Source organism: Saimiri boliviensis, chromosome 17 (genome assembly GCF_048565385.1).
Source record: "Saimiri boliviensis isolate mSaiBol1 chromosome 17, mSaiBol1.pri, whole genome shotgun sequence".
NCBI classification, from domain to species: domain Eukaryota; kingdom Metazoa; phylum Chordata; class Mammalia; order Primates; family Cebidae; genus Saimiri; species Saimiri boliviensis.
Window position 1 is genome coordinate 17,264,293 of NC_133465.1, and position 231,231 is coordinate 17,495,523.

The window sequence follows — 231,231 nt, forward strand, 5'->3', positions numbered from 1 at the left end:
ACCCCCCAGCCTGCACTGCCAGCTCTTTTGTACCTCTCCAAACAGCCCCCATCAGTCTGCCCCATTATCCACCTGGAACCAACCCCCAACCCCCTGCAAGACCAGATGAGAGTGTCTGCTCCAGCCCTGTTCTCCATGGACTGCTTTGGGCACGGACGAAATGTTCAGTTTATCCTGTAAGTTCCTCTGCAAGGCTGCTTAGGTGCTCTAGACACGTGGAACCTGAAATTGAATCCTAGCCCTGCCACGTGCTGCCTCAGTTTCCTCATCTAAAATGGGAATAGGGATGCTGACGTCAAGGGATCCTCCTGAGCATGAATTGAGAGAGGAATGCTAGGGGGCTGATATGCTTCAAGGAGGGGATCTGGGAAAGAGAAATGACTTCGAGGTACACAAGGAATCTTGGACTGGTCGAGGGCATTCTCTGGGATGAGGGTGGATCAAGTTCAAAACGGGGAGCTCCAGCTTCTGCTGCAAGGCATGCACATAGGGCATTGTCTATGCGGCATTTGGTTTCTGCTCATATTCATGCTGTTCAAGCTCATAACTCTTCTGTCATTCCGGACTTCCAGCCCCTAGAGGGGAAAGGTTGGCTCCATTCATTTCAATGTGAAGAAGGGACACCAAGCAGCTGGAAGTGTGGTTAACTGGAGCGTGTTTCTAGCATCTAGAACTACCAGTGTTTGACTTTTTTTTTTTTTTTTTCCTTTTTTTTTTGACTGAGACAGAGTCTTGCTCTGTCACCTAGGCTGGAGTGCAGTGGCGTGACCTTGGCTCTCTGCAACCTCCGCCTCCCAGGTTCAAGTGATGCTCTTGCCTCAGCCTCCCGAATAGCTGGGATTACAGATGTGCACCACCAAGACCAGTTAATTTTTGTATTTTTAGTAGAGACAGGGTTTCACCATGTTGGCCAGGCTGGGCTTGAACTCCTGACCTCCTGATCTGCCCACCTTGGCCTCCCAAAGTGCTGGGATTACAGGCGTGAGTCACCGTGCCGGCTGTTTGACTTTTCAAAGGAAAAGTGGCCACGTGGGTTTGCAAATGTGTTGCAAGCTCTATTTTTTTTTTTTTTTTTTTTTTTTTTGTGCCAGAGAATGGAATTCCAGATCTCAGCTTGTGAGAGCCGTAAGGGATACTTTCATACGTTCATCCCCTGGTTCCTATACAGGGAAGAGGAATCTGAGGCTCAGAGAACTATGGTGATTTACTAAGGTTCCTGAGTGAGTGAGGCCAGAGGAAGACTTCTGGCTATAGCTTCCCTGAAGCCAGAGCTAGGCACAATGTTGATGTCACCCAGGCAACAGGGATGGTGTCCTCTGCCCACCTAGCTAGCCCTGACTCATGCTCCGAGTCCCTGCTGTGAGAGGTCTCTGCTGACTCTCACCCTGACTGGGGCAGGTTAGTCAGCTTTGAGGTGCAGCCTCCAGTCTGCACCTCAAATTCCGAGACTCTCATTCGAGGCATTTGGGGTTGTCTCATTTCTGTGCCCAGCACAGGGCTTGGCACACAGGAGGTGCCTTGTGGGTGCCCGCCAGTCAAGGGTTTCCGTTTTCGTGTCATTTAGGTATTCCCTTGCCATTCGTGCCTTTAGGTAACCCCTTGAGCAGCCTAAAGAAGCCTTTGGACTTCTCCGAGTCATTTTTCAGTATATTTTCTTGATGTGAAATACACGCACGGAAAAGTGCACAAATCCAAAGTGTACTTCCGTGCATCTTCATAAAGTGAACACACTTGTAGCCTAAGAACCCAACCCTACCAGCGCCCGGCAGGCCCTGGCCCCCTTCCAGTCTCGCCTACCGAGCAAGGTTTTTGAGTGAAACCCGAGGGCCGGAGCGAGTTTCAGCTTGACGGGGCGGGGCCCGCGCGAGCTGCCGGGCAGTGAGTTTGGGGACCGTGGGTGTGCACGGGGTGGAGGGGCCTGAGGGGGCTCAGGGTGCGCGCTTTCGGGAATTAATTTGCTAGGGCTTGTGCGGCGCTCCGGATTGGAGGTTGTTTGGGGGATTGGGCGTCGGCTGTGAAGCGCAGGAGGCTGAAGGGGGAGCCACAGGGGCAGGGGGAGGGGTCGTAGGGGCGTGACCGGCGGGCGTGGGGGCGGAGCCTCAGCCGGCTCGGGGGTGGGGCCTGCGGGCGGGCGCGCGCACGCGTCCGGCGCGCCCCCTCCCGGCCGCCATGTTGGCTGGTGTGTGGGTGTCAAACCGAGCCAGACGCGGCGGCGGCGGCTCCGCGGGCTCAGGTCGCTCCCGCCTCCTCAGCGCTGCCGGTGGCCGCAGCGGCGCACCCACGCCGGCCCGGAGGAGCACAGGTGAGCCAGAGCCCGTGGGGCTCCGGGGCCAGAGCGGGCCCCCGGGGCGCGGACCCTCCCCCCTCCAGAGCGCGGACGCCCACAGAGCACAGGCTCCCACACCTCACTAGCCCCCCAGAGCATGCATCCTTGCCGTCCCGCTGGTCTCTACCCTAGGCTCTGGGGGTTCTCCTTCTTTCCAACCAGGCCCCGCCCCACGGGCTGGAGCAAGGCCCCCTCCCCATCTGGATCCAGCTTTCCTCTGCAAGTATCTCCCCCTTACCCGTCTCTATCACCGGGACCTTCCTTCTATGTCCCCAGAGTCCAGGGCGCCCCTCACTCCCACCTCAGATCCGGAAGCCCCCTTCATCTTGGAACAACCCCGCCCCCCTCCCCAGACCACGTTCCTCCCTTCGCCGGGGCCGGTGCCCCTTCCTCCCGAGCCCAGCCTAGTCCCCCGCCCGCCCCCGTGCAGAGCCCGGCCCGGGCGCACTCCGGGAATCGGGGGAGGGGTCCTTTTCTCTGTCTGGGATCCGGCCCGTCTCACCTTTCCTGGGGGCCTTAGCGGCGCCCCCTTCCGTCCTCAGAGACCAGGTTCCGCACTCCCCAGCCCCCACCCCCACGGAACAGCGGGGACGGGGGCGGAAGAGCCAGGCTCCAGCTGCCTTTTGTTCCGCGTGGGATGGCAGAGACCCACCTGGCCCGGCGGTCCTGCTCGGCTGATCTGGGTGGGTGAATGGGCGCGTGGGGGCTGGCGTCTTCCAGGAGACGCTTCTCTTTCCCTATGGGGCGGCTCCCCCAGAGCCGAGCGCGTTGGGAGGCTGGCCTTTGCTAGAGGAGTCGGTGCCAACAGGTTTTTGTTGGAGACCTGAAGTTTGCCCAGTGGCTTTGCCTGGGGCAGCTTGAGCTCCCTGTGAACCCCCGCGGGAGCTGGTGGAAGGCCATTTCTGCGCCCAAGGACTCCATCTGGATGACTCCACTGTTGTGCTGCCCTGGGGACGTATCTAAAATCTGCGCTTTAAGAGCGGAGAGGGCTTAATCATCATTAGGGTTCAGATGAGGGAAACTGACGCCCAGAAATGCAGTAATTTGCCCAAGGTCACGCAGCGATATTGTGTGAGTGCAGAACTAACTGGAAGCTATGTCTCAAGGGCTCTGTTTACCACATTTAATAACTTTTTTTTTTTAGGGAGATGTTCGGGACTCTACCTTCCTCTATTTTTAACGTTCACACAAGAAAGTGGGCAGGAAAATATGAGAAGGAATGAGTTCTTCTTTTTCACCTCCAGAAAATACCCTGTAAAAGAAGGGATTGGAACAGGGGGTTAAAATGATGGGGAAAGGTGAATCTTAAGAATCCAAGCTTCCTCTCATTATGTAATGTGATGAAGATTTGGCAGAAAACGTGCCTCTTGTAGCTCTAGATACAGAATGCTAAGTACTGACAAAATCTGATGCTGAATCTGGCACAGCAGTGATTGAGTTAGCACTGATAATTAAGTTTTCATCTGTATTTAAATGAACGTCAAAAGGGACTACAATTTGCCTCTGAATGGTACTGAATTTGTTTTTGGGACGAGTTATTGTGTTTGGGAAGCCCACCTAGACCTTTAAATCTTTTATTATTATTTTTTTGATACAGAGTCTCACACTCCAGGCTGGAGTGCAGTGGCACAATCTCGGCTCATTGCAACTTCTCTGCCTCTTGAGTTCAAGTGATTTTCCTGCTTTAGCCTCCGGAGTAGCTGGGATTACAGGCACACGCCACCACACCCAGCTAATTTTTGTATGTTTAGTAGAGACATACATACATACATACATACATGCATAGTTTTTCACCATGTTGGCCAGGTGGGTCTCGAACTCCTGCCCTCAGGTGATCTGCCCACCTCAGCCTCCCAAAGTGCTGGTATTACAGGTGTGAGGCACGGCGCCTGGCCTAAATCTTTACCTGTATTTTTACTTTTACATTTTAAAAGCTTATTTGTTTCCCTAGTTTTAAAATTGGGCTAGTCATTTTTCCCAGTCTCACTGGACTATTCTTTTGTAAGCATGGAATGAGATACAGGTTACTAAAGACTTTGGTAAAGTGTAAATTACTATAAGGCATGATTCAGGACTGCGTCCCACAAGTCCCTGACTCGGAGCCAGTTTGGATTGTCTTGTGGGATGTACCAAGTTGCCCCGGTTTACAGAGGCTTTTTGCCTCTCTAAAGCCTGAGCTGGCCAGATGGAGAGCTCTGTAGAAAACTCTTCAGCAGTGTGCCAAGCACTTGAGGTGTGAAGAAATGTAAAACTTTCAAGTGATAATATCTAGCATCGTGTATGCAGCCTTGAAAAATGACCCAACCTTTGTAGAAATTTTCTGTATTATTAACCCTCTTCCATGATGAGCAGAGAGGATTTCTGGAGAATTGGGATTCTGATAAGAGTCCTGCAAAGGTTGAAAAGCTTTTGGGACTCTGATTTATTTTAATAGTTTGGCTTTTCCTGAACTTAAAAGGAGGACAGTTTTTTTTTGGGGGGGGAGGACTTTAATTAGGAGTGGCAGCTTTCAGTTGTAAACTGGAGTACTAAGATTTTTATGCATGCAATTGTCCTTGTCATACTTTTGGAAAGTATATTAAACTTTCTAAGCTTTCTGGCAATTCTCACTGTTCCCCATAACCTTCCTGTCTGGCTTATAGGGTGTGAAGGACCACGATTGTTGTCATTTTATGGCTTGTGTACCTGGTGACTCTGAGCCTTCGAGAAGTCTGAGGGCTTGGATTTGGGGATTTTTTTTTTTTTTTGAGACATAGGCTCTCTCTGTCACCCGGGCTAGAGTGTAGTGGTGTGATCTTGGCTCACTGCAACCTCTGCCTCCTGAGTTCAAGCGATTCTCCTGCCTCATCCTCCTGAGTAGCTGCGACTACAGGCGTGTGCCACCATGCCCGGCTGATATTTGTATTTTTAGTAGAGACAGGGTTTCACCATATTGGCCAGGCTGGTCTCGAACTATTGACCTCAAATGATCCTCCTATTTGGCCTCCCAAGGTGCTGGGATTACAGGCATGAGTCACTGTGCCCATCCTTGGATTTGGGGAAGTTGAGGCTTGAAAAGATGTGAGGAATTATCAAGTTTGTATCCCTTTTTTTTCTGCTGGACTTTTAACTCATGTATTTGGTATAAACAGGCCTCAGCACCCCTGATGTTTGGCCCTTTTTTTCTCCTCTGTCCTACCTTCAGTACCCCATGCAGTCTTTTGGTGCACTTAAGACATTTTATGTGTATCTGGGGCTCGTGTGACACTGTGACATCTTTCAGGCCAGTGGTCACTCTGTCTTTACTTCTACAGTACCAGGCTCAGTCTCTGATAGAAGGTAGGTGCTCAGTAAAGGTCTGTCATCAGTAGTCCTTGAGGCAAGGGAGCACATTTTTATGGCTCCATTACTGCAGGCTCTACTTTTCTGTCAGCTGTTGCAGAAATCACTGCTGTTGGTCCAGCAATTGTGTGTCAGTTTGTGTATGTTTATCCACCTCATCTGCAGGTGAGGAAACAGGCCCAGGGAGCTTAAGTTACATGCTCGAGGTTGCACAGCCAATAAGTGATTTGAACAGATCTGTTGGACTCCAAAATAATATACCCACTATCTACTTTGAGGACCAAGTCTCAAGGGGTTGAAGAGACACACTGCAAGTTAACAGTGGACTGAGGGACGTGGAGTGATATGATGAAGGTGGTTGAGGATGGGAAGCGCATTTGTTTTTGTTTTTTGTCAGATGCATTGTGAAATGATTCAAAGTGACATCTGTGTAATTCCCGTGCCTGGATCCCTTCTACTCCACCGGCCCCTGTAGAAGGCCCCACAAAATAATATTTATTTATTTAAATTATAGGATAAATTTGTGGTCTGAAAATCACCACCAAGTTTATTTAGAAGGTTGGGAGTTGAGGCCGGGCGCGGTGGCTCACGCCTGTAATCCCAGCACTTTGGGAGGCCGAGACGGGTGGATCACAAGGTCAAGAGATCAAGACCATCCTGGACAACATAGTGAAACCCCATATCTACTAAAAATACAAAAATTAGCCAGGTGTTTGGCACGTGCCTGTAGTCCCAGCCACTTGGGAGGTTGAGGTGGAAGAATTGCTTGAACCTGGGTGGCGGAGGTTGCAGTGAGCCGAGACTGCACCATTGGGCTCCAGCCTGGTAAGTCTCTGTCTCAAAAAAAAAAAAAAGTTGGGAGTTGGAAATGATGAGATTTCTGGCTTTCCTAACCTTAGACCCTCTGAAAACACTGTGGTTTGTATATCAATAATTAGTGTATTATTTTAGCTGAGAGACAATAGATTTGGGTTTTGATTAAAAAAGAAAAAAAAAGCCTAGGCCAACCAGGGTGGCTTATGGTTGTAATCCCAGTATTTCAGGAGGCTGAGGCGGGTGGATCAATTGAGGACAAGAGTTTGAGGCCAGCCTGGCCAACGTGGCATAACCCCATCTCCACCAAAAAATACAAAAATCAGCCAGCCATAGTGGGATGCACCTGTAGTCCCAGCTACTCAGGAGGCTAAGGCAGGAGAATCACTTGAACCTGGGAAGGGGAGGTTTCGGTGAGCCTCCAGTCTGGGTGACAGAGTGAGACTGTCTCAAAAAAAAAAAAAAAGTGTGCCTTCTCTTGAACCAGATCTGCAACATTGTTAAAATGCTCCCTGTGTATGCATTGGATTCTTTCTGGTGACTCATTCCCCTGGTACCTGGGTGCTGAAGCCTCCTTTGTTCCTGGGCACAGAAAGTCCTTTTCCTAATTCAGTTTCATGTTGGTCCTGGTCTTGGCAGAGTGTGCTTTACTTTCAAGCCCTCTAGAGACTGAACAGGTAACTTATTTCTTTCTGTTCAAAGCAATACAGGGAATTGGATGTGCAAAGGGCTGTAAATAAAGGGACTCCCTGTCTTCTCTTCATGGTAACCCCGTTGCTACATAGGACAGGGAAAAGTAGGTTCATCCTATGGGATGGCTGATCATTTAGGGCTAATGCATGATGTGGATTTAAAAGCATTTATAATTAATGACTTCTGAGTGCAGGCTTCAATCTTCCTCTCCGTCCCACCCCTCTTAGGTAGTTGCACGTTGCAGCAGCTCAGTATCTGAAACTACCAGTGGTACAGACAATTTGGCCTCAAAGGTCGTGTGGCAGATAGCTTTGGTATAAAGTGTGGGTACTAATGGGCCTCCTGGCAGGATGGCTTTGGGCACTTGAATCACTGAGCTTTGGCTTCCTCATTTCTAAAGTGGGGCTTGTAGTCACTACTTCATGGCATAGACTAGCCATGTTTCTCAAACTCCACTGTGCAGCAGAAGCACCCAGAGGGCTTGCTGAACACATGGCTGGAGCTTCACCCCATTGTTTCTGCTTAGGGAGGGAAGGCCTGAGAATGTGCCTTTTTTTTTTTTTTTGAGACGGAGTCTTGCTCTTTTGCCAGGCTAGAGTGCAGTGGCACGATCTCGGCTCACTGCAACTTCCGTCTCCCCGGTTCAAGCGATTCCCCTGCCTCAGTCTCCTGAGTAGCTGGGACTACAGGCGAGTGCCACCATGCCCGGCTAATTCTTTTGTATTTTAGTAGAGATGGGGTTTCACCATGGCCAGGATGATCTTGATCTCCTGACCTTGTGATCCCCCTGCCTCGGCCTCCCAAAGTGCTGAGATTACAGGTGTAAGCCACTGCACAAAGCGTTTTTTTTTTTTTTTTTTTTTTTTAATAATGATAGGGTTTCACCATAATGGCCAAGCTGGTCTTGAACTCCTGACCTCAGGTGATCCACCCACCTCGGCCTCCCAAAGTGCTAGGATTACAGGCCTGAGCCACTGTACCCAGCCTTTTTTTTTTTTTTTAAAGACAGAGTCTTGCTCTGTCGCCCAAGCTGGAGTGCAGTGACACAGTCTTGGCTCACTGCAACTTCCGCCTCCCAGGTTAAAGCAATTTTCCTGCCTCAGCCTCCTGAGTAGCTGAGATCACAGGTGTGTGCCACCATGCCTGGCTAATTTTTTATGTTTTTAGTACAGATGGGGTTTCATCATGTTGGCCAGACTGGTTTCAAACTCCTGACCTCAAGTGATCTGCCCGTCTTGGCCTCCCAAAGTGCCGGGATTATGGGTGTGAGCCACCGAATCTGGCAGAGAATGTGTATTTTTAGCCAGCTTTTACGTGCTTCTCATAGTGCCGGTCTAGGGACCAAATTTGGGAACCTTGGCTCAGAGGACTGAATGAGAGGGTGTGTTAGGTGTCTAGCACCTGCTGGCTGTGCAGTAGGAACTCAGAAATGACACTGAAATGTTTCTAAATAATGCTCCGAATATGCTGGATGGCATGATATTTGGAAAGGAAATTTGGGTTCTCAAAGAGTGTTTTCACTTCATTCTTTCATATAATTTGGACTGTGGTCACAGGGATTATCACCGTGTGGGTTAATTGAGATGCTTTCCTTAATGAAGGGGACAGAAGATGTCAGTGTCTTTCAGAAAGGCTGTAAATCTTGAATTCTCTTGAAAAAGCAGGTTCATTCTGATACATTGTGCAAGAAGTTTGTTGTCTAGGCTTTTTAGAATTGTAACTTGGGTCTGGGTGTGGTGGCTCATGCCTGTGATCCCAGCACTTTGAGAAGCTGAGAGGCTGGTGGATCAGTGGAGGCCAGGAGTTGGAGACCAGCCTGGCCAACATGGCGAAACCCGATCTCTACGAAAAATACAAAAATGAGCCAGGTGTGGTGGTGTGGGCCTGTAGTCCCAACTACTAGGGAGGCTGAGGTTGCTTGAACCCGGGAGGCAGAGGTTGCAGTGAGCCGAGATTGTGCCACTATACTCCATCCTGGGTGAGGAGTGTGACTCTTCTCAAAAAAATAAATAAGTAAATAAAAATTGTAACTTGGAAAGGTTGAGGGAGTAATGTTGGTAGGTCCTACTAGACTTGCACAGGGCTGTTTGGGATGGACCACCGGTGTTAATGGAAGTTGCTTCTCCTCCCTCCAACAATTCAGATTTAATACTCTTTCATGTTTACAGTTCGCAGTTTGAATATTTTTTCTGCAGTGGTAATTATCAACTTGTCCATTAAAACCGACTGTGCAGGGAGGTGTGTATGAGCCCAGATGGCTTTTGAATAGTTCCTGTGTGCCAGGCCCTACGTTACTGATTCTATGCACTGTGTTTAATTTTCATGGTGGTCCTGCAAGTCCTGTCACCATTTCTCTTTTTGCGTTTTAGAAAACTAAGAGGAGTTCAGCAACATGTCCCAGGCCACACAGCTAGTAAGTGCCCCAGCTGGTATTTGCTGCCACTGGTGTCAAACTCAGAACTGCTTTATTTATATGACCTCATCTGCAGCTGTGCCAGGTGTGCCCATTACCTCACTGTATCCTCACAACAGCCCCGAGAGGTAGGCTGAGCGAGCTGGGGTTGGGAAGAGGCAAGCTTGGTCATGGGCACCCAGCCGGTGGCTGGCTGGACCTGAATTCAGCCCCACGCCTGTCTGATTTTGGAGCTTTATGAAGTTGTTTCTATGACAACACCTCACCTCTCTGTCAGGCTAAGCTGCCTGGATATGCACAACAGGGATCTGGGGCTACCCCAGCTGGCTTGACCCCAAGGAAGTCTGTGTAGGCTGGTAAGGGTTTTCGTGTTTGCAAAGCTGTGTTAAAATAGTTGGCCAAATCGCTCTTTGAGTGAAGGGGACATTTCTTTTTATTTTGTGATCCTGTAGCTCTGTATGGTGGTATGGGTACTAAGGACTGAGAACCCTCTACTAATGCTATTACTGGGAGGCTGAGGTGGGTGGATCACCTGAGGTCAGAAGTTCGAGACCAGCATGACCAACATGGTAAAACCCATCTCTACTAAAAATACAAAACCAGCTGGGTGTGGTGGTGCGCCCCTGAACTCCCAGCTACTCAGGAGGCTGAGTCAGGGGAATCGCTTGAACTCAAGGAGGCAGAAGTTGCAGTGAGCCAAGATCGCACCACTGTATTCCAGCCTGGGTAACAGTGTCTCACCAAAAACAAAAAGAGGGGGTGTCAAATTCATAGGGAATTTGGTAGGTTCTTTTTTTTTTTTTTTTTTGAGATAGGGTATTGCTCTGTTGGCCAGGCTGGAGTGCAGTGGCACCATCTCAGCTCACTGCAACCTCTACCTCCCCAGGTTTAAGTGATTCTCCTGCCTCAGCCTCTCGAGTAGCTGGGACTAGAGGCGTGTGGTGTGCCACCACATCTGGCTAATTTTTGTATTTTTAGTAAAGATGGCCAGGATGGTCTTGATCTCTTGACCTTGTGATCCACCTGCCTCAGCCTCCCAAAGTGCTGGGATTACAGGCATGAGCCATTGTACCAGCTGGAATTTGGTGATCTTAAAAAGTTACGTAAAGTATCTCCTTCCCCATCAGGCAATTAACACCTGGGTTCTAGCCAATGGATATTTTCTCCTGGTCTTACAGCGTCCAGGATGGGAAGGCTCAGGTGTGAGCACTTTCCCAAGGTTTGCGCACTGCTTGCAGCTCCCCAGCCAAGGAATGGTAAACAGCTATGTGTTGGTGCCTGCCCTGCTCTTGTGGGAGGCCCTGGAGGCTTGGACTTGAGTTTGTTTTCTGAACGCTTTAAGACTCTGAGATGAATAAATCAATGTGAGCAAAAAGTTGTACTAAGAGGCACCCCCCCCTCAAAAAAAAAGTCCTCACAGTAAAGGGATATGGACAGGTTACAACAGTCACTTTTTTTTTCCCCCAAAAGCATATCCTCCTTGTGTACCTTTTTGATACTCGGAGCTGTCCTGGGATATAGTGACTATACCATGGATGACGAAATTTGGGAAACATCTGATTGGAGAAAGAATTTGTCATTTTATGAGAAGCAGCTGGGAGATGTAGAAGTGTAAGTATTTCAAGGACAGTTTTATGACTGAGGCCAGTGTCAACCTGAAAAATGCGGAACATAGGATCTAGAGGCGAATAATGGGTATAAATGAAATGCCACCAAGAACTTAGTCTAATTGAGAAGACAAAGTTAATATTTGTGAGACAGGAACTAGCAGTTTGTTGAGCCATGATTTTGATTCTTTGTCGGGATGAAGAATGGAGAAAAAATATGCAAGAGTCAAGGAGGGCTTCAGGAGAAGATACGATTTGAGCTGGACCTTGAAGAACAAGGAACAGTATCCCTAAGTGGAAGGCAGATGGGAAGGTATTTTGGATCGCAGGAGTTAAAGCTTGAGATGGCATGGGGTAGGTGCCATGAGTGCGTGCAGGGTCTTGCAGCCAGCACGGGGTGGATGCCTGCTGGGAGCAGTGAGCACCCAGGTGGCTTGAGGTTTGGTTTTCTGTGTAGTAGGGAGCAGGGTAGGTCTTGAGGAGTGGGTGTCACCTCAAGTGTTGGGAAAGGGGACCCCTGGCAGTGGCCTGTGGAGTAATCTCTGTGGGTGGGGCCTGTCCCAGACTGGGTTCCTGAGACTGGCTAGATAGCAGTTCTAGAGATGGAGGGTAAAGAGAAGCCAGAGTTGAGTTCTGTTTGGGAAGAAAAGGGAGCTTCAACTCTGGGTGGGAAGTTTGGGTTTGACACTCTGGGAGCCTGCAAATCATGTGTCCTGGAAAGCTAAAAAAAAAAAAATGCCCATGATGGGGCCCCACCCTAGGGCAGTCAAGGGGAAAGCCAGTAATTTTTAGAAGTGCCCCCAGACAATTCTCATAGTCTGTGTGGGTTGAGAAGCTGAGCTGTGTGCTCAGAGGAGCCTCTGGGAGTGTCAGGGATTGGAAGGGGAGAATTAGAGCCAGATGAAGCCTTTGAAGTAATGTGGTGTGGGGACTGGGTTCCTCAGCTGTTGCGGAATGACTGTGGATGCGCTCGTGGAATCAGGACTGGAGAGGAACTGGCAGGAATGATCACCCTGTCTGAAGTATGCCTGTAAGCTACCTTGGAAAAGAAGGACAGCTTAGCAGAAAGTTTAAACGAGATGGGCAGAAGAGACTGTGATCCACCGATTTGGCAAGCCTCCTTTCGACCTGCATTTTAGCCACAGAGCAGGCACAGCAGGTTCTTATCTGTTCTCTCACGCTTGCTAGCCAAGTTCCTCCCCACACCCTAAATTGTAATGACTGTAGCAGATAGTACTTGTAAAATTTTAAATTACATTTCTTTTTTTTTTTTTTTTTTTTTGAGACGGAGTTTCGCTCTTGTTACCCAGGCTGGAGTGCAATGGCGCGATCTCAGCTCACCGCAACCTGTGCCTCCTGGGTTCAGGCAATTCTCCTGCCTCAGCCTCCTGAGTAGCTGGGATTACAGGCACGTGCCACCATGCCCAGCTAATTTTTTTTTTTGTATTTTTAGTAGAGACGGGGTTTCACCTTGTTGACCAGGATGGTCTCGATCTCTTGACCTCGTGATCCACCCGCCTCGGCCTCCCAAAGTGCTGGGATTACAGGCTTGAGCCACCGTGCCCGGCCTTAAATTACATTTCTTTAATTTTACTGAAGATAGTTATAATGTAGAGTTACTAATTTAGATAGATTCTTATTAGTCAAAGTCTGGAAGTGAGGTTTTACATAGTACAGTTAATGCATGTCACAATATCATTGTAAAATACGGTATTTTAGTCAGAAAGTGAGTTTATAGTCCACTTCATTTATTCTTTTTTTTTTTTGAGATGGAGTTTTGCTGTTGTTACCCAGTCTGGAGTGCAATGGCCGCAACCTTCTTGTCCTGGGTTCAAGTAATTCTCCTGCCTCAGCCTCCTGAGTAGCTGGGACTACAGGCGTGTGCCACCATGCCCAGCTAATTTTTTGTATTTTTAGTAGAGACGGTGTCTCACCATGTTGACCAGGATGGTCTCAATCTCTAGACCTCGTGATCTCCCCGACTCGGCCTCCCAAAGTGCTGGGATTATAGGCGTGAGCCACTGCGCCCGGCCCCATTTATTCTTTTTTTTTTTTAATTGCATTTTAGGTTTTGGGGTACATGAGATGAACATGCAAGATTGTTGCATAGGTACACATTTGGCAGTGTGGTTTGCTGCCTTCTGTCCCCTCACCTGTATCTGTCATTTCTCCCCATGCTATCTCTTCCCACCTCCCCACCCCCACCCCTCCCCCACCCATTTATTCTTAATGCTTATTGAGCACATATGTATTATGTGCTATTGGCTGAGAACACGAGTGAATAAAATGTAAGGTCCTCTTTCCAAAATAGTTTTTCATCTGCAGATGGTGGCTCTTGCCTCAGTCACAGGTAATACTAGCTTTGGGAGATAGCTTGGGAAGGGAAGTTTAGAAAGTGGGGTCAGACACTGGGAATGGAACCTGGGAACCAGAGAAAGCTTCGAGGAAATAGTATGTAAGTTGAGTCTTGAAGGAAAAGTGGGAGTTCTTGGGAACAGAAATGAGAGGATCCTTGGCTGAGGCTCAGCTGCCTGCTGACCAGGCCATCCAGGCAGGATAGGCAAGAGCTTGGTGAGCTTTGGCTCATGGGCTGTGGTTTTCACATAGCCTTTTGGCTGTGAGTGGGCAGGGCTGTGGGCCTTCCACCCTACCTGTAATCAGAGCATCTCTGTGCTGGTGAAAGTGAGGAGCTAAAAAGAGCCCACTTGACAAGTGCTCCTCTGCTGTTGAAGAGCAATCAAAGTTATTTGGAGCTGTGGTGAGCAAGCTGGTACCCTGAAGGTGGCTGGGAGGGAGAGACTGGGGGCTTCTTCCAGAGGACCTGAAGAGCCCTCACTTTTTTCTGTTTTCATTTCCATGAGATGTGATTAAACAGTCCCTTGGCAATAGAACTCCTTTCAGTTAAGCAGCTCTGTTTTCCAGAAATCCCCGGATAATTTTACGACCATGTGGTAAAAGTAAGGGACCTTGCATTAACTTGGGATGAATTTCAGAGAGCTGTTGTGTGCTAGGCTCTGTGCTGGGCACCCAGGAAATGGTCCTCACTGGTGACTCTGCTTAAAGCAGTCTGGACTAGAAAAGTGGTCCTCGGGTGGATTGAGCTCACAGATGTGTTTTGTTTGTGCCTCTTTCTAAACATTAAAATTGGTTGCTCTGTTCGTTTCTTATGGCTGCTGTGACCAATTGCCACAAATGCAGTGGCTTAAAACAACACAGTTGTATAGGCAGGAAGTCCAACACAGGTCTTCTTCAGTGGGCTGAGATCGTGGTGTAGTTTGGGCTGGCTCCTGCTGGTGGCTCTAGGGGAGAACCCGTTTCCCTGCTTTTCTAGCTTCTTGAGGCCTTCTGTGTTCCTTGGCTTGTGCTCCTTCCATTATTATTATTATTTTTTTAATTGCATTTTATGTTTTGGGGTATATGTGAAGAACATGCAAGATTGTTGCATAGGTACACACATGGCAGTGTGATTTGCTGCCTTCTTCCCCTTCACCTATATCTGGCATTTCTCCCCATGCTAGTCTCTCTCCCCAACCCCTCCCCACCCAACTAAAGCCAGCTGCGGCTTTCCAGTCTTTCCCACATGGTTTCTCTCTGACCCTGACTCTTCTGCCTCCCATTCCCACTTTTAAGGATCCTTGTGATTACATTGGGCACACTGAATAATCCAGAATTCTCTTTTTTAAAGTCAGCTGATTAGAAACTTAAAATCTTTTTTTTTTTTTTTGAGATGGAGTCTTGCTCTGTCACCCAGGCTGGAGTGCAGTGGCACCATCTTGGCTCACTGCAACCTCCGCCTTCTGGGTTCAAGGGTTCTTGTGCCTCAGCGTACTGAGTAGCTGGGATTACAGGTGTGTGCCACCATGCCCAGCTAATTTTTGTATTTTTAGTAGAGACAGGGTTTTACCATGTTGGCTAGGCTGGTCTTGAACTCCTGACCTCAACCAATCTGCCTGTCTCGGCCTGCCAAAGTGCTGGGATTACAGGTGTGAACCCCTGTGCCCTGCCTAGAAACTTTTTTTTTTTTTTTTTTTTTTTTTGAGACAGAGTTTCACTCTCGTTACCCAGGCTGCAGTGCAATGGCGTGATCTCGGCTCACCGCAACCTCCGCCTCCTGGGTTCAGGCAATTCTCCTGCCTCAGCCTCCTGAGTAGCTGGGATTACAGGCACGCGCCACCATGCCCAGCTAATTTTTTGTATTTTTAGTAGAGACGGGATTTCACCATGTTGACCAGGATGGTCTCGATCTCTCGACCTCGTGATCCACCCGCCTCGGCCTCCCAAAGTGCTGGGATTACAGGCTTGAGCCACCGCGCCTGGCCTTCTGCCTAGAAACTTAAATTCTAACTGCTACCTTAATTCTCCTTTGCCACAAAACCTAACATATTCACAGGTTCTGGGATTAAGATGTGGGTATCTTTGGGAGGCCACTCTTTGCTGATCATAGTTGCCAACATGAAAATCAGGAGATCTTACATAGCCTTCCAGTCTTGTAGCTTCATTGACAAATCAGAACACTTGGCAGCCTGGGGCCTGTACTGTTGCCTGGCAACAGTGGGTCAGAGCCAGTGTCTCTAGTTGGGGCTTTCGGGTGCCAGTTTTCCACAGTCCTCCGCCCTCCCCATGGTGCCTGCTCATTTCTCCTGGTTGTTTGGTCCCTGCTCTGGGGACACAGTGACTTAAGCAGAGTCTGGTCAAGGGAGAATCCCCCAATGCAGGGTGGCTGAGTTTGTCTGCCTCTCTGTTCATGCTCTGCTCTTTGCCCCCCTACACCTCCACCCCCTCTTACTGCCTCTATACCCTTTCCCCAAAGCCTCTTCTGCCTCTGCCTGGGGCACATACTGTCTCTCCTTCTCTCTATGCCCTCCTCCCCCTGACCCCCAGGGCTCTACATTCCACGGTATCTCTGGTGCTATTTTAGGTGGGATTGTTTGTGCCATGATTCCTTGTCTCTTGTCCCCTCCTTTTCTGGCACCTAACACTAGTACATTCTGATATCTTCCCTTTTATGTCTTGCATTGGTGTTTGTGAAAAACAAGTCTTTATAATGTACCTTTAGTGCAATCCCAGCACTTTGGGAGGCCAAGGTGGGTGGATCATGAGGTCAAGAGATCGAGACCATCCTGGTCAACATGGTGAAACCCCGTCTCTACTAAAAATACAAAAAATTAGCTGGGCATCGTGGCGCATGCCTGTAATCCCAGCTACTCAGGAGGCTGAGGTAGGATAATTGCCTGAACCCAGGAGGCGGAGGTTGCAGTGAGCCGAGATCGCGCCATTGCACTCCAGCCTGGGTAACAAGAGCGAAACTCCGTCTCAAAAAAAAAAAAAAAAAAAAAAAAATTACCTTTAGAGCAATATCCGTTAAAGCCAGGATCACAGAACAAGAATGTAGTTGAACATCTGTGTGCTCTGCACTCTCCTAGACATTGGGAATGCTGTGGGGACTCGTGGCCTGCCTCCCCCATAGATCTAGTTCTAGAAGAGGGATAGGGGAAAGAGGTGGATAGGCAATCACAGTGTCAGCCTCTTACTGCATCTGGAGAGGCAGGATCTTGCTTCCTTCAGCCCCCAAGCCTGGAGGTGAGCTCTGTTTGCATTGTTTGGTGAGATTGTTTGTGGGGCTCTGTTAAAAGCATTTCAGTGGAAAACCTCAGAGTTGGCAGACATCACCTGGACCCCCAGCATTTTTAGTAGAGACATTTTTAGTTTCACCACTTTGGTCAGGCTGGTTTCGAAGTCCTGACCTCAGGCGATCTGCCACCTTGGCCTCCCAAAGTGCTGAGATTACAGGCGTGAGCCACTGCACCTGGCCAGGTAGTTGAACTTTGAGCAGGCAGCTTGGAGGCCTGGATATCATAGGTTGAGTATCCCTGTATCCCTTGTCTGAACTGCTTGGGACTAGAAATGTTTTGAGTTTTGGAGTGTTTACATATGCATAATGAGATATCCTGGGGATGGAACCCGAGTCAGAACATGAAATTCATTTATGTTTTGTGTATACCCTACACGGCTTGAAGATTATTATTATTTTTTTTTTTTTGGAGATGGTGTCTTACTCTGTTGCCAGGCTGGAGTGCAGTGGCACAATTTTGGCTAGCTGCAACCTCCGCCTCCAGGGTTCAAGCGATTCCCCTGCCTCAGCATCCTGAGTAGCTGGGACTACAGGCTCGCACCACTACGCCTGGCTAATTTTTTTTTTTTTTTTGAAGATAATTTTATATAACATTTTAAGTAAGTTTATGTACAAAACGAAGATTAGGTTGCATTTTGATTGTGACCTGTTGCATGAAGTCAGGTGTGGAGTTTTCCACTTGTGGCATCATGTTGCTGCTCAAGAAGTTTCTGGTTTTGGAACATTTTGGATTTTGGATTTTCACATTAGGGATACTCAACCTGTATTGATTTGTAGTGTGAGAGATTAGGCCACACAGCTCCCTGCACTGCTTGCTGCCTGGTGATCTGAACTGGGGCTCTGATTATTTTCTGTGAGGCCTTTTGTGTGCCTTCTGTGGAGGGGCCTGCACTAAGTGAGTCTGCACTGTTGAGCTCAGGGTGGAACATGACTGGTTGGGCCGCCAGAGTTTGACAGCTTAAGGGCAGCCATTATTTTATCTACGGAGTATATTAATATGTTAAAGATCTTTGGAAATGTACTTAAAAACAAAATGAAACCTTTCGTTATGGAGGATTTCAAACAGAAAAGTAATTTAGTGAACTCCCATCACTTAGCTTCAGCAGTTTTAATTCTAGGCTCCCCCTACCTCGGATGATTTTAAAGCAAATCCTAGGCTTCATTTTACTGGCAAATGCTTCAATATGTATCTCTCTAACAAAGAGTGGACTCTTTATAAACTTATTTTTAAGTGAAGAATGATCACCAGCACTCCTAATTCTGATTCTCATATTTCTGTGTTTGAAGCTGATTTTTTTCAGTTGTGGAATAATTATATTTACACAAAAGCTTGACTGATTTATTTATTGATTGATTGACTGAGACAGGGTCTCACTTTGGCACCCAGGCTGGAGTACAGTGGCATGATCTCTGGTCACTGCAACCTCTGCCTCCTGGGCTCAAGCCATCCTCCCACCTCAGCCTCCTGAGTAGCTGGGGCTGCAGGTGTGTGTCACCATTGCTGGCTAATTTTTTGTAGAGATGGGGTTTCACCACGTTGCCCAGCTCCAGGCTGGTCTTGAACTCCTGAGTGCAAGAGGTCTGCCTGCCTGGCCTCCCAAAGTGCTGGGAGTGTAGGCGTGAGCCACCGTGTGCCCAGCCTCCATGCTAAGGATTTAAAAGTGAACAATTCTGTGGCATGTGGTACATTTATAGTGTACAACCATCACCACTGTCTAGTTTCAGAACGTTTTGATCATTCCAAAGAAAATCTACACTCATTAGGTAGTCACTCCTCAATTTCCCCAGCCCCTGGTGTCCATTAACCTTCTCCCTTTCCACGGGGTTTTACCATTCTGGACATTTCATAGACATACAGTTATACTATATCTGACTTTTTGTATTGGCTTCCTTCACCTAGCATGTTTTCCAAGTTCATCCATGTTTTAGTATCTATCTGCACTTGATTTCTTTTTATCAACAATAATATTCCATTGTGTGGATATACCACAGTTTATTTACTGGTGGACACTCAGGTTGTTTCCACCTTTGACTATTGTGAATAGTTGCTTTTCTTTTCTTTTTTTTTTGAGACAGGGTCTCACTCTGTCACCCAAGCAGGAGTGCAATGGTGTGACCATGGCTCATTGCAGCCTTAACTTCCTGAGCTCAGATGATCCTGTCACCTCAGCCTCCTGTGTAGCTGGGGCTGCAGGCCTGGCTAATTGTTGTATTTTTGGCGAGACAGTGTTTCAGCGTTGCCCAGGTTGGTCTCGAACTTCTAGGTTCAGGTGATCTCCTGCCTCAGCCTCCCACAATGCTGGGCTTATAGGTGTGAGCCACTGTGCCTGGCCAGTAGTTGCCATTTTAATTTAACTTGTTACTGCTTAATTTGAAATGTGGTGATGTGCTGCCTGGATCAAAAAGAAAATGTCATATGTGAGAAGGCAAGAGAGTGATTTGCTCTTGACTCTATTTATTGCAATAAACACATTTTGAAAGAATTTGTAACAGTCAGTCATAGTGGCTCATACATGTAACCTCTGCACTTTGGGAGGCTGAGGCAGGATCAGTTGAGGTCAGGAGTTTGAGACCAGCCTTGCCAACATACCCTGTCTCTACTAAAAATACAAAAATTAGCCAGGTGTGTTAGTGTATCCCTGTGGTCCCAGCTACTTGGGAGGCTGAGGCAAGAGAATCACCTGAATCGGAAGGCAGAGGTAGCAGTGAGCCAGTGAGCCAAGATTGTGCCACTGTACTCTATCCTGGGTGATAGCAAGACTCTTATCAGAAAGAGAGAGAGAGAGAGAGAGAGAGAGATTGAGAGAGAGAGAAAGAACTTACAACTGAAATATAGTAAACATAACAGAGCTCATGCCTGTAATCCCAGCACTTTGTGAGGCCAAAGTGGGTGGATCACTTGAGGTCAGGAGTTCGAGACCAGCCTAGCCAACCTGGTGAAGCCCCGTCTCTACTAAAAATTAAAAAATTAGCTGGGCGTGGTGGTGCACTCTTGTAATCCCAGTTACTCGGGAGGCTAAGGCAGGAGAATCCCTTGAACCCAGGAGGCAGAGGCTGCAGTGACCTGAGATGCCACCACTGCATTCCAGCCGGGCGAGTGAGATTGTCTCAAAAAAAAAAAAAAAAACAAAATAAATAAATAAACATAACAGATACTGTACTGCATATAATGTTAGTACGTAAGGGACTCAGAGGCCTCTTCTGATTGTTTCTGGTGACCATTAAGCCTGCTTAACAGACTGCTGGTGACCATTAAGCCTGCTTAACAGACTGCTAGTCTGATGGGCAAACCCCACTCTTCTTAAGGAAATCTTGAGAGGGCGCTGCTGCAGGTGTGAGGATAAGCAGTGGCCTTTCTGAGCACTGGAATGGAGGTGGGTGATCAGCAGTCTCTGGGACTTTGCCCTACTCCTGAGTTACAGGGACAGACTTCTGTTTTCATGAGAGTCATTAACAGAGGAGCTTGTTTTCCTGGATACCAAGTCAGTGCCTTTATTAACCTCAGTGACAAAGGAAAAGAGTCTGTGCCTTTGTCTTATGTTTGCATTGTCCTGATGGCATCATTGTCAGTATGGAAGATGAAGTAGATTTGATAGTGTGTTTTACGTTCAGGGGACTGGTTCCAGTTAAGAGTATGTTTCCAGCTAAGAGTTAGAGGGCAGCTCCTAATGAGTAGCCAAGTACCGACTGGTGGGTACCCTTCTCAAGGGCTACTTCTGTGGAACTGTGCTTTGAGAGATGTGGTAAGAAGTGGCCTTTGCCACGTCTTTGGTGCTTATGGTCGCAGCGTTGGGGCTTATACTCCGCTGCATCATGGTGTATGTCCTCTTGTGGAGGGTGTGAGGGAGGCATTTATCTCTGGCCCAGGACAAGGAGAATCGACTCTAGTGAATCTGATTTTTTTTTTTTTTTTTTTTATCTTGTGGACATTGTGAATTCTCTGGCTACCAGGAAGCTCAGTTCAGAGCCATCATTTCCCAGCTGTAGTGTGACCTGCACTTTGGGTTCTAACCTGGTCTTCTGGCTCAACTCCTCCACCCCTTGTTTCCTTATTTATTGCTTGAGTTTCTTCATTTACTTTTTTTTTTCTTTCTTTCTTCTCTGGATTTCTTTAAGCCAGTGATTCTCAACTTTGACTGAACTTTAATCAGCATCCTCTGGGGGGAGTTTTTTTTAATTTAAGTGCCAGTGCTTGGCCCCCACCCCTTCTGTTTGCTTGATTGGATTGATTTTTTTTTTTTTTTTTTTGAGACAGTCTTGCTCTGTTGCCCAGCTAGAATGTGGTGGCTTGCTCATAGCTCACTGCAGCCTCTAGCTCCTGGGCTCAAACAGTCCTCCCTCTTCAGCCTCCTGAGTAGTTGGGATTACAGGCATGTTCAACCACATGCGGCTAATCATTTATTTATTTTTAGAGACAGAGTCTCATTTTGTTGCTCAGGCTGATCTTGAACGCCTAGCTTTAAGCAATCCTTCTGTCTCGGCCTCCCAAATTGTTGGTGTGACAGATCTAAGCCACCATACCCAATCCCTCCTCTTTTCATTGTTCTGGGATGGGGCCTGAGCAAAAATGTTTCCAAAGTTCTCCAAAAACTGGATGTGATGGCCTACACCCATTATGCCAGCTACTCAGGAGGCTGAGATGGGAGAATTGCTTGAGCCCAGAAATTTGAGACCAGCTTGGGCTACATAGCAGGACTCTGTCTCAAAAAAGAAAAAAGTTCTTAAAGATACCAGCCTGGGCTACACAGCAGGACTTTGTCTCAAAAAAAAAAAAAAAAAAAAAAGTTCCTTAAAGATTTGAATATGTGACCAGGTTTGAGAACTACTGCTTTAGGCCATTTAATGTCTTATTAGCATCAGGACAGGGATAAGTAATCAAAAAGGGTGGAGTCTGGGAGGATAGCGGAACCAAAGACCAGTGGTATGAGCTCAGAGAAGCCTCATAAAGGGGATTATATAGCTTCCAGCGGTTTTTGGCTGGTGGTACCCAGTGGGAAAGCTCTGAGGGGCTCCTATTCTTATCTAGAACCACAGGAGAGAGGCTCAGCTCCTGGTCCAGGGTGGGATAGGAGCAACTTAAAATTTAGCTGTGAAGTCCATGGGCCTGTCTAATGGTGGCACAGCTTTGTCACAGGGTCTTCTGGGCTGTTCAGGATCCAAGTCCCACACTTGGAGCCTGATTTATGCTTAATACCATTTACTGTATAATGTGAAATGTTTCTTTAAACAAACCGAACCCTAATTTCTCCCTTCCCCCTCAAAAAAAAAAAAAAACAACCCTAGATTTTCCTTTAGCTATTTTGTTTTTGAGTAGAAATCTTGCTTTTTCTCCCTTGTTTGCCCCCTGCTAATCAGTAGTTTTCAAAGACTGGGTAAAAGTCAGGTCCACCAAAACAGGCCATATGCAAGATGGTGTTTTCAGGGTGCATTTATTTTTTTGTGCCAGGTCCCATGGAGATTGTTTAGGATGCCTGTTTTAATGGTCATCAGAGAAGATTTGGAAAGTATGCCTCAGTAGGAAGGACCAAACTAGAACCTGACCTATAGCCTTAGAACCTATAGGTTAAGTCCTAGTTTGGTCTGTAATCACTGTTAATATTTTCTCTCTCTCTTTTTTTTTTTTTTTGACATGGGGTCTCACTCTGTTACCCAAGCTGGAGTGCAATGGCACAGCCTTGGCTCATTGCAGTCAACTGCCTCTCAGGTTCAAGTGATTCTCCTGCCTCCACCTCCCGAGTAGCTGAAACTATAGGCATGTACCACCACGCCTGGCTAATTTTTGTATTTTTAGTAGAGACAGGGTTTTGGCATGTTGGCCAGGCTGGTCTATAACTCCTGACCTCAGGTAATTCACCAGCCTTGGCCTCCCAAAGTGCTGGGATTACAGGTGAGCCACCACACCTGGCCTGGTTTATTTTCTCTAAGTAGATTGTGTTTGTTTAGTACTCAGGGGTCTTTATGGTCTCTGTAACCATCATGGGATGGCTCAGGGCTTTCCCTTGACTGGCTATGCTGGGAAGAGGTCAGCTGCCCACTGTGATTTGTTTTCTATTCAAGGAAGCTTTTGGTCCTGGTCTCCCATGTTCCAAGTGGTAGGTGTCTGCAGCCCGTCAGAGGCTTTGGGAGGCCAGGAGGGAGCTGTTTGGTAGGGGAGAGGCTTTGTTGGACTGATAGGGTATATTGTTGTTGTTGTTGTTTTGAGACTGAGTCTGGCTCTGTTGCCTGGAGTGCAGTGGCATGATCTTGGCTCACTGCAATCTCTGCCTCCCAGGTTCAAGCAATTCTCCTGCCTCAGCCTCCTGAATAGTTGGGATTACAGGCACCCGCGACTGCGCCCAGCTAATTTTTGTATTTTTAGTAGAGAGAGGTTTTCGCCATGTTGGCCAGGCTGGTCTCAAACTCCTGACCTCAGGTAATCTGCCCGCCTCGGCCTCCCAGAGTGCTGGGATTACAGGCAGGAGCCACTGCACCCGGCCGATAGGGCGTGTTAAGCAGTTAGATGTGGGTAAGGGAAGAGGAATAAACACTGAATCAGGTGACTGCTGGTGCTGGTGCTGGTTCTGATGCTGCGACAGAGTGTGGAGAGAAACTCTCCGGATGGGGAAGATGATTTCAGGGCCAAATAATGGTGCCAAAGACTGCTAGCCCTGTGTGTACTTCAGAGACTTCCAGAATGGGGCAGAGACACTTAATGCTCTCTGGGCTTCAGTCTCCTCTGCATAAGAGAGTGGAACTAAATGGTCTCCACGTCCTTCCCAATTCCAGCATGCTTTGATTCTGTCTTTTAAGACTCTTCTGTTGGGTGAGAGTTGCATTCCTGCTGGCAGCTGTTTGGTCATTTCTGAGTGTGTTCTTCTCCCTTTGGTGACATTGGGTTGGGTTGACAATGGGAAATTGGCAGTGGGCATTAGCATATTCTTTCCACACAGTTTATTGCCTGTCTTTTCAGGAATTTTCAGAAGGGAAGACCAGGCCAGTTCCTCAGGAAATAGGTTTGCCTGAGTCTTAGCAGCTAACTGCGATTTAACTTAGAGAGCTAGTCTAGGCTGTGGGTCAGACAGGTCACTTCAAGGTGACCCATGACATGCCAGTGTCTAGTAGTTTTCTTCTGGGTGCCCTTGGCATTGACATTGCATGTAGACAGCGTGGTTTATGAGTCCCTGTGAGCAGGGTTCCCACAAGGGAAAGGTCCCTGGATCCCTGCTCAGCAGTGTTGGACCCACCTGACTGGTCGCAGAGCCAACCCCAGTCTTCCCACAGGACTGCAGCCACAGGGTAGGACTGCTGTGTCAGTGAGTCTAGATGAGGGCCCGCCACGTATGTGGCTCAGTACACATTGGAAGTCTGCATGTGTGTGCCACATCATATTAACAACTGGTGGATATTAGAGAAATCCGTTTAACAGAAATTTAAAGGCTACTACTGTGAAGGATTTTTTTTTTCCAATTTGGAAGAAAAAACTGTTTAGAATTTGGAACAGAGAAACAAATGTTACCTGCCTTAAAAGAAAAAAATTCATTCTATAACATAGTGGCTGCTGAATCAAGATCTTGGAAATTTGTCATTTTTGAAAACTGCCATGTAAGGCTCGTGGAAATACAATTTGGAATCCACTAGCTTTAGATTTTTCTCCTTTGGTAGGTGATAGGGAAACATGGTTTTGCTGCTGTTTTCATCAAATGTGAGAGTTGTAGCTCATTGATCTGGCATCTTTTGAGTGTTGAGTCTTTACAGAGGGAAATTGCCTGACTGACGAATCTCTTCCCTTTAAGGGGTCAAAACTTTTCATCTTTACTTGCAGCTTTTGTGTTTTTCTCTTTTACACTCTCCCTGTTCCCTGATTAAATGAAGGCCATGCTTGTCTGGTTTCAGGAAAAAGGAGAAGGGTGCCTGGAGCAAGGTGGGTGGGACTTTGTTCACAGATGGGCCTTGAGAGAGTGACCCCTCCCTCCTAAATGCCCAGAGGAAGCGGTTGACTTCATCATGGACATTCCACCTTCCTGCTTTGGCCTGTGGCCTTTCTTCACTTGCTTTTCCTCATTTTGCTTGGAATATGCTTTGCCTGTTGCATATCCACCTCATCTGCCCCCTTGCACGCTCCATGGCTGGCCTAAAAACTCCGTCTGCTGTCCTGTGCCCTTTAGACTTCCATGGTACGATTATCATCTTTTTCCACGCTCCCTGTGGACTGTGTCGCTGGAGCTCTTAGCAGATGGGGACCATGTCTGATTGGCCTCCATCCTTCAGCACCAGCCCAGTGCCTGGCAGGTAGCAGGAGGGTGGGAGCTGAGGAAAAGGTTTGCTGCACAAGTGGATGCCAGGAGCTCTGGTTCTTCCCTCCTTGAATCTGCCACCTTATGATGGGAGGGACACAGATCTGCTCAGGGCTGTGCTGGGTTTGTGCATGATACTTTGAGCAGCCCACGGGAGAGGGCCAGGAGGAAGGAAACCCAGACCAGAGTGGATAGCAGGCTGGGTGGGAGCATGGACAGTTGGGGAAACATTGAAGGCCATTTGCAGCCTTCCAGGTATGAAGCTGGAGGGGCTTGGAAGAGAGGCACAGAAAGGAAGGGACAGATATGGGAGAGTCCGGGGTTCCTGCCCTTCAGCTTCACAGGTGTTGGTGCTGGGCTCCTACATGGCTGTGTGTCAGAAGGACACAGGTGGGATCTGGGCTGGTGGTCACTCCTGGACTGCTCTTGGCATTGGCGTCTGAGACCTGTTGGCCAAAGGCTTTGATGTGCCTCTGGTGTTTTTTCTTTTTCTTTTTTTTTTCTCACCCTGTTGCCTAGGCTGGAGTGCAATGGCCCGATCTCGGCTCACTGCAATCTCTGCCTCCTGGGTTCAAATGATTCTCCTGCCTCAGCCTCCCGAGTAGCTGGAATTACAGTTGTGAGTCACTGTGCCTCGCCTTTTTCTTTTTTTAATGAGAATAGAACCTTTTTTTTTTTTTTTTTTTTTTAAATGAAGTGTTCTTTTGAATAGGCAATACAGTCACTTTTCTAAAATAAAAAGATACTAAAATACACTTTAAGAAATTTTACCTCTCACTCTGATCTTGTCTTCTCTGTCCTCCCTCTTCCCTGATAACTACCTGTAGTAGTTTGAATATCTTTCCAGTTTCTTTTCTTTTTTTTTTTTTTTTTTTTTTTTTACCACGCTGGAGTACAGTGAGTGGCACGATCTCGGCTCATTGCAACCTCCGCCTCCCAGGTTCAAGCGATTCTCCTGTCTCAGCCTCCTGAGTAGCTGGGATTATAGGCATGTGCCACCATGCCCAGCTAATTCTTGTATTTTTAGTAGAGATGGGGTTTCACCATGTTGGTCAGGATGGTCTTGATCTCTTGATCTCATGATCCACCTGCCTCGGCCTCCCAAAATGCAGGAATTACAGGCATGAGCCATCGTGCTCGGCCCCCTTCTAGTTTTTCTTAATGCAAGTACAGCAAACATAAATTGTGTATTCTTATTTCTTTCTTTTCGGTAAATGAAAGAGCATTCTATGTGTACTGTTTTTCACCTTATGCTTTTTTTGTTTGTTTGTTTGTATTTTTTTGTTTGTTTGTTTGTTTTTATTTTTATTTTTATTTTTTATTTTGTTTTTGCTTTTTTTTTTTTTTTTACTTATCCTAGAGATTTTTCTGTATCAGTGCATGGAGAATCCTTGCCATTCTCTTTCAACTGCATTGTATTGTGAAGTTGTCCCTAATTGAATGCTCACCCCAAGGAAGGGGGCCTGGCTGTTTCCAGCTTGCCTTTTCATGACATGCTGGCAATAGTTGTCTCACCTGCACGTCATTTCCCACATGGGAGTGGTCCTGCAGGCTGGCGTTCTGCAAGGACATTGCTGAATCAAAGGGGAAACACAGTTGTAACTTTGACAGCTTTTGCCCATTTGCCCTCTGCAGGGGTTGTCCCATGCTGCACTCCTGCCGGCAGTGTTGATGCCCGATTCCCCACGGCCTTGCCAACAGAAGGTTTAGTCAAATGCTTGGAGTTTCGCCAGCCTGACCATTGTAAATAATGTCTCAGTACAGTTTTAATTCGTATTTTTCTGAAGTGGAACTGATCATGTTGTCATGTGTTTAAGGACCATTTATAGTTTTCTGTTCTTTGATTTTTCTCTTGGGTTATTGGGCTTTTTTCTCAATTTCTGTGAACTGTTTTTTATATTTTTGGAAGGTTAGTTCATTGACTTATGAGTTACAAATTTTTTTCAGGCTAGGAATTATTCTAATCTAGGCAGAGTCTTTAAACAATTCCATTCCTCCCCTTCCCTTTGCCCCATCTCCTTGTGTTTCAAGATTCAGACAGTGGCTTTGGGACAGAGCCTGGGCCCTTTTGGGACAGAATTACACCTTTGGCTTCCTTCCAGGATTTAAGTTAATTGGCATGAGACACATTTTCAGTATGACCTTATGGTAGTGTGAATGTGTTTGAATTGTATCAGGATGGACTACATGATATGAGAACAGCCAGCCCCTCTTAACCTCAGTGGCCTAACAGCAGAGGCTCATTTATTTTTCATGCTGTGTGTCCAGTATATATAGTTAGACTTGACTCATCATAGTCATTTGTGATCCCAGGATGGTGGTGGCACAAGCTTTCTTTTTTTGTTTTATTTTGTTTTGTTAACAGTTTTATTGCCTGTGCTCACTGGCTTACGCCTGTAATCCCAGCACTTTGGGAGGCCAAGGCGGGTGGATCACTTGAGGTCAGGAGTTGGAGACCAGCCTGGCCAACATGGTGAAACCCCATCTCTACTAAAAATACAAAAATTAGCCCAGTGTGGTGGCATGTGCCTGTAGTCCCAGCTACTTGGGAGGCTGAGGAAGGAGAATCGCTTGAACCCAGGAGGCAGAGTTGCAGTGAGCTGAGCTCTCACCACTGTACTCCAGCCTGGGTGACAGAGAGAGACTCCATCTCAAAAACAAACAAATGGAAAAGGGGCCAGGGGTGGTGGCTCATGCTTATAATCCCAGCACTTTGGGAGGCCAAGGTGGGCGGGTTACCTGAGGTTGAAAGTTTGGGACCAGTCTGACCAACGCAGAGAAACCCCGTGTCTACTAAAAATACAAAATTAGCTGAGCGTGGTGGTGCATGCCTGTAATCCCAGCTACTTGGGAGGCTGAGGCAGGAGAATTATTTGAACCCGGAGTTAGAGGGTTGCAGTGAGCTCAGATCATGTCATCGCACTCCAGCCTGGGCAACAAGAGCGAAACTCAGTCTCAAAAAAAAACAAAACAAGGCATTTTTTTTTGAGACTGAGTCTCGTTCCGTTACCAGGCACCAGGCTGGAGTGCAGTGGCTCGATCTCGGCTCACTACAACCTCTGCCTCCTGGATTCAGGTAATTCGCCTGCCTCAGCCTCCCGAGAAGCTGGGACTATAGGCGCACGCCACTATGCCCAGCTAATTTTTGTATTTTTAGTAGAGATGGGGTTTCACCATGTTGGCCAGGATGGTCTCGATCTCTTGACCTCATGATCTGCCCGCCTCGGCCTCCCAGAGTGCTGGGATTACAGGCATGAGCCAACGCACTTGGCAAAAAAAAACAAGTTTTATTGATATATAATTTATTTGCTATGCAGTAAAGTTCACCATCAGCATAGTCTTCTTTTAGAACATTTTATTACCACCAAAAGCAACCCTGTACCCGTTAAGCAATCATTGTCCCTCCCACTCCCTCCAGTCCCTGGCAACTATCAGTCTGCTTTCTGTATCTTTGGATTTGCCTGCTCTGGACATTCCACATAAATGGAGTTATACAGTGTGTCGGCTTTTGTGTTTGGCTTCTTGCATTCAGTGTAATGTCATCAAGGTTCATCCATGTTGTAGAACGGACCAGAACTTCCTTTTTAAGGCTGAATAATATTCCATTGTATAGATAGATCACATGTTGTTTATTCATTCATCAATTGGACAAAGCTGTCTCCAGTCCTTGGCAGTGGAGAGTAACACAGCTGTGAACATGGTACTTGAGTCCTTGTGTAGACATGCTTTCCTGTCTCAGGCTAAATAAGGAGGCTCCATCCTGACACAGGCACCCACAGGGAATGTGGCACCTGCCTTTTACTGTTCAGCAGAGAGTGACACACGTCATTTCTATCTCATCTTACTGCAGTGTCTTGGCTGACTTCAGAGGACTGGGAAAATGCACTTCTGTTAGAGACCCAGAAGTGGCTGAACTGGAAATACTTGGTGACTAGAATCAGTACTATACAAGAGAAGAGAAATAGACATTCCTGGGGCCCAGGAGAGTGGTTTTGTTTGGACAGGTCACTCTGGAAAGCGTTTATTAATAAAGAGGGAGTTCCAGGATAGAAATTATGTGGGTTGGCCTTGAAAGGTGGTTGGTGGAAAAACCTCACATCTTCCAAGGAGTGTCTTAGACGGATAAACAGAGAAGGGCAACCATATAGAATTAATACTAAATAGAACAGAGGTTTAGGATTGGGCACTTCTGAGTTTCACAGGAGGTGTTGTGGCCCAGAGCTTTATCCCAGCTCTGTGACTTGCTGTATGTTACCCTCTTGTGCAATGTCTTCCTTGCAAAAGTGCAGCAAGATCAGTGCCATGAAACCCCTGGGTCAGTGGCTGGCACATGGTAGGCACTCAGTACAGCTGTCACCTTGGTGCATTTGACCAGCAGTAGCTGAACCTGCAGTCACTGAGTGACGACAACTGGCCTTCTTGAGGCCTTGGGTTTATGTTTTCCTTGTGAAGCATAAATGTGCTGAAGAACATCCCTGTTCTCTTGGCCTGGTTTTCCCTGTGGTGGCTGAAGGAAAGCAGGGGCTGGAGCGAGGAGGCGGGTTAGGGACGCAGATGTAGCCAGTGTATATTCTGAAAGCAAGTAAACAGTTCTTCCTCAGCCTCTCGGCACAAAGTTCTAAAGTAGAGCAGTTTCTGAGTATAGGAGCCACTGGGCAGATCTGCACACGCACTCAGTTGTCAGTGCTGGAAACCAGCCCCTTTATCATTATTTTCCTAACCAAAGCAAGACAATGGCAGTGTAAACATTGCTTGAATGAAAAGCATTTGGCCAATGGAGATAAAACCAAAAGGAAAATAACAACTTTGATTTCCTTTTGGTTTTTGTGTTTTGACATTTAGTAGCATACTTCTAATCTTTTAGGAATTAAAAAAATTATATGGTATGCGAACTCCAGTTTGTTTATGCTGTTAAATTTAGTGCGAAGTAGACTCAAAAATTCCCCTCCTGTTGGGATGTCAGCCTGTTCCCATTTTTGCTTTTCTTTGGGAGAGGTGTGGTCAAGGGACCAGTGGGCCCTGAAGAGGGCCCATTAAAAAAGCCTTTGAGGCACATGGGGAAACCTGTAGTAGAAGCAGAAGGTGCAGCCTGATATCCCACAGCTCTCTAATGTTGCTTATCTTGCTTCGCAGGCTGCCATTTCCATTTTACAAATGAGGAAACTAAACTGAGGTTCAGCAAGGTGACTGAAAGGTGCTGGGTAGAGCAGTGATCTTTTCATTTGCCAAATACTTATTTTAAAATGGTTCCCAATATTGATAGGCCATGTTTTATGTTCAGTGAGTTTGTTAGTGGTTTAGTAAGGGTGTAGAGAGGATCAGAGAGCTTAGAGGAAGGAAGGGAGAGAGGGGGAGTGTGTGAGCAGGTGGGGCCGGACTTGGTGCCCTGTGGAGTCATTCATTACTGCCGCAGATGTGTGCCAGGCACTGTGCCAGGCCCAGTATGCAGCAGCAAGGAGACAGTCGGGGTCTCTGTCCCTTGAGAGCCTGCAGGCCAGAGGTCGTGGGAGGAAGGAGGGAGGGTGGAGGGAAAGCCGGAAGCCCAGGCGAACTTCAAGGCCTCTGGCTCTGTCAGCTGAGCAGCAGGTGGTGGATCCTGGGCAGAGCATCCCTGGAGGGAAGGGGAAGGGGGTAGGTGTGGGGCTGGGGGTGATGGGTTTAGTTTTGTCCTGAAACTGGAGGGGAAGGTGGCATGGTGCAGAGGTGTGTACCAGTGACCGAGAAGGTCTAGTGACCAGGCGTGGTGGCTTATACAATCTCATGGTGCAGAGGTGTGTACCAGTGACCGAGAAGGTCTAGTGACCAGACGTGGTGGCTTATACAATCTCAGCACTTTGGGAGGTTGAGACAGGAGGATTGCTTGAGCCAAGGAGTTCAAGACCAGCCTGGCCAACGTAGGGAGACCCCATCTCTATAGAAAATAAAATAATTAGCTGGGCCTGGTGGTGCACACCTGTAGCCTCAGCTATTTGGGAGGGTGAGGCAAGAGAATCACCTGGGCCTGGGAGGTCCAGGCTGCAATCAGCTATGATTGTGCTACTATACTCCATCTTGGTGACAGCAAGACCCTGTCTCAGAAAAAAAAATGTCTAGGAAGTTACATATGCTCTCACACAAAGGCATCTGAACTGTTTGTTGGTGGTCATTAGAAGGAGAATGCACTGCTCTGCATGGGGCAGAAAAGCATGACCTCTCCATTCTCTGCTTCTCTGGCACTGACTGGGTGGTTCTCTTGTGTCTCCGCCCTGCCGTTGGCCCTTTCTTGGACTTCGCTGATGGCTGTTTGCCTCCTTAATTGCATTCTTGTCCCTGTCTTCCTCTGCTCTCTTTCTCCCTGGGGCCTCTCACACGTTCCTCTGAGATGAACATGTTGGACACAGTGCCCCTCCTGTGCCCTGATCCTAGGCGCCAGCTGCCACTTGGCTGTTTTCATTCTCCAGGCTTGTCCTGCCAGCACGTCCAGTCATGCTTGTTTGAAATAAAACTAAGTATGCTGCCTCCTGCCTTCATCTGGAACCTCTCCACCTTCTCTTTCTGTTAAAGGTGCCTCCGTCCTCCTGGCTATTCCACCCCTTCTACCCCACCCACACTGACATTTGGTTGTCAGGGTTCGTGTTCCCACTTGTGTTTATGTCCATCGCCTGCCTTTCCCATTCCCCTGCTGCTGGATTCAGGCTCTGGACTCATCGTGCCTGTGTGGCTTCTCAGTCATCTTTCTGTCTTACTCCTCCCGCCTCTGCCCCAATCCTTTCTCCCACTGCTGCTTGATCAAAATTCAGAAGCACCATCCTGACAACGCGAGTTCCCTGCTTCAAGCAGAAATCAAAAATCAACCTAGTAGCTTCACCTTCCCCAGTATTTCCCAAAATAATTTTAAGTGGTATGCAATTGAATGTTCTTAGTTTTAATCTTTATCTTAGAAATGCCATAGTATTTTGGTAGGTCCTGAAAAATTAAAACATATGGTTACCATATGACCCAGCAGTTTCATTCCTCAATATATAACCAGGAGAACTGAAAACATGTCCACACAAACATTTGTGCATCGATGTTCATATCAGCATTATGAATATGAATATATGAATATTCTTCATGGCATGATAGCCACAAAAACTAGAAACAACCCTAATGTCCATCAACTAATGAATGAATAAACAAAATGTGGTCCATCTATACAATGCAATATGATTTAGCCATAAAAAGTCATAGAATATTGGTGCACAGTGCAACATGGATTAACCTTGAAAACATTGAATCTTTCACATAAGTGAAAGAAGCTCACATAATATATGATTTCATTTATATGAAATGTCTAGAGTAGGCAAATCCATAGAGAGTAGATTTTTGGTTAACGGGCTGGGAGTGAGGACATGGGTGGTGACTGCTAATGGATGCGGGGCTTATTTTTGGGGTGTTGAAAATGTTTTGGAATTATAGTGATGATTGCACAACATTGTGAATATGCTAAAAAAAAAACTGCACTGAATTGTATACTTTAAAATAGTGAATTTGATGCTATGTGAATTGTATCTCAATAGAAACAAAACAAAAAGATAGCCAGATATGCCATAGGAGTAATACTTAATATTATATGTTACTTAACATGAGTATTTTAATTTAAAAGGAAATTGGATATGAAGAAAAATATGAAGCAAACAGTAGAGCAGCTTTTATAGTAAGTAATGACTGGAATAATTCCTGGGACAGTGCCTGCACATAGTGGATGCTCTGTGTTAGTCATTGTTACTGTCGAGAGGAAATGGCAAAAATCTTGAAGGTTAACAACCCATGTTGGCAAGTGCAGATCTCTTGTGTGCCTAGTGAGGCCCTGATGGTGCAGGCTCAGCCTGCCGCAGCCTCTGCGTTCCCAGCTACCTTAGTGGCAGGTGTCTCTCCCTGAGGGTTCTCACTCTGCCTGCAGAGGCCTCTTCCTTACCCAGACGCTTATCCCTCTCGTTCTTCATGACAGTGCCCTTGATGTCCCCCAGTCTGTCCTCATCTTCTCAGGAGCTGCCTGGAGCATCCAGTTTGGAGTCGTTTTGTTGCCCCCCAGCCCAGACTGGATGCCACATCTGTGCTTGTCCAGACCTCGGTGGCTGCTGGCATGGGGATGTGGGCACACAGTGAGTGTGTGAAAAATACTTGTCAAACCTGTGCCAACTAAAGTATGAATACATCCTTTTTTTTGTGTGGCAGGGTCTGGCTGTGTTGTCCAGACTAAAGTATAGTGGCATGATTATGGCTCACTGCAGCCTCAAACTCCTGGGCTCATGCGATCCTCCATCTCAGTCTCTCACTCCCAGAAGTGTTGGGATTATAGGCATGAGCCACTGCACCCGGCCTTAATACATCTTTGTAATGACCAAACGATGTTTTAAATCAGGCAAAAATATTTAAAAAATATACTGCAGAGAGAATTTGTATGTCCTATGAACGAGCTGTTCTAGGAACAGATTTTAGAAAACTGGCCCATGTGTCCTAAGAGACATGCATGGCTGTAGAAACATTTTTCACAGTAGCAAAAATCTGGAGATAACCCAGATGTCTATGGACAGGAACAGGGGTAGGCACATGGTTAAATATTGGCAAGATCACATGGTACACAGTGGTGACAGTGGGTGAGTGGCAGCCAGCTGCACAGCAACAGAGAGAACCTCAGAAGCGGTATAGAATGCCACAGGAGGGCTGGGGAAGGCGGCATACTGTTCAGTTTTACTAGTGTGTGATGTAAGTGTGTTCTTTTTTAAAAAGTGAGCGACTGAAAACCTAGTACTAGGGCTGTTTGCCTTGAGGGGAGTCAAGGAGGTGGGGAGAGGGAAGTGAAGGGGAGCCAGGTGGCTGGACATGGTGGTCGTGTTCCAGGCTTTGAGGGGGCTGTGGAGTCATGGGGACTCATTTTGTTTGTCCTCACATGTGGTTTGCACATACTCTCTTATATTTGCCTAATGTTACATAAGAAAATATTTAAGAAAACAGAGGAACAACAAGAAAACATTAGGGCTGGCTCATGCCTTCTGTGGGGTGGACTCTGACATTTAAGAGTTAGGAAGGAACATTTCCTCCTAATGTATCCAGTCAGTGTTGCACAGTAAATAAAACACTGGGAATGTCTCCAGCAGAGGAGGAAAGAGGGAAGTAATATTTTTACTCTGCACCAAAAAAGGAAGTTTACCTTTCAACATGAAGAGACTTTTTTTCCTGAGTGGTATTTCAGATGACAACAGCTATTTCAAAGGAACAGTGCAGATTTCTCAGGGTATTAAAGTCAGTGTGACTGATTCAGTGGAAGAGACACTGTTAGTAGCCAAAGAGGCATCATTTCCTAAGGATGTGAGTTCTAAAGAACATGTCTTTAAGAACAGTTTCAGAGTTTCTTTGTTGTTATTTTGGACCTCTACCCTGACTGACATTGTTGTATTGCCAGTGTGTAGAACCTTCCACATTTCAAGGTAAAGTTTTCTTTGAATAGTGTTAAAGCCTTTTCCCTTTTGCTGGCTGCACTGAAGCATGCTGGGAATGCCAGGTTCTGATCCTGGCTTAGCACTGAACAGCTCTGGGTCCCGGCATCGGCATGTGGGCGACTTCCAAAGCCCTTATAGCGGTAGCGTCTTTGCTTCTGCCTGCTTGACTTGGTGAGGGGCTGGGGAAAGGACCTGTTATGGCCACAGAACATGAGGTCGGAAAACAGTTGTTTCCATGCCAACTTTTGGCCTCAAACATGAAGACAAGAGGGACCTTTCTAGGTCTGCAGGTTCACTAAAGGAGAATTCCTTGTTCTTATGACTTTGAGCCGTGAATTTTTCTAAAGCTACAAGGAGTGGGAATAAGAATAGGGATGAAGAGGATGGGAGCAGAAGTCAGAATCTGAGATAAAATCCTAGTCTCACCACTTGCTGGCAGTGGAGCCTTGGGTAAGTTACTTAATCTCTCTTTTGCCTCATTTTCCTCCTCTGTAAGATATGAATAAGAACAATAACTCCTCCATAGGATTGTTATGAAGATTCAATCAGTGGACACATGTGACCTGCTCAGTTAGTATTCACTAGCCTCTGCTTAGAGAGCCTCTTCTCTTTCTTGTGGCTCTTTTAATTCTGTTCTGTTACTTGTATCAAAGAACACATCTGAGACTTTCCTTGGAAATACCATCTGCAGAGGAAAAGAGCGGGCAAGATTGGTGACGGTTTTTAACAAGTTGTGTGTGTAGTCTGGAGAGAGATGCTTGTGGACAATACCACTCTACCTGCTGGTTGGTGATTCCCACCCAGCATGTTCTTATGGGGATGTTTCTGTGGGCTTTCAGCTGTCCTCAGGAACCTGCTGAGAAATGTCTCTGTAGGCCGGGTGTGGTGGCCCACACCTGTAATCCCAGCACTTTGGAAGGCTGAGGCGGGCGGATCACGAGGTCAGGAGATCAAGATCATCCTGGCTAACATGGTGAAACCCCGTCTCTGCTGAAAATACAAAAAATTAGCTGGGCATGGTGGCACACACCTGTAGTCCCAGCTACTCGGGAGGCTGAGGCAGGAGAACCACTTGAACCTGAGAGATGGAGGGTGCAGTGAGCCAAGATTTTGCCACTGGGTGACAGAGTGAGATGACCTCTCAAAAGACCAGAGAAGTGTCCCTCTCCCTTGGCAAGATGTGCACCTTGGCAAGACATGGGTAAGGTATTTGGACACCTCTTATTTGCCAGTCCTACTCTTACCAACCCTCACAAACATGCTGAGCAGCACCTGTTACCTCCATTTGAGAGGTGTGGGAATAGAAGCTTAGGAAAGCTCACCTTGCCTCAGACCATGCAGCTAGAAAGGTAGGACATAATCCCTGTGGCTGGAGTGAGAACTGCATGTTTCAGCCCTAGGCTGCTGCCCAGGCTGCTGGTGTCGCTCCTGAGTCCAGCTGTCAAGGGCATCGAGTGGCTTCTCAGGCCCTGTGGTGCCTGGGCTTCGGCAGGTGTTGGTTTGTGTGGAGCATGTGTTAAGCACCAGGTAGGGCTGTTCCTGTTCCCAGGCAGTTTATTGTGAGGCACATGTACAGCAGCTGCCCTTTCTCTCAAGAGATGGAGACCAAAAGGGAAACAGGAACTGGGAGAACAGCCTCCAGGTGTGAACTCTGGCAGTCTCTGAGTAGAGCGATAATGGGTATCTTTTTTTTTTTTGAGACGGAGTTTCGCCCTTGTTACCCAGGCTGGAGTGCAATGGCGCGATCTCGGCTCACCGCAACCTCCGCCTCCTGGGCTCAGGCAATTCTCCTGCCTCAGCCTCCTGAGTAGCTGGGATTACAGGCACGTGCCACCATGCCCAGCTAATTTTTTGCACTTTTAGTAGAGACGGGGTTTCACCATGTTGACCAGGATGGTCTCGATCTCTCGACCTCGTGATCCACCCGCCTCGGCCTCCCAAAGTGCTGGGATTACAGGCTTGAGCCACCGCGCCCGGCGATAATGGGTATCTTTAACAGTGTTTGTAGTTTTTGCTTCTGTGTTACATGGAAGATGTTTGTTGAGGGCTCACTGTGTGCCAGGCACTGTTCTAGACAGTGGCAAAAAGATAGGCTGAGCCCTGCTCTCAGGGGTGGTGTGGGAGCAGGAGAGAAAACAGATAAACAGGCACATAAGAAATGTCAGATAGAGGAGGGGCTCTGTTCCAGATGACAGCTCTTGACATTGATAGAGAGTACCTGATGGGTTCTGAGGGGGCCATGTGATCTGAGTGACAAGGAGCCAGTCTAGTGACAGATATGGGAAGGATGCTGGGTGGGAATGGCAGGTGGGTAGATATGTGCAAGGCAGGAGCCGGTTCTGGTCATAGGGAAAGTGACCGGAAACGAGAATGCAGCATGTGGGTGACACGTAAAGAGTTAACCCTCGGGGCTTGCCCTGTCCCAGGGCCCACCTTTGGGGTGAAGGGGCTCATCCTTTGAGCTTCAGCTGTGATGAGCCTGCCCTTGTGGTCTCAGTGGCCCTGGTTCACCACCCATCCCGTAGTGCTGCTTGGACGAGGCTCAGCAGACATCAGCCATCACTAGCACGAGGTCCCTGCAAGTAACTCCCTCAGAAATCTGCCTTGTTCCTCGAAGCTGCTGTTGGAAGAGTCAGATGTGACCTCCTGGAGGCACAGATTGGAGGGCAGAGGTGAGCAAACCACTCAGTTTTCTCGAAGCTGTGGTCTTGCACTTGTAAGTGCACAGTGTAAAAATACCTGTTCCTTGGCCAGCATCTGGAGCTCCCTTTGAGAAAACAGTTATGTCACTACTGTGCCTGAAACCACAAGTCAGCAAGGCCTGCCTGAGGGGATCCACTGCCCCTCCTTTACTTCCACAGTCTCGCAGGCTCCTTGTGAGATGGCGACAGCCCAGCAGTTAGCACCACCACAGCCACCAGCCAGGTCTAAATTAAGCACAAGATCATGGGAATGTAGATTTTCCCATGCAGCTCTGCATGTTTTTCAGATGTCTCAAGCTGGAAAATTATACTGATCAAATGGCAATCCATAGCTCGGCCTGTCCTGAGAGGTGGGGGTGAATAGCCATCAAAGGCTCCTGTTCTCTGTGCCCAGTCTCTGGTTGGCTTAGTCGTCTCCCATCAGCAAGTGTTTTCTCTAGCAGAGCCACAGTATGTTAGAAATGGGGAATCTCTGCCTAAGGGTCACAGCTGTCATCCTCAGAGGAGGGAAGGGTTCTGAAGGCTGCTTTTTACGTTTCCAGAGGCTGAAGGGAAGCCCTACTTTTCTGCCCATCGTGCAGCTCCGCAGGCCAACAGAAACATCTGCTGCTTGGCCATGGCTGGAATTCCACTCCCTCAGTTGGTGACCTGTGGCTGGGCTGATCAGAAGCTTGAGTTCCTCAGGACGCCATGGAGATGGCAGGGGATTGAACCACTGGTCAGAATGGGGGCCTTTGGGGCTGAAGGGTTTGGGGCGAGCATCTGATTTAATCCCATCATTTTAGAAGCAAGGACCCTGGGTACCGGCTTCTTGGTGCCACAGACCAGTCACAGTATTGGCCCTGGTCCCTGGATTCCAGTCTCCTCTCTCTACCAGACCACGTTATTTGTACTTTGGCATGATTTTTAAAAGAATGCTGTTCATAATTTGGTCATTTGTGAGACCGCTTTGAGGAATAGGAGAGGTAGGGGAGCATTCAAGAATTCTCACTTGCCTTTATGGATTGTTGCTGCTGCCCTTCGTACAGTCAGTGTTTGATCCTCTACCCTGAAGGAGAGGTGCAGCTCCTTGCCATACCCCTGTTTTCCTGGATTGGCAGGAACTGCCAAAACCAGATCTCCAGACCCCATCTTTTCTTCACACAGTCTTTAAAAATGACTGCATTTCCGCACCTGCTCATGTAATCTACACCCACAGGCTGCTCTTCCCAGAGACTAAATGGTAGGGGCACGTTGCTAGCAAGAAATTAAATTCCTTGTGTGTGTTTTGGTACTTGATTTCTGCTTTTAGAAAATTAAGTATATATCGAGTTCTAGGAGGCCAGGTGACATCTAATTTGAGCTCTGCTGTGATTGTTCCAGTGGCTCTCAGATCCTGGGAGAAGCTGTCTAGGTGGCTCCTTGAGGGTGGACCTCCTATTCCCCTGAAGGATGGTGTGGACCAGCTTAGGGGGTTCTTTCTTCCTATGCGGTCAGCCCTTCCCGGCTCCTCCTTAGCAGTAGGTTAACTGACATCTGCAGGGATCTTCCTTCCTTAGAAGAACGTCCCAGGGGAGACAAGTGAGGACATGAGCCTTTTACCTTTTCCTGTTCTACCATCTAGATGTCAAGTCTGAAATGTTTGTTTTTCCTCAGAATTCTTTTTTTTTTTTTTTTGAAGTGGAGTCTCCCTCTGTTGCCCAACCTGGAGTGCAGTGGTGCGACCTCGGCTTACTGCAGCCCCTGCCTCCCAGGTTCAAGTGATTCTCCTGCCCCCGGCTTCCAAGTAACTGGGACAATAGGCGCCCTTGGCACCCCGCTGGGCTAATTTTTTATATTTTTAGTAGAGGTGGGTTTTTACCATATTGGCCAGACTGGTCTCGAACTCCTGACCTCATGATCCGCCCACCTTGGCCTCCTGAAGTGCTGGGATTACAGGCATGAGCCACCTCGCCCAGCCCAGAATTCTGTAAGTCTGAGTATAAAGTTTTTTTTTTTTAAGCCCACTTTTTGGAGACTGACAAATTTTTTTTGCTACAAAAAGCTATTCATTTTTATAGACAGGGTCTTGCTAGGTTGCCCAGGCTAAATTTGAACTCCTGGGCTTGAGTGATCCTCCTGCCTCAGCCTCCTGAGTAGCTAGGATCATAAGTATGTAGCATCCTGCCCAGCTGTTATAAAATATGATTTCTCTAACCAACAAGAAGTCATCAGAATATAGATGCCCACTTTCAGATAGTGAAGATGATGTTTCTTTTTTGGCTGATCTCATAGTTTTTCTTGTATGAGGGAAATAAAGGATTTTTTTTTTTTCTTTTCTTTATGGGATGAGCAGCTGTTATTAGGCTTTAAGTTATTGCTAGGGTGGCTGAAACAGTCATAATTGTCTTTTCTCTTTTGGCTGAAATGATGACTGTTGAAAAGAATGTGGCATTCTCCATATTGTCCTAACTGGCCTGTTGTCCTCTGGAGAGCCTGTGAGGTTTGGTCATGTGAGCTGTGGTCTCAGCTACCCCAAATGAGCCTCCTTGTAATGATCGTCGTACCCTTTCTCCAGTAGGAAGATAGAGATGTTTCCTTACTCATGGTCTGCACCTCAGGAAAGATAAAGCCAGTGAATTGAGGATTGTGGAGTATTGCACACATTCACATGTCCTGCAGTGGACCATGACACTGACTCTAGCATGCCTGGAAGTCCCCATGGGGGCTAAGAGAGTGGCAGTCCCTCAGCTCTGCCCCCAGAATGACTGGATTTTTAAACAGATTCCCAGGAAGTTCTGATGTATCTGGTTGAGGGACCACACTGGTAGAACACTATGGAAAAGGTGGGGTATACCCTTTTCCCAAGCATTCTCTGTCGTACGCTTTTACAAAAATAAAGTATGTGTAGAAACATAGGAGGCTGTCAGACATACATAGGTGGAGCTGCTATCCAAGGTGAAAATGTTCAGGTCAATTAATTAACTCATGTTTATTGATTGGGACTGGATTTTCCCAGTCAATGTTGATTGACCTGTGACTGTAAGGTTTGGGGCGGGGAGTGGAGAGATAGTTCCTGGACAGTCGAGCTTGACCTTCAGTGATGGCTGCTGTAAAGCCACTACCCATAGTTTCCTTAGGGACTTGATGTAGACCCCAGCTGAAAGGCGGGCATCCTCTTAGCACATGGTCAGCCACACCTGGGTGGCACAGAGGCATCGGGCACAGAGACGTGCCTACATGTGCCTTCACGTCTGCTTGGAACTGTGAGAAGCCTCTCTCTGTCTCCCTTGATGGGGAACTCTAGATTTGGAAAGAATTTCCCCACCCAGCTCCTCAAGCTCTCAGAATACATTTTTATGGAATACTTCTTGCCTCCTGGGGCATAACCCTAGCCTTGGAAATGTTTTTTCCAGTTTTGTTCTGTTCGCTGTTCTGTTTAGTCTCTTTCCAGTCTCTACCCTCATTTGAATTCTGATTGTGTTTTCAAGTATGCCAGAAATTTTCCCCCCAGCTTGTCCCCTGCATGTATGGGGATCCAGCTGTTATTTTTATGGTTCATGTCTTGAGTCACTCTCAGAAAAAGAGCAGATGATCCCAGACTTTGGTTGGGGGTGCCTCATTCACAGGGAGTGCTGAGCCCTCCTGAGAAGTATGCGGTTTTTCCTTGGTCAGTCTGGGGCTGTGGGTCACCTGTGACTGAAGAGAGCCTGGCTGATGTCTCTGCACTCCTACTTGAGGCCCTGTTGGAAGTTCAGGGGAGTGCCCACGCTCTTCGTTGTTTAGCTGTTGCTGCCTTTCTACCTCTGTCTGGTTCTCTCAGGTACTTCGTGCACAGGGTTTGCAGTTGCAGGTGTCAAAAGCACGCGTTGCCGTAGGTTACAGCATGAGAATTCCAGGGGATAAATGGCCTCATGCACAGGTAGACCTAGAGATGCAGACCACGTGCTGTTGTGTCTTGTGCCTTCTCTTCTCCTTGGCTTCTTGCTTTCTTCTGTGGCTGCTTCAGTCATAGGTAGACTCTGGCTCGGGCCCTGTGGTGTCTTCCAGCAGTTTAGCAATGCTGCTGGTTTCCCAGAAGTTTTAGGAATCGTCTAGAGACGTATACAGGTGGTCCAGTCTGGACTCTTCACATATCATTGATGTAGTTGCTGGGCTGCGGGACTGTGGGGCTTTGATTGGCCTGGTCTGAGTCCTGGGCCTATTCTTGGCCAGTTCCCCAATGATGACTGATGTACTCTTTCCAAGAAGAGGGGGATTTTGGTTGTTACATAGACAAAAACAATGATTCCGTTTTCAGAATTGAAATGAAATATTTGGTTTAAGGGGACTACCTGTAGAAAAGTGAGTATTCTTTTTCATATTGAATACATATGGCTTTTTACATGGAGGCTCTGAAGCTCCCAGCGTATTTCAGAAGGCCTGACAATTTCTGCATTGCTCTTGGTGCTGCTTCCCTAGGCCACCTCAAACATGCAGTTTGTTTGCTGTTGGTTAGAATTGTATTGACTCAGTGTGGTTAACAATAGTTATCTAATGTGCGCACCAGCTCCCTGATTTCTTAGTAAAATGAATTATTCATTAAAACAATTTCAAAACAGTTTTTTAGGGCTGGGACTGGAGTGGGGAAGGTATGGCTGGTAGGGTGGTAGCTGGGAGGCTTTGCCTGGTCATCTCATCTAGAAAATAAAGTGGCCATTCTGTGGGCCTACTCAGCCTGTTTTTCTTTTGTTTTGTTTTGAGACAAAAGTTGCTCTGTCACCCAGGCTGGAGTGCAGTGGCATCATCGTGGTCCACTGCAGCCTCCATCTCCTAGGCTCAAGCAGTTCTCCCATTTCAGCCTCCTGAGTAGCTGGGACTGCAGATGTGCACCACTATGCCCAGCTAATTTTATTTTTATTTTTATTTTTTTTTGTAGAGACAAGGTTTCACCATGTTGTCCAGGCTGGTCTTGAACTCTTGGGCTCAAGTCATCCTCCTGCTTTGACCTCCCGAAGTGCTGGGATTATAGGCGTGAGCCACCACACCCTCCCCAGTCCCTGTCACAGCTCTCTTGGAAGGTACAGAAAGGTTTGTTTGCCTTCAATAATAAATCCCACTTTACACCTTGCTGTCTTCATTCAAACATATTTAAAATTTTGACAGAATTGTACAAGTTCATGTACTTCATTTATCACTTAGCATAAAATGGTTCTAAGTAATACCTGATGATACGATGATAGAACTGGATTTCTTTTTTTTTTTTTTTTTTTTTTTGAGACGGAGTTTTGCTCTTGTTACCCAGGCTTGAGTGCAATGGCGCGATCTCGGCTCACCGCAACCTCCGCCTCCTGGGTTCAAGCAATTCTCCTGCCTCAGCCTCCTGAGTAGCTGGGATTATAGGCACGCGCCACCATGCCCAGCTAATTTTTTGTATTTTTAGTAGGGACGGGGTTTCACCTTGTTGACCAGGATGGTCTCGATCTCTCGACCTCGTGATCCACCTGCCTCGGCCTCCCAAAGTGCTGGGATTACAGGCTTGAGCCACCGCATCCGGCCGATAGAACTGGATTTCTTTTTTTTTTTTTGAGATGGAGTTTCGCTCTTGTTACCCAGGCTGGAGTGCAATGGCGCGATCTCGGCCCACCGCAACCTTCGCCTCCTGGGTTCAGGCAATTCTCCTGCCTCAGCCTCCTGAGTAGCTGGGATTACAGGCACGTGCCACCATGCCCAGCTAATTTTTTGTATTTTAGTAGAGACGGGGTTTCACCATGTTGATCAGGATGGTATCGATCTCTTGACCTTGTGATCCACCCGCCTCAGCCTCCCAAAGTGCTGGGATTACAGGCTTGAGCCACCGCACCCGGCCGATAGAACTGGATTTCTAAAGGCATTTCTAGTTACTGAGGATCCTTTCAATTGTCAGTATGTAATTTATGAGAATGAGGTTTTTTAATTTTTAATTTTAATTTTTGTTTATTTAGTTTTTTTCTGTAGTGAGTCTAAACCTTTAACAGAGTTTAATATTATTTTTCCTTGTTTTGACAACCCTCCCACCTCTACCTCTAACATCCATATCTGGCCTAAAGAAATGATTGTGAACTGATCACACACACACTTCTTCAGGTTTGAGTGAGAAGCTCAAAAGGTAACAAATGATCCTGTTTTAGTTGCATTTGCATGTGCATTAGTTTGGTCTTAACAAGCTGGAAAACAAGAAAATTGACAAATTGAGAAGGAAAGTTTGGAAAGTAGAGCATGCAAACTATGCAAAAAAGAGTGAGAACAAAACAAAACTCAGGTTTTAGAAATAACAGGATGTGGCTGGGCGCGGTGGGCCACGCCTGAAATCCCAGCACTTTGGAAGGCTGAGGCGGGTGGATCACTTGAGGTCAGGAGTTTGAGACCAGCCTGGCCAACATGGTGAAACCCCTTCTCTACTAAAAACACAAAACTTAGCTGGGTGTGGTAGTGGGTGCCTGTTATTCCAGCTGCTTGGGTGGCTGAGGCCAGAATCCTATGAACCTGGGAGGCAGAGGTTATAGTGAGCTGAGATTACACCACTGCACTCCAGCTTGGGCAACAGGGCAAGACTAAGTCTCAAAAAAAAAAAAAAAAAAAAAGAAAAGAAATAACAGGATGTGCTGTGGAGGGTGGTATGTGTTTGGAGCTTGCTCCTGGGATGGAATCATGGCAGGTGTTTGATGGCAGAGGAGATGTTTGAATGTTTACAGCCAGTCCTGTGGTTGAGGAGAAAAGCGAAAAATGGGGCCCTGAGGTGTACAAAGCCAAGTGTGGCAAAGTGATGGAAGTCCAGGTGTTCATCTGGAATAGCAGGAGCTTTGTGCTCACTGGCACTGCTGGAGTCCTGCCTCATGGCCCATGCATCATGGGCTGTTTCATGGTTGGGACCATTAGTTCGATCTCCAAAGTCTTGCTTAGGTGAGGTGCGTAGCCCAGTTGGCCTAGAAAGTGGTTTCTTGGAAGCACCTCCAGTGACTTTTCTCCTAATGATGATTATTTATTTATTTATTTATTTTTTAGAGATGGGGTTTCGCCATGTTGTCCAGGTTGGTCTCAAATACCTGAGCTCAAGTGATCTGTCCACCTCGGCTTCCCAGAGTGCTGGAATTACAGATGTGAGCCACCACACCTGGCCCTAGTGAGGTGTCTTAGTCTGTTTTCATGTTGCTGATAAAGACATACTCGAGACTGGGAAGAAAAAGAGGTTTAATTGGACTTACAGTTCCACATGGCTGGGGAGGCCTCAGGATCATGGCGGGAGGTGAAGGGCACTTCTTACATGGCAGCACCAAGAGGAAAATGAGGAAGAAGCAAAAGCGGAAACTCCAGATAAACCCATTAGATCTTGTGAGACTTATTATCACGGGAATAGCAAGGGAAAGACTGGCCCCCCATAATTCAATTACCTCCTCCTGGGTCCCTCCCACAACACATGGGAATTCTGGGAGATACAATTCAAGTTGAGATTTGGGTGGGGACACAGCCAAACCATATCATGAGGATTTCTTTTTTATTTTTATTTTTTCCCCTCTCGAGACAGTCTCACTCTGTAACCCAGGCTGGAGTGCAGTGGTGCGATCTCAGCTCATTCCAACCCCAACCTCTGCCTCCTGGCTTCAAGCAATTCTCATGCCTCAGCTACCCAAGTAGCTGGGATTCTAGGTGTACGCCACCACAACTGGCTAATATTGTATTTTTAATAGAGACAGGGTTTTGCCGTGTTGGCCAGGCTGTTGTTGAACTCCTGGCCTCAAGTGATCCTCCTGCATTGGCCTTCCAAAGTTCTGGGATAACAGGTGTGGTATTTTATTATTTTATTAGCTTTTTTCTTTTTAGTGAAGCCTGAGTATTTCAGAGACCATCAACATATGTCCTTGCAAGTTTGTCTGTTAGAGAAAGCCCCTGCCTTGGTCAACAGCCCCTGTTTCTAAATTGTTTGGAATTCTTTTCCCAGCTTGTGTCTAAGAGGGCAGCAGCACCTCGGCCATTGCTCACAAGAATTGTTGCCTTTTCTTTGCTGCCAAAGGTCTAGGAGGCTCACTGGGAGCCCTGGCAGGGCCTCACAGTCTCCCTGGGAGGACACGGAACCCAGTTGAAGCCTTCTTATGCCACCCACAAGGTCACCAGATAGGGGAGGGCAGCAGAGTGCAGGGTATTGTTTCAGCTTTAAGAAAGTGTTTCTTTTTTTTCTTAAGACATTCTCAACCATTTGAGACCATTTTACTGGGAAGGAGGTAGCTGAAGTCCTCTGTTTTTTCTTTTCTTTTTCTTTCTTTCTTTTTTTTTTTTTGAGACAGGGTGTCATTCTATCGCCCTGCAGTGGGGCGATCTTGGCTCACTACAATCTCCATCTCTCAAGTTCAAGCAATTCTCTTGCCTCAGCCTCCTTAGTAAGCTGGGACTACAGGTGTATGCCACCATGCCTGGCTAATTTTTTGTATTTTTAGTAGACAGAGGGTTTGGCCATGTTGCCTGAGCTGGTCTTGAACTCCTGAGCTCAGGTAGTCTGCCTGCTTTGGCCTCCCAAAGTGCTGGGATTACAGACGTGAGCCACCACACCCAGCCAAAGGCCTTGTCAAGTGGTGAATCATAGCTCTGCCCACTTCTCTAAGAAGCTGAAGAGTCATACCTGCCCTACGTCACATAGAGCAAAAAATAGAAGGGCCTGGTGGTCCCTGGCACGTTGTAAGATTCCTGGACATTAAGTACATCTGAACATTACTACTGGTTTTGACACATATTTGCACTTTAAGCCAGGAAATATTCATTAAAAATTATTCTTTTTTTTTTCTTTATGAGGCCCATCATATCTTTGCTGGCAGTGAATGTTGCATCATGAATGAAAAACCTAATTACATCAAATATGCAGGTCACTGTGAAAAAGTTTTTATTCCTGGTCCTTTGACAGCCTTTAGAGGATGTATGCTAGCTGGCCAGATCGATGGAGAAGCAGAATATGCCTGCTTTTAGCTGAAGCCCTGTTCTGTGGCTTCAGATAGAGGCAGAGTCCTTGACATATTTGAGGATGGAGAGAAGGCCTCCTTGGCCATAGCAGATGTGTGGGTTATTACCAGGGTGAAATTTTACGAGCTGTCCCCTTTTTGTGTGTGGAAAATCATACAAAGTTTTTTTTTTTCCTGTTTTCTCACTTAACACTGAACAGCAGTCAATACAGAAGACTTCTGTAGTAACTTTCTCCCCACATTAAGAAGCAGTCAATTTTGCAGAACACCAGCTAGGTGTCCTTCAATTCAACTCCAATATTTAGCTGGAGATAGCTTCAGATCCCAAGTGTTGAAGGCTCAGTCCCACAAGACCACTCCCTCCTTCCCAGCAGTGCAAGTTCAGGTATCTGGAATGTTTGACCAACCAGCTCCAAGTTGGGATGCTTTCTTTGGGTTCAACTGATTCCATAGAGTGGCTCACAGAACTCAGGGAAGTTGACTGATATTTACCTACTTATTATAAAGGATATTTCAAAGGATACAGATGAAGAGATACATAGGCCAGGTGTGGGAGAAGGAGTACAGAGCTTCCATGCCATGCCACAGTGCCACCCTTCAAGAACCTTCATGTGTTCAGCCATCCAGAAGCTTCTTGAACTTGTCCTTTTGCCTTTTTATGGAGGCTTCATTATGGAGACACAGTTAACTAAATAATTGGCCATTGGTGATAAACTTAACCTTCAGTCCCTCTCCCCTTCCCAAGACTGATCCTGCCTTGCTTGGTCTTTCTGGTGACCAGCCCCATCCTGAAGCTGCCTAGGGACGACCAGCCCTCAGTCAGTCATTCACATGCAAAAAGACATCACTGTGGAGATTCCAAGGATTTTAAGTCTGGAATCTCTGCCAAGTGTCAGGGATGAAGACCAAATCCATATTTCACAATATCACACCCTTTTTGTGTGATTATTTGTGATGAGTAATCATTGCATTTCCTGTGGCTTTTCCTTGCTGCTGACACCTTTTGTTAATTGTTTGTTTGTTTGTTTGTTTTGATGTGCCCATTATTCATCCAAGGCTTTAGATGAGGAAGGTAGGAGCTGCCTGTTGTTTCTGTGGCAGAAACATCTTGAGAGTAAAGACCACCACAGAAGGAAAGGGAGGCACAGGTTCTAGGCCTGGAGTGACTTAGTCATCTACCTTGTGATTCCAGGCCTCAGGTTCCGTGAAAAAGTTTTTATCCCTGGTCCTTTGACAGCCTTTACAGGATTTATGATAGCTGGCCAGATATAGCGGGAAAAATAATCCTAACCCTGAGGGTTTGCAGTGGGGAGCCAAGCAGGTGGTTGGGATGGTGAGTGGAGCCCCTTGCCTTGTATCTGGGCCCCAGCTGTGTTAATCTACCTGGGGCAGTCCCTGGAGACTTCTAGGTCCTCAATTTTCCCATTTTATAGATAAGGCACCTTCATCCTCTGCCAGACTGTGGCTTTCTTGAGGGCAGGGACTCTGTTTTTAATCTGTAACATTCATTTATTTAACAGTGTTCATTTCTGTGTCGCGCACGGTGCTAAGTGCTGGGTGCTTACTGGTGATGAGGCAGATGGAGGTTACCAAACTTGTGGACAGGAGCCTCATGTCACAGACGTGGATCTCACTGTAGTCTGGTAAGTGAGTGCTATCTGAAGGAAGAGAGGGGATAGAGGATATGTTTGGTTGGAGCTAGTTAATGGGTAGCCAAGGGTCTCAGTTTTCTGTGTGAAATGAGGGGCTGGGCTATAACCAAGTAAGTTTTAAGGCTGTGTTAGCTTGGGCCAGATGGTGGAGGCTTCTGAAAGCCAAGTAGAGGTCTTTATCCTTGTTGTAGAAGAGCTATCAGGAACTTTTATAAATTCTTGAGCAGGGAAGGTCAGGCAAAAAGTGGTTGTCAAGGAGAATTTTCTGGACCTTCAGAAGCACAGTGGACCAAAGCAGTTTTGAAGGTATTGACTGACAGGCATTTTTGAGTTAAGGTAGACCTGAAATTAGACTCTTTCTTATCCTCATGTCTTTTTTTTTTTTTTTGAGATGGAGTTTCGCTCTTGTTACCCAGGCTGGAGTGCAATGGCACGATCTCGGCTCACCGCAACCTCCACCTCCTGGGTTCAAGCAAGTCTCCTGCCTCAGCCTCCTGAGTAGCTGGGATTACAGGCACACACCACCATGCCCAGCTAATTTTTTTGTATTTTTAGTAGAGACGGGGTTTCACCGTATTGACCAGGATGGTCTCGATCTCTTGACCTCGTGATCCACCCGCCTTGGCCTCCCAAAGTGCTGGGATTACAGGCTTGAGCCACCACGCCCGGCCTTATTTTTTTTTTTTTAATTGAAATAAATTAAAAAAAAAAAAAAATAGAGATGGAGGTATTGCTATTTTGACCAGGCTGGCCTCCAGTAATCCTCTCATTTCAGCTTCCCAGAGTGCTGGGATTATAGGTGTGAGCCACCATATCTGGTCTCAGGTATAATTTTAAATCTGCCAAGATCAGCTTCCCCCAGCATTTCTGATTCTTCCACAGCTGGCTTTTGCCAGGCAGTAAAAAAATCCCACAAAGTAGCCATTCCAATGGAAGTGATTTGAAAATACAGCAACAGTCATGATGTTACTTCTTTTCTCCTGAAGGCTTAAACTTGAGTTTAAGTTTTATTCATTGTTTACTGGTAATACTGATTTTATCTTGGGTTCGTCCTAAGGAGGCTGGGTGTGGCCACTCAGCCCCCCAGTTTTACCCAGAACCTGCTGCTAGACCAGAGTCTCCCACCCTCACAGGGGGCTTACGTCGCAATGGAGTGGGTTTTCTCTTTCTTTAGATCATGGCTTCCAGCTTTTCGGATCTGAGGCTCCAAAGGAGGAAATGACCATTCAGGGATCTTGCTCCAGCTTGATTACGGAAACTGAACCTTCATAGGGTACGCACTTACCAAGAACAGGAAAGTTTCTCTCTTTGAAGGGCTTTAAATTTTTAACAAAGAAAATAAAAATGACGACTTCGTCTATCAGACGGCAGATGAAAAACATTGTGAACAATTACTCAGAGGCAGAAATCAAAGTTCGGGAAGCCACCTCCAATGACCCGTGGGGCCCGTCCAGTTCTCTGATGACTGAGATAGCCGACCTGACCTACAATGTGGTGGCCTTCTCGGAGATCATGAGCATGGTGTGGAAGCGGCTCAATGACCACGGTAAGAATTGGCGGCATGTGTACAAGGCACTGACGCTGCTGGACTACCTCATCAAGACAGGCTCCGAGCGTGTGGCCCAGCAGTGCCGTGAGAACATCTTCGCCATCCAGACCCTGAAGGACTTCCAGTACATTGACCGAGATGGCAAGGACCAGGGCATCAATGTGCGTGAGAAGTCAAAGCAACTGGTGGCCCTCCTCAAGGATGAGGAACGGCTGAAGGCTGAGAGGGCCCAGGCTCTCAAAACCAAAGAGCGCATGGCCCAGGTTGCCACTGGCATGGGCAGCAACCAGATCACCTTTGGGCGAGGCTCCAGCCAGCCCAACCTCTCTACCAGCCACTCGGAGCAGGAGTATGGCAAGGCCGGGGGATCCCCGGCCTCCTATCATGGCTGTGAGTAATGGAAGTGCTTCTCACCCTTTGCCAGAGCAGCAGCAATGGGTGACGGGTGGGGTGGGTGTCCCTGGGTTTAGGGAGTGGTGGCTACCGCAGAGCTCGAATCTGTCCTCAGTACCCAGCTTTTGGCGGCCCAGGCAAATTGTCCTTGGTCTGGATTGAGTTTTGGTTATAAAGGGACTTTTAGTTCCTTGGCTGCTCTGGTTCAGGGGTCTCTAATGCCCCTTGCTGCCTCGTGGTCTCATTCTGTACATCTGGGCAGACAGTGGGCAGAGACAGGTCTTGTCTGCTTCCTTGTCAGAATGGGTCTGGCAGCAAAGGGGTTGTCCTGCTGCACATACAATGGGGAGTTAACTCTGGTAGCCAGGAGGAAACAAATGCTCTTTCTTGATAATCTTGTTTCTTTAATCTCATATTAAGTGTTTTTCTACTGACTGAGCTGCAAGTCTCTTGAATGGCTCAGTGTTATTCTACTTCAGCAAAAAAAAAACTTCTACAGGTTGCTAGTGTGAACAAGGCCTCCCTTCCAAACATGCAAATGAGAGTTGTCGGTGATTTGGTTGTATGGCTGGTCTGCATTGAGTCGGGCTGGTCTGTGTTCTGGTTTTGCATGTAGGATTATTTTGGAACTTTGTCCTGTGTTTGGAAGAGGTATCGGGAACAGAGTGGAGTTCAGGGCCTGATGGAAGCTGGTCTCTGTGAGCTACGTTGGCATCCTGGCTGTTCATTGGAAGTGGTCCCTGAACAGGTGCCTCTCCATTTTCACAGTGCTGTGCCAGCCGCAGTTTGGACCCCATACTCAGAGAGACAGGTGGCCCTAGTGGCCTTTGTGGGGCAGGGTGAGGATGGAGGTGGGGGTTTTATAAATTTTATCTTCTGGCTGCAAAAACAAAAGTGCAGATCCCTAGTAACACTATGTCAGCACAGCGAAAACTTTTTTTAAAGGCAGTTTGTAGTTCAGCAGACCTCAGTCAACCCATGCTTAGTCAGTGTTCTGCTACCAGACCATTTACTAACATTTCCTGCCTTTGCAGGTTTCGATCTGACATTGTATCGCCACTGCTAGCATTTTGAGAAACGTGTCAAATGAGGGATTTGCATATTAAAGTCAGATTTCCTGCCTCTAGGAATTCTGAATTATTACCAAGCTGGAAGCAGGTTAACATATTCTTGTCCCATATGTAGTTGTCGTTTTCCTCCTTAGTTTGAACTGCTTTGCTTAAGCCAAGGTTGTGACCTTAGGTAAACCACTTGAAAACAATTTAACCTTAATCTCAGAAGTCTCGAACAGGGTAAAGTTGCATCAAAAAACGAAGATTGCCCTTTAAGAAGTGAAATTGTTTTATTTCTCTCAAGGACTCTCTTACCAACCCCCAGAGGGGCTCCCTTTGTAGAGTTGGTCCCAACCTGCCTTGACTTCCTCTCTTCCTGTGACTGTGTCTGTGGCTTTGATGCAGGCCAAGGGGAGCGGCCATTCTCTTTATGTGCTTTTCACAGTCATTATTCTCAAGAAGCCAGAGGATACTAAGCAAGGAGCTGAAACAGCTTCACGTTCCATGAAGAATTTGTGGAACTTTGCATGTGTAGGGGTGGGACAGTGTGGGTACAGGAGCCTGGTTTGATCCACCCTTCCTCCTCGCACCGAATCCAGGGCCTGTAGCCCTAGGTTCTGCTGGGCTAACTGATACTGCCACAGTTCCAGCTCTGAAGTTTTTGGTTCCCTCAGACCTTACGCTTGAGCTGCATGTTCAGGGTCAGAATGTGGTCAGCGGGCTTTTCACGGCTTCCACTGCGGTGGGCTGCGGGGTTGACCCTGAGCGGCCTTGGCCTCTACCTCCTGCAGGGGCTGCTGCGCTCCCTCTAATGGCGTGTCTCTCTCTGTGTGTGTGTGTGTCCCTGCCCCACAGCGCCTGAGGCCTCGCTGTGCCCCCAGCACCGCACAGGGGCCCCGCTGGGTCAGAGTGAGGAGCTGCAGCCACTGAGCCAGCGCCACCCCTTCCTGCCGCACCTGGGGCCGGCCTCCCGCCCAAATGGCGACTGGTCCCAGCCCTGCCTCACTTGTGACCGCGCAGCCCGAGGTGGGACGGCGGTTTGCTTTTTTCCTTACTAGAAATGCTGGGCAGCTTGCTGGGGGTATGCTTGCCATGCCAGTACAGCCAACTCTCTTCCTGTCTCCTCTGGGCCTGGCGGTTTGGCCACCAGCAGGCCCAGGAGCCCTTTCTTTCTCTCTTCTGGGAGCTTGTGGCCTGGTCTTGCTCCCCTCCCAGGATCACATGTCACTTGCTAGAAGCTCTGTCAAAGGTTTAGCAGGGGAGCTGTTCTTTGGGTAAGGCGTGGGTGATGGCCCATGCTCTCCCCATGTGCCCACTCCCTGACAAAATGGAGGGGCTCTGCTACCTGCCAGGCCCACCCACAGTGGTGAGCCAGACAACTTGACTTGTTGGATCGGAAATATGTGATTTAAACCTCACAGCGCCAGACAAATATAAGATCCTCAGTGGATGGTCATTGGAAGCCATCATCCTGAGTGCAGTCATGTATGCCTTGCCCTGAATAAAATGGGATTTTTTTTTTTTTTTTTTGCTTCCCAGTTAACTGCTTTTCTTCCTGAATCCCCGTTACCATGGAAAACAGAGAGTTAGCTGTACTGTCAATTCTAGGTCATGGTGTTTGAAGATACCTAATTCAATGGGTAACTAAAAATGGGGCTTCTCTTTCTACTAATTAATAATGTATCCTGATCAGAGCCCTACAACTGTAGCAGGTTAAACTGAAAACAGATTTTCACTGTTGCCTACAAGAAAATGCTCTCAGTCTAATCTACCTTCGGTCCCAAGTGGGGTCTCTGCTACAGAGAAGAAAGGTGTCTGTTCTCTTCTACTCTTCTTACAAGAAGGGGCACGACAGAGAGCTTTTGTGTGACTTCCCTGATAAGGTGGCCAGCCTTTATTCAGCCCTGGAAACAGTTACTGTTCATTCATGCCTCATTAATATTACAGCTTGTTTGACTTGGGTATTTGTGCGATCACTATATTTAGCTCTAGGATATTTTCCTTCATGCCCCTGTCTTCCCCTAACAGTTTATACAGGATTTTGACTTCTTCTAAACTGACATTAGAAAACGTAAGGAAGGCCAGTTCTGCACTGTAAAGAATGTAAATGATAAAAGTGTGCTTTAAAGGGTCACCCAGAGGCATTGGGAGTTACATGCCCACTTCACTCCCTGGATATTCAGGGGCTGCTGTTCTCAGCAGGTCCCATAGAACTCTCCATGGAGTTCCCTTTTTGTTTTTTCTGTGTTCTGTCCATTTGGTAACTGACAAGGTCTGTTTTGAGCCCTGGTGGCTAATTCTGTGCTCCCCTGGCCCTCTAGCTCTCCCGTTGGCAGACTGGCTTTCCTAGGACGTTTGCGTGTTAAATACGGCCTGGCAGGCCTGCAGGCTGGCCATCTCCTCCGCTGCGGCTGTCTCTGGCCCTGCCTCTGCACCCTTGCCTGTGCCATTCTGTTCTCTCTGCTTGGATGCTGCTCCCACCACCTGTCCCCTGTTCCTCCAACCTGGCAAGTTGCTTAAGGTATCCAGCCCATGTGGATTTCTCCTGTCTTTCAGCCCTGATAGGAATTGAAGATAAAACAATATATTTTTTTGAAGCGTTCTTATGCTCCAGATGAATTTTAAGCAAACACGTGTTACCTGGATTGCATTTCATCCTTTAACTGTTGGGTGTGTGCATCCTCTCCACATCTTACTCCCTCCCAGTCAGAGGGTAGGGGACTGTCGGAGTGGAGGGCAAGGACTCTGCCCGTGTTTCTTCTCTGTTCTTTCTTGATGCTTCACAAAGGGTTGAGTGTAAGGTAAGTGCTTAATCTATGCACACCCATGGATTTGTTTGGAGCACACCTTCTTGGAAATTGGCAGTGGAAAATTCAGACTGATGCCGGCCATTCAGAAAACCGTCAGGTGAGATACAGGCTGCGATTCAGGAGAGATGTTTGTGAGGAGTGGATCTGGGACTCCAGACTCCACAGAGGCAGAGGAGGCAAGCTGCTGGGAGGTCCTCTTCACACGAGAGCAGCCACAGCTGGAGAGGCCTCTCGTGTGACTGGCAGTAATCACGAGGATGTTTGAGGAGAGCTTTCATTGATGTGCTTTATGCCATTTCATCCTCCCTCTGCCCCTCCCTCTCTCTCACCTCCCACATAGATCTGTAGATCTGACCTCGGAAATCTCTCCAATTGTCCATCTTGTTCCATGGCCTCAATTCAGTGCCAGCTTTCTGACCAATTTCCTGCTGTCAGCCTCTCCCAGTCTCACCCACCCTCCATCTTTATAAAGGATGCAGGATCCTGAATCTCAGAAAGCCCCGTTAGATGCCAGGCCCTGCAGGGGCCTTTGACGTTGCAGACCTCAGTTGCTTCTACCAGTTCTGTCCCCTGCCGTCAGTCTGGGGGTCCTCCTATTCCCACAGAAGCATTCCAGACCTTTCTAGGCCTGCTGACGTCTGCCTGTAGGCACAGCTCTGGGCTTTTCCTTTTGAAGCCTGCCCTACCTGCACTCTTCTCTGTCTTTATTGAATTCCCTTGGGGGGCCAGGCACTGAGCACAGAGTGGAGCCCCCTGCCCTTGTGGAGCTTACATGATAATGGAAAAGAAAAGTACAATATAAATTATTCAGCATGTTATGTAATGAGTGCTCTGGAAAACAGCAAAACAAAAGCAGTCCTGCTGAGTGTCTTGGGTGAGGTAAGGGAGGGTGGCTTGCAGTATTAATGGATCCAGGATTAAAGGAGTGGGGGAGTGAGCCTTGTGGAGGTTGGGAAGAGCCTTCCAGGCAGAAGGGCAGCTGTGCAAAGGCCCTGAGGTGGGAGTGTGCTCAGGGTATTTGAAGAAAGGCAGCCAGTGAGGTAGCACTGAGTGACGGAGCATGGCAGAAGTGGGCCTGGAGGAGGTGTAGGGCAGGGCCTCTCAACTCTCTGGCTGGGTGTGTTCCTTGAATTGCTAGTCTATCCAGATGGGTTCTTTTGTGTCCATGTTTGGATGCTGTGATGATATCATTGCTAGGAGCTTTTGAAACACTTGCACTGTGCTTACCTTAGAGACCGTGCACTCAGTGGCCTGGTGCTGGGCCTTCTGGGTTTATGTCAGAAATTTCTTTGACTCACAGTGAGGTCGGGGAAGAAGAGGGTTAGGAGGATCCCTTGGGCTGTGTATGGGCAGGATGGGAGCAGGGAGCTAGATAAGGAGGCCACTGTCCGCTTCCAGGTGGGAGATGGTGGGGGTCTGGACCCAGCAGAGCTGCAGAGGTCTGGGTAGTGGCTGGGTTCTGGGTATGTTTTAAAGACAAGCCGACAGGCCTTGCTAGAGGACTGGGCAGAGTGAGAGGGGAGCTGAGGATGACTCTGAGGGCTAGAAGTGGAGCAGCTGGAGGCGGAGCTGCCAGCACCAGAGGTGAGGGTGGGTGTGGCAGGTTCGTTGAGGGGTTGAGTTCAGGACACATCGAAGTGTCTCCTAGAAGTGCGGTGGAGGCGTCAAGATCTGAGAAGTCTAGAGTTGGGAATAGAATTCTGGGCTGCAGACACACTTTCGGAGTTGTCAGAGCATGGGCAGTATTTATTGGCGGTCAGCTATTCAGGCTCACCTGGTGCTCATGTTCTTGTCCCCTCCCCGCCCACCCGAGATGGAGTCTTACACTGTTGACCAGGCCGGATTTCAGTGGCTCACTGCAACCTCTGCCTAGTTGGCTTCAGATGATTCTCCTTCCTCAGCCACCTGAGTAGCTGAGTAGTCCTGCAGGCACATGCCACCACGCCTGGCTGATTTTTGTATTTTTTTTTTTTTTTTTTTTTTTTTTGAGACGGAGTTTCACTCTTGTTACCCAGGCTGGAGTGCAATGGCGCGATCTCGGCTCACCGCAACCTCCGCCTCCTGGGTTCAGGCAATTCTCCTGCCTCAGCCTCCTGAGTAGCTGGGATTACAGGCACACGCCACCATGCCCAGCTAATTTTTTTGTATTTTTGGTAGAGACGGGGTTTCACTATGTTGACCAGTATGGTCTCGATCTCTTGACCTCGTGATCCACCCGCCTCGGCCTCCCAAAGTGCTGGGATTACAGGCTTGAGCCACCGCGCCCGGCCGATTTTTGTATTTTTAGTAGAGATGGGGTTTCGTCATGTTGGCCAGGCTGGTCTCGAACCCCTGACCTCAAGTGATCTGCCCAGCTTAGTTTCCCAAAATGCTGGGATTACAGGTGGGAGCCACCACGCCCAGCCCCTGGCGCTCATGTTTACTTCATTGTCTTAAAATTTCTGAAACACCAGCTGCCCTGCCCTCCCAAGGCTGGAGCCTCTTAAGGCTTACCTGCATTGGCTGCCCTCACATGATCCTGGCATATAGTCAGTGTTCAGGACTGTTGTGTGTGGGCGGAAGCTGTGCAGCTCAGTGGAGGACCCTCAGGCCCAGGGGACTGAGGGATTTGTCTAAGATCACGCAGAGATGACAGCAGGCCTCAACTGCAGCTTATAAAACTGGTGGGGGTGAGCAGCCCATATGTTACCCATGCCCAGGGCTCTTTCTACCATCTCCTGTTACGTTTTGCAGGACTGGCCACAGTGTCAAAAGGCTTTGGAGAAATGACAGAAGTTCTTGGGGTGGAGGGAACCTACATCAAAGGGCGGCAGATGGGGATGGGAAAAGCATCCCTGAGCCAGGGTGGAGAGCTGGAAGGAAAGATTGCTGCTGTCCTCTCACCGAGTACACTCTAAGGCAGGCGTCCCCAGACTTTTTACACAGGGGGCCAGTTCACTGTCCCTCAGACCATTGGAGGGCCGCCACATACTGTGCTCCTCTCACTGACCACCAATGAAAGAGGTGCCCCTTCCTGAAGTGCGGCCGGGGGGAGGGGGCGGATAAATGGCCTCAGGGGGCCACATGCTGCCTGCGGGCCATAGTTTGGGGATGCCTGCTCTAAGGCCAGGGGCCAGATCTTCTACCCTGGCTGGCCTCTGTCGAGGGCTGGTGAGGGAAGGAAGGAATACTTAGCGTGGTGTTCTCAGCCCCCTTGCTGAGCTCCCTGAATTACAGTCTGCAGAGCCAGAGCTACAGCTGTCTTGATGTTCCCTGAGCAAGTCCTGTGTTGCCTGGTACCTTGCAGTTCTTGGTGGAGTTTAACTGCCCAGCATTCCTGTTGTTAAGAAAAAGAAAAAAATGGAAGGCAGACAGAATAGAAATCTTCATTGCCTTTTGATTCACTCAAGTGAATCAAAACCACCTTGGGTCCTGAAACCAAAGTGGGCAGTGGTGGGCTTCCTACCGGGTGAGTGCTGCTGCCTGCAGCCGGGTCTTCTTGGCTCTCCTGATGGCCCCTCCTGTCTTGCTGACACTGTTGGCCCTGGCTGTGGTATGCTTCAGGTGTGCTCCCAGGGAAATGCCATGGATTCCTTTGGACCACTGGTCCTCTGGGCTGAGAGCCCCGGCAAAGTGATTACTAGAGGTTATGACCATTTAATTTATTTGCCCTGCTTCACTCTAGAAAGGATTTCAGTAGGCTTATAAAACACACAAAATGCCACAGGATTAAATAGATAACAGAAGAAATTGGGGCAAAAGGAAAATAGAGGTGAGAAAAAAAAAAAGGCAGGATTATATACGATGGCTAGAGATGGATCCAAATTTGGTTTGGTGCTATGCAGCTGGGAAGGACAGAGTGTCAGGCAGCCTGCCCAGGATGCCATGGAGCAGTGGCCATGATCATTGTCTTATGGCATCGCCCCAATAGCTGCTACTGCTGTCCGCCAGGCCTTCCGGCCATGCCTCCACTCTCTGGTGGCCTGGCAAAAATCTAAGGGGAGTACAGGATTTCTCAGGGAGTGGAGGAGTGGCAGGGCTATCCACAGTTATCTTAAACCCACTAGAGACTTGCTAGAATTTGAAAGCTTTCTTGTGCACTGTTTAATGAGTGTGTCCAGGAAGTTTCCAGGCACGGTAGGCCCTCAGAGGACTGTCTACAGAAGCTGTCTTCATAGCAAGGGAACCTCAGGGGTAAACCAGAGTTGTCAAGGCCTCAGCTCTGTTTGCCCAGCTCTGGGAGTAGAGCTGGAGCATGCATATACACGGACACATGTGCACTTACATGAGACATGTACGCACATGAAGGAGAGCGTTTTGATAAGAAGTAGGCATCTGAAAAGGGAGTCCTACGCAGGTCCACTTTTGAAAACTCAAAAATATGGGAAATACATTGTTAAAAAAAAGAAAAGCCAAACTCAGCCAGCTTCTAAGGTGGACCTTGGAAGGATCCTGGGCCAGCTGAGGTCTCCTGAGGGTGTGGGAGGTGGCAGAGCTCCGAGGTGCAGGGCTGAGTGGTGCCACCAGGAGATAGGGCGACAGCAGGGCATGCCTGGGGCTGAGAGGTGGTTGGTGGCTGCCAGCCAGGTATTTCCTAGTATCACAAAAGGCCAGGGACAGCTACCTGTGGGAAGTGTATCCAGTCCTCAGGGCTCTTCCACTGGGTTTTGGGGATGGACCAAGAATTTGGTGGGAGATGAGACTCATTTGGCATCTTGTTTTGCTGGAACAAATGTGTTCTGTAAGTCAGGGGAGCCCTGCATCTTTGATGGGCAGTCAGTCCTCGGGGCAGAGGCACAGCAGGGCTGTCACGGTTAGCTTACTCTAGAGAGAGTTAATCTCTTCAAGTGGAAAATTGACTCATGGAGGAAGTTGATCAGTGACGTGAACACACCCTCAGTGGTGGCAGATTTATTGACACGTCTGTCCAAGTGTTGGGTATAAAAGATGCTCATTTTTGCCACAGGGCTTGGGTTTTAAGTGGGTTTTGAATATGATTTGTTAAGGCTATTGAATGGCTGAGCTACTGAAGTCAGGCAGTTGCCCAAGACATGCAGTAGGCATCTGGATCACCTCTCCTGGGCCTTTGCCTGCTCTTAGAAGGAGTCCGTTTGCTTCTCACACTTGTCAGAGCAGATGAGGTTAGTAAGGAAACTGCATGAACTTGCTCCCCTAAATCCTCTCATTTGTAAGTGAACAAGCTAGGATTGGAACTAGGATTTTGAAGAACTCTGGTTCTCTTTCCTTTACTCGATTTTTGAAATGACTTTTCTTTTTCTTTTTTTTTTTTTTTTGGAGACGTTGTTTCGCTCTTGTTACCCAGGCTGGAGTGCAATGGCGCGATCTTGGCTGACCACAACCTCCGCCTCCTGGGTTCAGGCAATTCTCCTGCCTCAGCCTCCCGAGAAGCTGGGATTACAGGCACGCACCACCATGCCCAGCTAATTTTTTGTATTTTTAGTAGAGACGGGGTTTCACCATGTTGACCAGGATGGTCTTGATCTCTTGACCTTGCGATCCGCCCGCCTCAGCCTCCCAAAGTGCTGGGATTACAGGCGTGAGCCACCGCGCCCGGCCTCTTTTCTTTTCTTTTCTTTTTTTTTTTTGAGATGGAGTCTTGCTCTGTCACCCAGGCTGGAGTGCAGTGGCACAATCTCAGCTCATTGCAGCCTCCACCTCCCTGGTTCAAGTGATTCTCCTGCCTCAGCCTCCTGAGCAGCTGAGACTACAGATGCACACCACCACACTCAGCTAATTTTTGTATTTTTAGTAGAGATGAGGTTTCACCATATTAGCCAGGCTGGTCTCGAACTCTTGACCTCATGATCCACCCACCTGGCCTCCCAAAGTGCTGGCATTACAGGCATGAGCCACTGCGCCTGGCCGAAATTACTTTAAATCTTTCTGCAAAATAGACAAATATGGTGTGTATCTATTACAATTTTAACATTATGTGTTTCATCTTATGTAATACTTTTTTCTTTATTATTATTTTTTCTTTTTAAGACAGGGTCTTGCTCTGTCGCCCAGGCTGGAGTGCAGTGGTGTGATTGTGGCTCACTGCAGTCTCTACCTCCCTGGGCTCCCACCTCAGCCTCCTGGGTTGCGGAGATTACAGGTGTATACCACCATGCCCAGGTTTTTTTGTTTTGTTTTGTTTTCTGTATTTTGTAGAGATGGGGTTTTGCCATGTTGCTCCGGCCAATCTGGAACTCCTGGGCTCAAGCTGTACTCTGGCTTCGGCCTCTCAAAGTGTTGGCATTACAGGCATGCAGGCACGTACCACCACACTCAGGCAGGAATATCTAATTAAACTGTTATTTAATTGGACCCCAGATCTTAAAGAGCTCTTCTGATTGTTAGAGTATGGGATTGTTCTTGGAATTTCAAGTGTCATCAAGGCCAGCTGTGGTGGCTCACACCTGTAATCCCAGCACTTTGGGAGGCCGAGGTGGGTGGATCACTTGAGGTCAGGAGTTTGAGACCCGCCCGACCAACATGGTAAAACCCTGTCTCTACTAAAAATAGAAAAAATTAGTCGTGGTGGTGAGTACCTGTAATCTCAGCTACCTAGGAGGCTGAGGCACGAGAATTGCTTGAGCTCTGGAAGTGGAGGTTGCAGTGACCTGAGATTGCACACCGCACTCCAGCGTGGGTGACAGAGCAAGAGACCGTCTAAAAAAAAAAGGGTGCTATCAAAATTGCAGATTGGGAGGCTGCCTGCAGTGGCTCATGCCTATAATCTTGGCACTTTGGGAGGCTGAGGCAGGTGAATTGCTAGAGGTCAGAAGTTAAAGACCAGCCTGGGCAACATGACAAAACCCCATTTCTAAAAAAAAAAAAAAAAGAAAGAAAATGGCATGGTGGCATGTAGCTGTAGTCCCAGCTACTTTGGGGGGCTGAGGTGGGAGGAATTGCCTGAGCTCAGGAAGTCCAGGCTGTAGGGAACCAAGATTGTGCCACTGCATTCTAGCCTGGGTAGCAAAGCGATACCCTTTCTCAAATAAAAAAATTGGCTGATCGGGGATTATTGACTAAATAATGATTGACAGTGATGTATGCCATAGAAAATGGATCAATACGATATTTACCTGTTTTTAAAGGATCCTTTGTAGTATAGGTAAACTATTGTTTATAAACTGTCAATAAGTGTAGGAGGGAAAAGGGAGGTGTTTTAAATCAGATTAGTCATAGCTAAGTTTTAAGTTAGATAGTCACAGCTGCTGACAGTGTCTTTATTCATGGATGCTCAGTACAGCAGTTGCTAGTTTCAAATAGCCAACTTCCAGGAGACATTAAAAAATTATATGAATAGAAACAGGAGGGAAGGCATACAGATAGATTTCTCTTCACATGGGGAAGTAGGCCATACAATTTAAATCTCTGTCATATCCTTCTTTACTGTCTTCAGAGTCCTCACCAGCTGAAATTCTCTTACTTTGTTTTGTCTCTCTGCACTAAAACGAGCTGTTAGAGCAGGAACCCCATTCATGCCTCGTGCTGTATCCCTAGTGTCCCTAGCACAACACCTGAGCCAGGAAAGGTGCTCAGAACATATTTCATGTATGAGTGCTAAATAAGCTTCTACTCTCCTCTCCCCACCTTTTTTTTTTTTTTTTTTTTTGGTGGTGTTATTTTTTATTTCTGTTGGTTTGTGCCCCAGGTATGGGTGTTAGTTTTTTGAAAATACATTTGAGGGCCGGGCAGTGCTCACGCCTGTAATCCCAACACTTGGGGAGTCCGAGGCAGGTGGATCACCTGAGGTCAGGAGTTCGAGACTAGCCTGGCCAACATGGTAAAACCCTGTCTCTATTAAAAATACAAAAAAATGAGCTGGATGTAGTGGCTGATGTCTGTAGTCGCAGCTACTCAGGAGGCTGAGGCACGAGAATCACTTGAACCAGGAGGTGGAGGTTGCAGTGAGCGAAGATCAGGCCACTGCACTCCAGCCTCTGCAACAAGAGCAAGACTCCCTCTCAAAAGAAAAAAAAAGATAAAATAATTTGAGGTCAATTCCACAAATACAGGAATGCTTTATATATTTGTGTGGTTTCTTGATACTTTAAGGTTCAGTTTAGCAACAGTATGATTCATAGTTGTTAGTTTTTGTTTATGGATAAAAGGCAGTTCCTTATTTTGACAGTTGCCTTTTCTTTTTTCCCTAAGTCAGTAGCTCTCAAGCTTTTAAATCTGCCAAAAAGTCCCAAATCCTGGGCCACACCTCTGGCCACACCCCTCAAATTGGAGCCTCTGGGAGGGCCCCAGGCGCCTCCGTGGCACTGACAGCTGCGTGCTGTGTGCTGCAAGTTCCCTGTCAGGCTTTATTCTGTTAAAGGATTCTTCCTCCCCTTCTCCTCAACTCAAGGCCCGTAGTAGTGTCTTTTCACAGAGTCACAGGCAGCAGGCGACATTCCAACTGGGAGCAGCTTGGAAATTGATGTTACACATGGAATTAGTCTCCTCCTGCTGACTGCTAATGGAAAGCTTAGTCCAGCTTGCAGTGGGATAAGCAGAGCCCCTTGAGTGAATATGCTTGGTGACTTGCTTATCCTAGTATAGTGAGGCATGAAGTCAGTCATTGTGCCAGTTTCGTTTTTTTTTAATTGGGACAGAGTCTCACTCTGACACCCAAGCTGGAGTGCAGTGGTGAGTCTCGGTTCACTGCAACCTCTGCCTCCTGGGTTCAAGCGATTCTCCTGTCTCAGCCTTCTGAGTAGCTGGAACTACAGACGCCCAGCACCACACCCTGCTAATTTTTTGTCTTTTTGTAGAGATGTGTTTTCATCATGTTGGCCAGACTTGTCTTGAACTCCTGACCTCAGGTGATCCACCTGCCTTGGCCTCCCAAAGAGCTGGGATTACAGATGTGAGCCACCATGCCCGGCCTCTTGTTGGTCAAAAGTAATATATGTCCATTCATGATAGTTGGGAAAATGCAAAAAATAAAATAGAAAAAGAAGAAAAGAATCCTGCAATCTTAACTATAATGTACAAGGACAACTGTTGTTCATATGTTGGTGTATTTAATTTTATTTTTTTAGAGACAGTGTCTTGCTATTGCCCAGGCTGGAACACGGTGGCACAATCATGGTGTGCTGGGTGCAGGGGAAGCTGGTATTCAAGCAGGCGGTGCAGAGTGGCTGTAAACTATGAAGCTGTTCTAGCCCCTCACTTGTCATCATCCCAGTTTGTGAGGGAGCATGAGACCAAAGGCAATCCATTGGGGGGCCTAAACTAGGAGGGCAGGAGCAGTGGCCTTGGTGCCCTTGGCCGCAGAGGGTGCACCTCATTTTTGTGAGAAATAAGACAGTTATGCAGTCTGATTTTTTTTTGAAAAAGATCTCTCTTTATGCATTTTTCATGTTGCTAGATAGTTACACTTTGTTTTATTGATTGATTCATTTATGTTTTATTTATTTGAGACGGAGTCTTGCTCTGTCGCCCAGGCTGGAGTGCAATGGCGTGATCTCCACTCACTGCAACCTCCGCCTCCCAGGTTCAAGTGATTTTCCTCCCTCAGCCTCCTGAGTAGTTGGGATTATAGGTGTGTGCCGTCACACCCAGCTAATTTTTTGTATTTTGGCACAATCTCAGCTCACTGCAACCTCTGCCTCCTGGGTTCAAGTGATGATTCTACTGCCTCAGCTTTCCGAGTAGCTGGGATCACAGGCATGTGCCACTACACCTGGCTAATTTTTGAATTTTAAGTAGGGATGGGGTTTCACCATGTTGGCTGGGCTGGTCTTGAACTCCTGACATCAGGTGATCCCTACTGCCTTGGCATCCCAAAGTGCTGGCCATTGCACCCGGCCTATTTATGTTGTTTTTGGAGTTGGGGTCTCACTGTGTCACCCAGGCTGGCTGGAGTGGTGTTTGTGATTCCACCTCACTGCATCTGAGAACTCCTGGGTACAAGGGTTCCTCCCCTCTCAGTCTCTTGAGTAGCTTGGGACTACGGTCGCCTGCCACCAAGCCCAGCAACACTTAGTTTTAAAGGTTAAACCTTGGACAAGTTACTTAAATTCTCCAAGTTAACTTAAGTTGGAGAAGTTGTAACTTGTAAAATAGACATAACCATAGTGCCTCTCTCCTGGGTTATTGTGTAAATTACATGCGCTAATTATGTACTTTGCATACCAGGTTGCACACAGAAAATACTCCAGAAGTGGCTCTGTCACTGTTGTTCTTAAGAACAGACTTCTTTTCAGATCTTCACCAGTGTAAATAATGCTGTGGTCAACTTTGCACAGAAAACTTGATTTTCCTTTTTTTTTTTTTTTTTAAGTATGCTTTGGATTATTTCTTCACTGTAGAATTCCCAGAAGTGAGATTAGCGGGAAAAGTGTGTGAACATCACTCTGTTTCTTGAAGCATGACAAATGCTCTCCAGACAAACTGTGCGCCAGCAGTGGAGGAGAGTGCTCAGTTGGTAGCCCTTGAGCCCACAGCAGGTACTATAATTTTGTAATCGATTATTTCCAATTGAATAGATGAAAATTACTATCAGAATACTCATTTTAAAAATTAGTTTCCTGTTTACAAGTATTACTCTAAGAAATTGTTGTAGGCATTTAACTTTTTTTAAGTTTATGATTGAATTTAAAAAGAGATAAATCATATTTTTGTTGAAGTGCCTGCTCTCCTCAGCTGGCACTGTTTGGGCTTCAGCACCCCTCCTCCCACTCTGGCTCATGCCTGGAGAGCTTGGGGTGGCTCAGGGCGAGGCTGCAGGTCCCTAGCCATGATGAGACCCCTGTCCTAGCACTCTACCCAGAGAAAGACAAGCTGTAGCTTTGTTAATTTCACCGTGGACAGAAGCAGCAGGAACCTCAGGGACTCCTGGGTAAATGGCAGTGAGAAAAAGCTGCTTAGTGTTTTGGCTAAGCCCTTCCTTTCCCACCTAACAAGCTGGTGGTCTTTTTTTTTTTTTTCCCTGGGAACCTTCAGAATGAAAGCTGATGGTCTTATTGTAGGAGACGCTTTAATACAGCCCGGAGAGAATGGCACAACTCACTTTTTTATTTCTGACTGAGGATGGGATTGATTCATGCAGACAAATGGATGGACTGCCTTTTGTCTCTGCTTTACCCTCCCCTATCTGTCACCAGCCCTGTGTTGAGGCCTCAGTGTGGTCATTGTTGGGGCTCTGCCTTTTTTCACCTGGGATTTTAGCTTCCTTGTCTGTAAACTGAGGCAGCGGTACCAGTGATGCAGAGTGGTAATGGGGAAGTTATAGTCATTATTTGTTTTTAGCAGAATAGGTGTTTGCGCACATACTACGTGCCAGAAGCAAAGCTGACATGGCCCTGGCTTTCCACCCGCTAGGGGAGATGGCCAGCTGGATGCAGGTGAACAGATTAGAATGCACAGCTACAGGCTGCAGTCTAGGTGCTGCCCAGCTGCCCCAGGGTTCCATGGTGGGCAGGTCTATGTAAATCTACCCACAACATCCGGAGAAGCTCAGGGACCAAGGAAGGAGGCTGACAAATGCAGTTTCTTAGGAAGAATCAGGGACTTATGAGCTGAAACCACGTCTCTCTTAGGCAGTGATGAGACAAGATGTCAGATCCCATGCCATTACCCCCCAGAGCCAGGGCTTATATACCATAGGGAAGGGGTGGTTTAGAAGGAATGTGTAGGACATTTGAAGTACAATAACATTAAGGTAGTTTGACCTAAAGACAGGATTTAAGGTAAGTATGTGCTCTTTCTTTTTTTTTTTTAAGACGGAGTTTCGCCCTTGTTACCCAGGCTGGAGTGCAATGGCGCGATCTCGGCTCACCGCAACCTACGCCTCCTGGGCTCAGGCAATTCTCCTGCCTCAGCCTCCTGAGTAGCTGGGATTACAGGCACGTGCCACCATGCCCAGCTAATTTTTTGCACTTTTAGTAGAGACGGGGTTTCACCATGTTGACCAGGATGGTCTCGATCTCTTGACCTCGTGATCCACCCGCCTCGGCCTCCCAAAGTGCTGGGATTACAGGCTTGAGCCACTGCGCCCGGCGCAAGTATGTGCTCTTTCATAAAAAAACAAATTGCAAATCTTAGGGACCCTCGCCGAACTGGGGTTGATCAGAAGCCAGCCTGGCGAATTAGCCTCCAGGATGGAGCTGCTTTGGCCTCCACATCCACCAGGTGCTTCCTGTGCACCAGGGCCAGCTCCAGGTGCCAAGGTGTAAGTAGTAAATAAAACGGATGGACCCCCTTCCCTGTGGAGCTTCCACTCTGTTGAGAGACTGGCCTGATAACACAGCCAGGGGAGGCACAGTGAGAAGATGGCCTTGGAGCTGATGATAGGGATGAGGATGCGTATCTGCTTCCCATTTGAGGACCTCGGGCAGCACACAGAGCATGAGGGAGCAGTGGGCAGGCAAAGGCTTGAGGCAGGAAGAAGCCTGGTGGCCGGTGCCCAGGGTGGGAGGATGGGAAGCGAGCAGGCCAATTGTTACTTGTCTAGCTGATGTGTCACCCCAGTCTCTGCCTCCACGGTCCCTTGGCAGTCTCCCCTGGTGTGTCTGTGTCTCTGTCTCTTCTTTTTTTTTTTCTTGGAGACGGAGTTTCGCTCTTGTGACCCAGGCTGGAGTGCAATGGCGCGATCTCGGCTCACCGCAACCTCCGCCTCCTGGGTTCAAGCAATTCTCCTGTCTCAGCCTCCTGAGTAGCTGGGATTACAGGCATGCACCAGCATGCCCAGCTAATTTTTTGTATTTTTAGTAGAGACAGGGTTTCACCATGTTGACCAGGATGGTCTCGATCTCTTGATCTTGTGATCTGCCTGCCTCGGCCTCCCAAAGTGCTGGGATTACAGGCATGAGCCGCCACGCCCGGCCGTCTCTGTCTCTTCTAAGGACACCAGTCCTATTGACTCTAGGGTTCATCCTGCTCCAGTGTGACCTCATCTTCACTAATTACATCTGCAGCCACCCTGCTTACAAATAAGGTCATGTTTTGGGGTACTTCAACTTACTTTATAGGGGGGCCCACTTCAGCCCATAACCCCCAGTCAGAAGAAGGTACTGTAAGTACTGAGTCCACACCACGTGGCAGCACCATGTGCTAGCCGGTTCAGGAACCAGGTTTCATACATAAGGTCCCAATTAAATGTGTTCAGACTCCAGCCACTTCTCATCCCCTTCATAGCTACTTTTCTGGCCCAAGCTCCCTAGACCAGTCAAGTGGCATCACTGCCCCACTTAGACTCTCCAAAGTACCTCTGAGGGCTTCTGAACCTCCACCACTCTTTGGTCATGTGCCCTTGGGTTCCCTATGCTGACACTAGCTTCAGAGCCTGTCCCCTGTTCTCAGAACAGAAGTGCCCCTGCCCTTTTGTCAGCCCTTCCAGGGCTCTGTGCCAGGACCTCCTGTGTCAGCATAGCCGAGCAAGCTCTCCTCTTCCCCACCCTGTCCTTGTTCACCCCTCCTTTTTAGATTTGTTTATGGTCTCTCCTTATTAGAACACAAGCTCGTGGGAACAGGGACTTTCCTCCCGTCTAGAGGAGGCCCTGCTCGGTGTGGGAGTGTGCATGTAACTGACCGAGGGGGAAAGGTTCCTTTAGGGTGCTAGGAGCAAGTGTGGGGCATAGGTCTTGAGCCTTGGCTCTGAGTTTTCATCCTGCCCCTGAGCAAGTGTGAGCTGCAGCCATTTGCCCTCTCTGGGCCCTGGTGTCCTCATCAGTGGGAAGGGTTCATAGTGAAGAGCCGGACCTTCAGCGTCAGACTCCACCTGCCTCAGCTGGGTGGCCTTGGGAGAATCACTGCACCTCTAGGCCTCAGCCTGGATTGTAACGGGGTAGTACCTTACAGTTGCACAGGCATTGGGTGCTTTTCACGTCATGACTCATTTGTTCCCCACAACAACCCCGGGAGACAGGTTCTCCTTCTGCAGATGAGAAAACAGACACTGAGAAGGTAATCACCTAGGCCAAGGGTCCCCAACCTCCTGGTCATGGACCCAAAGCTTCATCTGTATTTATAGCTGCTCCCATCGGTTGCATTACTGTCTGAGCTCTGCTTCCTGTCAGATCAGCAGTGGCGTTAGATTCTCATAGGAGCGCAAACCCTCTTGTGAACTGTGCATGTGAGGGATCTAGGTTGTGTGCTCCTTATGAGAATCTAATGCCTGATGATCTGTCACTGTCTCCCATCACCTGCAGATGGAACCATGTAGTTTCAGGAAAACTACTCAGGGCTCCCACTGATGCTATATTACGGTAAATTATCTAATTATTTCATTATATATTGTAATGTAGTAATAATAGAAATAAAGTGCACGATAAATGTAATGTGGCTGAATCATCCTGAAGCCATCTACCACCCCACCCCTGGCCTTGGAAAAATTGTCTTCCACTAAACCAGTCTCCGGTGCCAGAAAGGTTGGGGACAGCTGACCTTGGCCAAGGTCACACATGAAGAAGTGCCAGAGCCCAAATCTGAGCCCAGACATGGGGACTCCAGGGCCTGTGCTCTCGCTTGCCACACTGGGGTACCCTCACAGGCTGATAACCCTTGGCCTGGGGTCGGGCTCAGATGGGAGAAGCACACAGGGTAGGATGGAGGGGTTCCCTGTGGGCAAGTGTCAGAGAGGGAAGCGCGCTACAGGCACCCACACACGGAGTGTTCATTCAGAAGCTTTTCTGGGTGGAAGCACAAGAAAATGTGAACAGCTGTTTCCTCTGGGGAGAGCAGTGGGACAGGATGAGAGGAGTGGCTTTCACTTCCTTTTATGCCGAGATATTTAAGAATAAGTTGTGGGTATTCTCACATTCCTCCCCTAAATACTTCCAGTACACATCTCTTCCTGGAGAGTCATACAGCCACTGTCACACACAGTCACACACCTCACAAAATCGGAAATTAGCAGCAGCATCTCACACTGAGGTCACGGTCACATTTTACCAGTTGTCTGAAAGTGTCTTGCTGCTGATCAGTGTAACATGAGGCCATGTCAGGACCCCAGGCTGAGTCTGGCCATCCTGTCCCTGCAGTCTGTGTCACGGCAGCACATTCCCCGTTCCTCGGGACCAGCCTGCCTTCGGGGTGTCTGTCCCTGGCCTGGATCTGTCCATCTGCTGCCTCTCGCTGTGCTCAGCCTGGCCCCAACCCTGAGCTTCTTATGAACTGGAATCACGGCTAGAGTCTGGATTCTGTGGATATCAGCATTTTGCTGGGACTGTCATGGCTGGGGGTATGACGTCAACTGACAGGCAGCCTTCCCGCCACTGGTAGTGCCAGCATTGGTGACAGCACAAGATGGCTTTGTGGTGTCCCTGTGTGGTAAAGTCGCATCCACCTTGTGGCTGGACAGTGATCTGGCTGTGGTCATGCTTCGTTGCATTTTTCATTGTACACGTTTTTGGCGTTTGTATCATGTATTTATATTCCTGTTAAATATTACCTGGTGTAATCTGAACTTATTTTTTATAATTTGCCTCATTAGACTAAAAGCAGCCTTCGCTGCTCCTCCCTGCAAGGAGGAAAAGTGAGGGCCCTGGAAGCTCACTCTCTTGTGTTGAGAAGCAGCGGGAATGTTCTCAGTAGCCAGGGTCGTTGCTGATTTAGAAGTGGCCCCTGGAACCACAGGATGATGTCGGTGATGTCACCACATTAAGGAAGTGCTTTGCTGCTGTTCAGTAGTAAAGAGGAAGGAACTTAGCTGGATTGGAGAACTGGCCACTGGCTGGTGGATGCTGACCCCGAGCCCCTCCCTCCAAGTAGGCCAGCCCAGCAGAAAGCAGCCCTGGGCCTGTTCCTTAGAGGCCAGGGAAGGGCCACGATTTCTGTGTGTAAGGTGGAAGGTGGGGTGCCTACAGAGCCTAGCCGTCAGGTGGTCTGGTGCTCAACGGATGGAGGAAAGAGCACCAACTCAGGGCAGGACTGGAATCCACAGGGAAGAGCCATCTGCATCCTGGCACTCCTGACCCCTTTGTAGGTCAGCTGCTTACCTCCTCCCACAGGCCCCACTGTCCCCATTTTACCAATGTGGGAGCAGAAGCTCATAGAGGTCAGGCTGTCACATGGACTCCCACTGCTGGTCAGTGGTGGGGACAAGATTGGTCCATCCAGTGCTCTTTCCACTATCTGGTCTTCCCTCTGCTGACATGCACAGGGTGTGAGAAGTGGTGGCAGTGTTTGGGCCCATGTGGGGTCTTCTCAGGCCCCCAAGGCCTGGCAGCTTTTCATTCTTGCTGAGTTGTCAGACATGTCTGTGTGCCCACCATTGCCAGACCAAGCCCAGGGACTCATGGAGACCAGGACCTCACCCTGCCTTCCCCACAGGGTCTGTGATGCTCATGTACCTGTGGAGTCATGCTGCCCACTGCATAGAGCCATTTGATGGTAGAGTCCTGTTCCATGTGGTGTAAGATGTAAAAATACATTTGCTGGAGGTTTTCTACTTTTTTTTTTTTAAGACAGTCTTGCTCTGTTTCCCAGGCTAGAATGCAGTGGTGCGATCTTGGCTCACTGCAATCTCCACCTTGGTTGAAGCGATTCTCATGCCTTGAATCCTGGTTGAAGCGATTCTCATGCCTCAGCCTCCCGAGTAGCTGGGACTACAGGCATGTGCCACCACGCCCAACTAATTTTTGTGTGTTGAGTAGAGACAGCGTTTTTACCCTGGTTGGCCAGGTTGGTCTCAAACTCCTGGTGGCAAGTGATCCACTCACCTCAGTCTCCCAAAGTCTGTGACGTCATTACAGGCACGGGCCACCACACCCAGCCTACATTTGTGTTTTTCGTAACTGTAGCTTTCTTTCTCTTTGACCTGTCCCTGCAGATTAGAGGAGGCACTTTAATCAGTACTACGCGACTGGCAGGTGCTACTTCTGTACTTTCTAGGAAAATTTTGAAGTGTAGCTGATAATCAATTCTGGTTTTCTACCAACTCGATTGCCTTACTTCTTTGACAGTTACATGAAAGTGACCCATTGAAGCATCTTTATTAGAAAATCTTTCACACTTTGTTTTAGGAGCACATTTGGGAAAGAATGTCTCTCGCAGCACAGAGCACAGGCACCCAGACTCTGCAGGGCAATCCCTAGAGCAAACAGGCTGGACTTGAGTGGAAGAGACCCTTGTCTGCCTGGGCTGGGAGAGCTTTCTTGGTCTTCCTTTTATTGTGTTTTGAGGGAAATGTTGGTTTTTTTCCAGGCTTCCTACTCAGCCCCTCCACTTTAGGCTTTTTCTCAGCCAGTGCGACAGACTGGAAAGGATAGAAATAAGGCCTACCTGTGGTTATAGTTCTTGGCCACAGCAAGTGAAAACTTGGAGCTCTTCCAGTGGGGTTTGTAATGCAAAAGGCTGCCGTCACCGGAGAAGGTCCGCTCATTTGATGCTACTTCAGTGATGAGCTTAAACTAACAATTCCCATGCTTCCTTCCAATGAGTGTCTGGGAGAGAAAGCAACCTGCAGCAGTGCGGGAGTGGCGCATCCCCCAGCACTTGCATTTTCCCTTGGTCCCTGTGAGCTCTGAACCTTCAGATCCTCAGAGCAGAGCCAAGGTCAGGCTCAGTTGGTCAGAAGGGCCCATTCAGGCCTGTCTCACAACGACATCTGTGTTCACTGTCATGTGCATGGGCACAAGAGGCCCTTTGTGGAGCTGAGTTGCTGTCACCAAGGCAAGAATATCTCTGCCGGAATCCTCCCTCGAAACTCGGACCTGCTGTGTGTAGCTCAGCTGATGTTCAGGGATGGTGGCCAAGAATTCTGCCATCTGCAGAACTGAGAGCTGTACATCCGTTTATAAAAACCACAGCGTTCAGGGGAATACCCTTTGTCTTAATTTCCACATTGATGTGGTGAGCTATGATGTGGTGAGCCGGTATATGCCAGCTGTGCATTATTCTAGCAGTGTCAGTAATGGTAGACATAAACATGTGCATCTGCATTTGAAGCTAGTCTGGCCTTGCAGATGTGCTAGAAAGCTCAGAGGACAAAGGAGGCCTCACTTCTCCAGCAGGTCCAATTCAGAGCCCCATGTCCACTCTTCTCTCCAACCTGTCTGTAACAGGCACAGTGGCTTGCAACCCAGTACCAGCTTCCCTGCCAGGATGGGGCTTGATTACCAGTATACTTTTTTCGGGGTGGGGTGGGATATGAGCCTTCTGCTCGATTCATTTGTGGTTTCCATTTGGTAGTAAATGGAAGATGTCAGAAGTGCAATATTTGTTAAAAAGCAAGGGTTTTGTGAACCATGCCTTAGAGATTCTTTATCAGGAAAGAGGCTGGGCTGGAGTGGTTGATGATTTGGATGGGAGTGCTCTGTTCAATTCAGAAGAGTCCCCCTAGAACTGTCTGGCTTCCCTTATTCTCTTCCATGTGGATGGTGACATCTTATGGAACATAGGAAAGCCCAAACTTGAGAGTTCTGATTGGCATAGGTGAAGTTTGGGGACAAAGCCAACAAAAAATAGACTTTTTGTTGTATTTTGGTGTATTATTAAGAAATCAAGTTGTTAAGGATTGAGGACTTTTCATTACCCTCTAGCTTTATTTCTATAGAAATACTATGGAAAATATTTGGCCAGGTGCGATGGCTCATGCCTGTAATCCCAGCACTTTGGGAGGCCAAGGCAGGTGGATCACAAGGTCAAGAGATCAAGACCCTGCTGGCCAACATGGTAAAACCCTGTGTCCACTAAAAAATACAAAAATTAGCTGGGCGTCATGGCATGCACCTGTAGTCCCAGCTACTCTGGAGGCTGAGGCAGGAGAATCACTTAAACCTAGGAGGCGAAGGTTGCAGTGAGCCAAGATTGCACCACTGCACTCCAGCCTGGCAAGAGTGAGATTCCATCTCAAAACAAAAACAAACAAACAAAAAACAACTTCGGAAAATATAATTGAGTGATACACTAGGATGGGATTTAACTTTATTTCATTTAGAAAAATACATTTGTTTGCTGAGAACATAGCAGAAAAGAAGAAGAAAAAAAAGAAAAATACATTTGTGTTTTTATAGCTGCACCTTTCTCTCTCTTTGGCCTGTCCATGCAGATTAGAGGAGGCCCATGAGGCCCTGGTTGCTGGCTTTTTTCAAAGTAAATTTATCACTATGTGTTTTGTGTGTTTTAAAGAATTTCATGATAGGGTGATGCCTCTGCTTTGCAAACTCACATGGTAGAGAAGTTCCCAGTCTCCTGCCCGGCCCCAGTCAGCCCTCTGCCCAGAAGCAGCCTCTTTCTGCCTCCCATGGTTCTGTGGATCACGTCTGTGGCCCGAATTGCATTTAGGCCTCGTCCCCTGTTTTATTCACCATAGCCATGGCCCAGCCATCTGAAAGCCTCCTTTGTCAAGAATTATTCCCAACCGTTAAGTTCCTCCCAAAGAGGAAAACCCTAAGAAGCAAATATAGATTGGAAAGTAAGGCAGAAGCAACACCTAGGTGAGTGAATCCTGATAGTTAGGTTTCCTAGAATAGATATAATGAAAAGAAGGAAGTAAACTAATACACAATTAGAACATTCATTCATTCATTCATTTATCGAGATGCAATCTTGTTCTTTCACCTAGGCTGGAGTACAGTGGTGTGATCTTGGCTCACTGCAACCTCTGCCTCCTGTGTTCAGCTGATCTGCATGCCTCAGCCTCCCAAGTAGTTGGGATTACAGGTGCCCACCACCATGCCTGGCTAAATTTTGTATTTTTAGTAGAGATGGGGTTTCACCAAATTGGCCAGGCTGGTCTCAAACTCCTGGCTTCAGGTGATCCACCTATCTCAGCCTCTCAAAGTGCTAGGATTACAGGCATGAGTTGCCATGCCTGGCACAATTAGAGCATTTAAAAATGGCCCATTAACAATGAAATTGAATTCTGTAGCTGTCTATCTGTCCATCTGTCCACCTGCACATGTACCTCTCCATGCATGCATGTAAGCCTTCACCCAACAGATGTGTGTCAGCCAGGGTTGAGTGCTACGAGGGAGAAGTACGGAGTCTGCAGCATCGGGTTGGAGGGGAAGGACCAGGTCGGGGAAGCCACGCTCTGAATACTAAAGAGCAGGTGGGTGTGCTGAGGGAACAGCATGCACAGAGACCCAGGAGGAGGGCAGGGCGAGGAACCAGCTAAAGCAGTGGCTTCAGACCTCTCAGAGGGCAGGTCTTGTTCTAAGAGTTATAGAGAAGCTGCAGATCCTTCCTGAAATGGGGTAGAGGTGGGCACATACTTCCAGAACTCTACAATAATTTCTGGAGGCATTCAGACTCCCTCATCCATGCAAACATCCCAATGGCTTTGAAGCCCCAGCACCATGGTTTATGGTGTGACTGTCAAGACTCCATTTGGGGTTTGTTACATCAGCTAGGACTTCATGTCTCATTCATTCAATAAAAACTGTCTTTGAGGCAGGGCGTGGTGCCTCCTGCCTGTAATACCAACCTTTTGGAAGGCCGAGGCGGGTGCATCACCTGAGGTCAGAAGTTTGAAACCAGTCTGGCCAGCATGATGAAACCCCCGTCTCTACTAAAAATACAAAAATTAGCCAGGCTTGGTGGTGGGCACATGTAATCTCATCTACTTGGAAGGCTGAGGCAGAGGAATCGCTGGAATCTGGGAGGCAGAGGTTGCAAGGAGCCAAGATGGTGCATTGCACTCCAGCCTGGACTGACAACAGCAAGACTCCATCTCAAAAAACAAAAACAAAAACAAAGCTGTCTTTCCAGGAGCTGCTTAGAAGTGTTTAAACTAGCTAAATATAATACAGCAAAAATGTCTGCATGTGTGTTTGCATTTTTATCTGCATTTCTTTCTAGTCAGTGTACAGAGGTGCTTACGAAACAGAAATGTTTAGAGTCACTGCAGAAATGGGCAGGCTTCATTTTCCATGATCTCATAATAACACTATGAGAGGCAAAGGTCAGCTCTTAAACGTTGGTGTGCCTGGAGTGGAGTCCTTGGTCCCCAGAGGCCCTGCCCCTGTTTGAAGGATGGCTCCTTGGTTCATCTGTTCCAGAGCTATACTTTGAGTCTTTGAGTTAGTTCCTTTTTTGGAGCACTGCAGATCTGCAGTGAAGACTGAGGTTCTGATCCTCTTGAGGCTTGACGGCTGGGGTTTGCACACCCAAAGGCATCTTCTCTTGGGCGGTTCCAGGGGCTTCTGTTGTTGAGAAGCTGTGTTTGGCTGTCACTTGATTTTGACATTGAAGTATTTGTAAGCCTTTCCTTTCCTCTGCCTGCATTGTTGGGCCAGTGCTGGACCTTGTGGGTTTGAGATGGGAATGGGATATGGTCTGTCTGGGAAACTGCTGTGCAGGAGCTGTATTGGTCTTGTCTTTTGCATGTGATGACTTGGTCTTCCCCGACAGCTACCTCTCCGCGAGTGTCCTCCGAGCTGGAGCAAGCCCGGCCCCAGACTAGTGGAGAAGAGGAGCTTCAGCTGCAGCTGGCACTTGCCATGAGCAGAGAAGTGGCTGAGCAGGTCAGTGCCCCAGGCAGGTCTGCACTGCATTGACTGCCCGTGCTCAGGGTGGCGTGTGGCCCACTGGGAGGACAATGGCAGAAACAGCCCTGTCTTCAAAACAGTTCAGATATGCTTGCTGAGATGGCATTTCATGCTGCCGTTAAGTGTGTATTCTTGTTACCCACTGTCCCTCCCAGTCAGGGAGGGAGCCCATGCAAAGTTACATTTAGGAAAAATTTTCCAGGAAGTTGTTCCCAAGGAAAGAAACCAGTTAAAAATGCTTCCCAGAAACACTTGCACAGACACAGCCATGTCTGGGCTTTCCCTGAGTGAGCTGAGCTTGCACAGGTTCCTTGAAGGGTGGCTGCAGGGTGGGCTCAGTAATGCAGGCCTGAGGGGCAGGAACCAGCCTAGCCCCTGCCAAGCACTTTGGTGACCTGTAGCAAGAGATTTGCAGAAAAACAAAGGCTGGGAGGAAATGCTCCTGAAATGAGAGTGCTTATGTTTCAATGACGGAACTATGTGTAGTTATAATTTTCTTCACTTCTCATTTTTCTTTTCTTTTTCCTTTTCCTCTTTTCTTTTCTTCTGTTTTTGAGATAGTCTGAGTCTGTCACCCAGGCTGGAGTGTAGTGGTGCAATCTTGGCTCACTGCGACCTCTGCCTTCCAGGTTCAAGTGATTCTCGTGCCTCAGCCTCCTGAGTAGCTAGGGCTGCAGGTGCCTGCCATCATGACTGGCTAATTTTTGGATTTTTAGTAGAAACAGTGTTTCACCATGTTGGCCAGGCTGGTCTCGAACTTACAACCTCAAGTGATCCGCACACCTCAGCCTCCCAAAGTGTTGGGATTACAGGCGTGAGCCACCATGCCCCGCCCCCATTTTTCTTTAGTAAGCACGCATTACTTTAAGATAGGGAAAAGGGAAAGGAGTAATTAGAGTGGCCTTACAAATTGTCATGCCTTTGGTTGCAGATATCAGGGCTGTCTCCACTGACCTTTGGTTAAAAAAGGTAGATGGAACCAGGGGGCAGCACAGGGAGTCCTTTCCTTTAGAAGCTGGTGTTTAGAGAGGGATACTAGGGACAGTTAGATTTGAGTACAGACAAGTTGGTCCTGGCATTGTTTGTGTCTCTATAACTGGCAACATTCTAAAGCTCAGTAATAGCGGGCAGTTTCAGTCGTGACCTTTCTGTCCCTGCAGTGGGAAACAGGCCGCCAGTAGCTGCCCATGTGGATGCATGTTGCTCCATGGCCAGCACTCCAGGAGGAAGGTGCATGGTGGTAGCATCTACTGAGAAGCACAGGGGCAGACAGACAGACAGAGCCCCTTTTAGTTAAAGTTTTTTTTTTGTTTTTTGGTTTTTTTTTTTTCAAAAATCATTGTTTTATTGAGCCATAGTTCAAATATTATGAAGTTCACATTTTTAAAGGACACAGCTCAGTGGTTTTCAGTCTATTCACAAAGTTGTGCAATGATCATCACTATCTAATTCCAGAACGTTTTCCTTACCCTAAAACCCCATACCCATTGGTGTTTACTCACTATGCACCCCTCTTCCTTTCTCCTGACAACCACTACTTTTTTTTTTTTTTTAAGATGGGATTTCACCATGATGGTCAGGCTGGTCTTGAACTCCTAACCTCAGGTAATCCACCCACCTCGGCCTCCCAAAGTGCTAGGATTACAGGTGTGAGCCACCATGCCCGGCCTAGTTAAAGTTTATAATAAAAGGGAACAAGTTAAAACTCCTGTGCTGATCAGTAGTGGGATTGTCCCTGTGGATAGCCATTGTGTGCCAGCCTGGGCAATACAGTGAGACCCTGTCTCTTAAAAATAAGAAAAGAAAAAACATAAGGAATTTATTATTTATATTTAATTACTATATTATATAAAACCTTAGGACAACCCTGTCATTTGCATATGGTGACTTTGCCTTAAAAAAGATAGTGAATCATTTCTGTTAGGACTCATAGAAATAGGCAGCCATTTTCTGGAAGCCATTTCCACACAGCGGAGATGGAATGATGTGTCATTTTTATCCTCTTTCTAATTCCTTTTTGGGTTGTTAGATTTCTGTTTTATAAGGATGCACATTGCTTCTATAAGTAGAAAGAATTTATAAAGCTGCTTTCGTTTTGAGAAAAAAATATTTTAGATTAAGCGTCCCCTTTCCCCAGTTTGGTGCTACCTGAGCTACAGTCTCCCTGGCGTGACCCCAAGGGGTTGAAGTCACAAGAGTCGCAATGAGGGAGGAGCCTTCTGGGTATACACACATTCAGGATTTGAAAGTAATTGTGTTTCACAAGTAGCTTTGAAATCTTCCTTTGAAATACTGCATCATACAATGTGCATTTCCTGTTTCTGGCCAGAGTGGTTTTGTTCTATCTGGCAATGTTACTACAATTACCAGTTTGCATTGTCCCTCTACAGGAAGAACGCCTCAGGCGGGGTGATGACCTCAGATTACAGATGGCCCTGGAAGAAAGCCGAAGGGACACAGTTAAAATTCCAAAAAAGAAAGAGGTAAGAGCTTGCTGGGGGCGTGACTGTTTCACAGGGTCCTGTAGTTGTTGCCCCAGTGTCCCCACCTGACTTGCCTGGTGGGCGTGATGCACAGCAAGTTCTCAGCAGCTAACCCTCTTGCCTGTAGTGAGCAAGAGCCAGGTGAGCAGGTGACCGAAAGCACACCTGAACTATCCAGGAGACAGCGTCCCAGTGCCTCAGTCTGCTCGTTTGTAAAATGGAGGCGATGATAGCGCCTGCCTCCTGCGGCTGTGGCTACAGCAGCTGTCAAGTGAGCTACATGCCAGTGGCTTCAGAACGCTTTCCTGCCCCAGGATGTGCCCCCAGTAGTGCTGGTTGCCTGGTCAGCGCTGTGCCAGGCTTCCTGCTTTGATGTAGAGGTGACCAGGACATGGCTATGCTCTTGACAAGCTCGTCATCATCCAGTCAAGACCCAGACCCCTCCTCACACCACAGGCCCCAGGGCTCCATTGGCCTTCCCTGTTGCAGTGCTGCCGTGGCTGGTGGAGCCCCGGACTCCTGACTGGATGATGATGATGATCCCTGGTGACACATGTGGTGGTCTTGGAAGTAGGGAACATGCAGGCAACCCCAGGACGAGGGCCCTTAGGCTGGCCCTGGATGGTGGCTGGCAGGTGGGAGGGATGGTGTTCTGGAGGACATCCACAGCCTGGGCAGAAAGAAGCCAGTAAAAGCTTGGAAAAGTTTGTGGAGCCCTGAGGTCTGTGAGGTCTGTTGGGGCATTTGGCAGACAGTAAATATCTTGTTGTGACTGGAGAGCTGGCGGGACCGGGAGGGAGATGGGACAGCTCAGTTTCCAAGTTCTCGGCCCCTCCTAGAGGGCTTCACTGGAGGAAGAGGTACCGGTGGGTGATATTTATGGCTAGTTTATGGGTATTTGCTGTAACTGTAGCAAAGTAAAACCTATTCCCTTCTCTTTCTCTTAAAAGCATGGCTCTCTCCCACAGCAGACTACGCTGTTGGATTTAATGGATGCTCTCCCCAGCTCAGGCCCTACAGCCCAGAAAGCAGAGCCCTGGGGCCCATCGGCCTCCACTAACCAGACCAACCCCTGGGGCGGGCCAGCAGCTTCTGCGAGCACTTCGGACCCCTGGCCATCATTTGGTAAAGACCCCATCACTGGTCTCCCGTGCTTGCCTGCAGGATGGGTGAGGGGCAGGGTCGTGCTTCTTGCTGTCTCTCACCTAGTTGGGTCTGGTCGATTGCATTGGGTGTCCAGGCTCCTCCAGCTCTCAGCAGTGGCATCCAACCAGCCCTCACCCTCCTCCTTGAGGATGGTGACATGGTGTTCTCTCTGTTTTGAGTGGTTTTCTGCTTTGGGAGAAGGAAGTCGACTTCCCCTCAGCCTCCCACTTGCATCAGAAATGCCTTGTGTCTTCACTGGGACACGTTTCAACTCTTGAAGCCTTAGCATTGCGCCCAGCACCCCAGCTTAAGGAACCGTAACACTACTTAGCTGGAAATGATGATGTGCTTACCACCACTGCTGATGAAAAGGGGATACATTTGCTATAATTCTTACTTGTTACTTAAAACAGTAGGAAAATATCCATTTAATAGGCTAAATGAGTATTTTATAAAGTTTTGCTTAACGTGACATGTAAGAAAGTTCAAAATGTGAGCATGACGCAACTGGTTTGATCTGGGTGATGATCTTGGGTGCATGAGTTTCTTAATCACTGGGGAGGAGCTTAGCCTAGCAGGCTTTGTGAAGGCTTCCTGGCCTGATGCCCTTGGAGGCCCCTCCTGGTGCTCTAAACCCTACTGGGCATGGCTGACCTGTGGGCTTTCTGTTTGGGAACTTTGTCTATTTTGTGGCATCTTGCCTGTATCTCTTGGAGTCTCAGCTTCTCTCAGAACCGTCTCTTGTGTTCAACTCGGTTCCCTAGATGTTTGCTGAAATGTACCAGATGACAGGCTGTGTTCTGCTGGGCATGACCCCTGAGACAGCAGGTGATTATCGTCGCTGTTGTCTGTTGTCAGGGCCCTGCTCAGGAGCAGGCAGGACAGGAACACAGCACAGTAGTCATACTGTGTAGTCCAGGCCTCAATGGAGGTTGAGAGCATCCTGGGGTAAGATGAGATGCAGTATAGGAGTCCAGGGAGTGTAAGGCAAGCATTTTGGAGGACGGCTACTTCTGTTGGGTCCCCAGGGAAGAGAAGGTGGCCAGGCACCAAGAGGCAGGGAGTTCCCTGCAGAAGTCTCAGTGTGTGAGAAGCAGAGGGGTATGGAGTGGTGGAGTAGGTGAAGATGCTGCTGCCCACCTAGGAATGCCACCCACATGAACCTGCCCTCCTAAATTTTAAGAAATTGAGATAAAATTCAGCATTTCAAGCTTTTTTTTTAGGACAGAGTCTCACTGTGTCGCCCAGGCTGGAATGCAGTGGCATGATCTTGGCTCACTGCAGCCGTCGCCTCCTGGGTTCAAGCAATTCTCCTGCCTTATTCTCCTGAGTAGCTGGGATTACAGGCGTGCGCCAACACACCCGGCTAGTTTTTCTATTTTTGGTAGAGATGGGGTGTCACCATGTTGGTCAGGCTGGCCTCGAACTCCTGACCTCAAGTGATCTGCCAGCCTTGGCCTCCCACAGTGCTGGGATTACAGCTGTGAGCCACCACACCCGGCCTATTTCAACCATTTTAAAGTGGGCATTTGAGTGATTTTCAGCACATTCACAATGTTGTATAGCCACCATCAGCTATCTAATTCCAGAACATTTCCATCACCTCAGAAAGGAACTGCATGCCCCGCCCCTGGCAACCACTGATGTGCTTTCTATCTCCAGGGATTCTCCTCTCTGGACGTTTCATAGAAACAGAGTTGTGCCCTATGTGGGCTTTTGTGCCTGGCTTATTTCATTTGGCATCATGTTTTCGAGGCTCGTCGGTGTTGTAGCATGTGTCAGTCCTTCATGACTTCCTGTGGATGAATAATATTCCTTTGCATGGATATACAACACTTTAACCATTCAGCAATTGATGTGGAATTTGGGCCGTTTCCACATTTTGGCTATTATAAATGCAGTTTTTTTAAAGAGAAGATAGAAACCTGGATTTTTGAAATCTATTAATAGTGTTTAAATGTTGGCTGTGAATGTTTAAAATTAAGAATATGGTTGAAGCTAATTAAAAGCTATCTGAGGATGGGCACATGTGGCTTGGTGACTGCCAGTTTGCCATCTCTTGCCACTTGCCCAGGACCTTCTTGGTTCTGATGCACTTGGTGTTATTACCAGTGACTTGGGGAAGAGACAGGCCATCAAAGCCCAAAGACCTTGTTAGTAGGTTTGGGGCAGGCTCAGTGCTTATGGCACCATGTCCTATACTTGTCACACCATCCTGAACTGCTGCAAGGTCCTTCTGTGGTCCTGGAATGTCCTGGAAAAGTCACTGTAAATTTCAATCTGGAGAGATAGCCACTGTTAAAATGTTAGCTTGTCTGCTTCCTATCTTTTTTTCTGGGCATTATGTTTTTACTTAGTTGAGGCTATATTTTACATATAATTATATGTGTGTGTATGTGTATATTTCAATTTTAGTGTCATGAGCAGTTCTTGGCATCGTTAGAAATTCTGAACAATACCAGGCTGTACCATCATTCACTAAGCAGCCTGGTGATGTTCATAGGAGTATTTTGCAGTTCTGAGCCCTATGCTTTCAATAGAAAAATACATTAAAATCACAGTGTTCTTTTAATTTTCTGTGGTGGTGCTGACCAGATCTGCAGGAGAATGGCCCTCTGCTAGCTCCTGCATTTGCTGAAGCATGTTAGCACACCTTCCGCTTCCACGTTCCGTCAGCACAGCTTCAGAGCAAGACTGTGGTATCAGATTTATTGTTTAGCGTCTAGTTAAATCCAATAGTGTACATTTTCAGGGTCACCCCTCCATTCTGAGACACATTCATATATTAGAAAGATTGGAGTCTCTTCCTGTAACAGTGTTAGCTGTGCCCTCTGGATGAAAGAAACACTGTTTTGAAAGCCACCGTTTGTAGTGAGCCCCATCATTACCAGTTCTTTCCAAGCAGCACTAGGGGCAGCTTGGCTAAGTGGCCTTGGGAGGAAATGCTCCGGGCTGAAAGGAGGGAGGTTGAAGCCTGCCAGGTCAGTGGGGCACTTCCTTCTCTATTCCAGACACACAAAGCAGCCACCTGGTCTGAGGAGGGCTCACAGCCTGCTGATTCAGAAGACCTTGGCTGGCTGGAGCCCTCTCTCTGCACTCCCGCCCACCGCCTGGGCTGGGACAGAAGCCGCCTTCCGCTATGGCAGCAGCAGGTGGTGCTGCTGGCTTCCTGGTGACCTCTGCACAGCTCAGTTCTTCTGTGACCCCTTAATTGTGACTGCCTCCCTCTGCACATGAATATTCATCTGTGAGGCTTGGGATGAGCCAGGCTGGCGGGTGGGAGGCGACCAGGACACAGGCTCCCTGTGAAGAGGAGGCCGGAAACCGCTTGATCTTTCAAACCTTGGTTCCATCTTCCTTTCCTCTCATTCACTTGAGCTTTCAACAAGCATTTATTGATCGGGTGTGTGGCATGGCCTGGACCCTGCCGAGGATGTGGAGGGGGAGAGCACAGAGAGAAGCCTTGCAGCAAATCTATCCATTCATAGAGGAGGAGCATGCCCAGTGCCTCCCCGAGCCAGCAGGCATTCCCTGAGGGCACAGCTAGCCCCAGGGAATGCACGTGACTTTGTGACTTTGTCTGTGAGTCACGTTTGAAGAAAGCAAGGTACCACAGTGTATGGTCTTCCATGACTCCCCTTCACACAGCAAATAAGGAGGTCACACTGACCATGGGACTGTGTATATGTGTCTGGGGGGCTTTGCCCATCTGTGTAATCTGAATTCAACCCAGCAGTTTGCAGTGTCCTGAACACAGATAGGTCCCCAGCGTCACTTGCAGGATGCAAAACTAGACAGAGCTCACCCACGCCAAGCAGCTTGTCCACGATTACCTGGATGATTTGGAGGTGATCAGGGTTTGATCCAAGCACGTACTTCACTCCATATCCAAAGCTGTCTGAGCTGTGACCACCTTTGTCTATGCAGGCTATAGAAGTAGGGGGTTCTTGGCCAGGCACGGTGGCTCACTCCTGCAATCCCAGCACTTTGGGAGGCTGAGGCAGGTGGATCACGAGGTCAAGAGATCAAGACCATCCTGGCCAACCTGGTGAAACCCTATCTCTACTAAAAATACAAAAATTAGCTAGGTATGGTGGTATGTGCTTGTAGTCCTAGCTACTCGGGAGGCTGAGGCAGGAGACAGAGCAAGACTCCATCTCAAAAAAAAAGAGTAGGGGTTTCTTATCTGAGCCAAAACTTGTTGGTTTCAGTATTGTGCATGATACAGTTGCTGAGTTAAAAAATTCTTAGCAGTGCTGTTGTTTGTTATTTTAATAGCAGATTCCAGAGTGGAAGCAGGAATAAAGGCTAACTGGAGGTGTCAGAGAGTCTCTGGAATAGTTTCAGGTGGCATTGCACTGTAGGGTGGGTTTCTCACATGGAAGTCTGGTCCATGAGCCCTGGATGGTGGGTCAGCATGCTGCTGGCTGATGGACAGTGCTCCAGAACTCATGCAGTGGAGACACTGCACATGTTGCAGAGTTCCCAGTAGAAAGAATTCTTCCAGAAATGTTGGCCAGGCGTGGTGGCTTATGCCTGTAATCCCTGCACTTTAGGAGGGTGAGTTTGGTGGATCACATGAGGCCAAGAGTTCAAGACCAGCCTGACCAACATAGTGAAACCCCGTCTCTACTAAAAATACAAAAAATTAGTCAGGTGTGGTGGTGGGTGCCTATAATCCCAGCTACTCAGGAAGCTGAGGCAGGAGAATTGCTTGAACCTGGGAAGCAGAAGTTGCAGTGAGCCAAGATCATGCCACTGCACTCCAGCCTGGGCAAGAGTGAGACCCTGACTCAAAAAAAAAAAAAAAAAAAAAAAAAAAAATTCTTATAGAAACGTTAAAATGCCTTGTGTTAACTCTTAAAGATACAAACCTATGGGTTTAAGCTGTGTTTAGAACCTTACTGTCTGAGAGTACGTCTGGATGGAAGGACAGATTCTACTTTTGCAGGCAGCCCAGGTGTGTAGTGACTGAGGTCAGAAAGGTGAAGCCTGGGGGACCTGGGAGTCTGAGCAGAGCTCAGAGACTCCTCTCGGTTTGGTGAGGGCCTCTGCAGGGGCTCAGGCAGCCTAGATTCCTTTAAATGCCTGATCTTTATATTGTGTCTCGTTGTCTACCTGGCAAACGCTTACGTATCTTTGAAATCATGGCTCAGACATCCCTACTCCTGGGGATGTGGTCACCCTGTCTTCAGGCCTGCCTCTTGCCCTGTCTCCTGCCATTCATGGCTGCCTGTGATCCGCATGCTGGCTCTAGTGGCTCACTGTGTTTCTGTCTCAGAGGGAGGGGCCGTCCTGGGGCCAGGCCTAGGGACTGTTGATGAGATGTTGCTGGGAGGGAACAAGATGACTGTGGGAGGCTGGAGCTCGCCTCCACCACGCATCTCAGGCCTGTGGGTCTGAGCTGGGCCCTCAGATGGCACCTCACTTGTGGGAAGGGCTTGGTGAGGGGTCCGGGTGTACCCAGAGTGAGCTCAGTGTTTCTTATGCATCCTAGCTGCCCATTCGAGTTATCTCAGGAGCTTCTAAAAATCCAAATGCTCAGGCCGACCCCAGAATCTGAGTGTATTGAGAGGACAGCATCAGTATTTTACTAAAATCCCTAAGAGCTTCCCAAGAAGAGCCATGGTTGAAAACCTAGACTAGTCTGGTGCCCCCTGAGTGCCAGGGTGCGTGAATACCACTCAGTCTAAGACACCTGAAAGCTCCATGTCTTAGATCATCAGGACGGAGATTATGGGCCACTCTTAACCTGGTTGTGTTTCCGAGCCTCTGAACCGGATATTCATCCAGAACCTGTCAGAAGTGGTCACTGAACTCCAGTGTGCAGAGATGCAGGTAAACTGCAGAGTCCCTGCCCGCCTGAGGTCCTGTGGTTCCCTTGATCCTTGCGACCTATCTTCAATCCCTAGTTAGTGATGGAGCACCCCCTCTGTGTGTTAGGCTTGGTTCTCGGGGATGGGGAGCACATGCTTTGGAAAGGGGGACAGATGCAGTCTCACATACACACAAGTGGCGTGAGTGCCCTGAGAAGGGCTTTTAAGCTGGGTTTAAGAGTGGGGAATGCATGGCGGGCTGGCATGGAGGCTTCAGGGTCGGGGCCGGCCTTCCCGGCGAGCACCCCAAGCAGTGTGTCGGGGGGGCAGTTTGGTCAACATGTGATGCTGCCCTCAGCTTGACCAGTGGCTAGGAGGTGACCACCAAGAGTCAGACCCCCTTTACTGTGCTTTCCACCCCAGAAGCTCAAGCCTCTGCTCTGGCAAGCACAGTGGCTGCATTAGGTACCCACCTCATAGTCCAGTTCACACAGCCCAGGAGATAGAGGATTTCTCTGTAGCTCCAGTACCATTTCTGGGATTTGGGGATGGGGGATTGGAGTTGGGAACATTTTGCAGATTGACTTTAGCCAGTGAGAACTCTTGTCTGTTGCCAGGGCAGGGTCTGTCCCTCTCAGAGTCTGACTGGGAATGGTAAGGGGAGAATTCTCCCAAGGAGAACCAGGGCATCCTTGCAGGAGAAAGTGTGAGTGGGGAGAACCAGGGCATCCTTGCAGGAGAAAGTGTGAGTGGGGGCTGGAAGTAACCAGGGCTTGGCTCCTGACGAAGGCAACTGGGAAGGGATGGTAGCTGGGGAGTGGGCTAGTGTGCAGGGGAGATGACGCACAGTCAGGGCTGCAGGGGAAGCTGAGGCTCCAGTCTCTGTCTTCCAGGCACAGCTGGGCTGTGCATGAAGAATGTATGTTGACTCCCCCAGGCTGTAGAGGGAGCCAGAATCAGCCTCGCGCTGGGCCCTAGGTCATCCTGTGTCCTTGTCATGGCAGCACTGAAGTCACACCACAGCTCTTCGGCTGGCAGTCAGCCCCCTCCCTGACGCGTCATTTCCACCATGCCACTTACTTCCATCTGGGACCGAGAGCTGAGGACCCCCAAGATGTCCTGTTGCAGGGGCTTAGAGCGAGGGCTTGTCTCCACAGTGTGATTCCAGCAGGAGGCAGGTTCAGTTTCCTGATGGGCCCTTCCCCATGTCAAGCAGAGGTGGAACTGGTAAGGGCAGCTTCAGTCCCGGGGGAGGGTAATCTGCATGAGACGCTGGAAGATGAGGAGTGAAGTGTCAGAAGGAGCTTCTGGATGGAAGCAGTTATTTCTGGAGCCTCTAGAAAGTGGTGGGTTCTGGAGCAGCAGCAGCAGAAGCCCTAAATCCAAACAGGAGTGGACAGGCCACAAGGAAATGAAAGGCACGAGTGTCCATGGGATATTGGGAATGAAGCTTGCAGATTGACGTCTGCTTTGGCCTGGCCTGTCCCCCACTGCCGCTGCAAGCTTGGAAAGCAGTGAAGGCAGCACTGTTCACTTCTCCCTCCTTGTGCTGCCTCAGCTAGCCAGCAGCTGATCCCAGCCAAAAGTGAAAAAGGCCATCAAGATAATGGCTGGTGGGCCAGGTGCAGTGGCTTATGCCTGTGACACCAGCCTGGACAACATAGGGAGACCCCATCTTTACAAAAAATAAAAAATCAGCCAAGCATGGTGGTGTATGCCTGTGGTCCCAGCTACTTGGGAGGCTAAAGTGGGAGAATCCCTTGAGCCTAGGAGGTAAAGCTGCAGTGAGCTGTGATTGCAGCACTGCACTCCAGCTTGGGTGACAAAGCAAGAACTTGTCTCTTTAAAAAAGAAAAAAAAAAAAAAAGAGTGGTTGGTATGGCTTAATAGACCCTTATCAAAGCCATTCAGCATTTCAGAGACTAGAATGCATGGAGCTACATGTAGAGTCGCTAGCAGCTGGTTCATCTTTTTGAAACCTGTCAGAAGTGGTCACTGAACTTGAAAGCCAAGGAGTTTCCTCTTCACCTGTCTATTGTTGAGCAGTAGAGCAAAGAGACTAGTTCTCTCGGAGGCTCAGGGGAGCATTCCCTAGTCTTCTGAGATTGACATGTCACTGCCACCTTCTGCTGCCTTTCTCGAAGCCTCAGAGCTCAGCCAGGTTGTCACAGGCTTGCTGGGTGCCACCTTCATTTCTGGTGCCAGGGCTGGAGGTAGCCATCACCTCAGGGAATTCACAGTCCATTGGAGACTCATAGTTAAGTAATAGTTATGGTGCTATATGATAAGGGATATAAAAGAAAGTCAAGGGGAGGATTCCAGAGGAATCAGAAAAGGTAGGAAGAGAAAATAAGAGGGCTAGAGAGGCCCAGAAGGTGCCAGGCATTTGGGAAGCAGTTGGGAATCAGTGTGGCTGGGGATAAACATGGGAGCAGAGTGAAGACATCTAACACGTATCTGTTTGGGGTTTCAGAAGAGCTAATATTTGAAAAGATGACTGAGGGTTTTCAAGAATTTTGGAGAGATGCTACTTCTCAGACCCAGGAAGCCTGTTTAATCCTAAGCAAGATAAAGAAATCCCCACTTAGACATATCATCAGGAAACTGCAGAATACCAGAAGAAAAAAATACCTTTGATAAACCTACAGAGAACAGGCCATTCATTACAAAGAAATGGCAACTAAATGGGTAGCTAATTGCTTGACAGCAACGGTAGATGTCCGAGTTGCATAGAGTCTTCAGTGTGCTGAAAGAAAAACACAGTCAACCTAGAAAGCCATTGCTAGTAAAACCGTCTTTCTTCCAAGAATTGATAATTTTAAAAAAGATATTTTACGTTTGGAAACAACAACAGCAACAAAAACTGCCAACCTCCAGAGTTCTGTATTCAGTGAAGGTGTTCTTGAAGAATAAAAGTGAAAGGATCACATCTCCTGGTAATAAAACACTAAGAGAATTTGTGGCCAGCACATCTGTACCACAGAAATGCTAAGAGATGTTCTTTAGGTTGCTAGGAGAAAAACCAGATGGAAACTCAGATCTGCAGGATAGAACGAAGAGCATCGGAAATGGGGGGTAATGTGGGAGAACATTTCAGAAGTAATAAGGATATAAGAAAATCTGAGCAGCACAGTCCACAAGCTTGTGAATTTGTTGTTCCCAGCAATTGGAGAATACACATTATTTGCAGTCACGTGCAGAATACTTGGAAAAAATTGACGATGTCCTAGTTGGAAAAGCTAGTCTCAACAAATTTCAAAAAATTGGTATCACATATAACACAATTTCTGATCACAATACACTTAAGTAAGAAATCAGTTAACAGGATAAGTAGAAAAACTTCATATACTTGTAATTTTAAGAACACTTCTAAATTCTCGAGTCACAAAAAAAAATTATAATGAAAGTCAGGTATATTTAGAACCAAATGATAATATATTGTAATATAAGAATTTGTGGGACAACTGAAGCAATAGTAAAACAAATTTTTAGCTTTAAACGTTAACATTAGTAAAGAAGAAAGATACAGCCGGGCGCGGTGGCTCAAGCCTGTAATCCCAGTACTTTGGGAGGCCGAGGCGGGTGGATCACGAGGTCAAGAGTTCGAGACCATCCTGGTCAACATGGTGAAACCCCGTCTCTACCAAAAATACAAAAAAATTAGCTGGGCGTGGTGGCGCATGCCTGTAATCCCAGCTACTCAGGAGGCTGAGGCAGGAGAATTGCCTGAACCCAGGAGGCGGAGGTTGCGGTGAGGCGAGATCGCGCCATTGCACTCCAGCCTGGGTAACAAGAGCGAAACTCCGTCTCAAAAAAAAAAAAAAAAAAAAAAAAGAAGAAGAAGAAAGATACAGTGAGGTTAGAATAGCATTATGCTGACATAAAGTAAAAGGAAAGAATAAGGATGAAGTTAGAAATTAATGAAAAGAACATAAACACCTAATAGTATCCATAAAGAAAAGTCAGTAATTGAAAAGAGGAATAGAAAAACTTCTAGCAAGATTAACTTTTTAAAAAGAGGAAGGGCATGAACAACATTAGGAATGAAACAACGTAGGCACAAGATTTCATGTTGAGTGCTGGGCGCTGTGGCTCACACCTGTAATCCCAGCTCTTAGGGAGGCAGAGGTGGGAGGATAGCTTGAGCCCAGGAGTTCGAGACCTGCCTGGGCAATATAGCGAGACCCTGTTCTCCACAAAAAGGAAACAAAAAAACAAAACAAAAGACAAAAGATTTCATGTTGAGTGAGAGGTTGGCCCTTTTGGTCAGCTCTGTACTTACAAATCTAAAAACTTAGATAAAACGGATAAAATTAAGAAAATTTAGTAAAGCTAACTGAAGAATAATTTTAAAAACCTATAAATAGAAATGGTTCTGTAATCATGAAAGGTATGGAAACAGTATTTTAAAATCCTCCCCTTCTGCAAATCTACCCAGAAGTCTTTGCTGGTAAGTACTAACAACATTCAAGAAACAGTTCCACTTCTATACAAACTCCATTCGAGAACAGGAAAATAGAGGATATTCCTACTCTTTGTATGAGACTAGCATAACCCTAACACCAACACTAGACAAGGGCAGTGCAGTGTGAGAACAAACATTTTAGGCCAGTTTAGTTATGAATATAGATGCAGAGATCCTAAGGAAATTATAAAACCCAAACCAGGGGAATATTTTAAAAGATGTAGTACGTTATGTAGAACTTTGTTTGTAAGGACCAACTCATTAGAAAATTTACAAATGTACCATATTAACAGATGAAAACAAAAAATGTGGTCATCTAAGTAGAGGCAGAGACCATTTGACAAAATTCATTAGCCATTAATTTCCAAATTCTCACAAACTTGGAATAATGGGGAACTTCCATAACCTGTTCAAAGGGCTTCTAAAAGTGAAAAAAGCCTATAGGTAACATTGAACTTAATGGTAAAATACTGAAAATTGATCCTGTAACATCAAGAGCAAGACAAGGATACTGACTACCAGCACTTCTATTTGATGATGTAACTGGTGATCCTAGCCAGTGCAGTAAGGCAAGAAAAAGAAAAAAAGTATGAAGGACTAGAAAGAAGGCACTCAAAATTATCATTTGCAGGTGATGAGATGTACATAAAATATGAAGAAATTTATACTTATGTTATTAGAATTAAGTTATTTGAAGAATTATCAGAATCAATAATTGGAATGACTTTTTTTTTTTTTTTTTTTTTTTTTTGAACAAGTACTCAGCATTTAATGAACCTCCCTCCATGTGGCTTCAAGCCACCAGGACACAGGCCCCACCGACACCCTTAATCTTCTGCTGAAAAATTTGGCCTTGACGATGACAGGCTGCTTTGAGAGCTTTATAGTAGTAGCCTGATCGCACCACATCAATGATGGGAGCAGCCCCAGTCTTGTTTTTAGCAGCATTCACCCATGTCTGCTCATCGACCAAAGTCCACAATTTGTCAAGGTTGACAGGTGGGCCGAAGCTCTGGTTCCTCTTTAAGTGGTAATGTCTCATACCACCTTTCCCAAAGTAACCCGGGTGGTATTTGTCGAAGTTGATCCTGTGGTGATGCATACCACCAGCATTACCGTGGCCTGTGGGGTGCTTCCGGTGCTTGCCGATGCAGCCCTGACTTATGTGGCCCCGACGTTTCTGGGTCTTCCTCAGTCTGGATGGCATGTTGGCAGCCCAGATGAAAGAGTGGAATGACTTTTGGATTGCTGGGTACAAAAGAGTATACAAAATTAAATTGTTTCTTTACGTAGCAATAAATAGATTATGAAATGTTTAAAAGATAATAGTTCCTAGGAATAATACACTAAGTTACTGGGAATAAATCTTACAAAAGTTGTACAGATCTCTTGTGGGAGATAAAGGGTAAAATTAAAAAGATTAAATTTCACCAGAAGATATTAAAGTAACCTTTAATAAGGTAAAAATAAGAAGGTACCCTAAGGGGTGGTTGGTAAAAGAAAGACTCAAACAGGCACCTCATAGAGGAATCATAAATGACCCATGAATATATGAAAAGATGCCTAGCCTCATTAAAGAACAGGGAAATGCAAATCAAAACCACAGTCAAATAACTTTTCAACCCACCAGATTAGTACACCCGGGAAAGTAAACATACTAAGCATCAGAGAGGTTATGAGGCGACTCCTGGGGTATGAGGCACCCACTGCTGAGGGAACATCAACTCATACCACCATGTGGAAATAGTTGTAGCATTCCTCAGTGAAGGCAAAGGTACCCATGACCCAGCAACTCATACATGTGAACAGGAACAGGCAGCAAAACCAAATGAGTATCCTTCAACAGAGGAATCCGTTGTGACTTTTTTTTCCCACAGAATGGAACAAAACAAATCCCAGCTCCACCTCAACACAGATGACTCTCAAATAAAATGTGGAGTGAACAAAGCCAGCCATAAAGGAATGTATACAGTATGCTTCTATTCATATAAAGTTCAGAAAGTAGGGACCTGGCACAGTGGCTCACACTTGTAATCCTAGCACTTTGTGAGACTGAGGCAGGATGATCACTTGAGTCCAGGATTTTGAGACCAGACTGGGCAACAGAGACCCTATCTTGACAAAAATTAGAAAAAAAGTATCCAGGCATGGTGACATGCCTGTAGTCCCAGTTACTTGGGAGGCGGAGGTGGGAGGATCATGGTGAGTGGAGGTGCAGTGAGCTGTGATTGAGCCACTGAACGCCAGGCTGGGTGACAAGGGTGAGACTCTGTGATAAATACACACACACACACACACATACACTTAGACACACATACGCATACATAATATGTGTGTGTGTGTGTGTGTGTGTGTGTGTGTGTGTATTATTCAGAAAATATGCACAGCTAACTAAAGGTATTCTTACAAACTAGAAGGAAAAAAGAGAAAGGCTAATACACAGTTCATGGTTGGGGTCGGAATGTCACTGGGAGGCACTTGGTGGTCCCTGAGAGGCAGAAGCAGTGTCGGAACACTTGCAGCACTCCACAGAAGGAAGGAGACGGGGGTTTTATTTGTACTTAAAATCTCTCTACACAGAAATGAAAGATGCCCAGCATAGCACTGACACTTAGCATCAAATGCTTTCAGATATTGTAGATTGTTTGTTTTTTCTTATTATAGTTTATTTCCTTTTATTTTTTTCTATTCTTTTTTTTTTTTTAAGCCAGTTGTGACCCATTAAATCGATTTTGTCACTCCCTGTTTGAAAGTGTTTTATTGCATAAGTTGGGTGGTGAGTATGTAGCTGTTTTTTTTTATTCCTTTTTACACAGGACTCATCCATTTTATGTATGCTTCTGTCAGAAAGCAGAAACCGCTCAAAGCCTGTGGGGAAGAGGATGCCTCTGTGCCTCTAGAGAGCCTGGCTGAGCTGGGCAGGCTGCTTGGGGTCCCTTGTCGGGGGAGGGAGCCTGGATTCTTTGGGGAGGGAGATAGGTTTGTTTCAGATAGTCCATTGAAATGGAGTTGAGCTCAGGAGCCTTTGCAAGCCCCCTGTATGGTGGGGAGCTTAGAGAGGACCTCTTTCAGCTGCTTCCTCTGGTCATTACCAGAGCACAGGGAGAGGCTATCCTGGCCCGTCCTGGCCTAGCATGCTCCCTTTCCAGGGTGGTTGGCCCTGGGCCCCAGCTGTGTCCCTCTTTGCTGGCATGGGACAGTACCCTTTCGAGGTCTGTCTCACCTGACACAGGACACAGATCCTGGCGTGGGCTGCAGTATTCTTTTCCCTTCTCACCCCAGCTGCCCAGACCCTCAGGCATTTTTGAGCCCTGACACCCTGCCTTCCGACAGGTACCAAGCCAGCTGCCTCCATTGACCCATGGGGGGCGCCCACTGGAACCAGCACACAGTCTGTCCCGAAGAGCTCCGATCCCTGGGCAGCTTCACAGCAGCCTGCTTCCAGTGCTGGGAAAACAGCTTCTGATGCGTGGGGCGCAGTCTCCACCCCCAAGCCTGTGCCTGCCTCTGGTGAGCCCCTCACCCACCCACCCTCCTGCCTGGCCTCTGAGAGCCCGTGGGCCCTGCACCACCCCTGGTCCTCAGCGTCAGCCCTGTGGCTTTGCTTACAGTGGCTCCCCTCCTCCCCCTTAGCCTTTTCTCCTAATCGCCAGATCCCAGGCACCCCAGTATGAGAGCTCGAGTTCCCGGGCTCTGTGCACCAGTACCTCCCTCCTTCAAATTGAGGGGGACTCCAAGTGGGTGTTGTGAGTGGAGGCCGCCCTGGGCCCACAGCCTGCGGCTCCTGTCTTCACCCCTGGGGGCCTGGGCACTGGCCTCTGGGCACTCCTTCTGGTGACTTCCTACAGACCCTCATCCAAGAAACCAGACCCAGCTCGATGTACCTCCACCACTGCCAGCACCCCCTTCCCTTTTGGGGTGGGGGTGGTAGAAGCAGTAGCAGGTGGGCATCCCACATCCAGTATTGGGAGGCCAGGCTCCCTGTCTCCCTCTCAGCCCTCCAGTGACCCGAGCCTGTCTTGCCCTCTTTGGCTCTCAGAGTTCTCCATGAGGCGGGGTAAGCGGGGAGAGGCCCCCTGTTGCCAACCCACCCTGAGGGTGTGCACTGGGCAGTGGAGTTGCCACGAAGTCCTGTGAGGTGCCCCCAGTCACTGGCCTCTGTGTCCACCCAGGGTCCTTTGAGCTCTTCAGTAATCTGAATGGTACAATTAAAGACGACTTTTCTGAATTTGACAACCTTCGGACTTCAAAAAAATCAGGTATGTACAGGTGATGATGGTTTCTGTAATCCTCCACGCATTTGACCAGCTCAATTATTATAGAAGTAATAAACCCTTCAACTTCCTGCATTTTCTTTGTATTTTGATCTAGGGAACCCGAGCCTTCTAATTCTAAGAATTCATACATCAACAGTTAAAAATCATGAGCTGGAGTCCCCCAGGACTGTGTCTCCAGGTTAGGAAGCCTGAAGGCTTCCTGCGGATTCCACAGCCCTGGCCTCTCCAGCTCGGAGTGGGCCTCACCTCCAGCCGTATCCAGCGTTTCCATTCACCTTCCTCCTGACAACTGCCACTCCTTAGAGGGCCTCCTTTCCCCAGACAGCCACCTTTGGGCATCAGGGGGGCCAGCCTCTGTCCTGTGTTGTCTGTCACCTCCCATCCGACCAGGGGACAGCTCCTGCCCAGCAGACCCGCAGTCCAGTCTGCAGACCTGTTTTCCTCCCCTGTGTGCCTGTGGGATGGGTGGGTATGAGGTGGATGCAGAAAGAAGGGGTCTGTGGGCCAAGGTGGGCCTGGAGGGGCAGAGGGAGAAGGCCTGGTTGCATTCTTCACAAACACTATTTGGACTGGAGTGTGGCAGCCTCTGTCCACCTCTGGGCCACGTCTCCCAGCCATGCATGGCAACTTCTCTCTTTTTTCTCTCTTCTCGGCTTATGCTGCTTGTCCTCACCATTTCCCCCTCACCTTTCTCCCAGTCTCTTCCCTCTCTTTTAGCCCTCCGCACCAACTGCAGCCACAAGCCTGGCTGGACCCTGGTGTGACACCCTTGAACTCCACTCGACCCCTTTGACCTCCAGCCCATCTCAGTTCAGGAGCTCCCAGCTGGGAGACCAGAGGCAGCTTTGAGAATGTGCTGATTTTCTGTGTCTTTCCTTTGCTGCATTAATAAGATTTCATGTGTCTTCTCTGCAGGCCAAAGTAGAGCCTAACCTGTCCTTGCCTGCCCCTCTGTGCCTCAGTGACAAGGCAGCTTGACCATTGTTACATGTCAGCTTTTGAAACATTTAATCCCCTGCCAGGTGCAGTGGCTCACACCTGCAATCCCAGCATTTTGGGAGGCCAACATGGGAGGATTGCTTGAGCCCAGGAGTTTCAGACCAGCCTGGGTAACATGGTGAGACCCTGTCTCTACAAAAAAAATACAAAAAATTAGCCAGGTGTGATCATGTGCACCTGCTTGTGGTCCCAGCTACTCAAGAGGCTAAGGCAGGAGGATCCCTTGAGCCCAGGAGGTTGAGATTGCAGTGAGCCTTGATGGCTCAGGCTGGAGTGCAGTGGCATGATTAAGTGCACTCCACCCTGGGCGACACAGGGAGACCCTGTCTCAAAAAAAAAATCTCTAGTTGTAGAAAATCCTTTAGTGAATTTGGACTCGTACAATTTGGAATTTCTAAGTTGTACAAAATTTGGAAAAAGGAAAAGTTTATGAAAGAAGCAGCTACTCTGTTTCCTTTCAGTATATTTTTCTGAGCTCTTAGGATTTTTTTTAGTCTTTTTTGCTCAGCTCATATTCTCAGATAAGAGTTTTCCTGCCCTTTGCCTCAACTGTTATGAATTAAAAGATTCAAGACTTTAAAATTTATTTAAAATATTTTGTTGCTATATTATCTCTCTTTGTATGGCTCGGCAATAATTAGTTCATTAATTTGGGGGAGGACATTTTAGGTTGATTTCAGGTTTTGCTGCTTAAGTGCTGCTGTTGTGAAGCCCTCCTGTTTACAACCCTGTTCACATTTTACATTATTTGCTTAGACCAGATTCCTAGAAATGGGGTCACTGAGTGAGAGACAGACGTTCAGAACTTCCCGCACCGTGAATGCGATAGTCATTCCTGCCGGCCTGTCTCAGCACATGCTGTGTCACCTTACGGGCTGAATTAAAAAAAAAATCTGCTTGCTTTTTACTATCAAGAAATTCATGTTTATTGTAGAAAATTTAGTGAATGGAAAATGTAAAAAAAAAAAAAAAAAGTAAATTGCCCATGTATAGCCTACAACCCAAAATGACATCTTAGTGTTCTGGAGGATTGAGCTATACACACACTCTTCTGTAACCTGCTGTTTTCCCACTTAGTATTTTGATAAAGCATTCTTTGCTCATCATTAGGTATTCTTCTGTCCCTCATTCTGGTGTTTGGCTATGTGGACACATGATTTATCCAGCCCATGACTGGCTGTGTGTCTTCACACGGGGCCGTCAGGCAGGCGTGTCCCCCAGGAGGCCATGTTTTGTGTTAAGTACACAGTCTAGGCAATCCCTACCACACTCACCCTCCCATATGTGTCCTTGTCTCGTAGCTGAATCTGTGACCTCTCTGCCATCCCAAAACAATGGAACTACCAGCCCTGACCCTTTTGAGTCTCAACCCCTGACTGTCACCTCAAGCAAGCCCAGCAGTGCTCGGAAAACACCTGAGTCCTTCCTGGGCCCCAATGCAGCCCTGGTGAACCTGGATTCGCTGGTGACCAGGCCTGCCCCACCGGCCCAGTCTCTCAACCCTTTCCTGGCACCAGGTAGGCTCTCATCCCAGGCTTCATCCAGCTGCTTGCTGTGCCTGAGAATAGGTGTGCAGCAGGCCTCTCAGGGCCTCCTCCCACCGTGTGACGGGTCGGGGTGGGAGTGGGGGTCGGAGAAAGGGTGGGGCTAGCCAGAAACTGGATTAGCCCTTACACCCTCTCCAGGGCCGAATGGGGAGGGATGTGGAAGCTGTTGGTCGGGGAGGGTGTGAGTTGGAAACAGCTCCTCTCCTCTCAGTTGAGACTACCAAGCAGAAGCTGCCCCTTGGAACTAGATTAGCTTCCAGGCTCCTTGCTGCCCCATGGTAGGGAGACCCGAAAGGGTGTGTCAGTTCTAAGACAGGTGAAGTAGGGTGGGCTGCTGGGGGTGAGGAAGAGCCAGGGTTTGCTGCCTAGCATGTCTCTCTCAGGGAAAATGTAACTTAGCCTTTGGGTACAAACCTTCCTCTAGGTCTCTCACTTCCACTCCTGGTGCCAGAGTCTGCCGTCCGCCCTCAGGGCCCCATGTTGGCTGCTGGGCAAACCCCTAGCTGTTCATTTGGGTATCCAGGGCCATTATGGCCTGGCTCCACCCTCCTCCTCCCTCCCCATGTGCATCAAACCCTCATGACACCCAGCTCCTTGGCACCCCTCAGCCTGCAGAACCCTTTCTTAAGCCCAGGCGGTTTACACATTCAGTTCCCCCTGCCTGGAATGTCCTCCCTCTTCTTTCCCAATGAAAGCATCTTGCTCATCCTTCAACACCCAGCTCAGACAACCCCCTTCTGGGAAGTCCCCCCAGCCCCTTCCTCATGGGTTTCCCCAAGGACTTGGGATTCCCCCAGTACAGGAATGTGTCACCTTCAGGTGTTCAGCCTTTGATCTGGCCCCATGATGCCAGGGTCTGAGGATTTTGGGCCACCACCCCTGACAGTACCTTGTAGAGGAGAATGACCACTGAACTTAGAGAGGCTGAGGTTGGGGACCCCTGGGCAGAAGTGAGGGGTGTGGAGTTCCAGGGTCCTGGCCAACCCTGAGGTCTTGAGATGCGTGAGGATGTGGCAGTCCCCAGGGGAGGATGACTCCCCGGGTGGAACGAGATTAGCTTCCAGGCTCCTCAGCCAGCCCGTAGCCTGTGCCTGCCCCGGAGGCTTCCTGCCTCCTCTGTCCAAAGAATCCTTGAAGGCCCCGCAGGAGCCCCAGTCGTCCTCCGTGTCCATCAGCTCTTGGTGGGCACCGGGCTGGAGGCCTAGGGCAGCTTTGCTGGCTGCACACCAGTCATGGTCCCTGGGGGCTGCAGCCAAGATGGAGGAGGTTTGGGCAGCTCTGCTGGACATCCAGGGCCAGTCTCCAGGCCACACAAGGTAGTGGCAGGCTTCGTGGTGGGAGAGTTGGTGCCGGCAGCGCGCACACCTGGGCAAAGAAGAGGCTTTCTCATGTGAGAGAAGTTCTGGAGACGCTGGGAAAGAGAAAGCTGCATCAGCTTCTTGACTGCAGGACTTCTAGCATTTGCAGTGTCCCACGTGGGTCCCTGGGTGAGTGTGGGCACTGCCACATGAGCCACACACTGCAGGTCGCATGTTCCCCTCAGCAAACAGAATGAGGGAGCAGTGGCAGCTGATGGCTGCTGAAGGTGTCCTGGGTGCCAGCCCTGCAGAGGAGCCCGGGTGTCCCAAGATGGGTGTGTTCCTGGTGTGGCCGTGTTCAGCTTTGTAGTGCTGGACAAATCACTTGGCTTCTCATAGCCTCAATCTCCTCATCCTTAAAGTGCAGATTCATGCAGTCAGCAGATATTTGCTGGTGTCTGCCATGGACTCAGCTGGCACTGTCATGGGCTCTGAGGGCACAGCAGGGACCAGAACACCTGCATGCAGTCCGTGACCTGGGAGCTCAGAAAGCCACACCCTCGCAGCTCAGTCTCTGCCACTCCTTCTGTCTCCCCAGGTGCACCTGCCACCTCGGCCCCTGTTAACCCCTTCCAGGTGAACCAGCCCCAGCCGCTGACACTGAACCAGCTTCGGGGGAGCCCAGTCCTGGGGACCAGCACATCCTTTGGGCCTGGCCCAGGAGTGGAGTCCATGGCTGTGGCCTCGATGACCTCCACGGCTCCACACCCAGCTCTGGGGGCCAGTGGTTCCTCTCTGACCCCACTGGGCCCTGCAACAATGAACATGGTGGGCAGCGTGGGTATCCCCCCATCAGCAGCCCAGGCCACCGGCACAACAAACCCTTTCCTTCTCTAGTGCCTGGGCCTGGGACCCGCCCCAGAGGGAATGCCCAGAGCACCTGTGCTGAAGGATGCTGAGCAAGGACTCTGGTCTGTGGGACGGGATCCAAGAGTTTGGGGATTAGGGGTATTAGGGCTTTTCAGCTCCAACTTCCTGATGAAAGGGCTGTCTTTACAGCCCCAACCCTCAGACCCTCGCCTTCCAAGACAGGCCCGCCTGGCTTGGCCTGCTCTTGCCACCTCCTCCCAAGCACTCAGGTCCTGGCAGGGCTCCTCTGAGGCCTTGGATGAGGAGGTGGAGTCATCAGTGTTGCCCTTGCCCCCATCCTCAGCCCAAGGGTCTCTAGGACGTTTCCTGGCCCAGGACGTGGGACGGTGGCCTCGTCTTTGTTCTCCCCCCGCCAGTCTTAGGGACACCCCAGGCAGTCCTGGGTGTGGACATGATGAAGCACCGGCTCCACAGACACTGACCTTTTGGGGAAGTGGTTGTGCATATTTTGTTTTTCTTTGACTCATGTGAGTTCAAAGTAAACACCACCACCGTGGACAACTCTTAAATCCACTAGAGCGAGCTTTAAAGCTAATCTGAGCATAACCCCCAGCGCGGCTCTATGCTTGTGTACCTTTGCACATATTTTGTTTAGTACAGTTTCATATTTGAGTTTGCAGAATTATCTAATAGTCTTTTTTTGGCTAATATTTTTATAACGTGGTTCTTATTTAACTGTCTAGTTTTGATAGAATTTACCAGGTCTGGCTGAATGAAGATATCGGCACATGCCATGTTAGTGGTTTAAATCCTCTTATTTATGGTTTTCACTCAAAGAAAATTTTAAAAGGAAGAGATGTTTGGATGACAAAAAAAAAATGCCTTATGAAAAAACTAAAGCAAATTCTTTATAGGAAAAAAATATGGGAATTTGATTACACATAGATGATGATGTTTATTTAAAAAAAAAAAAAAAAAAACTACAACAGCAACAAAAAAATCCTAGCCTCCAGTTGCCTTTTCCTTTCTTTAACTCCTGTTTTTGGTGAATTACTAAAGGGATTGACTGTCAGCCTTTTTGGCTAGATCCTGAGAGAGAGGCTATTTTTCTTACTGATACACCAACATCCTGAAAGTTAAAGAAAAAATACAGTGTATGAATGTGACTCACCAATTTTTATCAACTAATTCCTTTTTTTAATTAAAGGCATGCAGGGATTAACAAGGACTTGTGTTTACAATGGGAATCTGAAATGGAAGAAACATCTTTAACCTTGTGTGTCTGTGATCTCCTCTGTCTTAATCCACGCTCAGGCTAAAGATGGGAATAATGTGGAAATGGCAGTTGTCCCAAGGGCATGTGTTGGTGCTCTGTGCCCACGGGTCCCTGGGCAGCAGTCCCTAGGCTAAGATGGGGGTTGGGGAGATAAGGGACCAGGGCTGGCCCTGATCCACCTACCTGCTAACTCCAGACATTATTTTTAAGTTTTGCAGACCTAAAAATAATTCTCTTGTATTTTGGAGATGAAGAAAAAAGTCATTCACCTGGGACAGATTTTTAACAAACATGCACTAATAGTACCTCCCTCTCCCAAACTCCTGCTGTCCTCACCTCACCTACTACTGTAAAAGTATTGAGTCATGCATTAAAGACCAGAAAAGACTTGCTTTTACCCAGGGAAGGGACATTTCCCCACTCCTGTGTCTGGGCAGGTTGCCTGGTGGACGTTTCTGGCCCGCTTTCCACCATGGGGACTTCTCACCTCCAGCTCTAAGGGCAGCTGACCACCTGCCAGCCCCTCTCTGGTCCCAGAAGATCTAACCCTTCGCACTGGCACAGGAGAGATCTTCACTGGTCTCCGGGCTGCCGGGACATGCAGACTCTGAGTGAGGACTGCACCCACCTGTGCTGCTGCTCCTGAGGCCACCCTCTCCAGCCTCAGGAGCTGTGTCTAGAGCTCCTGACCAGCTACCCTCTGCCAGAACCGCAGGCCTGGGGCTGGGCCTTAGGCTCCCGCTGCCGTTTGGGAAGGCTGGTGGCTGGTTGCATCTGCCAGGGGAAGGGTAGGGAGGTGCAATGGGATGGGAGGCAGGATGCTTGCCCAGAAAGGTGCTTTCCTTCAGATGGTGCAGGGCCTGGGCCTGCCTTACAGGTCAGTAGACCAGACTCGACTACTTGGGGTCAGTGATTCTTTTGTAACAAGAGCCCTTCGTGACTCGACTTTGAGGCCCCAACATGACAGCCACTGGGCCACCAGGACCCAAGAAGACAGCCCCCCGCCCCATCTTCTGGCACAGGCCATCCCGAGTGCATGTCCCTGTTGCCCACTGCACTGATCATGAAGCTACCGGCCACTGCCACGCGTGCTGCACCTGTGCCATCGTGCTCCCTCCTGATGGGCACAGTGGTGGAAGATGTCGCCCAGCTGTTCCTCAGTCCCAGAGGCCGGTGGCTGGTTTTGAACTTGTGTTGACTGTTGATACTTATTTACTGTATAAATATAATTTATCATTTGTATCATGATGCAGTTTCTGGCCGTGTCCTTCTCCCACTCCATCCTCATCAGTCCCGTGCCACCGGAGAGGGGTGGGAGACAAGGGAGCCGATTCCTGTGGCGCTTGATCTGCAGTTAATGAGGCCACCAACCTAGTCCTAGTGCCCATGTGAGCCGGGCATTCAGTTGCCCCTGAACCTCAGGGAAAAGGGTGTGGGAGGTAGCCCTTGAGGGAGGCCTGCCCTTGGTGAGGTGCTCAGACTGGTGGCCTGGGGGATGCTAGCCCCTGCCCTTTACCCTACCATGCCCACCCTCTTGCCGTGGCCTTGCCACTGGTGGAGGCTGCTTTGGATGAGGTGTGACAGTGTGCTGGATCCCCAGAGGCGTCCTGTGATCTGCCTCTGTCCGTGCTGCCGAAGAGCTGCTCTGGGAAGCTGCCACTGCCGTGGCCACGGAGGGAGGGAGTGTGCAGAACTGCCCAGCCAACTGCGTGTTCGGGAGAGGAAGGGCCTTTTGGAGCCACCGGTTCTTGGGTGGCTTGCTGTGCAAAGCTGACCGACACAAAGGGCCTGTGCCTGAGTCGCCGACCAGAGGAGGGCAGCGGCTGGAGGACACGTGCAGCAGCGGTAGAAGTGGTGCTCGGGTCGTGGGAGGAGGCAGGGTCGGCTGGGAGACGCTGGTGGGAAGGGCTGGAGGTCCTGAGACAAGCCTGGAGGGAGGCCTGGGGCTGCCCTGCAGCCCTCTGCTCTCTGCCAGTGCCTGGCTCCCAGTGGACCCAAGGACAAGCGGACAAGCTTGACCCACAGCCAGGAGACTAGGGGCTGGTGGCAGGGAGTGCCCATTCAGTGCAGGGGCTATGAGCGAAAGAAGGGTGTGTAGGATGCTCTTGGTTATGTGGCTGTGACAAATCTCCAGGGCTCAGCGGCTTCACACGAGTTTTATTTCTCACAGAAGTCAGTGACTGAGGGGCCCAAGCCACTTTCATCTTGAGACACTGATGTCTCTGACAGCCTTAAGGTGGCTACGAAGGGACAAATGGACAAGGGTCAAGCATAGAAGATTTCTTACAACCAGGCCTGGAAGTGCCTCACTGCTACCCATGTCGGTGCCAGAATTAGGTCCTCGGCCCCCATCCAGATGTGGCGGCATGGGCCAGTGCAGGCTTCCTTTGAGGCGGAAGGTGGGAGGTGGGGAAATGGGCTTAGGTTAACATTGCCAGTCTGGGTCACAGGACTCTCTGGCTCCCAGAGAGTTATTTCAGTCCTCTTCTCACACATAGACCAAAAGGTCCTGTGTCCTGGGCTCTGTGGGTTCAGAGCCTTCTCCAGCAAGGCAGACACAGCCTGTAAACTAGAAAGACCTGTGATCTGTGCCTTTCCCCCAAAGATAACAGACGATGGGGGAGGGGTCAGTACCCACAGTCCAGCTCCATTTTGAGGAGCAGAGAATGGGAGATGCCCCCACAGTGCTGGAGGCTGCAGCACAGACTGACGTCGCCTTGCACTGAGGAGGGAAAGGACCTGATGGTGCCCTGCTCTGCCCCCTGGTTTTGGGCCAGGGGAGCGGTTGGGGGAGTGGGGGCGGCTGGCCATTTTTGTATCCCTTTGGCTGCAGCTCTTGGACCAAGCTCACCTTTCTCACCTACTGCCTGTGGGTGGATGGTTCCAGGCTAGGACCTCTTTTTTTTTTTTTTTTAATTGCATTTTAGGTTTTGGGGTACATGTGAAGAACATGCAAGATTGTTGCATAGGTCCACACATGGCAGTGTGATTTGCTGCCTTCCTCCCCTTCACCTGTATCTGGCATTTCTCCCCATGTTATCTCTCCTCAACTCCCCACCCCCCACTGTCCCTCCCCTATTTCCCCCCGACAGACCCCAGTGGGTAGTGTCCAAGTGTTCTCATTGTTCAACACCCGCCTATGAGTGAGAACATGCGGTGTTTGATTTCCTGCTCTTGTGTCAGTTTGCTGAGAATGATGGTTTCCAGGTTCATCCATGTCCCTACAAAGGACGTGAACTCACCTTTTTTGATGGCTGCATAGTATTCCATGGTGCATATGTGCCACATTTTCCCTGTCCAGTCTATCATTGATGGGCATTTGGGTTGGTTCCAGGTCTTTGCTATTGTAAACTGTGCTGCAATGAACATTGGTGTGCATGTGAAGCTAGGACCTGTTTTAAGTGAACTGGCGGCTTCAGTCCAGGCTCGTGGGCCTTGTAGAAGCAGTTTCCTCAAAAACATGACAATCTTAGCACGTCTAATCAGTTTCATGTGCAAGTAACTGCATTATTTTGGCCAGAGTGTTACTTTAGTGGCCCCTGATAGACCCTGTCTCCCAGTGTGGTCTCCCTCACCCGATGGGCATGGCCTATGACTAGATGGGGCCAGTGGCATGATAGCAGCAGGAGCTTAATAAATGCCTGCACATGGGGCTTGACATCTTCATATGTTCCACTGGTAGCCCACCTGTCGTGCTATGAGAAGTTCAAACACAGGGAGAGGTCACATGAGAGAGAACTGAGGTGTTCTGGTCAGTAGGCCCTGATGAGCCCCAGACAACAGCCAGCCATGTGAGTAATCATCTTGGTCAGCTCAGTGGAACAGCCCCAGCCAGCAGCAAGTGCAGCACAACCACCCAGCTGAGCCCAGTCCCTGACAAGATCATGAGTGATAAATGATAGTGGTTTTAAACCAAAGTTTTGGGGTAGTTTGTTAAATAGCAATAGATATCCCAAGCACACACATAAAATTCTTTCCTAGGCCAGGCAGTGGCTCACACCTGTAATCCCAGCACTTTGGGAGGCCAAGGTGGGTGGATCATGAGGTCAGGAGATTGAGACCATCCTGGTCTACATGGTAAAATCCCGTCTCTACTAAAAATACAGAAATTTGCTGGGCGTGGTGGTGCATACCACTGGTAGTCCCAACTAAACGGGAGGCTGAAGCAGGAGAATTGCTTGAACCTGGAGGCGAATGTTGCAGTGAGCCAAGATCATGCCATTGCACTCCAGCCTGGTGACAGAGCGAGACTCCCATCAGGAAAAAAAAAAAAAAAAAAAATTCTTTCCTAGACCTAAGCTGCCTTATTTCCTTACCTCCATGCTTCTCTCAACTTAATGGTAGCTATCATGAGGTCATCTGGGATTATGATGGGAGAACCACCCCCTTAATTCCATATTTACCAAAAGGCCAAGTTATTTTGTTCAGATGAGAAGTTTTATTATGCATTTATTGTTCAAAGCAATTTTCAGCCTTACCTCTTCTCGAGTTCTAGAAAGACTGCTTTTGCAACCTTTTGATACAAAATTTTTTTTAAAGATTCTTTGTTTTCCCATTCATTTCTGCTTGCAAACTAGCCAGTTCTTTCCTCTTTACTGTGCTGGCATTCCAAAATGCAGTCAACATAGCGAGCTCACTCTGCATGTACATCCTATCTGGTGTGTCCCTTTCCCCTAGAGCTGCTGGCTCTGCGGACGCATAACCTGCCTCCCAAGTTAGCACAAGAGTCTTACAGATGTCTTGTACTTGCATACTACGATGTCCTGCTGCCCAGCCTGTGAGCTGTATTCCTTCTGCCTGCCACCCAGCTGCTTAGCCAATGACACTGTTTGTTTTGTTTTGTTTTGTTTTGTTTTGGCTACAGCAGAGACCCACTCCTGATTTCCATATCATTTGCAATAGAATAGGCTGTGCAAGATCAAATAACCCAAGCTCTGGTTGGCTGGGTAAAGTACCTTTTGAGTATTTCCCACTCATAAAAAGCCTGATGGAGATACTCCTGGCGGTGCTCTGCAAACTGGGGTGCCAAGACCCAGGCTCCTCCCTTATGATGCTGCTATCTTCAACGTGTGCCTCAAAGAGGGCCATGCCCCAGAACAAGAACTGCTCCCGTGACACTGAAGTGGGTCCGCCTGCTTAGTGGTGAACACCCTTTTCATACTTTGCTTTGGCTAGAACTACTCACACAGACCCACCCCGATACAAGGGGCCTGGGAAATGTAGTCTTCAGGTGTGCCAGGAGAAGAGGGAGGTTGTCTGGTGAACATGCGACTTTGTGACAGTGGCCGACAGCAAGGACAGCAAGTGAGCGTGGACCTGGGCCCTGTATGCCTCACCTGTCCTCATGGAGGGGGTCCCACGTGCCCAACACCCTCCACCCAGCTTCTCAGGCACTCACACTTTCAGCCTTTAAATCTCACTGCATCATCTCGTCTTGACTGGGCAGGGATGCAAGGAGCTTTGTGAGGTGACAGTGATGCTCGTTCTGTGCGTTTGGGGCTGGGTTGTGCATTTTTTTTTCCAACTTCCGCCTCCCGGGTTCAAGCGATTCTCTTGCTTCAGCATCCCAAGTAGCTGGGATTACAGGTGCCTGCCACCGTGCCCAATTTTTTGTATTTTTAGTAGAGATGGGGGTTTCACCATGTTGGCCAGGCTGGTCTTGAACTGCTGGCCTCAGGTGATCCACCCTCTTTGGCTTCCCAAAGTGCTGGGATTACAGGCGTGAGCCACCACATCCAGCTGGGTTGCGAATTCTTAAAGCATTCTGGGCCAGGCGTGGTGGCTCAAACCTGTAATCTCAGTACTTTGGGAGGCTGAGGCACGTGGACCACCTGAGGTCAGGAGTACAGGACCAGCCTGGCCAACATGGTAAAACCCCATCTCTACTAAAAATAGAAAAATTGGCTGGGCATGGTGGCAGGTGCCTGGAATTCCAGCTACTTGGAGGCTGAGGCAGGAGAATTGCTTGAACCCAGGAGGCAGAGGTTGCAGTGAGCCGAGATCTTGCCACTGCACTCGTGTGGGGGACAGAGTAAGACCCTGTCTCAAAAAAAAAAAGAAAAATAGTTATGCATTTTGTTGTATGTAAATGTCCCCTCAAAAGAACACACTCAAGTCTGGATTCTGGTTAATGGTGAGCGTGCTGAAACACATGGAAGGCGGTGTCCTGATGCTGCGGTTTATTTTGAAATGCACTAAAAGTAGGATGGATTGAAGCAGAGATGAATAGTTGATAGATGTAAAAATGCAAGTATGCAACAGGAAAGCGGCCATGGTAGAATCTGTGGGTATGTGGTGCTCACTGTAAACTGAGGTCAACTTTTCCATGTTTAAACATTTGAGTGATGTTGAGAAAAATTGGAAAAATTAAACATAACCGGAAGAGGGTGATTGAGTATGTGGCAGCTGCCGACAGGCTGGATGAAAGGGGCCTGAGGCTCGGCCATGCACGCCACAGGCTAGAGGCTTCAGGGAAGACGCTGCAGGTCGCCTTGATGCCGACCGAGGTCAGTGGTCTGGGTGGGGTGAGGCCATGGACAGAGAAGACAGCCGCTCAGGGAGCTGTGATAAAATGGGGCAGACGACAGGAGCAGCCTGGGGGTGCGTTGTCCTCCCGTGACATGTGGGGGGCATGTGTGGAGGCTGACGTGAAGGAGCCTGTGCAGGAAAGCTCACGATGGAGGGAGGAGGAAGAAGCCCCTTGTGGGTGGGGGCCTGGGAGAAGCCGGAGACACCGCGTCTGCCACACTGCCAAGGCGCATCCTCAGGTCGGCTCAGGAAGGCAGCGGTGTGGGGTGGTTGTGGGAATGGAGGGAGCGCCTCAGCTAAGCTGGCAGGGCGGGTGCTGGAGGGCTGGAGAGACAAAACCTGTTTCTTCAGGGAACTCATAGGGAGCTGTCCAAGGAAACAGACCAGGGCTGTGGATGGAACATGGGCAGCCGCGGCTCTGCGGTTCAGGCAGGTGCAGGGCAGGCGGACGGACAGCTGACTGCTACCAGGGCTCTGCCAGGTGAGCATGAAGGCAGGAGGGCACTACCGGGAAGTGCATGCAGGTGACCAGGAATTCTAAACTGGGTTGGGAGGAAAACAAGGAAAGAGGGGCTGACAGTTGGTAAAAAGGGGCTGGGCCAAGGGCTTGCAGAGCCTGGCGGTCTGAAGGGCCGGGGGAAGCGCCACAGGAGGGAGAGCCTGGCCTGAGTGAGGGACACCTCAATCTAGTCCTCGGAGGCAGTGCGGTCACCAGTAACAAGAAATACGCACGGCTGTTGGGGGAGTGGTGAAGAGGGTTGCGAGTGAGGCGGCAAGGACACTCCCAGTCTCGGCCCACCGCACATGGGGTGTGGGAGGAAAAAGATTCCACCTAAGAGGGCTGCAGGCGACTGAGTGGGCTTCAGCAAGGCCAGCGCGAGAGGGAACTTCCTATTCAGAGAAGACAGTTGGAATCAGGAATTTTGCTGACCACAGACCACGAGTTCCAGAACGCACAGTGAGTTGTGGGGAGGGCAGGGGAGTGCCCAGGAGATAAAGCGCAGAAGACGGTCGGCTCAGGTGGTCTCAGGGCAAGTGCCCCGAACAGCCCAGGGTAACATGGGCTAGCCTGTGGTTTCTCCTGGATCCCGCTGAGGACAGTATCTAGGCTGGGGCACCACATCTGCCAAAAGCTCAGTGGCAGGGCAGAGAGGGCCCGGGGCTGCCTAGTGAGCTTCCAGAGGTTTATGTGACGGGGGGAGGCCCAGGCCCAAGGCCCCCCGGAGTAATGCTGAAGGGACTCTGCTTCCAGAGGGGCCCAGATCACCTCAGAGGCCAGGGTGTTAAGCCAGGGAGCTCACCTTCCTCTCTTGCCAAGGGGCTGCCAAATAGCTGGACTCCAGCTGGCAGCCTCCCACCCCTGGGAGGTTTCCAGCCCCAACCCTGGGACTGCAGGTAGTGGGGGCGGAGAGGGGAGTGGGCAGGCTGAGGGTTTGCCATTCCGAGGGCACCTCACCATCCAGCTCCCAATAGTAGGGTTCTCTCCTCCTTGCCAAGAGAGGCTCGTGGCTGAGAGCATGGCTGAGCAGGTGATTCTGCTTAAACCCCAAGCCTCCAAGGAGGGTGCCATGCCCAGTTCAAGGATGAATGTGTTGAGGTGTAGAAAAGGCCACACAGCTGTGAGTGGCAGAACCTGGTGATGTCAGAGCTCCCAACCCAGATGGCCATGGTCTGGTCTCCAGACAGCTTCGACAGCACAAGGGGTAGGGACGGGGAGAGCCCTGGAGTTGGGGCCGGGGAAGGCCCAAGAGCCCCCAGCTCCTGTGGGGGAGGGGCTAAGCAGGAGAGAAGGCAGCCCCAGGCCTGGGCTCTCTGAAAATGTGACTTTATTATAGAAAACTGTTCTGTGTGCCCCAGCTCCCGCCACCAGGCTGCCCTTTAGATCGATGGCCAGCAGCTGACTCCAGGAAGGCAGCCCTTCATTATCAGAGACTGTGCACCTGTGGTGCCTTCACTGGGGGAAGCCCTGGGGCGGGCTGGGGCCTGAGACGCCCTGTGTGTCCGCAGGCCCAGTGTCGTAGCCCAGCTTCCTCATGTCCTTGGTCACTACGTTGAAGAGGAGGGTGACAAAACCCTGAGAGCGGACTCGGGTCACTGGGGACAGAAGGGCAGCATCAGCCAGGCTGGGCTGGGGCAGAGACAAACCCAGGTTGATCTGGGAATCTCTCAGCCTCAGCGTTCTCATCTGTAAAATGGGGACAACAGTGCCTGACCTATGCCACTCACTGGGAGGGAAAGAGGCTGCAGCCGGGACAGGCAGACACAACAAACCCTCTGTGTTCCAGCAGCCCTCATCTGGCAACATTCGTGGACCAGCTCCCAGGTGCCTGGCAGGTCCCTGGCATTCACCCCCAATCCTGGGCCCACCCACTCCCAGGCTCTAACCCGTCTGGGGGCTGGGGGTAAGGGAGGGGAGCGAGCTTTACCTTCCCGGCCTTCACCCTGAGCCACCACCTTGGGGTCTGTGTACTCGGGTCGCCGCCCCATGAACCAGCTGGGAACACAGAAGAACATGGGTGAGCAGGACCCCACCCGACGCTGGATGTGGCCTCTCCTCACTTTGGAAACCAGCACTTCTCCTCCAGCCGCACCCTGCCCCCACCAGGAGTCAGGCCCAGGGCAGAGCCTTCCCAGTGGCTGGGCTCCAGTGCGGTGGTGTCCCTTGCTAGGGTCACACAGCCTAGTCAGGCCTCAGGCGCTCTGCGGCCACATTACCTCCGCTGGTGGGTTAAGCTTTTCCATCTCCAGCTTCCATAGGTTTGGTTCACTGGGAATGGGAGCTCAGGGAGATTCTGGGGTGAAGGTGCTGCCTGAACCCAGGTGGAAATCCCAGAAAAGTGACAGCAATTCAGGTGGGGGAGGGGAGGGGACAGTGTGACCCTGCAGCCTCCCCAGAAGGGGATCCCACTGCAAAGAATCCATGGGGTGGGCAAAAGGGCCGGAACTGGGCTCCTCAGCCTCGCCTCCTGTTAGTGTGGGGGTCCTGGAAATGTCACTTTCCATCCCTGAATCGTTAAGCTTGTCAACTGTAACATGGGGACGATCATGGCACTCACGGCAGGCCCTGTCAGGGGCGGCACGCAGCCACCGGGCCCAGCTTGCGCCCTCCCCAGCCCCAGGCCCCACTTGGGCCGGCGGGAGGCCGGGAGGCCGGGGTTGTCAGGCCCCGCCGCCAACACACCCACGCGAGCCGGAAACAACCAGGAGCACTATTCCCGGCCGGGTGGGTCCGGCAGCCGCGGGTTTCGCCTCGCCAGGACTCACGGCCGGGCCTCCTCCGTGCCACAGCTCCCAGGGACACCCCGCATCACACCTGGCCCCCGAGGGTCGCTGGCAACCGTGGCAATGCAACAGCCCCGTGCAGCCCTCCCCTTGGCCTCTCCACCTCCGAGGTGGGCACCAGTGCTCACCCAGGGCTGCCGCGGAGGGGACCCCGGCTACGACAGGGGGTTGGCCTGTGAAGCCCACAGCCAGGGAGCACTGCCCACCAGCCCCCAACTCCGAGGAGGGAGCCAGGGAGTGAAAGCCAGTGGGTGCTCCCCAAGAGGAAGGGACAGGCAGCCACGACCCCTGCACCTCAGTTTCTCCTTTGGGAGAGCGAGGCCCTCGAAGCACCCACCTCACAGGGGGCTGTGTGTGAGGACTGGGGCCTGGGAGCGTCCACACCACGCCCAGCAGATCCCAGATCCCATCCCGGAGCTCACATATGGAGAGCCTGTCCCCAGTGAATTTCTTTCCTGGGTGCGCCAGGGCGGTCTGCTTGGCTGGCTGGGGTGGGAGAGATGAGAGACTGTTCTGGAGGGCTTTCCAGGCAAGGGCCCAAGGCAGGGAAGGACCCCTCGGGCTAGAGGAACTGAGGCAGATGGGAAGCAAGGGGCAGAGGCCATGAGGTGGGCAGGGCCCAACCACCCGGGCCTGGCGGCATTGTGGTTGAAATTCTTCCTGAAAGAGGCACAGCATGGGGCAGGTTCTCAAAGCGGAGGGGTGTTTCAGGAACACAGTTGTTGTTTTTTTTTTTTTTTTTTCTGAGTGAAGACTAGACTGGAGGGGGTGCAGCAGGCTGAATAACAGCCCACAAAGACGGCAGATCCTAGCCCCGGGAAACTGTGCATGGGACCTTACTGAGAAAAAGGGTCACATGCACTTAGCAGACATGATTAGGCCAAGGCTCTTGCGACGATTATCCAGGGGGGCCCTAAATGCCATCACAAGACACTTGTCAGAAAAGGAGAGAGGGAGATTTCACAGACAGAGGAGGTGGCCTTGTGACCCTAGAGGCAGAGACTGGAGCGATGAGGCGACAAGCCAAGCAAAGCTGGGGCCACCAGAAACTGAAAGGGCGACCGCAGCAGCCACCATGGGAAATTAATCCAGGGGCCAAGAGTGTTTGGGGCAGACACTAGGCCAGGCCAGAGGATGTGGAGAGAGGATGGGAGAGGGGTGGGGATGACTGAGCTCTCAGCTTCAGCAAGTAGCCTCCACATTTGGGAAGATTCTGCCAATCAGACGGCCTTCACTAATCAGATCTTTCCCGTTTTTGTAATCCAAGCACATACTGCCTTGCCCAGTTGCAAGCCCCTCCACAGGGGCTGTGAAACCCCTTCCACAGCGAGCTCTCCCCTGGAGGCCCAAAGTCCTCCTTGGAGCTGTGGGCGGTGGAATAGGGTGAACAGCCCGGCCGGGATGGCTGTGCGGATCCCACCAGTCCCTTAGGCTTCCCAGACCACTGACGGCGCTGCTCCGCTGCCTCCCTGACAGCCTGTGGCATGGGGATTGTCACCTCCAGGTGATGCTGGCCCAGGCCATCTGGGAAAGAAGTCCTTTGCCACAGGGTGGCCTCCCAGAAGGGCTCCTAGGGGCAGTGGGCACACAGAAGCTTAGGCTGAGCCCACGGAGACGCTGCCGTTCCTCCCTCCACAGTTCTGAGCTCAGCGAGGTGTTCTCAGCCCTGAGGCGCAATGCTGTCCCTCCACCCAGCAGGGCTCTGGCCAGTTCTCAAGCCCAATACTGGCCAGGCTCACCGGGGCTGGAACCCAGGGCGTCCTCCATCTTCCCCTTGTGCCTCACTGACCTGCTGGGGGGCGGCAGAGACTTGCTGCCCAACTGTGCTAATGGGCCTCCAGTCAGAAGGCCAGGGCCCAGCCAGCCCTCTAAGCTCCCACGTGGATGTGGGCAGGGGGTAAGAGACCTTCCTGCTGGGGCTGCATCGGGCATCCCCCAGGCCCTCCCTGCAGGCGCTGGTGTGCTGGCCCCTGCCTGCCCACCCCCCCCGTCTCCCTAATTCTGCCTGGCTTATCACGTACTGGCCAAGCCGCCGTCCTGGCTTCTCCTAGCATGCTAAGCTCGTGCTCCCCTCAGCCTGGCAGGCCCTGTTCCCTGGGCCTGGTGTTCTTCCCTGCTCTTCCCTCCACGCTAAGCCTCAGCGCAAACGTCAGCTCAGGCCACAGACTCCCACATACAAAGGCGTTTATCATGATTACTGTGCCAAGGCGTCTGGCTCATACTGCTGTATCCCCGTTTCCCACCTTTTAATGTCACATTATGTCATGAGTATTTTTCCCATCGGACACAAAGATTTTTCACAGGGCACAGGGTAAAATCAGCCAGGCTTCTGCTGCTAGAACAGAGGCTGAAGGGAGCCCCGTGACTCAGCACTCCCGGGGGACCTGTTTCGATTTGTCCCCAGTGGGTGGAGCAGCTTGCAGATCTGAGGAGGCGACCAGGCGCAAACTGAGGGGTAGAATGTGACATTCATCCAGTAGATCAGGAGGAGGGGCTGGGGTTATAGGTACGAAACTCACCTTGTAAACTTCTGCAGTTTAGACGTAGATTCTGGGACAAACATGGGGATGGTCCTTTTGTGCCTGAAACAAATGTTTTTGCAGACACAGGTGCTGCGTCACAGACCTTTCTGAGCCTCCAGGGAGCAGAAACACTCAGATCAGGCCAGTGCCAGCTGCAGCGTGGGCCAAGTCAGGGCCAATGCTAACGAATCCAACCTGCTAACTGAGCACTACTGTGCCTGGGCACGGAGCTGAGCCCTGGGAGAGTGTCTCATGGACGTCAGTCCATCGGGAATTTTCTTTCCTGGGGCCCACTGCCTCCCCACCCCACCTGGTGTGTGGCAGACACCACCCATCCTAGAGGTTCTCTTCCCAAATATAGGTTACACCCCATGCCCCCCGCCCCCGCCACCAGGCTGAGCTGCCCAGGCCCCTGGGGACCACAGAGCTTTCCCAGCCTGAACCTAAGACAGAAAACGGGGCAAGGTCTGTCCTAGGACAAGCCCAGATCAGAGTGAGGACGTACCGGCCAGGTGAGAAGGGCACATGCACCGCCCCATAGCCTCGAACCACATCGTTCCCGAACACATCTGGTCCATACACGCTGAGCACGATCTGTGGCCCTTGAGAAGGACAAGGCAGGGGGTGGGCACGTGAGGACACATGGGGGAGGTGCAGGGCAGAGAACAGGGAGTGTCCAGCTGAGGGTGCTCAGAGGATTGGGCTCAAAGCCCTGAGGTAGCAGGTCTGAGAGGGGACAGGAGCAGGCATGGGAACCCAGACGGTGTCGAGGACTTCTGCCTACCCTGGTACTTCCTGTGTCTCTACTGAGGCCTGGGCACACACTCCACACCCCGTCTCCCCGCTGCAGAGTCAGGACCCACTCAGCCACTCCCATGTACAAGGAGGCACTTCCAGAGGCCCTAGTCTACGCCCAGGGCTGCAGCTGTGATCAGAGCGGACTAAGGACCTCACTCTCTGGGCGCTCCTTCCTGATGGAGGCAGGCTCAGGGGATTGGGGTGGCACAGGCTTATTTTGGGGGTGTCTAGAGAAGTCAGAGAGAAAACAAAAACTTTCTGGGCATTTTTCTTTGAAATCTGATAGGTAATATAATTGGTGTGGTTGTTTTGACACCCACTTCCTGTAACCATCGAGATGCAAAGGCGCTTTCACCTCGCCAGTTTCAGGTGAGGCCCAGGGAAGGCCTAGGAGCCAACCTGCCAGGCTCCGATCCTGCAGCCACGGCTGAGGCGGGTTACCGAACCTCTCTGCCCCTGTTTCGTCATCTCTAAGACACATGAAATAGTACCTAACGCATAGTAAGTGCTCACTAAATGTCAGGGAGAGGTTTGTGCCCTTCCCGTGGCTACCCTCCACCAAAGGTAACCGTTACTCTGAATTTTATGAAACCACCTCTTTACTTTTCTTTAAGACTTCACTGTCAAAGGATGCATCCCAAACCCGGTATTTTACTTGTACCAATTTTTTTGAACCTTCATGCAAAAGGAATTATACAACATGTTTATTTTTGTGCCCAGCCTCTAATCCAACATTATGACGGTGAGATTTTCTCAAATGGTTTCCTGTACAGGGGGGTGTTCATTTTCAGTGCCATTTAACGTTCTGCATGGGAATCTGCCACAGGGACTGTTCATTCTGGTGCTGATGGACACATGGGTTGCCCTTCTGCTAGAAGCTGAGCACCATGGTGTAGGTGCTCTCGGTACTCATGTGCATGCTACAGATGTGTGCACATGTGGTGGGCACACACCCAAGAAGCATGCTGCACAGGGCCCATGTCCGTTCCCTCCGAAAAGGTAACCCAAAGCTGCCGGCACTCCCCTCGCAGTGGTGTCTGATTCCCGCTACTCTACACCTCACCAAAACATGGCATTACCAATCTTTTAAATTTGAGCTGTCCTGGTGAACGAATACTGGTAGCTCACTGTAGGTTTAAATTACATTTCCTTCATTTTAGATGTGTGTGTGTGTGTGTGTGTGTGTGTGTGTGTGTGTGTATTTAGATGGAGTCTTCCTCTGTCTCCCAGGCTGGGATATAGTGGCGCAATCTTGGCCCACTGAAACCTCTGCCTCCTGGGTTCAAGCGATTCTCCCCAGCCTCCCGAGTAACTGGGACTACAGGCGCCTACCATCACGCCCAGCTAATTTTTGTATTTTTTAGCTGAGACAGAGTTTCGCCATGTTGGCCAGGCTGGTCTCAAACTCCTGATCCACCTGCCTTGGCCTCCCAAAGTGCTGGGATTACTAGTGCAAGCCACCATGCCCAGCCTAACGTACTGTGATTATAATTGAAGCTTCCTATCTGGTAGAACAAGTTGTATTTTAACACTATTATAAAGAATATATCTTAAAAATACCATTTTCTATTTATTGTTGGCATACAGAAAGCAACTGATTTTTGTTAAGATACATTGATCTTATATCCAGATTCATGCCCATCTATTAACTCTAACAATTTTTCTATGGATTATTTTGAAATTCTACATGATCATCTTGTCTATGAATATTTTATTCTTCCTAATTCTTACACTTGTTATTTGTACAGCATTAACGGTGATAACAAGCAGGCTGATCTCAAGAAAAATCTTTAGACGTTTCAATGGCAAAAGTAATGTTTGCTCTAAGCTTTCGTAGATAATCTTGATCAGGTTAGGAAAGTTTCTTTCTCTTCCTAGCTTACTAAGCTTTTATTATGAATGGATGTTGAATTTTACCATGTTTTCTTCATTTATAGGGATGATCATTTTTCTTCTTTTTTTGAGACAGTCTCACTCTGTCACCCAGGCTGGAGTGCAGTGGTGTGGGCTTGGCTCATGGCAACCTCTGCTTCCCAGGTTCAAGCAAATTCTCCTGCCTCAGCCTCGCAAGTAGCTGGGATTACAGGCGTGCACTATCATGCCGCTAACTTTTTTTTTTTTTTTTTTTTTGAGACGGAGTTTCCCTCTTGTTACCCAGGCTGGAGTGCAATGGCGCGATCTCGGCTCACTGCAACCTCCGCCTCCTGGGCTCAGGCAATTCTCCTGTCTCGGCCTCCTGAGTAGCTGGGATTACAGGCACACGCCACCATGCCCAGCTAATTTTTTGTATTTTTAGTAGAGACGGGGTTTCACTATGTTGACCAGGATGGTCTCGATCTCTTGACCTCGTGATCCACCCGCCTCGGCCTCCCAAAGTGCTGGGATTATAGGCTTGAGCCACCGCGCCCGGCCGCCGCTAACTTTTATATCTTTAGTAGAGACAGGGTTTCACCAGGCTAGCCAGGCTGGTCTCAAACTCCTGACCTCAAATGATCTGCCTGCCTCGGCCTCCCAAAGTGCTGGGATTACAGGTGTGGGCCATAGTGCCCGGCCTGACTCTGACTTTTCTTTTATTTATTGTAGCGAATGACACTGATCAATTTTAGATTTTTTTCTTTTAAGAGATAGGGTCTTGCTGTGTTGCCCAGCTTGGTCTCCAACTCCGTGCCTCAAGCAATCCTCCCACTTCGGCCTCCCAAAGTGTTGAAACTGCAGGTATGAGGACTATGCCTGGTGCCTTAAAAGCTTTGTATTTTTGGAATAAACCCTACTTTTTATGATGTATTTTATTATTCGTTTTTTTTTTTTTTTTTACTTGCTAGTTTTTGAGTATTTCATTTGGGAATTTTGAATTCAGTTTCTGAATATTTCGTTTGGGAGTTTTGCAACTACGTTCATGAGTGAATTTCTTTCTTTTTTTTTTTTTTTTGAGATGGAGTCTTGCTCTGTCTCCTAGCCTGGAGTACAGTGGTGCGATCTCAGTTCACTGCAACCTCCGCCTCCCAGGCTCAAGCGATTCTCCTGCCTCAGCTTACTGAGTAGCTGGGATTACAGGCATGCACCACAACACCCAGCTAATTTTTTTTTAAATATTTTTAGTAGAGATGGGGTTTCACTGTTAGTCAGGCTGGTCTTGAACTACTGACCTTGTGATCTGCCTACCTTGGCCTCCTAAAGTGTTGGGATTATAGGCGTGAGCCACCATGCCCAGACTTTTTTTTTTTGAGATGGAGTTTCGCTCTTGTTGCCCAGGCTGGAGTGCAATGACACCATCTTGGCTCACTGCAACCTCTGCCTCCCAAGTTGAAGCGACTCTCCTGCCTCAGCCTCCCAAGTACCTGGGATTACAGGAATGTGCCACCATGCCCAGCTAATTTTGTACTTTTAGTAGAGACAGGGTTTCTCCATGTTGGTCAGGTTGGTCTCAAACTCCTGGCCTCAGGCGATCCACCTGCCTCGGCTTCCCAAGTGCTAGGATTACAGACATGAGCCACCATGCCCAGCCAAAAGAGGTTTCTTATTTGCTTTTGCCAGGTGCCTTGGGTGTAACAATCTTGGAGCTGAATGCGAAAATCAGGAGGTTGAAATTATCAGGGCCAGGCTGCAATCCCTGTCAGACTGCTCTGCTTCCATCTCTCCCTTATTCCTAGGGCAGCTCTTTGAGGTCTTAACCCAGTTTGCAGAGGTTTACCTGAGGCCCTCCTCCCAACCCCTTGGAAGGCTCTGAACATCCGTTTTGTGTGTGTGTCCTGGGCCCAGAGAGGCTGTCAAAAGTCTTGTTTGGAATCGGCAGACACTCCCGGGGAGATGGGATGGGGGTAACCTCTGGATTTCTGTTCTCCTGGATCTTACCCGGTAAATCTCTTCTATTTCACTAGCTCTCTGATGCCTTAGAGGTAGTTGCTTTTTGTTTTTGCCTTTGTGTATTTCATTTACCTCTCCTACCTGTCCTCAGCAGGAGGAGGTTGGCCGAGTTCCTACAGTACTTACTGCACTGTTACAGGAAGTCGACCACAGCTTCCTATTCATAGACGATGACAGCGGAATGGAATTCCCTGCCCAAGAGGACCACCAGGCATTTTCTGCTCCTGACCCTCAACACTGTGGTGAGCCTAGGCCCCGGCCACATGCAGCAGAAAGGCCTAGATGGTGAAATCAGAGGGGCCTGAATGAAAATCCACACTTGGTCACCAGATGTAAAGCAGAAGGCAAGTGACGTCAGTTTTGAGTGTTAGTTTCCTCATACGGGAAAAGAAATGGAGATAAATGTATCCACCAGGTATGATTGGGAAGCTCAGATGAGTCCACATAGGGAAAGTATTCATCGTCCCCATGGAGACTAAGCCCAGGCTTTGTGTACAGTAGGCACTCACTAAGTGCAAGTGGAAGATCAGCATGGTTAATAAGCACCAGCCAGGGTAGAAAATAAGTAATGCCAGCCAGGAAGCCCTTGGGAAAGACGTTGGAGGTAGGACAGGGGAAAGGTATCTGGAGAGAGGGATCAGCATGAACGAAGCTCAGGTGAAGGGACTTGAGGGGCTAGCCCAGGAGGAGCAAGTGCCAGGGTCTGGTCGGAACACAACAGGCCACGGGAAGTCAAAAGGCACCGAGTCAGACCTCCAGGCCAGACAGCTGCCGCCCTGCATGCCAGGGAGGGGCCTGCCTTTTACAGGCATGGTCACTGGCCCTGATCCACTCTGAACTTCCAGAAGGCCAGCTGCACAGCCGATAACAGATGAACCGGGGTAAGTGCAGATGAAGAAAAGGAGGGAAAGGGACAGATGGCGAGAGAGAGTGCTGAGGGCTGCTTCAAGAGCCCAGGTGACAATCTGAATGTGAGCAGTCATGGGCTGGATGAGACAGAGGACGTCCTAGAGGTGCCGTGTGAAAGCTCTGCCACCCTCCCCTGCAGGGCCCCTGCAGACTCACAGCCGTAGGGGTTGGTGCTTTTAAAGGTGACATCAATAGGGAAGTTCCACACCAGTGCTTGCCGCACATCTTGGCTCTTAGATGTGATCTGTGAGATCCCCTCCTCCAGACCCTGTGGGGACAATGACAGAGACAGCTGGAGTCAGATCAGAGTCAAGCCGCTGTGGCTCCTCCCTTACCTTCAGCAGGCAGCTGGGAGGGCTGTTTTCTCAGCTATCTTCTCCCAAGACACGAGCTTCCAAACAAAGGGGACTAAGAGATGATGGAGTACCCCTTAAGTGTGGTACTTTAATGTGGTAGCGTGTGTGACAACCCTGGGAGGCCAGCCACTCTCCCAGGCACGAGGGCACTACATCTGGTCCCAAGCTCCTGCCCTACAAAGGAAATGGTCCAGCGGTGCTTGCACCCCCCTGCATCCCCACCCGCATCCGAGCATCCCCATTGGTAAGCACACAGATATATTTTGTCCATCACACAGTCCTCTTTCAACTCTGCTGCCTCTTCCACCCACCAACCCATTCTCTGCTCCCATTACAGCAAAACTACTTCCAAGAGCTGCCTCACTCACCAGTTCCATTTTCTCCCCTGCTATTTTTTTTTTTTTTTTAAACAGTCTCACTCTGTCGCCTCAGCCTGGAGGGCAGTGAAGGAATCTCGGCTCACTGCAACTTCTGCCCCCCGGGTTCAAGTGATCCTCCTGCCTCAGCCTCCTGAGTAGCTGGGATTACAGGCATGCCATGCCCGGCTAACTTTTGTATTTTTAGTAGAGATGGGGTTTCCCCATGTTGGTCAGGCTGGTCTCAAACTCCTGACCTCATGATCTGCCTGATTCAGTCTCCCAAAGTGCTGGGATTACAGGCGTGAGCCATTGCATGGGGCCTCGCCCCTGCTGTTCTTCTGTGACCCCGCTCCAATGTGACTGCTGGCTCCAGCACTCTACCAAAGGGTTTTCTCCAATAATGCCCATGATCAGCATTGCCAGATGCAAAACTGTCATTTCTCCGTCCCCGTGTTACTTGAGCCATCAGCAGCCCCTGACACAGTTGCTTCCTCCTTGATACACTGTCTTCTCTTGGCTTCTGGGTCTCCCACTGCACAGGGTGGCCCTGCTTGGTGGCTCCTGCTGGTTCCTTCTCAGTGTGCCATCCTACGGCTGCATCTTTGGCCGGCTCCTTTACCTGTACACGGTGATCTCATCTGTCTCATGGCTTTCGATGTGCTTTAGATGTCGAAGGTTCCCAAATTTAGGTCTCCATCCTGGTCCTTGCCTCTGTACTGTGGATCAACATCTCCTCTTGTACATCCAGTGGGCGCCTCAACCTTAACCCACACCAGGCTGAGCTCCCCAATCTGCTCTTCTCACTGAAAGGCAGCTCCCTACTTCTAAGTGCTCAGGCTAAAAGCCCTGCTGTGAATCCTAACTCCTCCTTCTTCAGACCCCACATCCATCAGAAGAGCCCCGTGGCTCTATCTCCAGGGTGTACACGCAGTCCAGCCCTCCCGCCGTCCAGCCCTCCCGCCGTCCACCCCTCCCACCGTCCAGCCCTCCCGCCGTCCAGCCCTCCCGCCGTCCAGCCCTCCCGCCGTCCAGCCCTCCCGCCGTCCACCCCTCCCGCCGTCCAGCCCTCCCGCCGTCCAGCCCTCCCGCACCGCACTGCTGCTGCCCTCCTCTCATTGCACTGCTGTCAAAGCCAACCGTGCTGCCTGCTCTTGCCCTTTCCCGCAGTCTATCCTTGTCATAGAAGCCAGGGAATCTTCTAAAAACATGAGTCAGATCACTTTCTTCTCTTTGAAAGCTCTCCAAGGGGACCCCACTCCCTTTGAGTAAAGGTCACAGTCCTTACTCTGACCTTGTAAGTCCTACAAGATCTGCCCTGGTGCCGCCCTGCTCCATCTCCAGCTGCTCTCCTGCTGGCTCCCTCTCCAGGAGCCACACGGCCTCCCTGCTGGTCCTCAAACATGCCGGGCACGCTCCTGCCCCAGGGCCTTTGTACTCTCTGCTTTCCGCCTGGACACTTATCACAGGTTTCCCCATGGCTTGTTCCCACACTTCCTTCAGGTCTTTATTCAAAAGTTGCTTTCTTGGCAAGGCCCTCCCTGGCGGCCTTAGTGAGATCGTGGCCTCCTTCTCATGGCTCATCCCTGTCACTTCCTGGCTTGGTCTCCCCACCGCACTTCTGGCTCACTGACATCCTAGAATAGGCACTCCTTATTATCTGACCCCTCCCCCAACAAGAACATGTGTCCTTCCCACTGGCTAAGGACAGGCCAAATGGTGAGCAGACTGGCCAGAGTGTCCACAGCCTGGCCATAGCCAGGCTGGCTCACCAGGGCCAGCCCCCTGCTGCAGGCACTGCTCTTTGCTGCCCCAGGCAAGCTCACAGGGAAGGGTGTGTGAGTGGTTTTGGGGGATGGATGAGGGGGTCCAACTGTGGCTGTGTCCTCTGCTCCAGCTTACCAGGAACACTCATGTGTGGGTCCCCTGAACTCAGTGTCTACCCCTTGACTGGTTCTGAATGGGGAGGGGAAGGGTATGACACCTTCGGAAACCCCAAAAGTCATGAAGGCGGCAAGTAAGGGAGGCCCAAGAGTCCGGCTTACCGCTGTGGGGGCCCAGTCCTGGCCATATACAAAGCAGTACTTGCAGTAGAGGTCATCATACTCTGGAAACTGAAAAAAGCACAGAGTCTGTCAACTGGTATTCACGCTGTGGCCAATGCGTTTGCCAGACAAGGGCAGCCAAGAGGAATGCTGCACATGAGGCACCTGGGATTGGGTCTAAGAGCCAGCTGGGGATGTGGACCTGGCGTTCAGAGGAGAGGCTCAGGGCCAAGATGTGGGAGTCCACGGAGAGTCCCAGGCTTTTGCTCAGGCTCTGCCTTCTGTCTGATCTGTCCTTTCTATTTCTTCATCTGGAAAACTCCTGCTCATACTTCAAAACTTACCCTTCAGGGAGCCTGCCCTCACTCTCAGGCTGGTTTAAGGTCTCCTCTTGGCTCTTGCAGCCCCATGCTTCCCTCCATAAAAGCAATGATTGCCTGTGCCTAAGTCTGTCAATTCCTCTAGACCATAAGCAGAGAATAGATTTCATGCCTTTCTGTGTCTCCATTGCCCGGCACAGGGCTGGGCACAGACGAGGTCTAAGGCAGGGGTCCCCAACCTGTACCAGTCTGTGGCCTGTAGGAACGGGTCCACACAACAGGCGGTGAGCAGCAGGCAAGCAAGCAAAGCTTCATCTGTATTTACAGCAGTTCCCCATTGGAGCTCTGCCTCCTCTGAGCAGTGGCGGCATTAGATTCTCAGGAACATGAACCCTATTGTGAACTGTTCATGTGAGGGATTCAGGTTGCTCGCTCCTTATGAGAACCTAACGCCTGATGATCTGTCACTGTCACCACATCACCCTCAGATGGGACCATCTAGTTGCAGGAAAACAAGCTCAGGGCTCCCACTGATTCTACATTACGGTGAGTTGTATAATTATTTCATTATACTTTACAATGTAATAATAATAGACATAAAGTTTACAATAAAGGTAATGTCCCCAAATCATCCTCAAACCATCCCTCGCCACTTCCTGTCTGTGGGAAAACTGTCTTCCATGAAACCAGTCCCTGGTGGCAAAAAGGCTGAGGACTGCTAGTGAAAGGGAATGGTGCTGAAGTGAAAGGTCTTAGAACCCAGGAAGCCATCAGGCACAGGGCATATGCAAGGCTGGAGCTGAGGCCCTGAAGAGGGAGGTGCTGAGAGCAGAGCAGGGAGGAACAGTGTGAGTGTGAGTGTGTGTGTTGGGGGGGGGCTGATGATGCTGAGAGCACAGACACATGTGACTCAGCCCAGCCAAGAGCCCCTAATGGGATAGAACAGGAGAGGGAAGAAAGACGGTCTTAGGCACTAGGCTAAGGCAGAGGCAGACAGGGTGGGAGCGTGGAACAGTAACCCTGATGAAACAGGAAGGCAGGAGACACCAGCAAAGCATCAGGCCCTATCAGAGCCTTACCCAAACCGTCTCAGTCACACCTCACAATAATATAATAATAATAAAATAATATAATAAAATATAATAATAATAAAATATAATAAACGCCATCTCCAACAACCTGGAAGGACAGTGTAGCAAAGCTTTGAGGTCAGACAGGTATGGGTTCAATTCCCAGACAGGCCAGTTGCTTTGGCTGTTTCACCGGCTGTGCAATGGGGGTGTTAGTAGTGCCTATCTGGCAAGGTTGTCAGGATGGAATAAGCAGTGCTGAGCACTGACTTTGGCACGTATTGAGGACTTGGTGAGTGTTGGTTTTTGTTTACAATAAATGGTTCCTCTAAAGTGCAGGGGGATGGAGAGTAGCGTCCTGTCCCTCAGGCCTGACAGGCACACCTTCCCTGGGGTATTCCAGGCCACCGCCATCGCTGGATGGTTGGATTCGAACCCGAGTTCAAGGATCTGGGGATTCAGAAAGCGGAGCAGTAGCTGGACACCCGATGCGGAGCAAATGCCGGAAACTCGGCCGAGCCTCGGCTCCTCGCGTTACACCCCGGAGGCTCCCGCTAGTGACTCAACGAAGTGGGCATGATACGTCCGAGGGGCCACAGGCTCGGCCGAGTGTGACCTCAGTACTAGCTCAACATCTCGAGGTCTGCTTCTACACCTGCACATCGGAACTCAGGATTCCGAAAACCTCGCGCCAAGTCCTCCAATGCTGGCTTCCCGCCCCCGCCTAACGGAGAGGCTCAAAGGAATGACGTGGCTCTCCGGGGGCCATAGGGTAGCCCGCGGGGTTGCAGGAAGGGCCCCGGGGGATGCTGGGGGGCGGGCCCCCGCGGGGTCCACGGCCGCTTACCTGGGCGCTCTCCACCTGCCCGTTGACCATCAGTAGAAAGACGCTAGGACTCGCGGTCGTCATGGCATAGTTGGGGGTTCCGGGGGAATCCACCTAGGCCGCGCGCGGTTGCTAAGAGACGCCGGCGTTGCCCTAGAAACAGACGGCGTGGCGCGCGGGACACGTTTCTTGGCAGCGACACCTTCGCGAAAGCCACGCGAGTGTGTGTGTGTGTGTGTGTGTGTGTGTGTGTGTGTGTGTGTAACACGCGCAGGCGCAGTTAGCAAGCGCTGGCGTAGGGGGCGGGGCTCGTGCGGGGCAGGGCACGAGGGGCGGGGCTCCACACCGAGGCCCCACCCGTCCTTGGAGCAGTTAGGACCGAGAGACCTGGGGTGGGAGCGTTGAGCTGTCAGAAAAAGCCAGCTCTACCGCTCGACTCAATTGCACCGCAGGGAATGCTTGTTCACTCTGGCTCTGCCCGGTTCCCCACGAAGCGCGGAGGCGGAAGAGAGCTGAGTTCTGGGGAGCAGCGCCCCTGATTGACGCCAGCGGCAAGCCGCGTGTTAAAAATACCTTCAGCCACTAGATGTCGCTGTGGCCCCACCGCGAGGATGCGGAGGGAGGCGCTGCGGAGCGCGGGCGGCGTGACCGTAGCTGCCCGGGTTAACGCTGGAAGAGGCTCCCCACCTGGGGTCAAGCAAGATCCAAGCAGGTGAAGGGGATGCGCCCTTGTGGCTTGGAGACCCTCGCCCTCGAAAAGTTTATTAAACAAACTTGAAAGGGACCTCAAGAATTCTTACATCCAAGTCATCGCTCTTCAGTGCGAAGCTGGGGAAACGGAGGCCTGCAGTGGGTGGCTCCTGGCACCCCAGTCAGCCAGCGCTCATGGGAGTTGCTAGCCAGAATCGACGAAAATCTGTCGAGACCGCGTTCAAATGTCAGTTACCCCCTGGACACCCCGAGTAGGTCGCAGCCTCCGTGAACACATGGATCCAGTTCTCTTAGAGCCCCCATTGTTTGTGTTTGCACATTTATTCCGGTCATAATTCGGCCTAGTGCTTGCCTCCCTCACTAGACTGCCAGCTCCACAAGTCAGTCTTGTATCTTTGTGGCCTGTCACATAGTAAGCACTTGGTAACTACTAACTTCTTGAATAAATGAGTAATTGAAAACATCTCCATTTTACGGAGGAGGAAACAGATTCAGATGGGAAAGGCAGGTAAGTAGCTAAGTCAGGATTTGAACCCAGGCAGGACTCCCGAGGCTAACAACCTTCACTGCCTCTGTCTTATCCTGGGCCAGTCCCAAGAGCATCTGTTGGCAGAGGTGTCAAATGAGACGTTGGAGACGTTTATCTCGGATCCAGGAAATGAAGGAATTCACAGATGCATAGACTCCCCGGAGGCAAGGCTCCAAGCAGGACCCCAGGTCATCACACCCTGCAGCAGCCAGCTGCCAGCTTGGGAGCAGACTAGGGGGGTCCCATCAGCCACCTGCATGAGGGAGAAAAGGAACAGTCGCAGCGCAGCCCGCACCCACTGAACCACCCCCTGCCCAGTGAGCGAAGGTATTTGATCAGGGGAGGCGGGCAGTGGGTAACCAGGTTCACACATCTGACAAGATCAGCTGGGGGAGGGATTGGGAGGACTGGGGAGCGGGTCGGCTGGGGGCCCAAGTGCTGCACCCAGAGTCCAAGACAGGGCCCATTTCCCCTCTTGGAGGGAGGGTCATACTCCCTACCACCACCCCTCTGTCTGTCTCTTTCTAGTGAAAGTGCTTTCTCCCACGCATTCTATCAGTCTCACCCAATTCTTTCCTCCCTTTGGCCTTTGAGGCTCAGTATTACACAAAAGTTAGTTTTCAGCAAAATGCTTGTAATTATTGAGTAACTGAGGGCTCCCAGTAGTTTAAGCGCTGGCGATACCAAAGGCTGCCCCACATTCCATAGGACATAATGGGGGAGGCTCTGCAAGGGGTAGGAAGTTCTAGGGTGGCCTTGGGGGATACAAATAAGCCTGACCGCTGGTTGCTGGGGAATGGGAGACTCCAGGATAGGATGGGAGGATGACCAGGCCTAACTTGGAACAAGTCTAGTGGCATTAGAAGGGACTTCGAGGGAGGGAGTCTCAGGGGCTTGCATGGGGCCTGCTGGAATCCTTACCACCAGTTCAGGGAGCCCAGTGGAGAGCCCGGTGCACTGGAAGCCGTTGGGCAGGCTGTCCTTCAGGTCCAGACAGTCAGGTTGGGGGAGAAAGTCATCTCTGCAGATGCTGACGTGCAGCGGTTTCAGCAGGACACTCTGCGGCACGGGGTGGGGCAGACCCTCAGCCCGATTGGCATCCAGCAGGCCTGCACCAGCCCAGCCATGCCGGTTGTTACCGTATTTTGCCAAGCTTCCCTGCCTGTGCCGAGTCTCCCTGCCCCCACATGCCTTCCTGGGCTCTGTCCTCCTAGACGTTCCACACTCCCGCGTCACTCTTAGGACAACTCTGTCCTCTGGTGCACTCCCACACAGCCCCCTCAGGGAAGCTTCCAGTGCACTGGGCAGGTGGGGCTGTCAGTCACTGGGCAGCGGTGGGGCTGGAAGCTGGCTCCAGAAGACCAGGTGTCAGCACCAGCCCTCTCCCCTGCATGCCCGTGGCCATGGTGCAGCTGGGCAGCTGGCCAGAGCCCCTGCAGGGTCCCGAGCTCCACCCTGGCCACCTGCCTCCCCAAGTCTCTCAACCATCCCAGGCTTCTGCTCCCACCCTTACCGAAATCGGGTTCAAACCTCTGGGCCCAGCAGAGCTGTCTCAGGAGAGGAAACAGTGGGATTGGGCGGCCAGGGGGACAGGCCGCACAGCGCTGGTGAGCGACGGAGGCCTTGCCAGTCATGCCAGGGCCAGGCCACCAAACCCAGACCCCTCAGGCCCTGTGAGGACAGGAGTAGCTCACCATGGAGACTTGATCTCACAAGAGTCCATCTGCAGTCGACCTGGACTCAAGGTCACACTGAAGTGGGACCAAGGTCAGTTGTGGAGGGAGGAGACAAAGGGGAGGTGGAGAGGCTGGAGAGGTGGAGAGGCTGGAGAGGTGGGGGGCTGGAGAGGTGGAGAAGCTGGAGAGGTGGAGAGGCTGGAGAGGTGGGGGGCTGGAGAGGTGGAGAAGCTGGAGAGGTGGAGAGGCTGGAGAGGTGGAGAAGCTGGAGAGGTGGAGAGGCTGGAGAGGTGGGGGGCTGGAGAGGTGGGGGGGCTGGAGAGGTGGAGAAGCTGGAGAGGTGGAGAGGCTGGAGAGGTGGAGAGGCTGGAGAGGTGGGGGGGCTGGAGAGGTGGAGAAGCTGGAGAGGTGGAGAGGCTGGAGAGGTGGAGAGGCTGGAGAGGTGGGGGGGCTGGAGAGGTGGAGAAGCTGGAGAGGTGGAGAGGCTGGAGAGGTGGAGAGGCTGGAGAGGTGGAGAGGCTGGAGAGGTGCAGGGGCTGGAGAGGTGGGGGGGCTGGAGAGGTGGGGGGGGCACCCTCCTGGAACTCCTCCTCACCACGCCTCCTGGCCATGCAACCTGTCAATGCAGCTGGCACCCGTGAGCACCCACTCTTCAGAGATGAGAGCCCCCTCACAGCGGTACCAGGTGTCCAGGAAGATGCTGGCCTGCCAAAGCCATTTGTCTAGGCCCTTCTTGCTGGAGGCCTCAGCCGGCCTGGGCCCTGCATCGTAGGGGCCTGAGGCCTCAGAGCTCAGCGCCGGGTCCCAGGGCCTTGCAGGTCTACCATGCATCCCGGCCCTGCGACCTCTGCAGCCCAGCTTCCAGCCCTCACCCCTCCAGCTCGAAATGACACTGCCTGCGGTGGAATCCGATGTGACTGCGGAAAAGTCCCCTAACCTCCTGGAGTCCCAGTTTCCTCATCACACCCAGAGAGTTGTTGTGAGGATTAAATGCGATATATGTCAAAGTTCCACACATTTGTAGCTATTCTCTCTCTCTCTCCTTTTTAATTAAAAAAGGTGCCAGGCGTGGTGGCTCATGCCTGTAATCCCAGCACTTTGGGAGGCCGAGGTGGGCCAATCACCTGAGGTCAGGAGTTCGAGACCTGCGTGGAGCTCCTCCCTGCAGGCTGAAGACTGAGACCCTTGCTGCCTGTTGCCTCCTCTGTGCTGGCGCCAGGTTTCTGCTGCTCAAACCCAGGGTGGGTTACTGGTTTTAAGAGAACTGGGACCCTGACCCTGGCCTTCCGGGAATGGCAGCCCCCCCTTCCTCTCTATTCCCAGTCCCCTACCCACAGCTCTTTACCAAACAGCAGCAGCAGTGGCCACATCTGCAGAGCAGGCGTGGACCTTGTCCCAGCTGGGTTTGGCCTCCACCCCGTTGGCCAAGAGATCTAACCTCTCCAGTGCCCCTCCCTACCGCCCCCATAAGGCGCATGTCACTGGGCAAAGGGGAAGTAGAGGAAGCTGCCCGGCAAGCCTGACCTGAGACTCAGGGTGGGCAGCTGAGGGGGTGCACACTAGGGGCAGGTGTCCTGCATACAGACTCGGCACAGGGGTCTGCAGATCCTCCTCCCTGGAGTCCATCCTGGGTACTGGGGCAGGGGACTTCTCAGAATCCTGCTCTGCCTCCTGTCTCAGATAAGAGGCAGACAGGGTGGCTGGCTGAGACTAACAGTAGCAATAATAATCCCACGCGCCCTCTCTTTACGCCCCATGAAGTTTGAGCCCCCGTGGTTCCGGGCTCCTCACAGTGACTCTGCAGACCAGTGCTCCTAGCCCTCTTTTACAGATGGGGAAGTCAAGACTCAGAGACAAACCGACTTCCAAGATCACAGTGAGTTGGAAGCAGCGTTGGGATTTGAACCAGGGTCCCTGTGACTCCAAGTCCCCAAATCATTCCTCTCAAAGGCCTTACAGGTTTTTTTTCTTCTGTCTTTTTGACTCTTGGCTCTTCAGTGGAGTGTCGTGGACCGTCCGGACGGGTAGGCACGTCTGCCCGGGGGTCTCTCGACCTGCAAGAGGGTCCCAATACCTGGAAGAGGGAGTGCGCCTGAGAAAATAATAAAGACAGAGAGAGAGAAAGCGAGGCGTCTGGAGGGCTGATAGGCTGTGCCTAAACAGCAAATTTTATTTTTCAAAGGCCAGGAATAAATACACTTTCTTGGCTCTGGTTTACATCATAGTAAGAGGAATGTAAATGTATGCCTCACATGGCCTATACAATAGAGAAATCAGATACACAATGGTTGCAAGACGAAATGTAAATGTATACCTTACATGGCCTTACAGATACACAATCAGTGGTTGTAAAAGGTAACAGAATTTCCTGTGATCACAAAGCTTGTTTACATCCAGACATTATTCCTCCTGGCTGCAGGTGTCTCTGGTTTTGCTTATCAGAATATCTTTTATCCGGATTGTCCTTTGTCTACTCCTAACTCAACTCAATTTCCCCATTCAGGAATCTCTGAGTCAGGAATCAAAGCCATCCCTTATGGTGGCATTTGCTTTGTAAATATCGACAGTTAAACCATTATCTAAGGTACAAGGCAGTCTGGAAAGTAAGGTTTAAGGATTATTCTTAAAGTCATAAAAAGGTTAAAAGCAGGAACCTGTTGCCGGCAGGGGGTCACTCGGTCTAGCAGCAATGCATAGTTTTAGGCCCAAACGATATTGTGGTTGATATTAGAAACTGATCATTCATCTTTCAGTTCCTATATTCCGGATAGCTCGACTGCCTCCAGTAGGAAACTGTGTTTGGGATCAAACTCACCGTATAGTGAGACTCATGCCTTTTAGGGGTCTCACACGGGAGTGAGTGTTCCCCACAGTGGAGGGACCACATTTGGAATGCCTGTTGCATGGAATGCCTGGCACAGGCCAGGCTCGGGCTGAATTTCATAAATGGTGCCAAGTCAGTACCCTCTGTGGCCTGTCCCTGATGATTCCTTGGGCCGCACCTCACCCTTCCCCTCTTCCTTGAAGTGCTGTATGGCTTCAGAGCTATGGCGAGCAGGTCTATGCAAACCAGAAGCTACAGGGGCTGACAGGTTGAAGAAAGAGGCAGACAAATCCGGTTTCTCAGAAAGAAGCATTTTTTGTTTGTTTGTTTGTCTGTTTTGAGATGGAGTTTCGCTCTTGTTACCCAGGCTGGAGTGCAATGGCGCGATCTCGGCTCACTGCAACCTCCGCCTCCTGGGTTCAAGCCATTCCCCTGCCTCAGCCTCCCAAGTAGCTGGGATTACAGGTGCCTGCTACCATGCCCAGTTAATTTTTGTATTTTTAGAAGAGACGGGGTTTCACCATGTTGACCAGGCTGGTCTTGAACTCTTGCTGACTTGAGGCGATCCACCCGCCTCGGCCTCCCAAAGTGCTGGGGTTACAGGTGTGAGGCACCGCACCCAGCAGAAAGAAGCATTTAATAGAGGAATACAAACAGAAGCCACATCTCAGGTGGTCACAAGACAGGTAGATCTCTGCACAGTTACCCCCAGAGCCACGGCATATACACCACAGGGAAAGGGCATAGGTGCTTCCGAAGGGATGCCAGGGATAGTCGGTAAAGTAGAAATCTTAGAGGCTTTTCTGGAGCTGGGTCAATCAGAAGTCAGCATGGTGGATTTGCCTCTGAGATGGAGCCACTTCGGCCTCTGCACCTGCACACGACATTCTCAACAATGTTGTGTGTTTATTTTTTGAGGGGAAGTTCACATAACCTAAAATCAACCCGTTTATGTGTACAGTTCAGGGGCATTCTGTCTATCACCTTGTCTTTGCAAATGCTGTTCCTTTGTGCTAGAAAGTCCTTCCTACCCTTTCTTCCTGGAAGCTTCCTGAACTTCAAGAGCCAGATAAATGCCCCTTCCTCCAGAATGTCTTTTTTCCTGATCCCCGACTTAGTCTAGGGGCTCTGTCTGGCCTTCCTCAGACCCTCAGTCACAGCCCGGCCTTCCTGAGACCCTCGGTCACAGCCCCTCCACACTAGTGGTCTGACTTGGTCCCCCCAAACTCCCGGCATATGCAGTGGACGGTGGGTGCATGGAATTATTCACTAAAGGCTTGTTGAGTGACTGTATGAGTGGAGGTCTTTGGGGAGCACTCTGGGGGGGCCCTGGGACCTTGTAGGTGGAGCTGGGCCCTCGGGTTCCAGACACAGGGAGGGCCTAGAGTCTGAGACGGGGAGAGATGACTCGGATCTGCTGCAGCATAACAGAATCACCCGGTCTGGGTCTGAGGCAGAGCCCAACGTGAGATGCAGGGCCCTGGGTTTCTGTCTTGTCTTTTCCCAACTTGCAGTGGGAGCTCAGGCCAGTCATTGCCATATTCTGGGCCTCAAGATCTTCATTGATGAGAAGAGGGCATTGCGTGAACTATCTCACTCTCCCGTTCAGTCATTTGAAGGGCTGCAGGAATCCCTGGCCTCTAAAACCCTGACTCAGGGGCTAGGCATGCCCCCTTTACCCCTGACGCTCACAGGAGAAAGTGCTTGGAGCAGCTTCTTCTGGGATTTAGCCAGCAGACAGAGCTGAGTTCCAATCCAAACTACCCCCTCATTGGCTGTGTGACCTTGGGCTGTTTGCTTAACCTCTCTGAATCTTGGCTTCTGGGAAAACAAGGATCATAAGGTCCCTATTAGTAGGGCTCAGTAAGTGTCAGCAGTGGTCTCCACAGTGAAGATGATGACATGATTCGAGCCCAGTTTACTTGCAGACAGACAAATTGAATTGCTGGCTAAATTCTGAAAAACACTGTTCGTCTTTTAAAATCCTTCATTTTGGGGCCAGGCACAGTGGGTCACGCCTGTAATCCTAGCACTTTGAGGGGCCAGGGCAGGAGGATCATTTGAGCCCAGGAGTTCAAGACCAGCCTGGGCAAATAGCAAGACCCTGTCTCCAAGAAAAATAAAAGAGGCCAGGCATGGTGGCTCATGCCTGTAATCCCAGCACTTTGGGAGGCCGAGGTGGGAGGATCACGAGGTCAAGAGATTGAGACCATCCTGGCCAACACGGTGAAACCCCATCTCTACTAAAAATTTCAAAAAATTAGCTGGGTGTGGTGGTGCACGCCTGTAGTCCCAGCTACTCAGGAGGCTGAGGCAGGAGAATTGCTTGAACCTGGGAGGCAGAGGTTGCGGCGAGTCAAGATCATGCCACTGCACTCCAGCCTGGCACCTGGCGACAGAGCAAGACTCTGTCTCAAAAACAAACAAAACAAAAAACACGCACACAAACCCAGAACCATGAGTTCTGTTTTTTACATTAGATGTAGCTGAGTCTAAGCACCTCTGACAGTTCTAGGATGCTTGTTTCCAAGAGCCACATTTCCCCCTCTGAGAAGTAGTGGAGTGGATGACATTCCTTTTTTGTTTTTGACAAGTCCTATGAAGAAAAAACATGAAGCCCGACAAAGGGCTAGCCAGGGATGGGGGTGTATAGGATTATCCTAGACAAGCAATTCTCCTCTCAGGAGAAGACACTGGAGCAAAATCCAGAAAGAAGTGAAGGGCTGAGTCATGCACGGATCTGGGGGTGTGCACATCCAGGCAAAGAGCAGAGTCAGTGCAAAGGCCCCAGGTGGAGGGAGGGGCGTCCGGAGCCTGCCTGCACTGAGACAACTGTGCGCCTCTCCCCAACCCCGAGTTCGGCAGTATCATGCTGGTAGCTTGCAGTCGGCCGTGGAAGGACTATTTACCCCACGGGAATTGGCCAGTACTACAGTCAGGGCTTTAATTTTTTATATTTTGTTTTTTTCTTAGAAAATGGGACATGCCGCTTTACCAGCACATCACTGTGGGGATGAGATGAGGTCAGAACGTGCAAGGTCCAGATCACCCAGAGCCTGAGTGGCTGGAGGTGAAGTGACTTGCGTTTTCACAGGATCCCTCTGTGTGGGTGTGGGGGAAAGCTGAGAGGCCACAGAGCAGGCAGATGTGGTCATCCAGGTGGGTTTGCCAGACTTAGCAAACAAAAATACGGGATGCATGCATTACTTGGGACACACATAACTGAAGAATTATTTGAGACTGGGTACGGTGGCTCATTCCCGTAATCCCAGCACTTTGGGAGGCTGAGGTGGGTGGATCATGAGGTCAGGAGTTCAAGACCAGCCTGGCTAACATGGTGAAATCCCGTATCTACTAAAAATACAAAAATTAGCTGGGTGTGGTGGCACGCACCTGTAGTCTCAGCTACTCAGGAGGCTGAGGCAGGAGAATCACTTGAACCAGGAGGTGGAGGTTGCAGTGAGCTGAGATTGTGCCACTGCACTCCAGCCTGGTGACAGTGAGAGACTCCATCTCAAAATAAATAAATAAATAAATAAAAGAATTATTTGTTGTTTTTCTGAAATTCCAATGTAAAACACTGGGTATCCTGTGTTTTACCTGGCAACCCAGGTGGCAGGTGGGAGAAGATGGAGATTCACGATTGCTTCTGGAAGACTCGCTGCGTGATTCTGCCCACCCCATGGCCTGTTCCTCCTGGGATGTTCAGAGCAGGATGCCTACCTACTGCCCCACCAAACATGGCCCACACCCCAACTCATTCTGGACCACACCCGCCCCTCAGTCATTTCCTACAGTCTTTTCCTGCAGATTGAGAGAGAAAACTGGGCAGGGAGCACATTACTGATGGGTGAAAGGATGATCTCACAGGAAACCAGACAAGCTGGAGTTGTCGCCACACCCTGGACTCAGAGAGCTCAGGCACTTCACCGACAGCCACCTCCCATCTCCCTTCCATTCTTTATGGGCAGAGCCTTGCAGGCCTCGGAGATGAGCTTATTCTATGAGATACGGCAGCTGCTGCAGGAGAACGATTTGATTTGGTTTCTGAAAGATTGCTCTGGCTACTGTGCAGAGTGGATTCTCAGGGTGCCCACGGGGGACACATCTCAGGACAACTGGGTATTGGATCTGGAGCTCAGGGAGAACACCCCGCCAGGGAGAGGGCCTGAGCTGAGCCTGGAGATGCTACCATTCCAGAGCAGAGCAGAGGGCCAGGAGGAGGGGCACGTGGCCGTGTGGCTGACATCTCGATGACATGTGCTGTGTGTGTCCCTCACAGACTTGGGATCTTTCTGGCAGGCAAACGCAGGCCTTGGGGAATGTTCTGGGATGGGCGATGTCAGCCTCAGTGTGTTTGCTCAGCCGCTGGGCTCTCTTGGGACCACAGAGGACTGCAGCACCAATGGTGGAACTCCAGGCGTGGTGACAGGACGTGACCAGCTTCCCCCACCCAGATCTGTGGTCAGCCTGGCTGTGCTGAATGGTGGAAGCAGAAGTGAGGCCCGGAAAGGTGTCTGGAGCCATCTGGCCGTGAGGTCAGCCACCCACCCAGGCCTCTGGAAGCCATGGGCAGCCACTTCCCAGATGTGGCTTCCTGCCCTTTCCTCCACCAAAACCACACTCAACTCATAGGCGGGCCTCAGGGGTGGTCCCTTTCCCAAGGGGAAGGCTGCCGGCAAATGCCACACTGGGCTGAGCCAAGGCAGGGATCAAGGCTGAAGGCCTGGATGTCCACATGCTGTGGGCAGGTCAGCCACAACAAAGCCCCCCCTCCCCGTCAAGCCCTACTGCTTTGGTGCCTTCGCCTCTCTGGGTGAATCCTGCCCTTCCGAGCCCCTGCATGTGAGGCACTTTCAGGCAGTGATCACCCCTCCGATTTTCCTGACACAGGGAGAGAAAGGCAGGTGGCCCCGGCCATTCAGTGTGCTGAGGCAGAGTGAACAGGCAGCAGCCCTGGAGGGATAGAGGAGAGTGTGTCTGTCTGTGCGTCCTGTGTGCAGATTTGTCTTTGAGTGTGCAAGTCCCCGTGTGTCCCTGGGGTGTATGTCCCAGTAGCTTGTGTTTACCTGTGCCCTGTGTGTGTGCTTGTGCAAATCTGTGTGTGTGTTTATGCAAATCTGTGTGAATGTAAACGTGTACCTAGGAGTGTTGTCTGTGTGTGAATGTGTGTGTATAGGTGCCTGGAACCAGTTGTGATTGAGACCAACACCCCACTTTCAGCACTGGGGAGATTCCTTCCTGCATGACAGGGGAACAGACCCCCATTATGCAGAGGGGTGACGGAGGCTCAGAGAGGGCTGAGGCTTGCCCAAGGTCACCAGCCGACGGGACTACAACTCAATCCTCACCTCTATGGTGGATTCTGAGTGCTGATGGGAGTCCTTGGTCCCAAACTCTCCTCTCCAACCTATTCCATTGGTGCCTGGAATATCCCTGCTGGGAAGAGGCAGTGTCCCTGGCAGCTTCATCTGTTAAACTGGCCTCCCTTCATGAGACAGGGACAGTGCATCCTTCCCAAGACCACCCTGGCAGGTAGAGGGCGCCTGGAGCAGGAGGGCCTGCCAAGGAAGGCAGGGAAGGGGGAGGGGCGGGGGTCCTGCAGTAAGACAACTGCCTGCCCTTGAGAGTGTGGGCTGCAGGAGAGGCTGGTGCAGACCCGGGTGTGGGCTGTGGTTTGGCCACTTGGGCTTCAACCTGGATGCCCCAGCCATGCACTTGCTGACTGGATTACTCGTGGCTGCTGGCACTAATCAGAGAGCTGTGTGTGTGTAAAGAATGAGAACCCAGGCTGGGCGGGGTGGCTCACATCTGTAATCCCACCACTTTGGGAGGCCAAGACGGGCAGATCACAAGGTCAGAAGATCCAGATCATCCTGGCCAACATGGTAAAACCCTGTCTCTTCTAAAAATTAAAAAAAAAAAAAAATAGCTGGGTGTGGTGGCATGTGCCTGTAATCCCAGCTACTCTGGAGGCTGAGGCAGGAGAATCACTTGAACCTGGAATCTGGAAGATGGAGGTTGCAGTTAGCTGAGATCGCACCACTGCACTCCAGCCTGGCAACAGAGCACGACTCCGTCTCAAAACAAAATAAAAAAGAATGAAAACCTGCTGCAGGGAGTCCTACAAGCAGAGGCCCCTCCCACAGCTGAGCCCATTTTGTCACCTGTAACCAGGGATAATGATGCATCACCTGAGTTTCCCTTGGAGAAAGATGAAGGTGGAAATGTTTACGCACTGAAGATGCTGCTGGAACACCGCAGGGCTGGGCGGAGCCGGGGCAGCGTTAACAAGGGCGGCGGCTGCAGCGCCAGTGAAGGGCTGGACCCTGTGTGCAGGTGGCAGATATAATTCCTCAAGTCCATAAAACAATGCAACCAGGTGGGTCTGAACATCCCCACTTTACAGATGAGGAGCTCGAGGTCAGGGATGTCAGTCTTCGCTACCTCCATGGCCTTGGGGCCCTGCATGGCCTCACCCCTGCCTAACTTTCTAGTCCCTATATCTCTGTGTGACCCCCTTCCTCCTGCCACTTCCCTCTGGCCTTCTTTTGGTCCTCAGATATGTCACACTGTCACTCGCATCAGCTCTGTGTCCTTTGCCCATGCTGTCCCTCTGCTGCCACATGCTCATCCGTTAGGTCCTGACTTACATGTCACTCCCAGGGTCCCTTCCTGACTTCCTGTGCCGGGCAAAGGGCCAATTCTTAGCTCCTCAGGGCTGGCCCCCCATTTCGGTGCCCGTCACAGATTTCCTTCATCAGAGAGGGCTGGGACTTGTGCTCACAGCTATAACCCCAGCACACAGCACAGACTAGAAAGGATGCCTGCCTACTGCCCTGCCTTGTGATGGAGCTGGATTCAAACCCAGGTGCTTCTGAAACCAAAGTGTGGCTTCGTAAAACTTAGCAGCATGGGATTGGGGGGGAGGAAATAACATCGGCAGAGCGGCACCCCTCTCAGACAGTCAGGTTTCAAGACTCCAGTTTCCTGTGGGGAAATGGACCCCATCCATACACGGTCTCAGGAGTTTGACTGAGCTGCACTCCCTGCCTCACTTCCAGAGGTGGACAGGTGATTCAGTTCTGGCCAATCAGCATACCCACCTCCCCCATGCTGAGCCTGTCCAATGGGAAGCTGTCCTGGAGCCCATGCTGGGGACTGACAGAAAAGGATGTCCACTGCCGTGATGGGCATTCCCGAAAGAGGGTAAGGTTCTGCGGCTCAGGAAGGTCTCCAGGGCTTGGATTAGAGATAATAATTACCATGTTATAGATGACTGAAAGCCTCAAAGCACATCAGCACCCCCCACCCTCTTCTTCCTGGTTCCTCATGTTGGTGACGTCCCCATTGTCTACTAGAAAAGGACACCATCACACCTCCTGCATTTACTTTTTTATATACCTCTTTGTTAACTTTTTTTTTTTTTTTTTTTTTGAGACACAGTCTCACTCTGTCACCCAGGCTGGAGTGCGGTGGTGTGATCTTGGTTCATTGGGGCCTCCACCTCCTGGGTTCAAGTGATTCTCCTGCCTCAGCATCCTGGATAGTTGGGATTACAGGTGCCTGCCAACACGCCCGGCTAATTTTTGCATTTTTAGTAGAGACAGGGTTTCACCATGTTGGTCAGACTGGTCTCGAACTCCTGACCTCGGGTGATCCACTCGCCTCTGCCTCCCAAAGTGCTGGGATTACAGGCGTGAGCCACCACGCCCAACCCCACAAAATTCTTTTAATCAAGGCATGTTCTGCCTTCAAGTACACCCTCCATGATGTCTGCCAGAAATATCTTTCAGGAAGGCAGCTCTGAAGGGCATTTGCCTACTCAAAAATCCCAGGCAGACACTTAGATTAGTTCAGAGGCTTTCGGTAACCTAACCCAGAAATCTTGAACTCAAGTGCCCACAGTGGCCATGCAGGAAATGTGAGCCAAGTGAGTGGAATATCTGTATATAACACACGGGATTGTCTTTCTTCCCCCAGAGAGATATACTTGGTTTCTCTTTCTTTTCTTAAAATGCATGTCATCTCAGCCTCTTTTGTTTTCCTGCTTTTAATAAGATGTAGAAGATAGTTGTGAAAATGCAGTCATAAGTGGCATCCGACTTTCGGCCTGTGCTGGGGAGGCTGCTAGGCAGCGGCAGGGACTGCCGTGAATAGAGAGCACATGCTCTTTCAGTGGCGGGGTCACAGCTCGATTGCTATGTAGAAATGCTGATCTGATGTTGACAGATCTGATTTTCCAAAAGAAAGCAAAAATCGGGATTCTTATGGTATATCTCCCCGTTTTTGACAAGCAAATAATTCCAGGCTTTTAAAAAGCACCATGTGAGTCATTCTCTCATACTGCTGGTAGGTGTCTAAATTGGTGTAATCTCTAAGGATAGAAATTTGACATTAGCTACTAAAATTACATGAACAATACTCTTTAACTTGACACTCCCACTTCTGGTATTCTTCCTGCAGATATACTTGCTGTGTGCAAAATGATGCATTCAAGAAAATGTATTGCAGCATTGTTCGCAATGGTGAAAAAACGGAACTAATCTAAATGTCTTCCTAGGGGGTCTTGGTTAAACAGGTTACCTTTGTAAAGGTATATTATGCAGCTATAAAAATGAGTGCTTTTTTTTAAAGATATGACAATAGCGCAAGTGACAAAAGACAAAACAGATAAGTGAACTTCATCAAAATTAAAAACTTCTGTGCAACAGAGGAGGTTATCAAGAAAGGGAAAAGACAACCTAAAAAATGGAAGTAATTATCTGCAAATCGTGGGAAGTAAATTTCTGCAAATCAATGGAAGTAAATATCTGTAAATCATCTGATAAGGCAATATCTGTAAATACCTGTAAATTATCTGATAATAATACCTGTAAATACCTGTAAAGCATCTGATAAGGGACTTATATTCAGAATACGTAAAGAACTCTGACAGCTCAACATTAAAAAGTGAAGTAACCCACTTAAAAATGGACAAAGGGCTGAGTGAGGTGGCTCATGCTTGTAATTCCAGCACTTTGGGAGGCCAACGTGGGCAGATCACTTGAACTGAGGAGTTCAAGACTAGCCTGGCCAACATAGTGAGACTCCGTCTCTACTAAAAATACAAAAATTAGCTGGGTGCAGTGGTGTGCGCCTGTCGTCCCAACTAGTTGGGAGGCTGAGGCAGGAGAATCACTTGAGCCTGGGAGGCAGAGGTTGCAGTGAGCCAAGATCCTGCCACTGCACTCCAGCCTGGGCTGGAGTGAAAAACCCTGTCTCCAAAAAAAAAAAAAAAAAGACTAAGGATTTGAATAGAAAGACTAAGGATTTGAATAGACATTGAACAGACATTTCCCCAAAGGACACAAATGGCCAATAAACCCTAAAAACATGCTTAACATCCTTAGTCATTAGGGAAATGTAAATCAAAACTACCATGACATATCACTTCACACCCAGTAGGATGGCTGTAATTTAAAAAAAAAAAAAAAGAAAATTATAGCCATACTTGGGAGGCCGAGGCAGGAGGATCCTTTGAGGTCAGGAGTTTGAAACCAGCCTGGCCAACATGGTGAAACCCTATCTCTTCTAAAAATACAAAAATGAGCTGGCTGTGGTGGCAGGCACTTGTAATCCCAACTACTCTGGAAGCTGAGGCAGAAAAATTGCTTGAACCTGGGGAGTGGATGTTGCAGTGAGCTGAGATTGCACCAATGCACTCCATAGAGCAAGACTCAGTCTTAAAAAAAAAAAAAAAAAAAAAAAAAAAGAACAAAGAAAACAAGTGCTGATGAGGATGTGGAGAAATTAGAACTCTTAAATACTGCTGGTGAGTTTGTAAAATGGTGCAGCTGCTGGAGAAAACAGCTTGGCACTTTCTCAAGAACTTTATAGTTTACCGTGTGACCCAGCAATCCTACTCTGAAGAGAAATGAAACCATATGTCCACATAAAAACTTGTATGCAAATGTTCTCAGTAGCATTATTCATAATAGCCACAAAGTGGAAACAATCCAAATGTTCATAACTGATGGATGGATAAACAAAATATGGTATATCCAAACAATGGAATATATTTGGCCATAAAAATAATGGCTAATATGACAACATGGACTTTATGCTAAGTGAAATAAGCCAAACACAAAAGACTACACAGTGTGTGATTCCATTAGTATAGAGTGTCCACAATAGGCAAGTCCAAAGAGACAGAAAGTAGTTCAGTGGTTGCAAGGGCTCAGGTGAAAGAGGAATGAGGAGTGACCGTTAATGGGTGTAAACCAAAAATAAAATACGAACGCCCTTTGCAACTATCTAAATGGACTCCTTCCTTGGCCAGCGCATCCTAAAATTTAACCTGAAAGATTGGTTCAGGCCACAATGGGAGGTGGGAGTTGGACACACCTGATTACACCCTCCAACATTACCATCAACACAGAACTTAAGTCTCATGAGAAACATTTGTCTATTCTCTCCACAGCCTGCTACTTGGAGGCTTCAACTGCATAATAAAACCTAGGTCTCCTGGCTGGGTGTAGTGGCTCATGCCTGTAGCCCCAGCACTTTGGGAGGCCGAGGCCAGCGGATCACCTGAGGTCAGGAGTTCGAGACCAGCTTGGCCAACAAGGTGAAACCCCTGTCTCTACTAAATTAGCCGGGTGTGGTGGCGCTTGCCTGTAATCCCAGCTGCTTGGGAGGCTGAGGCAGGAGAATCGCTTGAACTCAGGAGGCAGAGGCTGCAGTGAGCCAAGATGGTCCCACTGTACTCCAGCCTGGGTGACAAAGCGAGAATCCCTCTCAAAAAAAAAAAAAAAAAAAAAAAGAAAAAAAAAATAGAAAAAGAAAAGAAAAGAAAATCCTAGGTCTCCACAACCCCATATTGTAACCCAGGTATTTCCTTTCTATAGATAATAACTCTAATGATATCTTTAAATCTACCTGTGACTTGCAAGTCCCTGCCCTTCGAGTCGTGAACAGACATTTCCCCAAAGGAGACAAATGGCCAATAAGCTCATAAAATCAACGTCAATCTTGCATGTATTGATTTGTGTATTACGTCTTCCTAAAATGTATAAAGGCGAGCTGTGCCCAGACCACCTTGGGCACATGAGACTATGTCACCACCATGTCCTTAACTTTGGCAAAATAAACTTTCTAAATTGATTTTAGACTTGTCTCAGATACTTTTTGGTTTATATAGGTTTCTTGTAGGAGCGATGAAGATGTTTTATAAACCACTCTACCTAAAATTAGGTAGTGATGATGGCTGCTCAACTGTGAATACAGCAAAAAACACTGAATTGTACACTAAAAAGGTTTTATGGCACGTGGTTAAAAGTTGTTTAAAAGTGAGAGACCCCTCCAGTTATCAGTATGGAATGATCAACAGGAAAAGCGTGTAATATGCTTCATTTTATACACGAAAGGGGAGGTGGGTATGAGTATTTGCATTGCTTTTTTCTAGAAACCGCCTAGGAAATGAAACCAAGATTCCTCACTTCTCTTCAGCCCTACTTCAGGCTCTTTAGAAAACCTCTCCTCTCCGTTCACACTATCCGCCATGTCCACCTTTCTCCCCTCCCCCCGCGTCCCCCGGCACTAAGCCTTAGAGGAGTGGTGCCCAATACGTATTTGCTACATAAGTGAACTAATCAACTATCGGATTCTGGGGTGGGTCGGGACAGCTGGGTTCCAGCGCGGACTCCGCCGACTCGCGGCTCCGCAGAGGGACAGAGGCTGGGCGGCCGTCTCGGTTAACTCCGGGGCAGCCCAAAGCACAGAAATCAAGGGACCAACAAAAGGAACCGAGGAAACACGCCTGGAGGCCAGGAAACCCCGAGCTGCCGTCCAACTTGGCCGGAAACTGCGGAGAGGTTCAGCCACCGGAAGTCAGCGGACGTTTCGGTCGGACGCTCTAGAATCCCGGAGGACCGGGATCTCTGTGGTTGGCCGTGACGGGCCCCGTCTACCGGGGATGATACATTCTCAGAGCTCCTAGGACCGAGAGCATGGTAGGCACAATTCCCTGGGCGGTGGGGACTGATAAGGGAAGGTGGAGCCCCAAGAGGGTGACTTCGGGAGCCAGTAGCCAAGGTAACAGTGCCAGTCCCGGGCATCTCAGACTTCCAGAGACCGACCGTTCCCTGAGATCACGAGACTAGCTGTGATTGGCTGGGCGAGGTCGAGCGCTAGATGGGGACGCGCGCGTTACGTGCAGGGGCGTTCCTTCCATTCACTCGGCGCCCGCTGCCAATGCGCATGCGCCTGAAGGCAGTGCCGGGCGGGGAGCGCACCCTGCGAAGTGCCCGGCACCCTTTGGGCGGCTCCCGCCGGCGAGCTGGACAGCGGCGCGCGCCAGGCGTGGCTTCCTCGGCCGGTGGGCTCGGATTGGACGCAGTAGGTAGAAGGGACGGGACCCTCCGCAGAAGTAGCTCAGCGATTGGCCAGGAGCTAGAGGGAGCGTGGTCTTGGGAGGCGGGGCGGAGGGGGACGGGCAGGGCAGCTCTCGGCGCTGAAGTGGTGGCCGCGGCCCTTGAACAAGTAAGCTAGCCACCCTCGGAGACCCCCGCGCTGGGGACGGGAGGCCGGAGAGCCTCGGGACCTCAGAAAGCCCTGAGGAGGCGCGGGGGTGAGTGCCGCCCCGAGGAAACCCGGGTGCCCCACCCCTCCCTTTCTTCCTGGCCCGCGCCTCGCCTCCCCCTCCCCTGATCCTGGCGGGGCCCGGCTCTGGCCTCCGACCCCCGGGGTAGCGTGGTCTGCCTCGAACCAGGCGCGCGCTTCCGGCCCCCGTCGGTTTAGGGAACTGGGAAGTTGCCTGGTCCTGCTCCCCAGCCCGCAGAGGGGACACTGAGGCCCACGGGAGGCGGGCCCCCTCCTCACCCGCGTCTCCACACAGACACCATGGCCGAGCCCCTGAAGGAGGAAGACGGCGAGGACGGCTCTGCGGAGCCCCCCGGGCCCGCGAAGGCCGAACCCGCCCACACTGCTGCCTCTGTAGCGGCCAAGAACCTGGCACTGCTTAAAGCCCGCTCCTTCGATGTGACCTTTGACGTGGGCGACGAGTACGAGATCATCGAGACTATAGGCAACGGGGCCTACGGAGTGGTGTCCTCCGCTCGCCGCCGCCTCACCGGTGAGCTTCCTGAGCCGTCGACCCCAGACGTGGCCGCGTTGCAGGGAGTGGGAAGCCGGCCGGTCTCAGACAGCCGGGAAAGAAAGCGGGGCGCGAGTTCTGGCTCCAATCAACACACACTGATCGGGGCCCTCCGCGTGCCAGCCTCCGGGGAGGCTCGATTCTCCGAAACCCTGGCCCGGTGGTTTTGCCATCCTGCCCACCTACTGCCTCCTTAGAAAAATGACAGTCCCAGTTAGACCAGAATGGAGAGCCAGTCCTTTGTGTCCAAAAGAGAAATGTGTTCTGGAGCCAGACAGTGGCACAAGGAACCGGTGGTGGGATGGGTCAGGTCTGAGAGGGAGAGGGTGTAGGCACCAGAGGCTGGACTCCACCACTGGGCAGCCGCGCAGCCTCCAACAAGTTTCTAAGCCACGTTGACCTATTGGGACCTGCCCCGTAGGGAAGTTGTGAAGGTAACGTTTAATAATGCAGGTAACCTGCTTAGCACAGGGCTCGGAACATGGTATGTACCCAGTACTTGGTAGCTGTTGTTCATTTGTATCCTAAAAGGGAGGTGTTGATAGGGGCTGGGTTCGACTCTGCAGTTTCTCCAAGGTACCCTCTGGTATGTCCGTGTTCCCTGTTCCTCAGGCCAGCAGGTGGCCATCAAGAAGATCCCTAATGCTTTCGATGTGGTGACCAATGCCAAGCGGACCCTCAGGGAGCTGAAGATCCTCAAACACTTCAAGCATGACAACATCATCGCCATCAAGGACATCCTGAGGCCCACTGTGCCCTACGGTGAATTCAAATCTGTGTAAGAATCGGGATGGGAGAGGGAGCCAGACTTGGGACCTTTTCTGAAGGCTGCAGCCATATGGCTGAAGTTCCGGAAAGGCCGCTGAACCTAATGTGAAGCAGGCTGGGAAAATTCCCGCAGTTCTAGGACCATTCCCCTTTAGAGTGTTGCCAGGGACAATTTATTCCTTAAGAAGAGTACAGATGATTTTTTAATTTTGTAGAATCATAGTGTATAGGATGGCAAATGTAGGACATTCCTACCGTGACCACACCCTCCTATTCCCATAGCTGACTTCACTAATCAATCACAGAACACTTCCCTACAGACAGTGGACAAGCCTGGTCAGTTTTCATCATAGTTCTTCAAGCTGCCACTACCAAACAATGGAGATAGCCCCAAAAGGAAACCTATTGGCCAGCCCTGGTGTAGTCCGACCCCATCTTTTATCTGATGGGGAAACTAGGTCTGGAGACAAAAGTGATTTAACCAAGTTCATGGAAAAGTCGTAGAGAATCTAAAACATGATGCTCTTCCTCCATACCATGCCGTCAGCCCCTACGGGGTCCCAGGGTAAGGCTGTTACCTGTCTGGAATCGGAAGGGTGTGGTGAGGATGGGGCTTGTCCCTGGAGTGTAGTCAGTCCAACCCATGCTTCTCTCCCTTCCTTCCCCTTCCAGCTACGTGGTCCTGGACCTGATGGAGAGCGACCTGCACCAGATCATCCACTCCTCACAGCCCCTCACGCTGGAACACGTGCGGTACTTCCTGTACCAACTGCTGCGGGGCCTGAAGTACATGCACTCGGCTCAGGTCATCCACCGTGACCTCAAGCCCTCCAACCTATTGGTGAATGAGAACTGTGAGCTCAAGATTGGTGACTTTGGTATGGCTCGTGGCCTGTGCACCTCGCCCGCTGAACATCAGTACTTCATGACTGAGTATGTGGCCACCCGCTGGTACCGTGCCCCCGAGCTCATGCTCTCTTTGCATGAGTACACACAGGCTATTGACCTCTGGTCTGTGGGCTGCATCTTTGGTGAGATGCTAGCCCGGCGCCAGCTCTTCCCAGGCAAAAACTACGTACACCAGCTACAGCTCATCATGATGGTTCTGGGTACCCCATCACCAGCCGTGATTCAGGCTGTGGGGGCTGAGAGGGTACGGGCCTATATCCAGAGCTTGCCACCACGCCAGCCTGTGCCCTGGGAGACAGTGTACCCAGGTGCCGACCGCCAGGCCCTATCACTGCTGGGTCGCATGCTGCGTTTTGAGCCCAGCGCTCGCATCTCAGCAGCTGCTGCCCTTCGCCACCCCTTCCTGGCCAAGTACCATGATCCTGATGATGAGCCTGACTGTGCCCCACCCTTTGACTTTGCCTTTGACCGAGAAGCCCTCACTCGGGAGCGCATTAAGGAGGCCATTGTGGCCGAGATTGAGGACTTCCATGCAAGGCGTGAGGGCATCCGCCAACAGATCCGCTTCCAGCCTTCTCTACAGCCTGTGGCTAGTGAGCCTGGCTGTCCAGATGTTGAGATGCCTAGCCCCTGGGCTCCCAGTGGGGACTGTGCCATGGAGTCTCCCCCGCCAGCCCCGCCAGCGTGCCCTCGCCCTGCACCTGACACCATTGATCTGACCCTGCAGCCACCCGCAGCAGCCAATGAGCCTGCCCCACCGAAGAAAGAGGGCGCCATCTCAGACAACACTAAGGCTGCCCTCAAAGCTGCGCTGCTCAAGTCCTTGCGGAGCCGGCTCAGAGGTGCCTTATGGGTAGGTTGGGTGGGCAGAGGGGAAACGTGGACTTGGACAAGGCTTCAGGCTTTTACCTTCTTCCTTGCCCAACTTCCCCGCAGATGGCCCCAGCGCACCCCTGGAGGCTCCTGAGCCTCGGAAGCCAGTGACAGCCCAGGAGCGCCAGCGGGAGCGGGAGGAGAAGCGGCGGCGGCGGCAAGAGCGAGCCAAGGAGCGGGAGAAACGACGGCAGGAGCGAGAGCGAAAGGAACGGGGGGCTGGAGCCCCTGGGGGCCCCTCCACTGACCCCCTGGCTGGACTAGTACTCAGTGACAATGACCGAAGCCTGTTGGAACGCTGGACTCGAATGGCCCGGCCCCCAGCCCCAGCCCCAGCCCCAGCCCCCACCTCTGTGCCAACCCCTGCCCCAGCACCAACACCAACCCCAGCCCAGCCTACCAGCCCTCCCTCTGGCCCGGTAGCCCTGTCCACTGGCTCCCAACCACAACCTGCAGGCTCCACTTCCGGCCCTGTTCCCCAGCCTGCCTGCCCACCCCCTGGCCCTGCATCCCACCCCACTGGCCCTCCTAGACCTATCCCTGTCCCTGCATCACTCCAGGTTGTCACTTCTACCAGCCTCCTGGCTCCCCAGTCACTTGTGCCGCCCCCTGGGTTGCCAGGCTCCAGCACCCCAGGAGTTTTGCCTTACTTCCCATCTGGCCTGCCACCTCCAGATGTAGGGGCAGCCCCTCAGTCTTCCATGTCAGAGTCACCTGATGTCAACCTCGTGACCCAGCAGCTATCTAAGTCACAGGTGAGAGGGAGGCCCAGGCATTGAGACACCTAGATCTGGGCCAAAGGAAAATGGGTTCAGGAAGTGGTCCTTATTCCACAAAAACTGAGCAGCAGATGGGGCTTTATCCCTGAATATGTCTTCTGGCTCACAGAAGGAGCATAATGCCAGTGAAAATGTTTTTAGGAGACAAGTTAGATATGGCCTGGAAAGTGCCTGGCCGGGAGATGGGCTGAGACTGGTGTTAGCACTCCTCGGTATCCAGGCAGAACAGTCAGCAGCACTGGGACAGGGTGCCCTGCAGACTCAGTCTGCCTGCATTGTAACCTATCATTCCTTGCAGGTGGAGGACCCCCTGCCCCCTGTGTTCTCAGGCACACCAAAGGGCAGTGGGGCTGGCTACGGAGTTGGCTTTGACCTGGAGGAATTTTTAAACCAGTCTTTCGACATGGGCTTGGCTGACGGGCCACAGGATGGGTAAGGTGGCTGGACTGAGCTCCTAGAATGGAGCTGTGGGGAGAGGTTCCTGGTGCAGGAGGCCTGCACCTGTGGGATGGGTGTGGCTCCAGCCTAGGCTAATAGCACCACTCCCATCCCTTCCCCTGCAGCCAGGCAGATTCAGCCTCACTCTCAGCCTCCCTGCTTGCTGACTGGCTTGAAGGCCATGGTATGAACCCTGCCGATATTGAGTCCCTGCAGCGTGAGATCCAGATGGACTCCCCAATGCTACTGGCTGACCTGCCTGACCTCCAGGACCCCTGAGGCCCACAGCCTGTGCCTTGCTGCTACAGTGGACCTAGTTCCAGGATCCGTGGGAGCATTCTCAGAGGCTTTAGCCTTGGACCCAGCAGGTGAGGCTCAGCTTGGGTTATTCTGCAGGTTCATCTCAGACCCACCTTTCAGCCTTAAGCAGCCACCTGAGCCATCACCGAGCCATGACAGGATCGGGAGATCCCGACTTCCCCTGAACAATCCTTTTCAGTATTATATTTTTATTATTATTATTATGTTATTACACTGTCTTTTTGCCGTCAAAATGAGGCCTGTGAAATACAAGGTTCCCTTCTGCGCCTGACTCCAGGTGTAATTTTTGGAGTTTAGGGTAAGACACCGTCAGTAGGGGAGCAAGGAGGAGCCAGGTGCCTACATTTTGGGGCTAAGCAAATATGTTTGTGTGCACGCAGCCAGTTCATTCAGGTTCTGAAGGTTTATTGAGCCCTTCAGTCCCTACCGACTCCCAGCCCTGCAGAGATTGTCCTCTGCCTACTCATGTTGCTAAACCTCAACCCCCAGAGGGTGTGGGGAAGGCCTCATATGCATGCCTACCTTGGCTGTGACTGTTTAAGGGTGGTATGCAGTAGCTGTGGCCTTGGCACAGAGCTTCGGGGCCTGGGATGGGCCATCAGGGGAAGCTGAGTATGATAGTGAGGTGGGCTGGGGGTCCACGGTGCTCACCACAGGGGAGTAAGTTGGTGGGAGGGAGGCTGAAGATGGGACATGGTTTAAGGGCAGCCAGAGGACTGCTGGGCTGTGGCCTGGAATGCACTGTGGGCCCTGTTCACTCTGCACCGCTCACCTAGCACACTGTGGTGGCCCAGACGGGTCCACAGTGAGGAAGAAGGGCAAGACGGAACACCAAGGCCTGCAGCTGGGAGGGCGGCTCCTGGCTGTCAGCTGTTGAAACAGGGTGGAGGCAACTCCGTGTCGTGGAGCCCATCCAGGTCCAGGCTAGAACCATGTGCCGCTCCAAAAAGGCCTGGGGAGCTGCTGGCAGCATAACTTCAGGTGCAGGGGAGCTGGAGCTGGCTGAGGAATGGACGCCCTGGGTGTGTGACAGGGATAAGGCATGGCTGAGAGCTACAAGGTCCCCTGTAAGGAGTTGGTGCTTGGGAAGCAGCAGAAGCATGCATCAGGAGCAACAGAGGGAGCACTCGTGGAGACCATGGGTGTACAGGGGAGGGGTCCAGCCCCTCAGGCCCGGCGGATTTTCATCTCGGTGCGCTTGAGAGAGTAGTAGAAGCCTTTCCACTGGGCCCAGTTGATGCCATTGGCATAAGACAGGTGGGAGCCACCTAGGTAGAAGCCATTGAGGTTGGCAAAGTGGCAGCTGCGGAACCAGAAGGCTCCTGAGGAGAGAGCTGCACAGTTCTGCACAAAGAGGTCCTGGTCCCGGTCAAAGGTAGAGAACTTCTGGCCACTGTGGTAGGACAGGGAGTCACCTGGAAGAGGGGAGAAGGGATGGGACTGCTGAGGAGGGAACTGAGCCCCGAGCCGGCCAGGAGAGGGTGACAGTGACGACTGTGAGAGACGTCACGTGGCAGCCTGGCGGGTTAGGGGCACCCTCCCTGAGCCAGATGTTGGGTAGATGTGCTTCTGCAGTGAAGAGAAACAGCTGTTCCACCAGAGTTGCCTGGAGCAGGGCCAGGATGCCGGCTCCCCAGGGCTGAGGCCCAAGCTGGTTTGAGCTGGTTTGGAGCCAGCTGTGGCCCTTCCAGAGGGTTTGAAGGAGGGGCCTTAAGGCGGTTGGGGCTAACTGGGCAGGGCCAGCCCTGCCTTCTTTCCCCTCACAGCCCCTCCTAAAGCTGACGGGAGGAGGGTATACCTGCCCCGCCGTCCTCGAAGCCTGCCACATAGAGGGTGTAGCCGTCCTCCTCTGCGCTGACTGCGTTTGGGGAGATGGAGAAGTCAGCGTACTTGGCATAGGCCGTGTTGTTCTCAAAGTCTTCCAAGTCCACTCGCAGCTCATACTTCTGCTTCAGCGTCAGGAGGTGCATGTTCTGCAGCCCTGGGAAGGAGGGGCAGCTGCTAACAAGGACCTGGCCCTGGGGCAGCCCCTCAGCCCACCTGGTCCCCGACTTACCCAGCCAGTACTCTCCGTCGGCACGGCCGAAGCCCAGCTTGTAGTCATTCCAGCCCCGGAAGAAACTCACTGAGCCATTGAATCTCTTCTGGAAAACCTGGAGCAGAGAAGATGAGACTGGACCATCAAGGGTCCAGTGGGTTGGGTTCTGATTCTGCCCTGCCCACCTCAAGCATGGACCCTGTGATGCTGTGGCCAGTTTGTTAAAGGACTGAGTTGCGGGGGTGGGTAGTGGGAATGGGGTTGCTAAAATAAGGTCCACATTGGCACTGGGCCCCAGTGGAGCAGCTGCCAACACCCACCTGGGCTCCTCATACCCGGTTTTGTTATAGAGGCAGGAAAGGCTAACAGGAGAGTGTTCTGGAGTTCGAGTGCCTAGCTGTGGAGCCTGGGCAAGTTACTTCACCTGTCTGGGCTTTAGTTCTCACTAAATGCACTGTGGTAGGACAGGGAGTCACCTGCTTCCCAGGATTATTGTGAGGGTTATATGCATTAACCTACCTCGGCTGGGCTCGATGGTTCACACCTGTTATCCCAGCACTTTGGGAGGCTGAGGCAGATGGATCACCTGAGGTCAGGAGTTCAAGGCCAGTGTGGCCAACATGGTGAAACCCATCTCTACTAAAAATACAAAAATTAGCTGGGCGTGGTGGTGCATGCCTGTAGTCCCAGCTACTTGGGAGGCTGAGGCAGGAGAATTGTTTGATCCCAGGAGGCAGAGGTGGCAGCAGTGAGCTGAGATCGAGCCACTGCACTCAAGCCTGGGCAACAGAGCGAGACTTCATCTCAAACAAACAAAAACAATAAAACTGCCTCAGGCACTTAGAATTAAGTCTTGGCAGCTGCTTAGAAGCTGTGCTGTGGGTACAATTATCCCCATTTTAAAGACGAAGAAACTGAGGTTCACAGAGGTGAAGCCCAGGGTCACAGGGCTGGGATTAGAACGAGCTCTGACTTCTGTTCCCTCCTCCCACTCACCGTCCACTTCCCGCCCTCAGTGGTCATGTCACAGAAGACGGGCACAGGCACGCTGGGGCCCGAGGGGTAGATGAGGTACACGCCATCTGACCGGTAGCCCTGGGCATAGATGTCATCACAGTCCAGGGGTTGCTGGAAGCAAGACCTCTCCAGAGCTGGGGGTGGGGACATGGGGAGAGTGGGACTAAGGCATCATTGACACCTCAACACCCCAAGGTTTGCCTCAGTCCCTGGGGCTGGGGGACTTTGTCACAAGGAGTTACGGAAGATTTCTTCAAGGGGGATGAACAATGCTCATGTCATCCATCTGCCCCATTTTGTGAAGGAGGAATCTGAGTCCTGCAGAGCTGGGGCTCAGGCCTGATAGTCTGTTCTGACAGTCCAGCTTCTCACCCAACCTGTGGGTCAGGCTACATCTCTGAATGTGGGGCTGCTTACCATCTCCGCGGATCCCGGAGACCTGGGGGGCACACGGGGATGTGGAGAGAAGCAGCAGCAGCGGCAGGGCCAGGAGGGCCTGGCAATGGGCACATGGTCAGCACAGCTCCTTCCCAGCCCCACAGACCCCCTGTTCTCTGCATTTGCCCCTGCCGTGCGCGCCCATGCTGCCCTTGCCTGAATCCCTCTCCTGCCCTTTGGCCCCTCTTTCCCCTCCCAAGTAATCCCACTCTCTGGGATCGGCTATATACCCTCACAGCTTACGAGTTTCAAGAGAACTCCTTGTGCCTTCATAGTCCCCTCTGCCCAAGGGCCTCTGTAACGGGCTCAATCCTCCAATGCTATTGAGTCCCCCGACCACGGGCCCCGTACCTTCATGCTGTCAGTTCTGCTCAGAGTGGCTGGGTGTCTGCAGCCCTAGACTGCAACCGCCCAGAGTTATGTGCTGGGCCCTCGCCAGCCGCCGCAGCCCCGCCCCCCTTCCCGTAGCTGCAGAACCCCCCTCTCCCCACCCTAGACAACCAGCATCAGCTTACACTATCAGGGGGCTGGGAGGTGGAGCCGGAGCCAGGGGACCACCTGTGTCTCATTAAGCCTGTCGGGCAAGGCACTGCAGACGTTAACTCCCTGCTGGCTCCGCTGTTCCCTGGATCCCACTCCACCACCCGCCCAGCTGGACCTGTGGCCCCCCCTGGCACCCCCAGGCAGCCCCAGCCTGCCCCCTGCTTTCTGATCGGCCCCCCTGCAGATGTCTGTTTATTCTCTCTCCATCCTTCCCTGGCCTGTGTTTCATCAGCCATTGAGGGGGAGGGCTGAGGGAGAGTGGGGATGTCATATGCCTGGCCTCTGAGGAGGGGAGGCCTGCTCTGGGGGAGCAGAAGGCTGAGGGGACAGCTTCAGAGCTCCCGACGTGGGAGCCTGGCTGGGGTTGGTGGGGGGACAGAGGCAGCAGTCTCCTGGCAGGCCTGGGACATTTCTGAGCCATGAGCACAAGACTGCTGGCGTCCAACTGCTCTGTCTGCCCTAGCTCAAGACAGGGCCCCTTTCCAGCCCCGCTTCACAGCCTGCCCCCCCTCACTCTGGCCATCTCAGGCCTGCTCTTTTCCCCTCCCACAGTTCCCTGGCCCATCTGTCTGGCTCACATACACCATGTATGGGACCTCTTTTGCTTCTCCTCACTCCACCCCTCCTTCCTTCTTTCCAACCCTTCACTTTGGCTCCCATACCTCCTAGACCGTACTTCATCTGAATCTGCCTGCTTCTGGGCTCTCTCCTCCCATCCTTGGCACACCACCAGGAGAGTTGTTCTAGATGGCCTCTCCGATTATGTCACCCTGCTGAAGACTCATGGCTCCCTGTTGTCTCAGGGCTGAGGCTAGGTTTTTCACCTTGGACATGAAAGGAATTTCAAGTCTGTCTCTGGTCTACCTTGAGGACCTTGTCCCTTACTGCTGTGACTCACAAACTACAGTGCAGCCGCTCCAGACTTCTCACCCACTCCTTTGTGCTGTTCCGTGGTGCCCACTGGTCTGCCTCCTTTTCTTGGCCGTAAGGACCAGGGAGCAGGGTCTGTCTCATTTCTGCATGCTTAGTGCCCATCACAGAGCCTGGCACAGAGTAGGCTTGATATGTACATGCACAGTTACTCGTGTATCTATATCTATAAATAGGTATTAGCGTTGGGGCCTTGCTCTGTTGCCCAGGTGCAATCATAGCTCACTGCTCCTAGTCTCAAGCTCCTGGGCTCAAGTGATCTCCCACCTCGGCCTCCTGAGAAGCTAGGACTACAGGTATGCCACCATACCCGGCTAATTTTTAAATTTTTTGTAGAGATGGGGCATCTCCCTACGTTGCCCAGGCTGATGTTGAACTGGCCTCAAGTGACCCTCCCACCTTCATCTCCCAAGTAGCTGGGTCTACAGAGCCACGACACTGGGCTCACAAATAACTTTTGAGTGGTGTGTGCTAGAGGTTATGCTGGCTGCTGAGTATCCACAAGAAGTGGCAAGCACAGGTTTTGGACAGTGAATTGTAAATGTAATGTGTGTTACAAAAAGATGTTTGTTGAATGGATGAACAGATGAAATATTCAAAGGCACAGGGATGAGGCAGCTCTGGCTTAGTTCCCATCTGTCTCCACTCCTGAGTCAATAGATAAGCTCCTTGGAGAAGCCCCAGCTGGCCTCCTTGACTTGGTTCTGTGATTGCCTCTGTTCATAGTTGTGTCTTGTGCCAGGCTGCCTCAGTTCAAATCTAGGTCCTGTTGCCTGTTAGCTGGGTGACCTTGCACAAGTTACCTAATCTCTCTGCCTTGGTTTCCTCCTCTGTAAAATGAGGATAGTCATAATATCTACTTCATAGGGGTGTGGTAAGGATTAAGTAATCAAGTTCCTAGAGCAGTGGCCACAATTGGCAACTATTTAGTAAATATTAGCTATCATCATCATCATCGTAAACATCATGATTCTCCTATGAATGGGTTGTCTTTGACACAGCTTGTATCCCTCCCTGCCTGTGGAGGAGACAGTTGGCTGGCCCTCAATACTCATTCTTCCCTTAGTCCTCAGTAGTAAGATCCTGATTTTTATCTGAGCTCATTGTCCAGCCCTCTTGTAGCTAGGTGAGATCACACATCTGAATTTTGGCCAATAAGATGCCAACAGTTGTGTTGTAAAGGTAGGTGGCTTGTCCTTCTTCATCACGCTCTCTGTCCTGTGGGATGTGATGGCAGGAGCTGCAGCTGCCACCTTAGACAGTGGGGATGAGGTCTCATCAGGATGACAGAGGAGGACAGTTGGACACCTTTCATTTGCCTCCTACTTTTCTCTGTACTGCCCTGGGCCCCGGGCAAAGCCTCCCATGACTTTGTGGAGTGGGTTCAAAACCAGCCCTGGACTGCCCTCTGCTATGCCTTTTGTTACACAGGAGAGAAAGAGACTTCTATGTACTTTAAATTTCTTTTTTTTTTTTTTCCTGTTACAGCTGAATCTAATTCTGATCTCTTCTTTCAGCAAATGCCAGCTAATTTTAACACGAGTCTATAAAAAGGAATATAATGAAAAAATCAGTCATCGAAACAAATAATAAAATGTATCCAAAGTCAAGTATTGAAGACTTCTGGAGAATACCACTAATGAACAAACATAGAAACTCTCCTCCCCCTAAAAAAGAGAGAATGAGAAAATGAAGATATGAGGTATCAATTACATTTTGTCAACTAGTTTTTACTTTAAAAATTTAGTAATGTGGGTGGTTGCAGCAAAGCAGGCACTCTGTTCATCAGATGTGGCTGGAAATTAGTTTAACTTTTGTGGGAAAGAAATTTGGCAATAACATACCCAGAGTCAGTAATCCTTCAAAGATGTTGTCTAGAGGAAATACTCTGACATGTTGAAGAGGCTACAGATAGAGCTGGGGGACGTTACTTGTTGGCTGCCCAGCATGGGAAACCTCTTCCCACATTTGGGGTGTTCCTTTCCTAACTAGAATGCTGGGTGTTCACATTTCCAGGCTCCCTTGCAGTTTGATTGAAGGCACATGGCTTTGGTTTAGCTGATGAAATGCACGGTCCCGGGCTTCATTTCGGGAGAAAGTGATTTGAGAAGCAGGAGCAGGAAGAATTCATTCCTGGGGTGATGGTGAGCCCAGTGCTGTATGGGTCCTAGTGTCTCTGGGTGGTTAGTGGTGGCTTGGCAAGCACAGTGCTGAGTGACACTGGCTTAGGCTCGGGCTGCAAAGCCCTGAGCTTGGTTCTCAGCCCTCCCAGTGATCAGTCTGCTCTGCCTGTCAACGTTTTTGAAAGAGACCCTAACTCACATGCACGAAGATGTTTGTGTCTGGATTCTGTCATGGCCGACAACAGACACAGACTTTGACTTTGTTGGGAGGCTTTGCTGGGAGTCTAGACTGGGGGTGGGTGGGAGCTGAGCTGCCCTGGGCAGGCCCTTGGTGGGCGTCCTGTGGTGGGACAGTGCCAGGGCAATGCTGATCAGTGAACAGGGCTATGGTTTTGTCTGTCTGCCAGATTCCAGGAGTGGGGAGGACCCATCCCACTGGACTTGCTTGGATTGTTTTGCCTATCCCTTGGCAAGAGGGGGCAGTTAGACACCTTTCCTTTGCCTCCCCACTTTTCTCTGTACTGCCCTGGGCCCTGGGAGGCCAGCCTTACCCTCTGGTTTCTGATTGGGTCCAGCCAATGAGGAGCTTAGCAGGATTCAGCGGGAAGGAGAATGAAGTTGGAGTATTCATTTCCCTCCTTGTAGGGTCCCCAGAGGCTGGCTTTGTTCCTCAGCCAGCAGTCTCAAGTCCTGTCAGGCAGCCATCTCCATACAGCCTCTGACTCACTGTGGGCAACTCCTTCCTCCTTCTGCCCCTTCAGGTCTAGGGGTGTGGACAGCCCTGGTATTACCAGCCCAGAGATAGGGGCCATCTCCTGCTCACACCTCAACAAATAGTCCTTTTATTAAATGCTACTCTAATTGTCCTAATCTGAGTGTTACTTGATGGAAACTGGACTGATGCAGCGAGAGAGGCATCCCTGACTATAATACAGAAAACAAGTGTGAGATTGGGGGTGGGGGGGTGGTCGCTGCGGGTGTCCAGAAATTCTCCACTAAATACCCTCTATCTTGTTCATTGTAACATATGCTGTAATACTGTAGGACATTTGCTCAAGTTGGTGTGGCTCCTGCCCCTGGGTTAGGCCTGTGTTGCTTGTTCTCCGCATTCTCTGATCCACCCTCACCCTCCTCTGATCCTGGGAGCTGCCTTGTAGGGAAGGGATTGCTGGGTTTCCATGGCCCCTGGCTTCCAGCTGGGTTTGGCTAATGGGAGACACCAGCAGGAGATGGTAGAGGAGAGAGGTTGAAGTATTTCTTCCTGGCTCCTGTCCTGATGGGCACTGCGGTTTTGGCCATACTGCAACCCCTGTCCCCCACTGCCACCCTGCTGATGACATCACCTGCTATAATCTCCTTCACTGACTCCAGTAACCCTGTTTCCTCCCCTTTCCCCTCAGGCTGGGATGATGAGGGCTGTCATCCTCGCTAGTCCCAGGATGTCTCAATGCCCTGTGTTGCTTTCCTTAATGTTTACAACCAAGTAAATAGTCCCTTCATTAAATTCTCTGAAGAAACAAAACAAAAAAAAAACCCAAAACAGCTGAGTTCACCCTTTGTTTCCTGAGAGAATGCTGGCTGGACTCAAGGTCTCACTTTGGTTTCCTCTAAAAGCAGCAGCCTGTGCAATGGAGCATTTTCTGTTGTTTCAGATGTCAGCTAAGGACAAGACCCCTATTCTGTCTGCAGGTGCAGACACCTCCCTGTGTATCTTGCTGGCGGGCAGCTAGACTGCCCCTTTATCCACCCTCCTGTATCCCAAGCTAGAAAAGCCTGAGGTCAGTTTCTGAAGGAAACTCATCAAAGCAGAGAGCACCTAGAGTGGAGAGAGATGGTGGGTCTCCCCAACCCAGGCCAAGTGAAGGGGCTCCAAGAGAGAGGGGCTGTCTGCCCAAAGGAAAGACTGGCCGAGCTGCCGAAATCCAGAGGCCCTTTCCAAGAGGCAGCAAAGTGAGAATGACTATTTGGAAGACTGGAGTGAAGCCTGGGGCTGCCCGAGGTGGAGGGAAGAGAGGAGGCAGAGGCCCTCACAGTCATCGTTTGGCAGGACACGGATGTGGTGTTCCGAGTGGGTGCTGTGGAATATGAGGTCAGATTGGAATCAGGCCCATCCTTGTAACCTCATTTTACCTTAACTACCTCTTTAAAGGCTGTATCTCCAAATATAGTCGCATTCCGAGGTACTGGGTGGTACAGCTTCAGTGTGAACGTGGAGGGACACGATTTATCCCGTAACAAGCATCTTCGAAGCAGCAGGCACTCTTCAACCCTTTATAGGCAACTGTGCACAAGACGGAATCTCCAGCCCTCCTGGAGCTACAGAAGAGAAAGAAAAGTGCATTGAAATGATGATAAGTACTATGAAAAGTGAACCGGGAAGGCAGCAGGAGTGGGGACGAAGTTTGGAATAGGGCACTTCCGGAAGGCCTTAGTGTGGAGATGGTAATGGCAAACTCTGGGTCCATGGGCAGACACAGACGTTTTGTGGTGGGAAACACTCTATCTTATTTCTCTAACATGGGTGAAGGTAGGAGGGATTTGGTGTCTCTCCCCACCTTTTTGTAGTTTGGGAAAAGATCAGCTGATGGAACTCAGGGTGTGGCTGAGAGAAGAGGCAGATTAGAGATGGGGAGGGTGTTGAATGCAGGCTAAAACATTTCAACTTGATCTCAAGCGCCTTTGGGATTAGGGTATATTGAGATATGTAATTTAAGTTCTTGATTTTATTTTGATGTGTAGATGCTATATAACTGGGGAGGAAACATACGGATTAGAGGTCTTTGCTTTTTGTTTTTAAATAATCAAACGAAAGCATGTGCATAATTGGGGTTAAAGGAGGCCGTATATGGAGAAACAGCAGTCCCTAGCCCTGTGTTGGATGAGTCCTGGGGTTGAGTCTTTTCTCTTTCATTGTGCTGGGTGGAAGTTTGTTTCCCTCAGTTCTGAGAAAATTCTTTTCTATTACTTCTTTGGCTATTTCCTTCCTCCATTTTCTGTTCTCTTTGTGATAATTTTCTTAGTTGGATATTAGATCTCTTGAATTGATCCTATATCAATATATTGCCCTAAAAATCCTCTGTGCTCTGCCAACCATCTCTTCCTCCCCCGGAACCCCTGGCAACTACTGATTTTTTACTGTCTCCATAATTCTGTCTTTTCCAGAATGTCATAAGGCTGGAATCATATGATATGTAGCCTTTTCAGATTGGTTTCTTTCACTTAGTAATATGCATTTAAGGTTCCTCCATGTCTTCTCATGGTGTGATAGCTCACTTCTTTTCAACACTGAATAATATTCAGTTGCCTGGATGTGCCACAGTTTATTTCTCCATTCACTTACTAAAGGACATCTTGGTTACTTCTAAGTTTGGGTGATTATGAATAAAGCTGTTGAAATATCTGTGTGCAGGTTTTGCGTGGATATGCATTTTCAACTCACTTGGGTAAATGCCAAGGAGCGTGACTTCTGGTTCATATGGTAGGAATATGTTTCATTTTGTAAAAAACTGTCAAACTATCTTCCAAAGTGTCTGTACCATTTTGTATTACTACCGGCAATAAATGATTGCTGTTCCATATCCTTGTCAGCATTTAGTACTGTCGTTTTTTATTTTAGCTAGTCTTGTAGGTATGTAATGATGTCTTGTGATTTTAATTTGAATTACTTAATAGTAAATGATGTTAAGCATCTTTTCATGTGCCTGTTTGCCATCTGTATATCTTCTTTAGTGAAAGATCTGCTCATGTCTTTTTGTCTTTTTGCTCATGTTCTTTTTTTTTTTTTGAGACAGGGGCTTGCTCTGTCACCCAAGCTGGGGTGCAGTGGTACAATCTCAGCTCACTGCAGCCTCCACCTCCTAGGTTCAAGTGATCCTCCAACCTCAGCTTCCCAAGTAGATGGTACTAGAGGTGTGCACCACCACACTTGGCGAATTATTGTATTTTTTTTTTAGAGATGTGGTTTTGCCATGTTGCCCAGGCTGGTCTCTAACTCCTGGACTCAAGCAACTCTCCGGCCTCAGCCTCCCAATGTGCTGGGATTACAGGCTTGAGCCACCACAGCCGCTCCCCCAACCCATGTTTTAATTGGACTGTTTACTTTTTTGCTGCTGGAGTTTTGAGAGACCTTTATGTATTCTAGATACTAGCGCATTGTCAGCTGTGTGGTTTGCAAATATTTTCACCCATTCTGTGGCTTGTCTTTTCATCCTCTTTTACACAGCAAACATAAATTTTGATTAAGTTGAATTAATCAACTTTTGTGGATTGTGCTTTTCGTATTATATCTGGCAACCTTTTGCCTAGTCCTAGGTCCCAAAGATATTCTGTCTTTTTCTAAGAGTTTTATAATTTTACCTTTAAGTTGGTGATCCACTTTGAGTTCATATTTATAGAAGTCAAGATTTTTTTTTTCCTCTTCTTTTTGTAGATTCCTTGGGATTTTCTACATAGACAATTAGGTTATCTACAAATAGGGGAAGTTTATTTCATCCTTTCCTATTTGTGTATCTGTTATCTCCTTTTCTGGTCTTTTTGCACTGGCTAGAATTTCTAATCCGGTGTTGAATAAGAGCGGTGAGAGCAGATATCATTGCCTAGTTCGTGATTTTAGTAAGAAAGTATCAAAGGCAAGGTGCGGTGGCTCATGTCTGTAATCCCAACACTTTGGGAGGTCTAGGTGGGAGGATCACTTGAGCCTGGGAAATCGTGGCTGCAGTGAGCTGTGATGGCACCACTGCATTCCAGCCTGGGTGACAGAGTAAGACCCTGTCTCAAAAAAAAAAAAAAAAGAAAAAGAAAAAAGAAAAGAAAGAAAGCAAGCATCCAGTCTTTCACTGGTAGTATAAAGTTACCTGTAGGTATTTTGTAGATGCTCTTTATCAAGTGGAGGAATTTCCTCTGTATTCCTACTTTTCTGACAATTCAGGGGGTGTTGAATTTTTTTCAAATACTTTTCCCACATTGATTGATATGATCATATGGTTTTCTTCTTTAGCCTATTCACTTAGTGGGTTATAATGATTGATTTTCAATTATCAAACTAACCTTTCATTTCTAGAATAAATTACACTTGGTCATAGTGTCGAATTATTTTTATTTTGCTGAATTCTATTTGGTAATATTTTATTAAGAATTTGTACATGTGTTCATGAGGGTATTGGTCTGGTCTGGATATTTATTTTTTTTAATACCATCTTTGGTTTTGATACAGGGTCAATATAGCTTTGTAATGAACTGGGAAGTATCTGCTTCTCTTTCCTTCTGTTTTCTGGAAGATGCTGTATATAACTAGTTTTAATTCTTTTTTTTTTTTTTTTTTTTTTTTTTTTTGCGGCAGGGTCTTACTCTGTCACCCAGACTGGAGTGCAGTGGTATGATCATGGCTCCCTGCAGCCTCAACCTCCTGGGCTCAAGCAATCCTCTGGCCTTGGCTTTCCAAAGTGCTGGGATTACTGAGAATTAACACTGAGCCTGGCCCTGTGTTAATTCTCCTGTAAACGTTTGGTAAAATTCTTCAGGGAAATCATGTAGGCCTGGAGATTTTTTTTTTCCCCCTGAGAAATATTGTGACACATCTTTTTGGCCTCCATGGTTTTTGAAGAGATGTTTCTTATAATTTCAATTGCCTTCCCCCTATAAATAAAGCATTTTTGTCTAGGTGTTTTATGTATTTTTTCTGAGTTTTTGGTTTTCAGAAATTTATAATGTGTTTTGCCATGAATTTTTGGGAGTTATCCTGATTGTGATTTGCTTCTCTTTTTAATCTGTTGTTGGCTTATATCTCTTGTCAAATTTGGGGAGTTTCCAGCTATTACTGATTGGGGTACTTCTTTTTGCCCCACCCTCCTTCTTGCCTCTAAGGACTCCAGTGACAGAAATATTAGACCTTTGCTCTTTTTTTTTTTTTTTTTTTTTTAAGACAGGGTTTTACCATGTTGGTCAGGCTGATCTTGAACTCCCAACCTTGGGTGATCCGCCCGCCTTGGCCTCCAAAGTGCTTGGATTACAGGCGTGAGCCACCACGCCCAGCCCTTAGACCTTTGTTCTATGGTAGTTCCCCAGGTGCATAAATCTGTTCCTATTTTTTCTGGTCTTTTTTCTCTCTTTGTCAGATTAGGTAGTTCTATTGTTTTGCCTTAGAGTTCATGGATTGTCCCCTCTGTTCCCTCCATTCTGCTCTTGAGCCCATCCACTGAGCTCTTATTTTGATTATTATATTTTTTGGTTTTAAAATTTCCATTTGGCTCTTTGTAGCTTCTTCATCTTCTTCCTCCCACCCCCAGGCTTTCTCTGTTTTTGTTTGTTTCAAGTGTGTTTACAGTTGCTCACTGAAGCATTTTGTCAGCTAATTCTGACATCTCTGTCATCTCAGTGATGGCATCTGTCAGTTATCCTTTGTCATTTAGTTTGAGGACGTGCTGGTTCTTGATGTGATGAATACTTTTTGATTGAAACATGGACATTTTGTATTATTTATGAAATGCTGGGTCTTATTTAAACCTGTTTTTTGTTTGTTTGTTTGTTTTGAGACCGAGTCTCACTCTGTCCCGCAGGCTGGAGTGCAGCGGTATGATCTCAGCTCACTGCAACCTCCACCTCCTGGGTTCAAACGATTCTCCTGCCTCAGCCTTCCAAGCAGGTGGGACTACAGGGGCACACCACCATACCTGGCTGATTTTTGTATTTTTATTAGGTTAGCGCAAAAGTAATTGCAGCTTTGTCATTAATGGCAAAAACCACAATTACTTTTGCGTCAACCTAATAGTAGAGATGGACTTTCACCATGTTGCCCAGGCTGGTCTCGAACTCCTGGCCTTAACTGATTCACCCACCTCAACTTCCCGAATTGTTGGGATTACAGGAGTGAGCCACCACACATGGCTTAAACTTGTCTTAGCTGGCCTCCTCTGACACCCCTCTGACTGGGAAAGGGGTGGTGCTTTCTCAGTACTGCCAGGTACAGGCAGAAGTTCAGCTTCCTCACTTTGCTTCCATTCACACTTAAAAGGGAGATTCCCTGTTACTGGTAGACAGGGTGCAAATTTCGGCTCCCTACTTGGTCTCCACCAACACTGTGAGGTCAGGGAGACCACCTGTAATGGCTGGGATGCACATCCTGGCTCCTTACTTGGCCTCTGACACCACCCAGCTGGGGATGTTGGGACCCCTTATTACTGCCTAGTGAGGGAAAGGTCTGGGTTCCCCATGCAGCCTCTGTGGCATGGGTAGGTGGGGCTGTGTGCTTTCCTGTGGTGTTTGGCTGCAGTAGGGTATTTATTGTCTAGGAATTTTCTGTCTTGCCAGTCCACCCTTTTCCTGGTCCTTTGGCTACAGATAGCAGCTCTTGTTGAGATTTCTTTTGTAGTGACTGTTGATGTTTCCAGGTTGCCAGCTTCTCTAGTACCCACTCTGAGATAATGAGACAAAAAGAAAGCCCAAGAGAGTCGCCAGCATCCTCAGTCCTGATTCCCTGGCCCACCTGCCTTCTTTTCTCTGCCTTTCAGAGTCTTCTCATATTTGTCTAGTACGTGATGTCCCAGGTTTTCAGTTGTACTTAGCAGGAAGTACAGGAAAAAATATACCTACTCCATCTTCCCACAAGTGGAAGTTCCTTAAGAAAAATTATGAGGCATAAGTTATATAGAGTGATGTAGACCAGTCTTTACAAACATGTACCTGGGAACTACCACGTGGATTCCTAGCACCACAGCAGGCTTCCTGTGAGGAGGGACATCTTTTTATTTGCATCTTTAAAAAATGGGGCTGGCTGCCAGGTGGATTGGTGGGAGGCAGGGGAGGGAATGATGGCCTGAGTGTTCTGAGACACCATCATCTGTCCCTGCTGGCCACTGTGGGTGGGTGGGGTGGCCTGGGCTCCATGGATCACTTCCAAGTCTGCTCAGGCCTCTGGGCTGACCCCGTCCCTCCTCTTTGGCACTGGGTCATCAGTCAGGGTCAAGCAGTCCAGGGCTGCTCTGATGTGGGTGGGGAGCCTCTGCTCTTTCTGCCATCAGACTCATCGTCAGGAAGCAGAAGCACATTTCAGCCTTTGTACGCCCTCTTTCCTGACCTCTGGGGTCAGCTGTTAATTTCCTGTTGCCTAACCGTACCCCACATTCATTTTGTCAGCAAACATGCTGTATTATGAATTGCTAAGGACATGACTACTGCAGCTGCTTTGTTCTGCCTGGCCCTAGATTGTGATGTTCTGAGGGGGAGAGCAAATGGGGTTAGAGAGAGGAAGAAGAAACACTGTGTGCATGTAAGAGAAAGAGAGACAGCGAGAGACAAATGCTAGAGACTAGATAGGAGATTGGCTTGGCTGCAGGTCACTTGGATAGCCTCAGCTTTCTCATCTGTAAAATGGAGCCAATATTTCCACCTGTAGAGAAATGTGGGAAGGATTGGAAATTCTCTTGTTAGAAGGACTTAGCATATAATAAGAATCCAGTGACATGATCATTACTATCATTGTAATAAACGAATGGAAACTCTAGTTCTTTATTCATTGGACATCTGTCTTCAGGCCTACTGTGGAAAAAGCCTTCTTCTGTAAGAATCTCTTGGTTTTTCCTTTGACAAAGAAAAAGAGGTGAGGCTTTGGGGAGGGGATCTGAGAGCCAAGTTGGGGCAGGGCTGGTGCCTGGGGAGATCTGGGCACAATGAGGTAAGTGGTCCAGACTTGCTTCCAAGGCTGATTAACAGGCTAGCATTGGCCGGGTGTGGTGGCTTACGCCTGTAATCCCAGCACTTTGTGAGGCCCCGATGAGTGGATCACTTGAGGTCAGAAGTTCAAGATCATCCTGGCCAACATGGTAAAATACCGTCTCTACTAAAAATACAAAAATTAGCTGGGTATGGTGGTGTGTGCCTGTAATACCAGCTACTCAGGAGGCTGAGGCAGAAGAATCGCTTGAACCAGGGAGTTGGAGATTGCAGTGAGCCGAGATGGCGCCACTGCACTCCAGCCTGGCGGAAGAGCAAGACTCCCTCTCAAACAAACAAACAAAAAACAGGCTAGCATTTATTGAGCATCTACTGTTCACCACACTTTCTGCACTGACACTCTATGGGAGTAATTATATCTTCAGTTTTACTGCTGAGGAAACTGAGCTTGAGTGAGAGAAGTGACCCTGCCTAGCATATTGGGTGGAACCAGTGTTTGAACCAAGGCCTGTTTCGTGCCAAAGCCTGGGTGCTGCCCAGGACCCACATGACATTGCGAGTCAGGTTGAAGGATGGTGTAGGACAGTGGGCCAGCAGGCTTACATGCAGAGGCCTGGACTGCAGCGGACCTCTGGCTCTATTCAGACTGGCTGGCTGCCTATCAAACAGGTTGCAAGTGACTGCCTCTCACTTTACAGGAGTCTATGGGGCCTGGATCCAGTTGGCTATAGTTTGTAGGGGGCAGTTTACCCCACAGAGGCCAGAGCTGGACACATCTGTCAGCTTCCTGGCTGACTGCCTGGATACTCCAGTCCCAGGGTCCTAACGGGCAGTATGCTAGTTGGAATGGGGGTAGTACAGAGGAGGAGAGGGAGAATTTTCAGATGCTCATCAAGCAGTAGGCACAGTAGAGAAATCAGAGAGTGGAGAGAGAAGCTGAGGGTGAAGAAGGAGGGGCAGGAAGTACCTGGAGACTGGAGCCCCATCTTGTTAACCCTCACAACCCCTGAGGTGGGGATAAACCCTCCTCCTTTTACCCCGCTCCCCACAAGACAGGAATGGAGCCTGGTCTCCATTCTGACTTGGAGGAGGGGAGATTATGCATAATGGCAGGTTGGCTGCCAGCAGCCAGGGACTGCTAGCCAGTGTGGATGTCCAGAAAGGATGCTGCAGGTATCTTCTAACTGGACTCTTGTCACTTCCTCCTCCCCTATTGTCCCCATCAGCTAGTGCCTCTCAACATGTATGTCCTGCTTCAACCCTGCCTCTACAGCCCAGCTTCCTGTCGTCACCCTCCCGCCCGCACCCCGTCCCTTGTGCCCCATGCTTCATAGCTCTGGAGGTAGGCAACCCATATTTGAATTTTGTCTTTCCCACTTTTGTCAATAAATTCAGCAAATGTTTGTTGGGTACCCCAGGCCTGACTGTTTTCACTGTTGAAGCTTTCAAATGAGATACTGATGTGAGGTTTGGGGAAGTAATTCAACTTATTCAAGTCTGTTTTCTCATCGGTAAAATTGTGAGGAGTGGGATAGAAGGAGGAGGTCTTATCCTCACCTCAGGGGTTGTGAGGGTTAACAAGATGGGGCTCCAGTCTCCAGGTACTTCCTGCCCCTCCTTCTTCACCCTCAGCTTCTCTCTACTCTCTGATTTCTCTACTGTGCCTGCTACACGGTGAGCATCTGAAAATTCTCCTACAAGGCCAGGCACAGTGGCTCATGCCTGTAATCCCAGCGCTTCGGGAGACCAAGGTTGGTGGATCACCTGAGGTCAGGAGTTCAAGACCAGCCTGGCCAATATGGTGAAACCCCATCTTTACTAAAAATATAAAAAATTAGCTGAGCATAGTGGTGGGTACCTGCAATCCCAGTTACTCAGGAGGCTGAGGCAGGACAATTGCTCGAACCTAGAAGTTGGAGGTTGCAGTGACCCAAGATTGTGCCACTGCACTCTAGCCTGGCAACAGAGTGAGACTCAATAAATAAATAAATAAAGTTGTTTTTGACATGGCAGGTAGATAACCCAAAAACTCCCTGAATAAAAGATAAAAATCATTCTTTAACATTTGTAGCCAAAATCGGCAAAGATCAATATGTATGATTTTGCTCTGTGTTGGTGCAGATATCCTTAAATTATACTTACCCAAGTGGAAGTGGGGTAAGAATAGTAATATGTGCTACAGTGCTATTTATTATAGCAAATGTTAGCAATGTTCTAGACGTCTGTCATGAAGGCCTCGCTCCAGGATGTGGTCAGTACTCAGAGGCAGCTAATGCAAAGTGGCTGTTGAAAGTAGCGAGGTGTCTCCTCCAGTCTGTCCTGGTGGACCCTCAGAGTAATGGTTCTAGAACACAAATCTGTTCACATGTATCCCTGCTTAAAATAGTTTATGGCTCCACTGACATGCAGCTAAAATTCAAAAATCTGCCACATGGCCCTCCATCATCTGTTCCTTGCTGACTGGCCTTGGTCCTGTAACCCTGCCTCTGCCCTTCCTTCTTGCCAACCCTCACCCTGTGCTCTGGCTACACCCACACTGAACCTGTCCTGCCAACTTGCTGCCAGGCCTTTGCACGTGCTCTCCCCTGTGTCTGGAATCCCAGCCCCCAACACCTTTTACCCTGCTACCTCCCTTATCCTGCAAGACTGGGCCTTGCTGACTTCCAAAGTCTGAATGAGGGGCTTCCTCTGGGCTCCCACATTTCCCTGGGCAGCTCCTGTACCAGCAGTGGCCTTGCTGAGAGGCAGCTGCCTGCTTCATTGTTTGCACAGAGTCTTTGAGCTCCTCGGGGCAGGGACCTGCCAAAAGACAAAATGACAATAAATTTAGTTTAAAGATATAATTGGCTTTTATTTGAAATTCTAGAATTGGGCAACACCTCATTCTTATAAAATAGAGTGATTGTTTGATGAGCCCAACAGAAGAGATTGGCTTTATAGGCAGAAAGGGCTGAAGTAAGCAGACAGAACAAAAAGCAGACTGATTTCAAAGTTACTTTTCTTGTAAAGGTTAAAGCAGAGGGGACGTCCTATCCTGCTGGCTAAAACTGGCCTGTTTGGGGATTTGGCTGTTATCTCTCTGTGTCCTGATTTCTTGGAAGATCAGATAAACAATTTAGTTTTGGCTTGGTGGCAGGGAACTTCAGCATGAGTGAATCCATTCTGGTTTGGTCTGTTGGAGCTTATCCAGGAACTCAGTCCAGACCAATAATCTCCTATAAATCTTGTTTAACAGACTACATCTTATTTGTTGTAGCCTCTGCATTCAGCATCACTCTTGATACATGCCTAGTACATGGGAGTCATTTCATAAGTTTGAAGAGCAAAGGGGAGGAGAGAGAAGGATGGGAAAAGGTTCCCTGTAGAAACTCTGAGCAACCTGGGCCTGGGTGATGGGTTTCATGTGGGCAGGCAGAGACTGGCAAAGGCATTCCAGGCAAGGAGGGTGGCCGGGGGAAAGGTGTGAAGGTGTGGATGTTGGGAGACCACAGCATACAGCAGGCCAGAAAGGAGGGGACAGACCAGGATTGGGAGTCAGGGCATTTTATTTCTTCTAGGGCTGTCACTGGAAGGTTTCCTTAGCTCTCTAAGCCTCAGCTTCCTCATTCATAAAGTAGAGCTAATAGTCACTGTATTATGAGAGTCAATTGAGGTAACAGGGTACATGGCAACACATTGTGAACTCTAAATTGCTAAGCAAATGCTTGGTAATTGTGCTGTTATTAATTGTTTCAGGGTGCCTAGTACCAGATTGATGGTGGGGGCTTCAAAAGTAAAGCTGGGAGCTCTGACTTCCGTCTAGGTGCGGATGGGAAGGCCTGGCCTCTGATGCTCACACAAGGGGACCTGGCACAGACATAGCCTTGGTGAGGGCCAGGGTGAGAGCAAAGGGGGGCCACTGGGCCTGGGGGACAGGAGGAGGGTAGCCACAGGGAGCAGATGCTGCTACACCTTAGGGCCAGGGTCAGGACCTGGGGCAGGAAGGCAGCCATGTTGGCATGGGCACCAGCTCACCACAGCCAGCAGCACCCAGAGGCCATTGGTTCAACAGGACAGCAGGTGTCCTAAGTCCTGCAAGGAAGCAGTGTATGGGCATGGACTAAGGGGTAACACCAAAGGGTGGAAGAGCTTACATACATACCCCTCTGTGACTAGCCCCTGTTATCCTTACCTCTCCTTGCTTCATATGCTATACTCCAGGGAAACTGTTTATCTTGCAGCTCTGGGTCATTGCATGGGCTAGTCTTTCTGCTGGAAATGTTGTTTGCCTGTCCCCATTCCTTTGCCTGGCTACCTCATATTCATCCTTCAGATGCAGCTTGTGTGGGAAGCCGTCCCAGTGCCGAGGTCTGAGCAAGGTGCCTTTGCTCGTTTCTCGTGTGTCTCCCCTCACTCTACCTAATCATAGAACTTACCACCCAGTACTTGCTTATTGCCCTTTCTGTCTCCCCAGTAGACTGGAAGCACCCTGAGGGCTCATCAGTCTACTCCCAGAGTATGATGTCTGGTGTATTGCTCAATAAATAACATGGACAGATTGATGAACCCTACCCATGCATGAATGGGTAAGTGTAAGAATAAGATGGTGGATGGGTAGATAGATGGTGGAGTGATGGATGAAAAGATGTGTGCATGTGTGGTTGGGTGGATGGATGGAGGAAATCATGCATCTGTGCATGTGTAGATCGGTAGTTGGAGAATGGATGGATGAAAGAATATAAGAAATGAGGTCAGGGGTGGTGGTGCATGCCTGTAATCCCAGCACTTTGGGAGGTCAAGGTGGATGGATCACTTGAGGTCAGAAGTTCAAGACCAGCCTGGCCAATATGGTGAAAACCCATCTCTACTAAAAATACAAAACAATTAGCTGTGTGTGGTGCCACACACCTGTAATCCCAGGTACTTGGGAGGCTGAGGTAGGAGAATTGCTTGAATCCAGGAGATGGAGGTTCCAGTGAGCCAAGATTGTGCCACTGCACCACTCCAGTCTGGGGACAGAGCAAGACTCTGTCTCAAAAAAAAAAAAAAAAAAAAGAAAGAGAGAGAGAGAGAGAAATGAATGGTGGATACATGGATAGATTAATGGATGGATAATGAATGCATGGGTGATTGAGTGAGTGGATGGATAAATAGGTAGATAGTGAATTTATCTTGATGGATTAATAGGTGGATAATCAGTGCATGCATGGATAGATGGTTGGAGGAGTGGAGAATGAATGAATGAATGGATGGGTGAGTGAGTAGAAGATGAACAAGATGGTGACGGTGTCCCCCAGAGTTCAAGTGTTGGAAACTTAATTCCCAGTGCAATGGTTTGGTCTCAGGAATGGATTAATGCTGTCACCTCAGGAATGGGTTCCTTTATAAAAGGATGAGTTTGGTCCCGTTTCCTCTCTCTCTCATCCCTGTGATGGCTTCTGCCATGTGATGACACAGCAAGAAGACCCTCATCAGATGCAGCCCTTTGATCTTAGACTTCTCAGCCTCCAGAACCGTGAACCAAATACATTTCTGCTCATTATGAATTAACCAGTCTGTGGCATTGTGTTATTGTAGCAGAAATGGGCTGAGACCCGGTGCTTACCAGGGCAGTGCCCATAGTGCCAGGCTTCATGAAGGCCAGCTCCCAGCTAAGAAGTGGGAGGGGACTGGGGATGTTCCACCCAAGGGACTTCTGATCTCATTACTCCTCCCCCACATTTACACATCAGGGAACAGACCCAGAGAAGATCAGGGACTTGCCCAAGGTCACACAGCAAGCTGGGGTCAGAACCAGTCCGAACTCAGTTGCCTGTTTCCAATATTCTGCATAGATGGACTGGACTGATTTTTGTCCTCCTCTGAGGCAAGAGACTGCAAACTGAGACACAGCAAAACTATAAACTCTTCCCCAGGCTTACTGTCATAACTAACTTTATTTCTGTTACCAGAGAGATCATAGAATGTAGCAGCTAAGAGCTTGGACTGGGGAGCCTGATGGCTTGGGTTTGGACTCCAGCTCTGCTGTTAATAGCTGTGCGGTGTTAGACAAGTGACTTAACCTCTCTGTGCTTCAGTTCCCTCCTCTATACAAGGGGAGTGATATAGTACCTCCCTCATAGGCTGAGTTACTCCGGGTGAGTTTCTCACATAAAGTGCTTGGAACAGCACCTGTTGGGTAAGGATGTATGATGTGTGTCTGTGTGTGTAAGGCAGTAAGATTGAACCTGTGTGTAAATGTACATGAGCATGAGGCCTGGAAGTATACATGTATACATGTGTGTGAGTGTGAAGGAGTGAGCATGTGAATGGATGTGGATGTGCAAGTGCAGTTGTGAGGGTGTAACTGTGTGTGTGTGTGTGTGTGTGTGTGTGTGAGCACTGTGGGTCTATATCAGACAAGGAGGAGTCATGGATATGCACGTGGCACAGTGTGTGAGCACAGAGTGTGGGATAGAGGGGGTGTTTTGACCATATGTCTATGGTATGTGTGAGGGTTTACATGGATGGGTATGTTGGGGGAGGGTTGACCAGGTGTGTGCATGCATGCATGTGTGTGTTCATGTGTGAAGCTGGCTCTTGCCCACGTCAAGGGACCCAGGAACCTTCCCAAACAGGGTCCCAGTCTAGAGAACTGTATTTTTGACTCCTAAGGCTGGTTATTCCAAAAATGAGTCCACTTCCTCTCCACCTCCCAGCCTGGAAGCTAGAGCCAGAGGTCAGGAAGTCAGGAGGTCAGCAGCCTGAGCTGAGCCACCAGGAGCCTGGTTCACAGGGATGGAAAAGGCAGTGGGAGAGCAGGTGCGGAGAGCTTTCAGCTTTAGGATCCGGAGACCACAGGCTGGATTTGGGCAGAGGTCTGACAGGGTGGACAGGATGGAGCTGCCTGCTATGGGGCAGGAGGAAGGAATCCTGCATGAGACCTGCATCACAGCAGCTCCCCCTGCCAGGAAGGGGCCCGGTCCTGCCAGCTGCTGAGCTATGGGCCAGTGGGGTACACAGGGGTTCCTGCTGGCCCTTTTGGGCCCTATCCAAATCCAAATGCCACACACAGTCATTGCTGTCCAGGGCAGGAAGCTTGGACACCAAATGGTTAGCCAGTGGACAGGGACCGAGGTCCCAGCCACCCTGAGACCACCCAGCAAGTTGATGGTGCAGGACCAGCCAGCGGGCCTTGGGACTCCCAGGTTCATACTCCTCTGACTCTGTGTAAGGTCTCCAAGGAAGTAATCCTGTCTGAGTGAGTGATGGCCGTATTCCTGGCATTTCTTTGCCGGGTATAAGCACCTCACACTAACTTGGCCAATATTTTTTGGTGAATTAATGGACAACAGATGAAATGACAAATAAATCTGTCCCTAGGGCCTGCAATATGCTCCCTCCCATAGCTCAAGCTCCACCCCTGAAACCCAGGACCTCCCCTCCCACCCCAACCCTCTCTGTGGATTCTACTTTAACTCAAGTGACCACTCAGTCCCCAACAGCATCCTGAGGGCCTGTGCACCTTGCAGGACCAGGCCTGGCTCAGTGTGGCCCTTCCTATCCCATTGAGTCCCTGGGCAAGGTCAGAGGCCAGTTAGGGCCACCATGGCAAACCTGTGTGGCAGCCTCACCATAGTTAGAAAGCAAGGAACTAGGCAGGGTGGAGTTTCTTCCCTTCCTTTTCAGATTTGCTGGGTCCACCTGGGGTAGTCATCCTCTTGTGAGGGCCTTAGCTGCCAGGTTCAAGATCTTTGCAGGCCCTGGGCCCTTTGACCTTCAAGAGGACTCTCTCTAATCAGAGCAAACACATTAAAACATGTGGTACCCACAGCCGAGGTTGAATTGAAATTTTTTGCCATGAATATTTTTCAAAGGATAATCTTTTGATAAGACAAATTATTATTATTATTATTATTATTATTACTATTATTGAGACAGAGTTTTTGCTTTTGTTGCCCAGGCTGGAGTGCAATGGTACCATCTCGGCTCACTGCAACCTCCGCCTTCCGGGATCAAGCGATTCTCCTGCCTCAGCACCGCCTAGTAGCTGGGATTACAGGCTTGTGCATCACGCCCAGCTAATTTTTGTATTTTAGTAGAGATGGGGTTTCACCATGTTGGCTAGGATGGTCTCAATCTCTTGACCTTGTGATCTGCCTGCCTTGGCCTCCCAAAGTGCTGGGATTACAGTCATGAGTCACTGCACCCAGCCAAGACAAATTATTTATTTTGATGTCTGAATGATTTTTATTTTTTGAGATAGGTTCTCTCTCTGTCACCCAGACTGGGTACAGTGGCGCAATCTCAGCTCACTGCAACCTCCACCTCCTGGGCTCAAGTGATCCTCCCATTTCAGCCTCCTGAGTAGCTGGGACCACAGCTGTGTACCACCATGCCTGGCTAAGTGTGTGTGTGTGTGTGTGTGTGTGTGTGTGTTTGTGGATGTGTGTGTGTTTGTGTGTGGAGACAGGGTTTCACCATGTTGCCCAGGCTGAGCTCAAGTAATCCACCCACCTCGTCAACCTCCCAAAGTGCTGAGATTACAGGTGTGAGCCACCATGCTTAGCCAGTGTCTCAACACTTTACTGCCATTACTTTCTCTGTTTTGGTCACCCTGACTTCTCAGAAGCTAGCACTGTGCTCAGTACTTAGTGCTCAGTAAACATTTGTTGAATCAGTGTGAGTTGAATCTGACTTTACAGATGATAACTTGATCTGGATTTACCAGCTGACATCATGTGAGGGGTACTGGGACATTAAACTAAGTGGGTGTTACTTTTGGTTTTGAATTTTTTTTTGTGGTTTGGAGACCCTCATTTTTCCATTAGGTTTCAAACATTCTCCTAGACTGTAGACTCAGAGACTCATGGAACATAATGGATAAAGTGGGGCTGCCCATAGACATAGGCCCAGGACCACCACAGCTGGCCTACCTGGGCTAGGGGTTCCCCTTAGAGCCCTAGATCACATAAGAGGCCCCTGGCTGCAAAGGGGCAGGGCCCAGCCTTTATCCAGGAGCACATCTCCTATCTGCCTGGTTGGCCTGCACCACACCTCAGGGAGCGCTCACTTTCAGGTGCCCGGGTATGATCCCAAGTGGATCTCTATTCCACTTCTAGCCTCGACTTCCCCAACAGCCACCCGGCCTCCCTGCTTGCCCCTCTACTCTTTTGTCCACCCAGCAGCCAGAGTGACTCGGGCCAGCTTCACAGGTGTGTATCCAGTGCAGCCACTCAAGGCCAGAGCTCAGAAGGGCCCTGTGCTTGGGCTTCAGTGCTCTGGCTACCATCTTGAAACAATAATTTTAGCATTGAATTTGTGCTTTGTGAGTGAAGTCTGATGGGAAAACGGCACCTTCACTGAGAACTTGGAATCTGGTTAGTGTGTGTCCCATGTCCCACTGCTTCCCCAGCACAGGCTCTTGGCTGCCCACTCCCAGGCTCCTGGTGCCCCACCATGGCTGCTCCCCTCCATCTGGAGGCCTGAATGTGGGCTCAAGGAGGACTGTGGATTGGTCTCTGGCATCTTAGGGTATGACAAATTGGTGGCTCTCCCCTCCCCGGGCTGAAACTCAGCATAGGCTTCTCCCCGACCCCCAGTCCAGGTATTTGGCATGTCCTAAAACAACTGTGGCAATCTGGAGGGGCCGCCTGTTGGCCATGGATGGAGGCATTGTGTTGTGAGAGGAGGCAATGGACTTTCTTGCCCTTGGGGGCTTTGCAGCTACGTTTTTCTCCAAACCCACAAATTGTACAGCTAACCTGACCAGGCACTGTGGCTTATGCCTGTAATCCCAGGACTTTGAGAGGCTGAGGTAGGTGGATCGTTTTGAGCTCAGGAGTTTAAGAGCAGCCTGGGCAACATGATGAAACCCTGTCTCTACAAAATAATACAAAAAGTGGCCGGACGCAGTGGCTCATGCCTGTAACCCCAGCACTTTGGGAAGCTGAGGCGGGCAGATGAGCTGAGGTCAGGAGTTCAAGACCAGCCTGACCAACATGGAGAAACCCTGTCTCTACTAAAAATACAAAATTAGCTGAACGCGGTGGTGCACACCTGTAATTCCAGCTACTTGGGAGGCTGAGGCAGGAGAATCACTTGAATCTGGGAGGCGGAGGTTGTGGTGAGATCGTGTCTTTGCACTCCAGCCTGGGCAACAAGAGGGAAACTCTGTCTCAAAACAAAACAAAACAATACAAAATGTATCCGGGTGTGGTGGTGTACACCTGTGGTCCCAGCTACTGGAAATGCTGACTCTGGAGAATCGCTTGAAACCAGAAGGCAGAGGCTGCAGTGAGCTGAGATCGCACCACTGTACTCCAGCCTGGGTGACAGAGTAAGACCCTGTCTAAAAAAAAAAAAAAAAAAAAAAAAAATTATATAACTAGCCCTAAGAGTGTGGGATCCCTCCTGGAACACTGACTGATGAAGTCCCCATCCCTTCCTTTGGCCCCTGAGGGCCTGCATGACCCGGGTCTGCTCTCCCCTTCACCTCAGCACACCCATCTTAGCATCAGATATTCCTTCCCGGCCAGCTGGACCTTCTTCGTTCCCCAGAATGGGTCCTGTGTCCCCTCTCCTGTGGGCCCTGTATATGTGACTTGCCCTGCCTGGACAGCCTTTCCCTACCTCCTTGCTTATCAGAACAGCCTGACACCCCTCCTCACCGTCCCCACATCTGGGTTCTCACCCAGATCAGAGCAATGACTTTTCTTTATCTGGTTGGGATCTTGGGCAGGATGGGGCTCTGTCGCTCGCTCTTGTTTCCAGCTGTACCCCAGTGTGAGACACAGTGCCTGGTGCTCAGTAAGTATCGTTAAGTGAAGACTGATTGTCCCATCTGCTTCCTCACATCTTTGCTTGGTGATGAGCAAACGGAAGCTCAGAGAGGGCAGTGACTCACCAGCATTTCACGCTGGGACAGAGGCAGGTTTACAGCTTGAATCTGAGTCCAGCGCCCACGCTCACTCTCCTGCGAGGATGAAAGGCTACGGGGCCTGAGAAAACCCTCCCTTGTACCCTGAAGGCAGAGCTGTGGCACGGCTCAGGCTTGCTTCCTCATCCCCTGAGTGTGAGGCTTTGCTGCTGCACACGGGGGTTGTCCCTCCTGGGGCATGAGGAGGTACAGTCTACGGCATTGCTTCTCTGAATCTGATTGATTCAGCCCTACAATCTCAGGCCCTCTAGACCCCAAAATGAACAAGATGCAGCCCCAACTTCAGCAGTGTCTCCACCTGCTGGAGGTGGTCTCTGCTGAACTTCTCTAGGTTGTGAATCCCACCTCACCCCAACCCTTCTGCATCCTAGCTCCTAGGACGTACGAATGACTCCCCTGCCTGGACTAGTGGCTTTATGTAGGTCATGGTAGCTCCTCAGAGTACAGAGATATGCAGTGGAATCCTAGAGCCCCCCAGCCGGGAATTGAACCCAGATCTGCCTGGCTCTGAAGCCTGGGCTGCACCAAGCCTATCACACATCAGATGTCCCAGTTGGGAAGGGTGAGGCAAGGAGGCTCTCGGGAGGCCGCAGCACCTGTGCCGGGCCTGGGAGAGTGTCCCAGGAGGGATGAGAAGGAGCAGCGCAGCAGGCAGAGGGAATGCTGAGCCCAGGGGCGGAGGCAGGGAAGAGGCGGGCGAGAGAGAAGGCTGGAAGGAAGGTTCAGCCCAGACCCCAGGCTGGAGAGTTTGGATTTTCATCTGATGGTATTAGAGAGCTACAGAATGTATTTGAGTAGTGTGAGGTCATCTGTGCTGGGGGAGCCTATGCTGGCTGTGCACTAGGGAGTGGAAGGGAGGCAAGAGGCCCAGTCAAGAAGCCATTAGAAGGTCCAGAGGTGGCTCATAGTTTTGATAGATTTCACCCTGCTTATGTTTGAGGCAGGGTGAAAGCCGTTGGGAAGGAAATACACCAGAGGACATGCAGAGCCCATGGGTACTGAAGAATGCTGCAGCTGGGTTGGGCATCAATGACATCACCCTCAGGAGGGTAGGGGATGCGCAGGTCCATGTGAAGTAGGGTGGTACTCAGGGGCTCTGTACACAGTAGGTACTCAGTAACTGTTTATTGAATGAATGGATGAATAGCTTCCCTGTCTCTGGGTCAGCTCTGGTCCTACCCGCTCCTGTTTCCCATACCTCTTCTCTTTGCCCACCCTGCCCTGTGGCCCTGGGGAGACCTCAGCTGGCCCAGTAGAGGTAGTGCTGGCCTGTGGTTCCGCTGGAGGGCGCCTCCATGTTTGGGGGTGTACCACACGCCTTCTCCCTCTCTGTCCCCCTCCCCCTCCCTGTCCTTATCTTTCCCTTCTGTCTCCATGGCGACTCACCACCTCGGCAGGCTTGCCTGCATCCCAGCCTCTGCCAGGGATTCTGAGTCGGGCTCCATCCCTCCCTCCTCCAAGCTCTGCTACCCGCAGCCCTGTCTCCTCCCCCTGGGGTGAGTCCAGCAGCAGCCTCCTCTTTCCCGACTGTCACATTTCTTTTCCAGCTCTGACCGGGAGTCAGCTCCTCAGGGAGACCATCCCCCGACCTCACCTTCCGCCTGCTGCAGCCCGCTAACCTTTCCGGGAGAAAAGGCATCCTTACCTCTGGGCGAAGGTCTCGGGACCTCCCCCTCTGCATCCGGACCCTCTCCCCATCCCAGCCTCCCATGCCGAGGCCCGCCTTATCAGTCACTTCCTTTTGTCACCGGCTTGGCAAACGGGCAAGTCTTCAGTCCTAAGATCAGGAAGGAGAGTGGGGTGGGAAGGGCCCCCTTTGGGTGGGGGATGGGCCGACTGGGGGGAGGATGAGGGGTCCCTGGAAATCCAGCATGAAGATAGAAGTCTGGATTCTGTTCTAAATCTTTTTATTTTTTTTTATTTGTTCCCTCTCCAAGGAGAGAAAACAGAGCTTCATGGGAAACAGTGGCAACAGTTGGTAAGTAGTGGGGCCTGCCAGGCTGGGATGGGTGCAGTGGGGCCAGGCAGGTCAGTTGAAATGGCCGGTCCCAGAACACAGAACCGGCAGCCCAGCCAGGAGGGCTGTCCGCCTGAGGCTGGATCTGATCTGCCAGGCTGTGGAGGGAGGGACAGGAAGAAGCAGGTGGGTGCAGCAGGGAGGCAGATGCCAGCTCAGAGCAGAGAGCGGAAGGAATCTTCTAAGATCCAGAGCCATCTGCCCAACTGCAGCACAGGCTGCTACCTTCTCCTTACTGTCCCTGCAGCATGGGATTGTGGAGGGAATCATCCCTGGGGGCCTGGCTGAAATCAGCACCTCCTGGAGGGAGCCCCGCTACGGAAGGCCAGGAGAGGCTCTTCCCAAGCATTTGCACCAGGCAGCATGCAGGGAGCTGCACACGCCTCCTCTCAGATGGTCACCCCACTGGCCTCATGAGGGGTGCTGCTGTCCTCTCCGCTGGGACAGTTAGGAAATTGGGGGCCCAGAGAGGGAAGAACTTGCTCACATTTGCATGGCTGGGATGTGGTGGAGTCCCTTCCACCCAGACTTTCCCTGTCGGACTCTCACCGCTGCTCTCTGCCCACCCCTGTTCTAGGATGCATGTCAGTGAGGCATGGGCAGAGCTTGGCCTCTCTGGGAGCAGCTCCGCCTGTCCATGGAGGCACTGAGGGAAATTGGGGTGGCACAAAGGGACCTCCAGCCCCAAGCCATCAGTCTTACACCACAACCCCGGCTGGCACCCCCCGTCTGCAATAGACATGCTGCTTTTCGATGGCCTGTTTTGCCTCACAGGTCCCATACGCCTTTCCCCAAGTTGGAGCTGGGCCTGGGGCCCCGACCCATGGCACCCCGGGAGCTCCCCACCTGCTCCATCTGCCTGGAGAGGTTGCGCGAACCCATCTCGCTGGACTGTGGCCACGACTTCTGCACACGGTGCTTCAGCACACACCGTGTCCCGGGCTTCGAGCCGCCCTGCTGCCCTGAGTGCCGGAAGATATGCAAGCAGAAGAGAGGCCTCCGGAGCCTGGGCGAGAAGATGAAGCTCCTGCCGCAGCGGCCTTTGCCCCCTGCACTGCAGGTCTGGGGACTGGGCCTCATCAGTCAGACCCAAGAGGAGGGGGTGGCTTTGGCCCTATTCTAGAATGTCAGGACAGGACCCAGAGCTCCAGGTTGAACACACTCCAGGGTCAGGGGCTGGTCCTGGATGCTCAGGGGCTCCTTTCTTCTCCTGGCCCAGGAGACCTGTCCTGTGAGGGCAGAGCCGCTGCTGCTGGTTCGTGTCAATGCCTCCGGGGGCCTCATCCTTAGGATGGGGGCCATCAACCGCTGCCTGAAGCACCCCCTGGCCAGGGACACCCCGGTCTGCCTCCTTGCCGTCCTGGGGGAGCAACACTCAGGGAAGTCCTTCCTCCTCAACCACTTGCTTCAGGGCTTGCCGGGCCTGGTGAGGGCGGGGCAGGGGAGGAGCAGGGAGTGGGGAAAGGATGGGGGTCCCTGCCTGGGGGAAACTGGGTCTAGTGTTCTGGTCCGTGGGGACGAGGAACCGACCAACTGATGCTCTCCCTTCTCTCCCCTGCAGGAGTCTGGTGAGGGCAGCTGGCCGAGAGGAAGAGAGGCGTCCCTGCAGGACTGCAGGTGGGGTGCCAATGGCCTCGCCAGGGGCATATGGATGTGGAGCCACCCCTTCTTACTGGGGAAAGAAGGGAAGAAGGTGAGGGGGAAGTGGCAGAAGGAGGTCAGGGATGGGAAGGGGAATCAAGAAGGGCAGCTCTGGGGTAAGGATGGAAGGTGCAGGTGGGAAGAATGTGGCAGAACAAAGTAGTCCTGGCCCCATGCTTCTTCCCCTGCCCGCTGCATAGGTGGCGGTGTTCCTGGTGGACACAGGGGATGCCATGAGCCCTGAGCTGAGCAGGGAAACCAGGATCAAGCTCTGTGCTCTCACCACGATGCTGAGCTCCTACCAGGTGATGGGGGGCACTGATGTTGGCATCCCCACCCCACACACCCTTCTCCAGCCCAGCTTCCTCAAGGCCAGAGCATCTCACAGGCTTTGGTGTCTGGGGTCCTCATAGGTTCTGGGGCTGCCCCAGAAAGGGGAAGGTGAAAGTGGGAACGTGGGTTATTCCTAAAGGTGGGCTGATGGTCCCCAGGGCAGCCAAAGGCTTAATAGATCGCAGACCCCTCCAGGCCTGCCTCTGGCCTCGAGGCCAGCCTGGCCCTGAAGGTTTCGAGGCCCCCATACTGGCCTCTCCTGTGCTGTGAGGCCCACAGGCTGCCTGCGAGCTCCCCACTCATCAGGGCCTTCCCCGGTGAAATCACCTGGCCTCTGTAATCCCTCTTATATTCCAGATCCTCAGCACCTCCCAGGAGCTGAAGGATACAGACCTGGACTATCTGGAGGTACAGAGACCTCTGATGTTGGGGGCATCCCCACCCCTGCCCTGCCCACAAGGCCAGGGCCTGGACCAGAAGGAACTAGGTGTCCCCTGGTCTGGCCTAGGGTTTATGACACTTGAACAGGGTTGAAGGGGGAGAGTGGAGGGTAAAGCATGAAATGCCTAGTTTGGGGAGAGGCAGGAGAGCCCCAGGCTGCAAAGGGGGAAGCTTGCCTTCTACAGCAGGCACATGGAAGTGGGGAGACAGGCTTGGGGTGCACCATAGTCCTCCAAGTGGCCCAGCCCTGACGCTTTCTGTGCCCCATCTAGATGTTTGTCCACGTGGCCGAGGTGATGGGCAAGCATTATGGGATGGTGCCAATCCAGGTGAGACACCCATCTCTGGATTCATCAGCCCCGGGCCCCACCACCCCCCAGTTGCTGGTGTCAGGACCCCTTCTCTTCCAGCATCTGGACCTCTTAGTTCGTGACTCATCCCACCCCAACAAGGCAGGGCAAGGGCACATAGGCGACATCTTCCAGGTGAGCGGTGCAAGGGGAGGGAGTGGAGGGACCATGGACAGGGCAGAAGGTGGGGAAGACTGGGAGGGGTCCTGGCAGGGAGCCAAGAACGGGAGGCTGGACCTCCTAGCTCAGAGCACTCCCCGTGCTGCCTCGCAGAGATTGTCTGGCAGATACCCCAAAGTGCAGGAGCTGCTGCAAGGGAAGCGAGCCCGCTGCTGCCTTTTGCCTGCCCCAGGGAGGCGGTGGGTGAACCAAGGCCACACAAGCCCTGGTGGTGAGTGTCCCTGAGAGCTGGACCTACCTTGCCCTGCTCCCACCTCCCCTCCTCTGGCGACCGAGCCCCTTGAAGCACCCACCTGGCCTCTGACACCCCTTCTTCCCCTAAAGCCTGCCCGCAGTCTCTCAGCGTGCAAATCTCTCCCTCAGACACAGATGATGACTTCCGCCACCTTCTGGGGGCCTACGTCTCAGATGTGCTGAGCACAGCCCCCCAGCATGCTAAGAGCCGCTGCCAGGGGTACTGGAACGAGGGGCGCACCGTGGCCAGGGGGGACAGACGCCTGCTTACAGGGCAGCAGCTAGCTCAGGAGATCAAGGTGTGAAAACTCCCTGGAGACCCAGGCGACTCGGCTGGGCCCCTGCTCTCCCTGACCCCAGCGATGGTATCTCCGCAGAACCTCTCAGGCTGGATGGGGAGGACAGGGCCTGGCTTCACCTCTCCGGATGAGGTATGAACCCTTGGGGGATCCAGCATTCTGGCAGGGAGGCAGGGAGGCAGGGAGGCAGGGAGGCAGGGAGGCAGGGAGGCAGGGAGAGGGGGGAGGTGGGGGAGGAAGGGAGGAAGGGAGGTGGGAGATGTGCTGAGGCCTCTGGGGTGGGGGTCCGTGTGCCCTGGGAGTGGAGATGAGGAAACGAGCGGCGCCCCTGGCTGAGGAGGAAGGAAGAGGCAGCCTGGGTTTTCCCGTGGACAGATGGCTGCTCAGCTGCATGACCTGAGGAAGGTGGAAGCTGCCAAGAGGGAGTTTGAGGAGTACGTGAGGCAGCAGGTGAGCCCCAGGACCTGTGCAGGAGGCAGGTGCGGGCCGGGCAGGGTATGGGCCAGAGAGAGGATGCCTCGGGCTCCTGGTCAGGGCACCTTCCTTCCCCTCCCTGTCACAGGACATAGCTACCAAGCGCATATTCTCTGCGCTGCGGGTCCTGCCAGACACCATGCGGAACCTCCTCTCCACCCAGAAAGACGCCATCCTGGCCCGCCATGGTGTGGCCTTACTCTGCAAGGGGAGAGATCAGACCTTGGAGGCGCTGGAAGCTGAGCTGCAGGCCACAGCCAAGGCCTTCATGGACTCCTACACGATGCGCTTTTGTGGGCACCTGGCTGCTGTGGGGGGTGCTGTGGGGGCTGGGCTTATGGGCCTGGCAGGTGGCGTGGTGGGTGCTGGCATGGCGGCAGCTGCACTGGCTGCAGAGGCCGGGATGGTGGCCGCTGGAGCTGCTGTGGGGGCCACAGGGGCTGCTGTGGTTGGGGGTGGCGTAGGCGCTGGGTTGGCTGCCACCGTGGGCTGCATGGAGAAGGAGGAGGATGAGAGGGTGCTGGAAGGGGACCGAGAACCCCTTCTCCAGGAAGAGTAACGGTTCCAGGAGATGCTGAAGGACAGGAGAGATGTGAGGTGGGGATGACAAAAGGGACAGGTTGGGCAAGGGTGATGCCAGGAATTCTGAGGAGCCCCCATGTACTGCACTGCCCTAGTTTAATGCTCAGTGTCCGGGTGGTGGGCTGAGCTGGGACTCCAGGTGGCTCCAGGAACCTGGGAGGCAGCATCTGTGGCAGTGGATAGAACACCTGTCCTGCTTCTGATTGCAGATGGTTGCTGATCTGCCCTTATCTCAGATAGGCTAGATCCTGGGGTTTCTCGCCACAAGTGAGGCTCCGCTCTCCCCACCTGGCTCATTTCTCCAATGACCCTGGATTGTAGGAAAGTTAAGCAGGTACCATCCTGGAAGTCTGCCTCTGGGTGGTTGAGAGACATGTTCTTTCACAGATGGGAGAAACCCCAAGATGATTGGCCATGGTGTTCAGGAGTGGGAGCACCGATGAGGGGCTGGGGACAACAGGAAGGAGGGAACACGGGGCAGACCCGGAGAGATGGGACATGGTAGGCAGTGGCCCAGACCCCAGAGCAGAGAAACTTTCTCCCATGACTCTTCCCAAATTTGCTCCAGCAGGACTAAGGTGGCTTCCCCACCTTCTGGCCCACAACCCCAAGGGAACCTGTCTGTGCATCCTGAACCACCCTGTGCTGGGCCTCCACGGAGGCCTCTCCTGGGTCTGTGCCCTTTGTCAAGCCTGTTCAGGTGGGGGAGTGCCCATGTCCTCTGTGAAATGCCCAAATGCCAAAGAATAATACCTTTTCTTGCATTCCGAGCTAAGCCAGATAGCCTTTATGCTGGATTCTATCAAAGTCTCACAAAGGAAAACAAATGAACAACTTCTGTCCTTAAATACATGCTTTCTCCCCTGGGCTTGTAAGAAGATGCAGCTCCTCAAACACCAGGCCCCTGCATCTTGGGGTGCGGGAGTTCTCCCTCTGGGAGACAGAAAATCTGACTACTAGGAAGACTTCTAGGCTATGAAACTGACTTCTAGGCTATGAAACTTACAGGGTATGGGTGGGTATATTATCCTTTATTTTATGAAAAATAAAATGTGTGTATGTGAATGTCAGCTTCCCAGTATATTATTGAAACAGAATTTAACCCTCAAAGGACTTCAGGGTGGGAGCAGGTGAACCAATGAGATCCATTGCTGGAATGCTCAGATGGGAAGTGGGAGACTGGAATTCGAGAGATCTGAGGAAGTCAATGTCAGGGGTCCCCATTCAGTGGCTGCAAGAGGGCCCAGGCCAAGGCCAAGTGCATATGGCCACCTTTGTAGGCTGCTCCACTAGGACTTGGGGTTTTGCTTCTCTTGTCTCTTCTCTGAGAAACCGCTTCCCATGATCCTGTCAACAGGCAGTCAACAAGTAGCTGTCCCAGCAAGAGGACAGAATGGAGGCGTAAGCAGAGAACTTGGCCAAGCCTTGAAGGAAGGAGGCTTGAAAAAGTGGCCCAGGACCACTTCTGCAGGGCTCAGCCAGCCAGGAGTTCACCCGACCCTTTTCCCAGCCCTGCTCCCCAGCTCCCCATCTCAGAATCACAACAGCAGTCACTGCGCCCGATCCTGGCATTTATAGATGCACACCCAGAGAGAGAAAGTTTCAGATAAGGCTGTGCAGCTGCCAATGACAGAAGCAGGGGAACCCCGAAGTCCCGGTTCCCAAGCTGGTGCACTTCCCAAAGTCATTTTGTTAAGGTCGACTGTGCTGAAATCGAGATGCTCCTTTTCAGATGCTTCCTCTGGCTGATCAGGTCCAGCTCCAGGGAACAGTGTGTGGTGGGCAGAGGCAGGAACATGGTCTAGAACAGATGGCTCAGCAATGAAGCTATAGTTAACAGGCTAGGGACAAAATACAGAATGTAGAGAAATTCCAAAGCCAGGGCGGGGTTGAGTAGGGTAAAGACAGATGACAGTGACTCTCTCTTTTAGGGTCTGAGCCAAGAGTTGGAACAGGGATCTAACTCTGTGTGGTGTTTGTGGAGAAAGGCTTTCTGGAAGCATCTCTCTGAGCCCTTCCACTGTCATCTGGTGGACACATGAGCTGTGAAACCTTCCAGACTTTGGAGGCTCAGGCTGAGGGGGTCCAGAGACTCACAGAGGGAGGGTGTCATATGGCTAGAATCCCACCCGGCGGCACTGGAAGAAACGTCAGTGTTTACCTCTCCCCACTCTTTGCACAGATGGGAAGAGGTTGGCCCCGTGAGGGATGTCTCTGCGGAGACAAGATGAGTAATATTAAGTGGTGTTTGTCTTGTGCCTTGTAGCTTTCAAAGCATTTCCTCAAACATCATCTCCCGTAAGCCTTGAAATCATCTCGAGCAGTATGTAGAATACATGTTTTTACAGAGGAGGACACCGAAGCTGAGAGAAATAACGTGTCTCAGTGGAAACAACTAGCCAGAGGTAGGCCAGGACTTGACCCCAAGAGTTCTGATGACAAATCCCTGGCTCAGTGGAGCCCTCAAGCCTCTCCAGACTCCAAGACGGCCAGGCTTCTGGGTCCCAAACCTGATTAGTTGGATTTCTGGGCTTCCAACATTGATTCTGTAATTCACAAGAGCCTAGGTGACTCATTGACCGAGGTCTCAGCAGCATGCCAACATCTGCCTGGTTTCCCTTCTATGACCCATTGAGGGTTCAAGATTGGTATGTTTCAAGACTGGGTTAGAGGTTTGGTGACTTGCTGTGTGGTTCCTGTTTCTGAGGCCTCCCTCGTGTTGCAGATGGCAGTACTGAAAGACAAGAGAAACCTGCGTCCGGAAGGCCCCATACGGCTTGGAGCAGGATGGAGCCCCCGATTCCACTGGCTCTCATCACACCACGCCACCAACAAGAAATAAACTTTTACTGCATGAAGGGGATGTGACCTCTAGGTTGACTTAGTGCACCATTGCCCACCCTACTCTAGCACACACAGAAATGTGTTCCTTGAAACGGAGTGATGCTGTCACACACAGGTAAAGTATCACCAGCTGGGGGCTGGGCAGTAAGGAAAGGCATTTTATGTCGTAACAGAACATTTGCTAAAATTGTCACCTATGGCAACTTGGAAGACAGACCTTGTGTTATCGAGGAAAAAAATTATTTTAAATAAAATCTCCTGCCAACCCAGAATATTCTCCCCGCAAATGTGGAAAAGAAAGAAAATAGTACTTCTGCGATTGAATAAGCACTAAACACATGGATGCATTACATGTAATCAGCTAATGCGATCATAAAGACAGTCAGAAATCTCCCCCGTTTATGTAGCCAAGCAGCTACAACCTATTATACACATGCTGTTATGTGTGAGGACTTGAACTCAGGTGAGAGAGCTCCACAGTCGTTTGCTATACACGCATTCACAGCTTACCTAATTCACCTGGTGATCGGGGTGGCCATCTGTGCCTTTTGCTGTAGGAAAATAAAGCAACTTGAATCTCTGTGAAAAGCAGGTTGTCAGGGCACTGGGCACCTTGACACACCCTTGGTGACAAGCGACATGGGGCACTGTCCTCCTTGACATTACACTTAAGAGGGGGGCTCCCAGGCTTTTCAGAAAAACAGTTTTGGGTTTTAATTCTGGTAAAAGATTTATTTAAACTTTAAAAAGACTTGCACAAGCATCTGAAGGAACAGAGGAAGGCTTTACAAATACAAGCTTTCTCAAGGAAATGTTCTAAGAAAAGGGAGGGGGAGAAGGGGTCTCTTTTCCTTTTGGGAACAAGACAAATGCACTCTTATTTTTATTTACCTTTACAGTTCCCCCCCACCTTTGTTATTATTTTCTAGCAACACTGCAGTTTACTAATGATCTTCTTTTTTTTTTTTTTTTTTTTTTTTTTTTTAACCTTTCTCTGGAGAATTTGTAGCCATTAAAATATTCAGCGAGCCCACGGTAAAACAGCAAATCTGATCGGGCTGTTAGAATAAAACATCACAGACTGGGTGGCTTATAAACAACAAAAATTTATTTCTTATAGTCTGGAGCAGGCGTCCCCAAACTTTTTACACAGGGGGCCAGTTCACTGTCCCTCAGACCGTTGGAGGGCTGCCACATGCTGTGCTCCTCTCACTGACCATCAATGAAAGAGGTGCCCCTTCCTGAAGTGCGGCGGGGGGTGGATAAATGGCCTCAGGGGGCCGCATGCGGCCCGTGGGGCCGGGCTGTAGTATGGGGACGCCTGGTCTGGAGGCTGGAACTCCAAGAGAAGGCTCCAGCAGATCTGATGCCTGGTGAGGGCCTGCTTGCTCATAGACTTCTGTCTTCTCACTAACCTCACATGCTGGAAGGGGCGAAGGGTACTCTGAGCTCTCCTCTACAAGGGCACTCATCCCATTCATGAGGTCTCTGTCTTTATGACCTAATCACCTCCCAAAGACCCCACCTCCTGATACCATTACCTTGGGGTTAGTTAGGATTTCAACATATGAATTTTGAATGGACACAAAAGCAATGATCAGGGTCTCAATGGGATGAATTTTAACAGTCAGTGGAATATGCTCTCGAGAAAAACCTCTAAACCCATCATATTAATGGCAAATGGTTAAAGCAAACTCGATTAGCAGTGTGCAAAAATTCTCCTTCAGCACACATTAATGTTACAAACTGCTGTGCTGTCTTTATTACTTGCCCTTTCATGCAACGATTTGAGTATCATTTTGTAGTTGCTTACCCAACCTAAGCCTCAGGAGTGGCTTACCTGCAGCACCTATCTAAAATGTTAAGAGTTTTTCCTGAAAGGCCCAATACATTTCTCCTGAATTCCCATCAAATAACCTCACACTTACATAACAATTTAGGCCCTTTGTCAGTTGTTCTGTCATCCTCAGTAATATTTCCCAGCCGCAAAACATAGATACCCATGGCCATCATCTGGTATCAAAGCCTTCTTACGAGGCACCTTTGGAGGGGTACAGATACAATTTCCAATTTCCAGTGTTTAATGTTCCATGGTGCTTTTTTTTTTTTTTTTTTTTTTGAGATAGAATCTTGCTCTGTTGCCCAGGCTGGAGTGCAGTGGTGTGATCTCGGCTCACTGCAACTTCCGCCTCGTGGGTTCAGGCAATTCTCCTGCCTCAGCCTCCTGAGTAGCTGGAATTACAGATACCCCCCACCATGCCCGGTTGATTTTTGTACTTTGAGTAGAGATGGGGTTTCACTATGTTGGCCAGGCTGGTGATCTGCCTGATCTCAAGTGATCTGCCCACCTCAGCCTCCCAAAGTGTTGGGATTACAGGTGTGAGCCACAGTGCCCGGCCATGTCTGTGGCTCTTGTGTTAAGTCTTGAGGACAAACCCACCACAGGCCATTTTCCACATCAGTCCAATCAATAGTTACGATAGCAGCATGTCATGCTGAACGAGTGATGAAATCTCAGAGCTTTTCTCTAGCTAATTGCTAAGCTGCTTTATTGCCGAGTCCCTCTGAGATTCTTGTGGTGAATTTTTGTTTGGGCATTAAATTATTTCTCAACAGTCCAATTCTGAATTTTTGGCTGTTTCCATTGCAATTGTATTACATGTTTTTGTAATTGTCTCAAAGCATTAAGTTTGTTATTAAGGTATCAGCATCAACAAGCATTAGATACATTTGTCTGTTTCTGTTTCTGCAAGGACTGTACTTTTATTATTATTTTTTGAGATGGAGTCTTGCTCTGTCGCCAGGCTGGAGTGCAGTGGTACGATCTCAGCTCACTGCAACCTCTATCCTCCGGGTTCAAGCGATTCTCCTGCTTTAACCTCCTGAGTGGCTGGGGCTAAGACACATGCCACGACGCCCGGCTAATTTTCTGTATTTTAGTAGAAATGGGGTTTCACTATGACCAGGATGGTCTCGATCTCCTGACCTCATGATCAACCCGCCATGGCCTCCCAAAGTGCTGAGATTACAGGCATGAGCCACCTTAGCCCCAAGGACTGTATTTAATGTTTCTTTTTGTTCTTGTATGGCCTCAAATAAGCCCCTTAATAATCAGATTTCATAATGGGAGAGCCTAGGGCATGCATTCTGGCTATGCAAACTACTAGCCTCAGACATTTCACATTACCAAAAATATAAAGATGGTCCCACCTTCCCTCTGACAGCAATCAGATTGTTGGTCTTATAAATTTGGGCTATGTCTATCCTGAAAACACAATATAGAGCGAATGGGAAATAAATGACTGTAGGGACCATTACTGGGAGTGTAAGAAAAGTAGTGTTACAAATAACATGTTTGTTTCTAGTAAATGATGAGTCTTAAAGTAACTGAAATCATCACTGCTGTGAATAGGACAGCGGGGCTGTTTATAATAATAGTAATAAGTTCATTGAAAAGAGTTCTTTTCAGTTGAATTCAGTACCACTATAGTTATTCTAGAAGATTTAAGTTTCAAGGCCTCGTGGGAACCCAAGTCCAGTTGAAAGCATGAATCCAACTGGATTTTTCTTTCACCTTGATAATCATATCAGAACATGTGAAAGGGTCCCTTGCACGATGGTGACAGCTATCTTAGCTCTGCGACACCTTTATGTACATGAAATCACCTCATCGTTGATGGGGTGGCAGATTTCCCCTGGCAGAGCCTCATGATTTTATGTCTCCAGGGAAGAGAGAAACCCTTTTAAGTATAGAATGTGACTATGAGAGGATTCAGTTAAATTGGGCCCAGGACGTGGCCTCAGACCCAATTCCTAGGCCTGCTGAACATAATTTCACAGGGAGCGATTGTGCTTGCTTGCAGGGTTGCTCTCATTTTTAACAAGGCTAGCACTAAAGCATGAGGCCATTTTAGGCCAGCAGATTTCTGAATGAGGTTTTAGAGTCCAATGTATCTGCTCTATTTGTCCAGAGGACTGAGGGTAACAGGGAGTATGATAGCATGATTGGCATCATTCCTGAACCACAATAGACTGTGGGCTATGTGGACATCCTACAAAACATAATGTGACAAAAATCTCTTATCTCCCACAGGCCTTATTTCTACAGAATCCAACTGCTGTGAGGTCCCTGGTGAAGCTGGGAGACGAGAACATTCTGTACGTACCTAGGGACAGGCCTTAAATAATCCTGCCGACCACCCGCACATCAACATGTTTTGGATGATGCGACCTGCTCAGCAGGCATAGAGGAGTGGAGTGTCTTTGAGATCCCTTTTCACTGGGGGATGGTTTTGTTGATGACACAACATTACTAATCAAGCAAATGGGAACCATGATACAATATTATTTTGTTAGCTAATCACCAGAGTACAGTCAGATTTTTTTTTAGGCCTTTCTTATTCCATTTGTCCGTTTCCTTTATGACGCATAGTTTTGAAAGTAAATAGAAATTACTTGTGTTAAAAGGGGGACTACTTCTGGCTGGGCATGGCAGGCCACACCTGTAATTCCAGCACTTTGGGAGGCTGGGGCAGGCAGATCGCTTCAGTCCAGGAGTTCAAGACCAGCCTGGACAACATGGTAAAACCCCATCTCTACCAAAAGTACAAAAATTAGCTGGGCTTGGTGGTCCTGTGGTCCCAGCTACTTGGGAGGCTGAGGCAGGAGAATTGCTTGAACCCAGGAGGCAGTGGTTGCAGTGAGCCGAGATCATACCATTGCACTGCAGCCTGGGCAACAGAGCAAGACCCTGTCTCAAAAAAAAAAAAAAAAAGTGGGACTTCTAAGTTTGGGTCTGTCGTATTTGATCTGTGGCCTTTGTAGCTTTTCAGCAAAATTATTTCCTTTTAGAAATGGCATTGTTGGCTGGGCACAGTGGCTCACGCCTGTAATCCCAGCACTTTGGGAGGCCAAGGCGGGTGGATCACGAGGTCAACAGATCGAGACCATCCTGGTCAACATGGTGAAACCCCGTCTCTACTAAAAATACAAAAAATCAGCTGGGCATGGTGGCGCTTGCCTGTAATCCCAGCTACTCAGGAGGCTGAGGCAGGAGAATTGCCTGAACCCAGGAGGCGGAGGTTGTGGTGAGCTGAGATCGCGCCATTGCACTCCAGCCTGGGTAACAAGAGCGAAACTCCGTCTCAAAAAAAAAAAAAAAAAAAAAAAGGCATTGTTTTGCCCTTGTGAATGCTACAATGTAATGCCTCTAAACACTCAGCTCTTAATTTTCTTTTCTTTTCTTTTTTTTTTTTTTTCTTTTTAAAGACATGGTCTTCTCACTCTGTTGTCCAGGCAGGAGTGCATTGGCATGAACACGACTCACTGTAGCTTTGAAATGGGCTCAAGCAAGATTCTTCCACCTTGGTCTCCCAAAGTGCTAGGGTTACAGGTGTGAGCCACCATGCCTGGCCTCAGCTCTTAATTTTCTATGAGATAATTTGCTTCCTGTCAAAGTCAAGAATCTCCTATTTTTCAAAATCTCCCCTGTTGTGTGACTGACACTCAATAGACATTTACTATCACTATGTCCGTTTGTTTTAAGTCCTGAACCAAGCCCTAGTAAATGTAACCCATTCATTAACTCGGATTGTGCTGATTTAATTCCAGGCAAAATAAGCTCCCACAATTTCATCAGCAGCCACCACAGCCTAGGAGGTTGGCTGTTTCCATCCTGTATGTGACCCACTAGCAAATATGATCTGTCAAAAGCCAAAAGCACAACAAGTTTAAAGATCTTAATTGGCTTTTATTTGTGACTCAAGAATTGGGCAATATCTCATTCTCGTAAAATAGAATGAGTGTTCTGATGAGCTGAACAGAGGCAGTTTGGCTTCATAGGCAGAAAAGGGCTGTGAGAGCAGAAACATAGCCCGAAAAGCAGATGAATGATTTCAAAGTGACTTTCCTTGCACGACGGTCCCAACTTAAAATGACTTGATTTGTAATATTTTTAATTTAGGATGGGGGTATTGGGAGCATCTACAAAGGTTAAAGCAGAGGGAACGTCCGATCATGCTGGCTAAAGCTGGCCTGTTTGGGGATTTGGCTGTTATCCCTCTGTGTCCTGATTCCTTGGAAGGTCAGATAAACAATTTAGTTTTGGCGTGGTGGCATGGAACTTCAGCATGAGGAACTCTGTTTTGGTTTGGTCTGTCGAGCCTAGTGCAGAAGCTCACTTCAGACTAACTGCATCCTATCAGTTTTATTTAACAGGTCAAAGCCGAATTTTTAGCGGAAAAGTCAGAGAAATCACACTGGAGCCCAGTGTCTTCTTTTATTACCATGTGTGTTAGGCTGTTCTTGCACTGCTATAAAGAAATACCTGAGAATGGGTAATTTATAAAGAAAAGAGGTTTAATTGGCTCATGGTTCTGCAGGATTTACAGCAAGCATGGTACTGGTATCTGCCTGCGTTCTGGTAAAGCCTCATGGAGCTTTCAGTCATGGTAGAAGGTGAAGGGAAACAGGCACATCACATGGCAAAAGCAGGAGCAAGTGAGGCTGTGTGGGCAGTGGAGTGGGGTGAGAGGAGGCACCACACACTTTTAAATGACCAGATCTCATGAGAACTCACTGTTGGGAAGACAGCACCATGCCATGAGGGATCCAGCCCCAAGATCCAAACGCCTTTCACCAGGCCCCACCTCCAGCATTAGGGATCACAATTCAATGTGAGATTTGAGCAAGGACAAATATCCAACTAAATCAACACTGTACAGCCATGATCATCTATTTGATCAAAGTCTGGTGAGATAGCAGGGCTTAGGAGTTTGCAACTCCCAAGTACAAAATAGGCATTGGAATAATGCTTGTTCACAGCTGGTCCTATGGCATACCTACAAATGCCCGGTCTTATGCACTGGTAAGATTAACTGTCATGGTATGGGGGACAGAAAAATAACTCAAATGACTGTAGGGGCCAAGGGAAAATTTCCCTTTCACCCTCTGAATGTTTGCTGAAAAACCAACTCACAAAAGGCAGATTAATACGAGAAATAACATGGAAATTTACTAATGTGCCCAGAATGAAAATCGCAGTAATCATCCCAACCCCTCAATAGGATTCAGAAGCTTACTTACCATCTTGAGGTTATAGATGAAGAATGGGGGCTCAGAGCATGGCCAAAACCAGGTTACAGTGGTAGATTAAGTTATGGTGGCAACACAGGTTATGGAGGGGAAGAAGCGGAGGCCTGGTTATCGAAGGGGGCTTGTTATGCAGATGAAGCCTCACACGTAGCAGTCCTCAGAGAGAATAGATGATGAATGTTTCTTTTAGACTTTAAAGGTGTCAGACTCTCAGTTAATCTTTCCCAGATCTGGATAAGGGAAGGCCTTAGAGACAGCCTGGCTTCATCAGTGCAGATTTCTCTACAGATGCAAATCTCCCTGACAGAAGACAGCTTTTTAGTTTTTTTTTTTTTAATTTCCAGCCTTTCTGAATAGCTGTTTTTAACTATATCAAGGAAGTATATTTTGGGGTGAAATATTTTTATTTTATTCAGTCCCAACTTTGAGACTTTTACCTTTACAAAGTTTCACATATGGAAAGGCAAGCTGAAGCCAGGTGCAATGGCTCACGCCTGTAATCCCAGCACTTTAGGAGGTGGAGGCAGGTGAATTTCCTGAGCTCAGGAGTTTCAGCCCAACCTGGGAAATATGGTGAAACCCTGTCTCTACAAAAAATACAAAAATTAGCCAAGCATGGTGGTGTGTGCGCCTGTAGTCCAGCTACTTGGGAAGCTGAGGTGGGAGGATTGCTTGAGCCCAGGAAGTGGAGGTTGCAATGAGCCAAGATCGTGTCACTGCATTCCAGCCTGGGTGACAGAGCAAGACAGTGTCTCAAGAAAAGAAAAAAAGGCAAGTTGATAGTTTTGGAGAGAAATGAATTAGCAGTTGTTAGATAAGAAATAGGCACGGCCAGGCGTGGTGGCTCTCGCCTGTAATCCCAGGACTTTGGGAGGCTGAGGCGGGCGGGTCATGAAGTTAGGAGTTTGGGACCAGCCTGGCCAACATAGTGAAACCCCTTCTCTACTAAAAATATAAAAAATTAGCTGGGTGTGGTGGCAGGCACCTGTAATCCCAGCTATTCGAGAGGCTGAGATAGGAGAATTGCTTGAACCTAGGAGACAGAGGTTGAAGGGGGCTGAGATCACGCCATTGCACTCCAGCCTGGGCAACAGAGTGAGGCTCCATCTCAAAAAACAGACAAAAGCTGAAAAAACAGTTTCAGGAGGTGACATTGCAGATAGGCTAGGTCTGGAGTACAGTGGTGAGATCTCGGCTCACTGCAACCTCCACCTCCTAGGTTCAAGCAATTCTTCTGCCTCAGCCTCCTGAGTAGCTGGGATTACAGGTGTGCACCACCATGCCTGGCTAATTTTTATATTTTTAGTAGAGATGGGGGCTTCACCATGTTGTCAGGGCTGGTCTCAAACTCCTGACCTCAGGTGATCCACCCACCTCAGCCTCCCAAAGTGCTGGGATTACACGTTTGAGCCACTGAGCCAGCCTGTGGTGGCAATCTGACAGATTTTTCTGGACTGTAGTTCAAATCAGAGGTTCAAGTAACCTTTTTGAGTAGCCCATACACCAGCAGGCATGAAGGCTATTTACATTAAATTGCTCTGGTGATTTATGCCAAAGTTTATATCGAGCTGTCTAGCTTCAGTTTGCAGGGCTTCAAGAAAAGCAGTTTTAATTTCTAGTGAGTCCAAGTCAGAAAAATGGTAGAAAAATGGAAAAACATTAGTTTGGAGACTTGTAGCCAGGAAAGATTTCAGGATTCAGCCCAATAATAATAAGAGCAAGTGTACTATGGTTTTCTTCTGAAACAATTTTTCTGTCTCTAGTCCCCCTTTTCTACCAAAGACAAATTCTAGTAGAACCAATTTATTTGTAAAATAAATGTTTGTCTTATTATACTTGGCCTGATTATTTGCATAAAGTATAGTAAGAGTAGTGATTGGCCATATAGGCTCTTTTCAAATTGCCTCTTTTGGAACTTTTCATAGAGAATTTTGGATTAGACTTTTTGTTTTTTTTTTTTTTTTTTTTTTTTTTTTTTTTGAGACAGTCTGACTCCATTGTCAGGCTGGAGTGCAGCGGTGCGATCTCAGCTCATGGCAACCTCCACCTCCCGGGTTCAAGCAAGCCTCCTGTCTCAGCCTCCCAAGTGGCTGGGACTACAGGTGTGTGCCACCATGCCCAGCTAATTTTTTGTGTTTTTAGTAGAGATGAGGTTTCACCATGTTGGTCAGGATGGTCTTGATCTATTGAACTCATGGTCCACCTGCCTCAGCCTCCCAAAGTGCTGGGATTACAGGCGTGAGCCACCGTGCTTGGCTGGATTAGATTTTTAAAAGCTTCTTGAGGCTAAGAAGGTAAGCTAATAATTTGCCATCAGGCTGTACTTAGAATACCTGTATGAATTGGATGAAATCCTCTCTCCTTGAGGTCTATCAAATACCTTGAGGTTCTTGGGCCTGTCAGAAAGTGACACTGTTTACTTACTGCAAAGTCAGGAACCTTGTAAGGGAACAATGTAGACAAGTGAGAAAGAAAAAAAAGGCCTTTTTACTTGAGTAATGTGAGCCCCTTTAAAATATCAGGGCCAGAGAGGCATTTAAAATGTGGTCAGGCACGATGGCTCACACCTGTAATCTGAGCATGCTGGGAGGCCAAGGCTGGTGGATCACTTGAGCCTAGGAGTTTGAGACTAACCTGGGCAACATGGCAAGATCCCCTCTCTGCAAAACAAAACAAAAAAAACATTAAAAATTACCTGGGCATGGTGGCACAGGCCTATAGTCCCAGCTACTGGGGTGGGAGGATCGCTTGAGTCCAGGAGGTGGAAGTTACAGTGAGTCAAGATTGCACAACTGCACTCCAGTCTGGGTGACAGAGGGAGCCCCGGTCTAAAAAACAAACAAACAAACAAAAAACAGTAACAGCAGTCACATTTCACCCTCCTTTGAGCTAAATAATTACTCTGAAGCTACTTGCTGTGCACACTCTGGACTAACTGCCACCACATCGTCCTAACATGCCATATACCCTATATTCAACAGTGTTTCCAATCACTATCTAATTTTATTTCTGTACACTAACAAGAATTCCTGATGAACAACTTTTGTAATCACTCACTCTTCTGAGTTGTCCTTTTTACTTTAAAAACATGAGCCTCTGCCGGGGGGATCACTTGAGGTCAGGAGTTCAAGACCAGCCTGGCCAACATGGTGAAACCCCATCTCTACTAAAAAATACAAAAATTAGCTGGGCATGGTGGCTGGTGCCTGTAATCCCAGGTAGAGGTAGGTGAGGCTGAGGTAGGAGAATTGCTTGAACAGGGATCCAGGAGGCAGAGATTGCAGTGAGCCAAGATCTCACCACTGCACTCCAACCTGGGCTACAGAGCGAGACTCCGTTTAAAAAAAAAAAAAAAAAAACTTGAGCCTCTGCTTTGTTTCCAAGAAAACTCTCCAAGGCAACCTGAAAGGAAGTCCTGGACTGTAGTCCTCAACTTCAGCCCAGATAAACTCTATATTAATTTTGCCTCACCCTCCTTTTAGGTATTAGGTCAGTCTGTCCAAGGGACATTTTTTTTTTTTTTTCCCTGAGACAGAGTTTTGCTCTTGTTACCCAGGCTGGAGTACAATGGCATGATCTCAGTTCACTGCAACCTCCACCCCCCAGGTTCAGGTGATTCTCCTCCCTCAGCTTCCTGAGTAGCTGGAACTACAGGCATGCGCCACCATACCTGGCTAACGTTTGTATTTTTAGTAGAGATGGGGTTTCACCATGTTGGCCAGGCTGGTCTTGAACTCCTGACCACAAGTGATCCACCCATCTCAGCCTCCCAAAGTGCTAGGATTTCAGGAGTGAGCCACTGTGCCTGGCCTCCAGGGGAGTTTTTATAGGCTCTGTAAAGTCAACCTCAATTCCTCAAAGTAGTCTGGTCATACTGAAAACATGACATTCCAGTCAAAGCCTCAGTAAAGGCCGGGTGCGGTGGCTCAAGCCTGTAATCCCAGCACTTTGGGAGGCCGAGGCGGGTGGATCACGAGGTCGAGAGATCGAGACCATCCTGGTCAACATGGTGAAACCCCGTCTCTACTAAAAGTGCAAAAAATTAGCTGGGCATGGTGGCACGTGCCTGTAATCCCAGCTACTCAGGAGGCTGAGGCAGGAGAATTGCCTGAGCCCAGGAGGCGGAGGTTGCGGTGAGCCGAGATCGCGCCATTGCACTCCAGCCTGGGTAACAAGGGCGAAACTCCGTCTCAAAAAAAAAAAAAAAAAAGCCTCAGTAAAATAACCAGTATATCAATTGCGTCCTGTTACAAAAGAAAACAGACGCTTATTGAACTTATGCAAATAACTATATTGCCATAGATAAAGAATACTTACAAATAGTTTTCAGATTCTGGAGAAGTCCGGTAAATGTTTCAGTCTTGCTCATAAAAACACACTTTGCCCAATTGCTGTAAGCTAAATGCCTAAAATGAAAAAAAAAATTTGTTTTTTTAAACTCTGGAAAACAAAACATAAAAGGAATCACCAGGTTTTTAAAAATAAGTTATTTTGAAAACCGATTTCAGCACCCCATTAGTTCAGTCTCATGTAATTTTTTTGTTGTATTTGATGTTGGGATAGCAATTCTCATGAGTGAATCAGATTTTATTAGAGTTTGAGAAGTTTTTACCTAATTCAATGGTATGATGACCAAAGTTATCACAAACCTGTATTCAAAAGTCCTTGTCAGGTCCTTACCTTAATTTTCTTGAAGAAATTTTGGACTGCAGTTGATTATAAACTGCTTTTTGAGAAGAATTAAAGCAGTAGTTTTCTGTGAATGACAAAATACTTAGAATATCCATGATTAAAGATATATTTGACAAGGAAATTTGGTTATTTCTGAGGCATACAACAAAACAACCATATTTATGACTGACAAAATGTATCAAGATAGAATTTTAAGAATCTCATATAATGTTGGAACACTATTAATAACACATTTATAAAAATATAACTCAAATAAAGTTAAAAATGCTTCCTGTATGATTTTTACATACTAAATAAGCCTAATATGTCTTTCTTAGACTTCCAGAGTTTATTTATTTTTATTATTTTTTTTAATTTTGGGGCTGTGTGTGATGGCTCACATCTGTAATCTCAGCACTTTGGGAAGCCATGGTGGTGGATCCTTTGAGCCCAGGAGTTCAAGACCAGCCTGGACAACATGGCAAAACTCTGTGTCTACTAAAAATACAAATGGTAGCCAGGTGTGGTGGCATATACCTGTGGTCACCATGAGGAGAAATGATCAGTTTAGCCTAGGAGGCAGAGGTTGCAGTGAGCCATGATCATGCCACTACACTCTAGCCTGAGCAATAGAGTAAGACCCTGTCTCAAACAAACAAACAAACAAATAAACAAAAAAAAAAAAAAAAAAAAAAAAAAAAAAAAAAAAAAAGAAAGAAAGAAAGAAAGAAAGAAAAGGAAAGAAAAGACAAGAAAAAAGTAAAAAGAAGGCTGGCCACGGTGGCTCATGTCTGTAATCCCAGTACTTTGGGAGGCTAAGGCATGCGGATCACTTGAGGTCAGGCGTTCAAGACCAGCCTGGCCAATATGGTGAAACCCTATCGCTACAAAAATACAAAAATTAGCCGGGCACAGTGGCTGGTGCCTGTAATGTCAGCTACTTGGGAGGCTGAGGCAGGAGAATTGCTTGAACCCACAAAGTGGAGGTTGCAGTGAGCCGAGACGGTGCCACTGCACTCCAGCCTGGGCAATAGAGTGAGAACCAGTCTCAGAAAAAAAGAAAAGAAATTTGATTTGGGGAAGTTTGTCATATAACAAAGCTTCAAAACACTTGATATTAAAATAATGAACGTTTAAAGCATTTCACCAAAATGGGATTGCAGGTCACTGTAAAATTATATTCACTTAGCCAAAGTGATAATTAAAAGATTACTGTGTGATAGAGAGGAGACTTAGTTTCCCAGGTAATGAAAATACCTAATAAAAACAACATGAAATATTTTTGCAGTTTACTCAAAGGGTAAACAAAAATCTTTTACTATCTCTTACTAACGCTACACAAAAATCTGTTCAAAAGAAGAAACAAAATCCTACCTTTGTATCCATGTATTATTAATGCTAGAGATAATTTTAATAAGACATTATAAACACAATTCATTCAATCTCAGCTTTGATCACAAGTTAAGATTTCCATAAACCGGCTGGACACAGTGGTTTACATCTGTAATCCCAGCACTTTGGGAGGCAAAGGCAGGCGGATCACCTGAGGTCAGGATATGAGCCTGGCCAACATGGCGAAACCCTGTCTCTGCTAAAAATATAAAAAATTAGCTGGGCGTGGCAGTGCATGCTTGTAGTCCCAGCTACTCGGGAGGCTAAGGCATGAAAATCACTTGAACCCAGATGGCAGAGATTGCAATGAGCCGAGCTCACACCATTGCACTCCAGCCTGGGCGACAAAGCAAGACTCAGTCTTAATTTTAAAAAATAAAATGAATAAACAAATATGTGAAAAGTAAGCACAGCTGGAAGGCAAAGCATCTAGATCCACAGAAATCAAGGATCTTTTTTTTTTTTTGAGACGGAGTCTCACTCACTCTGTCGCCCAGGCTGGAGTGCAGTGGCTTGATCTCAGCTCACTGCAACCTCTGCCTCCCAAGTTCAAGTGATTCTTCTGCCTCAGCCTCCAGAGTAGCTGGGATTACAGGCAACTGCCACCATGCCCAGCTAATTTTGGTATTGTTTGTAGAGATGGGGTTTCACCATGTTGGCCAGGCTGGTCTCAAACTCCTGACCTCAGGTGATCTGCCTGCCTCAGCCTCCCAAAGTGTTGAGATTACAGGCATGAGCCACCACACCCAGACAAGGATCTCATTTTTACATGGAATCTCGGGTCCTCCCAAAGAGGGACACTCCATGGGTCCAAGTCTTGTACAGTGCTTCCACAGTGCACCTCACTACAAGAGCGACCCAATGTCAATCAGTGCATTCTGTGCTGAGCTCATTCTCAGAAGAGTCCTTTTCCTTGGTGGTGAGTGTTTCCACAGCCTCCAAGTGTCCACCCTGTACCTTTCTTATCTAAACACCCAAAGAAATGAGTAGCCCCTTGCAAACAGCTGCAGTCAGCCACCTCCAAAACTGTAGCCCTCACCAGTGACCAGCCAGCTGTCTTACACACACAAAGGCTGTGTTCTCCCGTAGCACGAGAGCTACCCGCACAAAGCCAAAACGATCATACAATGCAATGCAGGAGGGAGCAGAGCTTTAGACCGAGGGGAACCTGCCTGCAACTGTTTGGAAGAAGAATTTCTCAAGGGAAACAGAAGACCTTGGAAAGGGGGTGAGTGGAACCTTTTCTTATTCCTCAACGGGTCTCAGAGTCATTAGAAGTCCCCTCTAGATGCCTTTATGTGGCACTGAAGATGACAAAAACAAGAAGAAGCAGGGAGGATTGGAAGTAAATGAGAGAGGCTGGGTGCGGTGGCTCATGCCTGTAATCTAAACACTTCGGGAGGCCCAGGTAGGCAGATCACCTGAGGTCAGGAGTTCGAAACCGGCCTGGCCAACATGGTGAAATCCCATCTCTACTAAAAATACAAAAATTCGCTAGGTGTGGTGATGCATGCCTGTAATCCCAGTTACCTGGGAGGCTGAGGCAAGAGAATCGCCTGAACCCAGGCGGCAGAGGTTACAGTGAGCTGAGATCATGCCATTGCACTCCTGGATGACAGAGCAAGATGCCATCTCAAAAAAAAAGTAATAAATGGGAGAACAATTCTTAAGAAAGGAAGCAGAGGGACCAAGCCCATAACACAAAAAGTGGTTTCAAAACAGAAGAAGAAGAAAAGAAACACACACCACACACACACACAAGCCTTTACACAAATACATATGGAGCTTGAATATCAGCTTTTAATTAAGCTGACTTCTGACCATAGAGCCCTTTGAAAAAATCTTTTCAAATCTCTTATCAGATTTTATTCAGAACAAGTAGCTAATATTCCCAGCTTTTGAACTTTTTTACCAAAGGTACCCTCCTCAATAAAAATTGGTAGCTCCCAAACGTCAAACGTCACACAAATGTCAAACTAGATGAGATTGGTTCCCTGACTGGGAACTGAACATTGAACCCAGGTTATTGTGGTGAAAGTGTGGAATTTTAACTACTAGACTGCAAGATAGGATGCAGTCATTGTAACTCCTACAGGGGATCCAAAGCAGGCAGTTTGAGTATACAAAGGATTTTAACTTTGTTTCAGGTGAATTTTTTTTTTTTTTTTTTGAGACGGAGTCTCACTCTGTCACCCAGGCTAGAGTGCAGTGGCACCATCTTGGCTCACTGCAACCTCCGCCTCTTGGGTCCAAGTGATTCTTCTGCCTCAGCCTCCCAGGTAGCTGGAACTACAGGCGTGCATCACCATACCCAGCTAATTTTTGTATTTTTAGTAGATGCAGGGTTTTGCAGTGTTGGTCAGGCTGGTCTTGAATTGCTGGCCTCAGGGTGACCCATCTGCCTCAGCCTCCCAAGTGCTGGGATTACAGGCATCAGCCACCAGGCCCAGCTAGGTCAAATTTTTGATTGTTAATTTTCTCAAGAGAATTTCTAAGTCTAGTCATGACACCACTATGCTGTCTTTCTTTTAATTTAATCTTCCCATAAATACAAATAAGACAATTGTTTAGAATAAGAGCTCTCTAAAATCCTTTTTTAAAAAATTGGAAATGTTTCTAATTTAAAGGATCCATCTAAGGAAAGAGATCAAACAATATGAATACTTATACCAAAAAGTACACGAGAGTTGCTACACCCAAGACTAGTCACACAAATTCTTTTCTCCCAGTAATCAAGATTTTGCAGAGGAAAATAGAGACAGGGATTTTTACCTTCTGCTTGACTGGATTCTGCAAAAAGAGAGGCAGGGAGCCTGGCTGGTAAGAATGTCTTATATACCTTCCATAGGCTGGTCAGGTCCTGGGTTCCCTAAGCGGTGGCTTCAGAAGAGCAGAGCTTTGGTACCGTCAGAAGAAGGAAAATCTTAAAAGTGGCCCAAGATGGCTGCAAGTTAGACATATGGGTAATAGAAACTGGGCCTGTGGAGTAAAGCTGAACTGTTGCCTGCAAGGCTGGAGTTTGTCAAACACTTCACTGAATTATTGAGCACACAGGCAGTATGGAATCAGTCATCCCCTAAGATGCCTACATGCTCATTACCCTTTTACCATTGTCAACCTGAAATAATGGAAAGGACCGGAATCCAGTTTTAAACAGTTTATTCAAGTGAAAGACTGGCACAGCTGCCATCAGAAAACACAGACTCCTGAGAAATGGGGCCTGTGCTTCGAAATTAAAAGTTAAGGTCTCCCTTATATTGGCAGAAAACAAAGAAATCTAGTTGGATTATAACATTTTCTACACAGGGCTGGTTTATTAGTTACAATTTAATTAGCTGCCGCCTGTCTTTACTTCCTTTTCGTTGTTAGATGTGAAAAACACAAAGAGTGTATTTAACATTCTGTTTTAGACAGTGGGATCCTCATGAAATCTTTGTGTGAGAGAGGAAAGAGGAAAGTTAATCTATGATGAAGGTCAGTAGTTGAGAGAAGGGGTCTTCCCCGACACCCTTTATTCATTGACAGCATTTTACAAGATCATTTAGGTAAGAAAAAAGACGAATGCATAATCAGGGAAACAGAAGCTACAGCATCCTAGGTTACAGCTGCCAGTTTGTGTGACTCAGGTCCCATAATCACATTCCCTTAAGGCTCGAAATATTTTAAGGTTCCAACAGCTTAGATTTGAATTACTTATTTTCACACCCTATATATGTTAACGACGTATTTGCTTTATCTTATGTACGACGTCAGTGAGCCCCAATCAGAGTCGCAGGGATGTCACCTTTGCTTCTCCACGTCCATGTAACAGAATGTATAAATACTATCTTTGTGTAGCTCACCTTGTTCTGAGTCTGTATTTCCCAGAGAATTAGTCCTCAGACGTCGCTCAGGATAAAACTAACCTTAAATTTCTTTAAGTTATAGTGCCTGTTATGTAACCTTTCTGTCAGCAGTATCCTGCTCACAGCGCCAAAACTCCAGGGGGAAAGGGAAAATTCTGCTGAAAAATCAACTCACAATAGCTAAATTAATAGGAGAAATGGCATAGAAATAGACTAATGTGCACGGAAGGAAAATCAGAGTGATTACCCCCACTCCCCAGTGGGGTTCCGAAGCTTATGTACTATCTTGAGGCTACATTAACAGTGGGAGCTCAGAGCATGACCAAAACCGAATTACAGTGGTAGATCAGGTTATTATGGAGGCAACACAGGCTGTGGAGGGGAGGAAGAGGAGGCCTGGCTAGCAAAGAGGGGCTTGTTTTGTGGATGAAGCCTCACAGGTAGCAGCCCTCAGAAAGAGTAGGTGGTGAATGTTTCTTTTAAACCTTAAAGGTGTCAGACTCTGTTAATCTTTCCTAGATCTGGATGAGGGAAGGCCTCAGAGACAGCTGGGCTTCAACAGTGCAGATTTCTCTACAGATGCAAATCTCCCCCACAAAAGGCAGCTTTCAGTTATTTTTGTATTTCCAACCCTTCTGAATAGCTGCCTTGAGCTATGTCGAGAAAATATATTTTAGGGTGAAGTCATCTGATTTCCTTCAGATGCTTTGATATTGTGATTTATAATAAGAAATATTGATTTGGGGTTTGTGCCTGGTTCCTGGCACACCAGCTCCTAAACTCTTGAAATGTCTGGAATGACAAGTGTGTTTTTGTATGCTGGTGAGATGATTAGTGGCTGGGGGTCCCCAGATAGCTTTAGGATGGGGCTGGTTGTCAGGGGACCCAACCATACGGTTAGAACCTTGACACTTTCAGCCCCACCTGCTAACGCTGGAGAGTGGAGCGGGCCTCCAGGTTGAGTTGATTACCAGTGGCCAATGATTTATCAATCATGCCTGCAATAATGAGCCTCCAAAACATTCCAAAAAGACATGCTTTAGAGAGCTTCTGAATTGCTGAATGGATGAAGCTGCCTGTAGGGTGGCATGCCTACAGGATGCCATGGGGGTGTGCTGCAGGAGAAGACATGGAAGCTTAGTGCCCCTTCCCTTCCATACCTTGCTTCACATACCACTTCCGCCTGGCTATTCATCTGCATCCTTTATAATATTCCTTACTAATATAATAAGCTGGTAAACATAAACAAATGTTTCCTTGAGGTGTGAATCATCCTAACAAATTAGAATGGGGTTGTGGGAACCCCAATTTACAGCTGCTCAGCCAGATGCATAGGTGACAACCTACTGCTTGCATTTGGTGTCTGAAAATAGGGCTGTCTTGTGAAAATGGGACTGAGCCCTTAACCTGTGGGATCTGTTGCTATGCCCAGGTAGACAGTGTCAGAATTGAATTGAATGGAGGACACCCAGTCGGTGTCCACTGCATAATTGCTTAGTGTGTGAGGACAAGCCCACACACATGTGGTGTCAGAAGTGAAGTGTTGTGTTGAGTGGTGTGAACAAGAAATGCAGCTAGTTTTCTTCATTCCTCTGATTAAGACCCAGAGTAAAGGCTTGAACCCCTACAATAAGTGTAGCAACTCCTGCCATAGCTCCAAAGCACCCAGAAGAACTGAGAAATATGCTACTGGTCTATTGTCTAATCCCAACTTTCTAATTAAATTCTACTGTGGCAGGTCTCACGAACAGCTGAACAGGCAGGCCTCCATGACAGCTGCTTCAGCACTGACTGAGTGGTTAGGCTAAATATTAAAAGCAGAACGAACCAGTGTCCTTATACAAAGGCTGGCATGTAACAGAAACCCACCAAGAGTCTTGCCTAGGCCTTTCCTGGGCCTTGAGCACGACAAGATAATGAAGGAATTCTTAATAGGACCTGTTTAGAATTAAACAAGTTTTTTTTTTGTTGTTGTTGTTATTGTTGTTTTTTTTAAATGGAATCTCACTGTGTTGTCCAGGCTGGAGTGCAGTGGAGCGATCTCAGTTCACTGCAACCTCTGCCTCCTGGGTTCAAGCGATTCTCTTGCCTCCGCTTCCTGAGTAGCTGGGACTACAGGCATGTGCCACCACACCCAGCTAGTTTTTGTATTTTCAGTAGAGATGGGTTTCACTATGTTGGCCAGGCTGCTCACAAGCTCGTGACCTTAGATGATCCGCGCACCTTGGCCTCCCAGAGTGCTGGGATTACAAGACAGGCATGAACTGCCATGCTTAAGATTAAACAAGTTGTTTTTCCATTTTATTTTGTTTTTCTGAAACAAAGTTTCACTCTTGTTGCCCAGGCAGTAGTGCAGTGGTGCAATCTCGGCTCACCGCAACCTCCGACCCCTGGGTTCAAGTGATTCTCCTGCCTCAGCCTCCCAAGTAGCTGAGATTATAAGCACCTATCACCATGCCTGGCTAATTTTTTGTCTTTTTAGTAGAGATGGGGTTTCACCGTTTTGGCCAGGCTGGTCTCAAACTCCAGACCTCTGGTGATCCACCCACCTTGGCCTCCCAAAGTGCTGGGATTACAGGTGTGAGCCACCATGCCCGGCCAGATTAAAGTTTTGTTGAGGATCTAAAGGATCTCCTCAAACCTCCGTGATTTAGCAGGAGACAAGATAAGGGTAATCACCCTTGACACCTGGACCCATTTAGGTTAAGGAAATCTACAGAGGCTCCAGAGGAAGGTCTTTATGACTCAAACCTTAGTTATAGATTAGAAGTTAATCACTTAATGTGTTTAGATGAATGCACTTATGCTCAGACATATATAACTTAGAAGGTATATAAGCTCTAGAAAACCTTGCAATTTTGAGTTGATCCGGTGATATTTTCCCAGCCTTTTCCCTGTACCCGGTTACAGAAATAAACTCTCTTCTTCCCCAGTTTGTTTGGATCTTATTATTGGGCTGTGAGAGTAAGCAGCCAGACCTGGGGTTTGGTCCAGGAACACTACCAGGAGTGCTTTTCATGGCAAATCACTTGGAAAGGTTTTTCATAATTTGGAATTACTGAAACATGGGGAGCGACTATAGCCAATTTCAGTTGTTCAAAAGCCTCTTCAGTCTGGGCACAGTGGCTCATGCCTGCACCAGCACTTTGGGAGGCTGAGGTGGGCAAGATCACTTGAGCCCAGGAGTTCAAGACCACTCTGGCCAATAAGGTGAAACCCCATCTCTACTAAAAATACAAAAGTTATCCAGGCATGGTGTCCTGTGTTTGTAGTCCCAACTATTTAGATGGCTGAGACATGAGAACCAGGATCCAGGAAGCGGAGGTTGCCATGAGCCCAGATCATGCCACTGCACTCCAGCCCGGGCCACAGAGCAAGATTCTGCCTCAAAAACAAAACAAAACAAACAAAAAAAACTTCTTCAGGTTCTAGGAATTAAGTCAGAGAGTCTGGAATATTATCATGTAACTCTCCATCAGAGGTTTTTGCCTGCTCTGTAAAAGCTGGTGTTAAGTAAAATAAAATTATGGGAGGTCATTGTTTTGGATGAAGCTCCTGCACTAGGCCCCAATGGACCAGACTAAAAATCAAAATAGAGACACCTATACTAAAGTTCCAGGTTGCAAAACCAAAACTAAGTTGTTACCTGACAGGAGAGAGATTTAACAGAGATTTCCCAAACAGGCCAGTTTCCATTTTTAAGCAGCATGATAATGAATTCCTTTTGCTTTAATCCTTACACAAAAGCAGCAGCCTGAAGCAACCTTATATTAACTAGTCATTCTCTATTGTTCTGTCTTCCTATGCCCACCTTACCAGAAAACCAGGGATACACTCTTTGTTCTTTGCTTCTGCTTTCTTCATCCCTTCTGCCTATAACGCCAACCCCTTCTGCTAAGCTCGTAGGAACACTTGTTCTGTTTCATGGAGTAGAGTGTTGCCCAATTCTAGGCTCTCAATAAAGTCAATTGAGGTCTCTAAATTTGTAGTAGTTTTGTCTTTTGACCTTGGACTCCACTGTGGAAAATATCCTACTAGTCCTCAAAATCGTCTCTAAGTTATTTTTTCTGTTGTAGACCATTTCATCTGAAAAATTAGCGAACTTGTAGATTATAACACTTTTGTGTTCTTCAGTGACAAATGTCCTCAATATTTTACTTCAGTTTGACAGTACTACAATTTGTCTAGTAAGGCCTCTGACAATATTGATGAAATAGACTCTTTTTTTCTTTTTTTGAGACAGGGTCTCACTCTGTCCCCCAAGCTGGAGTGCAGTGGCACAATCTCAACTTACTGCAACCTCTGCCTCCCGGGTTCAAGCGATTTTCCCAGCTCAGCCTCCTGAATGACTGGGATTACAAGTGCGTGCCACCATGCCTGGCTAATTTTTGTATTTAAATAGACTCTGTGTAGCAATAAAGTACTGACATGACAGATAGCAGGGCCCAAAGGAAATAGAAATATTTTACTACAAAATATATTTATTTGACATATTTTTAAATGGCCCTAGGCGAGGCGTGGTGGCTTACACCTGTAATCTCAGAACTTTGGGGAGGCCGAGGTGGGCGGATCACCTGAGATTGGGAGTTCGAGACCAGCTTGACCAACATGGGGAACCCCTGTCTCTCTAGTAAAAATACAGAATTAGCCGGGCATGCTGGCATATGCCTGTAAACCCAGCTACTCGGGAGGCTGAGGCAGGAAAATTGCTTGGACTTGGGAGGCGGGGGTTGTGGTGAGTTGGGATTGTGCCATTGCACTCCAGCCTGGGCAACAAGAGTGAAACTCCACCTAAAAAAAAAAAGAAAGAAAGAAAGAAAGAAAAGAAAAAAAAGAAATGGCCCTGCAAAGCTGTATCTTGTGGGGAAATTCTACATTCAGTAGAGACTCTGCTTCCTTTTCCTGGTAATTTTCCTGATCCAGGAGAGAATTAACTAAGAATCTGGCATCTTTTAAAGTCTGATTATAAAAAAAAGAAAACACGTACAGTCTATTCTCTCTGAAGTCTGCTACCTGAAGGCATCATCTGCATAATAAAAACCTTGGTTTCCAAAATCCCTTATCTTAACCCAGATATTCCGTCCTATGGATTCCAGGTCCTTATAGAATAACTCTTTCAACTGGTTGTCAATTAGAAAAATCTCTGAATCCACCTACGACCTGGAAGCCCCCTCTTTGAGTTGTCTCACCTTTTGGGACCAAACCAATATATATCTTACATGTATTGATTGATGTCTTATGTCTCCTTGGAATGTAGGAAACCAAGCTGTGGCCCAGTCACCTTGGGTACATGTTTTTAAGATCTCCTGGGGCTTTGTCACATGTCATTGGTTCTCATGTTTGGCTCAGAATAAATCTCTTCAAATATTTAACAGAGTTTGACTCTTGTCATTGACAGGATAATTATAAATTTCTCTGCTGGAACAAATTTCTCTAACATTTCCTGTAAATGACTAGAGAAAATAGTAGGAGAGTCTTGAAATCCTTGAGAAATTCTTTACTAAGTTAGGTATTGAACTCCTTTGCAGGTAAAAACAAACAAGGGTTTGGACTCATTAGCCAGAGGAACAGGAAAGAAAAGCAGAGCACAGATCAACTTTACAGACAACAGAAACAAAGTCAAAATAGTTGCAGGATTAGGAACTCCAAATTCATTTACTTCTCTAAAATCTTGGACAAATCTATACAACGGTCAACCATCTTTACCAAATTTAGTTTCCTTGCTTATCGGAAGTATGAGAGTACAGCAAGGCAAGGCTCCCTTTTATAGATGTATTCTTTGTTTTTGTAATTCTTTTGTAATGGATTTGATTCTCTCTAACCAAGCTCAGGACAAAGTATATTGTTTCACATATGGCTATTGTAGCATACCCTTTAGGTAAGCCATTTTTATTGGTTTTATATCTTGAATTAAACCAGCAGTATTATTCCTCAGGGCCCAAAGGGACGCATGGATCTGAGTTAGTTTGGGGGGCTTTTCAGCATGACGTGAGACTACTACTCTCTCTTATCCCCTTTTTCTCCCAGAAGGCACGGAGTAAACAAGTTAGGGTCCTTTGATTCCCTTTTCCAGGGAGCTTGACAAACACTTCATCTAAGTACAGAATATGGTCACCTTTAAGTTGTGCAGCAGGTCTCTCCCAAGTGAGTTTTTTAGAATTAGGAGAAAAGAAGAACACGTCGTTCCTCATTCACAGGGTCTATCTGTATGGGAACCACAGAAAAGAAGATACAGTTAAAAAGAATTCTAGCCGGGCGCAGTGGCTCAAGCCTGTAATCGCAGCACTTTGGGAGGCCGAGGCGGGTGGATCACGAGGTCAAGAGATCGAGACCATCCAGGTCAACATGGTGAAACCCCGTCTCTACTAAAATACAAAAAATTAGCTGGGCATGGTGGCGCGTGCCTGTAATCCCAGCTACTCAGGAGGCTGAGGCAGGAGAATTGCCTGAACCCAGGAGGCGGAGGTTGCGGTGAGCCGAGATCGCGCCATTGCACTCCAGCCTGGGTAACAAGAGCGAAACTCCGTCTCAAAAAAAAAAAAAAAAAAAAAAAAAAAAAAAAGAATTCTAATTGCTCTTGGGTAGAGTCTTAAAATATTAATTAGGTTAATGTGATTAATAGCACTGCCAAGTCTTAAGTATCTCCCCTGGATTTTATATCTCCTTGGTCATCAGTTACTGAGAGAGGAATTGTTGAAATCTGCTACTATAATTCTGGATTTGTCTGTTTCTCCTTGTAGTTCTCCCATCCAAGTACTACCCAGGCCCGACCCTGCTTAGCTTCCGAGATCAGATGAGATTGGACGCGTTCAGGGTGGTATGGCTGTAGACTCTCCTTGTAGTTCTATCAGGTTTGCTTCATGTATTTTGAAATTCTGTTATTTAGTTGCACAAACATTTAAGAATGTCATATCTTCCTTTTGCATGTAGCTTTATGAAATTTTTCTTTTACCCAGGTCATAGTCCTTTTGAAGTTGACTTTGCCTACTATTAATATGGCTATTCTATGTTTGCTTTATTTAGTGACTTTGTGGTATATCTTTTTTCATTCTGTTACTCTTAACTACCTGTGTCTTTAAATTTAAAGTTGGTTTCTTATAGTTTCTTACAGATAGTATAGTTTGCATCTTGCTTTTCTTATTCATTCTGGTGATATCTGCCTTTATTTATAGTCTTTAGATCATTTATATTTAAAGAAATTCTGACCTAATGTGAACTGGTGTGATGTGTGTCTTTTTACTTTCTTATAATTATAAAATATAAAAAACATAATGTTGTGTATTTCTTTTTGTTTCCTGTGTTTAAAGTTTATTGAGATTCTTGGATCTGTTGGTTTATAATTTTCAGCAATTTTGGAAAATTTCGGAACATTATACTTTATATTTTTCTTTACACTTTCTCTTTCTAAAACTCCGATGACATGTACCTCAGATTACTTGATACGATTACACAAACCCTTGATTATTTTTTCCATCTGTACTTCATTCTTTCTCTGATGTTCTCTTCTCTGGTCTTTTTCCTTTAATACATGTATGGTTTGGATTTGTGTCCCTGCCCAAATCTCATGTTGAATTGTAATCCTCAGTATTGGAGGAGGGGCCTGGTGGCAGGGGATTGGATCATGGGGGTGGACCTCCCCCTTGCTGTTCTTGTGATGGTGAGTTCTCATGAGATATGGTTGTTTCAAAGCGTGCAGCACCTTCCCCTTTAACTTTTCCTCCTGCCCCAGCCATTAAGACATGCCTGCTTCCCCTTTGCCTTCTGCCATGATTGTAAGTTTTCTGAGGCTTCCCCAGCCATGTTTCCTGCACAGCCTGTGAAACTGAGTCAATTAAACCTCCTTGCTTTATGAATTACTCAGTTTCAAGTAGTTCTTTTTTTTTTTTTTTTGAGGCAGAGTTTCACTCTTGTTACCCAGGCTGGAGTGCAATGGCGCGATCTCAGCTCACTGCAACCTCCGCCTCCTGGGTTCAGGCAATTCTCCTGTCTCAGTCTCCTGAGTAGCTGGGATTACAGGCATGCGCCACCATGCCGGGCTAATTTTTGTATTTCTAGTAGAGACGGGGTTTCACCATGTTGACCAGGATGGTCTCGATCTCTTGACCTCGTGATCCACCCGCCTCGGCCTCCCAAAGTGCTGGGATTACAGGCGTCAGTCACCGTGCCCGGCCCTCAAGTAGTTCTTTATAGCAATGCGAGAATGGACAAATACAGAAAATTGATGCTGAGAGTGAGGTTTTGCTATAAAGATACTTCAAAATGTGGAAGTGACTTTGGAACTGGGTAATGGATAGAGGTTTGGAACAGTTTGGAGAGCTCAGGAGAAGACAGGAAGATGAAGGAAAGTTTGGAACTTCTTGTTAAATTGTTGTGACCAAAATACCAATAGTGATATGGTCAAAGAAGTCCAGGCTGAGATGGTCTCAGATGGAGATGAGGGACATATTGGGAACTGAAGCAAAGGTCACTTTTGTTAGCAAAGAGGGTGGAGGCATTGTGCATCTGCTGTAGAGATCTGTGGAACTTTGAACTTGAGAGTGATGATATAGTGTATCTGGCAGAAGAAATTTCTAAGCTACAAAATATTGAAAACCTGACCTGGTTACTTCTAGCAGTCTATGCTTATATTTGTGAGCAAATAAATGAGCTGGAACTGTAACTTTTTAAAGAGGGAAGCAGAGTGTCAAAGTTTGGAAAGTTTGCAGCCTGGCCGTGTGGTAGAAAAGAAAAACCCCTTATCATGGGGAAATTCAAGCCAACTACAGAAATTTGCATAAGAAGAGCCAAATACTCATAGCCAAGACAATGGAAAAAATACCTGGAAGGGATTTCAGAGACCTTCCTGACAGTCCCTCCCATCACAGGCCTGGAGGCCTAGAAGGGAAGAATTTCCTGGGCCAGGCCCAGGGCCCCACTGCCCTACACAACTTAAGGACACTGCTCCCTGCATCCCAGCTATTGCAGCTCCAGCCATGGCCAAAAGGGACACAGATACACCTCAGGCTGCTGCTCCAGAGGGCACAAGCCATAAGTCTTAGCAGCTTTCATGTGGTGTTAAGCCTGTGGGTGTGCAGAGAGCAAGAGTAGAGTCTTGGGAGCCTCTGCCTGAATTTCAGAGGAGAAATAGGGGAATGCCTGGATATCCAGGCAGAAGTCTGCTTCAGGAAAGGAGCCCTCACGGTGGCCCTCTACTAGGGCAATATGGAGGGGAAATGTGGGGTTGGACCCTCCCCACACAGAGTCTCCTCTGGAGCACTGCTTAGAGGAGCTGTGAGAAGGGGGCCACTCCCCAGAACAGTAGATTTATCGACAGCTTGGACTGTGCACCTGGAGTGCCACAGGTACTCAACTCCAGCCCATGAAAGCAGCCGAGGGGGCTGTGCCCTGCAGAGCCACAGGGGCAGAGCTTCCCAAGGCCTTGGGAGCCCAATCCTTGCATCAGTGTTGCCTGAATGTGAGACATGGAGTCAAAGGAGATTATTTGGGAACTTTAAGATTTAATGACTGCCCTGTTGGGTTTCAGATGTGCATGGGGCCTTTGTTTTGTTTTGGCCAATTTCTCCCAATTGGAATGGGAGGGGGTATTTAGCCAATGCCTGTACCCAGCCATATCTTGGAAGTAACTAACTGGTTTACTTAGTTACAGCCCAGACGTGTAGAATGCGCCTGCTTCCCCTTCACCTTCTGCCATGATTGTAAATTTCCTGAGGCCTCCCCAGACATACTTCATGTGCAGCCTATGGAACTGTAAGTCAATTAAATTTCTTTTCTTTTCAGATGTAGTTTTGCTCTTGTTGCCCAGGCTGGAGTGCACTGGAGTGATCTCAGCTCACTGCAACCTCCATCCCTGGGTTCAAGTGGTTCTCCTGCCTCAGCTTCCTGAGTAGCTGGGGGGTACAGGCATCTGCCACCATGCCCAGCTAATTTTTGTATTTTTAGTAGAGATGGGGTTTCACCATGTTGGCCAGACTGTTCTCCAACTCCTGACTTCAGGTGATCCACCCATCTTGGCCTCCCAGAGTGTTGGGATTACAGGTGTGAGCCACCACACCTGGCCTAAAGCTCTTCTCTTTATAAATTACCCAGTCCTAGGTAGTTCTTTATAGCAATGCAAGAATGAACTAATACAAATACCTATTCTGCTGTTAACTCCATCTAATCTTTCTTTAAAAATTATCTTCTATTTATCTCTTCATCTTGTACATTCTTGAGCATGTGGACCATATTTATGATATCTATTTCTATACCATGTCTATTAATTCCATCATTTATTTCACTTATGAATCTGATTATATTGATGTATTTTTCTCCTGAATATGTGTAATATTTTCTTGCTTTTATCATGGCTATTAATTTTTAATATTTTTAACTTATGGTAAAAGATATGTAACAAAATTTACTATTTTAACCATTTTTAAGTCTACAGTTCAATGGCATTAAGTACATTCATATTATTGTGCCACCATTGCAATAATTCATCTCAGAATTTTTTTATCTTGCAAAACTGAAACTCTGTACCCATTAAACAGTAACTCCCCATTCATTTCTCCCCTCCCCCCAAGTCTCTGGCAACCATCATTACACTTTCTGCCTCCTCAATTAATTCTGTCAATGTTGCTTCATACATTTGGGTGCTCTGCTGTTAGGTGCATATTTCTTCTTGAGTTTTGAAGGACAGTCTTGCCAAGCGTAGCATTTTTGGCTGATAGCTTTTCTTCTTTGAGCACACTGAATTCATCATCCCACTCCCTTCTTGCCTATACAATTTCTGTGAAGAAATCTACTTATACTCTAAGGGAGCTCCCTTATATATGATGAGTCACTTCCCTTGCCCTTTTGAAGATAGTAGTTTGATTATAACATGTCTCTCTGTATGGTTCTCTTTGGGTTTATCTTACTAGTATTTGTTTGAGATTGTCGAGTTTGGATGTCCACTTTCTCAGATTTGGGACGTTTCCAACCATTATTTCCTCAAATAAATTATCTTTCTTCTCTTTCTGGAATGCCTTTAATGTGTATTGATCTGCTTGATGATGTCCCATAAATCTCTTAGGCTATCCTCACTTTTCTTCATTTTTTTCTTCTTTTTGCTCCCCTGACTGACAAATTCAAATGACCTGTTGTTTAGTTCACTAACTGTTTCGTTTGATCAGGTCTGCTTTCAAACTCCTCTAGTGAATTTTCAATTCAGTTATTATATTCTTCAGCTCAAAAATTTCTGCTTAATTCTTTTTTTAAATAGCTTTACCTCTGTTGAAATTCTCATCTTGTTCATGAATGTTATAAAATTTCATTTAATTATCTGTGTCCTCTTGATCACCAAGTTTCTTTAAGACAATTGTTTTAAATTATTCATTAAATAATTTACAGATCTCCATTTCTTCGGAGGTGGTTTCTAGAGACTTATTTTGTTCCTTTGGTCATATTTCCCTGCTTTATTATATGGCTTGTGATGTTTTTTGTTGTTGAGTTTTATGCATTTGAAAAAATAGCCACTTCTCTCAGTCTTTATGGATTGGCTTTGTACAGGGGAATTCTGTTCACCAATCAGCCACACCTAGAGATTCTGGGGTCCTCTGAAATCTTTTTAGGAGGACGCAATTGCTCTGGACTTTGCCTGTAATTTTCCAGTTAAAGAGGTTTGCCAGTTTCTTTTTCAGAAGATCACAATCTTTGGCTCCCTCTGGTGTCTATGTGGAAAAGTGCAGGTTCCCTGGTGCTAACAGCAGCAAGCCCGTCTCCTCTCTTCTGCTTTCAGAAGCCCCAAGCCATCAAGTATTCTGGTTCCCTGCCAGCTCCCCACATCAGATGAGACATTCACCAGTCCTTGGGGGAGCTCTCTGAAAAGCTGTAAAGCCAGCCAAACAGCCCACTCTCCTACCTCCCTGCCAAGGGAAGAGCTATCCGTTGAGCACCTTCTCCAAGTTACCCTGAGCCATTCCATCCTCTGTGTGCAGCACGTCAGGCCCTCTGGTGCCACCGTCAGCCACCCCATTCTCCCTTGCGTTCCGCATCCTCCAAGCAGTCGAACTGTTCTGATTCCATTAGTGCCCTGAGTCAAGTAAGGCAGAAACTAGTTTTCTGGGCAGCCCTCTGGAAAGCTGGAACACTGGGCACTCTTCTCTCCCCTTCCTCGAACCTAAGGGAGAAACCGTGAGCCGAGCCGAGCTGTGCTGTTGGGAGCGGAGCAGTTGCAGATAAAGTGAAAGCGCTCTTCTTACTGATTTCAATGCACTCTTCTTGGCTTGGTCTTGCCTTGGGGTAGCGCAACTTCCTCACTGGTGTCTAGAGTTCTCATAAAGGTATTTTGGTCTATATATTGTTATTTTGATGTCTCTGCGAAGGAAACAAGGGTGGGGCCTTCCTATTCTGCCGTCTTGCCGATGTCACCCCAACCCCTCTATTCTTTACTCCGAAAGATCATATCAGGTCAAAAGATGTAGAAAGGTCGGGTGCGGTGGCTCAAGCCTGTAATCCCAGCACTTTGGGAGGCTGAAGTGGGTGGATCACGAGATCAAGAGATCGAGACCATCCTGGTCAACATGGTGAAACCCTGTCTCTACTAAAAACACAAAAAATTAGCTGGGCATGGTGGCGCGTGCCTGTAATCCCAGCTACTCAGGAGGCTGAGGCAGGAGAATTGCCTGAACCCAGGAGGCGGAGGTTGCGGTGAGCCGAGATCGCGCCATTGCACTCCAGCCTGGGTAACAAGAGCGAAACTCCCTCTCAAAAAAAAAGATGTACAGAACTGGGTGTCAAAAAGGTGTTCAACACAAATATATTTAATGAAATGTTGAACGAATGAGGTCTTTGTTTAGTGTTACTCTAACAGAATACTGGAGACTGGGTAGTTTATGGAGAAAAGAGGCTTGCAATTCTGGTGGCTGGAAAGTTCAAGATTGGACATCTAGTGGGGGTCTCAGGCTGCTTCACCTCAAGGTGGAAAGTGAAAGTGGAATCGGCATGTGCAAAGAGATCACACATGACCAAGGAGGAAGCAAAGAGGAGGTGCCAGGCTGGTTTGTTTCTTTGAGACTTGGTCTTGTTCCGTCACCCAGGCTGAGGTGCAGTGATGCGACCATAGCTCACCATAACCTTGAACTCCTGGGCTCAAGCTATAATCCCACCTTAGCCTCTTGAGTAACTAGACCCACAGATGCATGCCACCATGCCTGGCTGACTTTTTCTGTTTTTTGGTAAAGACAGGGATGTTGCAATGTCTGCGTCGCCCAGGCTGGTCTCAAATACCTGGCCTCCAGCAGTCATCCTGTCTTGGCATCCTAAAGTGTTGGGATTAGAGATTTGAACCATCACAACTGGCCCAGGCTCGTTCTAACAACCAGCTGTCTTGTGAACTAATGGGAGGATATTAATTTATTCATGAGGGATGCACCCCTATGACTGAAACACTTCCCACAGGAGCCCATCTCCCAACCTTGCTCCATTGGGGGTCTCAACTTCAACATGAGGTTTGAAGGGGACCTTTTTCTAATCTGCTACTCTAAAGCCACAGCAGCTGTGGGGACAAGAGTGACTCTATTTTAGATGCTAATCCACCATGTGGCTGCTGACTAACCTCGAGTCTGGGAATGCCTCCAAGATGTCTAGTTGATGTATTGTTCTTTATGTAGAAACTTCTATTTACTGTAAGTTTTGCCTTTCCTCCAAATCAACCCTTGATATTGTGGCCTCCATCATGGGCCGTGACACCCACAGCATTCTTTCAGCTGCCTACACATTCCTTCCGGAGCACGTAGATTTTCCTCCCAAGATACAAGCCCCAGGTCTCGGGGGTTGCAGTACGCAGATCTGTTTGTCTCATGGCCGTGCAGACTACACTTCTGTCTGTAAGTTCCCTAATAAATCACCCTTTAGTGACTAACTGGATTTATCTGCCTTGTTCTTTTCTCCTTTTGTGTGGGGGGGTCACTTTGCATTCACAGTGCTTTTAGGAAGTAGCAACAGATCAGACAAAGATTATACCTCTTTAAACTTTCAACACCTTGAAAACTAAAGATAAGGAAGGATATTGGATATACTCAATGTCAAAGTCCTTAATAGCAGAGCAGCCATCAGGGAGCCAGAAAATCAGTAAGCAAGAGATGGATCTGTAGTGGATTTTATAGTGTTACTCCAGGTCCTGTCTACCAGGATCCTCAGAGTGTGACTTTATTTGGAAATGAAACATCTTTGCAGATTAACTAAGCTATGGATCTCAAATGACATCATATGGACTTAAGGTGGGGCGTAAGTCCCCTGACTGGTGTCCTTGTGAAAGAAAGGAGAAGGAGATTTGAGACAGAGACATAGAGGGAGGATGCCTTGTGAAAACGGAGGCAGAGGTTGGAGAGATGTGTCTGCATCACAAGGAATGCCGAATATTGCTGGCAACCACCAGAAACCAGGAGACAGACATGGAACAGACCCTCCCTCACGGCCTCTAGGAAAAACAGCCCCGCTGACACCTTGATCTTGGGCTGCAGGACTCCAGAACTGTGAGAGAATGAGCTTCTGTTTGTTTTAAGTTTGTGGGGTTTTGTTACAGCAGCGTTAGGAAGCTTATGTTGGGTTTAAATTTCAGACTTGTAACTTCTTTTTTTTTTTTTTTTTTGAGATGGAGTTTCGCTCTTGTTGCCCAGGCTGGAGTGCAATGGCGCGATCTCGGCTCACTGCAACCTCCACCTCCTGCGTTCAGGTAATTCTCCTGCCTCAGTCTCCTGAGTAGCACGCACCACCATGCCCAGCTAATTTTTTGTATTTTTAGTAGAGACAGCGTTCCACCATGTTGACCAGGATGGTCTCGATCTCTTGACCTCATGATCCACCCGCCTTGGCCTCCCAAAGTGCTGGGATTACAGGCTTGAGCCACCACGCCCGGCCTGGATCATGTACTCTTGACTGGTGATATGGTTTGGATATCTGTCCCCCTCAAATCACATGTTGAGATCTGATCTCCAACACTGAAGGTGGGATCTTCCAGGAGGTTTTGGGGTCATGGGGGCAGATCCCGTGTGATGGCTTGATGCTCTTCCTGCAGTAATGAGTAAGCTCTCCATTAGTTCACACGGGAGCTGGTGCTTTCAGACAGCCTGTCATCTCTTGCTCCCTCTCTCACATGTGACACAGCAGCTCCCCTTTGCCTTTGCCATGATTGGAAGCTCCCTGAGGCCTCACCAGAAGCAGATGCTGGTGCCATGCTTCTTGTACAGCCTGCAGAACCGTCTTCTATATACATTCCCCAGCCTCAGGTATTTCTTTATAGTGAAGCAATATGGACTAACACACTGGATAAGGGGATTAACCACCCCATCCTCACCCAGGATCCCCCAGACCTTAGATGTCTCCAGCCTCCAGCCCTCAAGGAAGGGTGGACGTAAGGCCCTAGTGGGAGAAAGGGTCCTGCAGTGTCATGGGGTCTCTGGGTTCATGGACTGTGGCTGTGGACAGGAGCTGGGCCCTTCCCACGCATGCCGCCAGCGGCCGTGGGCCTTGTGGCTGCCCGGGGGTCCCAGTCTCCAGCAAAACCTCAGTTTGACAGGATATTGGGGAAGGACCCCAGAGACTGAGCATGGTCTGCCCTGGTAAGGAGACAGAGGAGTCCCATACTCCTGTGGTTTTCTCCAATGACCCACGAGCGCACCCTGACCTCCAGGAACTTTCACCAGCTCTGGGGCAGTCCAGGGGTGTCACGAAGCAGGCCAGGGTGGACAGAACTGCCTCTGGAGTGAAAGGGCAAAAGCACACTTGATTTTCACCTTCATTATGAACAGGAACACAGGGCCTCGCCGTCCTTCTAACTGCGGGGATTTTACGCAGGTGACATCAGACAAGTCACGCAGGGACCCACGTGAAGCGCATATCCCTATTTAATGCAGAAACACACAAATTGAGTTCTGATCTCCTGCCCCTCAGCACAGCCCCTGCTAACCCTGGGACAGCATTCTCAGATTTTCAAAACAAAGGGAATGTGGCTGTTAGCCAACAGCTGTGGTACCCAGGCTCTCTGTCAAAAAAGCAACCAGAAACGTGAGAACTGTGCTCTTCACATGCCCAACAAGCCCAGCACTGTTCTCCGTCAGAGGTGATCAGCCAGGGTCAGAGTGGAAAGGCTGCAGAAGAGCTCCCTGGGAGTGTGAGCCAGACACCTCTCACAGCCACGTTGCCTGAAATGCCAAGTGAATGTCGGTCCCGAAAACGCTTTTGCTTTTAGCAGGTCTTTACTATCCGGACCACTCAACTCCTCCTTCTGCCAAAGGGAACGTTAAGCCTGGAGGCGGAGTCACTGGCAACGCTGCTTCCAGATGAATTGCTGTTACTTCCCAACCTTGTATCAGAGCATCAGGCATCAGCCAGACCCCTACAGACCTCCGGCATCTCCCGATGACAGCCCCACAAATCACTTATAAGTGAACTCTGCTGGCCTCAAAACTGTCAATGAAGGAAAAGGACTGAGGCAAGTGTCGATCGTTTTACGAGGTTTATTTGCCAAAGTTAAAGAGACAGGTCTATGCCTTTCTCCGAAGATGATTTTGGTGGCTTCAATATTTAAAGGGGGAAGGGCAGAATACTGAGAAATACACAGTTTTCATGTGAGAGCGATGTAGGGGAAAACAGTCATTCATGCGTTTGGCTCAGTGAATCCGAATTTTTACATAGGATACCACAGACAATAGGGCAGAGGAAACAGTCAGACGTGCTTTGGTCTCAGATGCACAGAGGGATGACTTTCCTTAAGTTCTGTTGTATGTCCTGGCGCCTGTGAAGATAAACTATTAATTTACAGTGCTACGGCGAACTTTAACAGAAACACTTTAGGGTAAAGATCTTGGGACCTGTAAGGATCTTTACCCTAAAATGTGAGGGAGGTATGTAGCTTTTCGTCTCTGCAGCCATTTTATTTAGGACCCAAAATGGAAGGCAGGTTTGCACCAGGCAGCTCCCAGCTTGACTTTTCCCTCTGGCTCAGTGAGTCTGGGAGTCCCGACTTTATTTTCCTTTCAGAAACCTTTCAAGATGTCTATCCTCCCACAAATAAGGACATGTCAAGCAGCGCTTGAGATGCACAATCCAGCTCCTAAAACTCAAGTCTGCTGCATTCCATCCTGACAATGTCCATTACAAGCGACTCTTGCCAGGGACGGAGCAAAGACGAGATGAGATCAATCGTTCCTTTCCCTACCAAGAGACATCTTCATAACCAAGACCCCCTTTACTCCCCTCTTCCTTCAGACATTCGCCTTATCGGATGTAAAATGTAGATTTACTGGGCACGAACTAACTTCTCACAAGAAAGTGACATTTGCTTTACCACCTCCCCGCCCCCTTTCCCCCACTTTAAGGAAATGTATACATACGAAAGCTCCTGAAAAATTCTCCACGAAAAACAGCCACAGATACATCTTTGGCTGTGCCCACAAGCTTTGGCTTACTAAACCTCGAGTCATTGAGACTTGCTTCAGTCACTCACTCAGGGGAACATGTATGATGAGGTCCTCAAGTGTTCCCACTTTTGCTGGAGCGAGAACTTCCCTCTCTGCTCAGTGATGCTATAACTGCTGATGGACTCTTCCTGGTCACTGCACAAACAAGACCATGGCATTGCAGTAAAGAAAGAGTTGAACAGAGATGAAGATGCCCACGCCACGTGGGAGACAAAGTTGTCACTCAAATCAATCTCCTTGGGCCGGGCGTGGTGACTCACACCTGTAATCCCGGCACTTTGGGAGGCCCAGGCAGGCAGATCACTTGAGTGCAGGTCAGGAGTGCAAGACCAGCCTGGCCAACATGGTGAAACCCCGACTGTTTTAAAAATACAAAAAGTAGCCGGGCGTGGTGGTGGGTGCCTGCAATCCCAGCTACTTGGGAGGCTGAGGTATGAGAATCGCTTGAACCCGGGATGTGGAGGTTGTAGTGACCCAAGATGGTGCCACTGGGCTCCAGCCTGGCCGACAGAGCAAGACGTGTCTCAAAAAACCAACAGAAGATCAATCTCTTTGAAGGCTCATAGGGTAGGGTTTTTTCAAAGGTAGTTTGATGGGCAGGGGCTAGGGTATGGGAAGTGCTGATTGGTTGGGTTGGAGATGAATTCACAGTGGATCGAAGCTGTCCTCTTGCACTGAATTACTTCTGGATGGGGCCACAGGAGGAGTTGGCAGGTCCTGGTGGGTCCAGGTGGAGTCACTGGTGTCAGACATGCAAAAATCCTGAAACAGTATCTCAAAAGGCCAATCTTAGGTTCTACAATAGTGATGTTATCTGCAGGAGTAACTAAGGAAATTGCATATCTTGTGAGCTCTGGAATAATGGGGTGATTGTTTATGCCTTAGCAGAATCCAGGCTCCTCTTCCTACTAGGCTGGTGGTCACTCACTAGCTTTACAAAAGGCAGTTGAGCTTTGGGGAAGGGTTATTAAAATTCAACCTATAAACTAAATGTCTCCCAAAGTTAACTTGGCCAAAGCTCAGGAATAACTAAAGGCAGCTTGAAGGCTAAAGGCAAGGGCGGGGTTGGCTAGATCAGATCTCCCCAGCTGCCATCTTTTTCTCACTGTTACAATTTTTGCAAAGCCGGTTTCAATGTGATTGCTGGAAGGAGAGGGTCCGTGCTCTTGGGGAAACAAAGCAGTCTGTGGAGGGAGATGTATCCTCCCCTGCAGCCACTCAGGGGTTACAGTCCTGTACAGCTGACCCTTGAACAACACAGTCTGAACTGCATGGGTCCACTTATGTGCAGCTCTTTTTCAACTGAATGGGGATGAAAATTACCGTATTCATGGGATGCAAAGATCACCTATACAGAGAGCTGACTTTTCCTGTAAACAGATTTGGCAGGGCTGACTGTGGAAGCTGAGTATGTGGGGATTTGGTTATGCGCCATTTGTCCTGGGACCAATCCCCTGGATAGATCAAGGGATGACTGTATTTGATATTGTCTAGGAAGCTTCTGAGCTCAGATTGGCCATTGGTTGAGTTAGTATCAAAGTTCTGAAATTGCTGGGTGCGGTGACTCATGCCTATAATCCCAGTACTTTGGGGGGTTGAGGCCAGCCTGACCAACATGGAGAAACCCTGTCTCTACTAAAAATACTATATATATGTATATATATATATATATACATATATATATATATGGCTGGATATGGTGGCACGTGCCTGTAATCCCAGCTACTCAGGAAGCTGAGGAGAATCACTTGAACCCAGGAGGCGGAGGTTGCAGTGAGCTGAGACTGCGCTCCAGCCTGGGCAATAAGAGTGAAACTCCACCTCAAAAAAACAAAAATTCTGAAATCAATAGAAAGGGGTGTCTACGTTACAATAAGGAGTGGTGGAGACCAAGGTTTTATGCAGGCGAGGTCTCCAGGTAGCAGGCTTCAGAGAGAACAGAGTGTAAATGTTTCTTGTCAGACGTGAGAGTCTGTTCTCTCAGTCTTGAGGTCTCTATGTTGATGCTCATGCTGGTCAGCTGTGCTGAAATTCCGAAAGGGAGAAGGGTGTAATGAGGCACGTCTGACTCTCCCGTCTCATTGTGGCCAGAACAAGTTTTGCAGGTTAACTTTGAAATGCCCTTGGCTAAGGGGAGGTGTCTGTGCAGATGTTTGGGGGGCTTAGAATTTTCATTTTGGTTTATACTGGTTTTCTGCAGCTCACCATTTACTCACCATTTACCATTAAACCCCCTGCCTCTGGCCTCTGTTCCTAAGTTGGCGAGCTGATTTTATCTATTCAAATGCAGAAATTCTTTTTTTTTTTTTTTTTTGAGACAGAGTCTCATTGTTACCCAGCCTGGAGTACAGTGGCACGATCTCAGCTCACTGCAACCTCCACCTCCCGGGTTCAAGTGATTCTTCGGCCTCACCTCCCAAGTAGCTGGGACTACAGGCACCTGCTACCATGCTCGGCTAGTTTTTGTATTTTTAGTAGAGATGGGGTTTCACCATGTTGGCCAGGCTGGTCTTGAACTCCTGACTTCAAGAGATCTGCCTGCCTTGGCCTCCCAAAGTGCTGTGATTAAAGGTGTGAGCCACTGTGCCCGGCTCAAACGCAGAAATTCTGAAGCAGGAAGCCCCTGCACAGTGGAGCTTGTGATAAAACTTCAGGTTTCTTTAAAGGGCTTTCTTCAACGCCATCCCTAGGCTGTGTTCAAACTGCAGGGAACCTGAGAAAATAGTAGCAGCTTGGGGTGAATGCAGTCACTCAAGTTTCCTATCCCTAAAACTCCTCCAAATGAAAATGACTTGAAAGTCACAGACATGGAGGGCGGGACTTTGTGTTTTCCTTGGGGGAAGCCAAGACCGAGAGGGATGCTAAGCAGGTTACCCGGTGTTCATCATTCAAATGCAGGAGTGGTGGCTCATGCCTGGTTTGCTTGAGGCCATGAGGTCAAGGCTGCAGTGAGCCATGTTCATACCACTGCACTCCAGCTAGGTGACAGAGTGAGACCCTGTCTCAAAAAAAAAAAAAAAAAAAAGACTTTGGGAGACTATTGGGAAGGCATGATTATATTTTGCACTGTGAGAAGCTTATAAAATTTGGAGGGGGGCAGGGGCAGAATGATATAGTTTGGATGTTTGTCCCCGCCCAAATCTCATATTGAGATATAATCCCCAATGTTGGAGGTGGGGCTTGGTGGGAGGTGCTTGGGTCATGGGGACAGATTCCTCATGGCGTGGTGCTGTCCTCGTGATAGGGAGTTCTCCCGAGGTCTGGCTGTTTAAGTGTGTGACTCCCCTGCTGCAGTGCTCTCTGCTTCTGCTTTCCCTGTGTGACATGCCTGCTCCCACTTCCCCTTTCACCAGGAGTAAAAGCTCCCTGAGGCCTCCCCAGAAGCTGAGCAGATGCTGTTACCATGCTTCCTGTATAGCCTGCATAACCATGAGCCAATTAAACCTCTTTTATTTATATTAGGTTGGTGCAAAAGTAGTTGCAGCTTTTGCATTAAAAACAAAATAACAAAAACTGCAATTATTTCTGCACCAACCCAATAAATTGCCCGGCCTCAGGTATTCCTTTATAGCAATGCAAGAACGGCCTAACACATCCAGAAAGCCTCAGGACACCTGGCCACTAGGGAAACGGAAACCAGCGTGTGGGACAGAGCATTGTGCAGCGAACATCTGAGTAGAAAGAAAACCTCCAAGGAGGAACCCTGGAGGAAACTGCAACATGACACGTGTTCACTGCACGTGGCACAAGCCAGAGAATAAAACGTAAATAAAGCCTGGGAACAAAATGAGCAAGTCTGGATTTGCAGAAGAGTAGAGGGATGCAGTCGGCACTCACAGCCTTGCTAAGTGCATTTTCTCCACCCACGTGAGTCCACATGTTGATTTACTTGTGGGGGAGCAGCCAGCATGAAGCCTGTCCCCTCCGGTGATAGGAACACCCTAGCCAGGCACACACGGCCAGCAGAGCATCCTCACTGGGCCGTATCCATGGCTCCCGTGCTCTGCGGCTCTGCCCCTGCCTGGGTAAGGCTTCTGGCCCCGCAAAGACCACCACTGTTCTGCTTTTCTCCCATGCTGCCTAAGTTCTGCCTGTTCTGGCACCTGCTGTCCGTGAGCTCACACAATATGTTCTCCGTTGGGAACTATGTTCCTCTGGTGCAGCGCGAGGCTGTGTGTGCCGGCTGCGCTTTCCTTGCTGAGCAGCGTTCCGTTATGTCCATGACCACAGACTGCTTTCCATTCTACTCTTGGTGGAATCCAGGGATATTTCTAGCTTGGGGATTCTATGAATGAAGCTGCTATGAACATCCTTATACGCATCTTCCAGTAAAGTTCGTATAGCATCTGGAGACCAAGTCTTTGCCATCATTTTTCTGGAGCCTAAATGACCGGAGGAAAACCTGCCCAGGGTCAGGCAAGGCTGAGAAGCCCAGTAAAGCACTCTCTGACGTCAGCGACTCAGGTCCTTTGGTCCTGAGTCCGGCTTGGACGGAGTCAGGCTTGTTGAACGTTCTTGTCTTATCACTTCAGGTTCCCCATATCCCATTTACAACATCAGCATTAGCTCCCAGGCTTCTGTGGGATGAAAAAAGGGGACTGGTTTTCCTATTTCACTTTTTTTTTTTTGAGACGGAGTTTCGCTCTTGTTACCCAGGCTGGAGTGCAATGGCTCGATCTCGGTTCACCACAATCTGCCTCCTGGGTTCAGGCAATTCTCCTGCCTCAGTCTCCTGAGTAGCTGGGATTACAGGCGCGTGCCACCATGCCCAGCTAATTTTTTGTATTTTTAGTAGAGACGGGGTTTCACCATGTTGACCAGGATGGTCTCGATCTTCTGACCTTGTGATCCACGTGCCTCGGCCTCCCAAAGTGCTGGGATTACAGGTGTGAGCCACCGCGCCTGGCCTATTTCACTCTTCAAAAAAAATTTTAAGTAGAGATAGGATTTCACCATGTTGGCCAGGCTGGTCTCAAACTCCTGACCTTGTGATCTGCCCCCCTTGGCCTCCCAAAGTGCTGGGATTAAAGGCGTGAGCCACCACACCCAGCCCTTTTTCACTTTTAGCCTGGGCTTAGGCTAGGAGCAGCTCAGAAAGGGGCAATAAGGCTGAGCACAGTGGTTCACGCCTGTAATCCTAGCACTTTGGGAGGCCGAGGTGGGCGGATCACCTGAGGTTGGGAGTTCAAGACCAGCCTGGCCAATATGGCAAAATCCCGTGTCTACTAAAACTACAAAAATTAGCCGGGCATGGTGGTACACATTGACAATCCCAGCTACTTCGGAGGCTGAGACAGAAGAATCGCTTGAACCTGGGAGGTGGAGGTTGCAGTGAGCTGAGATCATGCCACTGTGCTCCAGCCTGGGTGACAGTGAGACTTTATCTCAAAAGGAAAAAAAAAAAAGGAGAAGGGGGCGGGAAAGGCAATGAGATCACAGTTCTCATGCACTGTGTGAACACTGGTGCTCCTTGAAAGGGCCGCATATGCAAAGCAGCCCCAAACGCAGAAGGAGCTGAGAAACCAAAGAACATGGTAGACACTTCGAGTGTGTCAGCAAAGGGTGATTTATTGGGGGAACCAAGGCAGAAACATAGTCTTGGGTTACAGCAAGACAGGTATCCACACTCCCGGACCAGGGCTTGTACACCAGGGAGAAAGTGTGGATTGCCCTACAGAGACAATGGCAGCAATCAAGCAGGAACATGGTGCTCACAGCCTAGAATCTGTGTGATAACATCACAAGGTGGACATGTTCCCACACTGAGGACAGGAAATTAGGGCTTTCCCCACACTAAGGACAGGAAATTAAGTCCCGGGCCTTTCACAGAACACCAGTGTTCCATGGTGTTCCTAATTACGTAGGAATCAGGAGGCACTCCTGGGACGGGGGCTGATCAGAGTCAACACGGCAGGTTTGAAGCCCGAATGGCTTCACTTTGTCTCTGCAGTGGGTGCCTCCCTTCCCCTCCTGAGTCTCATTTTCCCCGTGTGCAAATGAAGGGGTTTGAGCCACTCTGGGGCTCATTCTGGGCCTAAGGGCCTCTGAGGTTAACCATCAGTGAGGGGGAAAGTGAAGAGGGGGCGTCTTTTCCCTCTGCTTGCTCCAATCACTTGGCCCAAAGGCCCCTCTCCAAGTGAGCTCCAGGAGGGCCCTGGGGCACTGCCTCTCCCGGAACACAGCTCCAAGGATGCCTTGATGGTCAGTGTTCTGAAATGTACCTGGGAGTTTTCTTTTATACAGTATGGCAAGGCTTACAGATCTGGAGACATTTGTCACTGAAAACTAGTTACTTGGGCCAGGCGCAGTGGCTCACGCCTGTAATTCCAGCACTTTGGGAGGCTGACGAGGGTGGATAAATCGAGGTCAGGAGTTCGAGACCAGCCTGACCAACAATGGCATAACCCCATCTCTATGGAAAATACAATATGAGTGTGGTGGTGGGCGCCTGTAATCCCAGCTACTCTAGACGCTGAGGCAGGAGACTTGCTTGAACCCCAGAGGGTGGCGATTGTAGTGAGCTGAGATCACACCACTGCACTCCAGCCTGGGCAAAAGAGTGAAACTCCGTCTCAAAAAAAAAAAAAAAAAAAGGAAAGAAAACCAGTTCCTTGGCCAGGCACAAGGGCTCACGTCTGTAATCCCAGCACTTTGGGAGGCTGAGACAGGAGGATCGCTTGAGCCCAGGAGATTGAGACCAACCAGGGCAACATGGCAAAACCCTATCTCTACAAAAAATACAAAAATTAGCCAGGCATGGTGGCACGTGCCTGTAGTCCCAGCTACTCAGGAGGCTGAGGCAGGAGGATCACTTGTACCAGAGAGGTGGAGGCTACAGTCAACTGTGATTGTGCCACTGCACTCCAGCCTGGGTGACAGAGTGAGACTGTAAGGAGCTCACCACAAAAGAAAGAAAGAAACAAACAAACAAAGAAAGTGACAGTTCCCAAGAGGAGGGAGCATGCTATGACCTGCAGGGCCATGCGGAGAAGCACTCTGGTTGACCAGAAGGCAGGAGCGAGGGGAAGGCGTGGGTAAAGGCTTTATTGAGTTTTCTCTGGAAGGAACAGGCAAGGCAAGGTCAGTAGGCTTAGGGTTGATTAGTTTGAATAATTTCTTCTGGCTTTGGGGTGTATTGTGTCCCAAGTTGTCTGTTACCCGGCCCTGGGATGGGGTGCAGAGGAGCTGCAGAGCCAGCCAGCCTGCAGACCTCCTGGCAGGGTTTCCTGCAGGCATTGCTCACCTCTCCTCCACCTTCCCAGAGCTTCACTGCCAATGAACAGAAGTCCAAGGAATTGAGGGAGTATTTGCAGAGACCCATTAAACTGTGTACAGGCTTCCAGAAAACAGTCATTTGACTGGAGACCAAGTTAGGCTATGGGTTGGAGAGGGCTGGGAGAAAATGACAGTGACATTTGTTTTTCCATCAAGAGACACAGTGCCTCTGCTGGGAGGTGGGGGAGCTTCTACACTGAAGTGGGTTAATCTCTGAACTGCTCCTCTAGGGCTGAGGCCCCCCACCAGGTCAGGCATGATGCCCTGACCAGGAATGGCTGACCAGGACTGGGCATCAGAGCAGAGTGCAGGTCAGAGTTGCTAAAGCCCACACTACGGGTGGCCTGGGGCTCTGGGGATCCCCTGGAGTGGCTGTGGATTATCGAGCCTCACATTGGGCATCACTTTTTTTTTTTTTTTAGATGGAGTCTCGCTCTGTCGCCCAGGCTGGAGTGCAGTTGCTCACTGCAACCTCTGCCTCCTGTGTTCAAGTGACTCTCCTGCCTCAGCCTGGGCAGGGATTACAGGCACATGCCACCATGCCAGGCTAATTTTTTAATTTTTAGTAGAGATGGAGTTTCATCATTTTTTTTTGTATTTTAAAATTCGATTTAACTAATTAATAATTAATTAATTTTTGAGACCGAGTCTCACTCTGTCACCCAGACAGGCTGGTCTTGAACTCCTGACCTTGTGATCCACTTGCCTCGGCCTCCCAAAGTGCTGAGATTACAGGTGTGAGCCACCACGCCTGACCTACTTTTTTTTTTGGAGACAGAGTCTCACATTGTTGTCCAGGTTTGAGTGCAGTGACTGACACCATCTCGGCTCACTGCAACCTCCAACCTCCAGGTTCAAGTGATCTTCCTGCTACAGCCTCCGGAGCAGCTGGGACTATAAGCATGTGCCACCATTCCCAGCTAATTTTTTTTTGTATTTTTAAATTAAATTAATTAATTTTTGAGACAGAGTCTCACTCTGCCGCCTAGGCGGGAGTGAGCTGCGTGATCTCCACTCACTGCAATCTCCACCTCCCCGGTTCAAGCAATTCTCCTGCCTCAGCCTCCTGAGTAGCTGGAATTACAGGCATACACCACCTCACCTAGTTAACTTTTGTATTTTTTGTAGAGATGAGGTTTCACCATGTTGGGCAGGCTCGTCCTCCCTAAGTACTGGGATTACAGGTGAGAGCCACCGTGCCTGGCTTTTTGTATTCTTTTAAAATAGAGAAGTGGTTTCACCATGTTTGGTCAGGCTGGTCTCAAACTCCTGACCTCAAGTGATCCTCCTGTCTCAGCCTACCAAAGTGCTAGGATTATACCTGTGAGCCACTGTGCCTGGCCTATGCATTAGTTTTTTCTGATTTCAAAAATCTCAAAGACCCAGGAAAATGTATGGACTAGTATGACCCAAGTGCCCCCCACCATGCAAATATGTGAACCCTAGAAAATCTGAGCCAGGACTGAGCGTGGTGGCTCATGCCTGTAATTCCAGCACTTTGGGAGGCCAAGGCGGGCGGATCACGAGGTCAAGAGATAGAGACCATCCTGGCAACATAGTAAAACTCCATCTCTACTAAAAATGCCAAAGTTAGCTGGGTGTGGTAGCGCGTGCCTGTAATCCCAGCTACTCAGGAGAGTGAGGCAGGAGAATTGCTTGAACCTGGGAGGCAGAGCTTGCAGTGAACCGAGATTGTGCCGCTGTACTCTAGCCTGGGTGACAGAGCGAGACTCCATCTCAAAAAAAAAAAAAAGAGAAAGAAAAAAAGAAAAGAAAATCTGAGCCAGGTGTGACCTCACAAATCATCCATCCAAAATGTCCATTCTACAGGTAGGGAACCCATGACCCAAAGAATAAAGCTTGTCCAAGCTCAAACTGCAGCTCAGGATTTGGGAATAGAAACCAAGGTCAAGGATGTCAATGGAACAATGGAAGCCCATCACTTCCAAGTCCAGCTTAAGTCCAGTGGCACATCCTCTTTCTTACTCAGAGAGAAGGGCACTTTATTGCTGTGCCCACCTAAAGGAAATGCCAGCAGTTGCATACCTTCCTGCCTGGAGCTCTGAGTTGCCGGGCTCACATTCTTGGTCACCAAATTCTTTTACTTATTTGTTTTTGAGACAGAGTTTCACTCTTGCTGCCCAGGCTGGAGTGCAACTGATTTCAGCTTGCTGCAACCTCTGCCTTCCAGATTCAAGCAATTCTCCTGCCTCAGCCTCCCAAGTCACTGGGATTACAGGCATGAGCCACCATGCCCAGCTACTTTTTTTGTAGAGACCGGTTTCACCATATTGGCTAGGCTGGTCTCGAACTCCTGACCTTAGGTGATCCACCCACCTCAGCCTCCCAAAGTGCTGGGATTACAGGTGTGAACCACTGTTCACCAATTTCAGGGGCTGGAAAATCAAGCACAGATTATCGCCCCTCTCGGTGCCTGGAGTGCCCTCTAATGGCTACTTCAATAACTGCCTGGAACATCTTAAGGTAAGACAAGACAGACAAGACATTGTTGTGAATATTTAAAGTCCTTCACTGCTCTCCAGGAACCTCCCCATCCTCATTAGTGTATGTGTTGGGAAAACACACACATCACTGAAATTTAGGTGCCGTTAAGATGAGCTTTTTTTTTTTTTTGAGAGAGGGTCTGTCTCTGTCTCTCAGGTTGGAGTGAGGTGGTGAGATCATAACTCATTGCAGTGTCAAGCCCTCCTCCCACCTCAGCCTCCTAAGTAGCTGGGACTACAGGCACACACCACCATACCTAGCTAATTGTTGTATTTTTTCTAGAGACGGAGTCTCCCTGTGTTGCCCAGGCTTGTCTCAAACTCCTGGCTTCAAGCCATCTTCCAGACTCGGCCTGGCAAAGTTCTGGAATGATGGGCATGAGCCTGGCGAGGATGAACATTTTGTCTGCTCTGGTCAGGGTAGTGGTCTCTGTGCCCATGGCAGTGACCACACCCATGCAGAACAGACAGTGAATAAATACCCTTGCTGAATGGCAGAATGAATCAAGTGCCCACTCTGTACACAACTCTATTTCTGGATTTTTGAGGTGCCTCAATCAACAGATATTTCCCAGTGGCTTTCTGTGTGCAATATACCATGATAAGAATCATGGAGTCAGAGGATTTTAAAGCCACTGTTTGTGTCCTAATAGAGTTGCCGTTTATTAGCGTACAAGACAAACCACAAGTCATAAGGATAGATAACATGGCAAAACTGAGAGGGGTGAGCAAAGCCATGGGGCGAGCCAGGCAGGCAGACAGACTGCAGCCATGCTCCGAGGCCTCCCAGGGAGCTGGCGTGCACACCAGGTGGGAGGAGATCACGCCCCTGCACTCCAGCCCGGGCAGCAGAGTCAGACTCTGGCTCAACAACAATAAAAGGAGCCTGAAACCTCCTTGCCTCTCTCCCGCTCTCACACTTGCCATGTGATGTACCTATTTCCACCTGGCCTTCTGCCATGATTGTAAGCTTCCTGAGACCTCCCCAGAAACCGAGCAAATGCGGGTACCTGCTTGTACAGCCTGTAGAACCATCAACCAAATAAATGTCTTTGCAAATTACCCAGTCTCAGGTATTTGTTTATAGCAGTGCAAAAAGAACTAACACAATATTCTAGCTATTAGTTCTTTGTCAGGTATACGATTTGCAAATATTTTCTCCCATTATGTGGGCCGTCTTTTCATTTTATTAATAGTGTCCTTTGAAATATAAAAGTTTTTCATTTTGATGAAGCCAAATGCATCCATTTTTTTATTATGTTGCTTGTGCTTTTGACATCATATCTAAGAATCCAAGCTCACAGAGTCTTAGCCCTATGTTTTCTTCTGAAAGAGTTACGGTTTGGGCTCTTACATTTTGGTCTTTGGTCTATTTTGACTTGTATATGGCATGAGGTGGGCATACAACTTCATTCGTTTGCATGTGGATATCCAGTTATCCCAGAACCATTCGTTGAAAAGACTATTCTTTTTCGGCTGAATGGTCTTCACAGTTCTGTTGAAAACCAATTGACTATAGATATATGAATTTATTTCTGGACTCTCAATTTTATTCCACTGATCTGTATGTCTGTCCTCATGCCAGTGCCACCATGTCTTAGTTACTGTTGCTTTGTAGTAAGTTTTGAAATCCAGAAGTGTGAGTCCTCCAACTTGGTTTTTTTTTCAAGATTGTTTTGGCTATGATGGGTGCATTGAGTACTCATACAAGTTTTAGAATAAGTTGGTCAGTTTCCCCAAAGGATCCAGTTACTATTTTGACAGGATTGCATTGATTCTGTAGATCAATTTCAGATGTGCTGACATTCAACAATATTCCTACACGTGAACATGGAAAGTTTTATTTAGATCTTTCTTAACTTCTTTCAATGAAGTTTTGTAGTTTTTTTAGAGTATAAATGTTGTACTTTCTTATTAAATGTATTCTTACATACTTTATCGTTTTGAGGATATTTGAAATGTAATTATTTTCTTAATTTTTTTTTTTTTTTTGAGACAGTGTCTTGCTCTGTCATCCAGTCTGGAGTGCAGTATCTTGATCTCAGCTCACTGCAGTCTCCACCTCCTGGGTTCAAGCAATTCTCTGCCTCAGGCGACCTAGTAGCTGGGATTACAGGTGCATGCCACCATGCCTGGCTACTTTTTGTATATTTAGTACAGATGTGGTTTCACCATCTTGGCCAGGCTGGTCTTGAACTCCTGACCTCTTGATTCACCAACCTCGGCCTCCTAAAGTGCTGGGATTATAGGCCACCGCACGTGACCTATTTTCTTAAATTCATTTTTGAATTATTCATTGCTAGTATATATTTTTTATTTTTAATTTCTTTTTTACATTTTTTTAAAAGATGGGGTCTTGCTATGTTGCTCGGGCTGGTCTTGAACTGCTGAGTTCAAGCAATCCACCTTAGCCTCCCAAAGTGCTGGATTATATGTGTGAGCCACCACAGCTAGCCCATTGCTAGTACATAGAAATACAATGGCTGGATGCAGTGGCTCACTCCTGTAATCCAGCACTTTGGGAGGCCAAGGAGGGCGGGTCACCTGAGGTTGGGCATTCGAGACCAGCCTGACCAACATGGAGAATCCCCATTTCTACTAAAAATACAAAATTAGCCAGGCATGGTGGCACATGCCTGCGATTCTAGCTACTTGGGAGACTGAGGCAGGAGAAGTGCTTGAACCTGGGAGGTGGAGGTTGCAGTGAACCGAGATTGCACCATTGCACGTCAGCCTGGGAAACAAGAGCGAAACTCCATCTCAAAAAAAGAAAAGAAAAGAAAAGAAAAGAAATACAATGGGTTTTTGCATATCAATCTTTTATCCTGCTAATTTGTAGAATTAAAAGGATTTTGTGGATTCCTTAGGATTTTTTGTGTATACTGTGGATTCATCTGGAATAGGATAGTTTTACTTCTTCCTTTCCAATCTAGATGACTTTTATTTCTTGTTTTAGTTTCAAACCTCTACTACAAGGTTTAAAAAAAAGTGATGGTCTTCTACGTTCCTGATCTTAGAACTGGTGTAAAGCATCTGTCTTTCACTATGAAGTACAATGTTACTTGTAGGCTTTTTTTCCAAGACTTGGATGTTGACTTTCTTTTCCCAGACTTTATCGTGAAATGTTGGATTCTGTCAAATGCTTTTCTGTGTCTATTGGTTTTGTTTAGATTCTATTGATATGGTGCCTTACATTAATTGATTTTGGGGTTTTAAACCAACCTGATATTCCCAGGACATGTCATCCCACTTGGGCATGTCATATAGCTCTTTTTACATGTTACTGATGTGGTTTGCTGTGGATTTTGTTGAGGATTTTCTTCCTCTATATTTAGATTAGACATTGGTCAAACCCAGTTTGCTTTTCTTGTGGTATCTTTGATTTGGGTAGCAGGGTAATACTGGCCTCATTGAATGAGCTCGTAAGCGTTCCTCTTCTTCTATCTTTCGGAAGAGTTTGTAAATAATTGCTTTTAATTTTTTAAATGTTCAGTAGAATTTTCCTATAAAGCCATCTGGGACTAGGCTTTCCTTTGTGGGTAGTTTACTAATTCAATTTCTTGTTATAAGTTCATTCATCTTTACTGTTTCTTGTGTTAGTTTTGGTAATTTGTGTACCTCTAGGAATTTGTCCATTTCATCTAAGTTACCTAATCTGTTAGCACTTAAATGTTTATAGTATTCCTTCACAGTCCTTTTTGTTGGTAGTAACGTTCCCATTCATTCCAGTCCTTCATTTCTAATTCTAGCATGTGAGAAGAATATGTGTTCTACTGTTGCCAGGCAGAATATTCTAAATGTGTCTATTAGGTCTAGTTGGTTCTTAATGATGCTCAAGCCTTCTATTTTCTTCTTGCTCTTCTGTCTAATTTCTCTATGTATTAAAAGTGGGGTACTGAAGTCTCCAACTATTATTAACAGCTTTATATTTATCCCTTCAATTCATGTATTTTGGGACTCTGTTGCTAGGTACATGCATTATTTATAATTATCTTTCTTCTTGATGAATTAACCCTTTTGTCAATACAGATGATCCTCAACTTAGACAACAGGATTACATACATCCTGATAAGTTTATTGTAAGTTGAAAATGTGTTAAGTTGGAAATGCATTGAATACACCGAACCTAGTCAATAAACATCATTGTTTAGCCTAGCCTATCTTAAACAAGCTCAGAGCACCTGCATTAGCCTAGAGTTGGCCAAAACCATCTAACACAAAGCCTGTTTTATCATAAAGTGTTCAATATCTTATGTAATTTATTGAATATTGTACTGAAAGTGAAAACAGGGTATCCAGTCCTTGGCTCTGGCCAGGCCCACTGCACCCTGCACTGGGGGTCCTAGCAGCCATTAAATATTTTTGTTTAATTTTTTTAAATCAAAAGCATGAAGTATGGTTTCTGCTGAATGTGTCTTGCTTTCCCACCACTATAAACCTGAAAATCGTATGCCAAATCATTGTAAGTCGGGGCCATCTGTACATAATGTTCCAGTTGTCTGCGGTAAAGTGAATTTTTTTGTTTGGTTTTGGTTTTTTGAGACAGGGTCTTGCTCTGTCACCCAGGCTAGAGTGCAGTGTGCGACCATAGCTCACTATAACTGTGAACTCCTGGGCTCAAGCAATCTTCCTGCCTCAGCCCTTTTTCTTGGGGGCAGGGGAGGACAGGATCTTGCTCTGTCCCCCGGTGCAGCCGTGTGATCTCAGCTCACTGCAACCTCCGCCTCCCAGGTTCAAGCAATTCTTGTGCCTCAGCCTCCTGAGTAGCTGGCATTGCAGGCACGCGCCACCACTCCTGATTAAATTTTGTATTTTGTGGAGATGTTTTGTATTTTTGTGGAGATGTTCACCATGTTGGCCAGGGTGGTTTCGAACTCCTGACCTCAAGTGATCCACCTGCCTCAGCCTCCCAAAGTGTAGGATTACAGGTGTGAACCACCGTGCCCCGCCAATAAAGAACGACTTCTGACATTTTGCTATTTGTTTTCCATATGCCCTAGATCTCTTTCCTCCTTCAATTAGTCTATTAACTGTGGTTTCTTATGTTTGATTTTTTTCTAGTGTATTTTTTGTTGTTATATCTACCCACTTAGAACATTTCAGGTCTTTAACATATTATTGTTAACTATATTCACATTGCTGTACATTAGATCCACATCCTGACCGACATGTTATCTTTTGTCTTTTTCATAACAGCCATTTTAACAGGTGTGAGGTGATATCTAATTGTGGTTTTGATTTGTATTTCTCTAACGATTGGTGGTGTTGAGTACCCTGTCATCATATACCTATTGTCTACTATATGTATGTCTTTTTTTTTTTTTTTTTGAGACGGAGTTTCGCTCTTGTTACCCAGGCTGGAGTGCAATGGCACAATCTCGGCTCACCACAACCTCCGCCTCCTGGGTTCAGGCAATTCTCCTGCCTCAGCCTCCTGAGTAGCTGGGATTACAGGCACTCGCCACCATGCCCAGCTAATTTTTTGTATTTTTTTAGTAGAGACGGGGTTTCACCATGTTGACCAGGATGGTCTAGATCTCTTGACCTCGTGATCCACCCGCCTTGGCCTCCCAAAGTGCTGGGATTACAGGCTTGAGCCACCGCGCCCGGCCTTTTTTTTTTTTTTTGAGACATAGTCTCACTCTGTCACCCAGGCTGGAGTGCCCTGGTGTGATCTTGGGTCACTGTAACCCCCACCTCCTGGCCTAAGCTATTCTTCTGCCTCAGCCTCCCATATAGCTGGAACCACAAGTATATGCCACCACGCTGGCTAATTTTTGTATTTTTAGTAGAGACAGTGTTTCAACATAGATACAAAAAAATCAGAGCTTAGACCTCAAACTATAAGCCCTCGTTTAAGATACTTTGCCTTTTTAGGCCAAACCAATGTATAAGTTTCATGCATTGGAG

At 48.9% G+C, this 231,231-nt stretch overlaps 5 protein-coding genes and 1 pseudogene across 18 annotated transcripts; 3 read left to right on the top strand and 3 right to left on the bottom strand.

Moving 5' to 3' along the window:
- The first annotated feature begins 2,139 nt into the window (after positions 1 to 2,139).
- Positions 2,140 to 100,462, top strand: EPN2 (epsin 2). 5 transcript variants are annotated; one of them, XM_074388264.1, is made up of 12 exons: positions 2,150 to 2,302; positions 42,118 to 42,269; positions 47,686 to 47,808; positions 48,992 to 49,756; positions 51,667 to 51,837; positions 74,901 to 75,013; positions 77,428 to 77,520; positions 78,471 to 78,645; positions 92,281 to 92,457; positions 93,120 to 93,206; positions 95,525 to 95,740; positions 97,667 to 100,462. In XM_074388264.1, exons 4-12 carry the CDS (start codon positions 49,162 to 49,164, stop codon positions 97,963 to 97,965), a joined length of 1,926 nt encoding a protein of 641 aa, XP_074244365.1. In that variant the 5' UTR covers positions 2,150 to 2,302; positions 42,118 to 42,269; positions 47,686 to 47,808; positions 48,992 to 49,161; the 3' UTR covers positions 97,966 to 100,462. The 5 variants fall into 5 exon arrangements, with proteins under 5 accessions (XP_039332709.2, XP_010338210.3, XP_074244365.1 ...); XM_074388265.1 differs by having other exon boundaries at positions 42,118 to 42,259; XM_039476775.2 differs by lacking the exon at positions 42,118 to 42,269 and having other exon boundaries at positions 2,140 to 2,302.
- Positions 89,679 to 90,154, bottom strand: LOC101050342 (large ribosomal subunit protein uL15-like; annotated as a pseudogene).
- A 632-nt stretch (positions 100,463 to 101,094) lies between the features above and the next one.
- Positions 101,095 to 122,322, bottom strand: B9D1 (B9 domain containing 1). 4 transcript variants are annotated; one of them, XM_039476779.2, is made up of 7 exons: positions 122,112 to 122,322; positions 119,875 to 119,943; positions 117,274 to 117,385; positions 112,052 to 112,148; positions 111,544 to 111,606; positions 108,169 to 108,236; positions 101,095 to 106,633 (listed from the first exon to the last, which is right to left on the bottom strand). In XM_039476779.2, exons 1-7 carry the CDS (start codon positions 122,172 to 122,174, stop codon positions 106,605 to 106,607), a joined length of 501 nt encoding a protein of 166 aa, XP_039332713.1. In that variant the 5' UTR covers positions 122,175 to 122,322; the 3' UTR covers positions 101,095 to 106,604. The 4 variants fall into 4 exon arrangements, with proteins under 4 accessions (XP_039332713.1, XP_003929331.1, XP_010338212.1 ...); XM_003929282.4 differs by lacking the exon at positions 101,095 to 106,633 and adding an exon at positions 107,552 to 107,836; XM_010339910.3 differs by lacking the exons at positions 101,095 to 106,633; positions 108,169 to 108,236 and adding an exon at positions 108,243 to 111,449.
- Positions 122,323 to 140,072: 17,750 nt separating this feature from the next.
- Positions 140,073 to 173,470, top strand: MAPK7 (mitogen-activated protein kinase 7). Of its 3 annotated transcripts, XM_010339914.3 has the most exons (11): positions 140,073 to 140,212; positions 140,708 to 140,944; positions 141,578 to 141,743; positions 142,281 to 142,298; positions 142,406 to 143,484; positions 143,579 to 144,270; positions 144,593 to 144,726; positions 144,858 to 145,100; positions 151,537 to 151,721; positions 152,036 to 152,163; positions 173,254 to 173,470. In XM_010339914.3, exons 2-8 carry the CDS (start codon positions 140,713 to 140,715, stop codon positions 145,009 to 145,011), a joined length of 2,475 nt encoding a protein of 824 aa, XP_010338216.2. In that variant the 5' UTR covers positions 140,073 to 140,212; positions 140,708 to 140,712; the 3' UTR covers positions 145,012 to 145,100; positions 151,537 to 151,721; positions 152,036 to 152,163; positions 173,254 to 173,470. The 3 variants fall into 3 exon arrangements, with proteins under 3 accessions (XP_010338216.2, XP_010338218.2, XP_010338217.2); XM_010339916.3 differs by lacking the exons at positions 142,281 to 142,298; positions 151,537 to 151,721; positions 152,036 to 152,163; positions 173,254 to 173,470 and having other exon boundaries at positions 140,074 to 140,212; positions 144,858 to 145,317; XM_010339915.3 differs by lacking the exons at positions 140,073 to 140,212; positions 142,281 to 142,298; positions 151,537 to 151,721; positions 152,036 to 152,163; positions 173,254 to 173,470 and adding an exon at positions 140,268 to 140,440 and having other exon boundaries at positions 144,858 to 145,317.
- On the bottom strand, positions 145,225 to 149,004 carry MFAP4 (microfibril associated protein 4). Of its 2 annotated transcripts, none has more exons than XM_003929285.4 (6): positions 148,898 to 149,004; positions 148,526 to 148,604; positions 148,088 to 148,242; positions 147,110 to 147,206; positions 146,852 to 147,034; positions 145,225 to 146,468 (listed from the first exon to the last, which is right to left on the bottom strand). In XM_003929285.4, exons 1-6 carry the CDS (start codon positions 148,901 to 148,903, stop codon positions 146,221 to 146,223), a joined length of 768 nt encoding a protein of 255 aa, XP_003929334.1. In that variant the 5' UTR covers positions 148,904 to 149,004; the 3' UTR covers positions 145,225 to 146,220. The 2 variants fall into 2 exon arrangements, with proteins under 2 accessions (XP_003929334.1, XP_074244369.1); XM_074388268.1 differs by having other exon boundaries at positions 148,790 to 148,939.
- RNF112 (ring finger protein 112) lies at positions 173,388 to 190,026 on the top strand. Of its 4 annotated transcripts, none has more exons than XR_012514551.1 (17): positions 173,388 to 173,469; positions 173,644 to 173,684; positions 174,498 to 174,783; positions 174,943 to 175,149; positions 175,285 to 175,416; positions 175,565 to 175,669; positions 176,055 to 176,105; positions 176,411 to 176,467; positions 176,549 to 176,623; positions 176,762 to 176,879; positions 177,032 to 177,201; positions 177,280 to 177,333; positions 177,577 to 177,651; positions 177,764 to 178,591; positions 180,524 to 181,216; positions 185,195 to 185,259; positions 186,370 to 190,026. XR_012514551.1 is itself a non-coding variant. In XM_003929286.3 (14 exons), the coding sequence occupies exons 1-14, from the start codon at positions 173,416 to 173,418 to the stop codon at positions 178,232 to 178,234; spliced, it is 1,896 nt and encodes a 631-aa protein (XP_003929335.1). In that variant the 5' UTR covers positions 173,388 to 173,415; the 3' UTR covers positions 178,235 to 179,322. The 4 variants fall into 4 exon arrangements, 1 of the variants encoding a protein (XP_003929335.1); XR_012514552.1 differs by having other exon boundaries at positions 180,524 to 180,662; positions 180,983 to 181,216; positions 185,195 to 190,026; XR_012514550.1 differs by having other exon boundaries at positions 185,195 to 190,026.
- Positions 190,027 to 231,231: the final 41,205 nt, after the last annotated feature.

Excerpts from the sequence above, each read along its gene's own strand:
- MFAP4 (XM_074388268.1), bottom strand. The coding sequence starts at position 148,819 with ATGAAGGCACAAGGAGTTCTCTTGAAACTC. Across the intron at positions 147,207-148,087 it reads CTGAGGGCGGGAAGTGGACG|GTTTTCCAGAAGAGATTCAA; the intron begins GTGAGTGGGAGG and ends TCTCTGCTCCAG. Across the intron at positions 146,469-146,851 it reads CTTCGAGGACGGCGGGGCAG|GTGACTCCCTGTCCTACCAC; the intron begins GTATACCCTCCT and ends CCCCTCTTCCAG.
- RNF112 (XM_003929286.3), top strand. The coding sequence starts at position 173,416 with ATGCCGAGGCCCGCCTTATCAGTCACTTCCTTTTGTCACCGGCTTGGC. Across the intron at positions 175,150-175,284 it reads TTCAGGGCTTGCCGGGCCTG|GAGTCTGGTGAGGGCAGCTG; the intron begins GTGAGGGCGGGG and ends TCTCCCCTGCAG. Across the intron at positions 176,468-176,548 it reads ATGGGATGGTGCCAATCCAG|CATCTGGACCTCTTAGTTCG; the intron begins GTGAGACACCCA and ends CTTCTCTTCCAG.
- B9D1 (XM_003929282.4), bottom strand. The coding sequence starts at position 122,174 with ATGACGACCGCGAGTCCTAGCGTCTTTCTACTGATGGTCAACGGGCAG. Across the intron at positions 119,944-122,111 it reads GGCAGGTGGAGAGCGCCCAG|TTTCCAGAGTATGATGACCT; the intron begins GTAAGCGGCCGT and ends TGCTTTTTTCAG. Across the intron at positions 112,149-117,273 it reads AAGCACCAACCCCTACGGCT|GGCCACAGATCGTGCTCAGC; the intron begins GTGAGTCTGCAG and ends GTCCTTCTCAAG.
- EPN2 (XM_039476775.2), top strand. The coding sequence starts at position 49,162 with ATGACGACTTCGTCTATCAGACGGCAGATGAAAAACATTGTGAACAAT. Across the intron at positions 51,838-74,900 it reads TTGTGACCGCGCAGCCCGAG|CTACCTCTCCGCGAGTGTCC; the intron begins GTGGGACGGCGG and ends CTTCCCCGACAG. Across the intron at positions 78,646-92,280 it reads GGACCCCTGGCCATCATTTG|GTACCAAGCCAGCTGCCTCC; the intron begins GTAAAGACCCCA and ends GCCTTCCGACAG.
- MAPK7 (XM_010339914.3), top strand. The coding sequence starts at position 140,713 with ATGGCCGAGCCCCTGAAGGAGGAAGACGGCGAGGACGGCTCTGCGGAG. Across the intron at positions 140,945-141,577 it reads CGCTCGCCGCCGCCTCACCG|GCCAGCAGGTGGCCATCAAG; the intron begins GTGAGCTTCCTG and ends CCTGTTCCTCAG. Across the intron at positions 143,485-143,578 it reads CTTGCGGAGCCGGCTCAGAG|ATGGCCCCAGCGCACCCCTG; the intron begins GTGCCTTATGGG and ends ACTTCCCCGCAG.